Raw genomic sequence first — 244,456 nt, 5'->3', positions numbered from 1 at the left:
ATTGATTGGGAACAATGTGGATATTTATAGTGATAACTAGGGTTTGCTAACTAGGGTTTTTTGACATAGTGACATTAGTTCTTTTCGAAGACTAGAATTACTTATGTTAATATAGCATTAGAATTTAAGTCTATACATTAATTTTATAAATCTATTTATTTTATAAAATTATTTTTAATACTAATGATATAATGTTTATTTGTATACATTATAATCTGAAAAAAATACTTCGGGAATGTAATTGAGGATTATTTTGCAACAACTGCAATAAAGAATTCAAATCAACTAATGATCCATTAATTAATTTTTTTTTTGTTAAGTTTTTTTTTTTTTAGAAAGAAAATTATGGGAGAATATTGATCCCAAATTTTTTTAAAGAAAAATTTCTAGTAAAACATGAGGCAGATAGTTGGAGCAGGTTGTCGTTGGTATTGCTCATAAAAACAACATTGGTGATGATGACGACGTGGCATGGTATTATTGGGCCATGCAAACTTTGTCAACTTAATTGCCTCTTTGTTGGTCAACAAATATATGCCAAGTGAGTCTTGGGTAGAGTTTGGTTTTTAAAGACTTACTTCAAGACTCCTCCAAATTTCAAGCAAGATTATTGGTAAGACTTACTCAAGACTCCACTCAAGACTCTCAACAAAACTCTCCACAAGACTCCCAATAAACACACCCTAATATATTCTTTGCTAAAGTCAGCTAATCGTCTGTTTTATTTTAAGTTAAACACACCCTTTTTTTTCTTTTGTTTTTTTTATTTTTTTGTTAAAGAAATATTGTTGACCATATATATTTTTGTATGTATTTCAAATTGTATTTTAAATTGTTTTGGCTATTATTTATTTAGAACAAGGTGCTCCAACTTTCCAAATGAAAAGAGTCATATATTGTATACTAAAAATCCAGCGAAATGACATTGTGATTGTAAATGTGATTTGCGAAATAATTACATAAGTTCAATCCAGGGAAATCTTTCCATAATGATTTCAAATCTTCCCTCTGATTTGCTATTCACATGAAAACTTAAAGAACTGCAACATTTCCCATGTTTTGACCGTAAGTTTTTATGAATATTCATCTATCCCTAATTTTTGGCTTTATGTCAATACAAAAAATTGGAAACTAACCGCAGGCTATACACCTACACTCAGCTACTTCCACTGCACTTTTTGAGCTAAGTTGAGCTAAGTAAAAAAAGCAACGGGTGCCTAGAATCAGATACTAAGTTGTCTACCTCTTGTTTGAGTTGTCCTTACTGACATAAGTGTTATTATTATCTTTCTAGCTCCAAGGTCAAGTTGATACAAAACCTCAACGTACAACCATCCAAAATCCAAGCATATTGGACTTTTTTTTGTTAAAAATCAACTTATAGCAGTCCTAATAATTTTTGTTTTAAATGATGGGTCTAGAAATCTTAATAATTTTAAATTTCTAGAAATTAAAAAATATCAGTGTGTTTCCTAGAAACCATCTTAGAAAAAACACAAACTTTTAAATAAAACAGATGTTCTGTAAATTACCGAACATCCGTTATAAAGTGATAATAAAATTTGCAGTAAAACGCACAAAAGTTATTCTGACATATATAAAAGTTATTTACGCTTCATTGATAAATTTGACAATAGTGAAACTAAATCGGACAAAAGTGTATCCGATGTGTACAGTAAATTACTAAAAACCGGGTGTATACAAAAATTTTCCTTGTATAAATTTTATTCAACCTTAAAATCTTCAACGGATTCATAATTACCTGTAATACTTTAAAAAAAAAAAATTTTTATCATAATTACCCGCTTAGATGATAACACGGTAGTCGGATGCGAAAAATTATTTCAAATTTGAAATTATCACAAATTTGAAGTCTTACACTTTATAGTGGACATACACTAATTTGAATTACAAAATTGGTTTATTTTGATAGCCAATTTGATAATATAAATACCATTGTAATTACTGATCAAACAAATCAACATTAATTTTCTTAATGACCAAACGTTACAAACCTAAACCGCAAACCCTAAACGCTAAACCCTAAACTCTTTGGTGGACTGGTAAAAATAAACTCTATATATACCCCTTACATCAACCCTTCACCCGATAAACCTTATAGGGTTTAGGGCTGGTATAGGGTTTGGGCCGGAGCTTAGGGTTTAGGGTTCAGGGTTTGGGGTTTAGGGTTTAGGACTTAGGGCTTAGGGCTAAGGGTTTAGGGCTTAGGGTTTAGGGTTTAGGGTTTGTAGTTTAGGGCTTAGGGTTTAGGGTTTAGGGCTTAGGGTTTAGGGTTAGGGTTTAGGGTTTAGGGTTTAGGGTTTGTAGTTTAGGGCTTATGGTTTAGGGTTTGTAGTTTAGGACTTAGGATTTCGGGCTTAGGGTTTAGGGTTTGTAGTTTAGGGTTTAGGGTTTAGGTTTGTGATTCAGGGTTTAGGGTTTGGGGCTTGGGGCTTAGGGTTTCGGGGTTATTGTTTAGGGTTTAGGGTTTAGGGTATAGGGTTTAAGGCTTAGGGCTTAGGGTTTGTGGTTTAGGGTTTAGGGCTTGTAGTTTAGGGTTTAGGGTTTAGGGCTTAGGGTTTGGGGCTTAGGGTAGGGTTGCAGGTTTAGGGGTTTGGCGTTTAGATTTAAGGGTTTAGGGTTATAAGGGTTTTAGGGTTTAGGCTTCACAAAGTTAGTGTTTTATAGTGTTTAAGGTTTATCGGGTGAAGGGTTGTTGTAATGTTTAAAGAAGTCCTTTCAATTTAGGGTTGATATAAGGGCTATAACGGTTTACGGTGAAGGAAATTATTGTTGCAGAAAACCCCATAACCTAAATCCTGAACCCTAAACTCTAAACAGCAAACCCTAAACCCTAACCCTAAATATTTTGTTATAATATATATTTTTTATTTTATAATAGTTTATCTATATATTTTTCTTTCTTCCTTGTTATCTGTCCACTTGAAATTTTTATTTTTTAAAATACCAATGTGATTTTACTGAAATTGTTTTGATTTCAAGTGGTTATATATTTTTTTATAATATATAGATAAACTATTATAACCCTAAATATCAAACCCTAACCCTATCCTTAAACCACAGTTTATTTTATTTATTTATTTATTTATTAATTTTATACGGTTCAATTTTTTTTTTTTTAAAAAATTCTATAAATTCTATAAATTCCACCCTTATTGTTTTTTAATAAAAAAATATATAACCGATTATTGTTTAGCCTTAGTTTCTAACCATATAAATTTTCATTTACAATGTACATTTTTCTGTATTTGTTGATTTCATTTTACTATATTTACTTTTATTTTTTCCTTTAAAATCTACATCTTCTTACACTTTCATGTGAATTATGTCTTTCTTGTCTGTCAACTTTTTATTTGATGTCAACAAAGCCATGCTTTCCTCTTGACACCTAGGCTTAGTGAATCACCCCTTGGTTTATTGAAAAGTGTCGTACTAGCACCCACTAACCCACTAAGGCTCCAACTCCAGTCTCCTTGCTTGTTATTTGCTTAAAACCCACACAGATGCTAAGTTCAATTTGCCAAACTCTGAGCCAAAATTCAACAATTTGCCAAGATGCCTACATTCGCCAACACCCCCGAAGGTAATCGCGCAATCTTATTTTTTGAACCACCACAAAGCTTAAAACCAGAAATGGACATGAACTCAAAAATCTTCCTTTGCCGTGATGCCACTGACAACCCAACGTTCGTATCCAAAAAAACCATATCCCAACTCATACTCAATCCAACGGCGGTTGGTAGTGAGTTTTCCACCTTGAAAATGAGAGACATGGCTCTCAGGGATGACCTTCGACCAGCTCACTTACCTAATGTGGCTGACTTGTACCCCTTGCCGGAGTTGGCAGTTATTATTTTGAAGTGTTTGTTGAATACTCAACACGCTATTCCGTATTGCATGCAGCACTTGATCGATCCAGAGCCAGTACTTGATTTAACATTGCCTGTGTACAAGCTGGGGTTCGATACACTATACTTATGTATGGCAACCTACAGCGATGCCATACAAGTGGTGGAGGTTCCTGAGTACCCTTCTGTGCTAATTCTAACTATTTTCGCTGCGCCTAAGTCTGCCCTTAGAGCACCTTACCATACTGTTGCATTTGATCCTGTGTCATGCCCTCCTTGGGTTCCCTATTTGACCAATGTCTCAATCCATACCCGCATGTTGACTTGGAATGTGCGTGGCATTACAAGGGAATCATTCATTGCAAATTTCAATGTTGTGTATCGTTATTTTAATCCCTCCTTGATTATCCTTCTAGAGACGAGGCATTTCCTTGAAAATGTTAACGAGGTTATTAGTCGTCTACCTCGTAATTTCAACGTTATAACATGTCCAACTTGCTCTTTTTCTGGTGGATATGTAGTGATATGGAAGGAGGAAGTGATAAAGATAGTCCAAAACCCTACATTCCAAGGTGGTGAAGTTATTAATGTTCTTGTCCAGGTAATTCATATTCTGTTGATTTAATTTCGTCAATATATTAACACGGCAAACTTTAACTCGATGATGCACCATGGTCACAGGGGGTGAAACAGAAGTCGAAGCTAGCAAAGGTCAACAAGTCAAAACCAAAGTTCATATGTTGTGGAAGGTTCTAATGAATGAGACATGGCAATTAACTATTATTTGTTGCGTTTAATGTTTTCCATGTACTTAGTACTCTAGGAAGAAAAACTCTAGTCGGTTATTAAATGAATTGTACTAGCTAGTTATTAGAAATTATTCGGAATATGTTATTCTCATTGTCGTATGTAATATTAATGATATGGTATTTTAATGTAACAACTTATGGTTTATGTTAGTAAAATTAATATGTTATTAAATTTAATTTATTTCATTTTATTATTCTACAAACTTATGGTTTATGTTACCAACTTATCACTCCATAGAAGGTACCAAAAATGTAACACTCTTGCTCCACATGAGCCAAAAATCTTTAAAATAATTACAAACATGGAAGGGTTGTTGATAGTGACATAACACATAAAGTAAATTGATGTCAGATTTAGAATCAAATATTGGGAAACTGAATTGGTTAGCCATGCCTAGTTTCAGTCGGAGGTACAAATATAGTTGATAGAGACCGGTTTGTCTCATTGCTATGGAAACTCCGCTCCATGAATTGCGGGAGAAGTCCATACGGGGTATGAGTTTCGGGATAAGGCTTGAGTAGTACAGTTATTAATTTATCAATTTTTTCATTTTTGGTTTTATATTTATTTAAAAAAAAGTCTTTGGAAATTATAAGTAAAACAAATCAATTACTTGGATATAAGTTTGCAATGATCTTAAGATCGTAATAATGATAATGGGTAATTATGATTAACTGAATCCCTCACCAAAAAAAAAAAAAAAAAAAAAAAAAAAAAAAAAAAAAACAAGAAATTTAACCCAACCTGTTACAAACCCGACCCGAAATTAACCCGACTTGTTATTGACCTGACCCAAATTCAACCCGACCTGATTTTAACCTGCAAATTATTGACTTGAAGATAACCCAACTTTATTGACTTGAAGATAACCCAAATTATTTTAACCTGCAAATTATTGACCCGAACCTCCAAAATTTTCTCAAAAAGTGTGGATGTAAGCCTTCAATTTATGAATTTTTTAACTTTTTTCCGCGCGGAAAGAAAAATTGGCGAAATATTTACCATTATCTCTAATACTCTCCGGGCGTCCAATTGGGTGGGTGGAACCATCCAATTTGCCTTTAAACGGTCAATTTATCGGTTTACAACTTGCGCCGCGATTTCATTAACTCAAGTCTACTACAAACATTTATGACAACATATAATGATCATATATGGTTCCAAACGGTATTATATGACTCCGAGATGTATCCTCTATAATCTAAAGGCTTTTCGACACCGGATCCCGAAACCTCCAAAATTGCTCAAAAAGTGTGGATATTAGCCTTTAATTTTGGAATTTTTGACTATTTTTTCTCGGAAATAAACATTGCCGAATTGTTTACCATGTTCCCTAATACCCCCCGTGAGTCCAATTGCATGAACCATCCAATTTGTCTTTTAACGGCCAATTACCGGTATACAATTGCATGAGGGTTTAGACATGGGTTCATGACCGGGGTAATTAAAAATTTTAAACAGTAAAATAAACACTGGCAGAACAAATCAAACTAATTGTTTGGAAAATAACTTTGATCTATCCTTCTTTAACAAAAAGTTTTAATGACACATGTGGATAATGACATTCTATAGAAAAAAAAAATAAAAAAATAAACAAGGATAGATACCAAAAAATAAAAATAAACAAAATAAATAAATAAATAAAAATAAACCAAAAAATAAATAAATAAATAAAAATAAAAAAATAAATAAATAATGACCATTTTTATTACCTCTAATAATGTCAGTTTGGATTGTCATCGTTTACCATTTAATTTTCAAATTGTGAAAGACATTTTTGTTCCTCAACCCTTAACTATGAACACAGCTAAGAAATCTATTAACAATGACTTGGCAAACCTGCAGATTGGAAGGATCAACAACCAAAAAATTTCATATCACCCAAAAAATCCTGCAATGTACTTCAAGATTGTTTTCCCGAGCACTGAGTCGGAAATGAAATTCAACACAATAAAATACTACTACACCGACACCAACACTAGTCCAGCTTTTGAGATTCCATTGAAAATGCTACACGACAAACTGTGTAGCAATCCTGAAGACGGTGCTTGCTTAGGAACGCCATTCCGGGTTATGAAATTAGCAAATGGGGATGAAAAACCTGCGTACATGCCCCTAATATCTGATCTGGAAGGTTACATGCATCCCGATGGGGCTTTGTTTGTGAAATGGTACTGTCGTCGCCACTGTGCATCTCTACCAGAATACATACACCGCCCCTCGTTTGCAGAAAATTTCCGCAGACTGCACGTCAGATTTTCGCCAATGCTAGTTTTAATAACAGAGGCTAGATCAAAGTGGCCCTTTCTCGAGACCGTAAAGAAGGACGTAGAGCTAAATTACATGTTTGATTCGATTAGCCCTCCATCAGGTGTAGGTGGAGTTGCACTTGCGTGGGATAATCGTGTGGAGCCATATTTCGTGCATAGGAAAGCTTTATTGTACGGCCACTTACTGAGCGTTAATACAATCGTAAGTCTATTAGTTTAGTTATCTAAATCATAGCAACTTAAGTCTTATGCAAAATACATCTTAATTCGTGTTATGTGATATGTTTTCAGCCCAGCTTTAAAGTAAGTCGTGGAGCACCATTAGTAATTCAAGAGGGAAAGCACTACCTAGCGGAATCGGATAGTAGTGATGAAGAACCGAACGATGTCATGGCGGAGTGGTACATAAATTCAGGGTTGGACGAAGACCCGTCTATCCACGACTGGGTGTTTTAAATAAGTCGTTTACTAAGCTACTTCGCTTAATTTGAAATTAGTTGGTAATTTGCAATTCCTAAATTAAATTTAACTACTAGTTTTGTTTGTAACTCCTAAGTAGTTAAGCTCCTTAATTTATGTGTGTTAAACTATGTGTGGTTTCATCTCTGTCTTAAGCTACTAATATGTTAGAGAAATTATGGTAGGTAATTTCAATGGAAAATAGTCCAAAGGTGCCATGTACCATTTCATATTGTACCATTTGATATCTGTCGTTTTAGTTGCATAAAATTGTAGCAACATATAACAAATCTTTCCATAAAGCTAACATGTCTTCCCTCTTGATTAGAGGCTGACATGAAAACACAAATGACAGTGACATTTCTCTATTTTGACGACCCTAAGTTTTTGTCTACATTCGCCTATACCTTAATTAGTGGACAAAGCTTTGGCGCAAAAATTTCCCGCCCACCAACAGTAAGAATTCCGCAAAGTTGGAAAAATTGGCGCCAGTAGTAGTGAATCCCTATATAAGTGTTAATATAGGGCGACCTATTGTAAGTTGTCTTCGTACATTTAACATTTACACAAAATGAAACAAAGTTTCTTAGAAATACCACTAAGTGTTTTTGTTCCACAAAAGCCATGTAGATTAGGAGTCACACAGAAGAGGGGCAAGCGTAGAGTTGTGAATAATAGGCGGGTAAAGGTCCCTAAGTTCCTGGTGGAGACTTATCAGCTGGGTGTGACCAATAGACCAGCACATCCAGTGGGTGGAAAAGCTAGGCTAGGGGCTGGTATTATTGGTGTTATGGGCTCATCCAAGCTATCTCCCGATGGCCTGGTTTCTGTCAAGATTGTGACTGCAAGGTCACTCGCTGCACGACTTTCAAGTGGGAAGAATGAACCAGGAGATGTTGTGGTGCTACAGAACAATAAGGTATACCCTGCCCACGTTCCAGACCTATCGGATTTGGCATTGCTACCAACCGCGTTAAAACTAGCTATAAGATGGGCACTGTTAAAGGACGGAGGAGAAAAAGGAAAGGGTATTCAGCATCTAGTCCCTACATCCATAAAAAACATACTGTACCAGGTTGCATCGTTACCCACCGTGATAGAATCCTTTAAGGTAACTCAAGGCGTCCACGAAATGGTTGTGAACAGCTACAGTGATGACGTGAAGCTGCTGCAAACTGAGGATAATGTAAGAGTCAACCATATATCTGTTGCCTGTTGTTGGTTAGGACAGCATCCTTTGGATGGCCGTAAAGCATCAATTACATTATGGGCAACGCCAGTTCTTCAACATGGTACGACCAAAATCTTAATATGGAACTGCAGAGATATGGGTAGGGAATTATTCCTAGAAGAATTAAGGTTGTTGGTTGATGTACACATGCCAGATATCGTGATATTGACATAAACTAGAGTTTCAATTCACATGGCAAGGTTCATATGTAAGAGCCTACATTGGATGTCAATCCACGGTTCAACTAAGTGTGGTGTCGTTGGGGGCGTTGTGCTCATGGTCCTGTCCAACATGGTCAAAGTAGGAGTTGAAGGACAAGACGGGCAATCGATAAAGTTGAGTATTAAATAATCGCATGAACATGGTCAAACAAAGAGTCGAAGGTCAACATGTATGAATGTTTTGGAATTTAGTAACGTAGTGTTTGTATTGATTTGTATGTGTATGTGCAAGTGTTTGGAGCCTTAGCCTTACTAAGATTCTAAATTAAATTGAATTTGTTATGTTTATTCTAATATAATATCTAAATAAAACAAAATCTTTTAAAAGTTTCCTTTTTTCTAAAATAAAAATTAGTTTTTTTTTTAAGCTAAAAAAACAAAATTTAAATCTTTTTTCAAAGTGTACTTTTTTAAAAAAAGGAAATTGCTTTTTGTTTATTTTAATATATATATCTTAAAAAAAAAATTAAAAACACCTTAGAACTGTACTTTTACCTAAAGTGTAATTGATTTTGTCCTATCCAAACAAGATTCCTCCCGTTACATTGGTTGGAAGAAACGATTTATTAGTTGTGGTTTAGTATTCTTCTCTATAAAAGAAGTAAACACCTCCATAGTAAGGAGCACCTCTCATACACAACAAAAAAACCTAGTCCAAAAATTTTCTCACTGACACCATGGCTTATCCTCGTGGTTTTTATCCTGCTGTTGTAATCGGACCTTTCCATTTTTTTGAGCACAACCACCACCCTGAACCTGAAATGAACTTCAACGAGTATATCTACTTTTATAGTGAAAACGGTGGTTTTACTACTAAAGAAGTGGACGTTGACATCCTCCGATGCATTGTTGCAAAGCCAGAGGACAGGCAGCGCTTTATGAACAAGATGATGATGGTGAACGAGGCTGGAACTATTTCTCCGGCCCATTTACCAGTAACATCAGATGTGGTTGCTTTACGTGAGGTGCAGGCCATAATTGAGCGCTTGGAGGTTGAGCCGGTCGTGTATGAAGGCACAACCCCACTTATCCCTAAGCTGTTGTTGCCTTGGATAGATCCCAAGCCAATTCTGCCCCGTGCTGGGCCAATTTACACCCTTGGCCCGCGGAACTTGGACTGTGGGTTTGGATGCTACACAGATAAGTTCTTATTTGCCCAGGTGAGTAGTGTTTGTGATATTTCATAGTTTGTTTGTATGTTTTTGGTAATTTAGTAATAAATTACAGTAATATATTACAATTTCAGGTACGCGATCCCATGACCAATATCAACTTCACAGTGTTAGCAGACCAATTCATGAAGGAAGAACCCTCAAGTCGTTACCATGAAATCAAACTAACTCCTGAAGAAGAGGATGACAAGGCAGAACTAAGCCTCGGATCTAGCATTGTGTTATGGAATGCACGTCGCCTCACGAGACCATCGTTTGTGCCTCATTTTCGCGAAATTGTGGCCACCCACAACCCATTCCTGATGATTGTTACTGAAATTGGGGCACAAGCCATCAACTGCGAGAGGCAGCTCAGAAGGCTCGGAACAACCATGGCTTGGAAGGTGGACGAGGGCAATGGTTTAACTGGAGGGACGGTTGTGTTCTGGGATCCTGCTAGGGTTGAAGCTCAGATTATCGTGGCTGAAAGCAGCGCAATTGATCTCCGCATTGTTGGGACTGTGCGTGCCATTGAAGGTTAAGGTAATTTTTAAAACATATGACGCTATCTCACAGTTAACTTAACTTGACATACGAAACACTCTGACAAACGTTTGTTTTATTTCACAGGACTGGAGGATTGGATTTGGAAGCATATGTATCAGAAGGATGCTTATTATGAATGTCTTTATTTTTAGCTTATTTTAGTTATGTTATTTTAAATTGTGTATCACAAGGATTGGGGTTAAATTATGTTATGTTAACAAAATTATGTAATATTCAGATTGCAGTACTAATAGTTCTAATAGTTTGGGATGTAATGTAATGTTGTGTTATGTTAAGAAAATTATGCAGACTTATTTTAAGCGTGCTAATGTCATGTATTTTAATGAATCGTCTTAGATAGTGTGTGTTTTCATGCTCATATTTTAAATGGATCATTGAGTAGTGTTGTAAATAAATCACACAATGGGCCCAAAACAATACAAGAACAGAGTATTATAAATGGACCCAAAAAATAAGCCAATTGGGCATATTGGACAGTAGTGGTGTATATGGATCATACAATGGGCCCCAAAACATGTATTGGATTTGGGCCCGAAAAACAAGCCGATCTGCCATTTGGAGAGTAGTATCGTAAATGGATATTATGAATTATGATCTCAATTCTAAATACAATCCTATGTCTGATGGGTCGCATTAATCACGAGAATAAAGAAACATCAGTCCAATTGGTTATAAAATTTATTTGTAACACAAACTGGTGACAATTGAAGCAGGAAATCCATTACCTAGCAACACAGACTTGATTATCAATTGGACTTGAACCATGACTCTCCGTCCCCTTTGGTAGCTCTCCTTCGTCTTGGCTTAGGTGATGGAATGACTATAGACAACTCATCAATCTGCTGGAACGAATGAAGTTAGATCAGTGATGAGGCTGAGGTTATAACAATAACAGTATGAAGAATCTTTAACAACCTGGGTATTACTATACGAGTCAGGAGGTCCATTGCTATCCCTCGCGTCCAACGGGTGTCTTTCACCGTACGCGACATCCAACATCTGTACGATGAATGAGAAACGAGGTTATAAGAAAAAACATATCATCCAAGCAGTAACAAAGCAGGAACAACTAAATGAAACTCACTCCAGCAGCTCCAAAGTCACCGAAACAGCCATGTCTATAAACACGATCCTGCCTAGCAGCTTTAGACATGGCGTTATTGCCCCATACACTCACGCGCGGGAATGCACCCCAACGGATGGGATCAGCATTCAAACGATCCAGATATAACACCTGCAACACCAATGTACTATTCGGTCATTCAGTCTACACAACAGTAAGTATGTTTTAAGTATTTTTACCAAAATCCAATGTACACACCACGATGAATAACAAACAACCACCGCTTCCGGCAGCGTGTCCTCTAGAATAAAACTTCCTGGCAAAGGAGGTGACACTGGAAATAAATTTGGATATAACAAGCCCACACCAATCATATTCAGCACAATCCTTTGCACAAGTCAGAGCAGGCAACATATCAGGTGAAATTCTTGGAGATTGCGTGGGACAGAGAACCATGTGCAGCGAAAGGAGGAGAAACAATGTCTTAAATTCAACTTCATCCTTATCTTCCCAATCACCTTCCACTCTATCCATTACTACAGAGTTAACTAGAATTCCTTTCACATTATAAACACGGCCTTTAGTGCATTTTGTCTCCCATGACTGGCCATACTTCCTTAACAATTCCTCAACATCACCCTTCACATGGTCATTCATTCTGCTCTTCGAAGGAACAACCTTACCACCATTTGGAATGCCAAAAATCCAATACACTTGGTTCTGTGACAATTTGAACTCTGTTCCATCAAAGCATATTAACATTTTCTTAAGAGGATCAATTCGACTAAGCAACCAATACGCCAATTGCCTTGGAAGATGCATGCCTGAAGCTAGAAATAATAATCCCCCAAACCCCATTTCACCCACCCACTTCTTCCGTTTGTCATCAAACTTTTGGCAGATTCTACCAAAAGACTCGATACGACATGTCAAATTCGGTGCCTATGTAACACAACAACAGGTGAAGTATCTCAGTAACATATTGCAACCATTTCGTTCATCACAAGGCACTAATACCATAAAATTTGGATTTGGAGCATATGGAGCATACCTTTGTCCGACTAGAAGAGTGATATTTCAACACTTCACCTTTTGCTTTGACCTGACCCCCCACACTCAGTCGGTTGTCCTACATATACCATTTTTCACAATTAGATGCTCAGGTGATCTAGGGAAACACAGAAATACATCTGGAATACCATAAATTACTTACCTTAAAGATTGCGGAATGCAGTTGTACAAATTTTGGGCCCTTTGTAGTATCACCAAACATTGAACTTCCACTCTAAAAACGAGCATATATTTCAAACAATAAACAAAACCTCATAAAAGTTGAAATTTCAGCCCTGATGCAGTTAAAAATCAATCATACCTTCTCTTCAACTGTTTGTTGTGAACTCCTAACACAATTTGCCTACATGTTATGACCACATCATTGACATTAGATAAACATTCCCTTAAACACCCAGTGATCAATTATGTTTAAGTAAGTTCAAAGCTAATACCTTGGACTGCTTTCTCGTTTTTGTCATTTATCAACCTAAAATAAGATATGTTAAACATACGCATCATAATTGGTGCTAAAATAACAGCAATGCCTCCCAATTCAGATCTTTAGAACTCCTAATCGAGCACTAACGCATCCAATTAAATCCAAATTACAAATACATGCAGTGATTATGATTCAAATGTTACTCAAGTTTACTCAAGTCAATCAAAGTAGAAATTCGGTTGTTAGATATGCGATTCAAATAACAATAATTTCAGTACTTCATAATCGAATCAAATAACATGAATTTCAGAACATTCAACCGTCCGTGTAATTCAGGAAATTCAAAAACATGCAACCATAGTATCGAATTCAGGCAATTCAACAACAAAGCTATGTCAAAAGCTTACCTGTAAAGAAGGAGTCACATTCAATAGCTTAGCCCGAGTCTATTTACCGCCGATTAACTATGTAACGAAGCTGCAACAATCCCGACAATACCGACTGATTGAACTTTGCTCGGTCTGAAATTCGATACTACCCCCAAATTTACAAAATGAAACCCTAAAACTCTAATTGAAATTCAATTGAAATTAATAGAGTTAATCCCTTTTATTTTTGTTTTTTGAGTTTTTTTTTTTTCAAAAAAGATGAAATTCAAAATTAATTCTTCGACAGAGTAACATTAATGCATGAGAGAGGTATAGACGTAGGAAACTCCAGTTAACCATGGTTAACTCACTTTTCACTAACGTCGTGTGTAGAAAGTTAAAAGCAAAGATACCCAGTCAAAGTTCAATTCCGGATATACCCCTATTTCGGTTGCTCAATTTGACGAAACTGACCCTTGATAAACGTCTTTTGTTTATCTGGGAGATCAACCTGGGCACGCTCCATTTTTCGCTCAAATTTTGGCTGAAAGAGAAATCCCCTTAGAGCTCTTATACCTCAATTCTGGAATGTAAGGCTCAAATGGCTCAAACATAGCCTCTACTTCCTGCATGTCAACTTCCTTGACACTAGACGGCGTCCATTTTGGATTCTGTCAGCAGCCATGTAAATTCAACAACAAAGGTTATAAGTAGCTGTTAGAATAGATGCAAGAAATTACAGACAAAACAATTGTCAAACAAGAACATGACTAGACCCCTTATAGCATCACTATAAGTGCCACTGCACATTCCAGATGCAGGCAAAAAAATTATGCCAAACCAAAGAGCCCTTTGTAATGCTGTTGCATTTAACTAGATGTGAATTTGCTGTGCATAAATTAGACAGACCTGATCTTTGTCGACCAAAAGAGCACGGACACCTTCAATGATATCTTTTCTTAGCGAAGATCTTATAATAATTCTATACTCCAGTTTCATTACTCCAATCACCTAGATTTTTAGCAAGACATGAGCAAAGAAAGGGAAACGAATTTTGAAGGGGATATGTATGTAAAATTGACAGAAGGGAATTAAAATGAGAAACTTCTGACTCACAGTAGACAGATGAGCATCATTATTTTTGACAGTTGATGCAACTTTGGCATAGTATCTGTGTGTTAAGCAAAGAGAGAATGGAGCCCCTCTGCCAAGCCCTTTCAAGGCCTCCTTGGCCCATCCAGCCACTGCAGAACGAACCACGATTGTAAGAGTGTGATCGAAAAGGCATAACAGATATACAAGGAAACACAATGAACATTGACCTCTAGACATTACTACAGAATAGTGGGTAGCTTACCTATGTCCTCAGAACTCTGCTGATGCCTTTTCAATTCCTCAAATATCTCACTTACTGACTTGTTCGCGTTGAAGGCAGAAGCAATGTAGGGCAAAAGAAGCTTCAGTTGTGGCTCATAATGTGGCTTGATGCTGCATTTTGACAGTATTGCTGCAACATCCTGGTAAGGATCCTCTGAACTGTCAAAATTCGGCTTATTAGAACTGTAATGCAGACATAATAATGCAGCAACGTATAGCTTAAGTCCATTCTTATAGTTTCATGACTTGCTGACAATCAAATACAACACCTAAACTGGATGAACAAAAAGAAAGGATGTACATACAAAGCGGATGCCAACATAGACTTCTTCAAAGATCCAAGGTTACTTGATGGCACAAAGTGTGTCCCTAGACCAACGTATAAAGCATCAGCCGGATTAGATATTCTTTTACCAGTCATACCAAGATAAGCACCTGCAGAATGAAAAGATTAAGGCCAGCAGTCATAGAGTAAGTGTAGATCCCATAAGAAGCAGATACAACAATAACATATTAGACCGTGTTGAGAGACAACAAACATTAAACGCGGCCTTTTCATTTTCTTTTCATCAAACGGTCCCAAGATCAGGCTAGCTTACCTACTGACCCGTCTCCTGGACTGTTTGCAGCTATGTACGAAAACCCTACATCAGGAAACACACCAATACAATTTTCTGGCATAGCTAAAAGAGACCTCTGTTACAATTTTATTAGGAAAGATCAGAATGTATTCTGCAATAATGACTTCAGAAAAATTACTAGAGACTTGACAAATTATAGCAGCACCTCAGTCACAACGCGGTATTGGCCATGGGCAGATAAGCCAAGACCCAAACCCATAGTTATGCCGTCCATCAAGCTAATGTACGGTTTTTTGTACTCGGATATCTTACATATCAAAGTATACTCCGCCGTGAATACCTATCAATAGACTCAAGGCAACAAGCACACCAAGCATAAGGATAGAATAAACAGTGGAGTTTAAGCACAAAAAAATAAATAATACACACATATGTACTCGTACTTGTTTATTTGTTATCTAGCATATAAATTTCAAATTACTAGGTTAGGTCTCGTGCTATGCACGGTTATTATTACTTCATAAGTCCATATTATTTATTATAGAATAATGTTACATTTAATTGATAGAATATATTATATAAACTGTCTAAATAATGAAACATAGAATATCATGCTTAATTGACATGCATTCTCATGTTTCAACCATATAAAATACTCACTAAAGACACACCAAGAGATGACATGTGTCATTGCTGATGTGTCTTTTAGTATATATTCGTAGTTATTGATTGATGATTGATGATTTGTCAAGTTTTTGAAATCGCTTAATTCCTAGCCACATACAAGTCCGATTTAGTTTCATTTTAGCTAAAACCAATTGATAATAGGTGGAGTAGATATACTAATCTTATATGTTAATTGTTTTTCCCCGTTTCACTTTAATATGAGGCAACATTTCATATCTCACTTTTGCACTTTTTTTGGTCACATTTGCACCAATTGCAATCCATGTGGTAGTCTATAATTCTCTACACATCAAACTTAACATTAAACGTAGTATCACTTGCGAAATTTTTCACTCTAGAGGCAATTATATGATTTATACTTCCTCCATTTCTTTTTAGTTGCATCATTTTCCTAAATGTTAGACTCTCATTTTGACGTGATTTTACTGATCTCGACAATAACACTCATCATCGAATTAATTAACCTAAATAATACACACACAAACCTCGAACAGAGCTGATAAATGTTGAATTCCAGCAATATACTTCACATCACCACCTAAAGATCAAGTTATAAATACAATGGAAACATCAGATGCTAAGAAACTAGTACAAAATAAAGGGATGATTTACGAAAGTATGGTTATTTTAAAACTTATTTACACTTTTGCGTCGGAATGAAACTTAATTACGGAATTACTGTCCACGTAGGCTCGGATAAGGGTTTTTTTTTATTTTTTTATTTTTAGAGTAAAACTGCTACCTCAAGTAGCGGTTTTACCCTTTATAAATTGATTAGCTGTATCTTTAATTAGAGTACTAAAGACAAACCGCTACCTCAAGTAGCGGTTTTAGACTATAACCGTAAGTAGCGGTTTGTCTCTAAAGAAAAAATTACCTTAAATGTATCTCCAAGCCTACGTGGATATTTGGATTTGAGTTAACATGAATTACATTAAACGTAGTAACATTAAACGTAGTATCACGTCAAAATGTTAAGTTTGTGTAAATCATCCAAAATAAAGTTGGATTTGAGTTAACATGAATTACCAGCACAAAATGAACGAGGTGAACAACTACTCTCTACTAAAACACATTTCACGTTTGGGTCCACCTCCCATTCATCAAGTAAGCTTTTGAACTTAATTTCCATATCTGCACCAAACTAACTAAATAACTGTTAGTGGAACAAAAAAAAAAAGAATACCCCTCCATGTATTGTACTCTATTAAATTTGGGCACGAACAAGGTTGTACATGCCCATATGTCATGTCATCGTGCCTCATACTCAAGCAGATAAGGGAAAATCGTGTTTGTTGAACACTTGTGATCTACTACCTCCGTTTCTTTTTAGTTGACACGTTTTGACTTTAGCACTATTCATCCAGCTTTCTTTTATCGTATTTTGTGCTTTATACGTAATGAAAAATATAGTCATGTGGGATCTTGTTAGATTCGTCACGTTATATACTTTCAAAATATCAACTTTTCATAATTTTTGCTTGTCGATAATTAAAGATATTAATAATTGAATAAGTGTATTGACAAACGTGACTAAAGAAACGTGTCAACTAAAAAGAAACGAAGGAAGTATTACGAATAAGCCTATTTATTTTGTTTTAAAATGAGTAGGCCGAAACATAAGCCACCTATATATTAGGCTCTATATCAAATTTTAAAAATAATGTTCATAATGGTCCACCATGATGCCTCTTATATTGTGCAAAACTTACTATAGGCTTGTATAAGATCGGGCCAAAGTCATGTCGACTAACCCATGTTGTTTTGCATTTAATTTTATACTTCCTTCATTTTCTTATAGTTGCAACACTTTCTTAAAATAAAAATGTCACAATTTTTGCAACACATTATAAAAGAAAAGTTTTTATGGTGAAAATTATACTACTCCGTATAACCTTTATTTAAAGCTCATGGCCCCACTTGATTATACTCATAACAACCTCTTAACTCCATTTTAAGTGTATTATATCTTGTAAGGTCTATTTTTCTTAAATACCGTGATAAAGTGTGTGTGTTGCAAGACTTGCAACTATAATAAACGAAATAATAGTCCTTATGATTTACTTCATACGATAAGAAGGTTAACATTAAAAAGGCTCAAATTGAAAAGCAATTAGTAACTAACGTCTATCAATAATCATCTAAGTAGATGGTAAACAATTAGAGAAAAACAAAGCTAAATAGAAGCTAAGGAAAATAAACTTGACCTAAAGTCATGGCGTTGAGAGCTCTAGGACGATCAAGAGTAATAACAGCGACGCCGTTAGGATGAACGTTACCCTTAACGAACTCCTTGGCAACAGAAATGGAAGCCATTATTAAAAATTGCTAATGAATTAAAGAAGATTATTGTTTTAACTTGATATCGAGATCGAAAAAATACCGTGGTACGGAGTAGGGTTTATATATTTGTAACCAAAATATGTAGCATGCAATTTTTAATACTCCGTAACGATTAACGAGTAGATAATTATACGTTAACATCATCATTAGTTAGAGCATTGAAATATATCATCATAAAAGATGACATTCTTACACTTTGAAATACAACGCAGGTACGTAATAACAATATTAATTAGGCATAAATTATATTTATAAGAAAACAATAAACATAGCCCTAAGGGTATGTACAAGAAGCTTAAAAAAAAAAAACTTGAGGATAAATTAATATTAATAACACCGATTTACGCGTAATTTTGTAATGAATTTCCGATTTAATTCTATTTTGAGAAGTATATTTAATGTTTATACATAGTTCTAACTTCTAAGGCTACATATTTCATTATCCTACTTTAAATAATTAAATAGGGAAAAGATACCAAAAGAAGGTACTCCCTCAATTTCACAATATTCACAACAATTTGACTGGTACGCATATCAATCCAGACTTTGACCATTAATATTTGTATATACTACCTCCGTTACAGGTTATGTACAACAATTTGACATAAAGTAGAGAGGGAAAATATCTAATCGTTGCACATAACCTGTAACGGTGGTAGTATATATTACTTCGTATATAATAAAAATATACATAAAAGGTCAATATAATGAAAATATTAAGAAGTATAAAAGGTTAATATAATGAAAATATACATAAAGACTAATCCATATAAAATTTACATGGCAATATATGTTTTTATATACTACGTATATTGGTAAAAAGTATAGTCAAACTAAGCAAATAAATAGTGTAAAAGTCAAACTATTGCAATTATTACGAAACAGATAGAGTACAACACATGACGCTAATGGTCTTGAGTTTGAGTAATAGACTTTTGCAATTATTACAAAACGGATGGAGTACAACACATGACGCTAATGGTCTTGAGCTTGAGTAACAGACTGTTGCGATTATTAACAATCGATATATAGTTTATGAATAATGTAAAAGTCAAACTGTTACAATTTTTAAGAATCGATAGTTTATTCTCAAGGACGAGTAGGGCACAAATCAACCGACTTACGGTTCAACAAAAAAGGATTGTTTGGGGATGGTCGTTGACGAAAATGTTGGTAGTTAGATAGAGCGTATATTTCGGCTAATAACACGAGCAGCCGTAAATTTAGCAATTGTTGAGCTAACGGCTAACCCATTCACCTTTCCTCCATGTGCAATAACGAGGCACAGTGATATATGGGCAAATTGGCTATATTTAGATAAATAAAACGTGCATATCATATCATTTATGTGCATCAAATGCATGCATCTTTTTCTTGTTTATGAAGTAAAAGAATCTAAGCTATTCGAAAGCCCAACAAATAATAACTCATCCATACTTGCTCAACTACTTTGTAGATTCAAGTTCCATCATTCTTAAATGATTAGTTTTGTGCAAGCTGTTTGCTTTAATCACTGAATATGGACCAATTCGAACACGAGGTTAGGCAATGCGTAACGTGTATGTGAAGGGTTCTTCAAACAAAATTGATACCACATATTGACATGATGTTAGTCTTAAAGACTAGTAACGTAATGTGTAACACGAGTACACGATTGTTGTACCTTGACCCAAAGCGTATGTTATGTAAATTTTATTTTGTATTTGGCGTTGTGTACTGTGTATATAATTTAATGAAAAAGGAGTGGAGATCAGAGTGGTCATATACTATACGCATTATAGGTAGAGGTGTCTGTAAACCATAAAAATTCAAACTTGCAATACATAATTAAAGAGGTAGAAAAAACACGGGAACAATGATTGTATTGATAATTTGTGGGTTACAACTCTCGTAGATCTCTTGATTCCTCTTTCTACAGGGCAAGGGTTTTGATATTTGTTTATAGTACGGGGCCTTGTCGGCTAAATCCATAATTTATACAATGTTTGCCTGTTTGGTAGTAGGGAGCAGATGGGGTCTTTGTGACTTGTTCCATCTAAGTCTGCTTAAAATCCTAGATTCGACCCTCTTTATATAGGGAGTCGTAAAGTAAAAGATAACAATCTACGAGATCCTGAATATATATATCTTATATTTTTTTTTTATATATTTATCTCCTTATTTACATATATCTGACACCTAATAATTAACAAAATTTCGGTGTCAACAAATGCCCCCTAGAGACCTGTTGTGGAGATTTGATATCGGATGCAACTTGTCTCGAAATTTTCTTGTAGAATTTGAAAGCAAATTTGGTATGCCCCCATTAAATCTACGAGTTTTGATACTTGAAGATTGGAGATGAAGAGCGAAAATTGTCCCATCAAGCGTGTCAATTTGTAAACCATAAAAATTCAAACTTGCAATACATAATTAAAGAGTTAGAAAAATATACGGGAACAATTATTCTTATTAATAATTTGTGGGTTACAACTCTCGTAGATCTCTTGATTCCTCTCTCCAAAGGGTTAGGGTTTGATATTTGTTTATAGTACAGGGTCTTGTCGGCTTAAATCCATACTATGTACCTACAATGTTTGGTAGTAGGGAGATGATGGGGTCTTTGTGACTTATTCCATCTGAGCCTAATTAAACTCTAGATTCGACCCTCTTTATATAGAGAGTCGTAGAGTAGTTTACAAGATAATAATCATATATTCTACGAGATCCGGAAGATAAATATCTTATATTTTTTTGATATTATCTTCTTATTTACATATATCTGACATCTAATAATTAACAAAATTTCGGTGTCAACACTGTCAACTTGGGTAAACGGGTCGGGTTTGGGTCAAGTCAATTCAGATTAATTCCATAACCTATGTGGGTCGGGTTTGGGTTGGGTCATGCTTGAGTCGGGTCACGTCGGGTCATACTTCTTATCGGGTTTGTGTCGAGTTCATAACAGGTCGGGTTACATTCGGGTCGGGTGAACAATAGGTCGGGTTTAATTCGGGTTTTCACGGATTAAAACGGGTTAGGGTAATTCTCGGGTTCGAGTCAGGTTCGGTTCAAGTCAATAATTTGCGTTAGAATTAGGTCGGGTCATTCTCGGGTTTGATCGAGTTCGGTTCAAGTCAATAATTTGTGGATTATAATCAGGTCGGGTCATTTTAAAATCGGGTCATTCTCGGGTTCGGTTCAAGTCAATAATTTGCGGGTTATAATCAGGTTGAGACATTTAATTTCCAAGTCGAGTCATTCTCGGATTCAAGTCAGGTTATGTTCAAGTCAATAATTTGCAGTTAAAATCATATCGGGTCATTTCCAAGTCAGGTCATATCCGGGTTCAACTAACTATAAATATAATTATCATTTTTATCAAGCTAATTATTTCCTTTGACTATAATATATATGACAATATACTAGGAAACTATAGTCTATAATTTAGGAAGATAATTATCTACTTTGACCATACAACAAATATATAGTATATTTAACTCTGAAATTTGAGGATGATGCTCCTTTCTTTTGCTGGCCTAGACCGACTTAGTCTCCCTAGACAAAATGCTTTGATCAACAATAATAAGGTGATCTAAATTGCATTCAAGGTGATTTGAAATCGAGGCAGCAGGAACAATTTGGGTTGAATAAAGGTCGGGTCAATAACAAGTCGTGTAAATTTCAAATTGGGATAGTAACAGATCGGGTTGAATTTTTAGGTCGGATAAGTAATAGGTCAGGTGAGTCCAGTCAATAACAAGCCGGGTGAATTTGGGTCAGGTCAATAACAAGTCGGGTTGATTTCAAGTCGAGTTTGTAACAGGTTGGGTTAAATTCGGGTCGGGTTAGGAACGGATCGGGTTGAATTCAGGTCAAGTCAGTAACAAGTCGGGTTTTGACGGGTTAAAACAGGTTAAGGTCAATTTCAGTTCAAGTCGGTTTCGGTGCAAGTTAATTAAATTGGCCGTTGTAAATCGGTAAATCTGTGCAAGTTGTAAACCGATAAATTGGTCGTTTAACAACAAATTGGATGGTTCCACACACCCAATTGGACTTCCGTAGGGTATTAAGGACCACTATAAAAATTTCGGCAATTTTTATTTCCAGACAAAAAAAAGTAAAAAAACTCAAAAATTGAAGGCTAATATCCACACTTTTTGAGAAATTTTGGAGGTTTTGATGCCCGGTGTCGAAAAGTCTTGAAATTCAATGGGATACATCTCAGGGTCATATAATGTCGTTTGGAACCATATATGATCATTATTTGTTGTCATAAATGTTCGTGGTAGGCTTGAATTAATGAAATCGGTGCAAGTTGTAAACCGGTAAATTGGTCGTTTAAAGGCAAATTGGATGGTTTCCACCCACCTAATTGGACTCCCAGAGGGTATTAGGAACCATGATAAACATTTCGGTAATTTTTATTTCCGGGCAAAAAAAAGTAAAAAATTCCAAAATTGAAGGCTAATATCCACGTTTTTTGAAAATTTTTGGAGGTTTTGGGGCCTAGTGTAGAAAACTCTTGATATTTAGGGGATACATCTCGGGGTCATATAATGTCGTTTGAATTGGAACCATATATGATTGTTATATGTTGTCATAAATGTTTGAGTATGCTTGAGTTAATGAAATCCGTGCAAATTGTAAACCGGTAATAAATTGGCCGTTTAAAGGCAAATTGGATGGTTCCACAAACCCAATTGGAATCCCGGAGGGTATTAGGTGCCATGGTAAAAATTTCGGCAAATTATATTTCCGGGCGTTAAAAAGTAAAAAAAAAAATCCAAAATCGAAGACATTATCCACGCTTTTTGAGAAATTTTTGAGGTTTCAGGGCCCGGTGTTGAAAAAGTCTTGAAATTTCTAGGGGAACCATATATGATCATTATTTGTTGTCATAAATGTTCGTGGTAGGCTTGAGTTAATGAAATCGGTACAAGTTGTAAACTGGTAAATTGGTCGTTTAAAGGCAAATTGGATGGTTCCACCCTCCCAATTGGACTCCCTGACGGTACTAGGGAACATGGTAAGCATATCGGCAATTTTTATTTCCGCACGAAAAAAAAGTCAAAAATTACAAAATTTAAGGCTTATATCCACGCTTTTTGAGAAATTTTGGAGGATTCGGGACACGGTGTCGAAAAGTCTTGAAATTTTAGAGGATACATCTCAGGGTCATATAATGCCGTTTGGAACCATTTATGATCATTATATGTTGTCATAAATGTTCGTGGTAGGCTTGAGTTAATGAAATCGGTGCAAGTTGTAAATCGATAAATTGACCGTTTAAAGGCAAATTGGATGGTTTCATTCACCCAATTGGACTAGCGGAGGGTATCAAGGTCCATGGTAAACATTTCGGAAATTTTTATTTTCGGTCAAAAAAAGGTCAAAATTTTCCAAAATTAAAGGCTAATGTCCACGCTTTTTGAGAAATTTTGGAGGTTTAAGGGCCCGGTGTCGAAAAGTTTTGCGATTTTAGGGAATACATTTGGGGGTAATATAATTTAGTTTGGAACCATATATGATCATTATATGTTGTCATAGATGTTCGTGGTATGCTTGAATTGATGAAATCGGTGCAAGTTGTAAACCGGTAAATTGGCCTTTTAAAGGCAAATTTGGATGGTTCCACCCACCAAATTGGACTCTCGAAGGGTATTACGGGCCATGGTAAACATTTCGGCAATTTTTATTTTCGGAAGAAAAAAGTTAGAAAATTCCAAAATAAAAGGCTAAGAACCACGCTTTTTGAGAAATTTTGGAGGTTTCGAGGCCCGGTGTCGAAAAGTCTTGAAAATTTAGGGGATAAATCTCGGGGTCATATAATGACGTTTGGAACCATTTATGATCATTATATGTTGCCATAAATACTCGTGGTAGGCTTAATTTAATGAAATCGGTGGAAGTTGTAATCCAGTAAATTGGTCGTTTAAAGGAAAATTGGATAGTTCAACTCACCCAATTGGACCCACGTAGGGTATTAGGGACCATGGTAAAATTTCGACAATTTTTATTTGCGGGCAAAAAATAGTCAAAAAATTTTAAAATTGAAGGCTTATATCCATGCTTTTGAGAAAGTTTGGAGGTTTTGGGGCACTGTGTCGAAAAGTCTTAAGATTTTAGGGAATACATCTCGGGGTCATATAATGATTTTTGGAACCATATATGATCATTATATGTCAACATAAATGTTCGTGGTAGGCTTGAGTTAATGAAATCGGTGCAAGTTGTAAATCGGTAATTGGCCCTTTAAAGGAAAATTGGATGGTTCTACCCACCCCATTGGACTCCCAAAGGGTATTAGTGTCCATGGTAAACATTTCGGCAATTTTTATTTCCGGGCAAAAAAAGGCAAAAAAATTCCAAAATTGAAGGCTTATATCCACGCTTTTTGAGAAATTTTGGAGGTTTCGAGGCACGGTATCGAAAAGCCTTTAGATTTTAGGGAATACTTCTCGGGGTCATATAATGACGTTTGGAACCATAAATGATCATTATATGTTGTCATAAATATTCGTGGTAGGTGGTAGAGGGATAATCGATCGTTGGACAATCACTAAACCAAACAATATTTCTACCTAAACTAACCTAAGACAAGTCTAGGGCAATTAGAGGATCGTATCCACAGGGAATGGGTAACACTTAAGAGTATAAAACGGTTGTAAGCTAATTCGGTCACAAATTGGGTTTTGATTAGTTAACTACTATATAGGAATGCTAGGGGAAACGGGATTCAACACCAACCAAAACCAAGGAATCAATGGCAAGGACAAATCATGAGCATACATGGAAGATAGAATAAGAACTTAACATTGTCTTCTTTCAAAGTTACAACATAAGCATTTCCTAGATTGAGCACCAAAATAACAAGGATTAAGTAACAAGGATAGGAAATGGGTTTCTAGCTCGATTTTGTCTCTCGATCGTTCTGAACTAGCATGAAGCACAAATAATAGGGATTTCTCACCTAATTACCACACTAAAGCATCCTACTCAATGAAACCAAATATCCACAATCATGAAGGTAGCATTCCAAATCACATGAGCACAAGAAAGGGCTCACTCCAAAACCCCATCTTTCGATGTGAGAAGAGGGATGAACACATGAGCATATTATGGCCATCAAAATACACATGCAATAATTAATTCAAGCACAAGCAACTATCAATCCAAGGTAGAACATGTATAAATCCAAGTCAATCAACCATAGCTTGGTTGGGTTTTCACCCAACCCTAACTAAGAGACTATACACTAAACATGGAGAAAATTACTCTAACAAATAAATCTAGGGTTTTCATGAATTCAAATAAGCTAGGAAAGAGATAGAACAAGAATGAGTTAAACATGCAAGAATAAATAAATAAGATTAAGGGAGAAATTACCAACTCAAAACAATTAAAACTGAAAAATTACACTACTAGAAAATAGCTAAATTCCGTCGGAAACACCCCGTTTTCCGTCGGAAAACCCGTTTCCGAAGGAAAATCCATCGGAAGTGGTTGTCGGAAAAGGTGTTGTAGGAAAATTGGTGTTTTCCATCGGAACCGGTTTTCCGACGGAATTTTCGACGGAAATTTTTCTGTCGGACGACAAATTGTGGCCCAGGGGAAGTCCGTCGGAAATTTCCGACGAATATTATTCCGCCGGAAAATTTCGACGAAAAATTCAATTAAAAAAACAAAAAAAAAAACTGCACCCCCACTCTACAACCACCAGCTAGCCCCCACCCTACAACCATCAGCCCCCACCCAAAACCACAAGCCCCCACCCAGAACCACCAGCCCCCACCACCACCGACACTACCACGCCAAAAATGAACCCCAAAACACGAAAATCAATCCCAAAATCACGAAAATCAATCCTAAAAATACGAAACACCAAAAAACAAAAATTAAATTCAGTAAATTAAACACTAAAAAATGAAAATTAAACCCAAAAACTCGAAAATCAACCTCAACAAAACAGAAATCCCCCAAAAAAATCGAAAATTAACACTAAAAATCGAAAATTAGCCCAAAAATCTTAAAATTAACAACAAAATCGAAAAAAATACCACACAAAAATCAAAACTTGTAGATCTACATATTTAAACATAAATTCGTTTAAAAAAACGATAATTTTATTACAAGATATATATAAATATACAATTATCTAATAAAATTCATAAATTAATATAACAATTACAAAACAATTAACTAGATCTACAGTCTAACCTAAATTAAAACTAGATCTACAAAACAAAAACCTTGGGAGTAGGAGGCTCAGGACGGTGGTCGTCGTAGGCTTTGTTGTTGTTGCGCCGTTGTTGGTGGTGATTGACATCGGTGGTCGTCGTAGGCTTTGTTGTTGTAGCGTTGTATTTATTATTCCGTTAGTGCTTGATGTTAATATGGAAAGGTGAAAACGAAGAGAGAGAGAGATAGAGAAAGGAGAAATAAACAAAAGAAATAAGATGTAAAAGGAGAAGAAGACCGAGAAGAAGAGAAGAGGAGAGGATGAAAGAGAAGACAGAAAAGAAGAGAAGAGAAGAGGAGAGAGAAAGTGAAGGGGAAAGGGGAAGAGAAGTGGCGGAATGTTGAAATGAAGGGGGGGGGGGGTTAGTTGTTTAGGGTTCCGAATTTTATGAAGTAAACAAGGTTCAAAAACACCCTAAAATTACAAGTTATCAGTAGGCTTGATTTAATGAAATCGGTGCAAGTTATAAACCAGGCCAGTAAATTGGCCGTTTAAAGGCAAATTGGATGGCTCCACCCACCCAATTGGACGCCCGAAGAGTATTAGGGACCATGGTAAACATTTCGACAATTATTATTTTCGGGCGAAAAAAGTCTAAAATTTTCAAAAATAAAGGCTAATATCCACGATTTTTAAGAAATTTTAGAGGTTTCGGCTCGGTGTAGAAAAGCCTTGAAATTGTAGGGGATACATCTCGGGGTCATATAATGTCGTTTGGAACCATTTATGATCATTATATGTTGTCATAAATTAAATGTTCGTGGTAGGCTTGAGTTAATGAAATAAGTGCAAATTGTAAACCAGTAAATTGATTGGCCGTTTAAAGGCAAATTGAATACTTCAACCCACCCAATTCGACTCCCGTAGGGTATTAGGGACCATAGTAAAAATTTCGGCAATTTTTATTTCCGGGTGAAAATAAGTTTAAAAATTCCAAAATTTAAGGCTAATAACCAAGCTTTTGAGAAATTTTGGAGGTTTCAGGGCACGGTGTCGAAAAGCCTAGAGATTTTAGGAGATACATCTCGGGGTCATATAATGTCGTTTGGAACCATATATGATCATTATATGTTGTCATAAATGTTCGTGGTAGGCTTGAGTTAATGAAATTGGTGAAAGTTGTAAACCGGTAAATTAGCCGTTTAAAGACGAATTGGATAGTTCCACCAACCCAATTGGACTCCCAGAGGGTATTAGGGACCATGGTAAACTTTTCAGCAATTTTTATTTTCGGGCAAAAAAAAGTCAAATTTTCCAAAATTGAAGGCTAATATCAACGCTTTTTTAGAAATTTTGATTGTTTCGGGGCCCGATGTCGAAAATCCTTGAAAATTTAAGGGGTACATCTCTGGGTCATATAATGTCGTTTGTATTCATATATAATCATTAAATGTTGCCATAAATGTTCGTGGTAGGATTGGTCGTTTAAAGGCAAATTGGATGGTTCCACCCACCCAATTGGACCCCCGGAGGATATTAGGGACCATGATAATCATTTCGGCAATTTTTAATTCCGGGCGAAAAAAGTCAAAAAGTTCAAAAATTGAACGCTAATATCCACCTTTTAGAGAAATTTTGGAGTCTTCGGGGCCCGGTGTATAAAAGTCTCGAAATTCTAGGGAATACATCTTGGGGTCATATAATGTCATTTGGAACCATATGTGATCATTATTTATTTGTTGTCATAAATGTTCGTGGTAGTCTTGAGTTAATGAACTCGGTGCAAGTTGTAAACCGGTAAATTGTTCGTTTAAAGGCAAATTAGATGGTTCCACCCACACAATTGGACTCCCGGAGGACATTAGGGACCATGGTAAACATTTCGGCAATTTTTAATTCCGGGCGAAAAACGTCTAAAAATTCCAAAAATAAAGGATAATATCCACGCTTTTTGAGAAATTTTGGAGCTTTCGGGGCTCGGTATCGAAAAGCCTTGAGATTCTAGGGTATACATCTCAGGGTCATATAATGTCATTTGGAACCATATATGATCATTATTTATTGTCATAAATGTTCGTGGTAGGCTTGAGTTAATGAAATTGGTGTAAGTTGTAACCCGATAAATTGGCCGTTTAAAGGCAAATTGGATGGTTCCACCCACCCAATTAGACTAGCGGAGGGTATTAAGGACCATGGTAAACATTTTGGCAATTTTTATTTTCGGGCGAAAAAATGTCAAAAATTTCCAAAATTGAAGGTTAATATCCACGCTTTTTGAGAAATTTTGGAGGATTCAAGTCCCCGTATCGAAAAGTTTTGCGATTTTAGGGAATACATTTGGGGGTAATATAATGCAGTCCGGAACCATATATGATCATTATATGTTGTCATAGATGTTCGTGGTAGGCTTGAAATAATGAAATCGGTGCAAGTTGTAAACCGGTAAATTGGCCTTTTAAAGGCAAATTGGATGGTTTCACCCACCCAATTGGATTCCTGGAGCGTATTAGGGGCCATGGTAAAAATTTTGGCAATTTTTATTTTCTGGCGAAAAAAATTCAGAAAATTCCAAAATTAAAGGCTAATATCCACGCTTTTTGAGAAATTTTGAAGGTATCGAGGCCCGGTGTCGAAAAGATTTGAAAATTTAGGGGATACATCTTGGGGTCATATAATGCCGTTTGGAACCATTTATGATCATTATATGTTGTCATAAATGTTCGTGGTAGGCTTGATTTAATGAAATCGGTGTTAGTTGTAAACCGGTAAATTGGTCGTTTAAAGGAAAATTGGATAGTTCAACTCATCTAATTGGACTCCCAGAAAATATTAGGAACTATGGTAAAAATTTCGGCAATTTTTATATGCGAGCGAAAAAAAGTCAAAAAATTCCAAAATTGAAGGCTTATATCCACGCTTTTTGAGAAAGTTTGGAGGTTTCGGGGCACTGTGTCGAAAAGTTTTGATATTTTAGGGAATATATCTCGGGGTCATCTAATGACGTTTGGAACCATATATGATCGTTATATGTCGTCATAAATGTTCGTGGTAGGATTGAATTAGTGAAATTGGTGCAAGTAGTAAATCGGTAAATTGGCCCTTTAAAGGCAAACTGGATGGTTCCACCCATCCAATTGAACTCCCGGAGGATATTAGTGACCATGGTAAACATTTTAGTTTTTATTATTTCCGGGCGAAAAAAAGTTGAAAAGTTTCAAAATTGAAGGCTAAGATCCACTATTTTTGAGAAATTTTGGAGATTTCGAGGCCCGGTGTCGAAAAGACTCAAAAATTTAAGGGTTTCATCTCCGGGTCATATAATGCCGTTTGAAATCATATATTATCATTATATGTTGTCATAAATGTTCGTGGTAGGCTTGAGTTAATGAAATCGGTGCAAGTTGTAAACCGGTAAATTGGTCGTTTAAAGGCAAATTGGATGGTTCCACCCACCTAATTGGACTCCCGGAGGGTATTAAGGACCATGGTAAACATTTCGGCAATTTTTATTTTTTTTGGGCGTTAAAAAGTCAAAAAATTCCAAAATTGAAGGCTAATATCCACGCTTTTTGAGTAATTTTGAAGGTTTCGGGGCCCGGTATCAAAAAGCCTTAAGACTTTAGGGGATACATCTCGGGGTCATATAATGCCGTTTGGAACCATATATGATCATTATATGTTGTCATAAATGTTCGTGAAAGGCTTGAGTTAATGAAATCAGTGCAAGTTTTAAATTGGGAAATTGGTCGTTTACATGCAAATTGGATGGTTCCACCCACCTAATTATTTCCTTTGATTATAATATATATGGCAATATAATAGGGAACTATATATAGTCTATAATTTAGGAAGATAATTATCTCCTTTGACCATACAACAAATATATACTATATTTAACTCTTAAATTTGAGGCTGATGCTCCTTTCTTTTGCTGGCCTAGACCGACTTGATCTCCCTAGACAAAATTCTTTGATCAACAATAATAAGATGGTCTAAATTGTATTTAAGGTGATTTGAAATCGAGTCGGGAACAATTTGGGTTGAATTTAAGTCGGGTCAATAACAAGCCGTGTTGATTTCGAGTCGGGTTAGTAATAGATCGGGTTGAATTTTTGGGTCGGGTTAGTAATAGGTCTAGTAAAATTCTGATCGGGTCAATAACAAGTCGGGTTGAATTTAGGTCAGGTCAATAACATGTCGGGTTGATTTCTGGTCGGGTTTGTAACGGGTTGGGTTAAATTCGTGTCAGGTTAGGAACGGGTCGGGTTGGTAACAAGTCGGGTTTAATTCGGGTTTTGGCGGGTTAAAACGGGTTTGGGTCAATTTCGGTTCAAGTCAGGTTCGGTTCATCTATTCATGTCAATAATTTACGGGTTACATTCGGGTCGGGTCATCTCCAGGTCAGTTCATGTTCGGGTTTGAGTCTCATATACTCGGGTCTAGGGTTGGTTTCAGGTCGGGTCAGGGTTACTATTTTTTCGGGTTTAGATGGGTCGATTAATAATCGGGTTTGAGTCGGTTTTTGAGTCGGGTCAACTTTTGACAGCTCTAATTATAGGTTAGTTTGCCATAATTAGTCGAGTTTATTCTGACATAGGAATCGGGTCAGACCAAATTTATCTTAATTAATCAGACATTAACGAAAAGTTTTGGTTCTTTCAACCCAAAAGAAGTAATTGTGCAATAGATCCTACTTAGTCAACTTAGAGACATGAAAAATCACCAACATGATTCTTTAAGCTAACTTAAACAAGTATATTTATGAAATTAATATAAAATGAAAAAGGAAAATGACAGAATGTTTAAAAAGTGTTACCACCTTATCTACTTTTAATTATGTGGCTACAATTCTACAAACAATCTGGAAGGCACATGCTCTTTCATTCAATAATATGTAATTAACTAATTAAAAAAATCAAATCTGTACTAGGAAGAATATATTTCATTGACTTGTATTCCACATAATTACCGACACTTCTAGAATTAATTTGATTAATCCAAAGCTAATTTACTTTCGAGATAAGCAAAAATGTTTAAAGTTATGCAATGTATGTTTTTTTTGTCTATTTAATTGAGAGAAAAGGAGATTATATGAATCATAAAAAGAAGCTAATGAAATTATGTTAATGAACATCATGTTTTGTTTTGTCTTCATTATCAAATCATAACTTATATTAGGCCAAATTAGTTCATCTATATACTCTATTATTCCTTAACATCTATTACAAGGTGACCTTTGTCACCTTAAATAATGCGAGTATTTAAATATTCGATTTTCAGTCTAGCCAGATCCTAATATAAATGGTACTCTCTCCAAATGTTGAATTTTAAATTTTGGATAATTAGGCCGATTCGATTTTTAGACTAGTTAACAAGTAGTAGTACCATTTCTCATGCCTCTTAATTTTGAGGTTGAATATTTCTTAGTACTAATCACTTTCAATTTTAATGTACTATAAGTCGTTCACAATTAGGTGGTTACAGAAACAAAACAGCTGGCCAAACACTGACAGCCCAGCCCAATAGTATCTAGTGCAATACTTAACTGAGACCTTAAAAGAAGCCCAGGGCCCACCAAAATATTCTGTCATTTTGGATTCTCTTTTTTTTTTTTTTTTTTAACAAAATTCCTTCAAATTATAGCATGAGCCAAAAATAGGAGGGACCAAAAATGTTTCAAATATGCCAGCTTTTACTTCAAAATATGGACCTATACAGTAAAAATTGCACGTGAAATCCAGGAATTTAGAACGCTTTTCTTTTTCCAGGCAACAAAATTGGGGACCAAATTGAAGTTTTACTCAATCATATAGTGTAAATGTAACTACTGTTGAAATTATGTTCCAATCTAGCTAACTATAAGGTACAAAGATAGATTGAGGACAATTATTGATTGGAGTATACAACACGTGTCACACACGCCTCGATGTTATGTTAGATGGTAAGATCGGTAACACCACATCAACGATGTTCTATTTTCGAAGGAAAATAAAATCAACGGAGTTTCACTGCGTAGTGACAAATACAGCAGAGCATGTAACAAGACAAGCAACTATACTTCTCACGATTTGTCCCACAGAATTTATTTTAGATCGATTAACAAAAATCAGATAAAATAAAGTTAGAAGCATTTTTATTTTAAATAGAGGGAATATCTGATTTGTCATTTCTTGCAAATTGGAATCAACTATAAATTTAAAAAAAGAATAAGTGAATAGGTATCTGCTCTGAATAAGAAACTCACCATAACAACCATTCAAAAAGAATTAAAGAACAAAACATATCCCTAATTTCTTATCATTGTCCTACCATGATCATTAAGATGAGGAAGAAGGGGGGAGGTAGAAGATACATATCATAGGATAATTACATGGGGGGTTTTTGTAGAATCATTTAGCACATCGGCGCAAATTAAAAACATATATAGGGGAAAAGGAAAAGGAAAAGGAAAAAAAAGGGTAAAAGGAAAGAAGAAAAGGGGAAGTAAAAGCATTTGAGATTCCAGGGCCAAGATTTGAAATTTGCACAAGAATATGGGAGAGGGATGTTCGCGGCCACTAGGTGCTCTCTACTGGAGCTTGATCCAACATGCCAAAGTTCTTAGCATGCTTTGGCCTCCACTCAGTTCTTCCCCTTACAACCTCGGATCCGTCCTCAAGTCGCAGCAAATGTTGGCACTCTACATTCCCAGAATCTTGGAGTCCTCCAACACTAGCACCAGAGACAGAAGTGAGCGAGGATATCACATTGTTCTTTCCACACTCCCTCCTGTACTCCAAAGTCATCCCTGAGAGTTCATGGGTCTCCAGTATTGATTGTGGAGCACTCTGCCATCCAACAAATGCTTATCGTTAACATATAATTCTCAAGAAACAAATAAACTTTCCAAAAAAAAAACATACAAAGTATAATTCTCAAAAGGAAACATTTTACAAAGTAGCATAGCATATCAAGAAAAAGAGTTGCAATGAGATCAGACCATTTTGGAAATGTTTTTAATGCTTATCCATGAACCAACCATAAAGGAAACAAACAACGTTTTGTTTTCCAAGATTTTGTTTTGAAACCAAAGGCAGGGAATTAACAATACTATTTACACAGCAGCAATTATTTCAAGACAAAACCAATCACAGAAATTTTTAATATTGAACTTATCCCTGGAAACATCTCGAGACTATTACAACTTTTAGAGCTTTAGCTAGAATACTAATACTTTGCTTAGGGACAAAAATTTTAATGTTCTTTATTTTAAATCTTTTTTCGTTAAGTTAGCCCAACGGCACCATTACCAGTCTCTACAGAGGCTTATCCACACAGAACACAGTAGATGGATCTAACAAGCTAAGATTTGTGATCCCTCTAGCTTAATACGAAATTACGAAGTACATGTAATTGAAGACAGGGTTATTTGAGACTTTGTAAGCACAATCTAACTCAGACTATTTCGACTAACACAATGGTCGATAGTTTGGGAGCTTCAAACAAAAAAAGCCAATGTTAGGGCAGTAAACAGATCAGACAAGGACGCTGAAGAGAAACCAAGCCAAGAAAATGAACATTTTTGAGACAATTATTTACAGATTATGCAACCCATCATGTAAAAAACATACTTGGTATATTAAGGTAGATAAAAGATGATACCTCAAGAATCCAGCCAATGTACTTAACATTGTTGACATGCTGATTGACATCCAAATCATTCCATCTAGGCTGCAAAATGTCAATTAAACCGTCATAAAAACCCATGGCCAGAAAATTTTACATGATTAAAATTCGGTGAGTCACCAATCAACCATCATCCTAAGGCAACTGTCCATGACCAAAACAGAGTACTGAAAGAGTAACTTACAGTAAGACCAGTACGGATGTGTTCAGCAGAGTTGTCGTCAAGTTTTTGAAGCTTCCTCCCATCCTCCGCGATGACAGGAGGAGTATCCACAAAGTAGGGCCCAATTTCAGCACGCACTTCATCTGGCATTTTTGACAACCTCCTTGTATCTTTATTCATCATCACCCAGACACTGTAAATTCATAACTGGTTTTGTTAGTTACCTCATATAACAAACACCTATAAATCTTCCATAGCAGAAGACATTTTTCATGTTAATAATGATTTTTGGCAAGAGTGAGGTACAGAGGTACATCGATCTTCTCAATCCTACTTAATCAGAGTTTCAGCACCCTTAACAAGGAGAATCATAATTGGTTTCCATAACTATTACTGTACAAGCTAACCAAATAAAGCTAGATGGTATGGCTAATTAAATTATTATAAATATAGAATATATAAATAAGAACAGAATACTTATAGAACTTTTTTCACAGTGTTAAAAAGAGAACAAAAGGGGAACTGGAAAAAAATTCAAAGTATTATTGCTAACCTTGAAGCTCTAGTGAGAATTTCACCCGTCCTACAGTCTCTAAACAGCCAGTCACGACGCATACCATTCTTTCCAGATGAACTAACCCAGGTATCAACTTGAACAACATCTCCCCTGCAGAAATAAAACAGGTGAAACATAAAAACTTTTTATATTCAAGCAAATTTCTGTTTTTAAGCCATGTTACCATGGTGCATTCCAGTCACACAAATCAGAAGCATGCATCCTTATGATTTGACAAGATAGAAAAGCATACAATACTTGGACCAAAAAACTATAGGGGCATCATCTCTTAGCATATACTTTGTATTTAACACTGTCCAAAATCTTCATCCTATTCTGCCATATATATGTGAAAATAAACCAATACTTGTGTTACTTACCAAGTTGGATAACGATCCACAAGAACCTGCATTCTAGTAACCACCCAAATTAAATTTTTTTTGCACATTTCTGGGGTTGCACCAAAGCCATCACCCCAAAGCCCTGCTGATTTCACATGATTGAGTGCTGTTTCCTGCGAAAATATAGCCCACAAAATAAGTTGGAAACTTGGTAAAACAAACTCCATAAGAGTATCGAGTAGGAAAGTTCAACATCTCACAAACATCCTTAAAAGTTCGGAACAATACCTGCAGATGATTCATTAATGTGTCTATAGAGGCCGTTCTATCCGCCCCTATCTCATACGACCTAATAGAGAAGTTCTGTCTGAAGACAAACCCATCTTGAACCATCCTTCCCAAGCCAAAAGGGTCACCAAGCACGTCCGGACGCTTTGTTTTCCAGTCAAGCATCATCCACTGCTTCTCAGCAGCCAAAAACATTGTAGTAATAGCAGCAAGAAGCATGCTCCAATCAGGCAATTGATTGATAAAAGTCCTCTGGGGTGAAGAAGAGGTTTCTTCCCCACTCTTCAACCCTTCCTTAGTTGAAGAATAACCAACCGAAGAGCCATTGATCTTCTTCGGGGGAGCTTGTGCATTGGTTTTCACTTTCAAACCGCGAGATGAGCCAGATTTTGGCTTGATACCACTGGTATCTAAATTCGAGGAACCAAGTTTTGACGAGGAGGATTTCGAATTCGAGTCAGGAGGTAAGGGAGCAACAGGTAAGAAAGCAGAAGTTGCAGCCGTGGCAACCATGATTACTAGCTCAAATTAAACACCAACAGATCAATAAATCCTTTTAAACAACCCCACACCACAAAATCAAAAACTTTCCAATCAACAACGTTGATAATTGCAAGGAATCAAAACCAAAAGAATCACTGTACTGTATCAGGAAACATCACAGAGTTTGCACACATGAACCCTGAATCCAATCAACAAGGCAAATATTAGACATTCCAAACATATTTATGTAACATAAAAATGTAAACAAAGAGCAATTAGATGTTATACAAAGAAAGAACCTACAACATAATTGGACCACCATATAATCATAAACATTCACCCAAAAATACACCAATATAATATGCTTTCAGAACTCTATGCATTTACCTAAACATTGACAATTAGAGAAATATGATTCTCAACAAATATATGAAAACTGAAGGTGCCTATAAAATTGCTCTCTTCCAGAAAATTTTATTTTAATTGGTAGTTGGAATCATACAGAAAAAACAGCAAAAACATTCGGCCAAATGTAAGCAAGCAAATCATTGAATTAAAAACAATATAACCCCAGAAAAAAATCAAATATTTTTCAGAAACCCAATTCAGATCTGACCTCAAATCACCCAAAAAAATGCACAAAAAAACTCAAGAACAAAAACCCATTTCAGCATTGCATTACAAATTCAACCCCAATAAACAAACCAAATCAAAAAACAATCAATACCCATTAGATCAAACACCATAAAAATCAAAATTAATAAAAAAGAAATCGAAAAAACACCTGGATATATACTTGAATCGGTGACTTTATTTCTTATTTTCTCTCTCCAATATTGTGCGCTTTGTTCCTCGTAGTTTCCCCTCTCTTTTCTTAAGTTTTTATTTTCTCCTTATTCGAAGGGGGTGAGAGAAAAATAAGGAGAAAATACAATAAACAAAAAATAAGAACAACCCCTAATTTTAATTTAATAAATTTTGTTAAATAAATATATTTCTGGGATGTAGGTTTTTGTTTGATTAAAGAGAGAAGATTTCGTGAAATTTGAGAAAAATATTTCGTCAAATCCAAACGCTTGATAAGAATTTTCTAAATATTTTTTTCTCTCTTTTAAGAAAAAAAATTGGAAATATGGGTGGCGGAGACAAATGAGTAAAAGTCCAGCTATAGTTTGTTCTTATAGTGTCCAACTCTTCGTCCCGCCTCCTCTTTTTAAAAGTAGACTTCTATTGCTCTTCTTTGCACTCTTTACCTTTTCTTACTTTTCCTCTACTACTAGGTGTAAATGAAATGTGTATGGCAACTCATAGATTCACAATGAACTCGATTCCGGGATGACTCATCACCTAAATATGGTCAAACATACTTCCTTCGTCCCATATTATAATACTCCATAATATAGTTTATGTGTGTTCTATTTTGTGGACCTAAAATCCTGTTCTTGTTTCCATTTTTAAATAGTTTGTAATTGTTCTTGAAATTTTCACTTGCCTTGTACTTTTTCCACTTTCTCTTTCTAACTTTTGTTTATAATTATACTTTGCATGTTTTTTAATATACTTCATTCACTTTGGCCCTGTTTGTCAAATGGCTGTTGGCGGTTGGCTGTTGGCTGGTTCACTTGGCTTGTTTGACTAGCTGGAATGTTTGGCTGTTTATAATGGCTTTTGAAATTGACTGTTTAAGCTGCCTATTTATAAAAGTGTTTGGTAAATTAATTGTTGGTTGTTGGCTGTTTATTAGATAATTTGTGGGCCAACAAGCCAAAAGCCAACAAAAAAGCTACTCAAAGCAGCTTTTTCATTTTGGCTTAAAAGCCAGCTTTTTCGCTGACTAAAAAGCCAATTACCAAACACATTTTTTGGTTGTTTGACCACCTAAAAAAGCCAAAAGCTAAAAGCTAACAAAAAAGCCATTGAAAAGCCAATTACCAAACATGGTCTTTCTCTTCCCATTTCATAAATACCGTAAAAAAACACAAACGGGAACTGTAAACTAAGATGAAAAAAAAAAGTCAAACCTAGTGCGATATGGATACAGAATATAAACAAAAATACAGTAGGTCATAAATCTGTGAAATGAATTGTTTGTTGACTCTCCGTATATGATTATGTTACAATTTATTTTGGAGAGTTGTTTGGTTTAGGGTAAAATAATATTATGAGGAAATGTTTTAACCATTTTTTTCTTAATTTGTTTGGTTTGTAAAGAGCAACTCCAATGGTTGTAGGTAGGGATTTGCTTGCAATTTCCAAAAGTCTCTAGCTATTAGCTTGATCATTTGAGCTAAAAAATACAATTAGCTTGGCCAAGCGTCAAGCTAATTTGATTGAGAAATTTTTTTTAAAAATTTTAGAGATTGATATACTAATGTAAATAAATTTTTGAAGATAATTCAGAAAGTTAAGCTCATTTAAATAGCAAGTCATTAGCTCACCATTGGGGCATAAAATAGCTACACAAAAAATTAGCTTAAAATTCTACATGACATGACAAGCTTATTTGAAGATTATCTTACCATTAGAGATGCTCTAAAGGGATCAAAAATAGTCATCTTAAAGATGGAAATGAGAACTTATTAAGATTCCAAAATGTTTTGATTTTTAAAGATGGAAATTATTCCTCTGTACACTTTAGTTCCTTTTTCAATCCTTGCATGCAATCTTTACTTGGAATTGGTTTGTAATTATGCTTTTTCTTGAAAAATCCTTTTCACATTGAACATCTTCAATGCTAAACCTAGTGGAACCTTAAAAGTGTTGTTTTATCAATTTATGTTATTGTGTTATTTGTGTAGCTTAAAATAATTTGTAATGTTTTGAATTTTTTTAAATTCGGGATTATAGAATGGTCCGTCAACAATTATAAAGACTAGTTTAATCTAACTTAACTTTTTAAACAGATAGAATTCTACTAATTATTAGTAATTCGGATCAAAATAAGAATTTAAGAAACATTATCCTTGACAAACCTTATAATGATTATACTAAATTAGTTTTATAGACTTTGTCAAAAAAAAAAAATAGTTTTATAGACATACCCCCTTTATGTCTAATACATTTTTACATTTGCTTTCTATGGTTAAAATTTGTAACTTATGCATTAGGCAAAAGCTAATGAGCGCCCCCGGGGCGTTAGATAAGAGAATTAAAGTGCAAATATTAGAGTAAAATTAACATTAATTACACCGAACGACGCGTGATTTTGTCATGAATTCCTAAGTTAATACCATTTCAACCAATATAATTTATCCTTATCTAACGCCCCGGGGCGCTCGTTAGCAAGATCGTATTCATTAATATAATTGAAGATAATAATCGTCAAACACATGTTATGAAGGTCAAAAGAAAAAGGTTAATAAGAATATCACTAAAACAAAATTATTAGTACTTCAAAGTTAATGAAAAGATAATATTAATATATGGTTCAAACTAGAAGGTCCTCTTGTATATAAAATGAACGAGGTTTATGAAGACGTGGAAGTTTCTAATGGAGTGAATAAGCCAAATTTAGTTAAACAAATACTTTTAGGTATGTCCCTGTATTTTTGACCAGTTTTATTTTTATTTGATTTTGACACCTGCTTTTGATACAAAACCTTCAACGCGTTTTCTATAACTATTTGTTTTGGCATAATATTAAACTTAACTGAGCTATTAAGCTCTTTATTTTCCTGGTAAAAGAGTTGGGCTCTGTTTTGGCATAATGTAAAACTGTATAGTATTCACATTTTTTTGATAGATACTTTATTAATCAATTAGCATTTGTATATTGTCAATTTTTTCATCACTAGCTATTTAAAAAGTAACCTTGACAACTCTAATGACTACATTTACCATTGCTAATTTGCAATTGCAAATAATTAATGTCACAATTTAGAGCATACACAAATGGATAGCTACAACCCTAAAAGATTTGTGTGTCACATTTGATCAAAGTGCGTGTCATATCTAGTCATGTAGGTAAACAAACATTAATGTAGGGATTGCCATAGAGAGCCCTTTTAGTTGTTGGTAATATTAATGAAGGAAAACATATAAGCAAATATTTAGGAGTATTAATGTTCACACACTATTCTTAAGAGTAAAAGAAAATTTAAAAAAATAATATTGACGAGGCCAAATAAGTACTTAAATAAATATTTTCGATATAATTGTATATCATATAAAATGCGACTATATCATTTTAAAAGTGATAACATCTAGAAACTGATTATGTAAATGTATCATTCAAAAGGTGAATTTATCATTAAAAAGGTATCAAACAGTAATTATATTATATCATCCAAAAAGATAATTATATCATTTGACTAGTTGTTTAAAATACGACTATATCATTTAATATATGACTCATAATAAGATAAGTATATCATCTTAAAAATGATTATATTATTCAGAATATGACTATATTATTTAAGAGTGCCAAATATTAAATCTACTATGTATAATAATTTATTGTAGACCGCCAAGACCGGGTTTATACAAAATCTGTTGTAGCAATTTAACATGAGCTAGAATAAACTTTAAGTTTTCCTACAAATTATGCACAAAATCATTATCATTACGGCACAAATGTTTAATTTAATGACTACCAAACTCCTCAGATATTCCTACGCAACTATTTGTGTATCCGTACAAAATAAAGCCTCAGGAACACAAGTTTTCACCCGAAAATCCATGATGAAGCTAACTTTTGTAGGCAAAATTAATTGTATTCTATGGTCAAAATGTAATCTGATTTGACATAGGTGCGTAAGAAATAAGAAAAATAGAATAAGTTGAACGAACCAACACAATTATATGATATAAAATTATAAGTTATATATCTTCTACTAATTATAAGTCACCTAACAATGAACTCTACCCCTTGATTTTCGCCCCCACAAATTTAAGTTTGTGTTTAACAAATAAAAATAATTCTAAATGAAGACGCAATACCCTTATAGCTAGCATTGAATTATAAGTGTATAGTCAAATGATCAATTAATTATTTAGGATCATTTTGGGATTTATATACATAAACTAAATAACCCCAAAATGTCAACTTAAATTAAAATAAAAATCAAGCCTATAATAAATTAACACATATTTTGGACCTTATATTTAGTTGTTCGCCATGACACGCACGATGCATGCAAAAACTAAATTGATTTACTCTTATATTGTATTTATGTGTTAATCAAAATATAAAGATTTTATATTGTATATAGGTATACATATTTTTTTTTTTTAGATGGATGATCTACCCTCATATATACTCGTACCTCAACCAAAACATGGCATGAATAAATTGAATATATGGTCACTAAATTTTGTGGCCTTAAATTTGATATTGAGTATGTGGTATATTTAACCTTATCCCGTCTTACTCGTACAGTAGTACGTAGCATACTAGCATCAGGCTTCAATTACATGCAACGTAAGTTGTTGTTAGTGGCATTGTAGATTTGTGTGTGGCCCTAAATTACATTTAAAAATGTTAGTTGTCATTTATAATTTGGACATAATAAAACCTTTTTATTTTTAATTAACACTACTTGTCACTTCACAAATCATAAATCATGAGACTTCTACCATCGCAACACTGCATGCATGTTCACACTATGTGTCACTTTAAGATTTTAAAGTCAAACTCTTGTGGTAGTGTAGTTAAAGGCACAATTAATATAACTATAGAACAAAGGATTAGAAAGTGAGGGATAGCGTAGGTGGTTAGATTATATCTCGGTGTCAGATGATCTTGAGATCAATTCTCATCACACTTTCATACAAATTTTTGAAAGTTAATTATACAACAGAATTTATAATTACTACATAGTTCGATGTTGTTATACACATAATAAATCAATATATGTTTGTTATTACTTCTTAATAAGGCATATGTATTCAAAAACTGAAAAATAATAATATTAAATCAAGACCAATATTTTAAGACTAATTTTAACAAGTAACCAACAATGTACATTGATGATCAAAGTTATGACAGTACAGATAATGAGATATTAGAAGGGGCACACAATAACTTATAAACCTTAATTGTTTTATAATATATGATCAATGATTTTAGCCTAGGCTAGCTTGCAATGTTTATATCATATCAATGAGTAGTTGCAAAATTTGGACATTAATTGCTAATTATCCTTCAACAAACTTCAGCTTAAAGAGTTAAGGGATGATTGATAGTGATGCTTTGATTTGACTATGGAATTATTGAGAAAATTCATTGATATAGATATAAACACTCATTATTTCATTTCAATGATATTAAGAAAATGCCTAATCAATCGGATAATGTTAATCAATCGGATAGTGTCTCATTCATCACATGGGAAGGTTGAGTGATAATTTATACATATATTATGTATCTACACAAATTAAATAATATATGGAAAATTGTTTTGAAAATTATATATCCGTCATAAATTGTATTTATAAGAGACAAAGACAAGTATAGAGGAGGTTAGTAGGTTACGTTGTTATTCATGCACAAATGGATGAAATAGTATTTTCATGATTACATTAGATCATTGCAATTTGGGTCCATTATTCTTCATAAAAGAGATCAATATTATTGCATATAGATGAACAGAAATAAATTGAGGGAAAAGATGAGTGTCATAAGAAACTTATTTTTATTTTATTTTTTTTAACTAAAAGTAAATAAAAATTCCTTAATATTATGGCATGCATGTACAATAAAATACCTCTCTAAGAAAATTATAAGATTATTTAAACTAATTAATTTCTAATTAAAACATCTAAAAGAATAAACACTGAAATGATAAATATGAATTAATTCTATTAACATGTACTATTGTATGGAGAATGAGCGAATTTTATTGAATTATAACTAAGAACTAAAACAATTGTAGAGAAATGTTATGCAATATTAGTTAGATTGTGGAAAAACATTATTAGTTACTTATGCGCTAAGAAACCCTAGTGACTATAACAATTAACTACCCTCTAGTAAGAAAAAGAAGAACAGCAGTAAGATCAATAATGATTCTTCAAAATTCGCATGTTTATTCATAACCATCCATTATTATATATCTTGACATGGGCCTCAAGTCCTCAACTTAATTAATGTCTTAAGAAATAGTATGTTAATGATATAAAGACATTATTTTATATACATCATATCATGTATTCGTGTATACATATATGGAGAGAATTTGTTGTTAGTTTTACATTAATTGTAGTGGTTGAATGGTATCAAGTACTACATTTAAAAAAATAATAATAAAAAAAAATTATGATCGTGAAAGCTTCTAAGAAATGCTTCAATTTTTTGCATGCTTATTATTAAAAAAGCTGTTATCCAAGCTATCCCGTCATATTTAATGGAAGTTTATAAGCTCCCAAGCTCTGTAATTGATGATATCCGCTCTATGACTGCTCGATTTGGGTGGGGTCAATCTGACCAAAAGAGAGAAGTGCACAGGATCAATTGGGATGCTTTGTGTGCCCCTAAGTAGGGGTGTGCATAAATGGACCTGGACCGGAAAACCAACCGGGACCGGACCGGAATTGGACCGGACTGGTTGATTCCGGTCCGGTCTTCGATCCTCACAAATTGGGGATTCCAGGTTTTCGGTCCGGACCGGAATGTGTACTTTTTGTTATTTTTTGGGTGAAAATTTTAAATTTTATGTTTAAATTTCTAAAAAATTTAGGTACAAAACTTGTAATTTATAAATTATAGGTGTAAAATAGGAAAACACGCAAACAAAAACAAGATGTTAAAAATGTATGTATATATTAAGATACTAAGGGCCTGTTCATATTTACTGAACTGAGCTGAACTGAACTGAATTGAACTGAACTGAACTGATTGGAGCTGAACTGAACTGATTGGAGTTGAACTGAACTGAACTAAGCTGAAATGAATATTTTATGAGAGAGGAAAATTAAGAGCTGAACTGAACTGAACTGATTGGAGCTGAACTGAACTGAAAATAAGTAAATATGAACAGGCCCTAAAATGAAAAAGAAAAATAAAAAAATAATGTAACCGGTCCATTCCGATCCAAAACCGGAATAAACAGGTCTAGACCGGACCCGGACCGGTTGATTACGGTCCGGTCCTGGTCCCCAAAAAAATTCGATTTCGGGTTCCGGTCCCGATCCGGTTTTGGACCGGTGCACAGCCTTACCCCTAAGTGCCTTAGAGGGATGGGATTTCGTGACATGGGGGTGTTCAATCTTGCTCTCCTAGGAAAACAAGCCTGACGTCTCTTGAATAATCCAAACTCTCTCTTTAGCCACGAAAAACTATCCGAATTCTGAATTTCTGGACTCCTAACTTAGAAGTTGTTTATTCTAACAATAATAAAATTAATTTATTTGACAATTCATATTAAGGTGACAAGGTACTATCCTAACCTAAATTGTATAATTATAATTTGGGTTAAAGAAACAAAAAAGGTTACAAGCTCACAGGAGAACAAAGATGGCTTTCATATTCGATATCACACCCATTATGTTGACCTTATTAATATTGTTGTTAGTTTTACATATATATACATTAATTATAATGGTTGAATGTTAAATCAACTTTAGTTTTCGAGAGCAATGTTACATCAAATACCTACGTGAAAGCTTAACTTTTTCCCCCCTCTATAAAGTGTGAAAGCAAAGGCTAACGACTATTTCTAAAGAATATTCATGCAAACCTAACAATGCGATCTTGTCTATTATTATACCTTATGGCTTATACATAAATTCAAGTGTACCTAAATATGTGTGCATTGCTAGGTATTTTCTTAAATATAACTTAATTATTCTATTATACCTAACAATTGCAAGTAGAAATAAATATGATAAAGAATATTTAAAAGCACAAAGAGAATAAAAGCTAGAAATTAAAACATTGCATATAGGGTTCATTTACAATCGGTTATATGGTATGATTAACCGCATAAAACACATTGTATTCTCTTTACATAAATACGAGATAAATATATTTATGTATAAGTTCCATAATGTTTCCATATATAAGAGTGATAAGACCATAGAAGAATAATGTAGAGTCGTCAAAGAATAATACTCCCCCATAGTGCGACTGTGCGAGGTGTTGTTATTAATTACAGTTCAATCTAGGCCCTATCATATTTACACATTTTTTTTACTTATTTTAAGAACAATAAGTTTAAATTAGTTTTGATATAAGGGTTAAGTTACCCAAGTTGAATTTTTAAAACTAAAATTAGTTTTAATTAAATCTAATAAGTTTTGATAAGTTTATAGGTTTAAATAAATTTAGATTAAGTTTGATAAGTTTAAAATTCAAAAATAAAGATAAGTTTAAATAAATTCCATTATAATAATAAGTTCAACTCATGCACACGCACGTTCGCCCCTAATCTAGACACTAAGATAAGTTTAAATAAATTCTATTATAATAAGTTGTGATAAGTTCAACTCATACACACGTTCACGGTTCACCCCTAATAGTTAGTAAGATAAGTTTAAATAAATTTTATTATAGTAATAAGTTCTGATAAGTTCAACTCGTGCACATATTCACCCCTAATCTAGGTAGTAAGATAAATTTAAATAAATTCTATTCTTAATTCTTAACTATATAAATAAATAATATGCCTCAAAAATACTAAATTATATACGGAGTACTTCGTATATAGTAGCTTCATTGTTGGGATGCAAGCTCTAACGTCTTCTTACCGTATTTGACAAAAAGCAAGCATAATCCATTTAACAAGCTTTACTGCTTTTTAGGGTCAATAATTTAAAATTTTAAAAGATACGATTAATGGATAATGTTGGTAGGTTAAGGTTTGTTGGCCTACAACCACCAGGTGCTACTTAAGTCTCTACTCGTTTCATACGACATACGAAGAATTATTTTGTATTTTAGTTCATAAAATAAGACCGTTACAAATATATCTTTGCTGAGAAGAAATTTTTTGGTCTATTTAAATAATCTTTGTAATTTATAGTTTTATATGGAGTACTTGATTTATGTATTATGTTATATAAATTTACGTTATAATAAAAGTACAATAAATAAGACTTCGTATCTTTAGCTATGTCACTAGTAATCTAGTATATATACCTTGTCAGTTTTAAGGTTATAAATAGAGTAGAGAACGAAAAGAAAACCATTGTTAATTAAATGAACAAGAAAATGAGGCAATCTGTGTGGACAAGTCCAAAAACAAAAGCCATTCTCTGGTGGACGAAATAAAAATACTATTCCGTAATACTAACCCCACAATATAATCTGAGTATATAGCATATGTGAACGGAGGGAATCCAAATTAAAGAAACAGTTACTTATCTAACCGAAACTAATCTTAAACAAATTTATTAATAAGTAGATACCCTATAATCTCGCTTAAGAAATGAGATAGCAAATCGAATTTGCACAAGCTAATCAAACACTACTATACTCTAACCTTAACTATAGGCAACTATGACAGAATTATACAACTCGGATTCTTGCACAAATTACAAAAATAGGTTGACCAAGAAAACTCCAGGTTTTAGAAACTTCCAATAAACGGCAAAATTGACCAAATTTTTACTAGTATTTATTTTCATAAAACATGGGGCATATATATTATATAATTATAAATTATAATATAAGGTGTGACCAATAAAAAGTGTGATGTATTTGCATGTGTAATGTGTATGATTTGGGCCACTGGTAGCTGGCTAGTGCACCTAACAATTAAACATGCATGGGGTAGAACAACTATATAAATTTTAGATAACAAGTAACAAGTTATAAATGGAAGAATATAGCAAAGGTCTAAAAAATGATTGGAACTTTATTTTGGAAGTTTACGTTATGTCTTTCTTGTTTGCTAACTCTCTTTTGCCTTGTTCAAACTTGCATTGAGACTTTGATTTACTACGTATTTAATTTGATCTCTTTAAGACCGGATTTTTTACGAATTTTTTTATGATTATGGATGACCTTGTATACGTTAACTTAGTTGATAAAGTCTCTTAAATTTTATACCTTTTAATTACCATATATTGTTTGTAGGAGTGTAGCTTGAAAGTTTATCAAGGTTTTGTAAATGCCAACTAACTTGGTTGATGTAGTAGTAAGGGATGATACTCGAAATCTTTAATCAAATTAAATTGTGAATATGTATTGTGCATTTTAAAAATTCAAAGTTTTTATTGTTAAAAATTGAACTCTATATACATTATAGATAGAAACATTTCTACTTCCAAAGTTTAAGGGTCTGTTCTCATAGACTGAACTCAGCTGAACTGAACTGAATTGAGTTGAACTGAACTGAAATGAAATGAATATTTTATAAGAGTAGGAAATTAAGGAGTTGAAATGAACCGAACTAAACTAAACTGAATTTCAACGTATGAGAACAGGCCCTAAGTATATGATTTTTGTTATTTCTAATTGGATCCCATATCCTGCTCACTTTTTACTCTACGTTTTCACTTTTATGATACTTTCTATTAAAAGTAAATATTGCTATTTACCTGAAACAAAGGAGTCGGGCGACTTAATATAGAGAAGGGAAAATAAAAAAAAAAAACTATGCAATTGGAATGTTGCCATGTCGTCCTTACAAATTAATATATTATAACTATAGAATGATTTTAATTAAATTAAGCTAAACCGAAATAATAATGACAAATAGGAAAAGCTCTGAAAACACCATGGCATTCCTTGCTCATATAGCTTTAGTTGTACCGTGATGAATAAAGTAGCAATCTTAATTCGGTGGTTTAATAATTTCAGAAGCATATGGCATGTGATCTTAAAGTTCTCTTATCTACTACTAATACTACTTAGTATAAATTAATAAATAATTATATTATAAAATAATTTGTATGTATGATTAATTAAGTATGCCAAGAACTATGGAGAACTTTCCTGTCTCTTCCTTTTGTACCATGCCATTCCCATCCTATTCTCTTCTTTGTTTTGGCCCACATTTTGAGTGTGTTTAATTGGTTGTAACTTGTAATTATAAAGAATAGTCCATACTCCCTTAGTAAATAAAGTAATAAATAATTCATATTACTAGTAACTAAAAAAATAAAGTTTTGTTCTATTTGACTTATTAAATTCAATATTTATACCTTTTGAACTTATAAACTAGTTTTCATTATTGATTGTAACAATGCATAAATTGTGTTACGTATAAACGGTGTGGTTACCATCGATGAATTGATCGACATGGTTTTTTTAATAAAGCTTGATATGAGCTATGTACGCGATATGATCTTATGGAATTACTAATTACATCAGTTTATCTTATTTAAGCAATAGTATTTGTCCGTGCTAATGTGTCGATTATTTCATTTTAAGCAATAGTGGTTGTCCATGCTAATGTACAATTATATACAAAGTATGAAATTATAGAAAGGGATATGTTTTTTGAAGTAAATTGACTAATGATCTTTTTTTTTTTTTTTTTTTTTTTTTTTTGAGAAAAGCCCACACTCATAGATTGTATTTTATTTTATTTTATTTTTTTTGACAGAATCAGATGATTATACTATCAAATAGAATTCGAAGTTAAATGGCTTAAACCCAATTTTAGTAGCCCAACGATTAAGCCCACATAAAAAGTGAGTGTTATGGCTTAATGTTGGATATCAGGCCCGTCATTAGAAGATTTGAATGGACTATAAAGTCCAATTGCAAGAAATAGTATACCAGTATTATTATTTTGGAATATACAACAAACCAAATCAATTTTGTATATGAGGCCCATAACAATTTTGATGGACTATGAAGGCTAACAACACAAAACAAGCAAATGTTAATGAGCCATGGAATTACCATTAATGGACCTTATTGCACAATATCTGATACATAAAAGATAGAGCTGTCAATTCAGGTAAACGGGTCGGGTTTGGGTCGTGTAAAAATGGGTCAGGTCAACTCGGGTCGGGTAAATTAGGATTAATTCTATAACTTATGCGGTTCGGGTTTGGGTTGGGTCATGCTTAAGTCGTCAGCTCACGTCGGATCATACTTCTTATCGAGTTTGGGTCGGGTTTAGGTCGGGTTACATTCGGGTCAGGTGAACAATAGGCCGGGTTTAATTCGGGTTAAAACGGGTTAGGGTAATTCTCGGGTTCGAGTCAAGTTCGGTTCAAGTCAAGAATTTGCGGGTTAAAATAAGGTCGGGTCATTCTTGGGTTTGAGTCGGGTACGGCTCAAGTCAATAGTTTGCGGATTATAATTTGGTCGGGTCATTTTCAAGTAGGGTCATTCTCGGGTTCAAGTCGGGTTCGGTTCAAGTCAATAATTTGCGGGTTATAATCAGGTTGAGTCATTTCCAAGTCGGGTCATTGTCGGATTCAAGTCAGGTTATGTTCAAGTCAATAATTTGCAGGTTACAATCAAGTCGAGTTATTTCCAAGTTAGCTCATATTCAGGTTCAACTAAATATAAATACATAATTATCATTTTTATCAAGCTAATTATTTCCTTTGACTATAGCATATATGACAATATACTGAGGAACTATAGTCTATAATTTAGGAAGATAATTATCTCCTTTGACCATACAACAAATGTATACTATATTTAACTCTTAAATTTGAGGATGATGCTCCTTTCTTTTGCTGCCTGGACCGACTTGGTCTCCCTAGACAAAATGTTTTGATCAACAATAATAAGGTGGTCTAAATTGCATTTAAGGTGGTTTGAAATTGGGTCAGGAACAATTTGGGTTCAATTTAGGTCGGGTCAATAACAAGTCGTGTTAATTTCGAGTCGGGTTAGTAATAGTTCGGGTTTACTTTTTGGGTCAAATAAGTAATAGGTCTGGTAAAATTCGGGTCGGGTCAATAACAAGTCGGGTGAATTTGGGTCAGATCAATAATAAGTTGGGTTGATTTCGGGTCGAGTTTGTAACGAGTTAGGTTAAATTCGGGTCGGGTTAGGAACGGGTCGGGTTGAATTAAGGTCAGGTTAGTAACAAGTCGGGTTTTGACAGGTTAAAACGGGTTATGGTCAATTTCGGTTCAAGTCGGGTTCGGTGCAAGTTTATTAAATTGGCTGTTGTAAACTGGTAAATCGGTGCAAGTTGTAAACCGGTAAATTGGTCGTTTAACAGCAAATTGGATGGTTCAACACACCCAATTGGACTCCCGTAGGGTAGTATGGACCATGGTAAACATTTCGGCAATTTTTATTTACGGGCAAAAAAAAGTCCAAAAATGTCAAAATTAAAGGCTAATATCCACGCTTTTTGAAAAATTTGGAGGTTTCGGGGCCCGGTGTCGAAAAGTCTTGAAATTCTATGGGATACATCTCGGGATCATATGATGTCGTTTGGAACCATATATGATCATTATTTGTTGTCATAAATGTTCATGGTAGGCTTGAATAAATGAAATTGGTGCAAGTTGTAAACCGGTAAATTGGTCATTTAAAGGCAAATTGGATGGTTCCACCCACTCAATTGGACTCCCGGAGGGCATTAGGGACCATTGTAAACATTTCGGCAAATTTATATTCCAAGCGAAAAAAAGTCAAAAAATTCCAAAATTGAAGGCTAATTAATATCCACGTTTTTTGAAAAATTTCGGAGGTTTCGGAGCCCAGTGTATAAAAGTCTTGATATTTTAGGGGATACATCTCGGGGTCATATAATTCCGTTTGGAACCATATATGATCATTATATGTTGTCATAAATGTTCGTAGTATACTTGAGTTAATGAAATTCGTACAAGTTGTAAACCGGTAAATTGGCTGTTTAAAGGCAAATTGGATGGTTCCACCAACCCAATTGGACTCACAGAGGATATTAGGGACCACGGTAAACATTTCGTCAAATTTTATTTCTGGGCGTAAAAAAGTCAAAAAATTCCAAAATTGAATACTAATATCCACGCTTTTTGAGAAATTTTTGAGCTTTCGGGACCCGGTGCCGAGAAAGTCTTGAAATTCTAGGACATACATCTCAGGGACATATAATGCCGTTTGAAACTATATATGATCATTTGTCATAATTAAATGTTCGTGGTAGGCTTGAGTTAATGAAATCGGTGCAAGTTGTAAATCGGTAAATTAGTCGTTTAAAGGCAAATTGGATGGTTCCCCCCACCCAATGGGACTCTCGGACGGTATTAGGGATCATGGTAAACATTTTGACAGTTTTTATTTCCGAGCGAAAAAAGTCAAAAATTACAAAATTAAAGGCTAATATCCACGATTTTTGAGAAATTTTGGAGGATTTAGGACCCGGTATCGAAAAGTCTTGAAATTATAGGGGATACATCCCGGGGTCATATAATGCCGTTAGGAACCATTTATGATCAGTATATGTTGTCATTAATGTTCGTGGTAGGCATGATTTAATGAAATCGATGCAAGTTATAAACCCGTAAATTGGCCGTTTAATTAAAGGCAAAAATTGGATGGTTCCACCTACCCAATTGGACTCGCGAAGGGTATTAGGGACCATGGTAAACATTTCGGTAATTATAATTCTGGGCGAAAAAAGACTAAAAATTCCAAAAATATAGGCTAAGGGCCTGTTCTCATTGACTTAACTGAACTGGACTGAACTGAATTGAATTGAACTGAACTGAATATTTTATAAGAGAAGGAAATTAGGAGCTGAACTGAACTGAAATGAACTAAACTGAACTAAACTAAACTGAGCTGAACTGAATTGAACTGAACTGAGCTGAACTGAACTGAACTGAACTGAACTGAATTGAACTGAACTGAATTTCAACATAAGAGAACAGGCCCTAATATCCACGCTTTTTGAGAAATTTTAGAGGTTTCGGGGGCCCGGTATCGAAAACCCTTGATATTCTAGGGCATACATCTCAGATTCATATAATTAATATCGTTTGGAACCATATATTATCATTATTTGTTGTCATAAATGTTCGTGGTAGGCTTGAGTTGATGAAATCGGTGCAAGTTCTAAACTGGTAAATTGGCCGTTTAAAGGTAAATTGGATGGTTCCACCCACCCAATTGGACTACTGGAGGGTATTAAGGACCATGGTAAACATATCGGAATTTTTTATTTTCGCGCGAAAAAAAGTCAAAAATTTCCAAAATTGAAGGCAATGTCCACGCTTTTTGAGAAATTTTGGAGGTTTTAGGGCCTGGTGTCACAAAGTTTTGAGATTTTAGGGAATACATTTGGGGGTAATATAATGTCGTTTGGAACCATATATAATCAGTATATGTTGCCATATATGTTCGTGGTAGGCTTGAATTAATGAAATCGGTGCAAATTGTAAACCGATAAATTGGACTTTTAAAAGAAAATTGGACGGTTCCACCCACCCAATTAGACTCCCGAAGGGTATTATGGACCATAATAAACATTTTGGCAATTTTTATTTTTGGGCGAAAGAAGTCAAACAGTCAGAAAATTCCAAAATTGATGGCTAAGATCCACGCTTTTTGAGAAATTTTAGAGGTTTCGAGGCCCGGCGTCAAAAAGCCTTGAAATTTTAGGGGATATATCTCTAGGACGTATAATGTCGTTTGGAACCATTTATGATCATTATATGTTGTCAAAAATGTTCGTGGTAGGCTTGATTTAATGAAATAGATGCAAGTTATCACTAGACGAAAATATAAATTGGCCACCGGTTCAAAACCCCCCTATGCCACCGGTTTTGAACCGCTGGGCATTTGGGGGGTGGCAATAATCGTATAAAAAGCCACCGGTTCAAAACCGGTGGCAAAAACCCTTCCCGCTTTTTTTAAAGAGGTTATTGGCACCGGTTCCTGGTCAAAACCGGTGGCAATAATGGCCAAAAAAAATAAAATAATTTTTTTTTTTTTTTGCATTTTTTTCACTTAAAATGATATATAAACACTTACATATATATTAACTTACATTGTTTTTCATAAAAAAGCTGTAAAATTACAATATTCCTCGAAAAACAAAGTGGCATGAACGACATGAATTTTTAGGCAAATTCTCAACCCGCATTAAGCCCGTTATCAGGTTGTCTAGTACCTTCTTCACTGTGAGCCCTTACAGTAGTATTTGGTGAATTCTTTGCTTGGTTATTTGCCACTTCCTCCAACTTCATCATCCTCATCCCGAAGCAACTGATCTAATTCTGGCCAGACTAATTCTTCCTGAAATTGACAGACTTCAGTATATTTTCACCAAATTACAAGTTCATTATTACGGAAGAAGTAAAATTCCAGACAATACAATCAATCAATCAATCAACTTATAGCGTTTTGAACAAGAACCTACACAAATCAGAGTAAACAAATCATAAATCAGATAAACAAATCAAACCAGTATTTGGAATAAACAATTTACAACAGCCTCGGTAGGGCAGAGCAGAAGTGACAAGTGACAGTAGCTCTAGCACAGCATATAGTGCAGCATCTCAGTCGGCAGGACCAAGTTGCTATGCTGATTTTCAGAAATGTAGCACAGGACAAGTGCCAAGAGTCTCTCAGGCAGGACCAGGCCACATGCACAGGCCACTTCCAGCCAACTTAGAACAAAGGAAAACTCAAAGATTGGTTTTGTACATATGTTCACTAGATCTTCACCAAAAAAATAATAAAGAGGGGGGGGGCTATATGTACTCAGTGAAGTCCCCTTAATAAATTTTGCAAAGAGAGATACCAGTTGTCACAAGTAACATGAGAAAGAAAAGAACTGCACTCAGAATTCACAATATATGCACATGCCTCAGGAATTAAAAATGTATGGTAACTCAGAAACTTATAGTCTGATTTATGTGAGGAGTCCAAGTAACATTCTATGTTCATTTGATGACTAGACACCTGATCAAATTTAGTGTATACTTATATACTCTATAGAACTACTGCTCTGATCAAATTTAGTGTATACATTCTATAGAATCTTTCATGATACTTACGCAGGGTGAGCACCAATAAGAGCTACAACCATCATCGTACAGTTATAAGCAGCTTTTGATTGCAAGTTGTCAAAAGGGGAGATTCACCACCTTTTAATTTCTTAATAGGGGCCCGATTATCAGCATAGATATGTGATGCAACTACCTGAGAGATTTATAAAATGTAAATAATAAGTCATGATATGCAAAATGGAGCTTTTCTAATTGTACATTGAAAATGGGTTTATATAACATAGAATAAAGAAAAAAATCGAAGTCATATATTAAGTGTGCCTCATATTTACATATACACATTCTCTCATGTAAATAGACTAGCAAAGATTTTCTTTGTTTCCACTAAATACATTACATAAAAAATGCAGAGAGCCATGCACAAAGATTATCTTCTGTTTCTATGCAAATGAATAAATGAATGTCTATTATTTCTAGTCATATTAAAAATAGACTACAAAACACTAGTCCTTTGTATCAACACCTGGAAATGTCATTTAAATTCAGCAAACCTACTGCTAGACTCGGTTATAACCAACATACAAAATCTGAGTACTTTACTTCAATTAATGCATTAATATGCAGATATAGCATTTCCCAACTGATCATTCCTACTAATATATTATCCATATATGATAGATCTTGGTTTTTCTAATACAAAGATTCATCAAAGGTTGCATAAATATCATCTATCTCATTAAAATTTTGCACTAAACATATCCTTGCTTAAACAAATACTATGAAAAACTATCATAAGTGATTCAGAAATCCGACAACGTGAGTATTGAGTATGATCACACTGTACAAGGAGACCACCAAACGACAACTATGCTAGCTAAATCCAATATAATCATAATGTTTTGACATATTCAAATTAAAGCAGAAAGGAATGCCTTACCCACTGATGCGAGGGGATCATTGAGCCTTTGACTTTGACGCTATGCTTCCATTTCTTGGCTCTACAACCAGTGTGCTTTTCCCATTCACTTAATGACTACTTCCTTGTCCCACATTTACCACACTTACACACAACCCTAAAAAGAAGAGCACAGGTAATCAAATTAATAGCAGATTGTTTGCAAAATGTAAAAAAAGAATTTAAAAGAGCATAATATATAATTTTTGTAACCTTTAGAACTTACAAGTGAAGTCTTGGGATATATGATGCCTCCATACCATTGCACGCAACAGTTACCTCATCGGATGGCACAGGCTGTCTGTATCATACAATAGTAACTCTTACTAAATTATTTGAGCTCAAAATCGGTTGTATAAATGCCAGAAACAATAATAATAGTAATAATAATAAAAGTATTTGCTGTAAATCTATAATAAATTATCCATAACAATATTAATAATGATGATAACAATGAAAGTAAAGCAACAGTAACAACAAACAGAAGTAAACACGTACTTTGGGTTGACTTCAGGTAGAGCTACAGAGTATGATGGCTCAAATGCAAACTTTGGCTTGCAATCAGGGCAGTAATATTCCGCATCTTCCAAATCCTTAGATAGAAACAGAATGTACAAATAAATCCTCTAAAAACAGTCTTTACAAGCACCAGGTCTTGTCAATAAAACAAAAACAAAGAGTGAACCAACCTTGAGATTTTTGCCACAGATTTCAGCACACTCAACATGCTCCCAAACATCACAGCCATCACAGCAAACCTATGCGAGAAACAATTACTATACACACAAAATATTGACAAATCTCACGAGCAAAAAGCAGTACTTCAAAATTAAATTGTTCGACCAAAATTGAGTTCCTACATACCTATTTCTTAAGAATTAAGTGATTTATAGACAAAACCAAAATTCAACATTGATCACAAATATAAATCAAATCTCAACATAACAAACCTACGTGAATATACATATCAAAGTCAAAATCGATAAGCCCCATATCAAGTTCAATTTTTTCTGTAATTAGGGTCAGATTATCACGAAAATGCAGAAAAATTATCAAGAGACATCCTTTACCTCATCATCATCAAACTCATCACCATACCCAACCTTCACATGGCCACAATACCCGGGTTAAATCCCGTACCCAAGTTCGCTCCACTACACATTAGTAATTTGAAAGCTCAAAAACACAGATCTATATGATTTCAAGAAATCTGACAATGAAATGTTGTCAAAATTCAGTAATTGCGGTGCTGCATGTAATTGAGAAAGGAACAATTTCTATGGAGTAATATATAATTAAAATCGAAAATCAGAAAACCCTTGGTTTCCGAAAACATGAAATTGTAAATTTGAGAAAAATAAAAACTCAAAAATCACGAAATAAAGAAATTAATTAAAGAGAAAAGAAGAAAAAAGCACGAACCTTCAGGGAAAATCATTTCGCGAGGGGGAAACGACGAGAGGTGGGTTTGTATCAGCTCCTTGCGCCACTGCCGCCGTTGCTAGGACCGTCCGACTGACGCACCATGAACATGAACAGAGGGAAGCGGGAGGAATGGACGACGGCACGGTGGAGAGAGGAAAGAGAGAGAGAAGAGGGAGATCTAGTTGAGGAGTGAGGAGAGAGGAGAGAGAACACGAGATGGAGGAAAGAGAGAGAGAATGCGCAAAGTGAAAGAAAATATAGGGGCGATTTTTTTTTTTTTTAATTATATTGCCACCGGTTTGAACCGGTGGCCTTTAAAACATATGCCAACGGTTCGGTTTAAACCGGTGGCAATTAAAAAAAGCCTAATCCCGCCCATTTTTTCCCCACCGGTTTTTAAAAATCGGTGGGCATGGCTCGGTGCCTTTTTATATTTTTCTATTAGTGTATAAACCGGTAAATTGGTCGTTTAATAGCAAATTGGATAGTTCAACTCACCCAATTGGACTCCCAAAGGGTATTGGGGAACGTGATAAAAATTTCAGCAATTTTTATTTCCGGGAAAAAAAAGGTAAAAAAATTCCAAATTTGAAGGCATTACGCTTTTTGAGAAATTTGAGGTTTCGGGGCCCGGTGTCGAAAAGTCTTGAAATTCTTTAGGATACATCTCGGGTTCATGTAGGGTTCGGTTCAAGTCAATAATTTGCGGGTTTTAATAACGTTGGGTCATTTCCAATTCGGGTCATTCTCGAATTCAAGTCAGGTTATGTTCAAGTCAATAATTTGCAGGTTACAATAAGGTCGGGTCATTTCCAAGTCAGGTCATATTCGGGTTCAACTAACTAAATAGATAATTATCATTTTTAACAAGCCAATTATTTCCTTTGATTATAATATATATGGCAATATATTAGGGAACTATAGTCTATAATTTAGGAAGATAATTATCTCCTTTGACCATACAACAAATATATACTATATTTAACTCTTATATTTGAGGATGATGCTCCTTTCTTTTGCTGGCCTAGATCGACTTGTCTCCCTAGACAAAATGCTTTGATCAACAATAATAAGGTGGTCAAAATTTCATTTAAGGTGATTTGGAATCGAGTCAGGAACAATTTGGGTTGAATTTAGGTCGGGTCAATAACAAGTCGTGTTGATTTCGAGTCGGGTTAGTAACAGATCTGGTTGAATTTTTGGGTTGGGTTAGTAATAGGTCTAGTAAAATTCCAGTCGGGTCAATAACAAGTCGGGTTGAATTTGGGTCAGGTCAATAACAAGTCGGGTTGATTTCGGGTCTGGTTTGTAACAAGTTAGGTTAAATTCAGGTCGGGTTAGTAACAAGTCTGGTTAAATTCGAGTTTTGGCGGGTTAAAACGGGTTTGGGTCAATTTTCGGTTCAAGTCGGGTTCGGTTCATGTCAATAATTTACGGGTTACATTTGGGTCGGGTCATCTCTAGGTCAGTTCATGTTCGGGTCCCACGTACTTGGGTCAACTCGGGTTTAGGGTTGGTTTCAGGTCAGGCTAGGTCGGGTTTGGGTTACCATTTTTTCGAGTTCAGATGGGTCGGTTAATAATCGAGTTTGAGTCGATATTTCGGATCGGGTTAACTTTTGACAGCTCTAATAATAGACCAATCAGTAATAGTAGCAGAATTCAGTAATAGCAGGTTGCTAATATTGAATGTCAAATTTATTGATTTGGTAGTCCATTAGGTTTAGGTATTACAACATGGGAGAACTTAATCACAAGGAAGTTCTTAGGGAGATCCCCGTTTACTTTAAAATTAAATGAACGATGTAGTTGACTTATTGTGAAAAAAAATCAATTAAACCATAATTTGATACAACTTCAAACTCTTAAAAGAAATCTCATCACGAGGTTCCATCTTTAATGAAGTGATAATAGTTTTCAAGAAATAGAATGAAATCATCTTATGCTAAACAACTTTAAAATACGTGCAAAAGTCCATTGTAGAACATAAGGATTTTTTAAACTCAAGAAATATTGGAGAAAACGGCTTAGCCTTCTGTATTCTATTAATCACAAATATATACTCAATACAATAGAATACCTAACTTGCCTAAAACTCCTAACAAGATAAACTTGCCAAATATACAATATTAACATAAATATAACAAACCAAACTCTAATACTCCCCCTCAAGTTGGAGCATGTAAATCACGAATGCCCAACTTGCGTAAGAGAAAATCAAACTGCTGACGTCCAAGAGCCTTGGTGAGAATATCTGCTAACTGATGACCTGTCAGAACATATGAGGTGGAAATATTACCGTTTATCAACTCATCACGAACAAAATGACAGTCTACCTCAATATGCTTCGTACGTTCATGAAACACCGGATTCTTAGCAATATGCAAAGCCGACTGATTATCACAAAACAACTGCATAGGCTTTGAATGTTTAACACCAAGAATAAGCAACAACATTTTCAACCATTTCAACTCACGAGAAGTGAGGGACATAAACCTGTATTCGGCTTCAGATGAGGATGTGGCTACAGTGGGCTGTTTCTTAGTCTTCCAGGAAATAGGGGAACGACCTAAGAAAACAAAATAACCTGACAAGGAACGCCGACTCAATGGGCATGCCGCCCAATCACTATCACAAAACGCCGTCAAGCGTAAATCTGTCGTAGGTCGTAACAAAATACCTTGTCCCGGGCTACCCTTAAGATAGCGCAAGACACGAATGGCCGCATCCCAATGAGAAACCTGTGGAATACTCAAAAACTGTGCCAAAACACGCACTGAGTAACTCAACTCCGGTCGAGTGACCGACAAGTAAACCAAACGACCAACCAAACGACGATACTGTTCCGGATGAGCGAACGGCTCACCGGAAGCATGTGCAAGACGATGATTCTGCTCCATCGGAGTATCAATGGGTTTACAACCCAACATACCTGCCTCGGTCAAGATGTCAAGAGCATACTTTCGTTGTGAAAGAAAGATACCCGCAAGGCTCCGAGCAACCTCAATGCCCAAGAAATACTTAAGCAAACCCAAATCCTTCATATAGAAGCATTTGCTCAAATAGGCTTTAAAACGAACAATGACATCATGAGAGGAGCCTGCAATGATCAAGTCATCGACATACAGAAGAACATGCAAAGAGACACTGCCCTCTACATAGCCAAATAGAAAGTAATCAGCATATGAGTTTTTAAACCCAAAACCTCGCAGAGCACTAGACAGTTTTGCAAACCACTGTCTCGGGGCTTGTTTCAAGCCGTATAAAGATTTCTCCAACCTGCAAACTTTGCCAGGTGTCGAAGTACCGTACCCTGGAGGTAATTGCATAAATAGAATTTGAAGCCTTAATTTCAGAAAATAATTGCGGAAAAATTAAATCAAAGATGAACAAACCAGGATCGTAAAAAAAATCTCCAAAATCAGAGAGGCTCTTATACCATGTTAAACTCAAGAAATATTGGAGAAAACGGCTTAGCCTTTTGTATTCTATTAATCACAAATATATACTCAATACAATAGAATACCTAACTTGCCTAAAACTCCTAACAAGATAAACTTGCCAAATATACAATATTAACATAAATATAACAAACCAAACTCTAATAGGATTCCAATAGGTGAGGGATATAGTGAGAGTGAGAGGGCTTAATTATTTAGTTTTGTAGTATGATTAAAACTTCAACATTGATACTTGCACTAATAAACACAAGTGCAATTTGAAACCAAATATTTCGACCATGACCTTTCCATTAATTTGGACTTGAATTATCCACTTTTAAATGTTTGTGATCAAGGTAAAATAAAAAATAACACAATCTTGACCTGATTATCCTAGAGGTGATAAGTAAAAATGTTTAGTGCATGCATATATTTTAATGTTATTTATAAATTACCACTGAAAGTCGTGTATAATCGACACATCTATTCCTACTCGTAATTACAGCTAGTTGCTTTCAGCAGATCTTATCAAGAACGGGAGAATGATACATACTCCGTAGTTAATACTCCTAATGAAAGCTACAAGTGATACATTTGGAATTATTACAAAGATAACTAAGAGGAACATCCATAATACAATGAAAAGAAAGAGAAAAGATCAATTAATGGAAGTTTAGCCTTCAAGGCAAAGATTTCTCTAACATTATAAAAAGAAAAAAAGACTTTTTATCAATTATCAGTATTATATTTTGAAATATCCGACACACAATATATGCTTCGTATTAAATTAACTTTCTTTGAATATGTAAATCAATTTATTAAAAGATTAATATAGGGTTACAATTATGGGCCGACAAAAAGGTGTTATTAAATTATTACAAGTATAATTTAATATATTCAATTAATATTTAATTAATCTCTCCCTCAAAAAAATTAAAAAAAGAAAAACAAATAAAGAGTCTTTTAAAGAAATTAAAAAAAAAATAAAAAAAAATAAAAATACACTGGTTGATATTTGACGCTTTCTCTCTCCTCCATCTCTCTTTCTCTCTCCTCAAATCTCTCTCTTTCTGTGTCCGAAAGTTGGTGGAAGGAAGAACAGACAAAACGAAGAAATTTTGCGCACCAAACATCCGATTTTTTCAACCAGATTTTTATTGAAATAATTGTAAGTTTTTTTTTTCTTATTCAATATATCTAAATTTATGGCAAATTTTTAATCCAATTCAATGATTTTTAGCATATTTTGTTAATTTTCAGCTGAAATTGGTGTTATTTTAATCGAATATTGTCAATTTCTTGGTTAATTTGATAATGTTGATGCAAATTTGAAGATATGAGCTGTTTGAGCTCTGTTTTATTGAGATTAATTAGGGTTTTTGGTGTATTGAATGTGAGCTGCGGAAATCTGTTCTAAATTATTTTTGTTGTTATTGAAATTGCTAAATTAGTTTTCTTTGGCTTAGCTATAATATTAAAATTGAGCTGAAAATTTGATTTGAGCTAAAATTTTGAATTGAGCTGGTATTTTATGGATTATTAATTTCCTTTTATATTTGTTAATTTATTGTAATTATTGCTTAGTAATTTTGGTTTAGGTTAATTTTGGTTGGAATTTATGGTATATGATTAGTTTTTGTGAAGAAGAAATGTTGGTTGCTTCATCATTCCAATAACATATCACATGAAGAATGGCTTATTCTTTACCTCATTGTGTGGAGGAAGTAACCATTTTTCTTACATTTGGGTGACCTTGTTTTATAGTCATGGATTGAATATGTGCTTTTTGTTGCCCCTTGAAAATGCACGATGAGAATTATGGGGTTAGTTTTCTTGCTCGGGTGGATTCTTGGGTTAACTTTCTGTTATACAAGTATATGTTCAAATTTATGTTGAAAATTTTCGGTATAGTTTGCTCTCGTTGTCATCTTTTTCTCCTGGTATAAGCATATAATGATGTATGTCTCGTGCTGAAAATTCAAATACAAAGTAAAATTTACCCTCTGCCAAGCATTTTGCAAGATTGTGGTGTGTTTAGTGTTTCTTGGTATCTGTTATACTTGACTATTGAATGCCGAATTTTAAACAGATAACTTAAATGATTTAAATCTGTGGACAGTGGATTGTTTCTGCTTCTCAATATTTTTAATTTTTTTTTTTATACTGTAATTTTTTTTTTCTATCTTTATGTGATATGATGTAGGTTTTTCTCCTCTTGATTTCCTTTGTATATCCTCACAATATAAAGGTCTTCAACTGAAAGTTTTATGGCTTGGATGTGGTTTTGCAGCTTCAGATTGAACGACATATTTCTACAGAGTTATACTGAATTTTAGTTGGCAAAATGAGATTTTGAAGTGTTGTTCATTCTGGTGAATCGCCGTTCTATACTTAATATCTTTTAGTCAATATTGAAGACTATGGCTGTATCATCTCAGGAGCCAATGCAAGAGAGTCAGGCTGACCATTTTCCATTGCTTATGGAGGGGCATACAAACCATCGGAATGATGTGCACGTAATTGATATAGAAAGAGGTGGTGAAGCCTCCTCTTCAAATATATCTAATATAGAGTTTTCTCATGCTGGCAATTCTAACAATGATCATAGGGAAACAAGTGGCATGCAAGCACCTCCATCAACATCACCTCCACCTACTCACACGATTACTAGGAGCTCCTCTTTTGTTAGGAGAAATGAGGGAATTGGCCGGCGGAATTGGAGTCCTTTCAATTCCGGCTTTTGGATATCCATTGAGCTAGTATTCACATTGAGTCAGATTATAGCATCCATGACTGTCTTGTATTTGTCACGACATGAACATCCTCAAGCCCCATTGTTTGCTTGGGTTGTTGGGTACACAGGTGGATGTTTTGCAAGCCTCCCTGTACTCTATTGGCGTTTCCTTCACCGTAACCAGGGGGCTGAGCGGGGTACACTTCAAGCAAGCCAGACATCTCCTCGCACAAACTCATCATCAGGCCCAAATTCTTATGTAACTATTTCCTTAAGTCAGCCATCAGAACAAGAAGATCATCAGAATGCACCTAGAACTACTTATGAAAGTCAAACAATGGGAATTGCAACTACAAGGTACCAACTTATTCACGACGAACCTTTTATTTAAAGTTGTTAAATTGCCCATCAAGATGATAGAGCAAGCATTTGCTTGTATCTATTAAAGGCTTATATCAGGAATGTGCAATGTATGAAAGAAGTACATGATGTGGAGAGGCTTTCCACATTAATTATTGTATATTTCTTACCTGGCTTTTTCATTATGTTCTTGCTCACTTCTCTTTGCACTTTCAAAACATCAGTAAATCTTAGAACTTGTATTTATGAGTAGGCCTCATCATCTAACTGTGACTTGTTGTAGCCTATTAGTTTTATTATTTTCCTCTGCATTAGTTCTACCAGAAAAACATCATCTGCGTTTTTTTTTTCATCCTCTGTTCATTTTATTACTTGTATCTATTATGTAGATGTTGAACTGTGCTGAAGTATTTTTGTATCTCTTATTCTTTTTGCAGGATTGGTTTGATAATGGACCACTTCAAAATGGCATTGGATTGCTTCTTTGCTATTTGGTTTGTTGTGGGTAATGTTTGGATATTTGGAGGACATGCATCTGCAGCCGAGGCTCCTAATTTGTATAGGTATGTTCATTGGTCCTTGGCATGAAGTTTCAAGTTCCTTTTTGCTCATACAGCATCTAACTGTCTTCTGGATTCTTTCAGGTTATGCATTGTTTATCTTACATTGAGCTGCATCGGATATGCCATGCCTTTTATTTTGTGTGCAATGATATGCTGCTGCTTACCTTGCATAATATCAGTCCTTGGGATCCGTGAGGATCTAAACCAAGTTCGAGGAGCTAGTGAAGAATGCATAAATGCTCTACCAACCTACAGATTCAAAACAAAGAAAGATGAAGGTGGTACTACAGAGGAAACTGACTATAACGAAGGGGGAATTGTTGCTGTAGGAACAGAGAAGGAGCGCATCATCTCTGGGGAAGATGCGGTAGGTCACAGGACCTTTATCTTTTGATTTATGTTTTGTTCAAGAGCATGTGATTTTAATGGAATGCTGAAGTTGATTGCAGCTATATCTTGCCCTGTTGATTGTTCCTTCCAATTGTTGTTCAGGTTTATCAATATAGTGATCTGTAGATTTGCAATTTTGATGCAGAGTTTCCAAAATTAGTTATGCCCATGTTCTCTAATATCTACCTGACCCGGACTTACTGTGGACTGACTGAATTGTATGAAATTAAACTAAGTGTGGGGGACTGGGGGGGCTACATCCCCCTGTGCACAATGCCCTTCATTGTTCTATAACATAAATCTGATCTTTATGTTTCCATCATCACAGGTATGTTGTATTTGCTTGGCGAGTTATTTGGATAATGATGAGCTGAGGGAGCTACCCTGTACTCATTTTTTCCACGCAGAGTGCGTAGATAAATGGCTAAAAATCAATGCTACTTGTCCGCTCTGCAAATATGAGATCGTTGAAAAAGATGAGACACCACCAACACCAACAAACACCGCCTCTCCACAATCATGATACATTCGAAGTCTTATCATCTGTAGATTCCCCAGAATTGGATCAGGTTAGTGAAACCAAAGTTTTTTGTCCTTTGGTTTCAAGTTTCATGGTGGAACTTTGTCAGTAACTCTTCTCTCCTGAAAATACAAGTTAAAGTTGCCTTCCAAACCACCGATCCTCTTGATTTTATTTTCTACCTTTTTTTTTCTTTTAAATTGTGCTTTAGATTGCACAGGAATGTACAGTTGTAATCATCCAAGATTCTGTAAGATGCTTGTACAGATGATAAATCATTACCTAAATAGGCCATAAAATTGAAGGTGACGACGATTTGTCGACCGACCACCATCCTAACCTGTAATCTGTAAGGATGAAAAGAACATTGCTTAATACGAACGAACTACGAAGTATACTATAGTTTCACTACGGAGTATGTTGTAGCAAAAGGGCGAAACCAAGTTTTAGTTAGTTGTTACCCAATAGCAATATAGCAACTTCTATTTATTGGACTGGCAATTCTGGTGCATTTTTTTTTTCACCGAACTACTGTACTATTTTGTTGTGAAATGAAGTTAGGAGCTTGTAACAAAATTTTGTTTTAGTTCGGTGTTATAGTGTTATTACTGTTTAACCTTTCTTATTATTGACGGAATGTTAAATATTTCTACTTTTTTGCTTACATAATGTTTAATCTTTCTACTTTAAGCTACATATATATCATTTGTCATTTAATATATACCTCTACAATAGGTGTTGCTAATTTGCCACTAGACCTACCCTATTAACATAAGCTGTATCATTTTGCTAGGAGAGTGACGGGGCCATGCAATGATGATAAATAAGGTATAACCGTATAATGATGCAAATAAAATTCAATCTAAATTTAGGAAATAAACTACTTGGGTTTTGCACAAAAGTCTTATGTTAAATTTCAATAATGCTTGTTTCACCAAATTGTCAAGTTTGAATTTGAAAATCAAAGTCTAAAGACTAAAGCACAATATATAAAAATGCTTAAAGAAAGCATCAATTACTCCTCTTTTCCTCAATTATGGGGCATGGACTAATCACACTAATGGGATTCAACATTTTAACACCACAACTACTAAAGTTGGGAGGTGGGACTGCTAATGAATTTCCACTGTATAGTAAAATTTGTAACAATGCTACTGTGTCCTTTTATTTTATTTATTTATATTTTTAAACACACCTGAGAAAAGACAAATTTATTAGCACGACTTTTATTTGAAAATAAAGACTGTATTATCATGGTATTGATTTATATTGTTGGGTCAATTCCATGTATGGTTTAATTGTTGAATAGTGGTGGAACTTGTATGTTTAACTTTAAATTAGACTGTACTCTTGTGTTCGGAACTAATTGTCATGTTAAACGTGTAATTTGAACTACAATTCTGTTGGTAGTACATCAAACATCATTGATTTTATAACAGTACCAAGAAATATGGTTTTCAAGGACTTATTGCACACTTATTCTGTTCCGTGAGATAATCACACTGAAATTCTGAATAATAACAAAGTGCACATTTGCTGCAGTTAAGATTTTTTTTTTAGGTTTCTTAGGACCAGAAAATAAGAGAATCTGTGCAGAAAAACAATCATCTGTTTCAAATTTTCAATATTTTTCAATTTGGATTAACTAGTATAATCCTGTAACAAGTTCAACAGTTGTTTGACACCAAACTACCGCGATTAACTAGAAAGTGTAGGATTAGCTTATAACTCAAAATTTTGCAGAGAAACTGTTAACTGTGTACTCTGCATAATCTAACATTCTCTAGGAGCCTAAAATGAACAATAAGCCTGAAAAACTATGCAGCTGGTGCGTAATCATATCCATCATCATCGTCATCATCTCCTTCTAATCGTGTTTTTGGTGCATAATATTCACAGCCCTTGGAATGTTTGTCTTCTATACAAGCTTCAAATGCATATATGTTTGCGTTTTTCAAATCAACAATTCTTGAATTGATTGACATTTTAAGTAAAAAACGGGGAACAAGGGAGAAAATGTTATTGATACTGATGGTAATGGACTTGTTTTGTGTTTAAAACTAGAATTGGATGTAAGTTGGTATTTGAGAGGTGACTATATGAGAGATGCTTATATAGATAATGGATTTGTAAAGGGAACAAATGATAGCATGTTGGGAATAACTATGCAGCATTCATGGAGGATGGACACAGGCAGGCGCCACACGCCAAATGCCACTTGACACAAACATGCATATCATTGTTCTTACTCTAACACACTTAGGGAGATATTCTGGTGAATCAGTACACCATGCCAATAATAGTATTATCCTCTGAAAATCCTTTAGATTTGTGAGGCAAAGTTCAATTCACGTGTTTCAAAACAGTGTATTTGTCTAACAAACCAGACGAGAAAGTAAAAGCATGATAAACTTTTCGCCTTTTGTTAGTTGCCTAACTGTCATGCAATTAGTTTGAATCTTGGAAAAGGGAAGTATGAAGGGATTGTCTGTTTTTAACTTCAATCCAATTGGATATGTAAAACATACAAATTTTATTTTCTGATTATCTTAATCAATTACACTGCTACAAGAGGCTTAATTCTCAATTTTATTTAAATCTAAGAGTTAAGTCTTAAGACACTTGCACTATCAGTTATTCCCTTTACTTTCTATTAGAATGTTGGAAATCAGAATTGTCCTTACATATGCAGAGGCACAAGACTACATGTGGATATTGCAAGTGATGCTCACTTGGAATGTGCATTTGCCAAATTCTCGGCCTATGTGGAATTGTGCAGTCTAGCCATATAAGTGCTCAGGAGACAGCTCAGCAACACGTCGATTTGGATTCAGGCATGCCATAAGTGACCTTTGGCATGGATCAAAAGTTATTCCTGATGCAACAGAGATAATATAGGGTCATTATATCGAAAAGTAGAAAAGATAATAAGGAATTATTCCCCTGTGGTGAAGCTGCTTTTGAAGAAGCATCTTGGTCTTAGATTGTTTGGGAAATTGGAGTATTGCCATATCTTTGTTACAATATAATGCTATCTAAAAATTCTGTGATTAATACAGTGATGTATTCATATAAACTTGTACATAATATTACCTAATTGCATTGTATAGACTAGGATGAATCTAACTTGCACTGCATGAAAAAGGACTAATTCTGAACTACTTATCCTTCTGAAACCACTTAACATATTTTTACACTAAGTCTATTATTTCTCCGAGTATGAGAGCTTCCAATAAAAAAAAACCCTGAATAAAATGAATTATAGGAAAAACAGTTATACTGAAATAACAACTTTTACCTTTACGTTTTGGTAGGAGGCAACTTATACATTTTCTTAAGACAATGCAAGGTCAAGCAAACAAACTACAAGTATTCTATATGGCTAATACAGTAGAGTTTATATAGTGGTACTTCATCGATCTCAATCTAGGCTTTGTCAATGAGGCAGAAAAGCTCTTCGAACCTCTTACAGGCGGTCTCTGGCAAGCAAAGGCAAACTAGCATGCCATCAGCATTAATTCCACCTTCAGGAAGAAACACACAAACTTGAGGAGTTGGTGTCAAGTCAATAGGTCCAGCATAAGCAGGTCTTCCCCATCCAAAATCAGCTGATTCATAGAGTAGAAACCTTGTCCATTGTGTTATTGTCAGTTTGCCCCCAAACTCAAGCGTCTTAGGCCTTCTAACCTCGACATAGTCCACTGTGGACCTCACATAGTCATCATTAACACTAAGTCTTGCTCTGTGAACCAAGTCAGCTGTCCAAGGGAGTGGGTGATCGATAAGCTCATCAACTTTGCTCGTGGCACAAGCAATGCACACTGCATTTCCATAGAATCCATCCTTCAATGGCGGGTTCTTGAGCATGTGGCGGGTGTTGACTGTGAAAGTGAGGCGTAGCTCATAGTCTAATGGCTTCACATCCAGAGCTTTCACCCAAGACCTCCACACATGAGCAGCCATAGCATCAAATGCAGTGTAATTAGTATCTTTATTGGTTTCTTGGGCCAAAGACTTGACTTGTTCTTGGAATTCTTTGGTGACTTTATAACATTTTTGTACCGGCTTCACTTCCCACAATGACCTTGTCAGGCTTGATTCATCCACAACACTCATGAACTCAATGTGTGGATAGTTTATGAGTGGTGGATCTCGAGGAAGGAAATATTCCCGGTCCCAGCATGGTTTAGGAGAAGCGACTAAAGTTCCTACTCTAGCCGTAGTAGCCCAAGCATTGAAGAATTGCATAGCACCTATGCCATCACAAAGGCAGTGGCACATTCTCAAACCAAGGCTAAAGCCTCCATCGCGAAAATAAGTCACTTGAGCTATTAACAGAGGCATGTCAACAACTTTGTATGGCTCTTCATTAGGAAATCTATATATCAATGGTGACCAAGAAGGATTTGGGGTTGACAAGTCCCCTAGGTCAGCTAAGGCTATTGATGAGTGAGCTTCAACTATAAGAGCACCTTGATTAGGCCCGAAAAATATCTCTAATTTCCCATTGCTGGTCTCCCTAATCCTCCCTGAGAAGGGATAGTAGGGGACTAAAACAAGAGCCAGAGCATCGCGTAGTTTTTCTACCACATTCTTGCTCATGGATGGAGTCGAGTGGTAAAAATACACAGTAGGGGTAAAAACCCGGCAACCAATTATGTCATCCAAGTTGGAGAGATAGAGAGTGTCTCCATGGTTGACAGGGATTGGGCCTGCAGGAAGCACTGCCTCCTTGTGCTTGACAGTTACAGGGATGGAAAGGTGAGGAAAATGTATATCTTCCATTAAGGAAGCCATGAAAATTCAATGAATTAATACTATTATTATGAGCTTGTTTTTATAGAAATATACAATTGGAAAAAATTTCTGTTGTACATGCAAAGCTGCTTAGAGAAATAATCTCTGTTTACAAAGAGCGGCGGGTTGCAGACCACACCACCTTGTCATGAGTTAAAATAAAGATGCTGGAAAATGCATGAACAGAAGTGGTTAGACTGTGGAAAAAATTATTCCTCATAATAGTTCTATTTTCTTGAAGTATTGCAATAGACTTCGCGCTTAAAATAACAAGATCTTGACTGAATATTTGTTGTTAACTGTATAAATATTTTGAAAAAAAAGGCATGCAAATTAAATGTATGAAGCATGGAAATATTATGAAGATCGGTAAAAAAAATTGGAGGCAGAAATACCCATTTCTATACGCAAAATATTTGAATAATTCATTTGCAAAGGAAGCAAATTACAGATTAATTGTGAGAACTCTAACAAGCTTAAGACATCAAACAATGACACTAGCATAATAGTTCTACGAAAGACAACGAATTGCTGATAAGAACACCTTGTTATTTAATTGACCAAGGGCTGGACCTTTTAAGAGGAAGAAATAGGTGTGGAGTTGTTGTCAAAAGTTGTTCCAACATGCTGAATAACGAAACCATAGATCTTCCTCTTGAGTCGTTCAATCTTGTCTGTTAACACTTCATCCCTTTTCTTGACAACAAGATCTAACCAGTCATTTATCCTCTTCAACTGTGACAAAATTGCAGCAATTGATCCACATTCAACTGGCAGTTTCCGGCCACCACTGTTGTCACACTCGCTGAAAACACGAAATCCAGCATCTAATGATTCTTCCACAAACTTCAAAAACCACATCTCCATCTCAGACTTTAAAGTAATTGCTAGCTCTACTGTGTCTCTTATTCCGAGGCCTCTTGTCCATGTCTTCTTAGGTGATTCTGACACTGTTGAAGAGGTTTTTGAGTGGTTTTTGGTTGTGCTTCCTATAGACTGGCGTTTTGAAGAGCTCTTTGGTAGGGAAGGTGGTGGTAGAGACTCGGTGTTTTGGCCAGTAAGAAGGGAAACAACGGCAAGATCAGTGGAGAGAGCAGCTTCAACCCAAGCAGAAGCAGACTTGGATTGCTCAGTAGGAATGACAACATCCTGCGCCTCAGAACTATGGCTAGATGAAACTGACTCGACATTGGCAGCTGCTCGTGAGGCATTTTCATACATGGATAAGAATCTGTCTATTGTAGGTAAAGGGTTTCCAGCTTTTGATGAAGAGCAAAGATCTGAAAACATGCTGAAAATACAAAATGAAGAACCATGTCACAATTTATTATTGATACAAGTTCCATCGAAAATGGAAAAAATAATTCGGACACATCAGTGTGTTAAAGATTAACTTACCTCAAACTCCTTACAATAGACTCAGTAGCCAATGCTTCTTGCAAAGCTTCAGCTGCCGCAGTTGCAGCAATAGCCCTCCTTTGGATAGCTTCCTACAATTATTGCAAGAATATGCACAAACTGAGAACCTCTGCAGTTCATAAAGAATAAAAGATAATGTAAGAAGCTTCCTACCTTCCCAAGCTTTGCAAGGCTGCCTGATACAGCATCTAGTGGCACGCTACCATCAGTCCATTTCTTATCGTGAATGGTGATTCCAGCAGCTAAAGCAAATGGCTTGTCAGGTGTGACAAATTCATCAGGGGTGCTAGATTTGGACTTGCTATCAGAAGTAGCATCATCCTTTGATTCATGACTATGTACATCACTTAAACGGCGGGACAAAGCAGCCTGCAACATTTAGCACCGTCAGGAAAGATTCAGTTCAATGAGGGTTATGAAGGCATGAACAATAGCTAGGAAGCAAAAGCATTTTAAATACCATACTGTCAAGTGTCAACAAACAATGAAATGAGATCATGATTAGTATTATTTGAGGATTGAAAAGGACATATCTCAACAAAAAAAATCTACATGCTTGTGTATCATTGCAAAAAATTCTTACTGATTTCAGTTTAGCATTACAAACACTACTTACTGATGCAGTTTATTGAACATATACAGAGAAATAAGTTCATTGCCAAAGTAAATTTACGCGGTAGTTCAATTATGTGTGGAAGATGTTACTTCTAGCCTTCTAGGCTCACACATCATAGAATTACTTATCACACATCAACTTAACTAATACAAGTCAGTACAGAATGAAGACGCAATCATGGCCAAGGCCGATAGCTCTAAGACTCTCCGAATATTTAGAAGCATTTGCTATTCATACAAGAGGATTGTTTTGAATTCTAGTAGGCCACTATTAACCTTCAATTACGAAAAGCCACTATTTTATATTCATTTGCCATCCATTAATAAAAACATGAAAGATCATATTCTGAACATTAAAACCCCCAAGAATTATAATTAGCAATATTCATGAAATAATAAAGCTAATTAGCTACTGTATAAACTTAAAGTTCGTACAAACTCTTAACAATAAATTAGAAAAAATGTGATAATTTAAAACAAATCAAAATCAAAGCATAAAGTTATAATCTAAAATTGATCAAATTAAAACAGTACCTGAGTTCGAATAATAGCTTGCAAATCAGGCTTATTACTCTTGACATTACTACTCTTTTCTTTAACCTCACCTTCATTACCCCAACTCTTCCTTCCTCCACCACTACCACTTTTTCCCAAACTACCCTCAGAAACCTTCAAACTCCCAATTCCACTTATAATCCCACCATTAATACTCTTCTTCCTATTCCCTGAACTTCCTCCACCACCAGACAATCTCCTAGCCGGCGACAACGACATCCTCCTTGAAGCCGGTGATGCGGCCCTTCTCCCTGCTGTTGGTGATGGTTGCCGATACCGAGACGGCACAACGATAGCCGCCTCTCTTCCCGCTTTCCTCCCTTCCTCCGCTGCCTTCGCCTCGGCCAAACTCGGTACCACACATTTTGATGGAACCGGTGATGCTGACCTCTTGACTTTAGTCGTCGCCGGAGAAGGGTCCCTCTCTTTGACTTTCTCTCTCCTCCCCGCCGATACCGACCTCTTCGCCGGCGCCGGAGAAGTGAATCTTTGTGGGGTCACCCCTAAATTCTCCTTGTTACTATTGTTATTATAATCTTCCTTATCCTTCCTCCCCTTCTTCTGAAGAAGCGATAAAATGGGGTCAATTGAGTCGTTAGAATCCGAAACAGGCTGAATGACGAAATCCCTCTTCTCCTTCGAAACCCGGATGGTTAACGGCTCCGGCGACCCGATGAAGGGGTGTCTCCCGGAAACAGGTCGGATTCCGGTAGCAAAAGGAATCGGAGAAGAAGGGTCGAACACGAATCGATCGAGGTAAACGAATTGACCCAATTGAATGCGATTAGAGAGGATGAGATCGGTGTCACGATCAGAGAGGGAAATGTAGGTGGAGTTCTTGGAGTCGGAGAGCTGAAGAAGGAAGCCATGGTTAGGCCAGAGGTCGAGGTTAGAAGTGGGAGTAGTAGTAGCAGTGTTGGATAGAGAATTAGAGGGTAAAGTTGGGAGGATTCCGATGACTTGGAGAAGAGCAGAGCGGTGTTCGCCGGTGGGTTTGGTGTTGGTGTTCATGGATTGAAGGAGTTTAAGGAGGATTCCTGGGGTAAGAGTCGCCATTGATGAAGGTGAAAAGCTCGAGTGAAGAAGAAGAGGAGGTGAAGTTTCAGGGAGAAAAAAAATGGACGTTATATTTGAGATCTGAAGAGGAAGGAGGTAAGTTTTTGAATTTGAGGAGAGAGAAAAAACGGGAGTCCCGCTTATTTGAAAGGGGGGTGATTTTGAATTTTGGAAAGTAACGTTCGGGACCGTTACGCTGTTGTTGTGCTCATCTTGTTTTGGAAGGAGTATTATTACTATCTTGTCCCTAGTTATTGAATTTATGAAGTTGGATTATAGGTAGTATAAACTTTGACCGTATTCTATTACTAATAAGAAGTACGGAGTATAGAAGAACAAATATACGAATAGTTTAGTTTGATGGATCTATTTTGATTTTTTTTTTAAACATTAGTTGATAAAAGATGTAAGATTGAAAAATGTGGCTTGAAAAGTGTAAAAGCTAAATGTTATTGTTAATTTGATACGAAGTGAGTAATTTATCTTTAAGGAAAAAGGTTATATATACAATATAATTGTACTCCATACAAATATGGATAGCTCTACGCTTCCTTCAAAAAAAAAAATATATAATAATAAAAAAAAAAAAAGGATAAATCCCTTATAAAAAAATAAGTCCAAACTCTTGATTAATATTTCGACTTGAGTTAACTTCGTGACCTATCCATAAGCTACTCCATACCTTTCAAACAAACTTTATCATATGGCAAATTTAATTCTTGTGGTGTCTTGATGTGCATTATGTAACATCTGTCACACTCATAGTCTCATATAAATAAAGTTACTGAGAAAGACCTCTTGGAGCGCCTAGAGCTCACCTCACACATCCTTGAGGTGTGAGGTTCAATTCTCATCAAGCACAAATCCCATCTCCCTACCCTTGGGCCCAATTGATCTAACCGTGTTAAATTAAAAATACAAATAATATTACCACCTTAACATGACATGAAATCTCCTGTCAAAAAAAAAAAAAAAAAACATGACATGAAATCAATTACCCCAGTGATTAGTTATTGTAATGTTTTAGGCCCCAAACCATATACAATACCAAATAGATAATCTTATGCATTTTAATTTGAATTGAACATGCAATTCATATTTGATAAAAGTCATGTTCATTTCAAATAAAAGTGCAATTAATATAGGGCACTAAGCGTGGGACTCCAAAAAAAACCAAATAATGGTTCAACAAACTAAACACCTACAAATATCAGAAAAGATGTGTATAATTTACCAGTAAGAATTTTCAAATTTCTGCACAATTTGTCACAGTTATTTCTCGAAACAATTTATGCACAGAATTCACAATCAAAACACTTTGTTCGAGCATCCACTACTGTATCTGTAAATGGCAGCAAACCAAGACTGCCATGACTAGATGTAATCAGAAACATAATATGAAGATGCTGAAAATTGAAATAGCAGAAACAGTAAGATAAAAGAGCCTTTCATCTAGTAATTAGCAATGTTTACAACATTCGTAGATATTACATATTGTTCTGCCGAAAAATTACCTGTTTCAATATTCAACTTAGCCACACACTATTCTATTCCCTCCAAGAAATAGAAAACAAAAAAAAAAGAAAAAAAAAAGGAAGAAATAAAGCAATCTAAAATAAGGGACAAGCCCAATCTACAATAACAACTTTCTTTATTGTTCATTTGAAATTTTCTCAACGTATATACTCAGCCAAAAAGGTTCTATGAATGACATTTATGCAACAAAAAATAGGAAAAACATCAGAAATACTATCAATACAAAGAATATCTTGATCATCAGCCATCTGTTTGAGGATATACTGTTATAGTACCTGACCAACTGGTTCTGAGCCCCTTCAACATTTGCAAGAGTATCCTCCATGTTCTCGTCAATCCTGCAATAATGCAGAATCCAGGTCAGATCACAAATTCAGATTTACATTGGAGAAGCATGCCAACTTTCCCAAGAAAATGCATCTTACAGATATAAGTATGTAGTAAAGTTGTTTCATATATCAGTAAGATCTTATTTTGCTCATACAGCAGGCAAATGGTATATCATTATATCAAGTGTATGTACTTTTAGGGCTAGGGGACAGTGAAAAAGATTAAAGATTTGAAGGGTTTTTTTTCAGAAGTTAATATAACTATGGCCTTCGCCAACAGATACTGTACTGTGTAAAGGTGAATACTTGTGGTTGATCTTGAACAGAAGAAAAACAAAATAAAAATTTGTTAGTCAGAGAGGTGTCGAGGATCGGCAAATAAAAAGCAAGGTTGTGCTATAACCATATGTCCATATCCCATCAACTTAAAAAGGCAGTCAACTTGACAGTTACAGCATCATTTAATCAAGGTTCAGCAAAAGATCCAACAAATGAATACAAGCAAAAACTAAGTGCTTTAGATATTAAAAATAACTTGAGAGTCAACTACAGAGACAAGCCAATCATTACATATTTGTATCAGTCAAAACAGAAATCTTAAGCTACAGGATGCAAACCTGATTGCAATCTCTCCTTGCTGTGACACCATTGTTGCCAATTGTGTAAAAATATTACTCAATTCGTGAATTGTAGACTCCACATTTTGAAGTGCTTCAGCTCTGCTCTGCATATAAGTGTCCTGTAATGGAACCATCTGTTGCTGTTGTTGATTCTGTTGTTGCAACAATGGCTGAGAGTCCCCATCAGCTGATTTTCTGCAAAATAAAGAACAATGAAGTCAGCGCCTTAACTAATTAATTTATACGGATGCTTGAAAGAAACAGAAGTGGGTTACTCATTTCTATTAATTTACATAGAGAAAGAATTTACAAAGACAAGTAAATTATACTTCTGTGTATCACTTGCTCCCACAGCACATCAACTTGAGTTGAATGATAATCATCAATAAAATTTTCTACTTTTCTTATCTAACAGTAAGAAAAGAGCTAAGTAATAGTAGATCGGAATAGAGCTCTCAGTCTATACTCTTCAGCGCACAGCAGATGCAATCCATTAACAGGATTCATAATATGCACAAAAGGTAAAGCAAAATTCTTTGAAGATGAAAGTCTGATGTCAACTCCTAATTCTTATCCTTGGTTATTCTATAAAGTTGCCAATATGAAATAGCGGATAGCCTAACATCACGTGAACATATCAAAAGGACAAAAAAGAGAGCCTCTGTACCAATTCAGTTAAGACAAAAAGGCTATGCAATTCTAGTTTCTCAGATGCAGTTTAGTGTATGAGGGGGAAGTACTCAAGTCCCAATCATTAGCACATTTTGACAACCATATAAATATAAAGTTCTGAAAAACATTTGTTATTCAAGAAAATAATGTTGACCTCTTTGCCTCTTTGGCCCATGCCTCTTCTATTATAGCTTTAAAGACTGACTATGATGCTAAAAAGTTTTGAATCAAATAAACATTAACAAAGAAAGATTCGAGTTGAATGGAAATTCAAAGGATAATGTTTGCAAACTACACAGAGAAGAAAAGAAACACTGCTATATGATTATGATAGAAAGACACCAGCTTCACATGAGAGCTACAGCTTCAGAATACTTACTTTGGAAACAAAGCGGATGAAGTTGAAGCCGCATTAGCCCATGGAGGAGCAGAGGGTCCATTGGCTGATTTGGCTGCCAATGGCCGCTGACGTACAAAAGGATTTGCAGGCTCTTTTGATGCAGTTGACGAATACAGTTGCCTTCTATTCTCATGAACCTTTAAATTCTGCACATCCCATAAAAAGCGAGGTAAGTTGAAATCATGACATTGATTACATAGAGTAAAGCACCACATAATTCATTGCCAAACACCATACCTCAGTTCGCATGGTAAGAACCTCTTTAAACTCCTTGGTGGCTGTCATTAGACGGTTCTTAAGGTTATCTACAACTGTGGTAGAATGACTAGTGGTGTCGCTAGAAATATTTCCACTCTCATTTTGGGTGTTGCACAGAAGCTGCAGATCTACTACAGCTGAATTAAGTGCAGTAATGTCTTGCTTGATAACTGCAGTCAGCTCTTGAATTTCAAGAGTTGGGTCATCAAAGACAGACGTCCTCTTGGCCACTGGGAAACAGATTAATGAGCATAAATCAGAGTAAGATAAATAACATACACTTCAAAAAAGCGCCACTCATCACTTTTTACTTTAGTAAGTTCTGCTCAAATTAATGCATTAAACAAGTATCCCAGGGATCAACAATATAATAGACACTTTGACAGCAATTGAGACTCTCCAAGACAAGGAATGTCAAAGCCTCTCCAACAGAAATTATTATGACTATAAAAAAACCCATAACAGAACAGCCCAGAAGAAGAACCTCATAGAACATGCTAACATACAAAAGGTAGGAATATAATGTTGAACACTATCTTAACCCTAACAAATTACACATCTCCGTCATTGATTAGTTTAGGGCTAATGAAAGGAAATCAATGCTGATTTCGATCACATCACTTGGATTATATATTTTCAGTAAAAAATTTATAAAGTAGAAAAATAAAAATTTATAGTTTCAGAACAGGGCTTTGTCATCCTCATTGCTGTATCATTAAAATCACCAGCACAGCTTAATGAAGCACAATCTTAATGCTAAAAGAACACAGGACTGAACTAAAAACGAAAACTTCCCATGAATTCAGTCCAAAACCCATCATATCCAGCATCAAAATATTTCTTTATCAAGAGTCAACAAAAAATCACAGAAAAACCACATCAAACTTCCTCCATAGTTCAGTTTTAGGTAAAATTTCAACATCAATTATGATGTTGAAATCACACATTTCCAATCAAGGAATTCAGAGTGCAACTACATACATACCAAATTCAACATTAAGGTCATTAGCCAATCCAAAACTCATCAAAACAAACCAACCTCGCTCAGTAAAACATCTTTCCAATATAATGCATCAAGAACACCACCTACCAAATTCAACACCTCTATGTCATAAACCCATTTCTCTACCGAACCAATAAATAAACTTAAATAACCCACAAACTTCCTAAGCTCAATTCGAGTGGAATCACAACACAAATCTGATCCCTGACAATAGACGAGCCAGCCAAAACCTCCATAATCTGACTACAAATCGACCAAACCACAACGCCTTGTATATAAATAAATAAATAATTTATACTCAAAAATAGACTCACATACTAACACAACCTAATCATAACCTACTTGGCAAAATCTCAACACCTTGATTAAGAACATCAGAGACTTCAGAGTGTTACTGTCAAATTTCTCCTCTCATATACTGCGTCTACATAATCCAACACCAACCACTCTTAATCCCATCGTAATAAAACAAAAAAATAATCAAGCTGCATTAACAAATTCTGATCAAAGTTCAAATATCATCAACACCACATCCTATGCTCAGAACTTAATACAGCATTTAAACCACTAAAAGTAGGAATGTTTCACCTAGATGCCCTGAGATGTCTCCTCAATTACCAGAATATAGTGTGTTGAATACATAAGAATTTTAAAAAATTTCATATTTCAAATTGGAACAACAAAGTATTTCAAAAGTACATTTTGCTGTCAACACTACCTTAACACACAAATAATATACATATCCCCGCCATTGCTTGGTTTAGGTGCCAAATTGGATCATATGACTCTGATTACATATTTCCAATAAAAAAAATCTACAAAAGAAAAGCAACTAATAATTTCGGAAAAGAGCTCAGTCCCCCTCATTGATGTATCTCTCATTAATGTATCATTTACATTACCAGTGCAGCTTCACATAGCATGATCTATCAAGCTAACCGAATTCAGAACTAAACTTAAAAGTACAACTCCCACAAAGTCAATCCAAAATCCATCATATTCAGTACTGCAACATTTCCTCATCAACGGTCGACAAAGAATCAGAGAAAAATCCCATCAAACTTCCTCCATAGCTCAGTTTTAGGTGATAGTTCAACACTTCAACATCAATAATGATCACTCACATCAAGGTCATCAAGCAGTCCAAAACTCATAAATTCAATCCACTACTATATCATAAACCCATTTCTCTACTGAACTGACATGACAGTAAACAAAAATACCCCTTACACTTCCTTATCCCGGTTCGATTATAATCACAACACAAATATGATCACTAACATTACACAAGCCAGCTAAAACCTCCACAATGCGACTATCAATCAACTGCATCACACGACCTCATATACACAATAACACTAAATGATCTATACTCAAAAAACAGTCTCACAGATTAACCTCAACCTACTCATAATCAACTCGCCACAACTCTTCCCCAACCCTTGATTAAGAAAAATCAGAGTGTTAGTGTCACATTCTCCTCTCATCTAAAGCATCTACCAAATTCAACATAAACCACTCTAAATCCCATCAAACAAATACCCAATTCACTCAATAATACATAATTCCAATCAAAACTAAAAACCCAATTGTATCAACAAAATCTAATCAAAGTCCAATAAACAAAACACCAAATTTGATCAACCACATTATACATTCCCCAATTCCAATCAAAACATGAACAATACCAACGAAACTTAGCGAAGAACTTACACTTAGCGAGCTTGGCGAGCTTCTGGGAAGTTTGATGGATACCAAACCCGATCTTGGAAGCCCGTTTATTGAACTCCGATTGAATAACAGCGGATCTAGGCCCATTAACCTGAGAAACACCAACAGAGCTACTGCTACTCGGATTATTCGGCCCATTTGATGGAATCGACTTCTTTAACCTCTCTGCAATGCTCTGAAACTCGTGAGTTCTATCTCGATAAGATGATTGCGCAGACCTCATTTCACAAATTTAATGTTTAAAAAACCCTAGAATTTTTTCCAGAATTCACCGACAATCATGAAATTGGGAGGAATTTAGATCTAAAATCCCTAATTTCTGAGGTTTTATGTGATCTTTTTGTTCAATTGAATACCCAGATCTCGGGATCTTGGAAGATAGAAGAGGAATTTTCTTTGAATTTTGTTGTCCGAAAAAAAAAAATTAAAGAAAGGAAATTAATTTTTCCTCTCTCTTGAAATTGTACAGCAAATTTAGAGATTTTTGTGTTTTTTTTTTCCTTTCTCTCTCTAAATTCCCAGAAATGTTGTTTTGGTGGGGACAAAGAAGAGTGAGTAAGGAGGGCTATGATTTGAAATGCCACGCTGGCAGATTTAATTTTAGCCGTCGATCTTTTTTTTTTTTTTTTTTTTTGTGGGTGGGATGAAAATGTCTTAATGAATCAATGAATCATGATGATCATCCTGTTATGTTGAAACATTAACGTGTACTTAAAAAAAAAAAAAAAAAAAAAAAACTTTGATTGATGTACTTGAGAGTATGAATATGAAACATTGTAAATGAAAAGTGTGTTACTAATTACGAGTGCCAAATTTGTGTGGCATTCACGTCATTATAGAGCATCATTCTCAGTACTCCCAGGTGCATGAAATAATTTACGACTTATTGATGAGTGATTTTTTCTATTCTAATTTGTTGTTTTAAACGTAAAACATGGTATTTAGTTGTAGTGTGATATTACAAGGATAAAAGAGAGAATGTACATTAGATAATACACTCCTAATTCGATCTTCTTATCTATGCTTGCTAAATTAACTAGCATTATATGGTCTAATTCAAAGACAAGACTTTATGAATTGTGTGTTGCCAAATTTGTGTGTCATACATAAGTGCTCCAATTTACGACTTATTAAGTCAATTTCTATTCAAATTTGTTCACTACAAGAAGAAAAGAGAGAAAGCAGAACTGATTATGTAGTAAAACCATTTTCAATTTATTCTTCTTATACATGCTTATATTGTATAATTCAAAGACAACACCTCCAAAATGTGCATCAAAGGCTTTATGTCTTTATGCCTACACAGCACACACAACCTCCACATCACAGTCCCCTTGCAAGATCACAAAGGCAGTCATCGCCACACAATTTCATATTTTTTTAGTATGGCTTCATTTAATTCGTATATTATATTATTATTATTAATGTTAATTTTGGCAAAATGCATAACGATAAACTTTCATTTCTTTTTATTCCCAAATCCAATTGGAATCGAAGACCAGGACAATGTGATCAATATGTTTCAAGTCGACGAAGGAATAAGGTATATAACAAGCAACCATAGCATTAACATTATTGACTTTAGCTGGGATCTTGAATTTTTGACACTGCCATAACAAGTAGTAAGCAATACAATGTCATCTTCAGTTCTTCACTACACTAGTAAAAATTTACTTCAAGATATGCACATTATCTAAAAGACTTACAGTTCTCAGGCAGAATAAGTGAAACAAAAAAAAAAAAAAAAAAAAAAAAAAAAAAAAAAAAAAAAAAAAAACTTATAGAAGAACAATATATAGTTTGGCATCAAGCTAAGTATTCAAATATAATGTTCCCATGAAGGGAGAATGTAATTTTTACAGTTCACTCAATTTCAATGTCAATATATAAGAGCCAAATGCACATAATTCCTCTACAATGACTATTGTCCGCGAATCCCTACAAAATTTCTCTAGTACATTCACAGAACAAGCAAAAACACAATACATACACTTATGCTTGTCCATAGAACATCAAAAACTCCCTTGCGCAGAATCCCAGAGGAGCTGTAGTCAATCATGATCGGAAACTGACAGCTTCTGTCTGATGGATCTCGATCAGTGATCATAGCCAGGCCATCAAAATCACAGTCCCAGATATTCTGACCCTTAATCTGATAATACATGTTGAAAGCATAGGAAGCATTCCCTTGGACTGACAGATGGTTGCATGAACATCCATAGCCTAAGGATGTACAGTCTGACAAACTACAAGCATAGTTTATGTTCTCAGGCAAGTCCCCAAAGTTTGTAGCATCAGAGTTCAAAACACACCATCTTTTCTCCATATATACCACTCCTTCCACTGGGATTAGTGTCCTATCTTCTTGCATACCGGCTAAATCGAGTTCATACTTTGGCATTCCATCAAACTCGAACAGCCCCCAATGCCTCTCAAAGTTCCCTGGTGCAATGCTCTTGGCATTCTCATCGATCAAACTGAACAGGTAGACATCGATTTTGCCCTTTCGAAGTGGAGTCCCTTCCCCACACATAATATGTTGAAGAAGGCCTTGATTGAACCTCTTAGCATTCTCAGCATTGGCATGTATATCACCATCAGTTGGCCAACCTACCTCTCCTACTATAACTTCCATATCAGGATACCCAGCTTTGTTCAATGCTGACAATAAAGTATCAAAATTCGCGTCAAACACATTGGTGTATGTCAAACCCTGGTCTCTTATAGGCACATTTGACCCTTCAAAGAAAGCATAATCTATAGGAAAGTTCTTGTTTCCATACAGACTAAGAAAAGGGTAAATGTTGACAGTAAAAGGAGCACTGTTTTCGTGTAAGAACTGCAGGATTTGAAGGGTAAGGTCTCGAACTTCAGGCCTGAAATCTCCAGCAGAGGGGACAGGATCCGACTCAGGAGAGTAGTATACATCAGCATTGAAAGGAATCGTCGCCTTGATTTGAACACCGTGTCCTGCCCGATTAAGGGCCTCTTGGATGTTCCTGAGTGCTGGTAACATGTACTTCAGGTATGTGCCATTATAGGTCTGTAGTGTTGGCTCATTGCCTACTGCAACATAGCTGCACAACAAAAAGGTAAATCAAAGAACATTGTGAGATCAAAATCAAAGCAATAAAAGTAACTTTCAACACATAAATCTTTATCAATTAAGCCTTCACAAACATCAAAGAACAGTCAACATCACGAGTAAAAAAAAAAACCCATCAAACTCCTAATTCATCAAGAAAAATTCATAAAAATTCCATAATGAAAAAACCCATGAAAAATTCAGTACTTTACAAGATTAAGAACTTAAAAGAAGCAAAATATCAAACAGTTGGTGTGTATTAAAAAAGTTAAGAGACTAAACTTGATATTTACGCCACCAGAATAGAAGTAAGAGGTAACATTAGCATCAACCCAAGAAACAGCAGCATCTGGATCACTACTCATCTCCTCCAACATATTATTAGGAATTGCTAACATTACTTCAATTTCAGTACCAATTAAAGCATTCAAAATATTATCATCAGCTTCAAACAACTTCAATCTATCAAACCCATTATTTTTCAGCATCTGAACCACCATATCAGCAGGAAACTGATGAGTTGCCATGGTACCCCAGTTCACCCCAACACTTAAACCCTGAGAAAATACAGCCGCCATTACTAAAAACAGAGTATAACAGTACAAAAATGCCATTTTTTAGGGTTCTTTCTAAAATTGTGATGAATCTTGAAATGGGTATCTTTGAATTGAATACCCTTTTCAAAGTTGTGAAATGGGTAGGTGAGATTTTGGGAGAAAAGGGATGTTTTTGATGATGGGTATGGTAGAAGAGGAGAGAGAAAGAGAGAGATTCGTTCCTTAGTTCTGTTATTCAGTTACAGGGCCATGCAAATGGAAGTTATAGTGCTGTGATTGCTGTCATTCCCATCTTTATCACATTCTTTTGATTTTGCTGAGGCAATTTGACATTAAATAGTAATAGTATGTACTCTCATTTTAGATGTTTTCATACTATACTATAGTTTTCATGTAAGTATGTAGTGATCATTCATTAGAGTCATTACTTTACCAACACTATGAGGTGAAAATGACATCTAGAGAAATTGGTTTAGAAATAAAAGACTCACTTTCTTTAGTCAAATTGAATGGATAAGCACTACAAAGAGTTAAAGATTTGGGAAATTAAAATTTTGTGTCGTTCATGCATGGTACTTAATGGCAAATTTGAGTATTGACTACCATTTGGTTGTTGGTGTAGTGGTGATTGGGACTACACTTGGTAGGGAGGACTCGTGTTCGATCCCCCGCAACAACAATCGGGAGGGGACTGGAACATAACCACCCAGAACTGATCCCCGAATCCGGATTAGCCCAAAGGGTGAACCGGGTAGAACACCAAAAAATTTGAGTATTGACTAATGTAAGAAACTTAGTCGAAAAGTTATTGGTAATTAGAAATTCCCCAAGGGTTTAGTAAGTCGAGTTATATGGAGTAGTCATTTTTAATTACCCTAAGGATCATATTGATCAAATCACAGTTTTTTTTAATAAATTAATCAATTTTTTACCCCACTCATTTGAAAAATGACTACCAAATTATTTATTTTAATGATATAATATGATCCGCTCATTTTTTTCACGTCATAAAATGGCCACAATTAGTCTTATAATATCTACAATGTAAATATAAATTTTGGAAATTTTAATCCAATATAAAATAAATATTTTTTGATAAACTATAAAATAAGAATAAAAATTACATAAATGAAACTAAAAATTTAATAAATCAAAAAAAATGTTGATAATAATATTTAATACCATTAATAAAATAATATAATTAATTACTTGGAAAAAATATGTCAATTATGAACTATATAATCATTAAAACATTGTAATAGTCATATTTCAAATGGCTACTATAAATTTTCAAAATATAAAAGAAATTGTCCTATTTTAAAAGATAAACATAAAGCAATGGACATCTCATGAGTGAGTATCATGACTCTACACAAAGTTGTTACATCACTTCACTTTTGATCTCAATCTAAAGCAAATGACATTCATATGTATACACCATGCTTCCTATATTTTATATATTATTCTAAATGGATGAACAATCCAATAATGTGCTAAGGATGCATTAACCTATATGGAAAACCATGTTAGAAAAATAATTTCACATGGAATTCTCATTCCATCTATACTTCATATATATTTTTATGATCTTGTTTGATCCATCAAACATACACCAACTTCAAATATTGTAATTAACTCCTCTCTTTCAAGTAGTATAATAAAACTTTAAAGTTTAAAATTCATCATAAGAAGTAACATAACTTCCCTAATAGCAAACTTTTTGGTAAGGTGAGAGTTGGGATAAGATCAAGAACATAACTAACACTAAAAATTATCATGAATAGTGCTTAAGATTTGTTTTTAAAATGAAAATTTTGAAGCAAATCCTTCAATGGCCCCCAAGAATATAGGGTATATCCAGACAAGATTAGCCACCCTAAAAAGCTCAAGCTCAACATGCATCAGCAAGTAAGCATATTTTTGACTCAACTTTTGCTTAAAAGTTCCACGAAAATATTGTCTGAAATCACAACTTTCCAGCCTCAGTCTACGTGTTGCTCATGCCCATGCAAAATTCCCTCTCTTTTAAAAAAAAAAAAAATTTTTGTTTACATTTTTAGTTAATAAAATTTAAAGAAAATAAACATATACAGTTATTTATGTATGCTTTTTGTTGTAAAAGTTTCACTTTTTTTTTTTTTTCCTTTTTCTTTTTCTTCACCATCTTTTTTATCTTCAGTAAAGAGAAATTGGTATTGGCCCATGGTGCTATTCCAGTTTGGAAGGAAATATTTTAAGAACTTCTTGTCTCCCATTCTACTGCACATGCATTTTTGCAAACAATAACATTATCCTGAAGAAAATATTGCAATTGGCTCTTACTTTAATTTTTAACTCACAACCTAAAATGATGCAAGTTCAAGATATTATAGCAAAAGAATCATATTACAATTATAATCATATAAAAAAGGTTAATATAATGTTCTAGCATATACAGACTACGATTTACTCCATAGTATTTCTAATACTACATACAGTACATAATAATATCTCATAGTAGTATTGCTAGCTTTCTTTCAATTTTCAATAACTTGTGCGAATATAGTCGTATGATATCGTTAAGCATGACTAAAATTTAACAATAATATTTGCTATCTATGTGTCAAAAACAACTCCTAAATGAGTGTTGGTAAAGATCTTCAAAAGGCAAAAAAAACCTGGATTAACAAAGATAAAAACTCTCTTAAACCTAATTCTGTTAACACAAAAATTCCAAGGATACATAAATAAGTAAGACCATGTTGTATCGAGTTCAGGATACAATAGCTTCTTCATCAAGGCATGCTTCCTCGGGGAGTCTGAAGCTTAAGCAAAACATAGCCTGTAGAAGAAACAAGTCGGAAAATCCATAAATAAAGGGTGCCTGGAAAAGTTGACATATAACAATAGTAAAATGATGGTAAAAGTGTAAAACAAATTATTTCACCTTGTTTGGTGCAACATCTCTAACCCTGTGGAACACAGGATCATGTATCTTAGCATTTAACCTAGACTCAGCCACCTGCAAAGTAATTTAAATGTGCTTAGTTTGTTCATTTACTTATTGATCAACACGAAAAATGTAAAATCTGGAAGCATGACAAAAATGGGCAAGTAAAATGCTGAGAACTACATAAATATAATTTAGGAAAATGATAATAACTTAGATAATTTAAAGTACAAGAAGTGTATACAGAGCATGACTTACTGAAATTATAAATTCTTCAGTTTCACTTGACCGGATGAAGCAGTAACAGTGAATCCAAGGTAGAAGTCCCTTCCAATATTTCCGGTAAATTAGACCTTTAAACGAGTCTGAAAAGAAAGAGATTGCGTGATGGCAAAATCAACAACTTTTTCTAATTCTTTATTATTGACCAAATTACATGTACTCATAACTCTTTTTTACTTCATTCTTTTGATCTTTTGATGAGGACTAGGGTACACATACTATCTAATTTTGTGGATTAGATAGCCTTTTTTGGGATTTTTCGCAAAACAGAAGCTCAGTCATTGAGTTCAAAGATAAAAGCACCAAAACAGCAACTAGTAGAAATGCTCTTTTCTTAACATAACATGGTTCTCCACTCAAACATGCAAACTGACAACACAAGAGCATGAATTAAAGCTTGGTTCCAGCAGAAAACTCAATGTATAAGCAAAAGAAATCAAAGGTATAAAAATTAAGAACAGAGGAACTGGCCAATTTCCATTGGATGTTTCCAAAGGCAGTCATCATTTTCCAATGTAATGTCTCATCGGAAGGCAATGGACAAGCATATTGTAACAAGATTCTCCGTAACATAGCAAGAATTTAAATTTGCATTAACTTTGAGAAGTGAGAAATTAATGCATTATTTCAGGTAAGAATAGTATTACCTAGGAACTCCAAAGCAGAAGCGGGTAAATTCATGACCACGTGGTCAACATGCTCCCATGGCTTCACAGAGGGTACAGGACCCCTCATCCTCTTATTAGTACCACGTTTTGTGCTGAGAGAACCAGGAGTTTCTGCAGTTTAACATGAAGGAAGAAGATCAGCTATACATATTTTCACATAGTATAAGTGAATGTGCGCGGCAATAAGGTCATAATACCATATCATTAAATCTATAATACCTTTTTGACAACATTCTGCAGACCTTTTAGCAGGACTGACTAGTGGATCAATCTTCTCACTACTGCCTCCTGCATAATCCGGAAAAATGTAAATTTTTCTATAACTATTTAGCCTTGTGTGCAAGTGACAGAAGAAAATCTCAGCCGCATTCGTAAAGATGAACAATACTTCTCAAATATTACCCTCTATATTCCCATTTTCTGCTTCACTTTTAGACTCTCTGCTGCAATCATCAGAAGCATTTGGAAGAACAGTCATTAATTGAGACATGAATTTTCTCGCATCCATATTGTATGTGAAGATGCAATCATTGACCTTGTTGATTTCTGCATTTATTTTCAAGAACCGGATACTATCTGGATTTAAATCATTTGCATAAATCAAGCACCCCTTTTGTGCTGCTGGGATAGCAAATGGGCCAATACCGGCAAACATATCACAAATGGTCTCTCCAGCTTGGAACAGAGAGACTACTCTCATATGTTCATGTTCTAATCTTGAGTTCCAATAGACCAAGCTGTAATCAAGCTTGAATTTCGCCTTATATTGCTTCACCTCTGTAACCATATCATTGTCACCAGCAAGGATTTCAAACTTTGGAACTCGAAACTCGTTTGTAATAGTGCCAACTTTATTGACCACAGTTTTGATTCTAGGGTAATTTTTCTGTAGTAACAAAAAATAATAGTGTCAGGTGATGATTGATGAGGGTATAGCTAGAAATAATTGGCCAAAACATTGAAAATAATATTGTTAAAAGCTCTGGTTTTTCTATGCCTGAAAATAATCTCATTAAGAATAGGCAATAACAGCGGAGACACCATAATACGAATAATACCCCAAAAAAATGTCTAGTATAAACACACATACATCATAAATGACCTCTGCGATAACTTCCTTGTATGGAAGTAGTTCATCAGTGATATTTAGATGTGCAATATGACCTGCAGAATAATAACAAATAAAATGTCAATGCACATATCATTAGCTCATGGAAGGAGCCAAGAAGTTTTTAGCAACAATAGTTCCAAATGTTCCAATACGATCTCATTCAAGAGCTGCTAGTTATTCCCAAAAAAATCACCCTCCAACATTTTTCAATGCTGAAAGTGATACCTTTCTTATGAAAACGTTAATGTAAGGTAGTGCCATCATAAAGCATGTATTTGATGGTCACTTTGTGAGAGTTATTACTTTAGAAATTAAACTTTCAAATTTTCCCTCTAATATGGAATGATGTTATTTTAAGTGTCACTTAACACTTTTGGTGCTGAAGTTGAATACTATTCCTATTTAACCCTAACGTAAAACCAACACCATCACTAAATACAGGTATTTATCGTGGTATCCGGGTCTAAGAGTTCTTTTGCAAAAAATAGAATGAAAATAAACCAATTGCGTACATAGCTATAAATAATTGAACATAGCTAGATATAGAGGTATTTAATGATAATATATGGGTCTTAGAGTTCTAATATCTATGCAAAAGACTAAAAGTCTAAAATTTATATTTTACCCTTAATGTAAACTCAAACATAATCGACTACGATCATTGCAGGTATTTAATGATGATATATGGGGATCTGGATCAAGTTTTAAAAGTTCTTAATTTGTACTAAGAAGAGTAAATGGCAACTGCATTGGTATGCGGAAGGTGGTCATTTGCGGCATGTCAAGGAATGTTATCTACTGCAATCATATTTAAACCTTAGAGCAAACAACCTGGCATGATGATCAATGATGATTGGAATTTGCCTACAAATCTATTTCTTTTACTTTTGAAGAAGCACCTCAGTAGTTAGATGGTCCAATGTGCCAAAGAAGCAAATGGAATGTCCTAAACATAACTGGAACGGAATATATACTTAACTATAGTCTCAAATGATGATGGAACCTCAAGTCCTGCAGGTAGAATCTGCTTCAATATATGATCTGCAAGTGAATAAAAGGGTAATCAACAAAGAGATTACTGTAACAGTACAAAAGCAAATGCCATCAGCATCTAATTTCACAGAAACTACCATAAAAGAAGCATATAGCTATTTACCGTAAGCACTATGCACACTAAAAATATACTCCTACAGCACTTTCGAGTTCTAACCAAATTAGTCATAATCAGGGGAAAAAATGACAGACATGTCAGACTTCTCAATGTATTTATAAAGGCGATTTTGAACTTCAGCAAGAGTTTGATCCCATTCACTGCACCAATCACGACTTATATTTACAGATTTTATTAAAATTGTAACGGTTCTGATTCAAGTATAAAGCCAAAAATTGAACAACTCATATCACAGTCCTTTGTTTCGAATTAAAAGTATTCTTTATAGTCACTGGCTCGCTGCTATTTGACCCTTATGTTTACCAAGTTGGCAAGTTATTTTGGTTGCCTACAATATCCATTTCGATCAATTTTCTGTCATATTATTGGTAACTTATAACATTTTCAAGTAAAGCCCTACTAAATATCAAATGAGCAATCAGGGAAAATAGAATAACATATTAAGACAAATTCTGGAAGTATGACACCTAGATTTTCTTTAATCTAAAAATGGTCAACATTAAGACATGCTTAAACATCCTTAATAAACTTCTCCTAAGCACAATGAGTTTTGCACAAAGCTGCAGCATTATAGAAGGCACAGGAAGCATTTATACACCCAGACACAAAGTATTGATGCTGGATGAGTATTAAATTTCTCAATGAAAGAGCATAATGGAAAGTATCTGAAAGATAGACCACGAAAATAAAAATGAATCAAACAGTGCTATTTTCATACTATAAGAGCATGCAACTTACCTGCACCCCAGTAGGAATAGCCAAGGGTCAATGAATAAGGAACTACTTCTATGTCACAATGCTTCCGGAGTTCATCAAGTTTCTGCTCGGGGATATCAGACAAATCTGTCCAGCAAAACAAAATTTTATCCATGAGGGCAGGCTAAAGGCAAAAGGTGCAAATTTGACCAAGTGTACAAAAACATCAAAACAATCACTATGTTAATCTAACTAGGAAGCATGGAGAACAATCCCAAAGATCAAAAGCATCATCCCGCATCTGCTAATTTTAGCCAAACGATCCATCAACATAAAGGAGTCTCTCAAGGACAATATTCCAACTTATGGTAGTACATAAACAACAGGAAATGTCTACAGCCATCTGCTTCTAGTTTGTTTGTGAAGTAGGTCAAACATTTGCCTTTCAGATTCATAGTGTAAGGAAAAAGCCTTTTCATGAATGAAAATCTAAGGCTAAAGGTACCTCTCCACAACTCTATAAGGTAAGACTCGCATTTAACTCTCCTTCCCCACAGGACAGCTTTATAAAGCCAAATAAAACGATACTAAGGAAGCATATATGATCAAGATGGATTCTTTACTAGATGGAATGACCATTAGCTTGATAGACTTCAAGGTAAAGCAATACTTCTAATTTAAAATAAAGACACCTAGACAAATAGGGAAGTTAAATAATCCCTTGACAACCACCAATAACTAGGCACTGCCAAGTGCTAGAGAAGTAACTTGTAGAACGAGAAACAAACAACATAGAATCAATAAACAAAAACAATAACACATAAAAAAAAGAAAATAATTGTGGCCAAATTCTATCTGAAAGTTAGTAATTGACTCCCAAAAATAGGAGAAAAATTCGCAGGACTTTGGCTACACAAAAGAATGTAATTAAAACACATCACCTTTATTCAGTATTTTCTCGGACAATATCATGTAACGATTTTTTTGGGTTGTTGGATCTTCAGCTACCGGCTTCACACGAGGCCTATCCAGCAAGTACCTACATACATAAAAAGGTCGATTGGAACATTCAGCCACAGAAAAAGCGAGCACTGAAATAAAGTACTATGTTAAGCTAAATGAACATATGCAAGACAAAACACCCATCTCTTAGAAAATATGCAAGACAAAATACGTAAGAAATAGTTACAGAAGGAAGAATAGACTTTTGATAAATATTGACAAAACATAAAAACATCATTGGCACTTACCCATCAAGTAGTCGAGTGGCAGTTTTGCAGATTTCTCGAGGGACTCTGAGCGCCCAAAGATCAAACTTCACATCAAAACTACTTTTGTCCAGCATCTCTACTTTCTCTGCTTCAACCACAAATCCAGCAATAAATTCCACAATTACATCTTTTCAATAAAGCATCAATTTAAAAAGCTTCCTATCAGATTGGATAAACAAATGAATTCCAGAAAACCCATTGATAGATTATGTTAAATAATCTATTGTAATTATCTTGTGTATATTTTAGTGTATATCTTTCCTTAGTTAGCTTTAGCCTAACCTAGTTTACTTGATGTATATATACTCACTTTACACTAATGAGAAGGCACGGCAAATATTCTCTCATCTCTCATATTCTCTCATGGTATCACGAGTCTAGGTTTTTCGATCCGAAACCCTAACTCTCTTCCGCTCCTTTTCTTCTTCTTCTCTTCTTCAATGGCCGATTCAAGCAAGCTACATCCGGCCACTCTTGTTAACAACATCAAGACATGTATTCCAGTTACTCTGGATTACAAGGGCACGCATTACAACCTATGGAAAACTCTCTTTCAACTTCACTGCCGCGCAAATATGGTCATTGACCTCATCATTCCTCCTCCGGTTGATCCCTCTGCCAAGAAATCCGATCCCTCTGCTGCAGATTTGGCTTTCTTGCAACGTCTTGATGATATTGTCCGTCAATGGATTTATGGGACAATTTCCATTGACCTTCTCAACACCATAACGGTTGTCGTTGCTTGGACAAAATTGGAAAATTTCTTCCTTAATAATAAGTCTGCTCGTGCTATGACCCTTGATGCGCAATTTACGAACACCAAACTTGATCAATTTGATGGTGTTAAATCATATTGCTCACATCTGAAAACCCTTGCAGATAGTCTGAAGAACGTCGGCGATACGGTTTCTGATCATCGAATGGCTCTCCAATTGTTGAAGGGGCTCACGGATGAATACAAGCCGTTTCGTACCTCTGTTAGACACCTCGACCCGTTGCCCTCTTTTGATGCCTTGCGTTCAATGCTTGAATTGGAGGAGCAAGGAAATGCATCTGAAGTTCCTGATTCCGGTGAAGAGGCCCTTCTTTCTCAATCCTCACCACACGCCTCTTTCTCTCAACAGGGGAAGGCAATTACCACGCCTGACTCTGCTCGTGGTAGTGCGCAATCTGCTCGCGGTGGCCGGAAAAATAAAGGGAAAAACGGTGGTGGCAAGGGTAAAAACCCCGGTGCAGGGGGTGCTGGCCGGAACAATCAGCAACAACAGCCAGCTCCGCAACAGCAGCAGCGCTGGGGTGCTGCGTCTCAACACCAGCAGCAGCAGCCTGGCAGGGGTGGATGATGCCCCCTCCCTGGCAGTACTAGAACGCAGGGCCCTGGGCGGCTCCTCCCTGCCCTTACCCTACACAAGGGTCAGCTCCGTACCAGTGGAAGCCGCGGCAGCACGCACCCCAAGGCCAGCAGCAAGGCCTTCTTGGGTCCAGACCTCCGCAAGCTTATTTCAAAACACACTCCAACTCAAAAATGTCCTTCACGTTCCTAAACTCATAAAAAATCTCATTTCTGTTAGAAAATTCACTACTGATAATAGTGTTTCAATTAAGTTTGATCCTTTTGGGTTTTCTGTGAAGGATTTGCAGACGGGGAGCAGAATAGTGAGATGTAATAGCAGTGGCGATCTATATCCCTTCTTCTCGGATCGTCAAGTTCTTTCTTGTTCCACTCCGTCAGCTTTTGCAGTTATTTCTCCTAGTGTGTGGCATTCCCGTTTAGGTCATCCGGGAAATGCAGTCTTAGGTTCATTGCGTAGTAGTGAATTAATCAAATGTAATAAGGCTCGTCTTGATGTTTGTCATTCTTGTCCTTTGGGAAAATTAATAAAATTGCCTTTTTACAATTCGCAATCTCATACTACTATGCCGTTTGAAATTATTCATAGTGATTTATGGACATCTCCCATCTCTAGTTCTCTTGGGCACAAATATTATGTTCTTTTTCTCGATGATTACACGAATTTTTTATGGACCTTCCCGATTGCCTCTAAATCTCAAGTCTATAATTTATTTCTTCGTGTACGAACTTATATTCACACCCAATTTGAACGAGAAGTCAAAGCCTTCCAATGTGACAATGGAACTGAATTTAAAAATGACCCTTTTATAAAATTTGGTCAACAACATGGAATGGTTTTCCGCTTATCTTGTCCATATTCTTCACCTCAAAATGGCAAATCCGAACGAAAAATTAAGACCATTAATAATATTGTTCGTACCCTTCTTTGTCATGCCTCTATGCCTCCCTCTTTTTGGCATCATGCTTTAGAGATGGCAACTTATCTCCACAACATTCTACCTACAAAACTTCTCGATTACAAATCCCCAACTCAAGTCTTATATCAAAAACATCCCGATTATTCACATCTTAAGGTCTTTGGTTGCTTATGTTACCCTCTTCTTCCCTCCACTAAGGTTAACAAACTTCAACCACGTTCCACACCATGTGTTTTTCTTGGCTACCCAAGTAATCATCGGGGTTACAAATGTTTTGATATTTCGAGTGGGCGTATAATCATTGCGAGACATGTATGGTTCGATGAGTCCGTCTTTCCTTTCTCTAAAATTCATTCCCCTCTAGCTCACACTTATGACTTCTTAGGTGAAAATTTGGGTTCTCTTAATCTTCCCTTGCTTCGGCAGATTTCCTCAAGTACCCTTGATCCCACCTCCCCGAGCTCACACCAGTCTGCACGTTCGGACCCCACTAGCGCCCAGCAGCGTGGTGCTTTACAGCCCCCTGCTTGCCCCGCCGGGTTACCAGCGGGCGCTGCTATGGGTGATGTTCACGCAGAGGGGGGAAGCTTGTCTTCCCAGACCCCTCCACGGCCTGGTCGCGGCACACAGATCCCAGCCGCAGGCCACCCATGGAGTTCTCTGCCCAGCATTGCTGAGCAACTCCAGCAGGCAGCCCGCATCCAGGAGCCTGCGACCGCAGCTTCTGGCACCTCGCTACTGCCAGGCCGCGGGTTCACACCTGCGCCCGCAGCTTCTGCCAGGCAGCAACAGCCTCCTACCGCCACTACTCTTACCTCCTCACCTTCTCCCTCACCTAATTCTACTCACTCTTTCGAAGCTCCTCATCCCACCTCCCCTCCTCCCTCACCTAGCTCATCTCATCCCATGACCACTAGAAGTAGACATGGGATATTCAAGCCGAATCCAAAGTACTCCAATCAAGCTCATCACACTTCTACCTCCATATCTCCTATTCCCAAAAACCCAGTCCATGCCCTTCGTGACCATAATTGGAAATTAGCTATGCAGGAAGAATATAATGCTCTTATTGATAATGGTACTTGGAAATTAGTTCCCCGACCGAATAATGTGAATATTATTCGCTCATTGTGGATTTTTCGGCATAAAACGAACTCGGATGGCTCTTTTGAGAGACATAAAGCTCGTTTGGTTGGTGATGGTAAAACTCAAAGGGAGGGCATTGATTGTGATGAGACTTTTAGCCCGGTTGTCAAACCGGCTACTATTCGAGTGGTTCTTAGTATTGCTTTATCTCGGTCTTGGCCTATACATCAACTGGATGTGAAGAATGCTTTTTTACATGGTAACTTGAATGAGACTGTTTACATGTATCAACCTCTGGGGTTCAAGGATCCGGATCGTCCTGATCATGTGTGTCTTCTCGAAAAGTCCTTATATGGTCTGAAACAGGCACCCCGGGCTTGGTATCAGCGATTTGCAGAATTTGTGGCTACTATTGGGTTTGTTCACAGCAAATCGGATAATTCACTGTTCATTCTTCGCCATGGTAACTCTACTGCTTACATTCTTCTATATGTTGATGATATTGTTCTTACAGCTTCTTCAGAGTCTCTCTGCCATCATGTTATTTCTCAGCTAAGTTCTGAATTTGCTATGAAAGACCTGGGTAATTTGAGCTATTTACTGGGTATTGCTGTATCCCGGAGTAAGGATAGTTTATTTCTATCTCAACAGAAATACACTAAGGAGATTATTGCAAAAGCCGGCATGACCAATTGCAAACCTACTTCTACTCCGGTTGATTCCAAAGGGAAGTTAAGTGCCACCTCGAGTGCTCTATATGACGATCCCACTGCTTATCGTCGTCTTTGTGGTGCATTGCAATACTTGACTTTCACTCGCCCGGACATATCCTATGCAGTGCAACAGGTTTGTCTATTTATGCACGCACCTCGTGTAGAGCACATGAATGCATTGAAGCGCATCATTCGTTATCTTCAGGGTACATCATATTATGGCTTGCACCTTCGCAAGTCATCCATTTCATCTCTGCTTGCATACACAGATGCAGATTGGGGCGGGTGTCCAGACACACGCCGTTCTACTTCCGGATATTGCGTCTACCTTGGCGATAATTTGATCTCTTGGTCCGCTAAACGACAACCCACGTTGTCTATACAGAGGGGTTGCAAATGTTGTTCCCGAGTCTTGTTGGATTCGAAATTTGTTGCTTGAGCTTTTTTGTCCTATTTCTAGAGCAACATTGGTTTATTGTGACAATGTTAGTGCTATTTACCTCTCCGGTAATCCAGTTCAACATCAGCGCACTAAACATATTGAGATGGACATACACTTTGTTCGTGAGAAGGTTCAGAAGGGCGAAGTTCGTGTCCTACATGTTCCATCCCGTTATCAGATCGCAGACATCTTCACTAAGGGTCTACCTAAGGTTTTATTTGACGATTTTCGGGACAGTCTCAGCGTTCGTAAACCTCCCGTTTTGACTGCGGGGGTGTGATAGATTATGTTAAATAATCTATTGTAATTATCTTGTGTATATTTTAGTGTATATCTTTCCTTAGTTAGCTTTAGCCTAACCTAGTTTACTTGATGTATATATACTCACTTTACACTAATGAGAAGGCACGGCAAATATTCTCTCATCTCTCATATTCTCTCACCCATGAATATTCATTCAAAATTTTCCAACCCCATTGAGGACTTTCATCGAACAGTTAGTGTGCATGGAAATATACATACTCATTTGAACAATACGCCCTCAAATCTAGCAATTGAAATACCAACTTGTACATAATAATTAAAAATACAGAGTATAATATACGAAACTGAACCAAATTAGCTCAAAAAAAAAAATTGGAAAGCATAAATCGGAATAATTGGTACAAAGTTAACATTTTTTTTTTACAAAAAAAATTATGAAAATCTAAAATTATTCACAACATATGCTATGGAAAAGAGAAGAGAGAGAAAACTTACGCACAAACCCAGAAGTTGCAGAGTTGAGATGAAGAAAATCTGGAGATTTTGCTGGTTTTCCGATTGAATTTAGGGGGTTAACGCACTCCTTTAGTGGCAGTTGGAGCTGCTTTTCTTTCTCAGAAGTTACCCGCTAAAATTCTTAAACATAATTTGCAATTTAAACCCCTATAAAATTAACCGTGTCAATATGTGACGTGTCCCTAAATCTAAATAATTTTCGGCAAAATTTTATACTCCGTAGCAATTTTAAAAGTGAGTTTTCTGCGATTTATTTAAAGTATAATGTACATGTGTTAATGAACGGGATATATATTTCTTGTGACGAAAAATAATCTTAGATTTGCAGTTTGAAAAATTATGGTTAAGAGTTCACAAAATTGTTATATACTCATAGATAGCTTCCAACAAAACTAAGTTTTTTTCGGTAAATTAGATGTTAAAAGCATCCATGATGTTAATAAGTCTTTACCTTAGATCAATAATGAAATACTTGTGTGCAAATTTAGTACATAACTTACCGTAACTTCACCTTACGAGTGTTAGCTAATTTGTCGAGTGTTAGGTGAAGTTAATCCCGTCAGAATTTGCAGTTTATCCCATTGTCTTAGAATTTAACCATATCATGTGTCCCAATTTAAATAAGTTTCCACAAAATTATAGGGAGTATTTTAAGAATGGATTTTCTACAAGTTATTTAAATTAGAATGTATATGTGCTAATGTACGGGATATATATCCTTTACGATGTAAAACATTCTTAGATATTGAGTTTGGAAAATTGTGCTTAAAAAATTAACAAAATGACTCATATATTACAATCAAATTTATTTTTTTTGTTAATTCGCTAATATGGGAGTGTTGAACAAGTGAAGAAAAAAAAGTGTTTGTTGATTAAAACACGGTATATTTGTAAAATAATATTTTTCCCAAGTTTAGATTGAAATCGAGCTAGATACTTCTAATCTAAAAACTTTGATAATGGCACTTATGTTCACACAGTTTCATTCTACTCATTTTAGATTAATACTCCGTAATGAAATACTTGCGTGCAAAATTAGTACGTAGCTACCTATTGAGATAGGAATGAATATTGTGATATGAATAATACTACCTTACAGAAATTTACCGTATCTTCACCTAATACTTTGTGTAACCTATTTGTCGATGTTGTTTCCAAGTCCTATTTGTCGATGTTGTTTCCAAGTTTTTGTAGATATGTATAACAAATGGGGATTATGGGAGGAAGAAAAGTTACAAACTTGTAAATGAGGTAGAGAGTTTGCAAGAAGTTAAATGGAAAATTATTGGTCCTAAATTTATAAGATTTAGATTGAAAAAACACACTGTGAGTCTATGAGAAAGATCACTGATGTATATACAAGTAATACAACTGCATTTTACAATCAAGTTTACTCCTGATTTCAAAAGCTTGGCACCAAAATATTACATGATTTGTTTCAAATACAATGTTCGAATTTAATTGACTCAAAAATCAATATACTGGTGTAAAGAGTCTAAAATCGAAGAGTTTAATCATGTACATTTTTATTGAAGGGTGGTTCAACTGACGAACCCAACATTACCTGTTACTTCGTACTTCTAGTCCAATGCTTCATTTCATGACATAGTGTTCATCAACTATATAAAAAGTGAGTACATCATTCATCATGAAAACTAGTCTAATTCATCTAATTAAATTTCTGCCCTTAAACTTGCATTTACCAACAAGGGCAGCAAGCACTGTAAAATTAAGACACAGTTTATGGCTTATATTTACACCACCACCAACATCGGAGTCTTAATTAATCCCAATGATAGGGTCGGCTACATAAACTAAGATTTCATCGTCGTGGAAAACTAATTTTTCCGATTATGTTGTCTTTCTGATGTGCTGAAGAGTTCTAAATTTCTGAATAATCTGATTAATCTCCAACTTAAAGATAGCCTTGGAAAAGTCTTGTACATCCCTGAACTCCTGAAAAGGTATCATGATCTTCTAATGTAAAACTCTTAATACAAATTTAACAGTCTGAAACTCTGAATCAATAATCTGAAACTCTGTGATCATGCCAACAAAGAAGCATAGTAACACAACGCCGTAAAATATACACCCTTGTCTTCTGCTGCTTGACAATCGATAAACACCGCCTTCTGAAGCTGGTTTTCCGGTGGCGTTGGCCTCGGGATAATGATCTTTGTGTAGGAAGGAGGTAGGAAAATGTCATGGTGACTGCAGAGAAGTAAAGAAAGAACAGAGGAAGGTGTGTTAAAATTTTGGTTGAGAAATAATAATAGAGTTGAATGAATCAAACATAAAATCAGAATCATATATTTATACAAAATCTTTTGTTGACACTTGACAAGTTGATATTGTGGTCCTTAAATAAATAAATTATTAAATTACAATTACATCAACGTGATATAATGCTTGCTATTGTTACATGAATTACATCAGTTACATTATGTACTAACAAAAGGGTGTGTAAATGAAGAGTCGTGTAAGACAGCAATTATAAAAGTTCTCAACTGATTTTGACACTTTTTTATTAACTGTATGATCGTATCACACCTCTTTCCACGTCTCATCCACGTAATCCAATTTGTTTTTGAGAGCACTCCATACATGTTTTTATTCGTCTTTTTGGAATAAGTGGTTTGCAAATCATTTTCGAGGTGGATCAAGTGTGATCCTAATCATCTCTCTATCGAGGTTTAAGTTAAATTTACTTTAATTCTACCTCTTTCAGTTCGTGATGGGTTGATGTTTCCTTCTAAAGAAACTCTCAAATACAAGTTTAAACATCTGAGATTTTCTAGTTAATTACATCTCCGTAACTAGTGAGAAAAATTTGCTAACCAACTAAAATCGGAATGTAAAAAGTTGAGTTACACAGGTAAAAGAGTTTTTTTTTTATATATATTTTTTTTTAATTTCCTACCAAACAATTACGTATTTTATTTGTATTTTAAAATTAAGGGAATTCTTTTTTTGTATTCTTCCACATCAACCACTCTAGGCATTAATTATGTCGGCTATCTAAAATTTGGCCTCAGTATAAAATATTGGCTCTGTAGAATAATTTATATAAAGGGGTTAAGGGTTATGATAAAATGGTCAAAAAGTAGGCAGAATATATGGAACGAGCCAAAATTGATGATGATTTTAACCCATTAAGCCGCCTGGTGCCTACTAGTCAACTTGAAGAAACTATATTCTAAAAATAAATCCACTGTATTTTTTGTTGATATAAAGAGCCAGTTATTTGGTCCTACCGTACCTTATCCAACAATATAGCTAGTGCAATGTACATATGCTCAAAATCAAAGTATGTTCCAGGAAGAACACAATAATAGACTATTCACTGGTATATATGGAAGCAAATATCTAGAACATAATAAGAAACAAAGCACATACAGCTTGACTACTATAGTGCAGTAACAACCTAGCTAATGGCCAGCCAATTGTTATGATAGTGATACATTTATACAATTGATGTTCCCAACATCAACGCCGCCAATGGAACGTCTATGTCACACAGTCATTTATAGAGCTGGTCATGGGGCAGGGCGGATCACCTTTGGACCAAAGAGTTGGCACAGGCCCAGGTTGGAACAGGCCAGGCGCGATCAATCTAAGGGGATTATGACTGATTTGATCTTAAAAGGAATGTTTGGACCATAAAAGTGTCAGCCCAAACCCGACTTGAATGAGCCCAAGCTGGACTTGATCAGCAACGCTTTATAGGTAAGTTTATCAGTATCAATACCTAGTTAAGACTTCATATGAATTTGAAACTTTATATTCTCTAGATGATATTATAACAATAATGTCATGTTCAGCAGTTTGGCATTTACATTATTAGTTAAACTATACTTGAAGGTTACACTATAAGAGTCATAAATCATGAGACCCTAAAGAGTGGAAGTTGAATAATGCCTAAAAGTATTTACCCCAGTGATCATCTGCTCGGATATGAGTAAGCAACTCATCACGTTTTAAGGTGGTAATACTTGTCCAAAAGCTTCTCCGTATACTCTCCGAATGTGAGGGTAATATTTGAAGGTATCAACTGGCAAAAAAAAAGCAGAGATTAAATTTCAGTTCAGAAATACATAGCATAATTATTACGGAGTACAATACAATGAGCAGAATAATAGTTCCACTTTCATATTGTTTATTACTATGCATAGTATCTGTAACACATAGTAGCATATTGATTGTTACTTTGTCATACTACAGAACCTTGAATTTTCTTTTGTATAATTAATGTAATCCATAATTGAGAGACATAATTTGAGATGGATTTTCGGACAAAGTAAATATGGAAGTAAATGCAATGCTATAGCCATTTACCCCATATATAGAAATACAATATCATTCAGGCATTCCCTCAATATATAACCTAGTACATAGGACCAAAAATCATAAACAATTGGACCCTGATATCCTTTCATGGAATTTTAAGATAAAAAACAGCTTAATGCAAGCACAATATGAAGCAACTCTTCCAATTTTACAAAGTAATGGCCCACAATACCAGAAAGCTAACCACGCTTAACTATACAGACATGACAAACTACCACAACAAAAAGAAGGATAAAACTTGAAAAAAGATTACCTCTTTGTGAATATGCATTTTCTCTGGAAATTTAAGATTTTCGCCCCTACAAAACCAGAATCATTAAAAACAGATCAACAATGACTTCATTAATCAACAGGATGGAGCATTTCTTAGCTAATTAATGTCAAGTCTTCATGAAGCAAGCTTTTTCAGGGCCCAGTCAAAAGAAAAAGAACTTGTTTCACAGTTCTTGGCTTTAACGAGCTTGTTTCAAGGTTATTGACATAATAGGCTGTGACTACGAATTTGTTTTCTTCACTGTGACTGTGGGGTATATATTATTGAAGCTTGAACACATACAGATGATATTAACATAATCTCCCACTTAAAAGGATAGCATACCAGTCAGGTTGCATAAATAACGCAAAAGTTGACCGTTCAAGACCAGATACCCCCTTGCCACTTGGTGCCTGAAAATGAAAGTGATTTGCAAAGTTTATATGATCCCGCATAAAACAAAAAATAAATCTAAGCAACATAACAAAAAAGTGATTAGGAAACAAAGAATAGCATCACCTACCCGAACACAATGTGGCGTAGCATGAAGGTAGCCTCCTGATAGAATTTCAGTAGTTTCACCTATCTGATATGCAATTTCATCTTCTCCAAACACAACCTACAAATAGAGTGGTCAATGTCTCAATCTAAAGTAACTCTGACATCATGACACATCACTTAATGGTTCGAGAATCAATCATGACTTACATAGCTCATATCACTAATGCTAAGTGCAACTTTGAGAGACAGATGGTTAAATGTTGCTCATCTCATTACCTTTCTTTATATAAATTAGGTTTACTCTGAAATCTACATTACACTACAAAAAAATTAAACATTTCTCATAGACCTATTCATAACCAACATATTGGTGGTTACTGTTGTCTTTCTTGGTGGAAGTACTCTAAATTGAATCTGCACACAAAGCATCAAAAAGAACTACAAGACAAATAAAATGACCAATTAAGTATTCTAAATTTTTTTTCATGGTTAATAAAGTGCCCCTTGTTTCATTATTTCAATACTGAAGTTATGTGCAATTGACAGTGACCGCAAAATAAAAATAAATTTATCCAATAAAAATAACAGGTTAGCTATTACAAGAGCATTATTATTATTATTATTATTTTGGTGAAGTAATGTCTGCATGAAATAGAAAGAGGAGAACCAAGAACAAAAAGGCTAACCTTGACTGTTTCATCATTCCTGGTCTTTACATAAAGACCAGCAGCTCTATCAGGACAAGCTACCTGAACTCCATCTTTCAAAAACATGCCACACGTAAGACCTACAAAATCAAACTTATGCATCTGAGAAAAAGAAATAAATAAGCAGAAATAATGAAAAGAAACAAGAGTCACAGTAGCCAACATTTTACAGGTGGTGCCACTACAATGCAGATAAATATGAGAGAAATTATAGATAACCCAGCAAAGTCAAAACCTATAAATGTCATGCAGTTGAAGGAGCAAGTTCCAAAAGCTTCTAAATGGGTGGATATCCTACATTTCTACAATAGGTAAAGGAGAAACAAAAACATAACCCAGCAGTACCAGCACTTATGTGGGAATTTATCATTTAAGATTTATCAAGTAAAAGTGCCTTGAGCAAATGAACCTCAAATCACCCTATGAGTCTATGACTTCTTATGCTTAGTAAGCCTCCATCACAAGCAATAGAGAAGTTTCAAGCCGCATCTTGATAAACCCTCTTCAAATTTCCACATGTTCACCGCAGTAGAAAAAAAATGTTAAGAAAAATGGAGGACAAACCAATGTAATCAACAACAACGCTCATTATCTCAACTAAACAAGTTAAGTCTCTTACAAAAAGCATACTCCCCCATACCTATCTATTTAGATAATATAATGAGCTGGCAGGGCCAAACTTTATATAAAAAATCTTAACATCTAAGGATGTAGCAGATAACATGGTATGGCACAAAAAGGAGACGTAAGAGACAGAGAGGTATATAAAGATAAGCCAATCCAGAAACAGTTTTGGGCATTCTAGAGCATAGTGTAAGTGTAAAAGTTCACTTGACAGAAAAAATTAGAAAAATGATCAATGTTTGATAATAGAGGTAATAACAGTCTATCAGATCTGTTAAGGAATTCCTAACCTGTAAGGGAACCATGGTCAGTATGCCATCCACACCAGGAAGACATCGAGTCGTCTTTCAAACGATCACTGTTGGGTGTATGCCCATTAGCAACAAGTAAATGGTCCCAAGATAAATAATCTCAAAACTAAACAAAATACAGAAATACTTCATGAAGAATTGCTACATTACTAATTTTCACATTCCAAAACTTGCCAAAAGATGTGCTAGTTGGTAAATTATCCTCACTTCTACACACACGATTGAAAATGACGGCAAGAGCGCGAGACAAAATGAAGTATGACACAAATACACAATCCAACTCTCTTACAAAATTTTGGAATATAGAAATCTGAGAGACACAGAACAAATGCACTCATTTTCTAATTAAAATGTGCCAAATGCTAAATTTGATAACAAGTTCGACTCCTTAGTTTTGAATATTCTAAGCAGACAAGTAGTAAGCACCTAACTCGCGGATAGTTCACATAAACTCTGAAAGCCTACTAATAATAACTGGAAGGCTAATGCAGACAAGGTTTCTCTATATCAGGACATCACGTTAATTCACCTCTCTTGTGTCGGAAAATAATAAAGAAGCCGGCCCTTATGACAGCGTGAACGATGAATTATTTGTTCAAGGCCTTCATCTTTTCCAACTTTCATGCCTTCAGATACTGCAAAATTTGCATAATAAAATGCAAACCATTAATGTCCGTACAACAAAATAAAAGATAATTCACAGATACATGATTTCCTAACACACAAAATCATTTAGCCTAAACTTGGGTTTATATATGAATATCAGACCTAATCTGTGGCTGAATGTAATGCATCAGACTTATGAAAAAGGTACATCAGGAATTGTTATTATATTTCAGTTAGAGGTAGCTTGAGCAACAAGAAGAAGAAAACAAGTAACAGGAGGGAATTAGTTGGTCTATACTAGAGAGGATTACAGAGAGAGAGAGAGAAAGCATGGGAAAATATAATGGAGTGTTTCATTTTAATTTAGTTGTAATTGGGAGAGAATCTGATAAGGAAAGCCTCTCAAAAGCTAGAATATCATATACATCGTATTTCTTATTTCATCAATCAGATTCACTCTCTTCTTCCCTCAGTATTCTGTCAACAATTCTAGTTCGGCAGTTTGCAACTTGGTGTCAGAAGCACCGGCTATTCTGGGAAATTCAATTACATGAACAACTAAGTTAATAGCAAACTCCAAGTAGGAAACTGAAAGCCATATAAACTATCAAATAAACAAGTACTCTCTTCATTTATTTTTACATGTTTCACTTTGATTTTGTGCAGTATTTATATATTCTACATTTCTACTTTATTTTTATTAATAATCTATAAATAAATAAATAAATAAATAAATAAAATTAAAAAAAACACATGATATTAGATTATTCTCAATGTATATTTTCAATATATCAATTTTTATTAGACTTACAAATTGATTATAATTATAAAATATTAATTGTCAAAGTTGTGAATTGGCCAATGTGTAAAGTCAACGTAGGGGAAAAAACACTAGGGAGTTCTCAATGAAAAGAAATACTGCAGATGCTTTAAGCTAGATCGATATAACAGGTCAATTCGAGTCAAAGTCATCGAGTTAATGAATTGTACCATCTGAAAGAAACAGCAATATACAAAATAATGAGTAACAAATAGGAAGAAGGCAGAGAGAACAAATTCAACAAAATACGACGCTAGAATTGGAGATATTAAGAGGAGCAATTTAAATCCATACAGCTATGCATCAGAAAAATAGATCTGCAACTCTGCAAGACTAAAACCCATAAGAGATGAAGTATAAAGTAACAGACTCGGAGATTCTATAAGAATCGAAATGTTTATGTAGAATCTACCATATCGATCGCAGTGATATGCCACCATCATGCCAACATCAAGCATTATCCTTCCAATTGCTTTAAACGCTGCACATCATATTACAAGAAAATGAGAAAACCACAGCAATTTACATTCTAATTCAGAATTTTCTACATCTGCAAGATAAGGGAATACTAGAATACCATAATAAGTATTAAGATATAAAATCGACAGAAGTGAAGCTCAGACTTTTAAAATAGATCAAAATTAAAATTAGATGATCAAAGTAAGAGGCAATTAATAAATCATGGTCAACCATAAGATAAAAAATCAGAAGTAATCAATGACTGCAAAATTTAGATAATGATTCGTATGAATCAAAATTTAGAATAACTGAAAATTTTACTGAAACTATCATCTAACATTGGAAAACCAGTGTAGATATACCAAAAACAATACATTCCAACATGTAATCCTTACATAATATAAGCATCTAACAAAGCTTTTATCAAGATCAGCTATGTAAAAGCTTGAAAGCACATACAAAAGAAAAGGGGGGAGATACAAATAAGCAGTGCAGCAGATACAGAGTACAAAAAATTGGAGGGAATCAGAGAAGAAAACAAAACATTGAGGTGGTATCAAAGAAGATAATATTAAGTATAACAATGATCTTAGTGACTTTTGATTGCCTCTATAGAATATAAAGGTATGAACTAAGCCAAATTCGATTACATGTGGAAGAAGAAAGTAGGGAATTTAGAGTACTATAAATGTGTTAGAATCCAACTCCTTTTGATGTATTAGTTTCCCTTTAGGTGCTTTCCTAGAGTTTAGTTTATGCTTTCTTAGCTTGAGGTCCCATTATTGTGTTACTGTCAGATCAGTGTTCACTAGGGATTCTCCTTGTATGTCATTTAAAGCTCTTTAGAGGGTGAATGATTAATGAAATCTTAAGCCTTCTACCAAGTGTTGCTTTGCTCTTATGCTTGTTTGTTGTTAGACCTTTATAGATATTGTGTCTTACTTGCATAATAGCTCCCCTCCAAACCAACTTGATGCACTAAGAACTCGTGGTTCGGATCCGCTTGTGCCCGCCTTGAATTATCGGCCGTCACAAGCCCCGACCACCCGCACTCCGTCGCCCAAATAGACGTGAGTGCTCTTTGATTTAATTGTCTGCTTGTGTTGCTTTGGGCTCGCAAGCCCCTCTTCCGCTCAAGGCTAGCGTTCTTGCCGCCAAAAGGCTAGAGCGCGCCGCACGTTTCGGGGTCCAAACTCCCGGACCGTGACAAAATGCCACTTCCAGATTGCTGCCATGGTTAATTATCATACTCTAAATGTCGAAAACATGATCATATAGACATTCAATCTGGTAGAAATGGAGGGGGGGGGGGGACAAAAACATAAACACATTAATAAAAACCTCCTGGTGATGAAGCATATATATATTTCAACTAACATCAACTAAAAATGAAAAACACCATAATGGCATCTAATCAACAGCCACACACTGTATAGATTAGTAGCAAGATATATATGCTTGTATGTATGTGTCTACACTGAACAAACTTACCAACTTCTAGTTCTGGCAAAGCACTTTGGGGCCATATATTCCGCCCACAATATGCTGGGTACCTAAAAGGCAGGGAATGAGCGAAATGTGAGTAGCTGCTTAAGATTGTATCCAAGTATAGGACATCTTAACTATAGAGAATAAGTTATTAAATATAGTATATCCTGATTTAGGTTAAAAACTGAGGAACATCCGGCTTAAAACGAGTGAAGCAATAATGCATTAATTCCTTGTCAGATATAAATGTTATTATTGAGGTGATTCTTAATACAAACTGGAAGTAGAAAGTGATTGATCATCCTAGGTTTATTTCCATATTTCACTGATGCTCTACAAAAACCGAAGAATCAAGAGGTCAATACTCTTACACCAACGTGCAATATACAGTCTAAACCTTAACAAATCAACATTTATGACACAATGAGCTGATTCGTCCTAAGACTGTCAGTTCGATATACAAAGCAAAGTGGCCTGTAAAAATGACTGTCAGTTCGACATAAAAAGCATCGAACCACAATTTCTAGGCCAGACTTCTGACACTCCAGGCAGCAACATGGTGATTGCATAAAGGAGGGGTGACTTTTTGAAGGACCACTCTGGGGTTGTGTGAATTTTTAAAGGGTTTTTGGTGAGTTTACTTTCTTACCTGGATAAACCCATCAAAAAAAAAAAAAAAAAAAAAAAAAAAAAAAAAACCATGTACATAAATAAGCATGTGGCCTTGCAAATTCATCCCTTCAACTACAACCACCGACCATATTGATCCTTCCACAAACAAGGTCTATTGTGGTCCAATTTACTGTCCTTAAGAGTTAAGACCTTAGCCATTTTTTTTGTAATAAGAAGCTTTAGCAGAATGATTCTGGATGATTATATTTACTGAAATACCATAATTATGCCTATATTTCAACAAAGGCAGCAGTTGACATGGGGAAAAAAAACACACAAAAACAATATTTCTGACCTATTTTACCTTTGAATAAGGGCTTGGTCCAGCGTAGGTACATCTAATAAGGGATTTGCATAAAATGATCCTTTCAACATATCTGCAGCATAAAGAAGACAGGCAAAACAATCAGAAGATAACTGAAGAATAGCATGGATAAGAAAACATTTGCAGAATTCAAGAGAGATTCTCCTTGTAATACATATTACATACGCATAAGAAATAATTTGATGTTATTCACAGGCGACATCAAATAAAATTTCATGTAGAGTGACGGGAAGATTTATATATTTACTAGAAAAAAGTTTGATGAACCAACTACAAGTGTGAATCACAGCTTGTCAAAGCGTAACCATGACTACACAAGACAGAGGCTATTGGAGGCCCTGCAGGCTGCAGCACCTGCTAGCAGTGAACAGTCTGCCTTTAAAAACCTGACATAGAGGGCAGCAAAATGGAATAGGGAACACAAAATGATCTAGCTATCCTTTCCCAATAAATAGTTCAGAGACGTCAGACAAGGTGAAATAAAAAGATGTCCGGCCCTTCCCTGTTGCTAAATTTTGGGTTCAATCATTCTGCTTTCTTATTTCTTTAACTCCTTATGGATCAATTCGGGATTTCAGACCTTCTCTTAAGCCTAAGGGTGAAATTGATGTACTATTAAACAGCTGATATGAAAGCTCAACACATGGGAAAGGGGATTTGGCAATAATGCAGCGTTCCAAAAGGAAGTATACGTTCAACTGCAACCCTCAGTTTAGGGTAAGTATCAAGTCTTGGTCCCACAAAACATTTGTGTTTTCATTATTAAGTCTATGAGAAGAACTTCCAAAATCTCTTCCATACAAAGTAGAGAACAGAATCTATAGATATATTTAAATTTGGGATGGAAAAACTTGCCAGGATTCCCAGATTCAAGCTTCTCTTTCCCATGACTCCAACCAAAGTTGTACCTGAATTTTTTAGTTGAAGAGCCATTAAGTTAAAAGACTATAAAGCACATGGAACAATAAGTGCAAGGTTATAGACTTTATAGTGGAATTGCTTATTTGAAAATAAAAGTCCTCGTGAGATGCCTATGCTAAAGAGCCGATCAAGAGATATGGATTTCAGCTCCAAAAGCTGTTAACTGCAGGTGTGTTAAACATGGGCAGTAATGCAGTATATAGCATATACATCTAGAATCCTTTTTATGATGGTGGCTTTTTGCTTAATATTGCCAGTAAGATTTAATGATCTATAAAAACTAACACCTACACATAATCAATGGCAACACAATACTTAAATTACATTAACAATATCTGAACGCATCTACAGATGCTCTCAAACAAGGAACAATAACGGGGGTTGCCCTCACATAATTATTTCCAGCAGCAAAACAGCATCACGCAGAAAGATAAACTTTGAACACTAAGGACCAATAAATAGAGTAAATTGCAAATAGGATCAGAGTACACAAAAGAAAGGAACATGGCTTAATGAGCAAAAAGCTATATGTCTTGTTAAATGGTTACCTACTATCAGGATCCTCGAGTTTTTCCTTCTCTTCCTCCGGAAGTTTTGCTAGTCTGAAAACAATATACATACGCAAAACATGATTATCCAAATTGTGATGCTACTCTACTCCTAATTTACTTGACAGCTGCCCATATATCATTTGTCCTTTTACAAAAGACATTGAAAAACAATATCGAATTCTTACTTGGGTGATAGACGCAGAAGAGTCTGGCGCAATGAAGAAAAACCTGGAACCTACATAGAGATATATAATACATGTGAACAAGATCAGTAACTCAATAAGTATGTAGGGCAACTGTGTATTAAAAAACCACCAATTAAAACTTTGCAGACAATTACAAATTACAACATTGATTCCGCTATGACAAAACCTAGATAAGGTATGAAACATGACTGAAGCTAGAGCCTTTTATTGACCTAAACTAATTCAATGAACTCCCAGATCTAACCACGAGAAGAGAAAATCGATCTTTATCATTCTCTGAGCATGAAAACATTAAAAAGGTGTTGAACAAGTGTGAGAAACATGGAAATATAGAACATTCGTGTACATGGATCCCCGTCCTTTTCTTCCCAACATCAACAATACTACTACAACCTTTACTCTCCAATTATACACGACAGCCTCACGTGAGTCACGTCCAATGTCAAGCTTTAGGAAGCACTAGTGTCATATGGGAGTGGTGATGTTATAGACATCTACACTATATGATGCAAGGTCATTAATAAAGGAAATGGTAATGCATTGTTATCTTAGGAACACCATAAATCATGATACAAAGTATATCATCCTAAGAAGGTCAACAAAGTCAACAAGCCTTATAACTTCAAACTTCTTAAAACTCAACTCCATGATTGATTTCGAGTTTTCGACAATTAAATCATAGTAATTGGACTTCTAGCAGTAGGGCCGTTTGTATCTTCTATTAATTATTTATACATTTAAATTCCAACTTCATCACCTAAGGTCTTGTAACTTTGTAAGTTTGATCAAACATAGTACTTCGAAATTAAAATGAAATTGGATAGAGAATCATAAAAATTCAAGCAATTAAATTCTAATAATTAAACAAAGAAGTGAAATTATGAAAATAATTACGTTGGAAATTGAGATAATCCCGAGTCCATTAGGTCCAAAACCTTTTTCAATCAAAGCAGACAAATCCTCGTTCTTATCCTTCAAATTCAATCACAAATAATATTCCAACAAAAAATGAGCAATAATCCAAAAAAATAATTAATATACAATAAAAATTTTGACCAGAAAAAACACAATTGAAGAAGAAACAATACTTGGATGTCGGAGAAGGGAATGGTGACCGGACGAACAGTCGGAGGATGAGAAAGCGACATCATAGAAGCACGAAATCGGAGAGAGAAAACCCTAGAATTTGGGGAAAAAATGCGAATTGTGTTGAATTTTGGCGTGGAAAAATGAAGGTGTATAAATTGCAGAGAGTTTCAAAAACATCGGCAAAGTTTGGCAACTTCGGTTGCTTTTTATAGTAGGCTAGTAGAGTTTGCGTGATAGTTCAAATATAAGAGGGAAATGAAATTAAATTACGTAGTAAAATAACATTTGGAGTATTAAGATTCCAAGTAGGTGTAATGTGTATAATTAATTACTTGAGCGGATTTGCTAAGTGGGTGGATCGCATCTACGATCTACTTGGTTTCTAAAGTCAATGTAAAATTGAATAGTTTTATTGTTAAATGTTGTTAATAAATAAGTCAACTAAATTTGTGAAATAATTTTAAAATTAAAAATTAATTAATTAAAAAAAAAAACAGCTTATAAACTACTACGGGGTATTTGAATAAGAGAATATTCACGCTTCTCTCATCACATGATGTTGTTAGTCATTTGACATTTTTGTTATTTTCAAGAACAGAAGCTTCAATGGAGACTAGAGCAAGAAGATGAAGAAGCTCATGAGCATCGTCAATGGTGAAAATCACATAAGTGAACGACAAACGTCTTCCCTTTAAAGTTAATCATATCCAGAACCTGACGTCTTTCTTCTACAATCAATCATCTAATGAAGTTTCACTTTAAAGTTAATCATACCCTTAAAATCTATCATTTTTATCATTAGGCTTTTCATTATGGCAGTGTTGGGTTTCGTAATCTACGTTGAAGCCGGTTGAAGAAGGAAACAAAGAAAATAAGGTGTGAAGGGATCAAAGTAGGAAGAAAAAGATGAAGGTGGTTAGCTGGGTGGGGAATGACCGAATGAAGGAAGAAATACTGAAATAGGGAGAAATCATGGAGGTTGGTCACAAATTCACGATTAGAGGGAAGAAAAGGATGATTTTTTTTTTTTTAATGTACAAATATCTACAATTTTGTTACTGATAAATGAATTTTTTTTATTTCGAAGAAGAACAATATACTCCCTTGTAGAATAAAAACTAGATGTTTGAAACTTTGAATATACAGTCTAATGTCTCATGTTACTACGAGATTATCCAACCCCTCTTGTTAACGGGGGCACCCCAGTTTCTCTTCTTGAGAAACAAGGTTTGTATCTCTAATAATAATAATAATACTTTAATGCATAAACTTGCTAACTGTAATATTTACTGAAATAGCTGATGTGTACCGTTAGTCACGGCGTTAAGTGCCGAATTCAACAACAATGAAAGTCATTTTTCAAGATCTAAGTTCTCTGTTACAACGCAACTGTCTTCAAATCAACACCGCAAAACCTTCCTCGTCGGCGGCATATGCACTCAAACAACACCACGGTCGGCAGCCTAACAATACAATCACGCTATTCTTCTTCTTCCTCCTTTTCTCAATCAAGCTCCATTAATGGAGCTCGAGCTTTCATCCTCACCCATTCCCCACCAACACCGCCATTTTTGGCGGCGAAGCTGCCGAATTAAATGAAAACCCTAATATAAAGGGGAGAAAAAAAAAAAAGGTCATGATCAACCCCTAAGGGTAAGGGTGTCATCTTCCTCTATTGAAGTAGCCTTTGAGCTTTTGAAACTCCATTAAAGATGCTCTTCAAATAGGCAGGAGTAAATAAGACTATGGGCAGTTGTAATTCTGTAAAAGAGTGAAGGAGGGTAGCGCACTTCGACAATGTGTCGTTAATGTCTGTAAAGTTGAAGTTAGACAAATATCTCAAAAAGACGCTTTTGCCCTTAATTTTCTAAGCGAAAGTACGAAATTAACCCCATTAGACATACTTTGTTTATCAAGAAGAGAAACTGGGAATTACCCCTTGTTAACTTCAACGCTTTAAGTGTATGTGATTCTATGTATGATGCATGCATTGTATCCTACCACACCATGATCTCTTAGTGGCTCAAATTCATAAAATTATACTCCCTTCGTCCCCAAATATAGTTTTATTTGTGAAAAAAACGGTAATTAAGGGGGGGGGGGGGAAGAGGTACAAACAAGTACCTTAAAAGTAGGAAAAAGCCAATGATTTACAAAAGTTAGAGGGAAAAATTGCTAAAAAGTGACGACTTTGTAGTAAGAGTTCTTTGGTCAATCCCACTATTATGTTAGAACTTCTAACTTGAAATATTATAATCAACAAATTAAGCTTTATTGGCATAGTAATGTACTCTTAAAACGACAAATTATTATTAATGGCATAAAATATGATCCACTCAAAACCCTTTCAATATAGAGGAAATAAATTACTTATTCCTTTGGCATTTTTAAATTTCAGCCTCTCAACTTCATTCTATCAATAAAGTTGATCATGTAGGTGATTTTGTCATGAAAATCATTGTGTATCACAAAGGTGATCATTGGCTGCTAGATTGTTAAAAAAAAAGTGTCATAATTTGAGTAAAAGTAGCTAAAATGTAAACATTCATCTAAACTTACTAAAATCAAATTAGGAGTTGTTTGACCTAGTCTTATGAAATCGTTTTTCAATCAAAGAAATATAAATTGGGCCAAATAAGGAAATTTTAAGAAGTCTAAAATAGCTTATAAGGAGGGTAAAATGAAAAACACCAATTTTTGTAACTTCTTAAGTGTTGTTTTTCGAGGAGCTTTTCCTCCTAATATTTTATTTTATTTTATTTTATTTTTTTTTTACAAAAACACTCCTAATATTTTACAAAAAGACTTCTGCCTGATGCGAGTCATGCGCCTTAGATTGCTCCTAACGCGAATTTACGCCTGAAAAATTCATCAACTCGAACCATCCGGTCCTAACTGGACCATTTTCAAGCCAAACCTTGTATTGGGATCAGGTCTACTCAAAGTCTCTAACTATTACTCGATCATAAGTCATACGTAGTCACTCTTAAGCTTATTCGAGACAAAGCCATACGATTTTTGGGCTTCAATGGCTTGCAAAAACCTCCCACTCACCAACTATCTCACTCACTCATTTCCACTCTTCTCAAAATTCCCATCATCTTCTTCAGCAAAACTTAATCAATTTCTGGGTTATTCAACTTCTAACTTCACTGGTTTAAATTCAACCGTTGTATCATCGAACAACTTCACTTGGGATGATGTTATTCAAATTGGTCAGTCCAAACCCGACCCATCTGACCTAACTGGTTTCTTTGATAAAGTTAGCTCTTGTAATCGAAATGTGGTAAGTAATTTTATCTTTTCCTTTTTTTTGGTGGGTGATGAAGATGAACTGACGATTTAGGATTTATTTTGCAGGAAAAATTGTGGGAATTTGTTCCATTTGTTGTTGAAGAGCAAGTTGTTGGTTATGTACATAATGGGTAATCTCTTTATTCTTCCTTTTGTTGATGACTACTACTGTAACTGTAATTAGCTTGTTGAATTTGATAGTTCATGTTAATTTAATTAGATATTGATGAAAATTATGCCCGGAAATTATCAGATGCTAATGGTAAATTTTACAATTTCTCGTTTACCTTAATGACATTTTAGTTGTATAAGATGTACTGATTCTTCTTGAGCTTGGAATTTGACATGAATTTAAAATTTTGATTTAGTTGTTGCATTGGTAGTTTGAATTACACTATTAACGTGACTATTAATTCCGGGTGTGGGGAGGTAGTATTCATTTTATTGCCAAGACAGTTGGGGTTAAGGGGTTTAGCATTAGTTTTTGCATTTCTAGTTTGGATTACACTACTAACGTGACTATTAATTCCGAGTTTGGGGGAGTTGTAGTACTCTTTTTTTTTGCCAAGACTGTTGCCTATTGGGGCTAAGGGATAATTCAGCGACACGAGTTTGGAGTTGTATGTTTTTACATATCTTAGTTTTAGTTCTTTAATTGTTCTAAAACACAAGATCTTAGTTGCGGTTGTACTGCCATCCGGATTAGCATTCTGATGAAATTTGATCATGAAATCACAATGGCAAACTTGGACTGAGATGATAAAAGCTGTTCATTTCAATAAAGTTTGCTGTCAAAATATATGATTTCCATTTTAAGACGTAGAATGGATGCTGAAATGCTGTAAAAATCAAATTGGAAAACTTCAAAGCTGTTTACATCCCCCTGATCCCCTTATCTTGAGAAGATAAACTGTCAACTAAATGCTTACTTTGACAATTCATAGATTTGCTGACCACTTGAGAAGGTTCCAAGATGTGTTCTCGTTCCCACGAGATGTTTTGCACAATGGTCATTTCGACTGGTATATAACACTACATCCAGAACTAAAATCACCTGAAGATAGAACTTCTGCAGTTGCTAATGTAATCAACTGCCTGGGAGAAGAACTGATTCCAGGTATTAGGAATGAGGTATTTCTGATGGCCAAGCGTTTTATATTCTATACGATTCAGTATTGCATCTCTCTTTTTCATGGATATCTAGTGGAATGTCTACTACTTTACTGCCTAACTTGGAGTGATAAATTCAAAGTGCCATCTGCTGATCTTCCCCTTTTAGATGTTCTCGAAATATTTATCAAGTTACATTTTGGAAACTATTGATGTATGTATGTGTAAATATAAGTTTTATCCTGCAAATTAAAAAGAAAAGTTTATTGAAATTCTCTATTGCAGCTCCAAATCAAGTTTATTTGCATGTCAATCTTTTCTATAATGTTTTTATAAGGGAAACTTTTGGCTCTTTTCTTATGCATAAGTCTTAAACAGCACTTGTTTAGAAGCTTATGGAAATATAATTATACTAATCTGTTGACAGAACAATGAATATTTTCCTAACCATGAATGACTGTGCATGACATTACTTGAACCAGCTCTTCCCTGTTACATCATGCTTTGGGACACGAGCGTTTTTCTCACTAGAACGTGCTGCAGCTCCTTATTTTGGAATAAAGGTAAAATATTCTCTGCTTTTGATAACCATATTCCTTGTCCATTTAAACGAGGAAGAGGGAGACCAAAGATGACTTGGTTGGAAGGAGTGAGGAAGGATATGAAGTGCATGGATTTACGTGAGGATGAAGTTTTGGATCGTAAGGGATGGAGGAGAAAGATTTATGTTGATGACTACACGGAATAATCAAATTTGGTTCATGTTAGCCGACCCCACTTTTGGGATTAAGGCTTTGATTGATTGATTGATTGATTGATTCCTTGTCCATGTCATTTAGTCACTTTATTGCATCTTTTAAAAAAGGTCCTCAGTGTCATATTACTTGGATAACAGCATTTTTTTGGCTTGCTGTTCCTAATTATATTTGTCATTGTCTTGCTAGTAACATGTCTACAAGTCAGAATATTATTTCCCAATGGCCAGTCTTTCGTGTAAGTGGGCTTTGATTTCTAGTTTACAGTCATCTAGAGAACTGGAAATGCTGTATGAGAAGCTGAGTGTATGTACATGAAGTTTGTAGATGCTCCAGACTCCTATCTTCTTTGGGTCTCTATATCATGCAGTTATTATCCCCATTCTAGGAGAAACTGTTATAGACTAAGGCTGTTTCACTCGATAATACTCATTAGTAAGAGAAGGACTGATTTTTCATTGAACTGATTAATGGAAGGGATACATAGTAGCTTGAGGCTACAAATCTCCTAGCAACTTGAGGTTGCAACTCTCCAAATTTTCCTCACTAATTTCTGCCTGATCTTCCCACTACTCAAATTACCATACTTATACTAAAATGGTCAAGCTGACCTTAAGGCTAACATGTGATACTTAGCTAATTTAGAAAAACATAAATAAGACACAAAATAAACTAGCTGTCTTCCTTTCCTTCTCTTCTTCTTAATGGAATTTGTCTCGTTGCTAAGAAATGCCCCCTGCTGCTGTTGCTTGTTGCTGCCCATGCTTGCTCCTCCCTTTGTGCCTCGTATACACCACTAAAGGTGGTTGACCAGGCTGAGTTTGACTCAAGTTGAGGTTTGACCCCAGATTGGTGTGTGGGTTACTTGGATCCATGACAGAAACAAGAATCACCAAATTCAATGTGTCACCTGCCCACCTCACTGTTCTATATCTCTGTGATTCATTCAATTTCAATTTGTCTATCTGCATTAGTTGAGTGGAACTAGCATCGTGTGACTAGTCACAAAACTTATTTAAGAGCAAAAGCTTGCTAGGTGATGCTTGTTTTGCTAATTGAATTTGGTCTTAGCATACACAGTGATTCTAGTTGTATAACTGTATTGCTCCAGACAGTAATTATATTTGTTTTGCATAATTGAACTACCATTCCTTAATCCCTCCGAACAGAAGAAGACTAATGTGGTTTTGCATTTTCCTTTTATTATAGGCATATGGAGTCACATGAATGGCTGTGTTGAAAAAGAAGGTCAGAAGTTTCTTTGGCTGGGAAAGAGAAGTCAAGCAAAGTCCAACTTTCCAGGGATGCTTGATCATCTTGTTGCTGGAGGATTGGTTAGTTGCAACTTTCAGCTTGATGTTTTATGGGGCTTAAGAAAAACTTGCAAGGAGTTTAGAATTAGTGAACAATTGTTAACATTCTTTATATAGTGATCAAACTCCTATTTGTTATGCTAACATCTCACATCTGCTCTTTGGGTCCAGGAATATCTTTCAAAAATACATGTTAAAAGACAGAAAAAAAAATTACCATCTTATCTCATCTTTAAATTAGTTTTTTTTATCGCCTTTTGACATTCTTGAGCCTTTAGAAATTTGGAGCTTTCTTCAGAGTTAAAGCTTCAGTTAAGTACTTGCATACCTGGCCATAGATACACTGTCTGGTGGATTTCTCCATGTTATCTTTTGCTTGACTATTCTGCGACTTTTTTGTCCTCAAATTTGATCAGTCTCTTTGCATTGGTTCGTTTAAGCATTTGTTAATCTAGTTAGTACTTAGTAATACTCGGATTGCGTAAAGCTTTAGTTTCACTGTTACCATTTTACCTCTGTTTGTCTTGATAGTGTACATCTTACTATGTTTCTCATGCCATATTATTTTTGTTTAAATCTTTATCTCAAGCATCTTTGAAAATATTGCAGCCTCATGGAATTCCTTGTGGTGAGAATATGATGAAGGAATGTGAGGAGGAAGCAGGAATACCCATATCCATCTCCAAGAAGTAACCATCTGTCCGATCCCTCTTTTTGGTCTAGAGTTGATATCATTTTTTTTATTTAAAACACATATTACAATGCTTAACTAAGAAAACTGCTACTGCTCAAGTTTTGTAAATTTGTCGTATTCTTGGATTTTTATATCATCTGTGCACCTATGACCCTTTAACATCTACGAGTAATAACTTGCCTATCAATGTATTCATGGCATCATGTTCTGTGTGTACCAGAGTTGAACCAGTTGGGGCTGTCTCTTACATGGATATCAATGGAGATAGACTTAAGAGAGATGTTCTTTTCTGTTATGATCTCAAGCTTCCTGAAGATTTTGTTCCCGACAACATTGGTAGGCAGGCTAAGTTGTAATGTCAATTTGTCATTATACCCCATATTGAAAATGATGGCTTTGCCCTTTTTCATATTTCATTTGTCCTGTCAATTTTCTTTATTTTTTTTTTTTTTTTTTGTTTTTTTTTTTTTTTTTGTAATATGGCAGATGGTGAGGTGGAGAGCTTCAGGTTGATCCCTGTTCCACACGTAGCAAATGTGATTAAGAGAACCCAATTTTTTAAGTCAAATTGTACTCTTGTCATCATTGACTTCCTTTTCCGACATGGGTATGTATTCTATCTATCTGTTGTTAGTTTTACCTTATCATATCGAATGGAAGTGTTGGAAATGGAATTATATAACCACTCCAATAGTCCAATCTGTTTATTTGGTTGGTTGTTGATAGCTAATCTTATCACTGAATTCCCATTTTCCCTGTTATGGCGTTTGCAGATATATATGTCCTGAATATGCCGGATACTTGAAGCTCCTTCAGAGTTTAAGGAGTGGAGACTGCTCCTGAATTGGCTTTAGCATGGATTGTTGTTAATGGGGTCATGGGGATGTCTTAAAATAATGTGTACAGTTGAACCTTGAATTTTAATTATACATTTATACCTTGTAGTATATGGATGAACGTAAATTTCTGCAATAGTTGTCCGTATTTTTTGACAAGGACATAAACTTGTACTCCGTAATTTTGCTGTTGGTTACTCTTACTATGTACGGAGTAGAATTCAGCTGCACTGAAAAAACTCTTAGAGGGATCGACTGTATCTGAGGTTAAAATTGTGGCTCTTTTTGCCTCCTTATGAACGAAGGGGGTGCAATAGATGTATGAGTTGTTAGCAAAATGTTGGAGACTTGGGGCGTCTTCGGCACTATCTTTTGAGTAGCTTTTAGGTAGCTTTTAGTGCTTTGACTTATTCAAACCACTAGACTGAAAAAATTATGAGTGTTTGGGAATGTAGTGGTGGGGGTAGAGTTTAGTGGTTGAAGTAGTTTTTGTGAAAAGTTAACATTATTAACTTTTGTGAAAAGCTAACAGCTAGTTTACCAAACACACGTACTGAATTATTTATTTTCACAGCTAACAGCTAGTTGACAGCTACACATATAGCTAACAGCCACCATCACAGCTAACAACTACCTCTACAACTACATTTTGTCGAACACGCCCTTTGAGGTTTAATAAAATAGGTTTTCAAGTCTTGTTCTTTTCGTTGCTCTACATGAATAACATGATCATCTTGTATTGATAATTTTATTTTTTATTTTTGAAGAATCAATTTCATAGAGCCACTTGCGTAAAATACGTGGTATCGGAGCAAATACAACCAACATATTGAAAAATCATTATAGCTCGCTAATAAAGAAATCAATTGAATTAGCAATCACCTAAAAGAAAAGACTACAACACGAACACATAAGTGATTTTTTTACTATAACCATAGACCAAAATTGCTCATGAGTTTCTACTTTGTACCTTTTTTTTTAAACTTATCACGGTGTATGCTTTAATTTAATACTTCCTCTATTTATTGTATTTTTAGTTGACACAATTTTTTAGTCGCGTTTTCCAATGCACAAGTTCAACCGTTAATATTTTTAACTACCGAAAAGCAAATATTACTGTAAAAAGTTGATATTTTGAAAATATATATAGTGATGAATCATTGACTCTAACAAGATTACGTATAAATCACAAAACACGGTGAAAGGGAAATGTGTGAATAGTGTTAAAGTCAAAGTCAAAACGTGTTACCTAAAAAACGGAGGCAGTACAATCTCACCAAACCCGCCCACAGAAACCGGGTTAAACCCGAAACACTAGGGTTTTGTATATAAAGAAGCAAACAAGCACCACACGCTCCTCAACGAAGAATGAGGCAGGGAGAGGCCATGGGAGTTTCCGAGGCCGTTTGCCACTCTCCCTTGATAACCCACCACCCTTTACGGCGGTCGATAATCTTTAGCCGATGATTTCTCCGACCACCATTAAAACGGCCCTCAAAGAAAGATCAGCTGCTTCAATAATGGCACTATCTTACCCTTTCTTCCTCCCTTTCTATCAAACTTGGTCACTAATTGGCCTAATTATTACTACTACTCCGTATTATTTATTTATTTATTTATCATCTTCATTATTATTATTATTATTATTATTATTACTACCTCCGTTTTTTCCATTGAGGCTATGATGAATTCGATCGTTCAATTTAATCAAGTTTTTCTGGGTTTTGGTTGTGTTTTTCGAGGTGGGTATTTTTCCATTTGGCTTGGCAGCAACTTGATCGGCATTTTTGGTTGCGACGGTGGTGTTGGTGGTGGTGGTTGTTGTAACTGGAAACTAAGGGCCTGTTCTCATTTACTGACTGAGCTGAACTGAAAACTGAACTATATTAAGCTGAACTGAAAACTGAACTATATTAAGCTGAACTGAATTGGTCCTAAGGCCTTGTTTAGTTCATCTTATATCTGTTAATGTCGATCTTGTTTGGTTGCCGCCATGGTTGATTACCTCACCTTGATAATGCTCCCCAAAAAAGCTTTGGTGAAATTCGGATCTGAGCCTCCCCCAAATACTCCTCAAATAATGGATGAAAAGAAATCAAGTTTTTGTGAAATTATGATATGGGTTTTATGTTTTGCATGTGATTTTTTGCATTTTTGTGAGTGTAATTTACTGTTTGGGTTGTGATTGTTTTTTGCTTAAGCTTACAATAAATGGTGAAAGTAATGTTTTTTTAAAGTGATTTATTGTTGGGTTGCAGGTTTGGGTGAAGATATAAGGAGGGGCAAAGTTGATGATGAGATTAATGGGATTTTGATTGTGTTATTGGATGGTAAGCTTGTATATTTTAGGCTTGTATATAGTTTTACAATGAGCTTGTTATAGCTGCATAGCCTGCATTTCTGGGTTAATTGTAAGGTTGTTGTCTGCTTTGAAAGTTTTAATGTTGAATGGTTAAATAAATATAATTTTATATGTAGTGCTTATTGATATTATTTTGGAACGCTTGTGAAAAGCTGTCAAATAATGTGTGTTTCAGTAACTTAGAACACATTCCTGTGGATATAGATGATTAGTAGCAGCAGCAGTGTTGGTAGTTAGAGATTGCAATTTTGAACCAATTTCTTCATGCGATTTTGTACCTTGCCTCCCTTGCTTTTAACTGTGGAATTTGGGAGGGGGGAGGAGGGGGGGGGGGGGGGGAGGTTCTGTTGGTTTTCTGCATTGAGGTGTTTCTTTTCGTTGTTTCCCCTATTCACATTTCTTGCTCTCTCTGTTGGGGATGGATGAAAATCAGTTTAATTGCTATCGACTGTTCATTTTTGCTTGCTACTTGTTAAAAAACCTCATGCTGTGATTAGAAGTTAGAGCTTTGCAATCCAGAGGATCTTAGTAATGCCTCTCTTATTCAATTGTAGCTTTGTCATATGCTATCAACTTTGTGGAGGCTGTCGTCGTTTCTTCCCTTTTTTCAATTGGCATCGTCATGGAAAGATCATGGCTCATTGCTTGGATAGAGAAGAAATAAGCAAACACTTTCCTGGATATCTTTTCTCAAAGGAGATCAGGATTCTTTGCCCTGTTGAATGATTTCTCCCAAACTCACCCCTGGGAGATAAGTTCTAATAGGGCATACTCAAGTACATGTCACTGCTATAATAAGTTCAGGGTAGTGAATTTCAAGTGAAAGGGAAAAGTGATTTCATGTGAATGCTGACTACAATGAAGTCTATTGGTGACACATTGTGCACTATTCACATTCACCACTTTGACCAGCATTGGTGCTTTATACATTAGATTAAACATAGTCTGTGAGTACTCGTTAGAACTGTCTCAATGTATAGTTGGCATTTTTGCTGGTCAAATTGGGATATGTAAAACAACGGAGTATAAACCTGGCCTTTTGTTGTTCCTGAAATTTTAAGGCTGTGATGATAAAAAAATTCTACTTCAATTAGTAGACTGGCGCTGGAGATACATAATTAGGGTCGTGCCGTTGGCTTGGCAGCAGTAAAGCTTATGAGCTCTACTTGATTTGCCGCCATGGTATTGACTACCAGACTTTTGTCTCCTTATGCTTGATCAAAGGCGAATCTGAGCCTTTTTGTTCTGACTAAATTTTAGTAGGAAGATAGTACACCTTTATGTTTTCTCAAACCTTTTAAGTTTTTCACTCACATATTCTCCCTATCCTTTTTATCCCCTTACCACTCTTGTAAAACTCTCATAAATTTTATTTGTCTTTCTGTTTTTCACTTTACACACTCTATCCAACTTTTATTCAATCGATTACGTTGCTATGCTCTTTTTCCTTTTCGGACGGTTCCTTGTGACGATTCATGTTAGGGTGTTAACCGAACCCAAATCATTTGGGACTAAAACTTTTATGTTGTTGGGAAGATAGCATACCCTAATCTATTAATTTACACAAGTAAGCCCGTCAACTTGCTTTACAGTTCTCCAGTTCAATTCCATTCAGTTTAGAAACATGTTTTCTGCTCCAACAAGTAGACTGGTACTGGAGAAACGAATATCAAGGGTTTTGCCATTGGCCTGGCAGCAGTAAGCTGGGAGCTTTACTTCTGTTGCCGCCATGGTACTTGAGTACTATCTTTATCATCTTCTAGCTGTTAGTTTTATTATCTTGCATCTTGTAGCTGTTAATTTGATTATGTGCTTTTGTTTTAGACTTGGAATGGCTGTGCATCTTGAAAGCCGTTTGCCTCTTCTCTTTGATGATCACTGTGGTTGGCTAGGCTTATCACCATATACAAAAGCCGGTAATTTCTAACCTTTGATTACGGCTTGATAAACAGTATGTCTTTTTTCTCTATTATGTTCTGTACCCTTTGTTGCTTATCTTTCTGTTTAAATGTCATGATAATAGCAATAAGATTTACAACTTGGTTTCACTCTAATATCAAAGTTTGCACCTGTTCGTAATTTTTTTCTTTTCGTAACTGTTATTTTCCAGGAAATCAAAGTTTCAAAATATTCTATCCTTAAAAATGAAGTCCCAAGAAGCGTTGGGTGTTACAAGAGATGGGTATTTCGCCTTTTTAGACAATCATGAAACATCTGGTCAAGATAGAATCTGTATTACTTCTGTATGTTTTACCTTAAGCTCCTGGATATTTTGGTTGCGTTGGTTTCTAGTCAGACTTCAGAGTTCAGAGTAACCAAACCACTGGCCAAGGATGCTTGCACTTAACCGGCAGCAGCTAATCTGGTGATTGTGGTGCTGCTAGTGGTCTTCTTGATGCCTCCCAATTGCTGATGAAGTTCTCCTTCCACGAGCTGAACTCACACCTATTCACTTGGATGTGCTCCGGTCTTTGCATGCAAATTAACCTGCACCATTTTGAGACATTGATGAAGAAATACATTTGGTTCCTGGAGAATTTTACATTTGGTTTTGGTTCAATGAAACATTGTATATCATGTACAGTGAGATAATCAGTAAAGTATTGATGATTATTGATTAATTACTTCATTGTACAAGTGCACGTTCAAAATCAATGAAAAATGCCTCAAAAATTTGGAAGTGCGGTTTTTGTGAAGTTTATTTGAATTGCAAGTGTTTGAGTGAGAAAGATATCCATGTAACACGAAAATCACTCTTAGAGTCTGTCTCATTTCTTCGAACAATTAGTTCAAATATTTGGTTGAAAAGTAAAACTACAATGGTACAAGCCATAGTTTGGAAGTAGATTAAACTTCAGTAGTTAAAGTAATGAGCCTTTAATGAAATTGCTTTGTAAACCTTGAATGGCATAATTTTAGGCTTTTTAGCTGCTACTCTCTCCGTTTTTAAATACTTGTTTTTCTTTTTCGGCTATTTTTAAATACTTGCTTTACTTTTCTTTTTCGCTGTTTTTAAATACTTGCTCCATTTTCTCCTTTATAAAGCTTTTACAATATTTAATTCATTTTTCACACTACCTAACATAATACTCTCTCCTCCTATTCTTCTACTATTTTTGCTTTTTATAATTTTTTATTTTCTCAACTACCCCACTACCTCTATTTTATATTATTTTCTCCAATTTCTCCTAAAACACCGCGCATAGAAAAAATAGAGCAAGTATTTAAAAACGGAGGGAGTACATAAAATGCATTTTTGGGAATTCACCATTTATTTTCTCTATCTCTAAATCACTTAATAAAATGGAAATGAGATACGAAGCAATCTTTAAAAGACGACTCTACAATTTATTACTACGTATATATACACCCGGGTGTATCGTATACCTAGTTGAGGTACGATATACTCGGGTGTATACAAGCTCTCTAACGACTCGGTATAATGTAGTAGCATACTACGGAGTACTCCGTAGCATATAATGTAGTCCTATTCTAGGTTTGACTGTTAAAGTGAGCAACCCATAATTTTTGAGGGCAAAATCGACATTTCCCTTCAAACCAGCACTACTATAAAACCCAAAAAACTAGGGTTTTTACCCAACAAATCTCATTAGTTTAAGAATGAGGCAGGAAGAGGCAGTGGGAGTTTCCCGAGGACCGTTTTGCCCCTCTTCTTTGATGACCACCGTTCACGGCGGTCATCTTTAGCCGGTGATTTCTCCGACCACCATTAAAACGGCCCTCTGAGAAATCGAAGAGCTTAATTTCCACAATTTCGTTCTCTTTCTCTAACCATTTCTTTTTCTTTTTCTTTTTTTTTTTTTGGCTGCTCTGAATCTCTGAACTTGGCTCTGTTTTTCATCATTCACCATATCCAACCCCAACAACAGTACTACGTACATATATATATATACATACATACATAATCAAATTAATTAATTATTGAGGCAGTGATGAGTCAATTCAAAGTAATCGATTGTTTGGTTCCTGGAATGTTCTTCGTTTTGGGATAAATTTTGATCAATTGGCTTGGCAGCAATCGAAATTCTGTTGGTGTTGTTGTTGTTTCTGTTGCTGTTGCTGAAACCCTAATTTTGTTGGGGTCGTTTGGTTTGTGGGATTTGTGGGTTTATTGATTTGATTGAGTTGCCGCCATGGTTGAGATTTTCCCACTTCGAGAATGTGCCGCCAAGCTGTTCGATGAAATGCAGATCTGAGCCTCCTCTTTACCCACCCACCAAATTAACCCCAGATACAGTGGATTGAGCTACGGTAATAAGTAAGTATGGTATGATTTTTTTCACTTTATTTGGTTTATTATGTGTAATGAGATTGTTGATGTAAATGCATGAAAGTATTGTTTGCATGTAATTCTTTCTTAAAATTAGTTGAATTATGAATTTTCTCTTTGCTCAGTTATTAAGAAATTTTGTAATGTTGATGTTTTAAGGTTTTATTTTTAGAAAATTTGTGTGATGTGATGATGTAAATTCATGATTGCATGCAAGTATAAGTGTTTTTTTCTGCATTTGTTGAAGGAGTATAATTTATCTACTTGTGCAATTATTCAGCTGCGTAAACAATGTTGATGTTTCAAGTTGTTTTTTTTTTTTTTGTAAAAAAATTGTTGTTTTATTGTGTGTAATAAGATTATTAAGGTAAATGCATGAAAAGTATAGTTTGCATGTGATTTTTTCTGCATATATATTCATGTGTAATCTGTCTTTCGTTCAATTATTGTGAAGTGGGTAAACAAAGTTGATGTTTTTAAGTTGTTGGTTTGTTCTATTGTTGATTTATTATGTGTAGTTAGATAATTGATGAAAATCAATGAAAGTATTGTTTGCATGCAACTTTTTCTACATCTATATTCAAGTTAATTTATCTTTTTATTCAATTATTATGATATTCTGAAATCTTAATGTTTTAAGTTGGTCAATTTAGTGTGAAAAGTTGAGATTCAAGGGTTATATAAACCATAGCCTGCAACGCATTGGCAACCAAATTTGATTCAATTATCAAAGTTAAATTCTTTGAGTATTTATGCTCAATAGTTCAATAATCCACCTTGAAAGAACCCTACATTGACTATACTGACAATTAAATTCATGATTAACCTTAGATTGTGAAATTGATATTCCATAATTGAAAAAAAGAATCTTACCTCAGAAGCTGCTTCAATTGAGGATAGAAAGCTCAAAAGCTGCTTCAATGGAGAACTAAGAGTGCGCTTCAATGGATAATTCAGTCCATGATGTTATAAATGTCAGGACAAAACCATGAAAATGGACCTTTTCCTTGGCAGTAATCCCTCCTGCCCTTGTTTCAGGGATAGTCCTGTGGTTTACCAAAAAATGAGGCAGGGAGAGGCCATGGGAGTTTCCAAAGGACTGTTTTGCCCCTCTCCCTAGACGATGACCATCAATGGAGGTCGTCTTTAGCCAGTGATTTCTCCAACTACCATCAAAACAGTCTTCATATTGTAGGGGTTACTCGGTTAGTGTTAAAGGGGTTACTTTGTCAGTGTTAAAAGGGGTTGCTTTGCTCTACAAGTGGCCATAGTTACATGGTGTCACCATCTGCACTCAAAACACTGTTTGATTAATTTGCCGCCATGGCTGTAAGTAGTTTAAGAATGAGGCAGGAAGAGGCATTGGGAGTTTCCTGAGGACCGTTTTGCCACTCTTCCTTGATAACCACCATCTACAGTGGTCATCTTTAGCCGGTGATTTCTCAGACCAATATTAAAACGGCTTTATGAGAAATCGAAGAGCTTAATTTCCACAATTTTGCTCTCTTTCTCTCACCTTTTTTCTTCTTTGGCTGCTTTGGATCTTTAAACTTTGGTTCTATTCTTCGCCGTTTACCATATTAACCCAAAAAAGTACTATGGGCTTGTTTTGATTTTCTGAAAACAATTGAATTGAATAGAGCTGAAATGAATTGTTTATGAGAGAAGGAAATTGGGAACTGATTTGAATTGATTGGAGCTAAACTGAATTGAACTGAATTGAGCTGAACAGAACCAGGCCTTACGTACATATAAATATACATAAATAATCGAATTATTAATTATTGAGGCTGTGATGAATCAATCCAAAGTAATTGATTGTTTGGTTTTTGGAATGTTCTTCGATTTGGGGTAAATTTTGATCATTTGGCTTGGCAGCAATCGAAATTGTGTTGTTATTGTTGGAACCGTAATATTGTTGGGGTCGTTTGGTTTGTGGGGTTTGTTGATTCGATTGAGTTGCCGCCATGGTTGAGATTTTCCCACTTCAAGAATGTGCCACCAAGCTGTTCAATGAAATGCAGATCTGAGCCTCCTCTTCACCCACACACCAAACAATCCCCAGATATAGAGGATTGATACTACTGTCATAAGTAAGTATGGTATGATTTTTTTTAAAAAAATTTATTTATTTATTATGTGTTATGAATTGCTGATGTAAAAGCATGAAAGTATTGTTTGCATGTAGTTCTTTCTTACATCTATGTTGAAGTATGATTTTCTTTGCTCAATAATTATGCAAATGTGTTTGAGTAATGTTGATGTTTCAAGTTGTTTCTTTGTATTTGTATTTGATGAAATAATTAATGTAAATGCATGATTGCATGAAGATTTATTTATTTATTTTGATAGAGATTGCATGAAGGTATTATTTGCATGTAATTTTTACTACACTTTAATTGAAGGAGTATACTTTATCTACTTGTGCAATTATTATGAAATTCTGTAAACAGTGCTGATTTTCAAGTGTTAGGCTATTTTTATAGTATTTATTTATTGTTTTTTTTTTTTTAATAATTTTTTTTTATTGTTGTTTTATTGTATGTATGAGATCATTTATGTAAATGCTTGAAAAGTATAATTTGCATGTGATTTAAGTTGTTGGTTTGTTTCTTTGTTGAATAATTATTTGTAGTGTGAATGTGAGATAGTTGGTGTAGAACAAGTTGCATGTGATTTGAATGAAGGTATTATTTACATGTAACTTGTTCTACATCTTATTCAACTTAATTTACATTTTTGTTCAATTATTATGAAATTGTGTGATCAATGTTAATAGTTTAAGTTGAGCCATTTTTATTGTGAAAAGTTAACATTCAAGGGTTATATAAACCTAAGTTTGCAACGCATTGGCAACCAAATTGACTCAGTTACCATCAAAGTTAAAATTTTCTAGTATATATGCTGAATAGTTAAATAAACAACCTTGGAAGAACCCTAAGTTGACTAATCCTGACAATTAAATTTACTATCAACCCTAGATTGTGAAATTGATATTTGATTATTTTAAAAAAACCTTACGTTAGAAGCTGCTTCAATGGAGGAGAGAAAGCTAAGAAGCCGTTTCAATGCAGAACTAAGAGTACACTTCAATGGATATTCAGTCCATGATGTTTTAATTGTCATGACAAAACCATGAAAATGGACCTTTCTCCCTGGGCCCAAGGCAGCGACGCTCATGCCCTTGCTCAGAGATAGTCCTGTGGTTTATCAAAAATGAGGCAGGGAGAGGCCATGGGAGTTTCTCGAGGACCATTTTGCCCTTCTCCCTAGATGACTACCATCATTGGAGGTCATCTTTAGCCAGTGATTTCTCCAACTACCATAAAATGGTCCTCACATCGTAGCTTACTGGACCCTTAACTGTGTGTGTCTCTGTGGGTTGACTTTGTAACTCTCTTATCTGCATGCATCTCTATCTTCTTACCCTAAAAACAATCATCAACCAGTAGAGGCTGTGATGAGATTAAACGGTATTAAGTAGTCAAATCAAATTTGGGTTTGGAGAAATTTTGAGGGTTTTGGGTGGTTATTCTATTTGGCTTGGCAGAAAAATCAAATGGTGGTAACTGGGTATTATTTTATTTTTATTTTTATTTTTATTTTGTGGGTTTTTGTTCGGTTGGAAATTATTTGAGTCCAATTTGATTAATTTGCTGTCATGGTTGATTTACCCACCTCTTAATGTTCCACCCAATTGTTAGATGAAATGTGGAACTGAGCCACTTGGAAGAAAAGAAAGAAAGAAAGAAAACAAGATTTGGAACTTGGAAGCTCCATTGTTGGAATGGTATTATTTCTATTTTTAGGGGCCGTTTGGTTCGCGCGGGGGAATCGGAATGGAATGATCAAAGGGAATGTAGGAGAATGGAATGAAACCCTTTCCAAGTACTATGTTGTTTGGTTTTCAATAAACAAAGGGAATCACCACCACCACCACACATCCCCTTTCTTCACTTTTCCAGCCACCAGGAGCCACCCCACCGCCCAGCCACAACGTCGACGGGAATCGGCAGCCCTGGGCGCACCTCCCCCACCCCTCGCAGCCCCTAACCTCCTCGGAAAAAACTTCCACCACCACGCAAAAACCCTAGAAAACACCATCCCTCCCCTTAAAAACGCCGGCCGACCTTCCCCCCACCCTCGAAACCCTAGGGTGGAAGGTCGGCCGGCGTTTTTAAGGGGAGGGATGGTGTTTTCTAGGGTTTTTGCGTGGTGGTGGAAGTTTTTCCGGGGAGGGGAGGTGTTTTAGAGGGGAGAGGTGGGGGAGGTGCGCGGGCTCCGGCGAGTTGTGGGGGAAGTGCGGCGAGTCCAGCGGTGGGGACTAGTTCCAGCAAGTACAACGGTGGTGGGTATGGTGGCTAGGGAATGGGAAAGTCTAGGGGGGGGGGTGGGGAATCAATGTAGACTAAAAATGGGTGAACTCAAAAATAAAAATGGGTTAAGGGAATCAAAAAAGTGACAAACAAACAACAACAAAGGAAATGATATAAGTTCATTCCGATTCCCTTTGATTATTAACCCCAACCAAACGGCCCCTTAAGTATTTTTGAATATTCGGAGTATATATGTAAAGATTATGTTGATAGAAGGAAATGAGTTATATGTTTGCATTTGATCTTGTGGTCTTAAAATTATTGTTTAGGTCTTGTTTTAGGGTGTGTGAGTTTTTATCTTGTTGAATATTTATTCAATTTTTGGTGGTGGGGTTGTTGGGTATTTCTGCATTGGCTGATTATTTGTGATAAATGTTGGTTTTCTATAATTTTATTTGGCATTCCAATTTTATTTCTAGTTGGTGTAGTTATTGAATTAAGCTGTTTTGATTAGCTGAGTAATAATAATGAATTTTTAATATTTGTTGCTTTTCTATCTCAGGATCTTTGTTCAGCAATATCATTAGGTTAAGAGTGAGGCATTGGGTGTTTTCTGATGACTGTTTTGCCCCTCTTCCATGACAACTTCCGCTTGTGATGTTCATCTTTAGCCGGTGATTTCTCCGACCACTGTGAAAACGATCCTCTGAGAAATTTAAGAGACTAACTTCAAAGTTTTGCTCTCTTTCTCTCTTTTATCTGGCACCTCTGAATCTCTGATCATTTGGCTCTGTTGTTCACCCTATTCACCCCCAACGTACTCCATAGTCCAGACATATATACTTCGTATATCAATATATGTATATACATGCATAAACAAATAAATAAATAAATAAATGAGGCTGTGATGCGTCCTGAAGTAATCGATTGTTTGGCTTTGGAATGTTTAAGGTGCGGGGTAAGTTTTAACCATTTGGCTTGGCAGCAATTAAATTGCACTGCTGGAACCCTATGGTCCTGTTCTTTTGGACTTGTTTTTAGTTCAGATCAGTTGAGAGTGAGCTCAGGTGGTTAGAGCTTTTCTCCCGATTCAAGGGGATCTTTGGACCAATTCTCCATCACCCGCCCTTGTGGCTCTCGAAACAAAGAAAAAAAAACAACTTTCAGTTCAGTTCAGTACTTCAGTTCAGCTTAAAAGATACAGGGCCTAATTGTTATTGGTGTTTGGTTTCTGTGGAATCGATTGAATTGCCGCCATGGTTGAAAATTTCCCACCTTGAATGTCCTGCCAAATTGTTCGATGAAATTAAGATCTGAGCCTCCAGTTTACCCACTCACCACAAAAGAAATCCCAAAACCAGAGGATGGATGCTACGGTAACTATAATGGTTTTTTTTGGTTATATGTAATGAGATTATTTAGGTAAATGCATGAAATTATTATTTGCATGCAATTTTTTAACGTTTACATGAGGAATGGTCTAAATTATTATTGATGTTAATTTTGTATTCTTGAATTTGAGGTTTTTGGGTGTTCTTTATATATATATATATATATAAACTTTTTTTAAGACTGGGGTTCATTTGTAACCTTTTATTTTGGTGCTTTTGTTCAACACAACAAATTAACTTTTGAGCTCTATTGAATAGATACAGGGTTCTGTTGTATGTAGTTGTTTCACAGCGTATATAATGTATTGCAGGGTTATAAGATCTCTATTAAGCAAATATAGAGTTTATTAGTATTTTTATTATCCATCAATCTTGCTGAACTATATGCTCGTAAAGGCGGAAACTGGTGTAGGATTTAGAAGAGAAGCAGTGGTATTAATGTTGAAACATTGGTTGAACAAGTGAGGAAGGGGTCTAGTGACTAGTGTAATTGAATGCTGAACGATCTGCCATGTGTTGGATGAGGGAAAGGGTCTACTACCTCCGGATCGTATTATATGCAACTTTGGAATTTTTTATATCTTACAAATAATACCCCAAAGTTGCATATAATATGATCCGGAGGTAGTATATTGTTATTGATTGCCATTTCAGTTCACTCTGTAGATATTCTTCCTTGATTCCTCATCAGTGTGGATATAGTCAATATCAATGCTTGTTACATAGATGACTATCCAATATGATATGTGCAGTAATTGCTTGCTGAGGTATTTCATTCATTGCTTCTGATAGATTTTTGGAAAGGTTTTATAGGGAGGGTTGTCTACTCACTTGAGAGTCCAGTATTTCATTAATAAGCACCAGAGTGTCTTAAGTCTAGTTTGCTGTTATTTGAAGGAATTGCTTCGTTTGCTTAAGCTATTGTGATATCTAATGCGGTATTTTGGAAACCTTGTTGGTGTTTTATAGGGAGGGTTGTCTGCTCAGTCTGTCCTTGGTGTATTCATTTAATCCTGAGTGTTTAAAGTCTTGTTGGCTGATATTTGAAGTGATTGCTTCTGTTTGCTTAATCTAATGTGAGATCTCTTGATATTAACAGCATGTTTTTGCATATCATCGAATGTTTAAAAATTTGCTATTCTGTATAGTACCTGTTTATGTTTTCCAGGCTATGAACATTAGATTGAGATGAACACTTGAATGGTCCTTGAAGCAAAGGAAGTTGCAATTTGGTTGTTTTGGATAGCTTTAGAAGCTTGATGCTGGTCAAGACATCAAGTGGTCATGAAAGAATTCTGCCATTTCCTGTTATGGTTTTCAACTGGGCGTGGAAACTTCAGACGAGCTCAAGTGAACAATCCTCAGTTGCATGCTCAGAAAGTGACAGTTAGTTGTTGCACCATCATAACATGAAAGAATCACCTTGCAATGGGAACTTTCCCAGGGATCACATCAGACTAGAGCGAGGCCTTTCACCAGCCATAGCTTAATTATACTGATATTTGTGGGATAGTCAAATTTACAGAGAGGTGACCTTAGAATAGTTGTCCTTAATTTGTCGTGGGCACCCTTGGGCATGACCTCTACTACCTTAGCAACCTCAGAGGTGTGCAGTACGGAGGATTTTTTTTTTTTTTTTAATTGAAATAATGTTCAAGATGGTGATATTATTTATGTTCATTTTTGTACAGCATGAATGGATAACCTTGATCATCAAGGGGATTGTATATTGTTTCATTTTTAAATTTGTTATACTACTGTATTACACATTCTTATAATGTAGCTACCGCTTTTTTTTAGGATTGTTGGTTGATTACAATGTTATCAGTGGCGGATCCAGGATTTTTAAGGTGCTGGGTCACTGTCACCTATATCGATCATCACTCATCGACCGCATATCGGAGGTGGATGAATTTTGTGATAGACGATGAGTTTGTGGAGGAGGATGTTTGGGACTAAAGAAACTTGTTATATCATATGTTTTTTATGAAAATTAAGTCACAATTTCAATTTAATTACAAAATCCAATATTGTCAAAAATAGATTAATTCAATCTTTTTGCAACTTATCTATTCTACCCAAGTGGTTTTAGAATATTATAGCCAATTAAGTCACAATACCCAATTTAATTATACAAACATAATATATACAACACAAATTAGAAAAACCACTTAATGTAATGTCTCAACAACACAAAACATAACAACATTGAAGGATAATCAAATTAATCACATGATAATCAAATATCATAAGTTCATTATCATTTCAAAAGGAAAACCAAAAAAAAAAAAATATTCTATTTCTAGCTAATGCTACTACAATGAATTAAATGAAAAAAGAAGGAAAAAATTGAAATAATCACATGAAAATCAATAAATCACATAACCATAACATAGGAAGGAAAAAAAAACAAAAAAACAAAAAAACAAAAAGATAAAAGGAATTCCAAAAAAAAAAAAAAAACAAAAACAAAAAAACAAAAAGATAAAAGGAATACAAAAATTACAAGTAATAGGGCTCGAACTCAAGACTTGTGTGGCTAGGGCCTTGCTAATTGGGCTTTGTCCCAATCCCTCCAACCACTAAGCTACAAGATTGTATTGCTAACTTATAACCAAAAATAACGCTTATATCTTATTTTCTAATAGGTGCCATTTAAAAAAAAAAAAAAAAAAATTTTTTTTTTTTTTTTTCCTGCTAGGTCACGTGACCTAGCAGGACCAAGGCTAGATCCGCCACTGAATGTTATCATTATACAAAAGTCTGCTTAGCTTTAAAAGCCAGGGCAGCTTTGGAGAAGAATGAGAAAATAATTGCCCACAACGAAAAACCTTATAATGGAAATCGAGCTTTGCACCCTAGTTATGAGGTCAAAATCTTACTGTAATTTATACGAGTGAAGTTGTTACATTATTAGTTCAAATTGCTCACATTAAAGCTGAAAAAATGAAAAGCCATTAGAGAAGACCAAACAAGGAAATAGACAGGAGATAATGTCCTTATCATACTTTTCTCACACAACCAAACTCAAGGGACAAAAATGTCCATTTACAACAGCTATAGGTTTACAACTTTACATACACTAAAAACACTATACTAAGAGAGTAAGGGATAATTTAAGTGGTTAGAGCTTTCCTTCCGCCTAGGAAATCCTGGGATCGATTCTCACCCCGCCCTTGTGGCTCTCTAAACACACACACAAAAAAAGCAGCACAAAGCACAAGCATCATGTCAAAAAAAGCAGCACAAAGCACAAGCATCATGTTTACCACTTTACCTCTTTCATGTTTACCAAGTACCAACCAAGAATGAGGCAGGGAGAGGCCATGGGAGTTTCCCGAGGACCGTTTTGCCCCTCTCCTTGACGGCGGTCGTCTTTTGCCGGTGATTTCTCCGACCACTTTTAAAACGGTCCTCAAGCCGTCGAATGCGGAAACCCAAACTGTCTTTATCTGTTTCTGTAAGTTGTGACAGTAACTCTGCAGTATGTGCATGCATGTTAATCTTCTCATCTCACCCTTTGCTAATCATCAATCATTAGAGGCTGTGATGAAAGAAAATCGTTCAAAGTAGTCAAATTTAATCTGGGTTTTGAGAATTTTTTTGAGGGTTTTGGCTAATTTTTCCATTTGGCTTGGCAGAAAAAAAGAAGAAGAAGAAGAGATAATACAAGTTTATCTTCATGATATTGCAAATCAGACTGTTGTTTTGTTTTGTTTTTGTTTTGTGTTTTGGTTTGGTTTGTAATCATTTGGGCGCAATTTGCCGCCATGGTTGATTACCCCACCTCAAAATTCTCGACCTGATTGTTTGATGAAATGTGGATCTGAGCCTCCTTTTAGTAAGAAAAAAAAAAAAATAAAAAAATAAAAATAAAGAATTGGAAGCTGCATTGTTGAAAAGGTACTACTTTACTATTCTGATTTTTTTATTGTTGTTGCTTGAATTGTGGGAATATGATGTGAAGATTATATATGATGAAAAGACATGATATATTGGATTGCATGAATGCATGTGATTTTAAAATTTTGATTTGAGAAAGTCTTGGTTTTGGCCTGTGATAGTTGTACTTTTGTTGCTACATGATATTAGTGTCATTTGCACAGTTTTAGGTGAATAGAATTTTGAAGTTAAGTTTTTGGATTCTCGATTCTTGAATTGGTGAATTTTGGTGATGAGATGGTAGGGTAATTCTGCATTGTTGATTTTAGATTGTAAAGGCTGGTACTTTTATAGATGATATTGGGCATGTTAATTGTATCAGAAGTTATGTTTATGGACTATGTTAAATTGTACAATGACTGGTTGAGTAATATAATAGCTGCAGTTTTGATATTTGTTGCATTTGTTTTTCAGGATCTTTGTTCAACAATATAATTGGTGTAAGATTGAGGCTGGGAGAGGCCGTGGGAGTTTCTTAAGGACCGTTTGCCACTCTCTCTTGATGACCACCAGTCATCGTTAGCCAGTGATTTCTCTGATCACCCCTAAATGGCCTTATGATGAACATGCAAGCCCATGAATATGAATTTCACAATCTAGTGTTAATTTAATTGTCAGTATAGTCAATTTGGGATTTCGGCTTGATTGATTGATATAGTCAATTTGGGGTTCTTCTAAGGTGGATTATTGAACTATTGGTTATTATTACTGAAGTTATGAAAGATTATAATGATCGATTCATTGCAAGAATCTTGCTATATGCGATGTTGATATAATTAAGCAAGAAGAATTTGATGTGATTCTTGGAGCCGTATTTGATAATTGAGTCAAATTTGGTTGCTAATGTGTTGCAAGCTGTTGTTTGTAACCCTTTATTGTAGGATGGAACTATGAAAATGGACCTTTACTTCCTTGCCCAGTGCAGCTGCCTCTCCTGCTTTAGCTCAGGGACGGGCCTGCATATATCAGTCTTTACGGTTTATCAAGAATGAGGCAGGAGATGCCATGGGAGTTTCCCAAGGGCCGTTTTTCCCCTCTCCTTTGACGACCGCCATCAGCGGTGGTCATCTTTTGCCGGTGATTTCTCCAACCACTGTAAAAACGGCTCTCAAACTGTCAAGTGCTAGAAACTTAACTGTAGAGTGCCAGAAACTTAACCGTCTTATCTGTCTGTTTGAGCTGTGACTGTGGAACTCTGCAGTCTGCACACATCGTTATCTTTTTACCCTACAAACTTTATCAATCACTAGAGGCTGTGATGAGTAAACCATTCAAAGTAGTCAATCAATTTGGGTTTGGAGAATTTTTTTGAGTTGTTTGGTTAATTTCCCTTTGGCTTGGCAGCAATCAATGATGGGTCTTTTTATTTTTGATGTTTAGAGAGCCACAAGGGCGGGTGATGAGAATCGATCCTAGGATCTCTTAGGAAAGCTCTAACCACTTGTGCTATCCCTCACTCTCATCAAATGATGGGTCTTTTGTTGTTGCAGTTGTGTCTTTGGGCTCTATTTGTTTCATCTGAAATATTCTGGACCCATCTATTTTTGTTTGCCGCCATGGTTGATTTTTCCACCTCGAAATTCATCACCAAATTGTTAGATGAAATGTGGATCTGAGCCTCCTGGAAAAAGAAAAAAAAAAGGAAAAAAAAGAGTTGAAAACACAATAACCTAATCCTGCTCCACATACAGGGGAAACAAATTTGGAAGCTAGAATTGTTGACAAGGTAATGTACTTTGTATATAATACTCAGTTCTGCATTACTTTTTTGGTTTTGTATTTTGGGAGGATTAGACGTGAAGATTATTGATGCATCCTTAAAGAGGGCCTTGATAAGCCTGCTTTTAAGAAGTGGTTGGATCCCAGGTCTCCTTTCTGCTTGTTACCTTGTCTGCATTGTAAAGTTTCATATTGAAGTATCCTTCATTCTTATGTTGTATGATGTACATTTTAGGTCTTTGCCCCTCACCAACTGAGCTATATCAGTATTATTAGTAGGCAGTGCTTAACCGATTATTTGTGGATAAGTTAGTTATTTAGAAGGCAGTGATTATTCCATTTCTAAAAGTTAATATACTCAATCACGTGTTGGATTATGTCATGCTTTTTCTGAAGTCAAACTTCACAAACATCGATCATTAATTCCTACCAATATTAGGGGGACCATAATCATATGGTATCTTGTTTGATTAGTTTCATTGTGTATTTGTATTTATCATTTTTACACTACGTAACTAAAGATTTAATCGTCAAAGGTGTCTTGTTGACTGTGTAAAAGCAAACAGGAAATCCATCTGAGGGAGCTATGGAGTAGTTGCCTAGTTGTATTGAAGGGGAGCAAGCATTTGCTATTGGCTTGGCAGTCCAAAGCCCACAAGCTTTGCTTGGGTTGGCTTGCCGTCATGGTTAATCAAAGGTGTATGATCTGAGCTTTCTAAAAATTTGTATGTGTATTCATACAATTTTTGAACGATCCATTTATTATAATTAAAAGCTACCCCTTTCCCACTCGTATTTATCAAAGCAAAACTTTGTTACTAAGGGCCTGTTCTGATTTACTGCAAACAATTGAACTGAATAGAGCTGAAATTAATTGTTTATGAGAGAAGGAAATTAGGAATACCAAGAATGAGGCAAGGAGAGGCCATGGGAGTTTCCTGAGGGCCGTTTTGCCCCTCTCCCTAGACGACCACTGTAGGTGGCGGTCATCTTTAGCCGGTGATTTCTCTGACCACAGCAAAAACGGCCCTCAAACTGGCGCACGCCAGAACCTTAACTGCCTTATCTGTCTCTGTGAGATGCGACTCTGTAACTGTTGTCTGCCTGCATCTTTTATCTTCTTACCCAACAATTATCATCAACCTTAAGAGGCTGTGATGAGTGTAAACCGTTCAAAGTAGTCAATCAATTTTGGTTTGGAGAATATTTTGAATTGTTTGGTAAATTTCCATTTGGCTTGGCATCAATCAAATGATGGGTGTTTTGTGTGTTGTGGTTGTTTCTTAGGCTTTGTTTGGTTCATTTGGAATTTTTCTGGACCCAATTTGCTTGATTTGCCGCCATGGTTAATTTACCCACCTTGAAATCCTCAACCAAATTGTTTGATGAAATGTGGTTCTGAGCCTCCTAAATAAAAAAAAAAAAAACCAAACAGCTCTAGATCCAGAGGGGGAAAAATGGAAGCTAGCATTGCTGACAAGGTAATGCATATTACTTAGTTTTGCATTATTTTTGTGGTTTAAGTTTTGGGAGGATTAAATGGGAAAATTATTCATCCGTCCATTATAAAGGGCCTTGATGAGGTTGCTTCTGAGCAGCAGTTGAATCCCAGGTCTCCTTTATGCTTGTATCTCACCTGCAGTATAAAGTTTCATATTGTATGATGTAAGTTTTAGATCTTTGCTCTCACCAGGCATTCAGTCAACAACTGAGCTATATCAGTATTAGTATTGAGTATTCAAAGTAATGGATCTACCTTGGGTTCATTTGTGAATGACCGGGTTATTTTAAAGGCTTCAAAGATTCCATTTTTTGTACTTCAATATACTCCTAATTATGAGCCTCTTAATTATAGAATGTTACTTTATTTAGACTTTGGGTCCCTTCCTGATATCTAATGAAGGTTGAATTTCTCTCTCTGTATGCTTATGTAACAATGTGTGCTTGTGTGAATATTTTGATGGATGTTATTGTTCAATTGGCTGATCATAAAATGAGAGATGTTCAACTCTAGCAGGAAGGTGTTAAGGTAAGAACCAGACGGTACCCTGCTTCAGTTAATTATGTTGTTTTTTGTTGACATTTAGAAACTATAATGATTGAATTGTTATGATTTCTGTAATAGATGAAGAAGTTGATTGGCTTTGTTGTTGTTGTATATGGTAGGGAAGTTCGTATTTTGGTGATTCTACAAATGCTTAAGATGCTCATTGTAACTTGTAAGTATGTAATTTCTTTGGTAATTCTGCATTATTGTATTAAGATGATATTAACATCGTCAAATAAGCGTTTTGGAAACCTCCCATGTTCTGCTGTTTGTGTTCTTGCATCCATTATCAATGAATTTTGGCTTGGTAGTCTAGGCTTCCCAAATGCTTGATGAACTGATCATTTTGTATGAGAAGGCCTTAGTCTGATAGTGTATTTATGTCATCGTTAATGATTTGGACTTTGGTGATTAATTGCTAAATGAGTCTCACTTTGACCCCCCCCCCCCCCCTCTGTTTTTTTGTATGTGATATTCCCTGTAAATTTTTGCTCATCGTGAAAATCCCCATAAATCTTCCTGTAATCAGTCCAATATGCTTTGTACTCCTCTGACCTCAGTGGAGTTTTAAGCCTTGGAATGAACTTGTTAATTATTATGGCTTCGAAAATATGCTTAAATCTGGTCATTGAAGATCTTTGAAATCCCTTGTGTTTTTTTTGGCTAATTATGGATTATATAAACTACCGTGTACATAGACAACATACCACCACTCTGGTAATCTGAACTTCTGCTATGACCTCTTAACTTGTCTTTCAGGGCAGCCACATTTGTGATCAAGTGGTGGCTTTGAGATAAGATGCTGATCATAACTTTGCAGGCTCACATACTATAAGACTTGGCGCAATCAAGTGATAGGCGACATCATCAAGTGTTTTGCTTGTTCAAAGGCAAATTCAGATTTGTACTGTTACTGGTATTAGTATGTACTATGTAGGCAGTTAAAAGAGGCTCACATTCTGTGAGACTCGGTGCAATCAAGTGACAAGCGACAGCATCAAGTATCTTGCTGGTTTAAAAGCAACTTCAGTGTTTGTACCATTACTGATACAATTATGTAGGGCACTGAAAAGTTACAACTCCATAGTGATTATTGAATGTTCTAGCATCATGTACAGACCAAAGCTTTATTATATAATGTATGGAGTATAAGATTGAAGAAATTATGCTGATTAATGATAATGAAGATTGATTAAAAGTTGTTCAACCTTGTGCTTAATTGATTAAATATTTCCTCCGTTTTTACTAAAATTGCAACTACTGTGACTCTTTCTTTGTAGCCAATGTAATTGCTAATTGTATGCTGATTAATGATAATGAAGATTGATTAAAAGTTGTTCAACCTTGTGCTTAATTGATTAAATATTTCCTCCGTTTTTACTAAAATTGCAACTCTTGTGACTCTTTCTTTGTAGCCAATGTAATTGCTAATTGAAGCATATCAAACCTGACACCAAGCAACAATACAATATACAAAGTAAATAAACTTTTTATGCATATTATGTGTGTAACTTGATAAAATGCGGGCGGGTGAAAATATACCACCTCCGTTACATATTATTTACAACGATTTGACATAAAGTAAAGAAGAAAAATGTCTAATCATTGTAAATAATATGTATCGGAGGTAGTATATGCAACGATAGGTTAAGCTAAAAAAGATTTTTAAACATTTGCATGCTTTTAATTGGATTACACTTTACACCAATCAATCATTATATTTCACAAAACACTAAAAAGAAAAAAAAAAACATTATATTTTACAAGGGCTTAATATTTGTACCATTTGTTTTAATTACTTTTGGAAATCTACAAAACTGGTCAAGGAAATTTGAAAGACATTAATGCCCTCATTTTGTTCATGTTCATTGACCCCAAGAATAAGGGCAAAAAGGACAATATACAAAAGGTGAAAGACAATTCCTTGGGTTCTATAAATAAGCAAATTGGGGGAAAATTAGGGTTCATACGATTGAATGAGGCAGGAAGAGGCTTGGGAGTTTCCCGAGGACCGTTTTGCCCCTCTCCCTTGATTACCACCGTATACGGCGGTCATCTTTAGCCGGTGATTTCTCCGACCACCATTATTAAAACGGCCCTCAGAACAATCCAAAAACCCAAAAAGAAAATAAAAATAAAATAAAAATTCAGTAGTAGTACTAGTAGCAGTAATTGTACCATTAATGAGGCTGTGATGATAAATTAATCGTTTAATAGTAATCAATTTTCAGTTTGGTTTTTGTGGGCATTTCTTGTTTTGGGTAATTTGACATTTGGCTTGGCAGCAATTTGATGGGAGTTTTGCATGTTGCTGGGTTGAGATTTTCTCTCTCCTCAATTGCGCATCTTTTCAGGTTTGGTTTGCCGCCATTGTTGATTTTTCCCTTGCTTGATTTGCCACACCAAATTGTTTGTTTGATGCTATGCCGATCTGAGCCTCCTTTTTCAAAATGGTTTCTTTTTTCTTTTATGTTCAGTACTCTGTATTTAGCATGATCAAAAGAATCAAATGATTTGAAGATGTTAAGATGGACAAATTTGAGGTTAAGGTTGTTGGGTATTTTGAATAGTTGAAAGTTAGATGGTAAAGTTTGGTTCTTTATGCTTGAATTTGATGAACAGAACTAGAGTGGACAATTGCAGTGATTAAATGGCAACCTGTAATTGAGATTCTGTAAATCAAATTGTGAAAAATTCGACCGAGATTCATATTATGTGTGCAGTGTGCATTTTGTAATTGGTATGCTTGATTAAGCATATCAGTTACAAAATGCTCACATAATTTTGCAGATCATAAGTTGGCATCTACTAAATTGGGCCTAAATTAGCTTTGACAGTGGTTGAACTTGAATAAGTTGCTGCCTTGTAAGTGTTCATATGACAGTCTGAAAGTATATATGCTTATTTATCCTAGATTAAGAGAACTTCAGGCCTTTGTATAACATTGCTGGGATTTTCACTTTGCACAAGTACCTGTCGAACAAATTGCTGGCTTTAGGTAGTTTAGTATTTAGGCTGATTGCTTGATGAAAAATATTCACTTAGTGATTAGAAGTTGAGGTTTGTTGAAGAGGCGGCAACTGCAGCCCTCGTCATTATTTTGCATGTTGATTTTGTCATCAGTGATGATGGAGCTAATGATAATTAATACCCCATATTTGTCTTTTGAGATGATGCTCATTGATTTAGGATTTGTTAGTGATTGCATTAGTATTTGTTGATCAAGAATTGTGTTTGTATTTACAGTATAGTGTCATGTTTTGACAAATTGTTCAAGTTTCAAGGATTTAGGAAGGGTCGGGTTCTTTCAAATTTTCGTTTTTCACACGAATTTCACAATATATACTCCTGAATCTGTGCACAATGATTCTGTTTAGATTGTTGGTCACTCAATTTGGGCCTTGCTCTGATAATGCCATTTAAATTTTTCAACGGTCATCAGGGTCACTGATGTATCAGATTACCTATTCTCTTGTGGGATTTGGTTGCCTTTGTCCATTAAATAATTTCTCCCTTTTTTGTGAGCTCTTGTGAACAACATAGGTAGCAATTTTAATGTGCTGCTTTTTTAACCAGGCGTTAAACAGTTTGTTGCCTCGGTTTAAGAGGTTTCCATTTTCTTGGGACTAGTCTAGGTAACTGGGTCTGGCGATTGCCCATACATTCTCCTCTCTTTGAACTGGCCTTAACTTTACTCAGCCACCACAATCTCTCCCTGTAAATCCACTAACTTGTAGTGGCCTTTGTTGATTTCATCTGATACAAGAATAATGAAGGTAGGAGAGTTTTCCATTGGATTGGCAGCTGCAAGTAAATGAGGTTTGTTTGCTCAGCCGTGGCACTGACCTTTTGTTCCTTATGTCTATAAAGTGAATCTTCAGGGCGTTTATGTTTTGTAGGATTATATGTATATGCATGCTGCATGCAGTGTATATTTGCAATAGAAGAATGCAGGGAAATTGGGGGTAAGATAAAAATCTAGATTATGTCTCTGGTAATATTTGGCACAAAGAAAATAAATCTAAATCACTTATGGAACTATGAAAGTGTAGCATCAACTTCCCATCTTAGCCTTCGTGTGATTAAAAAAAAATTATAATAGTGTGAGGAGATGTTGGGACTTTAATAATCTTAACAGCGTGGGAAAGCCGTGGGAGTGTGGGCTGTTGTGATATGATTGTTGTCCCTTCATCAAGATGATCTTCATTAATTTTGGTCTTTATTTCCTGTTATTTGTCTGACAGTTGAAACTTTTGTGCTCTCATGGAGATTTGTTTGGTTCAGCATGTAGCCGTGTAGGGATAAATCACGAGTCTGTTGATAAACCAGCTATTATGTAGCAGTAGTTGCCCAAGCATAATCCAACACATCGTTGTGCTTGGCTGCTGCTGGCTGTCATCTGTTGATGTTATTTGCCTCTTTGGATTGTTTGTTTTATTTACCTGTTGCTTGTGTTGCTGTAGGTGAAATACTGATCTGAAACGGTAAAAGAAAAGGCTATCTCAGCCTACCTTGGTTTTCTGAGGTTTTGCTGGCAGATCATATCAACCCTTCAATATTGATGGGCGGTGCTTTTATGATCTATTGGGACTCGGGAGCATATAGCTCAAGTACCAGTCAACTAATACCGCGGGAACAGAGTTTGTAATCAACAAGCTTGGATTCAAGAGCTACAGAGTATTGACATTAGTTTTATTAGTAATGTAAGTTGGGGGTTAGATTGGAGGGTTTTTTGATGTAGTTTGCTGCATTTTGTTCTCTAAGATCCTTGAGAATTTTCCTCAAGGATTATGTTGTATACAATGATGCGGAGTGCAGTACTACATTGATTTTATTCTGATTGCCTTTTGATGTAAGATAACATATCACAGCTTAATATTCTGTCAACCAAAGGTCCAAATTGCTCAATACGAGCTCCTCTAAATATATTCTAGGATGCTTACTGCTTGTGCATTAAAATGTCAATATTTGGATCATGAAATGTGCTAGCTGCTAAGAGGAGTTATTAGTGTAACTTATCGCAAACTACCATGCAGTTGCAAGAAGCCTCAGCTCAGAACTCAGAGCAGCATATACTATAGTAATCTAGTACCTTGTAGCCTAGCAAATTTTATGCACCGTTTTATCCCATCATTAGGACTATTCTTATATGGACATAATTAAATAACATGATTAGCGTAAATTACTACTTGTTGACGTTGCTACTTGCTAGTCTTGGTGTTCATAAGAAGCCTCGGAGTTGTGTTTAGTAGTCTAGTCCTCTAGTATAAGCCCTTGCACAATTTATACACCATTTCACTCAATCAATAGTAGAGTTTAATTCTAAGGACATCATCGAACACCATGATTAGTGTTAATATTACTTCCCGATATTACTAACTTTTGACCCCAGAAAAAGTTTCTACATAATCTTTCCACCTCATTAAAAATGCTAGCAGGGATCACGAAACATTGTACGGAGTATGACATAAGTTGGGATAGTTTGAGCAATAGACTTGATAAGAACTTCCCGACCGACTTGAGAAAGAAAACTACCTTTCCATCCCTTTACCTTTTTCCAAATATTGTCTTGAATAAATTGGAAAACCACATTATTAAGCTTCCCAGGTGAAGTAAAGCTAGTGAAGTAAAATACATTAATGCCCTCATTATACCTTCACTCCAAAGCATAAACCATGAGGGTAAAATTGACAATTACTTCAAATCCTCTCTTTAAAACAGCAGAAAGGGAGCAAATTTAGTGTTCTTACGATTGAATGAGGCAGTAAGAGGCTTGGGAGTTTCCCGAGGACCGTTTTGCCCCTCTTTCTTGATCACCACCGTATACGGCGGTCATCTTTAGCCGATGATTTCTCCGACCACCACTAAAACGGCCCTCAAAGCGGGAAATATATCTGGTATTTCTTCATTATTACTCCGTTTTTAAATACTACTCCATACTACGTACTACAAGTATATACCTCTTCTTCTTCTTCTTCCCCTTTTCACCCTCAAAAAAAAAAAAAAAAAAAAAAAAATGAAGGACCCTTTGAGGCAGTGATGAAATTGAGTCGTTTAGAGTAATCAAATTTCAATTTGGGTTTCTGGGTTTTTCTGGGAAATTGATTTTCTTTTCCAATTGGTTTGGCAGCAACTTTAGGGTTTTGTTTGCCGCCATTTGTGTAATTGATTATCTCTTTCTTGAAAATTCTCCCCCAAATTGTTTGATGACATGCAGATCTGAGCCTCCTCCATTGAAGCAGCTTCTGAGCTTTCTCTCACTCCATTGAAGCAGTTTCTGAGGTAATATTGTATTTGTTATCATCGATTGTCAATTTCCCATTGAAGCGCACTCAACGTTCTCCATTGAATCTACTTCTGATATTTCTATCTTCCATTGAAGCAGCTTCTGAGGTTAAGTTGTTTTCTTTTTGTAATCATCGAATATAATCTAGGGTTTATCGTTGATTTAATACTAAGATTGAGGCAGGGAGAGGTTATGGGAGTTTCCCGAGGACAGTTTTGCCCCTCTCCTTCAACGACCACCGTTAACGGCGGCCGTTTTTTGCCGGTGATTTCTCCGACAACCGTTAAAACTGTCCTCAGCTCTAACCAACTGTCTATCTGTCTGTAAACTGTGACTGTAACTCTGCTGTCTGCATGCAGCTTAATCATATTAACCACCAAAAATTATCAATCTTTAGAGGCTATGATGAGTTTAACTGTTCAAAGTAGTCAAATTTAATCTGGGTTCGGAGAATTTTTTTGAGGTTTTGGGTAAATTTTTCCATTTGGCTTGGCAGAAAGATCAAAGTTGGGCCCTGTTCTATCCAGCTTAAATTCAGTTCAGTTCAGCTCTAATTCAATCAGTTCAGTTGTTTTCAGTTAATCGGAACAGGCCCTTAGTATTCAACATGATGCTTGGCTTGTATTTTTCTCATTTATTTTATTTTATTTTATTTTGTGGGGTTGATTCAGTTGGAAATGATATGGGTTCGATTTGATTGATTTGCCGCCATGGTTGAATTCCCACCTCGAAATTTTCCACCTGATTGTTTGATGAAATGAGGGTCTGAGCCTCCTTCATTGAAGTGTACTCTGAATTTGCTATCAAAGCGTCTTTTTGAGCTATCTCTCACTCTCTCCTTGATTGAGGCGTACTCTGAATTCTCTATTGAAATTGGTTGTGAGTCTTGTGACTTTAGGCTGTTCTGTTAAGCTTAATATCAGTTCAGTTCAGTATTTCAGTTCAGTTGTTTTAAGTAAATCGGAATAGACCCTTTGTGAGTTTTCTCTCCTCTATTGAAGGAGCTTATGAGGTAAGATGTTTTTCTTGATCAGCGAATATCAGTTTCATCATAATCTAGGGTTTATCGTTGATTAATTCCAAGAATGGGGCAGGGAGAGGTCATGGGAGTTTCCGAGGACCGTTTTGCCCCTCTCCTTAGAGGACCGTTGCTTACAACGGTTGTCTTTCGCTGGTGATTTATGTGGACACTATTAAAACGGTCCTCAAACCATCAGATGCCAGAACCTTAGCTGCTTTTATCTGTCTCTGTGAGCTGGGACTGTGTAACTCTGCTGACTGCATGCTCCTTGATCTTCCAACCTCAAAAATCACCAACCATTAGAGGCTGTGATGAGCGTAAACCATTCAAAGTAGTCAAATTTAATTTGGGTTTTGGAGGATTTTTGAGGTTTTGGGTAATTTTTTCCATTGGCTTGGCAGAAAGATCAATATTCCGAAGTTGCAAATAATATGATGCGGAGGTAGTATTAATTTTTGTTTTATGGTTTGGTTTTGTTTGGTTGGAAATTATTTGTCCCAATATGATTGATTTGCCGCCATGGTTGATTTTCCCACCTCAAAATTCCCCACCGGATTGTTTGATGAAATGTGGATCTGAGCCTCTTGTTTGCGAAAAATAAAAAGGAAGCTGCAGTGTTGAAATTTGGTAATACTTTTACAATTTTACATTTTTTTTAATTGTTTGTTGTTTTGTGAGTATATGATGTGAAGATTATATTGATAAAAAGACATGAACTGTTTGATGCATGGAATTTTGATTTGAGAAAGTTTTGAAAATAGAAATTGAATCGTTTGAAGTAATCAAATTCAATTTGGGTTTTCTGGGAAATTGATTTTCTTTTCCAATTGGTTTGGCAGCAACTTTAGGGTTTTGTTTGCCGCCATTTGTGTAATTGATTTTCTCTTTCTTGAAAATTCTCCTCCAAATTGTTCGATGAAATGCAGATCTGAGCCTCCTCCATTGAAGCTCACTCTGAGTTCTCCATTGAATCGGGTTCTCCATTGAAGCGGCTTCTGAGCTTTCTCTCATTCCATTGAAGCAGTATTTGAGGTAATAATGTTTTTGTTATCATCGAATGTCAATTTCCCATTGAAGTGCACTCCATTGAATCGACTTCTGATATTTCTATAATCCATTGAAGCTCAGCTCAGTTCAACTCCTAATTTCCTTCTCTTATAAAATATTCATTTCAATTCAGCTCTGTTGAGTTCAGCTGAGTTCAATCTATGAGAACAGGCCCCAATTTTTTTTTTTGTAATCATCAAATATCAATTTCACAATCTAGGGTTTATCGTTGATTTAATACTAAGATTGAGGCAGGGAGAGGTTATGGGAGTTTCCCGAGGACTGTTTTGCCCCTCTCCTAAAACGATTGCCGTTAGTGGTGGCCGTTTTTTGCCGGTGATTTCTCCAACAACCGTGAAAACTGTCCTCAGCTCTAACCAACTGTCTATCTGTGAACTGTGACTGTAACTCTGCAATCTGCATGCAGAGTTACAGTCAAATTATCCATCTTTTGAGGCTATGATGAGTTTAACTGTTCAAAGTAGTCAAATTTAATCTGGGTTTGGAGAATTTTTTCGAGGTTTTGGGTAAATTTTTCCATTTGGCTTGGCAGAAAGATCAAAGTTTGGGCCTGTTCTATTCAGCTTAATTTCATTTCAGCTCAGCTCCAATCCAATCAGTTCAATTCTTTTCCGTAATAAATCAGAACAGGCCCTTAGTCTTTAACATGATGCTTAGCTTGTATTTTTCTCATTTATTTTATTTTATTTGTGGTGTTGGAAATGATTTGGGTTCAATTTGATTGATTTGCCGCCATGGTTGATTTCCCACCTCGAAATTTTCCACCTGAGTGTTTGATGAAATGAGGATCTGAGCCTCCTTCATTGAAGTGTACTCTGAATTCTCTATTGAAGCGCCTTTTTGAGCTATATCTCACTCTCTCCTTCATTGAAGCGTACTCTGGATTCTCCATTGAAATGGGTTTGTGACTTTGTGAGTTTTCTCTCCTATTGAAGGAGCTTCTGAGGTAAGATTTTTTTTCTTAATTAGTGAAAATCAGCTTCATAATCTAGGGTTTATCGTTAAATAATACCAAGAATGAGGCAGGGAGAGGTCATGGGAGTTTCCCGAGGACCGTTTTGCCCCTCTCCTTAGACGACCATTGTTTACGATGGTTGTCTTTCGCCGGTGATTTATCTGGATACTATTAAAACGGTCCTCATACCATCGGATGCTAGAACCTTAGCTGCTTTATCTGTCTATGTGAGCTGTGAGCTGTGACTGTGTAACTCTGCTGACTGCATGCTCCTTGATCTTCCAACCCCAAAAATCACCAACCATTAGAGGCTGTGATGAGTGTAAACCATTCAAAGTAGTCAATTTTAATTTGTGTTTGGAGAATTTTTTGAGGTTTTGGGTAATTATTTCCATTGGCTTGGCAGAATGATTAAATATTCCAAAGTTGCAAATAATTTGATACGGAGGTAGTATTATTTTTGTTTTGTGGTTTGGTTTGGTTTGGTTGGAATTTGGAAATTATTTGTCCCAATGATTGATTTGCCGCCATGGTTGATTTTCCCACCTCAAAATTCTCCACCGGATTGTTTGATGAAATGTGGATCTGAGCCTCTTGTTTGATTAAATGAATAAACAAAAAAATAGAAGCTGCATTGTTGAATTTTGGTATTACTTTTACAATTTTACATTATTCTTTTAATTGTTTGTTGTTTTGAGTGCATATTATTTGAAGATTATATTGATAAAAAGACATGAAATGTTTGATGTATGTGATTTTGGAATTTTTAATTGAGTAAGTTTTGAAAATAGAATTGAGTACTATATGTTGGGAAGGAGAGAATGGTTGATTATTGAAAGGGGAAGCTTCTGCTATTGGCTTGGCAGCACAAAGCCCATCAACTCTGCTTGGTTTGCTGCCTTTGTATTGAGCTTACACCCAATCAAAGGTGTATCGAAGCCTGTCTATCAAACACACAACCTTCTGATTTTCACTCCAAAGCTCTACAAGTGAGTTTTTTTTTTTATAACTTTTCATATCCTAACATGTCCTTGGTTTTCAAGGTAACATCTTGTAAACAATTATTCTTTTTTAGGGGGTATGTTTCCATTTTTTACACCAAGGCTTTGTTTTTGTTAGTTTTGGTGATGACAATTGATGTAATGCTTCCTGAAATGTAGGTGTGGATTTTATGGGATAAGAGGGCGAAGCTGAGTTTTGTATCAACTTGACTTGAGAGTTTCCAGTTGACAAAGATAGACACGAATCTTGTGAGTATAGTGTCATTTGAAAAACTAATTGTGATGGCTATTTTAAGACCAAAGGAATGTCTTTTTACCTCTAAAATTTTAACTTGTCTAGTCTTTTTTTTCTGAACTGAACTTATCAGAACTTGCACGAGCTTAATTAGATGTGGAACTGATTTTCTTTAGGTCAAAAGAACAAGATTGCGGTAATCAGGATACAAGAAAAGGCCTGGAGGGCTGGAGGGTGTTGCATGTGCTTGGCAGGGCAGCATATGGAAACTCTTAACTTGAGTTTTGCTTGTTTTGCTGCCATTGATTAATTAGTGTCTTTCATTGCCTGATGAAGGGCAAATCTGAGCCTCGTTTCTCCCTTTTTTGAAATAAAAAATAATTGTTTCAGGGGGTGGCAGAGGTAGAGGTATTACCACTAGTTTCCGTGTGACGTAATATTTAAGGCAAAGTGGGGTTGCTATTACTACTGTGCTAAGATATCAACTTTACCCTAGAGAGCCTCTCCCCTCATGGCAAGGCAAAGTGGGGGGTAGGAGGTTTTGCAGCTTTGTACCACACCATGATAGCAGAGCGGTATATTTCTATTGACCTTCGATCAAAACTTGGCACCATACTAGTGTTGCGTGCTGTATTGATTTGCCAGCAAAATACTGCTACAGTGCTACTATGGAGCTGCCATCATCTTCAAATTGTAGCATGGGGATCAGCCGATCAGGTGAAAATAATGAAGTCTTACTTTCTTCATGATTCAGTTTTATTGGTTCTAATTACTTTTCTGCCTTGTCTGTTCAGCTGTCTTTTGGAGGAAAAAACTTGGAACGTACCCCTCATCTAGATCTCCCATTCGGGGCCTTACTGTTTGCAGCTGAAACAAATCGGCATTTTAACTTTAAGCGTTCAAGGGGTGATCAAGACACCAAAAAGAACAACTCCAACACAAACGTAGCTTATAGCGTTAGCACCACCGGCTCGTATCAAAATAATCGACTATTCAAGTGGCAGCAATTTAATTTTTTGTTTATTATACCCTAAGCCTTTTGAAATTGTTTTGTACTCTATATAACTATTTCTCTATTATTAAAATTGCTCAACTGTGTAGTAATATTGTTGGTTAATAAGACAATTACTCTTGTTTTGCTATTGTGTTAAGCAAAGTTTCTTGATTGTGTCAACTTTAGAGGTAATGAAACAATGCACTAACAAGCACTTTAAAGGTATTGACTGTTGAGTGAAGATGAACATTTGTGGAAAAATGCTCGTTAACATTACACATTGACATTATTAATTCGATCCTAGGTAGGTAATTGTGCACTGCTAATATACCTGAGGGTGTTGATTAATCCAAATTATCACTATCTCAATAAAACTAAGCAAGAAAAAAAAAAAAAAAAAAAAAAATTATTGACTTAACCTAACTAGAGATTTGGTCTCATAACTTTATGATCATGAAATCAAACCTCATCTAGGGATCCTCTAATTTTGGATCTCTTTACCTTAATAAATTTGAGCAACAAAACTAGACTAGTGTTAGAAATTCAATAATACATCCAGTCATCCACCATTATTTTTTTATTTTATTTTATTTTTTTTTTACTTTCCCGCTGCCATTCACTTAAGTTATTGATTCCATTTTTAAGAAAAAAAATTAGCTGAGTAGAGTCTTAATTGTACATAACTAATGATATTTTTATTGAAGTTATAAATGGACAAACGCATCTAAAGAAAACGTGTAAACTAATATTATATAGGGGAAGTATATGTTTGAGTCAAATAGTATTATTATTCGTGTTCATGTTTTTATTTAAAATCATACATTAACAAATACACCTAAGAAAAATCCATTAATAACTAGGATAAAATCAAAGAAAATATATGTTTGAATAAAGTAAAGTCATTCTCATTGCTTACTTTTAAAAGATCCTAAACAAAGAGGGCAAAAGTGACAATAAACAAACAAATGAAAAAAAAAAAGCAATACATCATCATGAATTGATGAAATGAAACCAAAGCACACTATAAGAAAGAAGAGAAGCCGCAAAAAGTAGGGTTCCTATCATTAGTTTAAGAATGAGGCAGGGAGAGGCCGTGGGAGTTTCCCGAGGACCGTTTGCCACTCTCCCTCGATAACCCACCACCGTTCACGGCGGTCGGTAATCTTAAGCCGCTGATTTCTATAAACCCAATCAAACGGTCCTCAATCATCATCATCATCATCATCATAATCTAATCATAATATACATATATATATATAGTACTTCGTAATAACAATAATAATACTACCTCCGTTCCTTGAGGCTATGATGCTATCAAATCGCTCAAATTAGTCATTTTCAGTTTGGTTTTTGGAGGTTTTTATCGTCAAGGTTTTGGTGAGGTTCATTTCCATTTGGCTTGGCAGCTACCTGTTATGGGTTTCATTTGCCGCCATGGGAGTTGACCTTTTATCTAACCTTGATGGATTAATTACTTCCACCAGATTGTTTTTGATGAAATGGCAGATCTGAGCCTCCTTCCCCAACAAATTTTTATTGTTTTTTTTTTTTTTTTTTTTTTTTTGTTAATTTTAGTAAAATTCTTTTAATAAAAAACTTTTAGTTTTTTTTTTTTATTTTGTTTTGAGATTAGGACATGAAAATTTTGGCTTTTCAAATCCCAAAATATGTGCAAGAACACTTTCTTGATTTCTTTTTTCTTTCTCTTTTGTGGAAAAATTAAAACAAAACTGTGTTGAATTTCTTAAATTGGTAAAATAAGATGTAAGATTTTAGGGTTTTGCTGATTTGTTGAGTATGGCATTAAAAAACTAAATGGAAATTGGTAAGAGTAGTGTTTAAGCTTGAATGCAAGCTTAATTAGAGGCGAATTACACTTCTGATGACAAATGACTAAACTACAATTTGAATTCCCTGAATATTGAGAATAGCTTGATTTTTTGTTCAAGGTTTTTCACTCCATCTAATAACTTACTATTGACAACTACTCTGTATGTTACTGTGATAAATCAACAGTACTGCATACAAAAACTTTATATACTCTCGTAGTTCACATTTCACAACGATGCAAATCCCTGAAAATGACAGTGCAAATTGGACTCAGAATTCATATTACAGAAGGATATATAATTCCTGTTTTTGACAAATGCTGTTCGTTTATTCATTAACCTGGATTGATTATCAGAGTTACAAATGTGCCTCATATGGATTTTAAAAAGATGAGTTATTCTAAATCACACAGCTTAGACACCTAATGACTTGATGGAGCTTCCAATTAGACCTTCAATTCTTCAGTGCTGGGCTCCAATGGCTCAAAAAGGGTCTCCACTTCTTGTGCATTGACTTCCTCAACACTAGGTGGCTTCCACTTTGGATTCTGCAAGTAATAAGTATATCATCTATGTTAGAGACAGAACAATCTATCCTCATTGACTGGTGTCTGGTGGTGCAGCACTTGCAAACTTGCAGATTGTGTAATAAACAACATAATTCGAATGAATAAAAGTACAGACCTGATCCTTGTCAACCAAGACGGCACGGACACCTTCAGCAAAGTCTTCTCTCAGAGAAGATCTAAGAGCAATTCTATACTCCAGTTTCATCACTCCACTCAACTACATATCAAGGAACAAAGGGGAGAGCAAAAATTAGATTTGCACCAAGTATGCATATTAAATTTGAATGAGAAACTTCTTACTCACTTTTGATAAATTAGCATCGTTACTTCTGAGGCCTGATGCAACTTTAGCAAAGTATTTTTGCGTTAAGCTGAGAGAGAATGGAGCTCCTTTGCCAAGCCCTTCCAAGGCCTCCTTAGCCCATCCAGCCACTACTCATCAAAACACAATAATTCAAGAGAGGGAACATTTGACCCAAAAGGATTACAGGAAGGTGAACAAACATATGTACAAGATGAACGTTGACCTCCTCCATTAATCACAAAAGAAAATGCTGTAGAAAAAATAAGTAGCTTACCTACGCCATCAGAGCTTTGTTGATGCTTTTTTAATTCTTCAATTATCTCACTGATTGACTTGTTTGCATCAAAGGTAGAAGTAATATGGGGCAAGAGTGCCTTCAGCTGTGGCTCAGACTCTGGCTGGGAGCTGTATTTTGACACTAGTGTCGCTATGTCCTGGTCAGGATCCTCTGAACTGTACAATTTTTTGAGAAAACAAAATACATAAATGAGTTTAAAACATGACTAGCATGTGTACTTCAGAATAACCTTACGTAATTTTCAGATTTAAGCTCAACAATGATGCCAAAAGATATTGAAGGATCAGAAGACACCAGTGAGGACTGAGGAGTTACATAACTAAAAACAGAGGCTTTAACAGATTCAGTTAGTCAAGTGGTCAGAACTCATAATCATGCATGCATAGTACACATGCAGCAACTCATGAAAGTAGATTGTGAGAATAATTCCAACTCTTAAGACTTGCCAGATAAACAAACATATAAAGCTTCAAAAATAAGTGAACAAATTTAAAAGGCAGTCTCTACATACAATGTAGACGCCAACAATGATTCCTTCAAGGAACCAAGGTTTCCTGAAGGCACATAGTGCGTTCCCAGGCCAACATATAAAGCATCAGCTGGATTAGATATTCTTTTACCAGTCATCCCAAGATAAGCACCTGCAGAAATAAATTAAGATTGAAGTCATAAATAAAGCAACAGTGGAATGGATAAGAAGCAGATGTAATAGGAACAGATATAGACATCAGAGAATTTATGTGCTTCTTGATTGAATTAACAGCACTTGTTACATTGGGACTCTAACAAAAGTTGAGAGCCAAAAGCTCAAAAAATGTGCAGAAGTTTCATTGGGCCATTTTAAGAAACACTAGATGCAGCCTTTTCTCATCATTTTCATCATTCTAATTACTTGACCCAAGGTGCTAGTGAAATAATGAGTAGCAAACAAACTTACCAACTGATCCTTCTCCAGGACTTTTTGCAGCTATGTATGAGAACCCCACATCAGGAAACAAACCAATGCCATTTTCTGGCATAGCAAGAAGAGTTTTCTGTAACAGCAGTGCAGAAAAATGTTAAATTTATATAAACTGCATTAATTTCAAGAGATTCAGTATTAAAAAGCCAATAAGATATAACAGTACCTCTGTCACAATGCGGTAACGGCCATGTCCAGATAACCCAATACCAAAACCCATAGTTATGCCATCCATTAAACTGATGTAAGGCTTTTTGTACTCAGATATCTTGCATATCAAAGTATACTCTGCAGTGAATATCTGCCAAGACATACAGCAAAATAAGCAAAAGACAGCTAAGCAGCTTACTACAAAGAAAGCACGAGGAAAGCCAGAATCAACAGCATTACAGCGTAGTCTATGTTTGGAATTCAAGTGCTTGATGTATATGTCATATATTAGCACACACAGACACTTGAAATATGATAGAACTGGAGATTGGAGGAAATGACATAGCAGGTCAATTTTACGAGAATAATGACATCCCCTCGGAAAAGTAGTACCACCACCAGGTCAATAAGGGAAGTCCAGATAATGTAGCTCCAAACACTGTAATTTCACTTGCAACACATCTGATTACACACACACACACGCACGCACGCACACACAGAGAGAGAAATATATCTAGTGCATGCTGTTCTTAATGTTTATTATTCAATAAATTCATTTACATCAGGATGCTGAATATCTGGCAATTATCTTTGGTTACATTCTTACATACATACAGTGAGAGAGAATCAATTTCAATGTTACTATTTAAAAGTTTTTGGGCCTACTATGTAGCTTCGACAATATCATAGATCATAAAACAAGTTAATACAAATAGGAAACACAAAAGACCTCAATCACATCTGCTAATTTGTTTTTTGTAATGATCTGCTTCACATCACCACCTGCAGATTAACTGGTATTTCAGGTTATAAATCCAGAGGAAACATCGGTTTTAATTCAGTATAAGCAATTTCTTAAACATAAAACCAGAGAAAACATTTAAGAGTATCGAAACCATCAGCAGCATTTAATCATCATCGTCCCCAAAAGAGGACCCTGATGTTGCAAGAAAATTAATTTCAGAGAAATAAGAAACCTTCTGAACAAGAGGTGTGCTTTTATCCTTCTGAATTTCGGCAACAACACCTTTAATATCCATTCCTGCATTTCGAACGAATAGGTCACCTTATAACCTTACCAATTGCTCTGAAACTTGGGGATGTAACCATAGAGCAACTATCATAGTTAGAAATTGAGCTCATAAAAGCAGATGCTAGACATAAAAGAAAGGGAGGGGGGTGAATAATTGAAGAAGTTGTACTGAGTTCACATCAATTACCAGCACAAAATGCTCGAGGTGCACTACCCTCAATTAGAACACATTTCACTCTTGGATCTTCTTCCCATTGATCAAGGAAGCTTTTGTACTTAATGTCCATATCTGCAGCAAAAGGTATCCTTCATTATAATACAAAGCACATTAATACCATATAAAGCCAATTAAGTACATCTTAAATTCTTAATACTTGTGTAGCTCATAAATTGGCCAATAAAATAATCAAAAATAGATCATTTTGGCAAAAATATTATAGGGCATATATATGTAGCTCAAATAACACTTGAGTAACCAAGGTTATTAGATTTGCACTTATGCTCCTTTTTTTTTACACAATTTCATGAGCATCATGTAATTCAGATTGTGATGAGTAAGGAAACAACAATAATATTCGATTGGCATAAAGAATAGTAATGATTGATTGTAATCTTCAAGTTCAAAGCTCAGGCAAACTATAATGGGGATTCTACTTCAGTGTATTGCAATGTTTTTGCCTTCATTTTGTGCCAAATTCCCAGTTATGTCCAAATGTTGATTGTAACATTATAAAAAAAAAAAAAAAATACAGCAAGTTAGTTACATAAACCCTTAGAAGATCAGAGACTTCCGCAATAAGGACGGTGAACACAATGCCAAAGCTTACAGTTACGAATCCTGATATCATAATAAGTGCATGTCCAAATGGTGATGCTGCTAATGCACACAGGCATGTCCTAGGCAAGGGGCATGAGTACAGGACATGTGCACAAGGACAAGGCATTAAACATCCTATTTTTCGCAATTAAGGTAGCGTCTTGGCTTGCCTTAGCCCAATGCAAGGCCTAGGGAGACAAGAAATCTCAAGGCCAAGCCAAGGATGAAGGATCTCAAGACATCTTAAGGTATGATGACAAGACACCAAGTAGGCATCTCAAGACATCATAAGGCATCTATGAGATAATTCCAGACACCTAGTGCGCCTCTCAGGGCCCTTTGGGAACCCTATGAAGGACCTTGATTCATAATTTTGTCGGGTCTTAACAATGTTTGGTGAAAGCCAAATTTGAAGGCTACAATTCATGAAATCGGGCCAATTTTATAGGTTTTCGGAAGATTTTAGGGGAAGTACCTCGGGATCATATAATGTTGTTTGGACACATATATGACTACTAGTAGGTCATATAGAGTCTTGTGGCCTTGAATTAATGAAGGAAGACGTAGGTTGTAAATGACTAAATTGGCAGTTCAAAGGATAAGTGGATGGTTCATTGGTTCCAAAGTGTTCCACCATTAATGGCCTCCTAGAGTGTCACCCCGACCTATTTTCTTTCCGGGCTTGGAAAATTCGAAAATTATCCAAAACTAAAGGCTATAATTCATGCTTTGGGTCAATTTTAGGAAAATTTTTCAAAGTTGAAATAAATGCATGGGGTGTCTCTCGGAGTCATATAAGTCGGTTTGGAACCATAAGTGGCCTATCAACATCTCTTTAAAGTCCCGAGAATGAGTTTGCTCTATTTTTGGAATTAAATTGCATTAGCAATCAAGAGCTGTAAGAGATCGTTCTTTGTTTGAGTAAACATCTTGGCATTTCAGGGTCCTATTGAGGTGTTCTTGGGCTATAAATTACACCCGAACTCATTACTTATCTAATAATTTTAGGTTAACAAACAAGAGGACCTAGAATAGTAGATAAACGGCATAAACCAGACAATTCACAATATCAACACCGTAAATATTTCACCATCAAGCATGGATTCATTACATTTTCACATCGAAAATTGACGAAATCTTAAGAGTACAGTTTAAAGAAATAATTCTCATCCAACAACCGTCCATCCATCAAAATCAAACCAATTCATTTCATTTCAATGCATTCTCACACTTCCATCCTACACTAACAACCATCCCGGAAAATTACCTTAACCTCTCACAATTCAGTCATCATCACTTTAAAATACATCAATTAACATTTCTAACTTAAAATTCAATCTCTCCAGCTCATAAACACCTAAAAATTTAATTCCAGTTCTAAATTAGATAACCAAATAGTAAATTCGAGCAGATTTAATCATTAAACGATAATTAATTCGAATAAATCAAATGTGAATTAATAATTGATTCAATCTTTCCAGATGATATACACTAAAATTTCAATTCCAACTATAATTTAGATAATTAAGATTAAATTCGAGCAAATTCAATTAAAAAAATCAACTGAAAAGCATTAAACTGATAATTGCAATTAATCAGCTACTTAAATTCGAATATAACAAAAGTGAATTACAGAGTAATTATTACAAAATCAAAGAGTTGAAAGGGGGGAAAATGACCTAAATTCATGGCGTTTAGAGCTTTAGGACGATCAAGAGTGATGACGGCGACGCCATTGGGATGAACGTTGCCCTTGACGAATTCATCAGCAGCAGAAGCGGAAGCCATGATCGAGAAGCTTCGAGGAGAGAGAGATGAGTGAAGAGTTGCAAATGGAAGATAATTTGCGGATAAAAGGGAAGAAGAAGGTGATCGATTAAGGAAGAATCGAGAAAGATCTAAAATCTTCAGCATTTGACGAATTTCAATTTGTAATGTAAAACAAAGATAAAAATGAGTGGAGTGAGTGTGGCTTTGTGTGTGGGTGTCGATTGTTTGTGTTTTGTGAGTGTGACTTGAGGTCCTAACTCCGATAGCCCGATTTTCACTATTTACAGCAGTGTAAATTTTGTTTTCCCAAGGCAACTTAGAAAATCGAATTCGCCCCAACCTCGAATTCGGATTTTCGAAAAGCTAAGGAAGCAAGGCAAGCATCAGCTTATATCCTAAAAAACTTGGACTCTACTTTTTTGCACACTTAATGTCAATTTACTTTTTCAATATACTTTACTATTCTTATTTGTATTTATTAATTCCCGTGAAAAAATATCCATAAGAAACTATCAATAGGGGAAGGAGAGAGTAAAAATTATAACAAAATTATATTATGAAACTAGACATTATGACGAATCTAATGATATATTATACTACCTCCGATTTTTTTTAGTTGCAACATTTATTTATTTTATAGAGGTAAAAAAAACCAAGTCAACCATGATATGTGAATAGTGCAAAAATCAAAGTAATACATTTATAAAACGGAGGGAGTATTTGTTTAAAATTACCCATAAGTTATGAAACGTTTGGGTAACACTACCCACTAACGTTTTCCATCCTATTAACACTTTTTTTCGCCCGAAAATAAAAATTTCCGAATTTTTTACAATGTTCCTTAATACCCTCCAGTAGTCTAATTGGGTGGGTGAAACCATCCTATTTGCCTTTAAGCGACCAATTAACCGGTTTTCAACTTGCACCGATTTCATCAACTCAAGCCTACCACGACCATTTATGACAACAAATAATGATCATATATGGTTCCAAATGACATTTATATGACCATGAGATGTATTCCCTAGAATCTCAAGGCTTTTCGATACCGGGCCCCGAAACCTCCAAATTTTCTCAAAAAGTGTGGATATTAGCCTTTATTTTTGGATTTTTAGACTTTTTTCGCCATGAAATAATAATTGCTGAAATGTTTACCATGGTCTCTAATATCCTTCGGGAGTCCAATTGGGTGGGTGGAACCATCCAATTTGCCATTAAACGGCCTATTTACCGATTTATAACTTGCAACGATTTCATTAAATTAAGCCTACCACGAACATTTATGACAAAATATAATGGTCATATAAGACTCCAAAAGTCATTATATGACTCCGAGATGTATTCCCTAAAATCTCAAGACTTTTCGACACCGTGCCCGAAACCTCTAAAATTTCTCAAAAAGCGTGAATAAGCCTTCAATTTTGGAATTTTTTGACTTTTTTTTCGCCCAGAAATAAAAATGGCTGAAATTTTTATCATGGTCCCTAATAACCTCTGGGAGTCCAATTGGGTGGGTTGAACTATCCAATTTGACTTTAAACGGTCAATTTACCGATTTACAACTTGCACTGATTTCATTAAATCAAGCTTACCACGAACATTTATGACAACATATAATAATCATAAATGGCTCCAAATGGCATTATATGACCCCGAGTTGTATCCCCTAAAATTTTAAAACTTTTTGACACTGGGTCCCGAATCCTCTAAAATTTCTCAAAAAGCGTGGATATTAGCCTTCAATTTTGTAATTTTTGACTTTTTTTTCGTCCGAAAATAAAAATTGCCGAAATGTTTACCATGGTCACTAATAACCTCCGGGAGTCCAACTAGGTTGGTGGAACCATCCAAATTGCCTTTAAACAGCCAATTTATTGGTTTACAACTTGAACGGATTTCATTAAGTCAAGCATAATACGAACATTTATGTCAACATATAATGATCATTTATGGTTCCAAACGGCATTATATGACCCCGAGATGTATCCCATAAAATATCAAGACTTTTCTACATTGGGCCCTGAAACCTCCAAATTTTTTTAAAAAACGTGGATATTAGCCTTTAATTTTGGAATTTTTTGACTTTTTTTCGCCCGAAAATAAAAATTGCCGAAATGTTTACCATGGTCCCTAAGACATTTTGGGAGTCCAATTGGGTATGTGGAACCATCCAATTTGTTGTTAAACGACCAATTTACCGATTTACAATTTGCACCGATTTCATTAATTCAGGCCTACCACGAACATTAATGACAACAAATAATGATCATATATGGTTCCAAATGGCATTCTATGATCCCAAGATGTATCCCATAAAATTTCACAACTTTTCGACACCGGGCCCCGAAACCTCCAAAATTACTCAAAAAGCGTGGATATTAGCCTTCAATTTTGGAATTTTTTGAGTTTTTTTGCTTGGAAATAAAAATTGTCGAAATGTTTACCATGGTCCTTAATACCCTACTGTGTGGAACCATCCAATTTGCTGTTAAACGGCTAATTTACCGGTTTACAACTTGCACCAATTTACCAGTTTACAACGACCAATTTAATTAACTTGCACCGACCCCGACTTGAACTGAAATTGACCCTTACCCGTCAAAACCAAAATTTAACCCAACTTGTTACTAACCTGACCTGAATTCAGCCCGACCCATTCCTAACCCGACCCAAATTTAACCCAACATGTTACAAACAATACCCGAAATCAACCTGACTTGTTATTGACCTGACCCAAATTCAACCCGACTTGTTATTGACCCGATCCGAATTTTACCAGACCTATTACTTACCCGACCCAAAAATTCAACCCGATTTGTTACTAACCTGACTCGAAATTAACACGACTTGTTATTGACTAAACATAAATTCAACCCAAATTGTTCCTGACCCGATTTCAAATCACCTTAAATGCAATTTAGACCACCTTATTGTTGTTGATCAAAGTATTTTGTCTAAAGTGACCAAGTCGTTCCAGGCCAGCAAAAGAAAGGAGCATCATCCTCAAGTTTAAGAGTTAAATATAGTATATATATTTGTTGTGTGGCCAAAGGAGATATTTATCTTCCTAAACTATAGACAATAGCTCCCTAGTATATTGCCATATATATTATAGTCAAATGAAATAATTAGCTTGATAAGAATGATAATTATCTATTTATAGTTAGTTGAACCCGAATATGAACTGATTTGGAAATGACCCGACCTGATTGTAACCTGCAAATTATTAACTTGAACATAACCTGACTTGAATCCAAGAATGATCCGACTTGGAAATGACCCAACCTGATTATAACCCGCAAATTATTTACTTGAACTGAACCCAACTTGAACCCAAGAATGACCCGGCTTGCAAATGATTCGACCTGATTATAATCCGCAAATTATTGACTTGAACCGAACCTGACTCAAACCCGAGAATAACCCGACCTGATTCTTACCCGCAAATTATTGACTTGAACCGAACCCAACTCGAACCCGAGAATTACCTTAACCTTTTTTAATCCGAGAAAACCCGAATTAAACCTGACCTATTTTTCACCCTACCCGAATGTAACCTGACCTAAACCCGATAAGAAGTATGACCCGACGTGACCCGACTAAAGCATGGCCCAACCCAAACCCGACCCCCATAGGTTATGGAATTAATCCGAATTGACCCGACCCGAGTTGACCCGACCCACTCTTACCGGACCCAAACCCGACCCGTTCACTCGAATTGACAACTCTAACTAGGGGTGAGCATGGGACGGGTACACGTACTAACGGTTCGGGTACCCGATAACCAAAATCCCTAAAAGTGATATCCATAACTCGAACCGATAAGTTCGGGTACCCGTATTTTCGGATCGGTTATGTGGTACCCAATAAGATATCCAATAATGATAATAAAACTTCGTTATGTAGTTATTATGATATAATTTACTAGTAATTAACAACAATATCATATGATTTTGACCAAATTATTAATAATATTACTAATAATTGATATTATAAAGTAATTATGATGTAAAGTAAGAGTTTAGATTTTAAAAAAAATAGATTTAAGTAGGGAAAAATAGCAAAAAAATGTTTATCGAATCGGATCGGGTAACCGTTAATTTTAAAATGATACCCAATAACCATACTCGATAACAAATTATCAGAACGGGAACCCGAACCGTTATGGTTATCGGATCGGATATCCTAATTTTTGAAATGATTTCGGATCGGTTTTTCGGGTGGTTTTGCTCAGCTCTAGATTGGACAAGAGAATAAAAAAAAAGTTTATGAATAGGTTTATTTACTAGTTTTGTGCCCCGTACGATGCTCGGGTTGTTTTTTAAATTTTGAGATAAATTTTAAATCTACATTCAAATTTCCAAAGATATATCTCTAATACAAAATTACTTAGGAATTGATATACTTTTGTAACGATTTAAACTGTATATATAGTAGGCAATTTAGGCATGTAAGTGACTTTTTTTTTTTTTCCATATCTCTCTCGATGATTTTTAAGCCCAAAGCAATAGTTGAAAATGGGCCCACAATTTTTCCAAGGGTAGGCCCGGCCCATGATCAAGTGTAGGATAATCATTTAACCAAATCGAGTTACATGCATTGAAAGTTGTATTAGTATTTTTCCTAAAGAGATGGCTTAAAAATAAACGGTTGCATTATTAAGGCATCACACTTATTCAAACAAGTGTAGCTTCCGTCGAATTTTCTCGCTCACTGCATTCATGTTCCCAGTGACATGCCTCATTTTCAGCTCCATCAATGGTCATCACTGCACATTATGGATAATTGCACATTTGCACAAACGTACATTTTACAAGTCCACAATTCCACATTATGGATGAGCTACAAGGACGTTAATAGAGTATATAAATCGATCTTGGACTTCAACTATCATGTTAAGCTTTTGATTTAGTTGATTATTCAACATAACATTAAGAGCCAACGTGACAATCATGTGAGGTAGACAGACTCACAATTTCTACCACAGGCCGCCCAAACCCATCAGTCCAACACTTCATTGGTAGTGTGACATATTTTATAAAAGTGAAACAAATATTAAGACTTTGACAAGTTGTGAGGCAGGTACAATACAAATAAAAAAAAAAAAAAAAAAAAAAAAAATTGTAACAATTGTGAAGTTGTGACTCTTGTGAGGCAGGTCCATCTAAGATCTAACAGACTAACAAATCTTATTAAATGTATTGTTTTGTGTTTGAAAAATAAAGACAAAATGAGTTAAGGAAATCTTGTTTGTTAGTAATCAATTCACTATGATATTGTTTTTAATAATTAAAAAAACATCAATAATATAGCATTTTTATAGTAAAATTAGTAAGCATCAGATACGGTGTACAAAGGGCACACGTATATAATGATGTAACATTATTAACCAAAATCAAAATTAGTGAAGCTTATAAGAGTTCACATTAACTAGTAGTATTCCAAAACAGAGGAAAAAACAGAGTATTTAGAGAGAGAAACAAAAACATAGAGAGAGAAAGAAAGATGAGTACTAAAACTAATGGAAGCTTAAAATCATCCTCCTTTAAAATCCCTGATATTAAGTTTACTAAGCTCTTCATCAATGGAGAATTCATCGACGCCATTTCAGGTTCATCTTCTTAACTCTTTAATTAACCTTTTCACTATTTTTTACTTAGTTCGTCTCTAGAAGTTCTTTTCCATGTCTCATTAAAAAAAACGGAGGAAGTATTATTCGTTGTTAATTTTGTATGGAATATGCATTTTTTTGTATGTTGGAATTTGGTAAACATATATGTCACAACCTCACATCTCCAACTTGTATCAATATTTATTGGAGGAATATTTTTTTCTTTAAATTATAGATGATTAACAATTCGAGGATTAGTTCTTAATCTTATTTAATTTTTGAAAGAATGGTTCTTAATCTCTTTAATTATTCATTGAGATGCCAAATTCGTTTCGCCCTTCAATGAGTTGAGAATTCACACAAATACACAATAATACAAGTTAGATTATATTATTATATCATTGTATAGCCTTGGAATGACCTTTTAATAATTCTACTTTTGTTTACTTTTCGGATTTTTTTATATATTAAATATATCATCTTACTTGAAATCTATTATAAAATATAAATAGATAAATAAATAAATAAATAAATAAAGAAGATTATTCTTTAAGAAGGGTTAATTATTATGGTAGATGCCGTATGACAATAATAATTTGAAATGTCTTTAGATTTCAAGCTAAATAAATCAATCAATTTCAAAATTATTAGATCTCTATTTTTGGAGAAAAATTTATTGGATCCTTAAATGATACGGAGTAGGAAGAAAATTAAAACCAACCAATTAAAGACGGAGTAAATTCAAAGGTGGACCATTGAGAAAAATGAGCATAATACTTGTCATAGTAGACAAATAGAGTGGACAAATCTAATTTTATTTATTTCCTATAATACGTAAAATATATCATACTTAAGGTTATCTCTTTTTGTATGTGGTTTATTAATTATTAAAAAAAAAATGTAAATAGATGCATGTGGTATTTATAGACCCACACCCACACAATTAACGATGACGTTAAATATAATTAGATTTTAACCTACTACTAAAAATGACATTGATTTTTGCATAAATTAATAGAGTTACCAATTATCGTTAAAACTAGCTAGTAGTAGTAGTAGCTAGAAGTGGTTTAGCTGATCTGCCCCAATTATGAATTTATATTAGGTCTTGAAAGGGAAAGGCTTTGGAGCTTGCAATTATTCCAATTACTAATTAATTTAACCCGTCCACTTTGTATACAGACAGAGGTTTGAGGTTTGAATCTAGATGCTTGTCTCCTAAGTCCAAGTGTCTAACTCAACAAACTCGTGAATATTAAACCAAAAAATAATATGAAGTAAGGTTTGGGTCAGGGTCTTTGGTGACTTTTAAGATTAGGTTTCATTAACACAATTCTCGGCTCTTATTTGATATTGTGTACCGTGTACGTGATGATAACAAGATTGAATTGATTAAAAATTGACTTGACTTTAGGATAAAAAGTTCCCTTAACACCTTGGTCCCAACGTATATCTCTTCTATTCAACCATCGTTTTCTTCAAATAACAAAGACTTTAGCTTTTATAAAGAATCCAACAAAAATATGGTAAAACCTTGAAGATAAAATTCAAAAGTCAGAATTGTACAATTCAAATCAAGTCTACTATTGCTAGTTGGTAGCATTGACAAATTAAATTTTACCAATGTGATAAGATGGAAGTGACAACTTGGTTGTTTATTTTAAAATCGCGCTCATGTGACATGTTTGATAAATATTCGAAGATGTATGTACAAATGTGAAAAAAATGCAGGAAAAACGTTTGAAACGATAGATCCAAGAAATGGAGAAGTGGTAGCGAAGATAGCCGAAGGAGACAAGGAAGACATAGATTTAGCTGTCAAGGCTGCCCGTGATGCATTCGACCATGGTCCCTGGCCTCGTATGTCTGGTCATGTAAGTCCTACCATACATATATAACACTGATCATAATAACATCTGATCATATAGTAATAACATACATACAAAAATACTGTTTAATTTATTTTGTCACACCTCCTAACTTATCATATTACAATAATTTCTTTTGTCGCACCTTCTAAATTATCATACTCCTATAATTGTTGACCTTTCTCCTACAGGATTCTATCTTGGAACTATAGAGTATTTCCTTTGATGAGGTTTTAAAATAACCACGATTTTGGTTTTAGTGACTCGACGTTTGTTAATGTACAACATTTACTGTTAATGTTTTTAATTGTTTATTAAAAAAAAAAAGTTAATACTAGTGTATGAATAATGTAAAATTCAAACTGTTGCACATATTCCAAAAGATAGTGAGTATAAATGCACGACTGTAAATTGTAATTGGTTACCATAATCTCTCATGCCCCACCGACCCCCCTCTCCCAATAAGTTACATGGAAATGGCTAAATAAATGATAGTCTAATAATAGGTCCCTAGGGTTCAATTAAGTTAAGTAAGATTTATTTTTTCAACAACTTTCATCAAATTGACAATAATACAGTATAAGATACGTGACATTGAAGTAAAGGATTAAGCCCCTCATAAAGTAAAGGTTAAAGACATGAAATGTGATCAAAGAAGAGAATAAGACGACCTATTAGGCTTTTTGGCCCCTCAGATCATTAATCATTTAAACTTACTTAATGATGCAACAATTTACATGTCAATACTTTTAGAGCATGTTTGGTATAATTTTTTTTTTTTATTCGACTTTTTATTAGCATGTATGCTCACATAGTCACATATACAACATTACAACGTATCATATATGGACGAAATCCATGTAATAATTAATGTACAATTAATTTCATACTCTGGCTTTAAGACATTCACTAATACTTGGTGCTTAAATGAAGGCAAGGGGAAGATTGATGATAAAATATGCAGAGTTAGTAGAGCAACATGCCGAAGAATTGGCAGCATTGGATGCAATTGATGCAGGGAAGCTATTTGGCATGGGAAAATTGATAGACATCCCTAGTGGTGCAAGTAATCTAAGGTACTATGCAGGAGCAGCCGATAAAATCCATGGTGAGACGTTGAAGATGTCACGCGAGTTGCAGGGGTACACTCTACGCGAGCCTGTAGGAGTTGTAGGCCACATTATACCATGGAATTTTCCTACAAGTATGTATTTCATGAAGGTGGCTCCTTCCTTGGCTGCTGGCTGCACCATGGTGGTCAAACCGGCTGAGCAAACCCCCCTCTCGGCTTTGTTCTATGCTCACCTCTCCAAGTTGGTACGTTTTTATAAGACATATTATGTTGTATTAAGAGATTTTTTATAAGTATGTTTTGCCTTTTGCATATCATCTTTGACATACGTTCTTGTGTGCACTAATAAACTGATTACTTGTAAATATTTCTTGAAATAGGCTGGTATTCCTGATGGAGTCATTAATGTGGTCACCGGATTTGGACCGACTGCTGGTGCAGCCATAGCATCCCATATGGACATTGACAAAGTAAGTTAAGTTTTGATGAAGTTACCATTGTCTAAAATCTTATTTCATGGTAAAAAAAAAATAATGTTATTTTGAATGTTTATACAGGTTAGTTTTACAGGGTCTACTGAAGTGGGAAGACTAGTAATGCAAGCAGCAGCAATGAGCAACTTAAAGCAAGTTTCCCTTGAATTAGGAGGAAAATCCCCTGTTATGATTTTCGATGATGCTGATGTTGATGTTGCTGCTGATCTTGCCCTCCGCGGCATATGCTATAACAAGGTACATGTGTTTTGTACTCGTATCCTTTTTTTGTTCATGATCAACTCTTAGATAACCTATCCTTAACTTGATCCTATTTTTGTTACTCTGATCTTGCAGGGAGAAATTTGTGTAGCTGGCTCTCGAGTTTTCGTTCAAGAAGGGATTCATGATGCAGTAGTCCAGAAATTAGCAGAAAAGGCTAAGAATTGGATTGTGGGAGACCCCTTTGATGACAATGTTCATCAAGGACCACAGGTGCAATTTACATAAAATTTTGTTCATATGCATCAGTTCTTTGATCAATTAGTTCAATGTCATATTTTGTGTTAGTATACTAACGTTAGTTTGATGCTTATAATGTATCGTCGTATAGGTTGACAAGAAGCAATTTGAGAAAATACTTTCGTACATAGAGCATGGCAAGCGAGAAGGTGCTAACTTGTTATGTGGTGGTAATCGACATGGAGACAAGGGTTACTTCATTCAGCCTACCATATTTACAAATGTTCAGGTAACTTATTAACCTTACTCGAGCTTATTAACCTTATAAACAACTTAATGCATATATTGCTGCCTAAATATAGTTCTACGAACTCTCATAATTTGTGTTTGAATGTCTTTAGGACGATATGGTGATAGCTAAAGAGGAAATATTCGGGCCTGTCATGTCATTGTTGAAATTCAAGTAAGTATTATGTTACTTATTGAAATCCTTACACAATTAGACCCTTCTTAAGTGTTGATATTAGGCATTTGATAATAATAGCTAAATGAACAAGGTCATAAGCTATCGCGACTAAACATATATCCTTGTGGCCTATACTACCAAACTGCAGGACTATCGAGGAGGCAATAGAGAGAGCAAATAGCACACAATACGGGCTAGCAGCAGGGATAGTGACTAAAAACATCGACATAGCAAATACAGTGTCAAGATCGATCAGAGCCGGAGTAATATGGATCAACTGTTATTTTGCATTTGATCTTGATTGTCCTTATGGTGGGTACAAAATGAGTGGATTTGGCAGAGATTTAGGGATGGAAGCTTTGTACAAGTATACCAATGTCAAGGCTGTTGTAACCCCTCTTTACAACTCTCCTTGGCTATAAATTTATACGACGAAAAATGAACACCTTTTATATACAACGGGGGGATAAATTCAGGGATTGACTAATAAAACTTTAGCTTCTTTGTAGTACTTGGCTTATTAGGGTAAAAAAAAAAAGTTATAGGCTTTTTTAAGTTTGTTCTTGAGAGAGTTATGATACACAAATAATGGTGAATTAATTTCTTGTGTAATGCAATATCAACAAGTTTGTGCATTTGTGCTTGTAGTTATATATGTATAATGTATGAATACTACATAATTGATAATTGTATCGTAGTTCATCCATATAAGTTTATGTACTTGTTTCTCTTTCTCCGTAACTAACAAATGTATCAATTATGAATTGAAACCATTTGAAATGACATACTACGGTGGCATGATGCACTTATTATAAGTTGATTTGTCAAACGTACGTGATGTAACCAAGTTCGATTCAAGTCATTAATTGAAGCATAATTCAATTTGGATTAGATTAATATAAAGATAAACACCCAAAAAATAAAGAAGGTCAAACGTTCATAAACCAGCAGTCACCACTCACAGTTTTTCTACAGAGTACTTTCGTTTCTTATTAGTTACAACAAAAGGATAGTAGTATAATAATAAATTCATTTGTTGCAACTTCCGACAGTAACTTCATTTTTGAAAAAGACAACCTCGGAAATCATGTTTGTCTAATTTTGTACTCCGTACAAGAATATGACGACTAGATGTTTATTATGGGTAATGTTATGATATGTACTACAACTACTACCAGCCTTACTTATAAATGGGACAAGGCCTTTAAGCCACTAGTATAATCTATCCTTTAATATGTGTTACGACTTACGGGTAAAAAACAGAAACACACACTTGCATTACATGCAAAAAAGCTTATCTTTTCGCTCTATTTTGTTTCACACTTTCACATACTATGTAATATTTATTTCATTGATCATATTATATGTACAAATAAAAAAAAAAAGGCTAAGATAAAAAAAATAGTGGTGAAGAATTAGACGTTAGAGAGTGAGAAAATGGGAGATTATGTATCTAATGGAAGTTCAAATTCGTGCGTTAAAATCCCGGAAATTAAGTTTACCAAGCTCTTCATCAATGGAGAATTTGTGGATTCCTTTTCAGGTCATTTAATTCCTAGTTTCCTACATACCATGTTTTTGTTTTCATTTATCTATGATTATCAATCTTTATTTATTCTTGAAAATTTTGTCTTGGATACTTTGTATGCATACATATTAATCTCTAATTAGTTAGTTTGTCAATCAATGAATTTGTTGAAAATCATATTAGTCTCACCTGTGAATGTCACGCATTAGAGAGAAATAAGAGATTAATCCACTTTATATATGATAAAGGTATTACTCCTACTATCACTAATTGATTTTGGTATGAATTGAAATCTCCTTAGGCCTTGTTTGTGAATCGTACTTTCCTCCTTTGCATACTGTTAGAAATATGAGATATCGGAAAATATATGATGTGATATATTTTCCGATATCTCATATCTCTAACACATGGTTCATGCATCCTCAAACTTGACTTGTGTAGTGGGCTTACTTTTTAGAGTAACTGGTTTAGTAGGGTCGTTCTTCTTATAGTGACCTGATCTTGGACACAAAAATATGAGGAGCTAATTAATTAGTTGTGAATCAGTAAAAACCAGTAGATAATTATTGAATCTTCAATCTCTATAGCACTACTTTATATGAAACGTTGCAAATAATATATTTATATCAAATCGTTGCAAATAATATGAAACGGATGTAGTAATATTATAACCATTACCTAATGAATTAGAGTCTTGAAAATTATTCTTGATTTTCTTTTTTCAGATAATTATAAACATTAGAATGCAATATATGGCTGTAATCTGTAAGCCTATAACACTGATTAATAAAGTATACAGGAAAAACTTTAGAGACAATTGATCCAAGAAATGGTGAAATGATAGCAAAAGTGGCTGAAGGAGATAAAGAAGATGTTGATTTGGCTGTCAAGGCAGCTCGAAAAGCCTTCGATCACGGGCTTTGGCCTCGTATGTCCGGATATGTTAGTATGCTTAAAGAACATACAGTAGTTAATTGCTTCTAATCTTATATATGTAACAATGTAACATACATGATCATTTGATTTAGGAAAGGGGAAGGGTGATGATGAAATTCGCGGACTTAATCGAGGAGCATGTGGAAGAACTTGCTATATTAGATACAATTGATGCAGGAAAGCTCTTTGGAGCAGGGAAGGCCCAGGACATCCCTGGAGCAGCTCGCTGCCTACGATACTATGCAGGAGCCGCGGATAAAATCCATGGTGAGACATTAAAGATGTCGCGTTCAATGCAGGGCTACACCCTAAGGGAGCCTATAGGTGTTGTTGGCCATATCATTCCATGGAATTTTCCGACTACTATGTTTTTTCTCAAAGTGGCTCCTTCGTTAGCTGCTGGTTGTACTATGGTGGTTAAGCCTTCTGAGAAAACTCCACTTTCCGCTCTTTACTATGCTCATCTTTCGAAGTTGGTAAGCCATGAGCATATACTTCAGTTCGTATTATGTATCATGTATGAGACTACAGACTACTTTTTAATTGGAGTACAAACAGTCACAAATAAAAAGGTAGTAATGTAAACGGAATTTGATTTAGGACATACTGAGGTCTTGAGACATTACCAACTAAGCTAGGTGATGTTTACAAAACGAAACAACTTTAACTGAATTAATACTTGATGATGAGCTAGTATTCTGTTATTTTCTCTGTTTTGTGTTTATATGGTATGTTGATGAGTAGGCTGGTGTACCGGAGGGAGTGCTAAATGTTGTAAATGGATATGGACATACTGCCGGAGCTGCAATATCATCACATATGGACGTCGATAAAGTATGTAGTATGTACAATTTGATTATTAGATACTTATGATGCATATATGTCAAATTGTGAGAAAATGGCTGATTTTGATTTTACTATGTTCAGTTAAGTTTTACAGGATCTCCAGAAGTAGGGCGCCTTGTAATGCAAGCTGCTGCAATAAGCAACTTAAAACCTGTTACCCTGGAACTTGGAGGGAAATCGCCTCTCATCATTTTCGATGATGCTGATATTGATGCTGCAACTGACCTTGCTCTTCAGGGCTGCCTCTACAATAAGGCATAATATTCTAAGAAATGTTGATTTCTGAAAGTGGTTGTCCTGCTTTTCTTAGCAATGATTTTAAGTATGTTTTCATCTTTGTTTAGGGTGAAATTTGCGTGGCAGGATCCCGTGTTCTTGTTCAAGAGGGAATATATGAGGAAATGAAAAGAAAACTAGCAGAAAAGGCTAAATCTTGGGTTGTTGGTGATCCATTTCACCCTAATGTTCAACAAGGACCTCAGGTGACTTGTTTTGCATCGATCATTGCTACACTATTACTAGCTCCGTGTTGCCATATACTCGGTTTCCTATGGAAATTTTGATTACATACCAATAAGGTACTTTATACCACTTTGTAGGTTGACAAGAAGCAATTTGAGAGAGTACTTTCATATATCAAGAGAGGTAAAGAAGAAGGCGCTGATTTATTAGTTGGAGGCGAGCCATGTGGTGAAAAGGGATACTATATTGCCCCAACAATATTCTCAGATGTCAAGGTAACTTTGCTAAGCTAGCTTTGTCGCGAACCAAACATACACGTACACTAAAGTATTACTTATAGGGTCCATTCCAATAAGTTGTGATGAGCAAATTTTTGTTGACAAGGCCTTACCTTATTTATTAGTACATAAATTTATGAGTTTAGTCTCTAATTGAATCACAATTTTTGCAGGACGGTATGCAGATAGCAAAGGATGAAATTTTCGGGCCTGTAATGTCTTTGATGAAGTTCAAGTGAGTTTAGTAAATGAATTTCCAAAGGTTTTATACATCTTAATTAAAAAGGTGACACCCAAATATCATTGTTTTCTTGTGAATAATTTCAGGACTGTAGATGACGCAATACAAAGAGCAAATGCTACAAGGTATGGTTTAGCAGCTGGGATCATGACAAAGAATATAGACATTGCTAACACCGTGTCACGGTCCATTCGTGCTGGTACCATTTGGATCAATTGCTTCTTTGGTTTCGATTGTGATGCTCCGACAGGCGGGTATAAAATGAGTGGGTTTGGGAGAGAATCAGGACTCGATGGCTTATATATGTACACTCAAGTCAAATCGGTTGTCACCCCTCTTCACAACTCCCCTTGGTTATAAAACAACATGAACAATAATTAAGGTTTATGAGTTTATCAATGACAATTGAAGAGCTTGTGTTTTTATTTATTTTTTTTATTGGTTATTTCATCATTGTATACGTTAAAAGATTTGTGAAATATAATCAATGGTGTAACTAATAAGGGGCATGGGTGACACGTGCGTCACCAAAATATAAATTTTCGGTTCAAGTCAATTGCGTGCTTTACTAAAATACGAAGTGTATACAAGTAATACTTGTAACTAAATTGTATATTCACATGGAAAAGACTCAAAAGAGTCCTAAATGACAAAAGCGAAGAGATAACTTGGAATTGGGTTTTTTATAAATTGGGCCAGGTTAAACGTCTACATCATCAGATTGAACCCATTTTAATATTATGTACTACCTCCGTCCCCGAAAGAACGACTCGTTTAGGTTGATTACGCGGGTATTAAGAAAGTTAAATAAAAAGAAGTAAAAGTATATTGAAAAGATAAATTTACATGGGGTTTCTAAAAAAAATTTAGGTCTAATAAACTCGTACCTATAGACAGGCTAATTAAATTGTCTCATCACTGACCATGGTTGTTGGTCGTTTCGCACATAAAAAATATACTTTGTATATAGTTTTAAGACTTTTTAGCAGGGGCTGCATGGCGTTAAGGAGAATCAAACATTATTATGTATATTTGGATCAACTAGCACAAATTATTACAAGAATATAGTTTGGTAATTTGTCCTTTTCATTCATTAAAATTAGCTACCATCCAGAATGAAGTGCTGGGAATATGTATTGTAGTGATGTTTGTTACATATGGCCTCATAAGTGTATATATCTATCGTCATAACAGTAATCTGTATAATGTATATAAATTGTCACTATATACATTATATGTTACTATAATCATTATATTTTTGTTGTTCGTTGTCACTAGAAAAGATTAATAACTTTTTTACAGAAAACAAGTAATGAATTGAGGGAGAAAATAAGCTTAAATTGAGGTTGTAAATGGCTAACCTATTCCTGCTTACTTTAAATATAAGTTCAGCTAAGTTAAATTTAGGAAATAGAGATAAATTAAAAAATTGTAAAGATTATTAATCAAATTGAATTTACAATTTGTTTCCAAAAAAAAAAAAAAAAAAAAAAAAAAAAAAAAAAAAATATTGAATTTACAATTTAAATAATTTCCGATAAGGTCTAATAAATTATGATAATATAAGTTCAAATAACCGTTCAAAAAAAAAAAAAAAAAAAGTTCAAATAAATTAAGATAAATTCAAATAAATAGAATTAATAAGGTGAATAAAACACATGATCTATAGTTGATTTTTGGACTTATAAATGTAAAAGTCAACTAATTGACTGTTTGTATCTTAGCTTACACAAATACACAATAAGTAATTATGTAGTACTACCTATTAAATTTATTAATTTGATTATATTCTAATATATATATATGATCATACTAAAAAAAAAAAGTTTTTTATTCTCTTCAAGGAGATCATATCATAGGCATCAACTTCATTAATTTTGACTAAGTAACTAATATATCCCTTTCCAATCAAATAAGCCTTATGTATTCATACAATCATACGATTATGTTTTCATATCTCTTAGCATAATTAATGTACCAATATTATAAACATTAAATTTGATAATTTAAAGACAAGATCACACGTCATTTAATTTGTTGTATACAAATATGTACTGTTTATGAGTTACGAGTATTTTCTAAACGGAATATTATTCTATATTATTTTAACCGATTAGTATATATTATAAATGTATGTTTTACGCTTTGAACTATTTCCCCTTTGCCCAAAAAATATTATGATACAAAAAATAATTTATTAATTTTTAAGAATTGCGGAGTATAATCTAATAATTTTTTTATTAAAATTATAATTGAATTTGTACATTTGAAATTTTGGTATTTTATTGAAAATAAAACTAATTTTATCCTAAAATTCTATCCAAATAGAATTCTAAATTAACTATTTTTATTAGGAGTGTCAATTCGGTTAAACAGTTCGGGTTTGGGTTGGGTTTATCAGTTTCGGGTTATAACGGGTCGGTTTATAACGGATTGAAATAATAAGCGGGTCGGTTTTGAAAATTATCGGGTCAGTCCGGTTTGGTTTTTTTAATTGCAGTTTCTATTCGGGTCGGGTTCTAGTCGGTTCGGGTCATAATCAATTTGGGTTGAACTGGGTCGGTTTGAAAACGGGTTTAGCCAATGAAAAACACCCGTTCGGGTCTTAATCAGGACGGGTCGTAATTGGTTCGGGTCATAATCAGTTTGGGTTTAACTGGGTTGGTTCGAAAATGGGTTTCGGTTCAAAATAGATCGGGTGAAATCGGGTCCAACCATTATTGTTTCGGTTATAATCGGTTTAGATTGAACTTGGTTGTTTTGAAAACGAGTTTACCTAATTTGAAACGGGTTTCTAATCAAAATCATATCTAAAATTGAGTCGGATGATTATCGAGTCGAATTAGTCAGATAATGGGTAGGAACGAGTCATGTTATAATCAAGTCAAGTCATAAATAAGTTGGGTTTATCGAGTAGTGGGTTGAAACAGATTAGATCATAAATATATTGGGTAACAGGTTGTAAATGACTCAGTCATAACGGGTTACGGGTTTTAAACGGTTTGGTCATAACGGGCTACGGGTCGTAAACGGTTCGGTCACAACGGGTTACGGGTTGGAACGATTTAGGTTTATCGGATTTTTATCGGGTTTTAACGGTTTTCGGTTTAAAACGGTTCGGGTTACTATCGGGTTTAAACGTAATCGGTTTGGGTTGCTTTCAGTTTCGGGTTGTAACGGTTTGGCTTGATAACGGGTCGGGTTAGTAACGGTTTGCACAAATTCGGTTTAGTTCAGTTTCGGTTTGGAAAAAATTGGGTCGGGTCAGTTTTCGGTTTCTAAAAAACAGGTTTTAAACAGTTCAGTTCCTTTTCGGATCGGTTCGAAACAGTCGGGTTTAACGGATCGGGTCAGAAACTGACAGCTCTAATTTTTATCTTATGAGGTCTATTTCAATCTATTCAACGTGGCGCGACACTTGTGACCTGGCTAAAAGTTTAGGTTTAAATATTAGTTACTAGTATATGATATGATATGATTGCTTAAATTTAGTCATGGGTCCCCCTAACTTTCTAGGGACTACGACGCTCAACAAATCCTAATTAATAATAATATAATTTCGTAACAGAAGCCGAAGTATTGCAACCAAAAGATCGAAATTAGGAATAATTTGTGGTGACCTTATCATGCAAATTGTGACATTATTTTTTATGATAGTTTTTAAATTTAAGGAAGGGCGGTGTTGACTGATTTTACGCCAGCTTAGCTTCCTGCTTGAATTATTAGTAGTTTGGATATATACATTATATAAACAAACTAAAGTGGTAGAATTAATAGATCATAAACAAGCAAAGTTATTAGCCTGCACGTAAAAACACAAAGAAATAATTATGGGTGATATATCAAAAGAAAGTTCCAATTCATGCTACTTCAAAATTCCAGAGATCAAATTTACAAAACTTTTCATTAATGGAGAATTTATCGATGCAATTTCTGGTTAGTATGTCTATAATTTTTCTGTTCAATTCGATTTGTTATTTACCTTTTACGACTCTCTGTAGTTTGTACACCTAAAGTAAAAAAAGGGTATAGGTCGGTCCAAGAATGTTAGTCATGGACTAATAATTAAATGATGTTACGTAGGAAAAAGTTTCGAGACGATTGATCCGAGGAATGGTGAAGTGATAGCGAGTGTTGCAGAGGGAGATAAGGAAGATATTGATTTGGCTGTTAAGGTTGCTCGTGAAGCCTTCGACCATGGACCATGGCCTCGTATGTCTGGATATGTAAGTGCTAAAATTTATGATTGACTTTTGATAATACAACATAATAAAGTGCTTGTTTAAATAGGTTGACTTTTAAGTTATAACCTTTATACTCTGCTTATTTAATTTTGTACCTCATAGTTTTAATTACGGTGGCCTAAATTATTATTCAAAAGTTAGACCTATAGGCTATAGCACTACGAAATTATGTTATGTGGTTTGATTTTGTCATGACATATTTCCCGGAGTATATAAACGTGTCTTGTTATGTCATGTTCGTGTTTACTCTAGAGTTTCATGTTCATCAAATTATTTAATTAAGATTTAGCATAATATGATGATTTGAATTGAACAATACACATATCGTGTTTAGGTTTTTGTTTCATGTCTTGTCACGCCAATTAAAAAATAATCTTTCGATAACTTTGTGTTCATATTATGTCGATTTTAATTGTATTATCATGTCATGTTAGCTAGAGACTATCAGCTCGATCTAAGTTTTAATTTTTCAGGAAAGGGGAAGGGCGATGATGAAATTTGCGGACCTAATCGAGGAACACGTGGAAGAACTAGCAGCGTTGGATTCAATAGATGCAGGGAAACTCTTTACAATGGGGAAGGTATTGGACATCCCAGGTGCATCTCACTGCCTACGGTACTACGCAGGAGCAGCAGATAAAATCCATGGAGAGACGTTGAAATTGTCACGTGCAATGCAGGGGTACACCCTAAGAGAGCCAATTGGGGTGGTGGGCCACATCATACCATGGAATTACCCAACCACTATGTTTTTCTTAAAGGTGGCTCCAGCCTTAGCGGCCGGGTGCACCATGGTGGTTAAGCCGGCGGAGCAAACCCCGCTTTCGGCTCTTTATTATGCTCATCTTTCCAAGTTGGTAAGCCAATCCCATATAACACTACGTTCTAGTTTGATTATTATTGCTACTACTTTGTTCGCCTTTAGAGATCTGTGTTGTGGTATGGTTAGACCGTTTATACTATATCTCCTAGTTATAGGACTCTATATATTAAGACCGTATGTAGAAATAGTACTTTAACTTATAAAAAAACGATCGTTTAAGGAATTCAAGGTATTTCTAGTTTTAATAATTTTGCTTAATTTGTAAAAGTGGTTTTGACGCGGAAAAAGTAGGAAATATGGAGGTTTATTTGTGCAAACTGAAAATAAAATATGGTGGTTGAATTGTTTTTAGCAAATTTCTAATAAGTTGTAAGTTGATCACATGAATAATGAATACATTTCAACTAATTTTTGTTTTTTTTGACAAGATTCAACTAAAATTAAATTAAAAGAATATGCTTCAAATAAAAAATGCTACTAGCCTAATAGTATGGTAAACAATTTGTATACTTGTAGGATTGTAGGAGTAAGGTAGGGAATTTTATAAGGAAGTTCCTATTTTATTGTTGACTAAAGTTTCTATCTTACACGTAAGAATCTAAAACTATATGATCAAATTAATAACTTTAAATAATAGCAATTCCAAATTAAAATAGCCTAAAGTTACACCATTGTTACGTAATGTTGTTTACTTAAACATATTGTATTCTCGGATATTGACACAATGTAATTTGTTATTCATAATTTGTACAAAATATTCTGCCCTTGAGAATTTTTATTTTAAATGTTAAAATTTGTCTCTATCATTTAGATTTATAACAGAATATATATATATATATATATATATATATATATATATATATATATATATATATATATATATATATATATATATATATATATATATATATATATATATATATATATATATTGTATTGGTCCTTTTTAATGGGTGGTAATTATAAATGGTAATTAAACAGGCTGGTGTTCCTGATGGAGTGCTAAATGTTGTGAATGGCTATGGAGAAACTGCTGGTGCTGCGGTTACCTCTCATATGGACATTGACAAAGTATGTAAATATTTCTTCATCTTACTCTTTACTCATTCATGTACTAATAATTCCTTAGGTAATGTTCGAGTACAGTTTTTAATTAATTCTACCTTATTTGAGGATTAATAACTTTAAATGTCACACGATATAATTTTATTGATAAAATGAGCTAAATGAATAAAAATGTGTTGTATTTCTACACAGTAATGATTTGTGATTGGTTTTATTGTTTTAATATTACGTTCCATGAGCAATATCTGTACGTGGTATTGAATTGTAACTAGTCGTATAATGTTTGAAACGATTGATACAAAGTGTAAATATTTTCGTAATAATGCAGATAAGCTTCACAGGATCAGCAGAGGTAGGACGCCTTATAATGCAAGCAGCGGCGACAAGCAATTTAAAACCAGTCTCGTTAGAACTTGGGGGGAAATCCCCTCTAATCATTTTTGATGATGCTGATGTTGATGTTGCAGCTGCGCTTGCTCTTCAAGGCTGCATGTTTAATAAGGTACCACATTCACCTAATTAATTTTAATAAACATTGTAATTAACTAATTGTCCTAATTGTAAATTGTAATAATTATTTCAGGGAGAAATTTGTGTGGCTAGTACTCGTATTCTTGTACAAGAAGGAATTTACGACGAGGTTGCAAAGAAATTAACAGAAAAGGCTAAATCTTGGGTTGTTGGTGATCCCTTTGATCCTAAAGTTCAACAAGGACCTCAAGTAATTTTAATACTATATTGCATTGTTTTGTACTATTGTACTATCATTTGATCTTTTGAACAAATAATTATGATCTTTTGAACAAGTGAAACAACTAATTCGCGATAATAGAGAAAATCGAGTAACATATCATATTGTGAGTGATTAGTTGCATGATCAAACATTTTCTTGTTTTATTTGTAGTTTTGATGATTATGTTCTAGATCAGAAATCATGATTTATTATATTCATTAATAAATTAATGTTAATATAGTGATTAAGATTTCTTCTTTATGATGTAGGTTGATAAGAAGCAATTTGAGAGAGTACTTTCTTACATTAAAAAAGGCAAAGAAGAAGGAGCTGAGTTACTAGTTGGTGGTGATCGTCATGGTGAAAAGGGATATTATATTTGCCCAACCATATTCTCTGATGTCAAGGTAACATTTTGAGGTTTTTGCAGTCTTAATTAATTTAATAATAATTATTAAATTAAAAGAATAATTTAGCATAATTACATAAGAATTTTGTTTCTAATTCTACCTTCAATTTCTGCAGGATGATATGCAAATAGCAACGGATGAAATTTTTGGCCCTGTCATGTCTTTGATGAAGTTCAAGTAAGTTTTATCTATCCCCGTTTAGACACATAATATATTTAAATTGTAGGTGTTCATTTAAAAATACGTGTAACGTTTATATTTGATTGGCTTTTAAAAAAAATAAAATAAGAGTAATATTATATTTGGAACGACTTTTAATTCATCTGATTTTTACATCTTCTTTGTGGCCGATGGCAGAACCGTTGAAGAAGGAATACAAAGAGCAAATGCAACAAGGTATGGATTAGCAGCTGGAATAGTAACCAAGAACATAGACATTGCTAACACAGTCTCAAGGTCGATTCGGGCCGGAACCATTTGGATCAATTGCTACTTTGGTTTTGATTATGATGCACCTTTTGGTGGGTACAAAATGAGTGGATTTGGGAGGGAACATGGACTTGATGGCCTCTATATGTACACCCAAGTTAAGTCTGTTGTCACTCCTATTTACAACTCCCCTTGGCTCTAAGCCTCTAAATTATCAATGTGAACCAATTTCGAACTCGAAAAGTTACATGTTTCCTTCTGTTTATTTGCATAAATATATTTTTGTTTAACGGTATTGAGTGTTATGTAATTCAGTAATTTGTGGAAATTATGTTCTGTAATTTTTTTTAACTCTTTTTTTTAATGATAATTTTTAATTAGGTGTTTATTCTTTGCTAAATATGACAATTTTTACCCATTTGTTTTAGTAACTAAAAGCTAAACGCGAGTAATAGACCACATTGATCATTTTTATTAGTTTAAGTTCATATTTTTATCCAACTCAATTTTGAAGCAATAAGCCCAAAATTAGACTAGGAGGACATTAATAAACATAATCAAATTAGTAATCTAAACTCTAAATGTCCTATTGTTCAGTTCGGATTGAGTTAAATCAGGTCATTATCGATTATAAGTCAACCCCAAATTGTTCACATATATAGGTGAGGTGAACTGTCTTAGGATCATTTGTTCTAATTTGGTCCATTTTCAAGTCATAATTTATGTTTAATACCCCGTATTAAATTCGGATTTCATCGTCTATTTACAGTTATTCTAATTTGGTCATTTTTCATGTCATAATTTATGTTTTAACTCCCCAAATTATAGAAAATAAAATAAATTAATCAATTCAAAATAATAACAGAAACAACAAATTACGAAATTATTTACTTTTCATTGATCAAAGATTACACCATACACAAACCCTAAACCCTTTTAATCACAAAAACAACAAATCATCATCAACTAAAAAACACCAACAACAATCACATCATTTCCCAGATTTTCCCCTAAGTTTAACACCAAGAACTCTCTCCATTTTCGCAAGAACCATATGATTAGGAACAGCTTTACCATTCTCATACTCCTGAACAACCTGAGGTCTTTCATTGATCTGCTTCGCTAACTCAGCTTGACTCATCTTCTTCTCAATCCTCGCCTTCTGAATCGCCAATCTCACCTCAGTTCCCACCTTAGCAAGCGCAGCTGGTTCGGTCTCCTCGTCGAGTTTCCGCGCGTTAACAGCCGTCGCTGGGGCCTTCTTGTTAGTTCCTGCGACGGCTTTCTTGACGGTTTCGACGGGTTTACCGGAGCGTAGAGCTTGGTTGACTGCCTTCGGGTCGCGGAGGTCTTGGGTTTTGGGTCGGGTTTTGTGGATGACGACGGGCTCCCAGTCTTGAGAGATCGGGCCGGATGATCGGGTTGGCATTGTTGTGGAGGGTTCTAGAGAGGAGAGAGAATTTGATTTTGAGTGTTATTTTTTTGATGAGATTTTTGAAATGATTTTGAAGGTGGTAAGAGAAAAAGATGGTGGGTATTTATTAAGAGAAGGGTGTCTGGAATGTTCTTGGAGAAATGGAGGGAGATTTTTTCATGGATAGAGAGGATGGTAGAAGGTTCTAGGTAGTGGAAAGTCTAGAAGGTGGGATTTTTGTGGGCTGGGTTTTTGCTATTTGGGGAGGTCTCTTGGGGATCAAGCAAAAGGGTAGATGGTAGAATGGAATTTTGGAGGTCAATAAGTTGAAGATGGTAGAATGAATTGAACTGAAAAGAACTAAACTGAACAGAAATTAAGCCGAAGAGAACAAGCTCGAAGTTGAAGATATTATGTTTTAAAATGTTACTTAGTAATTATGAAAATGCAAATACGGCAAACAAATAGGGAAGGAGGTGGTATATGAGTCATCCTAAAACTCAACACGATCTTTGATGCTTGATTTTTTTCCCCTATTTATTTAATGATTAACTTGTATCTTATGTATGTAGTAATTATTATACCATTAAAAAAAGAAGGCAGTGTGTGGTTCTTAGTTCTTATAGACGTGGATACGTTGCAATATAAAGACATTTTGCGGAAATAACATACTATTAAAATGTAATGAACATTTACCTAGAGTGAAAAGAACATACTACCTCCGTTACATATTATTTGCAACGATTTGACATAAAATAGAGAGGAAAAATGTCTAATTGTTGCAAATAATATGTAACGGAGGTAGTACTATTAAAATATAATGAATATATACCTAAAGTGAAAAGAACTTATATTAAAATATAATGAACATATACCTAAATTGAAAATAACATATTTACACTAAAAAAAAAAAGAGTAAAAAGAACATATGTCCATGTTCTTTGAATATCACTGTAATGTACTTTTATTTCATTATTTGTGATATAATGTTCATTGCTTATTTTGAAATATTCTTTAAATTTTGTCTTAAATTATGGTAGATATATACATATAATGTTCATTAAAATTGGATGTTTTTCATTAAAATCAAAGATGTTCTTTAGATGAAAAAAAATTATTACAAAAAAACATAAAATTGGATGTTTTTTACAAAACAACTACATGTTTTTTTTACAAAATAGCTACATATTCTTTCCGCTTTTTTTGTTTGTGCCAAACAAGATACAGGCTGTTGTACTTTAAAATTTTCAGAAAGAGGGGTGTTTTGCTTTTTTAGAGCCGACATTATCATCTCACCCTTTTGCTATAAAGAAAATATAAACGCTTAAGCAGAGCCCATTGGGCCATATACAAATGCATATAGCTGGGCTTATCGGGCGATATATAATAGAAAGTTTGTGCTTTGATATCCTCAATAGGCTAAACTAATAAGAAAATACAAAAACCAACCATAGTCATAGGCTAATATTTCAAAGGGTAATGCTATATGCGGGCTGCAAATAAGCATTTAATATCTTTCCTTTTTTAGTATTAAATTGGGAATTTATCAACAATTCACGAGTAAATCGGTGTAATAATTGTATATTTATTGTCAATTCTTTCCACTTTTAGCTTCTTATATACAACCCTTAGGGCTGCATATATCTTTTTCCTATTTCAAATAGTCCATATAGGCTTACATAGTTACGTTTAATATGGACTAAAATAATGTTATACTACCTCCGTTACATATTGTATGCAACGATTAGACATTTTTTCTCTCTACTTTATGTCAAATCGTTGCAAATAATATGTAACAGAGGTAGTACTATAAAAGTTATAACCTATAAATTTGCTCAAAAAAAAAAGTTATAACCTATAAATGTTGTCCATGTATGTGTTTCTGTTAGCTTTCATGGGATAAGTATCCAAAGAGAATAAATTCATTTCAAATAATCCATAGGCTTACATTTAATATACACAACATACTTATAAAATAACCTTACATATCCAACCAAAACCAATTTCATCTTCTTAAAGACTTAAACATAGGAAAAAATTTAGGAATGTAATTAATATTCCAACCAAATCTCGCAAACCCAAACCTAGCTAGCTAGCACTAATCCTAATTTGGCTTAATAATTTGCTTGATTATAGCAAATAAAAACACACTTAACTACTTAAGTACTTATATATTTCACAAACCCTTTTTTCCCACTAACCTAACCAAGGGGCAGGAAAATATGCATGCATGCATATACTAGACATATATAATTTAATTAATTAATTTTGGTACATATATATATATAGAAGTCCTTAATTACTATTAAGAATCCAGCACCTTAGTAATGACATTAAGGACCTCATCATGAGCAGTCAAGTGTGGGAAATGACCATCAACATCGATGATTTCGACCCTCGATTTAGCATTGATCATCTTCTTCTGCATATAGTAAGGCACGGATGAGGGGACTACAAGGTCATTGGTGGTGCTAATGATGGTGCAAGGTGTGTCAACTTTCTCAAGAACATGGCGGTAGTCGCCGAGGAAGATGATCTTAGCAACAGCTAGGGCAACTTCTGGCTTCATTTTCTTTAAACTCTTCTCAAATTTCTCACTTAATTGAGCCTCTTTTCCTCCTACGGCTAAAGGAGCAAATGCTGCGGCCCAAGGTTGGAAATTTGATTCTATTGTTGAGATGAGTTGCTCAATTTGTGTTGCCTCAAATCCTCCTTCATAATCTTCTGAATTTATGTACCTATTTTTATTAATTTAGCATGTGTTAGATCACATCGACAATTTTATCAATTAAATTTAACGGCTTGATAACTTTTACGTAGAACATATTATACGACAATGATAACATCAGCGATTGTTATGTTACTATAGATATATAGATTGAAGGCTTGAAGCCTGAACAAACTATTGGGCTTAAATGGGCCAAAAGCTCACATCAGACTATCAGAGTATGAATACTCAATAGCTGTCATTTAACATTAACCAAACAACTACTCCGTCTAATAAAGACAAAGCTCCACATGAATAAGAAGTCTAAGAATTATTTATTTTTATTTTTTTTTTAAAATAACAAAGTTGCCTCGTGACAATTAAAGTTGCTTTTTAACTTTATTACAAGCAAAAAGTAAAGAATTGTCCATATTCTTCTTTCATTTTACATCACACAAATTATTAAACCTAAATGGACTTAGTCCTAGTAGTTGAGCTCTTTAAAAAATTTATTAACGGTGTTAAACATAGAATATACAATGCTTTAAAAAAAAAAAAAAAAAAAAAAAAAAAAAAAAAAAAAAACTTAGAATATACAAAATTGTCGAAGTATATGTAATATATGGATCCTAGTATTTATATGAGAGTCAATCAACTACACCTATTCAAACTTTACAACGGCCCTTCTCTATTTATATCTCTAATTTTTTAAAATTTTTTTTTTTTTTTTAAGGGTTGAATAGGACTACTCGCGACAAACTCTTATTGTTGAGGATTGAACATAATCAAGGCAAGCTCCTATAAGATGGACTACTCATCGTCTCATCCCCAAGTGAAATAAAGACGCGCAAAAATAATACTTTTCTCTCTAAATTATATTTGAGTATATACTGCGTATTAGACTTTAATAGTATACATAATCTAGACATGTCAAACTCAAGCATATGAGTGTCATATAGGATTTTATTATTAAGATTAAATATTGATTTTTTTGTACACACCACAACAATTATGTGAAAGCTAAGGTTGATATTCATAGCTTAGTATGATTATCTATAAATGTTGTCCATATCCAAATAAACAAAAAAAAATGTATATTTCCAAATACTCTATTTAGCATGAAAACTGAATCATAATGGAAAGAAATCAGATTTATTTTACAGAAAAATAGAAATAAATTATAATGAATATGTACTAAATTAGCAAATATGGATAGCTAATTATAGCTTTTCTAAAATAAATATATGAATGAGAGGTTTTCATTTTATTATATTTAGCCTAAAACCAAGCAAGCTTAGCCAACTCACAAAGAAATCAAAACATAATACTCCAATAATTAGGCATTAAATTCAGGTAGAAAATTAAATATGTGTAATCCACCCATGCATGAAATTAATCCACATTAAACCAAATAAAACACACTAATTATTAATTAAACATCAAATTAAAATTTCTTAAATAAGTATATATGTAGAATAAATTAATTAAATTACCTGGGAGATGCTCCAATGAGTATAAGCTTGGTAAAAAGATGAGGCCTCTTGATGGAAGCAATACAACCAATCATACCAGACATTGAATGACCAACAAAAACACATGATTTAATGTTCATTTCATCCAATAAATTCACCAAATCATCAGCAAAAACATCAAGAGAATTATACTTTAAAGGATCAAAACCATGATTATTATTCTCATGATTATTAAAAGCACCAGAAAAGTTCCAATCAAAAAGAACAACTTGGTGCTTTTCTTCTAAGCCAGGAACAATCTTTTCCCATATAGATTGTTCTCCACCATATCCATGTCCTAGAACAATCACCTCGTCTTCGCCCCCGGTACCGAGGATTTTTGCATTCATGGATGTTGATAAACCCTTTAACATCACCATTATATTGTTGAAACTAAGAACTTTTTTTTTTTTTTTTTTTTTTTTTTTGAAAAAAATAAATTTTTTTGGGGGGGTTGAAGTAGAGAAGTTGTATGTGTAGGGTAATGAGTTGAGGATGGGAGAAAGGGGTTTGGGTTGTCTTTATATAGGAAAGGTGATTGAAGTCATTCATTAAATTAAATGGAACACTTGGGTTATATAGGCCACTTATAGCTACCATATTTTTTTTTTTATAATATTATTATTTTATGAATAAATATATCATGTAATGGATTGATATTTTCTTGACAAAATTAAATGTGTCGTTTATTGGATGATTGTGATAGAATGTTGAGTAGTTTATTATTTTGTATAATATATGAAGTATAATACATACAACTTTAACTACAGACATGCATTTTAATTTACAAGCTACAAAGATATATGCATACACCAACAAAATGTCCAGTTCAACTAATCAACAAAATGTAGTAGATTTAATAAAATGAAAAAAAAAATGAAAAAAAAAAAAAAAAAAAAAAAATTATTTTTTAAATCAAAATATAAGCAATACTACATAGACTTCATTAGTTTAAAACTTTAAAAGCTAGTGTATGTTCGATATTATGAATTTTTTGATTTGAAATTTGATATAATACTGTATGAATAATTTATCTAAAAGTAACTCTGTAAACTTTACTTTTTGGGTTTCAAAATCTTGATTTAATTATATGAAATAACAATTGAAAGTCGTAAATAATATCAAACAAAATGAAGTAAAAGGTATAATATATTTTCTGAAGATAATTAAAGGCTTTTACATGGACTAAAACAAATTTCTCATTAGAATAATATATTATGGAGCATATATATATGTTTCTTATAATCTAGAATGAAGTCATGGTCAGTAGTAGCATATTGTCAAAGGTTGCTTGCATTCACCGTTTGGCATGTATCATGCCTAAAAAAGTACAGAATAAATATACCTAAAATGGAAACACTGTCACAAATTTTGGGGTAATATTGATGTTGTCTCGTGTTCATACTGTTATTATTGTTCATTTCATTTCACCACTTTAAAATAAAGAGCAATTGTAATTAATCACACTAAAATAGTCACTTAAACATACACACACAATAGGTACACTTAATATAAAGCGGTGAGCAAATACTTATTTAGACCTAGCTAGCTAATTAAGCTACACTCGACTATATGGTATGCATACTTTCCCTCCATCAAATCAGTCCATCACTATTTCGAGCAATCTTTTTCCTATTTGAAATCTTTTTAGGTACAACTTAATCCTAAATAAAAAGAACATATACTTTATCCGTTCTTTTATTATTGCACCATAAGGGTTTGACACAAATTTTTTGATAGTGGAAAAAAGGATGAGAGAGAAAGGTAGAAATATCAAGTTGCACATGTGGCTGTATGCACAAAATTAAAGTAAGGGTTGAAAATCAAGGGTATATTAGGTATTTATAGTGTGAACACATAAATTTCTTTTCCTAAAATGGATATGGTACAATAAATGTGAAACTTCCTTAAAAGGTAAGTGGTGCAATATTAAAAAAACGGAGGAAGTATATAATGACGAAAATAGTAGGAAATCAGGACTTTTTATAAGAGTTGACATAGCATAAAGTTTTTATTTGTTGAATGCTATATAGGATCTTAGAGATGGAAGGAGCCAATCTCGGCACAAACTAAAACACGAGAGAGAAAAAGAGTAGCAAAGTTAGATATTAGAGATGATCATGAAAATTGAAAGGTCATAATAATCTCAAAAACAGTTGGAAGTCATAAATCATCCCTTTTTATTTTAGACTTTTTAGATTTAATTGTATTTGTTTCAAAAGGCCCACTGTAGCTAGCTCACTTACACACACACACACAAAATGTGTATTTAGTATAGTACAAACTTTATTTCTATCTTCTTTCTTTATTTTCTGATTTATTTTACACCAATCTGATCCGCTGATTTTCTGATGAATATTATGAACATCCGAAATAAGGGATTCAAGTCATCTTCACCAACTAACGCTATTTAATGACCGATTTTGCCTTTATGCTCTTCAAATCTACCACCTCTTTTACCTCTTAGGCTCTTAGCTTAGATTGCTTCAAGTATAATTGTATACTCCCTTCGGTTTCAAATTATTTTTTTTAAAGATAAACTACGAGAAGGGCCCCGCTTTATCACATGAATGAGGGCTATGAGGAATCGAACCCCCGTCACTTGAGAGAGATGAAGGGACTAATTGGTTTCGAAATAATGGTAGTACGTATATATTGTCTTCTGATAGAGTATAAAACATATTCCTAGGCCTTAACCATCAGCTTAAACTTTTGGTTGAGTTGGTCCTCTAACACCTTCTTTTATATAATTAAAATTAATTAAAAAAAATTAGGGTGCAATATGCAATGTATATTCTATTAACCTTTGTATGGAGAATAGTAGACAAATAATGAACAAAATACAATTGATTTATCCATATATAGTCAAAGTTGTATGTTTTAACAGTCAGGCAGATTAGTTAACATGATGCATATGCCATTGTAAAGCAAAGGATGTAGAACGAATTAGTTAAATCACATTATCAATTAGGTTTATGATGAAAACTACTCATAGTAAGTATATTAATTTGACTAGTACATAGTAGTGTTTTTCAATTATGAAAAATTCAAATCATTACTATGTTGTCTACGTATTACCCCCCCCCCCCATTTTTTCTGAATTCTACCCATTTACTATTTACAAGAAGGTCAAAGCTTTCTCCTGTTTAGGTCTAATTGTGTATTTATCAAGTTAATTGGATCTTATTAAGTTCATATTGTTATGTATTTTCAATACATCAATTTTGTATAATACTCAGCTCCCTCCGTCCCTTAATACAATGCCTCTTTCTCTTTATTATGTGAGGAATAAATGTTCAAAAGAGGCATTGTATTAAGGGACGGAGGGAGTATTAAGTAATGCACAGTACAATGACAAAAAATAATGATCAAAATAGTACATTAGAGACCGCGTAAAATACAAATGAGTACGAGTAACACTTAACAAAACAGAGGGAGTAGAGCACTAGTACGTATGTAAGAGTAGTTATTTTATACTTTATTCTAATTATGCGTGCTAAACCGATTGCTTTCCACGACAATTAAGTACCTCGTATTATTATATAGAGAAAAACCATAAAGATAAAAGAGTTGCCCTTGGAGTAAGGCAACCAAAATAATCAACTCATTTTGGAGAGCTAACTAGAGAAATCTAAGTTCAACACAAGTTGGATCACAAATACACAAAATCACATAAATGTGGTTTATAAGAAGGTAAAGTGACGTTTGGCAGACATAATAGTTTAATGACATAAAGAGCCTTTTTGTCCTATTAATATTGGCCTTTTCTACGAAATAGAGTTTTTTTTTCAAAAATTGAGATACTTCCAAGGTCCACCTTTTTCTCCATTTAAAGTGATGGGAGCCACCACGTTCAACATTGTAGCGCAACTTCACTCTATGATATGACGGACTAAATTGATTGATAATCCCCCTTCAATTACTTGATTAATTAAAAATAATTTAAGTTCAATAAAAATAAATTCAGTTTAGTAATATTAATTTCAGTTCAGTAAAAATAAGTTCAGTTTAGTAATATTAATTTCAGTTCAGTAAAAATAATTTCAATTCAGTAAACTTAATTTCAGTTTAATAAAAATCAGAAATTTTGATAAAGAAATATAAAAGAGAATCAGTAAAATTAATTTCAGTTCAGTAAATATAATTTAAATTCAGCAAAATTAATTTCAGTTCAGTATAAATAATTTTAGTTCAGCTAAAATAAGATGAAGTGAACGGGACCTTATTCGACAAAGCTTATACTTCCATTTGTAAATAAGAGTATGTACACCAATAAATAATCCACCCTAACGCCAATTACGGAGTACCCTCTATCTTCAACAAAACATTACATTCAAGAATCATAATCGTTATGTTCAATTAAAGAATGAAATTTAAGGCATGATGGTGCAATTTGCTAGTCATCATCATCAATCTGTTAGTTGGTCGCACACATTAATAGCTACTCTATACAATCTTAATCCACTACCTCCATTACATACACTACAAGAAAAGGGCCGTTTTGCGACGGAAATAATTCGTCGCAAACTGGCAAAATTCCGTCGCAAAGTGACTTTGCGACGGATTTCCGTCACAGGCATGGCGTCGCTCGAACTTTCGTAGCAAACAGTCCTTTTGTGACGGAATATCCGTCGCAAAACGAATTGCGACGGATTTTGCGACGGAAAGGTAGTTGTAGCTGAAAACAACATTTGCGACGAAAATTCCGTAGCAAGAGGAATCATTTTGCGACGGAATATTCCGTCACAAATTTTGCGACGGAATGTATTTCCGTCGCAAAATGGATTCTTTTGCGACGGAATAGTCCGTCACAAATTTTGCGACGGAATTTAATTCCGTCGCAAAATGAAGTTTTTTGCGACGGATTATTTTCCGTCGCAAAATACTCCATTTTGCGACGGAAATTCCGTCGCAAAGTTATTGTAATTTTAATTTTTTTTTTTTTTGTATTTTGTTTTTTTTTCCTGGAACCTGTATTCCTGCAATCCTGTTTAATTTTTTTGTATTTTGTTTTGTTTTCCTGGAACCTGTATTCATGCAATCCTGTTTAATAAAATACGTGCATTTAAAATAATTTCAGTCTGAGGCTGCGCCCTAACATAATTCAAATATATACAACACGTAGCCGTAACTACCAAGTACGGTACATGATATAATTTTTAAAACTACAATGTCATCCATATACAAAAATCGAAAAATGACACCTAACTAAACACAAGCTGGCTGTCCTTGGCCTGCACCACCACCACCACCACCACCCGGGTCGTTACTGGGGTCTCGAATCTGAGGCTGAATCGTAGAACAAGTGAAAGGAGTGGTCAATCCTGTAAATCTACTGGCTAACTCCTCTAAGAACTCCTTGTTCTTCCTCTCGATTTCAGCCATCCGTTCTGCCACTCGAGCCTCCACTCGAGCATCGAGCTGTTCCGCCACACGGCTATCGATCTGGCTCTCAATTGCTTCCACCCTCTCATTCAACTCCTTGTGGAAGTTTTCCTGCATTTGAGTTATGACCGACGGTACGTATTGGCTGGAAGAACCCGATCCTCGTCCCCTAGATGTGCCGTAGTACAAGTCAGCACCAACACCAAGACCTCTAACACGACCCTTCTTATTACGACCACCAGCCGCCTCAAAGAAAATTTCATTTTCAGACAGTTGGGAACCCTGGGTTCTTGATTCCTCCTGTCTGTGTTGGTACGCCTCCTGTAACAAACAAAGGATATACAATGCAGAAATAAAAATAAAGAATGAGAACCAATAGTTTGAGGCTTGATATAGTTCATAAGTGGCAATATAGGTTCACTAGGTCCTAAAACTAGGAAAATTGGGTGAAAATGGGGCGTTTTTGGTTCTAACTTGTCTATTTCTCACATTTGTTATCTAATGAACCTATTTTTGACCTTAATACACCTAACTAACATAGTTACTTGAGTTTGAGGCTTGAAATTGTTTATAAGTGGCAATATAGGTTCACTAGGTCCTAAAACTAGAAAAAATGGGCGAAAATGGGGCGTTTTTGGTTCTAACTTGCCTATTTCTCACATTTGTTATCAAATGAGCTTATTTTTGACCATAATACACCTAAATAACATAGTTACTTGAGTTCGAGGCTTGAAATAGTTCATAAGTGGCAATATAGGTTCACTAGGTCCTAAAACTAGGAAAATTGGGTGAAAATGGGGCGTTTTTGGTTCTAACTTGCCTATTTCTCACATTTGTTATCTAATGAACCTATTTTTGACCTTAATACACCTAACTAACATAGTTACTTGAGTTTGAGGCTTGAAATTGTTTATAAGTGGCAATATAGGTTCACTAGGTCCTAAAACTAGAAAAAATGGGCGAAAATGGGGCGTTTTTGGTTCTAACTTGCCTATTTCTCACATTTGTTATCAAATGAGCTTATTTTTGACCATAATACACCTACCTAACATAGTTACCTGAGTTCGAGGCTTGAAATAGTTCATAAGTGGCAATATAGGAAACAAGTGGCTTGAAAATGGGCGAAAACTAGTTATTACCGCAATTTCCTTCGCTCTTTTGTTCGCAGGAACCTTCCCTTTCCCGGGCACCTCCTTGAAGTGTGTATGCAAGAAGAGATCAGGTGCTGATGGAAGCTTCCCTTGATTCTTTGCCGCCTTGCAATGTGAACAAGTGAACAATATTATTAGATACAAATGTAATTAAGCACATATAAATACGTACATTCAATTTTTTATACAACAACTTACCAGCTTTTTTGCATGTTGTACCGCAGAGATAGAACCTTGAAAATGGGTCGGTTCTATTTCATTATCCATAGAGCCAGATCGTCGGTTCAATCTGTTCTGTGCTGACCTCTTCTTGTAAACGTCATCCACTTGGGGAATATCCATCATCATCTTGTGGATGTCTTTTGAGATCCAGTCTGGCTTTAAACTAATCTAACATATATTTTAAACTAATCTAACATGTATTTTAAACTAAACTAACATACATTATAAACTAACTAACATATATTTTAAACTAAAATAACATACATTATAAACTAATCTAACATATATTTTAAACTAAACTAACATACATTAAACTAATTCTAACATTGCAATATATCTTAAAAATTAAACTAATTCTAACATTGCAATATAAATTAAACTACACTACACTAAACACAAGTAATTAAATAATAAAATTTAGTTACAAATTAAATTAAAAAACATAATTAGAAAAAGTTAGGGTTTACATTAAAATTAAATTGAAAACAAAAACAAAGGGGGATAGTGGAATACTCACCGGGATTTGAGGGTGTTGTGGCGGAAATCCGGCTGCCGGAAGGAGGGTGGTGTGGTGGCTGCACACCGCCGGCGAACGGAGGGGCGTGAGTGGGCTTGAACGGAGGGGGTGGCGTGGGTGGGCGTGAGTGCGCGTGAGTGGGAGTGAACGGAGGGGGTGGGCGTTAGTAGGTGTGAGTGGCCGGATTCCGGTCGTTCCGGTGGCGACAGCGGCGGTGAAGTGGCCGGATTTTCTTTCTCTCTCTACGCTTTCCTCTATCTCTCTCTACGCTTTCCTCTTTCTGTTCTTCGTTTTCTTTTTCTCTCTCCTTCAGCGAAACTTCAGTTTTTTTTAAAAAAATTTAAAAACTTTTTGCGACGGAATTTCCGTCGCAGAATCCGTCGCAAAATGTTTTTTTTTTATATATTTTTTTTAATATTGTTTTGCGACGATTATTTCCGTCGCAAACAAACTTTTGCGAGGGAATAAATTCCGTCGCAAACTTTGCGACGGAATTGCCGTCGCAAAAGTTTGTTTCCGTCGCAAAGTTGCGACGGAATTTATTCCCTCGCAAATTAACCCTTTTTGCGACGGAATTGTAGTCCGTTGCAAGGTTTCCGTCGCAAAATGACCTATTTCTTGTAGTGATATTATTTGCAACGATTTGACATAAAATAGAGAGGAAAAATGTCTAATTGTTGCAAATAATATGTAACGGAGGTAGTAAAAATGATGGTTAGTAAATTAAATCTCATATTACAAGCAAAGAAAAACTTTCTTAAATTTTGTAATATATCCTTAGCCCTAACCCTAGTTTACTCTCTTGTATATATTGATCTTTAATCTATGAAAAAATCATGACATATTGAGATGAACATCAGCGCACTGCGCACTAAACATTTTGAGTTGGACATTTACCTTGTCCGTGAAAAAGTTCAACGAGGTGAAGTGTGTATATTACATGTGCCTTTCCGATACCAGATTGCAGACATTTTCACCAAAGGTCTACCTAAGGTTTTATTTGAGATTTTCGCGACGGTCTCAGCCCTTGCAATCCTCTCGTTTTGACTGCAGGGTGTGTTAGATTATGTAAATAATCTAGTGTATATTATTAGTTTAGTTTGTAATTTATTAATGTATCCTTAACACGGCCCTAACCCTAACCCTAGGTAGTATGCTCTCTTGTATATATTGATGTTTAATCAATGAGAAAGGTACGACAAATATTCTCTCACTTAGAATTTTTTATGAGATATTCTTTCAAAAAAAAAATTGTGAGATATAAAATGAAAAAAAAAAAAAAAAATCGGGCACAAACAACAAAAAGAAATAAAATACAATATATAGAAAGTCTTCGTACAAAAAAAAAAACAAAAAAAATAAAATAAAATAAAAAATAAATTGGATGTGTGGCTACTTGTTAATTACTTAAATTATACATACTAATGACAAAAGATGATTGAAGCTTCACCGTATGAAACTAATTTTTTTAATTTTAATTTTATAGTATTATTTTAGACATTTTCCTTCACCTTTTAATCCTACTATGAACGTGTCCGAATACTCTCTCTTTTTATTAGAGGACCACACAAGTCAATATTCTTCGACCATTTCTAATAAATTAGAATTTGATTTTGGAAATCATATCGAGTACTACGAATATAATTATTCATTTGGTAAGTAAAACGGACCACTAGTAATGCTTTATAGTCGAAACCGTTAGATTATTGTTGTAGTCTTAGATATTTTTGACCAACTATATTTGGCCATGTATTAAGCCTTTATTTAATGATGGTTATCGATTTGATGATGTAAAAGATAAGGATAGAATTGAAGCCCTCTAATGTACATTTGTATAGTCGTCCTTCCAATCCATATTTGTTACCTCTCCATATTCACCAAGCTAAAACTGTACAATCCTATCGAAGGATGTACAAATAGAGATAGAAAGAGTATGTAGTACAAAGTATATCGATCTGAACGTGAATACATATTTTATGTCTTTATGTATCGATTAGCCGCATTTGCCCTTTCTTGGAGGGAAAAGCCTCAAAAGGGCATGGCTAAAAGTCTAAACCATATGTGTATGTGGTGCCAATAATGAACGTGTGATGCAAGCTTTTTTGTAAAATTTGCACAAACCAAACATGTAATATAATTTAGCAAATTTTATTTGTTCTTTTAGGTAGGTAAGAAACAGACATAACAAGACACATAACTTTATATTGCTAGGACATTTCAACGACCAAATCAGTGAATCACTAAGACAAGAAAACATTGTCTATACCAAGTTATACTTGTTCACCATGAGATCCTCCAAATTATTGAAGAATATCTATGGAGACAATAAATTGATCGAGATTACATACTATATCAATTAGACAATTTTATCCATAACAAAATTAAGAGGGAGCAAGTTGCTCTATATTTTATTTTTATTACTCTGTAGTTAATTAAGGAAGGATGCAAAAGTTGGTATTCTATTAGCTTGCCAATAAATTAAGGAAGAAGGCAACCTCGGCCCCAGAAAATTTTTTATTCCTAGATTCGCCCCTGATTGGACTTGCAGTCACCTAACTGTGAAAAATTGCATGTGAATAAGTGTTTTTTTTTTTTTTTTTTTTTCACACGTGAATTGTGCATGCATGAGCATGTGGATTGGAGCAAGAAAACAAAATCATCCTTTTCCATATTTGTACTTGTAAAAAAGGAATATTCTTATTCAATAGTCATTGTATCTAAACAACTAAACAAAACATCCTTAAACGAAAAGATAAAATGGTGCTTGAATAGATAATTAATTAATTAATTATATATCAATTGGACCGAATTTGTTAAAAGACAGAAATTAGTTGGAGCAGGAACATACATAGGTACATACAATTAAGAAATTTTAAGATAATGCATTATAAAATGAAATAAAAGAGATTTTGTTATCTGCTCATAATAATTAATTTGAATAATGATTTATAATAGTAAGCATGTCACATCCTCTTTAATTAATAAAAATATATATATCACATATATATGTGGTAATTAAATCTAATGCAAGCTATTCGAAGGAAAAAAAAAAAAAAAAAAAAAAAAAAAAAAAAAAAAAAACCCTAGCTAGGATGATGTGAATATGTGATGACCAACGATGGTTAAAAGAAATTTAATTTATAATAATAGTAGTAGTTAGTAGCCAAATACATTTGGAAATAAACAATCAACTTTCTTTGAGATAGTGACTAAAAGATTGATATTTAAAAATCAGACCATGAAAGTGATGCCGTAAAATAACATGATATAAAATACCACTAAGTTTATTTAAAAGTCAAATGATGCATGAACCTAGCTAAGCTACATGCTTAGAAATGAAGTACGATTGCATCTACTAACTGATAAATCTATTTCACGACCAATATATATATTTTCACTTCTCACTAGACCTACACACTGTACGACTCCAACTGAGCTTATAAAAGCCTAACTTGTATAAAAATCAACTAAACTCGATTCGAAAGATTCAAATTGACTCGACGAAGTAACCTCTTAATTTAAATAGACAACTAATTATAAGGAAAAACTTTTTTCTTAATATTTTTTTTCACTTATCGAATTGCATAACATATGTAAAATTTGATCACGTATGTACACGTGTAATACTCCCTTGTGCTAAGATTCTATAAAAAAAAACTTTAGATAATCAATATGGACTACTTGAACCCTCATGATTAAAAATCCACCTCCACCACTAATTACATTAAAGATAATTCTGATATTCATGAAAATGAAAAGGTCCAAAAAGGTGGTTCGAAGAAAATTAAATACTTGGGATAGAAGAAAGCATGTAAAATAAATTGATAGCCTAAAAAAAAGAAGGCAAAAATACACACGGCAAAATAGTGGAAGAAAGCAATACCCTTTTGATGGAGCTTGAATTTATGTGTACAGTTTGTTAGGTGTGTTCATTTAAAGGTCGGTTTCTACTTTCTAAACTAAAAATCTCAGTAAATGTTTGATGTGCCCTTTTAACTAAGTAGATGTACAAGTTATTAATTAGCTAAGGTTTTTAATGACTTATCCAACTTTGTCTCCCTCTTTGATTATATTTCAGACAACTTTCATCTTTCCAACTTTAATGCATATCATAAGATGCATGCATGGTGACATTTTCAGGTGTCATGTTACTCATGTATGTTCATACATCTCTGCAAAATACGGGTTTGGGCCACACCCGTAAACTAAGAGTGAGAGTTCACTTCACAAGACCAAATGAGCAAGGTTTCATCCTAAAATTATATAGCAATTCAATAAGAGGAGTAACCCCTAAGCCTTATAAAGTGATTAATTAACTCTCTTCTTCAACCAATGTGATGGGACACTTACATGTAGTAATACTTGGGCCGGGAGATCTATTTTCAACAATCTCAAATATACATGTACAGTCAATTATTTAATACTCCCTCCGTCTCTTAATGTTTGTTTCCAATCTGTTTAAAATATTACACTTACAGATAAATGAGTGAATATTCTATGTACAAAAGTATATTATTAGCTATATATGAGAAAAATCAAACATAGTAATATATTAATGGTTGAAGATGTGTATTGAATGTTGATGACAAACATGCTTATTCAAACATTAGAAATTTTATAAACAAAGACAGCACACCTAATTTTAAAATTTTGGCTTCACCCTTAATCATTAAAATACGTAAACCAGATTGTTATAATGTTCATCGTAAAGGTCATGGCTCAAAGCAATAAACCTTTTTCTAGCAATTGTAGGTGTATATAATCAAAATAATTTTCTAAAGTCTAGCAATTGTAGGAGTATATTGGAATTTCATGTCAAGTGCAAAAAGTGATGATAAAAAAACTTAAGTCATTAAATTGAAACATCTCATTCAAAAGTCAGTAAAAAATCTTATAGCTACTTCAAAAAAAATTGTAGGGGGTCTTCCTAGCTTTAAAACATTTCTCTAGGGATTCTTGGAGTCCAAATAGTCTATGCGTACCAATGTACCATGATATATATCGAATCAAATAGTGTATGATTGTATGTGTACTTTGTTTAACACTCCACAAAAACACACATGTATTGCGAGAAATATTCCCTCCTTGTCATGATAGATATGAGTAGAGCTGTCAAAAGTTGACCCGATCCGAAATACCGAATCAAACCCAATTATTAACCAAACCATCTGAACCCGAAAAAATGGTGACCTGACCCAACCTGAAACCAACCCTAGACCCGAGTTGACCTAAACCCGAACATGAACTGACCTGGAGATGACCCGACCCGAATGTAACCCGTAAATTATTGACCTTAACCGAACCCGACTGGAACCGAAATTGACCCAAACCCATTTTAACCCGTCAAAACCTGAATTTAACCCGATTTGTTACTAACCTGACCTAAATTCAACCCGACCCGTACCTAACCCGACCCGAATTTAACCCAACCTGTTACAAACGCGACCCGAAATCAACCCGACTTGTTATTAACCTGACCCAAATTCAACACGACTTGTTATTGACCCGACCCGAATTTTACGAGACCTATTACTAACCCGACCAAAAAATTCAACCTGATCTGTTATTGTAGGGAATAATTTCAAGCTTTAATCCCACTAGCTCGAACCCCACTGTGATCATACACTAAAGTACGGTGGCGTCCAAAAGGGAAGAAGATAGAGCAAAAGAGTCGCCAACAAGTTTTTAAGGAACTTGTAAACCATCACGAGGTGAAGGTTACACCCCTTAACGATCCAAGAGATCGTCAACTCCATAAGGTCATGAACCAAATAAGGGTCCGGGGATGAAGGTACAAATCCAACCTAAAAGAGATTGAACCTGCCCTAATAATAGGCCTCTACTTTATTCTGATCATATTCATGTGCGCTTTCTGACTAACATACAATCAATAGAATTAACCCTAAACCTGTTTAATCTATGTTGGTTGAATTTAATGCACAAACAAACTATTATTGGCGATCACTTGAATTATAATCAAATTAACCCTAACAAGATTATTAATTATCTTATTAAGCGCGATTACAAGTACCAATTCCCTTTGAGCATGCAATAAAAGGTGATCAAGCAATAAATAAAAATAATCAAGCAACATAATAAATAATCAACATCATGAAGAATAATTATAAATAAAATAATCATCATCAAAATAATAATAACAATAATATTCACAATCATCATAAATTATAACAATTATAATCATAATCATGTTCATGTTAATATTAAAGCATAATAAAAATAGCAAGATCCTAGGCATGATACTAACAAGATTAATAACAAACCCTAGCATGTCACTAAGAAATAAAGATCAAATCTTTAACCCTAACATGATACTAACAATCATAAATATTAGGAAGAAAATAAAAGGCATCGTAACAATCATATTTAATATTAAAAATACCCTAGACATGATACTAGGAATATCATAATAACAATGTAAACATGAATTCTACATCATAATATCAATAAATCAATTAAAGTACTTACTTTGATGCTTCGTACCTCTTTCTAATAACAAAAATACACACGTTAGTAACTTCAAGGAAAATAATAAACAAAGCAATTAAATTAAATAATTGAAAGAGAGATTTGGGACCAAACCCTCAGAAATTAAAACCTTTCACGTCTAGGGCGAAGGGAACTTCGAATATGGCTAGGTGTTTCTAGATCTTGAATGCGGAATTTTGTATGAAAAAGCAAGAAAAGAATTGAAGAAAGAAAAGAATGCTAAAGAATTAATGTATGAGAATTGATGAATGAGAGATGCAGATGAATGAATTGTGAATGAAAGCTTGCGAATGAAGAGAATTCGTGAGAATTGGTCCATGAAAACGGAGTTTTTGATACGATATTTATAGAGAAAATCAGCCAAAAAAGATAATTTAACAAAACAGAGTCTGACGATCGCAAAACATGATTGGCGCCAACCCTGGCTAGCTGGCGCCAGGCACCGGTGGCTAGCGCCAGGCACCGGTGGCTAGCGCCTGGCGCCAAGCCTGGTTCCAGGCGCCAAGGCCTGGGGTTGGACGCCAAACTGAATTTCAACGCGTTTTCGAAAATCTGATAAATTTCCCGTACTGGAAGATAAAATAATATAATTCCTTCGAAAATGCTATTTGATCTTGATTAAAACTCTGAAAAGTCAACAAAGTCAACTTATCAATGCTAATTGAATTAGGAATGAAAAGAACCTTCTAGAAGATTCTAGAAGACCAAAACCATTCCTAATTGCACTAGGAATGATAAATCATATTAGGCCCTCCCCTAGATCATTGGGCCGTACATAAAGCTCAAACCTGGCCCAGTTTAGTAAATTGGCCATAACTTCCTCAATATTCATCGGAATTGGGCTTATAATATATCGTTGGAAAGGTCTTTGCAAGCCCCATCCAACTACACCACTATTGGACCCATATCATGGACCAACCAAACTGGATTGACTGTTTTCTTAAAATAAAGTTTTCCAAAACAGGGAGAAAAGAAAAGAAATAAAACTTTCCGCTACACTAGACCTTTCCACACTTCGTTTCATTCGATTATGATTCGACGTAAAAGGTACTCATCTCTGGGTTTGGTTTTGGGGAGACATAAATGGGTGTCTACAGTTACTAACCCGACTCGAAATCAACACGACTTGTTATTGACCCGACCTAAATTCAACCCAAATTGTTCCTGACCCGATTTCAAATCACCTTAAACGCCAATTATACGACCTTATTATTGTTTATCAAAGCATTTTGTCTAGGGAGACCAAGTCGGTCCAGGCCAGCAAAAGAAAGGAGCATCATCCTCAAATTTAAGAGTTAAATATGGTATATATTTGTTGTATGGTGAAAAGAGATAATTATCTTCCTAAATTATAGACTATAGTTCCCTAGTATATTGCCTTATATATTATAGTCAAAGGACATAATTAGCTTGATAAAAATGATAATTATCTAGTTATAGTTAGTTGAACTCGAATATGACCTGACTTGAAAATGACCCGACCTGATTGTAACCTACAAATTATTGACTTTAACATAACCCGACTTGAATCCGAGAATGACCCGACTTGGAAATGACCCAACCTAATTATAACTCGCAAATTATTGACTTGAACCGAACCCGACTTGAACCTGAGAATGACCCGACTTGAAAATGGCCCGACCTGATTATAACCAGCAAATTATTGACGACTTGACTTGAACCGAACCCAACTCAATCCCGAGAATGACTCGACCTGATTCTAACCCGCCGCAAATTATTGTCTTGAACCGAACCCGACTCGAACCCGAGAATTACTCTAACCCGTTTTAACCCAAATTAAACCTGGCCTATTATTCACCCGACCCGAATGTAACCCGACCTGTTATTAACCCGACCTAAACCCGACCCAAACCCGATAAGAAATATGACCCGACGTAACCCGACTCAAGCATGACCCAAAAAAAACCCGACCGCATAGGTTATGAAATTAATTCGAATTGACCCAACCCGAGTTGAAACGACCCACTCTTATTGACCCAAACCCGACCCGCTTAACCGAATTGACGGCTCTACCAGAAACCTCCAAAATTTCTCAAAAAACGTGGTTATTTAGCCTTCAATTTTGGAATTTTTTTTGACTTTTTTCACCCGGAAATAAAAATTGCCGAAATATTTACCATGGTTCCTAATACCCTCCGGGAGACCAATTGGCTGGGTGGAACCATCCAATTTGCCTTTAAATGACCAATTTACCAGTTTACAACTTGCACCGACTTCATTAACTCAAGTCTACCACGAACATTAATGACAACATATAATGATCATATATGGTTCTAAACTGCATTATATGACCCTGAGATTTATTCCCTAGAATTTCAAGACTTTTCGACACCGAGTCCTGAAACTTTCAAATTTCGCAAAATGCGTGGGATTAGTCTTCAATTTTGGAAATTTTTGAATTTTTTTTCACCTGAAAATAAAAATTAGCGAAATGTTTACCATGGTCCCTAAGATATTACCCTTCGGGATTCCAATTAGGTGGGGGGAACCATCATATCCCAACTTGCCTTCTAATAACGACCAATTTACCGATTTACTAATTACACTGATTTCATTAACCCAAGTCTACCACAAACATTTATGACAACATATAATAATCATATATGGTTCCAAACGGCATTATATGACCCCGAGATGTATCCCCGAAAATATCAAGGCTTTTCGACACTCGGCCCCAAAATCTCCAAATTTTCTCAAAAATGCATGGATATTAGCCTTCAATTTTGGAATTTTTTGACTTGTTTTTGCCCTTAAATAAAAATTGTCAAATTTTTTACCATGTTCCCTAATAGCCTTCAGGAGTCCAATTGGGTGGGTGGAATCATCCAATTTGCCTTTGAACAACCAATTTACTGGTTTACATCTTGTACCGATTTCATTAACTCAAGCTTACCACGAACATTTAGGACAACATATAATGATCATATATGGTTCCACACGGTATTTTATGACCCCGATATTTATCTCCTAAGATCTCAAGTATTTTCGACACCGGGCCTCGAAAACTTCAAAATTTCTCAATAAGCGTGGATATTAGCCTTCAATTTAGGAATTTTTTACTTTTTTTCGCCCTTAAATAAAAATTGCCGAAATTTTTACCATGGTCCCTAATACTCTCCGGGAGTCCAATTGGGTGGGTATAACCATCCAATTTGCCTATAAACGACCAATTTACCGATTTAATACTTGCACCGATTTCAATAAATCAAGCCTACCACAAACATTTATGACAACATATATTGATCATATATGGTTCCAAACGGAATTATATGACCTTGAGATGTATCCCCTAAAATCTCAAGTCTTTTCGACACTGGGCCCTAAAACCTACAAAATTTCTCACAAAGCATGAATATTAGCAATCAATTTTGGAATTTTTAACTTTTTTGCGCCCGTAAAAAAATTGCCGAAATGTTTACCATGTTCCCTAATACTCTCCGGGAGTCCAATTGGCTAGTGGAACCATCCAATTGGCCTTTAAACGACCAATTTAACAGTTTATAACTTGCACCGATTTCATTAACTCAAGCCTACCACGGACATTTATGACAACATATAATGATCATATATGGTTCCAAACGGCATAATATGACCTCGAGATGTATTCCCTAAAATCTCAAGGCTTTTTGACACCGTGTCTTGAAACCTCCAAAATTTCTCAAAAAGCGTGGATATAAGCCTTCAATTTTGGAATTTTTCGAATTTTTTTCGCCTGGGTATAAAAATTGCCGAAATTTTTACCATGGTCCCTAATATCCTCCAGGAGTCCAATTGGGTGGGTGTATCCATCCAATTTGACTTTAAACGGCCAAATTACCGGTTTACAACTTGCACCGATTCCATTAAATCAAATCTACGATGAACATTTATGACAACATATAATGATCATAAATGGTTCCAAACGACATTATTTGACCCCAAGATGTATCCCATAAAATTTCAAGGCTTTTCGACACCGGGCCACGAAACGTCTAATATTTCTCAAAAAGCGTGGATCTTAGCCTTTAATTTTTGATTTTTTTGACTTTTTATCGCCCGAAAGTAAAAATTGCCGAAATGTTTACCATGGTCCCTAATTTCCTCTGGGAGTCCAATTAAGTGGGTGGAACCATCCAATTTGCCTTTAAACGACAAATTTAACAGTTTACAACTTGCACTGATTTCATTAACTCAAGCCTACCACGGACATTTATGACAACATATAATGATCATATATGGTTCCAAATATATGACCCCGAGATGTATTTTCTAAAATCTCAAGGCTTTTTGACACCGTGTACTGAAACCTCCAAAATTTCTCAAAAAGCGTGGATATAAGTCTTCAATTTTGGAATTTTTTGAATTTTTTTCGCCCGGAAATAAAAATCGCCGAAATTTTTACCATGGTCCCTAATATCCTCCAGGAGTCCAATCGAGTGGGTGTATCCATCCAATTTGACTTTAAACGGCCAATTTACCGGTTTACAACTTGCACCGATTCCATTAAATCAAGCCTACCACGAATATTTATGACAACAGATAATGATCATAAATGGTTCCAAACAACATTATTTGACCCCGAGATGTATCTCCTAAAATTTCAAGACTTTTCGACATCGGGTCACGAAACGTCCAAAATTTCTCAAAAAGTGTGGATCTAGCCTTTAATTTTGGATTTTTTTGACTTTTTATCGCTCGAAAATAAAAATTGCTGAAATGTTTACCATGGTCCCTAATTTCCTCTGGGAGTCCAATTAAGTGGGTGGAACCATCCAATTTGCCTTTAAACGACCAATTTACCGGTTTACAACTGGCACTGATTTCATTAACTTAAGCCTATCACGAACATCTATGACAACATATAATGATCATATATAATTCCAAACGGAATTATATGATCCCCAAATGTATTCCCTAAAATCTCAAGACTTTGCAACACCGGGCCCTGAAACCTCCAAAATTTCTCAAAAATCGTGGACATTAGCCTTTAATTTTGGAAATTTTTAACTTTTTTCGCCCGGAATAAAAGTTGCCGAAATTTTTATCATGCTCCCTAATATCCTCCGGGAGTCCAATTGGGTGGGTGGAACCATCCAATTTCCCTTTAAACGACCAATTTACCAGTTTACAACTTGCAGCAATTTACTAGTTTATAACGGCCAATTTAATTAACTTGCACCGAACCCGACTTGAACCGAAATTGACCCAAACTCGTTTTAACCCGTCAAAACCCGAATTTAACCCGACTTGAACCGAAATTGACCCAAACTCGTTTTAACCTGTCAAAACCCGAATTTAACCTGACTAGCTTGTTAGTTGTTATTAACCTAACTTGAATTCAACCTGACCCGTTCCTAACCTGAGCCAAATTTACCCCAACCTAATACAAACCCGACCCGAAATCAACCCGACTTGTTATTGACCCGACCCAAATTAAACACGACTTGTAATTGACCCGACCCGAATTTTACCTGACAAATTACTTACCCGGCCCAAAATTTCAAACCCGGCCCAAAATTTCAAACCGATCTGTTACTATCTTGACTCGAAATCAACAAGACTTGTTATTGACCCAACCTAAATTCAACCCAAATTGTTCCTGAGCCGATTTCAAATCACCTTGAATGCAATTTTAGACCACCTTATTATTGTTGATCAAAGCATTTTGTCTAAAGAGACCAAGTCGGTCCAGGCCAGCAAAAAAAAGGAGCATCATCCTCAAATTTAAGAGTTAAATATAGTATATATTTGTTGTATGGTCAAAGGAGATAATTATCTTCCTAAATTATAGACTATAGTTCCCTAGTATATTGCCATATATATTATAGTTAAAGGAAATAATTAGCTTGATAAAAATGATAATTATCTATTTATAGTTAGTTGAACCAGAATATGACCTGAGTTGGAAATGACCCAACCTGATTGTAACCTGCAAATAATTGACTTGAACATAACCCAACTTGAATCCGAAAATGACCCGACTTGGAAATGACCCAACCTGATTATAACCCGCAAATTATTGACTTGAACTGAACCCGACTTGAACCCGAGAATGACCCGACTTGAAAATAACCCGACCTGATTATAACCCGCAAATTATTGACTTGAAACGAACCCGACTCAAACCCGAGAATGACCCGACCTGATTCTAACCCGCAAATTATTGACTTGAACCAAACCTGACTCGAACCCGAGAATTACCCAAACCCGTTTTAACCCGTGAAAACCTGAATTAAACCCGACCTATTGTTCAATCGACCCGAATGTAACCCGACCTGTTCTTAACCCGACCTAAACCCGATAGTATGACCCGACGTGACCCGACTCAAGCATGACCCAACCCAAACCCGACCCGCATAGGTTATGAAATTAATTCGAATTGACCCGACCCGAGTTGACTGACCCACTCTAACCAGACCCAAACCCGACCTGAGTTGACTGAACCACTCTTACCCGACCCAAATCCGACCCGTTTACCCAAATTGACAGCTCTAGCTATGATTAGTTTGCCTAACACACTCAAGAATGTAAATGTAAGACAATAATTATGTGCAAATGTATAATGGTAAGAATTAGATCAGATCACACTCACATACAGTGGTGGATCTTGATAACTATCTACAATTTTACACTATTCATGTATTACCATGACATATTGGATTTACTAATATATAAATGTTATCATAACATGTTGGATAATTGTTATAAAGCAACCTGTCAACCAACCAAAAAAAAAAAAAAAAAAAAAAAAAACATATTCAGATTTTGACTTGTATGAAAACATTTAATTTAGCATGACTTAGGGCCTGTTCTCATAGGCTGAACTCAGCTAAACTGAACTGAACTGAGCTGAATTGAACTGAAATGAAATGAATGTTTTATAAGAGAAGGAAATTCTGAAACGAATATTTTATAAGAGATGGAAATTAGGAGCTGAACTGAACTGAACTCAACTGAACTGAGCTGAACTGAAATGAACTTAAAATAAACGTATGAGAACAGACCCTTAGATACGGTGTATATGATAAACTATAACTAAAAAAATTAACAATATAAAAGTTGCATTAGCAAGTATGAAATCTCTAATTGCAAGTAAGTAAAGTAAGAAGAAAATGCCATTAACCATTTAGATATGCAAGTATTTTTATTTGCTTGTGATGTAATTGTCCGACAAGTTTACATTGAAGACACTAAATCACTAATTATAAGTAAAGTAGTCTAAGTAGATAATAAATTTTGGATCAAAATCTAAGGGGGCCAAGCCCAACCTTGCCCCTTAGAAGATCCGCCATAGCTCATACTATGTGTTCTATTTCGTTTGCAAAATCAAACCATGTTTTTTTTTTTTTTTTTTTTTTTTTTGCCAAAATTCTACTCCATGATCACCTTTATATTTCATTCAATTTTACAATAAAATCATAGGTACTCTATTCATTCCATCAAATCAGGTTTACTAGATGAAGCCCGTTCGATGCACGGTTTGTTTGATTTTTTTTAAATAATGTTTTTTTTTGTATTTATGAGCCTAAAATTTGTTATATATTTAGATAAAATTCCTAATATTAAAAGATAATACTAGTTTTGTGCCCGTGCGATGTCCGGGTTGTTTATTAAATTTAAAGATATATTTTAATCTATATGTCAAATTTTAAAACATATCATTGATACAAAATTAGTTAGGAATTGACGTGTTTTTGTGATGATTTAAATTTGTAGGCCTGTAATGACAAATAATAATAATATTGGTGAAATTTTTTTTTGACCTTGTCTGAAATGACTCGTGACCCGACCTGATTGACAGGTCTATACACAATAATAAAATTATATTAGATTGTGAAGTATATTATTTTAATTGATTAGAATATATTATGGACGTGGTACATTTTGAACTAATTCCTTCGCTCTAAAAAAATTATGATACAAAAAAAAAATTATATGATAATTTATGAGAGTTATAATCTAATTATTTTTTTTAATAAAATTATAATTCAATTTGTACATATGAAATATTGGTACTTTATCAAAAATAAAACTCTAAATTAACAATTTTATCCTAAAATTATATCCAAATTTGATTGAAAATAAAATTCTAAACTACCTTTTTTATCCTACAAATTGAATTCTATATAACTCTATCCTACGTGGCACGACACTTGGCGAAAAGTTGGAACGCCAAGTGTCGCTGTCTCGTCGCCTGGCTAAAAGTTTAGCTTTATATATTAGTTATATGATTTAATTAATTTAAACTTAAAAATCTCATTCGCCAATTTTGCTTACATGACATTTAAATTATTTAATTCTAAAAGAAATTAATAATCTCTTATTTAATTGGCTACTACTAAGATTTATAATCCTACATGGCGCGCTGAGAAAATTAGATCCTACGTGGCTCTCTAAAAACTCGGGAAAAAACTCCCCTTTATATATATATATATATATATATATATATTAGATTTTACATATAAATCATACTTCGCATATAATTATTTAATCGTTGCAAATAATATGAAACGGGTGCAGTAATTACAAGTTAATAACGCTTGCAGTTCCCTCTAGGTTTTCTCCTTGGGAGGGTTTTTTGGTTCCCTCTAGGGTTTCTCCCTTGGGAGGGTTTTTCTAGCCTCCATTGCTAGATTTTTTTTTTTTTGAAGGTTTTCCTTCAATCTTCTCCTTCTCTCTCTTTCTCTTCCATCTCTTTTCTTCTGATCTCAATTGTAAATTTTTGTAGGGGCTTTCATCGGTATTTTTACCGGTGGTAAGCCCCAAAAAAACTTTTTATTTGCTTTCAATAAAAGATCACATCTTTATGATGGAGTTTGATCTACTGTTAGGTTTAATTTATTTGTTTGTTCGTCTGTCAAAGTTTGAAGATTTAGGGTTTCACAATCTCCAAAAGTGTCTAGAAGGCCATATGAGTTTTTTCACCCAAATAGCTATTCATATGTGGATCTCAAGCCGAATTAGTGCTACCTCACAGATTGTATTGCTTAAGATGAAGATTTTTATAAAGGCGATCGTTGATCAAATCTGCAATGTATCTAGTTCTAAGGTGAATGGTATTTGTATTGGAATTTTAGATTTCCTCGGAATTGTTTGTAAGTGCCGTTTGGCTATCTTTCATTAATGAAATCCTTTCTCTTCTTGTCAAAAAAAAAAAAAAGTTAATAACGCTTGCGAGACTCTTTAGGATTTTAGATTACCAAAGAGGCCAATGTAACCAAAAACAAATGAACTAGGTTAAAATAGCATGTATGAGCCTTATTATTGAGCCCTTATCAATTAGTCAATTGTCATAGCCCAAATTCATCCCAAAAGTACCAGAACTAGACACAGCAGTATAGGCTTGCGTTCTTCGTCTAAGGCTTGATTTCGAATTTCGTTTGCATTACACACTTCCAACAGGTTGGTTTCTGTTTCTTCCTCTTACTCCCTTTCCTGTGGATTACTTGGATTTTTTCTGAATTCCCACATTTCTGCAAAGATTTTATCAAAGTGGGTTGCTTTATGTTAAAAATTGATGCTTTCAATTGTTATAATTTGTGGGATTTTATTTGGGTTTATGTAATTGTTGATTGATGTTGTTGGGTTGTTGTTCTTTGATTGAAATAGTATTGGGGTTTTGTTTAAGCTGAATGAAATTATTTATGAATGTGCACACCAGGTGTTTGATGTATTGCCTCTTTGAGAATTCAATGTTGCAACTTTAATTCACAAAACTGTCTCATAAACCTTGTACACAACATAATATGTTTCTTGTAAAGAAATTTGGACAATGAGTAATATATCCTTTTCATTGTCATCTATGAAGGATGGTTTGGTGGCTGGTTAGAGGTTTTGGGCAATCCTGCAGGAGTCAGAAGGGGTATGATTACTTGCAGAAACTTACTCTTGTAAACATTAAGCTGAAATGGGTTAAAGATAGGACCCTTGATGAAGCCGTGGCGGGTCAGAGGGACCTCAAGGCGGCTTGCACCCTTGTGTCCATCATCTTCTCTGATTCCGGGGACTGTGTTCCAATATACCGTCTTAGGCGCCAGCGTAGACAGCTTGGGATTCCTGATGAACTTAAGCTATCTAGCTTTGTAAGGAGATACCCAAGTATCTTTCATGAGTCTTCTTTTCTCGATAGTGGGGGCACGCCTGTCCCCTTATTTAGCTTGACCCCTGAAGCATTGAGTTTGCATCAGGAAGAACTTAGAATACTTCAGCAGAATCAGATGGATACAGTGATTCGGCTACAAAAGCTGTTGATGCTTGTTAAGGATATTACTCTTCCTTTACAGACTATTAACCAGTTAAAATGGGATCTTGGTTTGCCACATGATTACCATCACTCATTGATTCCCTGCTTTCCTGAACTTTTCTCTTTCGTCAACCTTAAAGATGATCGTGTTGGATTGAAGCTGTTGTCATGGGATAGTCAGCTTGCAGTTTCTCATTTGCAGAAAAACAATGAGGGTGCATCTGGTGATTGTCTAGCCTTTCCTATTGGATTCCCTCGAGGATATGGATTGAAAAGGAAGTGTATGGAATGGTTAGAAGAGTGGCAGGGACTTCCTTATACTTCGCCTTACTGTGATCCTTCTCATTTGGATCCCCGTACAGATATATCTGAGAAACGGATAGTTGGGGTGTTTCATGAGCTTCTACACCTCACAATCTTAAAACAAACTGAACGTAAAAATGTGAGCAACCTTCGAAGTCCATTGCGCTTGCCCCAAAAATTCACTAAGGTGTTTGAACGCCATCCTAGCATCTTTTATATTTCAAAGAAGAGTGATACACAAACAGTTGTCCTTAGGGAGGCCTACTGTGGATCTGAGCTCCTTGAGAAGCATCCACTAGTAGAGATTAGGAGACGGTATGCTGAAATGATGAAACAAGGATTCTTGGATAGGAGTCGGGGTTTGTATCGGGAAGCTAGGGACATAGAGCAAGAGTTTGAATGAAGCTAGGTAGTTGCAATCATTTAGGAAACCCAGTTGGAAACTATCCAATGTCGATGCTCATTCTGGGAAATTGATGGCGTGTGTTAAGGATTTATAGCTGCTAAGCATAACCTCAGAGCAGATACGCTGCTATGCCTCAATGGAGAGCCATTTGTGGCTTTTGTCACGATACTCAGCTATGTCCATGCCATTTGTGGTGTCATCTCATACAGCAGAGTATGAGATCAGATCATAATAGTTGCCAAACGTCGACTAATGCATTCTCTTCAAAGCTTGGAGGAATCTTCTTTGCAGCTTGTTCCATTATGGAGGTAAATTCACTGACTTTGAGGTTCTGGTTTGAGCTGTTAAAATTAAGTTAATCCAAACTTGGATGGATGCGTAATCCTAATATCTTGCAAATTGTTGAGTTGGCAGTTCCAGAACTGTTCCTTCTAAATTCACTAATTTTTTTTTTTTTTTTTTTTTTTTTTTTTTTTTTTTTTTTTTTTTTTTTTTTTTAATATGCAGGCTGTCTTTGTATAACTAGCTGGAATCGGAGCATAATCTGAAGTGATTTAGTGAGCACAAAAGCATGGTGGCACAAAGTTGCATGGAAAGCTTCTAGAATCAGAGACAGAATAATAAGAGATGCAACTATGCAAGCTGGTGTAAGAGGTTTGCTTGAAGTTAACATCCTTGCATGTGTATACTGGAGTTAGGGCTTGAAGAATAAGTTGGTTGCATGAAGAGGATGCTGTAGAAACACAAATAGGGCATCAATGAATTTCTGAAATCAAGATTTGTACATTACAATAGTATATAATTCATTAGATCCAACAGGTAGCTTTTGTTTTGCTAAGATTAATAGATTATTTTTTGTTGGGATAAATCCATCTTGTATCACTGTCCCAAAACCATCTTGTGATCTGCATTTTTTCCGCATTACAATTGTCAGGGCTTGGTGTACTTCGCAGAGAAAGAATGAACCAGAGGTGACTGTTACGACTTGAATACTCAATAATATACAAAATAATTTTTGAATACTCATATCTACATTAAAATTCTAGTTATTACAAGACTATCTCATGTTGCTAATCTTAACTTCATTAAGAAAACTCAATCACTATTCTGTGAAAAATCTCCGACTAGAGCCCCTCTGGAATAAAAAAAAAAAAAAATTATATCAAAGAGATCTTGAACATCCCCTGCAGTGTTCGGTATTGTTGCACAATATTACAGTCTCCCAGGAATTTGGTCTTCAAATGGTTGTAGATATAGGTACTGCACACAATTCTTTTCTCAAATATAATCATGCTCTCGTATAATTGTGCTGGAATATGCCTGATTCATTTGTACATCTCCTAGTAGTCTGCCAGTAAGCAGAAAGGAGGAGAAAATTTTAAGCAAATCCGTTCAAAGTGTTGTTTTTGATAGGGTGACTAAATAATATTTCAACCTTGTGTCCTTAGGCGGGTGTTGGCTGAGGAATGTCAACTAATCGCTCCATGGTCTGAAGTTGATCATATGGTGCAATCTGTACCATGAGAGAAACAGTCAATTAAAAGAATATAGCTTATATTCAATGTTGAAAAAATCATTGAACTAATTATTTCCAAAGTTAAGAACTAATAAAGACCAAATGAACTGAGCTTTAGACAAGCTTCAACGCTGAGAGTTGTCAGTCTGTCAGACGAGTAATTTTGTGGGATGTAAGCTCAGTTACAGTAACAAATTTAAATGTTAAGGATGAAGCAAAATTACCTGGTTGAACCCATCTGGCCATGTTATTTGCACAGCATAATTACCCATTGGTCGGATTTCTTCTGGCTCAATATCTTCTGAAATATCAGAATACTGCAACATTTGCTCCCCAGTCCATTCATCCTGTTAAAGGAAACACAACCATTTTATCAAATTATACTTGATCAAAAGACTGAGAATTTCTTTTGTTATAAGAACTTTCATTAAAATGGCTCGCACAACAAGATACACAACTTCATCATATCACCCTTCAGTTAGATGCAGAATTATTTGAACCATGGGTGAATGATGTCACTCAGTTGTTCAAAACGGTAGGACATAGTTTATTTTGGCTTACCACACTCTGCGCAGACCGATCATTCCGTCTCACAGTTGCAGGATGTAGAAGAAACTCTTCAGATGAATCAGGTACCTTCACCCTTATTGCTTTCATTGATTTGTCATAGCTGACAGCAGTTGACACTAGCAATATACAAAAAAATTTGAAGTAGCTTAATTATAAATCCATTGAGATTAATTTACAAATCCAAGGCTTCTAGTGATTCAGTATCTACAAGGATCTTTTATAATGCTGTAAACCAATAATATACAAACCTTGTTGGCGAATCTTGGCACATTGCTGTACAACACAAACTCCAAGGTCTTGAAATGTCTTTGCAACCTCTCCCAAAGGATCAGCTACAACTTCTGGTTGTCCACTATCTCCAGAAGCAGACAACTGCAGAGGTAAATATGTAGTTAGGATAATGTTTATACCAAGAAATACTGACTGCACCTGACATAAACTGGGCCTGAACATGAATATATTTGACCAGAACAAATATCAACTCGACTTAAGAAAAATAACATAACTAATATTGACTAATTTTCACAAGAAGCTGATTTGACATAGACCCGAAATGTGATCCAAGTCCCTAAAATATCCATGGCAGACTGGCAGTAATTGATTCAGAAAGCAGATATCAGGATTTTCTGGTTCATAAATGAATATGGATGGCATTTTATGATAATAAATATTATTATCAAACTCAGAGCACATACAGCTGGCTTTATTGGAAGTTCGAATAGATGTGGGATTCCAAACTGCTGAACGACCTGAAAAGACAATAGTCACAATGATTGTGTTAGCTCCTCTCCAGACATGCTGAAGAATCGAGGCAGCATATAAGGAAGCTCAATGATCAACCATTGAAATCAATAAAGTCTGGAAATCAGCTGCATGCCTGAGAGCCTGAACCTCTGCCGAAAGGATAGAAGCGCTTTCCATCAGCATCAAAGTGACACATATTTTCCACAACAGCAACGCAAGGTACCTGGACATTCATGCAATGAGTCACTAAATACTAAAGTTTTTTTTTTTTTTTTTTTTTTTTTTTTGTTAGAATATTTCATGAATGTTTGTATTCAGTACCATCAATAGTTCTATAGTTCACAATCTTCTATTACAGCAATAGTAGTGGAAAACTACAATTATCACTCTTTAAGCCTCCTACCTCTAGGCTTTTTTGTGTTACAAGCAAAATTGCCCAGCTAAATCAGGAAAAAAAATATCAAATAACTAGACTACAGTTAGCTCCCCACTCAAGCGACTCCCCCCCTCCCCCTGCCCCGTTCACTCGAATAATAATGAATAAAAAGGAAAGTACAATTTGAATATTTGATATTGCTACAGGCTTGCAGCAGCAGAATATGGTCAGGTTAGAGATTCAGCTCCATATTTGAACTCATCAACTGGTAATCCCAGCACATTCTTACACTGCATACAGAATCCTCCTTTAGGTCCTGAGGGCGTGCGCAGCATTGTTGTGCTTGAGATTACAAACTAAAGTTATTTGCAAGAAGTTCTAAAAAATTTCCTATCACAGGTTGTAACTGAAAAGCAGAAGGTAAATAATTGTACAATAGGTTTCTGCTCTGAAGAAACAAACCTTGAGCTTTGAGAACATGCGAACTCCTTTAGCGACATCAATAAATGCCAGCTTTTGAGGAGTTGTAACGATAACTGCTGCTGTTAATGGAACAACCTGACATAGATATTCTACAAAATTCAGCAAATGATAGGGAAAAGAACTATAGTTCCATTTTTTTTTTCCACTTTTAAAACCTAAAATAAGCACAGGCAATAACAACCTGACACAAAGTTAGCTGAATGTCACCAGTCCCCGGTGGCATGTCAATCACAAGGTAGTCGAGTTCCCCCCTGCAAGATATGAAACTTGTCATATACTTAATTTTTACAACTAGCTAGAGTAAAGAGTCATCGTCTTAAAATTAGTTCAGCAAAATAGTTAGATACTTATGGGAAGACCGGAAGACTATACGATTCAGTTGTTGCAAACAGCTGGTTAATATTTAGCAAAATAGTTAGATACTTTAGGAGAAAACTATACCATTCAGTTGTTGTAAGCAGCTGATTAATAACACCAGAGACCATTGGGCCCCGCATAATTGCACGACCTTGCCCAGCAAATCCAAATGATACCAGTTTGACACCCAAGTATTCAGTTGGGATGATGCTTTTCGTCTCTGCAATCTGGACAATCAAATAACATAAACAAGCATTTCAAACAGCACAGCTAAAAATGAGTTTAAAGGCATTTCTATCACCATTTCTAGTAGCCTGCTCTCTGGTGAAACCATTGTTGGCAAACTGGGACCATAGACATCAGCATCGAAAATACCAACTCTAGCTCCCATCCCAGCAAGAGTATAAGCAAGATTAACAGCAACAGTTGATTTTCCTACACCTCCCTGTATATTGCAAGAAAAGAGAAATATGTTGAATAAATTGAACCCCAGGAGATAAAACAAATTTTGATATAATAGCTGCCATCATAATTTGTTGAACAAAATGAATTTTACAGCAACCCAAAATGATAGCCAAAATATCTGTCAAACAATTTTATAACTTGATCCAACTTTCCATGAAACAGCATCTTCTAGTCTAAAACAAGGCTCTTACTTTACAGCTAGAAACAGCCACAATGTTTGAAATTGTCTGCAAGCCCTTTGGAAGATCTGCCCCAAAAATTGGTTTAGCAGGTTGAGCAGACATCGTGACATTCACTTTTCTAACCCAAGGAAGTGCTGCCACCACCTCATTTGCTTTCTGCTCAAACTGCAAAAAACACGACAATTATATACCCCACATTAATGCATTATGATTGTAGCCCAGATACACATTGCAAAGGAATAGGCGGTATAGAGTCAGTCAGAGGTCAGTGTATGGAATTAAGGAAATAAAGTATGATAGTTCTACATGACATATCAACCATTTAACACAATGCTCCAAGGGAAAAAATGACACTAGAACATACATTAGCAACAATCAAATTTGTAACTTGGAATTAATTTACCATGTCCTTGACTGGACAGGCAGGGGTTGTAAGCTCCAAGCGAAATGACACCTGAAATTAGAGGTTCGGAGCTCAGGGAGTAATGATAAATTACAAAGATACAAGAGCACAATATTATTTAAATGACCTCTCCTGAAGCTTCATCAATTTGTAGATCCTTAACGAAGCCACAAGAAACAATGTCGGTTCCAAAGTCTGGATCAATGATTTGAGACAACGCTTTGAGGACATCACTCTCAGCTTCTTTAATTGAAGATGTTGAAGCGCCCACTGATTGTCAAAAAATAAAGACATGTTGACAAACATGACTATATGAGTGGCAAGACAGAGAGGTAATGCTTACTTACAAAAATCGACTACTATTAGGCACAAGTTTTTGATCTCGACAATTAAAGAAAGTTCTAATAATTCTGATTTGAAAATGGGAATTGAAATTATATTGCAGGTTAGCTCGAGCTCGGCTGTTCACTAACAGGATATCTTTTTCTTATAAATAACTGATATCCATTTCATCATATATTGAACCAGAGATCAAAGCTCAAATACCAGGTAGCAAGAAAAATAGAATAAAAATCCCAAAACACCCAAACCAGCCAGTGTTCAAACTTCAAAGACACCATGAGGACAACAAGCCTCATACATCCATAGGAGACAAAATCACAAAACTCAAAGACACATGTATGACAACCTGCAGTCAATACAACCTTAGAAATTGATGCTGAAAAATGCCACAACACCTAGAAGCCAAGACTCAAGATACCTTCAAGAGAGCTGATACACATACAACCATTGTATGTTGTCTCTACATACAACACCATTAGAAATTTGACACATCAACAAAAAATGGGAGAAAATTAGGAGTTAAATATAAATTGAATTTAATGGAACTCGTGCCTACTATTTTAGCCAATAAAAACATGACAAATTAGAGTTGTATGTAGGGACCACATACAACAATTGTATGTGTAAAAGAAACTATCAATTCACTGAAAAGAATGCAGGGCAAATCCAAGAACATGGCAACTTGTGGAAAAAGCCTCCAATCCCCATAATAGCCATAATATATAGTCAAACCAAGAACCACATATTACACCTACAACCTGAAAGAAATAGCCAATACACAAGGGAGAAATAAAATTTCTACAAACACTAGATCTAACCCATGTCATTACCATGCCAAAGCTTCCTCCAAATGTCAGAGGTTGCCTTCCCAGGCACCTCTATCTCTAAACACCAACAACATTTTGATAACCCATTCCCTTTGCCAATACCTTTTTAAATTATTTGAACTACACAATCCATCTGCTGCACATACTATGACATCTACAAAGAATAACTATCTAAAATACCAATATATTTTCTGTCAACATATATCATCAAGGTACAAGCACTGCTTCCAAAATCCTTCATCCCCACACAAATTTTCGAAGCAGCATACTAGGGATGAGAAATTAATTATTCACCCATTGCTTTTCCACAGGACCTGCTCCCTAATAATTATACTATTAAGTTTTAAATTTTGGAGCAACCTCTAGGTTAATAGACCATATCAATGTCGTGTAGTCCCATAGAACAAGTATTACTCGAACATAAGCTCTTGGAGCTTGGTGTTATCCCTTTGATAGTGTAGGAATTGAACTCATATATCTTCAAATTGTGAGCTGAAATCAAGGCCTCTATGCCAACCTCAACAAGGATTGTCCATCTACATTCAATACACATTCTATCCATGATGCTTGCACTAGGACAAGATCGCCAATCTCGGATTTAGATCCAAAAATCTAACAAAAAAAATTCTTAAGTGAAAATTCCGTTATGAACACCATTGCCATTGTCAGGACTCATGAACAATGATGAATTCCTTTGTTGTACATGTACATGCATTTCAAATAGTACGGAGTAATAAATTTTCTTTTCCTATTTCAATTTTCAAGTGTAATACAGATGAAGTATCCAAACATCATATCATACTATCAAGTATCAACAAGGTTTCACCCAACAAAAACCATCCATAGTTCCATACTTAACACTACTCAAATAAAAGGTTCGTTGTATTATCTTATGTATTAGTCCCTCTATAGTCTATTCCATATTATTTGACCACTTAACTAATGCTTTTTCATTTTTCCACACCATCCATCACCAATAATATTAATGAATTATTACTATTACTTGTCAACTTAAAATTGCAATGCCAATATAACAGCTAATATCGCCTTAATTTGTGTGCATAATCTTAAAAGACACTTGTAACACACCCATGATTTATACAATGTAACTCACCAATTTCAAGAAATTAATCAAATGCTAAACATAATAAAATCATATATACCTTCAACAGAAGAAGCTTTAGCTGTAATAGAGCTAAAATTAACTTGATTATGCAAAACCCATGTAGATTTTATCTGCCTTTGCTGATGAATTAAACCATAAAATACTAATCCTGCAAAAAAATCATCAAAAAGTTTGCAACTTTATTTAGCAGAAATAAAATTAAGACTGAAAATTGAAGTGGGATTTAAATAATTACCATTTTTGTGCTGAAGATTTTTGGAGGGTTGAAAGGAAAGATTAGGAGGAATGGGTGCATGAAGTAAATGCATTTTTTATTTTCCGGGAAAAAATAATGCAGAATAAAGAGGAAAGAGAATGTATGAAGTTTTAAGCTTAAAAATGCCAGAAAATCATCATCTGAAAATCTAATCTTTGTCGCAAATAAAACGACGTCGTTGGGTTTGGCTTGTTTTTGTTTTGGGTTATCGGCCGTTAATATTGTTGGTCCCACGGCGCCTTTTTCTTGTGGCTAACATACTTTGGTTTTGGGGATAGAATTGTGGCTAACATTTCTCGCATCTTCTAAATCAAAGAACCGATCACCTTTTTAATTTCGTTTAAGATAACGGGTTCATCTTGTTTATAGAGTTGATCATGGATTAGATTGGAAAGACTCAACATGAATATGATCTAAAGAAAACAAATACAGAGCAGAGCAGATTTCAGCAAAGCAGAGCAGAGCAGAGCAGAGCAAAGCAGATTTCAGCAGAGCTGAGCAGAGCAAATCAACTCTAAAGAACGGGGCCTAAGATGATACTTATTCACTTTTTCTTATCCCAATATTGTATAAGAGGTACTTCCTTTATGTAAGAAAACAAATACAGTACGAAATAATAAACATGTTAGGTAAATAATTCTACAATGCAAACATAGCGACCAACTTATTAGCTAATAATTCATATAATCAAAGAAATGCAGCCATGTCTCTTAATCTCTCCCTGCTTCCTCTATTTTTTCCTAATTAAAGCAAATGAACACATGTAAAGTCCATATAAATTTTGAAGTGATACATCACTAGCTCTTGGTAAGAGAAACCATCTCTTAATTCAGAAGTCACTCCCATTTGCAAACTTTAAATTAGGCACTTTCATTGCTTACATAAGAGTTACTGTTACTCTCTCTATCCCTATTTGTTTGCTCTATAGACAAAAATGCGATTTATTAAGAATTGAACTAAAATATTGCAAGTGAATGAGGGTGCATTTGTCTTTTTCACTTTGATAAGTGTATGCAAGTGGGTTTAGTGATAAGGGCATGTTACTATATTAGGAAAATGGACAATCTTTAAGGGACATTCCAAATAAATATATGGAGCAAACAAATAGGGATAGAGGGAGTATCTTTTAAAATTTCTCTCTGGAAGCCCTTAAGAATCCCCCAATTATTGATGATCACCATATAAATTTTCGCATTTCTCTTCTCAATAGTCAAAATTACTATTTATGTGACAAAGTTAAATGTGTTTACTATTCAGTATTCACATAGTAGAAATATTGAAATGCTTTTGGTGACTCTAGTGCTTCTTATTCCACAACACAGTTACAATAAGGAAGGTCAATGGAAATTAAGAACTCAAAAGACCGACAATTTCATTTATGCAGTAGATGTTTGGCAAAATGGCATAATTATTTTCCAATGACTATTAATTTGTGAGAAAATTGTGTCCAAACTTGGCTATGCCTATAAATAGAGGATGAACCATTGACAAATTGCAAAGCATTAGAATTAAGTGAACAAACACAACAAAGAAAATGAGTATGAGGGCAGTTTTATTCGTGAGCTTTGTGATTAGCCTTATCTTCTATGTCGCGAATGCTGATACCGGGTTTGCTGTTTATCATACTCACCGTACTCGTAAGTATTTTACACTATTCACATACGTACTCTAATTTGAATGTTAGACTATCCTTGGTAATTTATACAAAAAAACGTAGTCTTGTGGGTTATACTATACAGTACAAATTAGTTCACAATCATAAGATGACTAAAAATATTAATAGTTGAAGTTATGCAAGCGTGAAAGTTAAAACATATTTATATGATGTTCGAAATGTGTACAAACAGCATCGGCATGCTACGGAAGCCAGGACAATGGACCATGGATATAACAGGAGTAAGTAATGGTCATTGGAAGAATAGAGGAGCATGTGGAAGGTATTTTAAGGTTACTTGCATAGGAGGTGCAAATCTAGCTCCTCACCCTTGCAAACGAGGCAGTGTTACTGTAAAAGTTACTGACTTGTGCTCTAGTTGTGCTGGTGATCTTAACCTTTCTCAAGAGGCTTTCAATACAATTGCTGATCTTAGAGCTGGCAAAGTTCGTGTTCGATACGACCCGTAAGCATACACATACACAATCAGCTTAACCAATTTATATATGTATTGAATTTTGGGAATATACATAGTTATTATCTTGTGATTAATTCTGTTTTGTTTAACTATTTGCAGACTATGATTAGAAGTTTATATTGCTTATCAAAGGCGGAAGGCCGAGATTATCATACAAATATATCATATGCAAAAATTATGATGGTTAAAAATAATGTAATGCAGAAGCTTAATATAAAGAGCATGCTATATTGATAATGATTGAAGTGTGTTAATGCAATCAAATTATAAACCGTTTTTACACTTCAAATTCGTATATTATGTAGGATGAAATATTTATAAAAAGAAAAATGTTTGTAATTTCTTATGTACAAACAGATCCAGGACTTTGTAATTCAAACTTGGCAGCTCACTAATCCCGGATCCCCTATGTTTTCTCTCTCAAAGAAATTGGGAACTGTTCGAACGTTAATTCGTAACTGGTGTCTTAATAACAAGAAGTTCTGGGGTATAGACTGGAAGAATTTCACTCACAACCTGTCGATGGAAGGGGAGGCAATTCAGTCCATCTCAGATGCGTCTACCTATTTGTCAAATATAGTTAATTCTAAGGAAAATATATTGTTACAACTCCAATTTTGGAGACAGCGTTGCAAAAAGAATTGGATTCTCAAAGGTGACTGCTCGTCTAAGCTCTTATTTTCAAAAGTAAAGTGTCGCCAAAAGAAGAATACTATCTCTTCCCTGGTTGATGACCAGGGCTTTCTGCAACAGGGTCAACAGGAGGTTCAAAACATAGTTGATCGCTCGCTAAAGGAGACTTTCAAAAGTGATGTGGCGCCTTTGTATGACCCTGAGATTGACACCGTCCTTCAAGAACTGCATCTTCCTTCCCTTAACTCTTCTCAGATTAGTAACCTGGAGCGCCCCTTTAACGCGACTGAAGTACAGGAAGCAATGTTTGATTTGGGAAACTGTAAGTCAGCAGGTCTGGATGGTGTAACGGCAGAATTTTTTAAAATTCATTGGCATACGGTGGGGGATTCGGTTGTCGCTGCTGTCCAAAGTTTTTTCCATACGGGGTTCCTTCTAAAAGAGTGGAATCAATCACTCCTTGTCATGATCCCAAAGATTGCCTCGCCAACGGAGGTTACTCACCTTCGTCCCATTAGCCTTTGTAACACGATCTATAAATGTGCTTCCAAATGTTTGGTTGCCCGAATCCGCCCGTATCTGCCATCGCTTATTGCTGACACTCAACATGCCTTTGTACAAAGGAGGGTTATTTCGGATAATATTCTAATATCCCATGAATTGATGGAGAAAATCAATTCGTCGAAGACTGGTACTAATTGGCTTGCAGCACTCAAAATCGATATGAGTAAGGCCTATGATAGAGTCCATTGGAGTTTCCTTTTACAGGTTCTTAAAGCCTATGGTTTCCCAGCCCGATGGCTTCAAATGATTCACCAATGCATTTCTACAGTTTCCTATAAGTCTCTCATCAATGGTAATACTTTTGATACGATTAGGCCTAACTGTGGTATCCGTCAAGGGGACCCGTTATCCCCATACCTCTTTCTATTCTGCATGGACATTTTTTCCAGAATGCTACACTTGGGCCAGGATTTGCATTTGTTTCAGGGAATACGAATCTCCAGGGCAAGTCCGGTTATTTCCCATCTTTTCTTTGCCGACGATGCTATGATTTTCTTTAAAGCCTCTTCTCCTTCTTGTTCGAACATCATAAGGATAATTTAACGCTTTATGAAGATTTCTGGTCAACAGCTAAATCTCAACAAATCACTGATTAAATTCAGTCCTAATACCACAACTCTGGCACAAGAGGAGTATAAGGAGATGTTCCGTATGAAACAGGTTTATAGTTTTGATCATCATCTGGGGTCCCCCATCGATTTCATAGGGAAGAAGAAGGACTGCTTCCAATTTTCATTGACAAAATTTTGGGCCGCATTACGGCGCTTACTGCAGTCAGGCTTTCCCAATCTCAAAAGTTAATTTTCATTAATTCCATCCTGGTCGCCATGGCTTCTCATCTTCTTTCATGCTTTGAGATTCCAAGCTCAATCTCTGGAACATTGATGCCTTATTACTGAAATTCTTTTGGTCACATTCCGGGAACCAAGGAATGCATTGGGTAGGGAAACACAAAATGCATCTTCCTCGAGGTATGGGGGGACTGGGAATTCGCTGTATCTCTACTCTTAATAAAGCTCTACTTATGAAGCAAGTTTGGAGAATTGTTAACCACCCTCAGTTGCTCTTTTCCAAAGTTTACATAGCTCGTGCCAGGTTCTTGTCGCCTGCTCCTTCGCCCGGGAGACGGTACTCGGGCCGCCTCTCCTACGGCCTTCGTGGTCTGCTCCACGCAGAGGCACTTTTATCAACAGGGTGCAATTGGAAAATCGGCAATGGAAAATCTGTGCTCGCCGGAAGCTCAAATTGGGTCAATGGTACTACACCACATTTCAGGTCGGGAATCCTCCTAGCCACTTTGAAGGATTGGACAGTTAGTTTCTTCATTCATCCGCAAACTCTTTCTTGGGATGCGGATAAAGTTACTCAGAGTTTTCAGCCCGCGGATGCGTCCGCAATCCTTGCGATGGAATCCCCCGCATTACAACATGCGGACTTCCGCTTTTGGGTGCGTACTATGTCCGGAAGTTACACGATCAAGACAGGTTATGCAATGCTCACTCAAGCTGTTAACGCTCAGTTATTAAATCCTTTTTGGAAAACTCTTTGGTCCCTGCATTTACAACCAAAATGGAAACTATTTTTATGGAAGTTACTCCATAATGGTTTAGCGGTCAAAGGTGAACTTCAACACAGGGGGGTTCCCTTACAGGAGGCGTCATGTGACCGATGTAGTAAACAGTTAGAAGATTTCAACCATCTGTTCAGGGATTGCTCTATTGCAAGAACAGCTTGGAGGGGTGGTGCATTGGGCATCCACTCAGAATTATATGGACACCTTTCTCTCTCAGACTGGATCCAAGATTATATCCTACTTTTCATTAGTCAGGACGGGATTTTGAGTCCCAGTATTAGCACTTTCGTTGGTACGCTGTGGGGTCTCTGGTTATTTAGAAATAACGGGGTTTTCAACTCTGCTGCTTCTATTTTGACTCCAATTGGTTTGCAAATCGAGGATATCCTACTCTCTCATGCTATTTATATGGATGATCAAACAGGGATGGATCTTTCACCCTCTCCTACTAGTTCTCCTAGTATACCCCCACCGGGGTTTCATGTAGCCCATCTAGGCCTACACCACACAGGCTCTTTCTTGGTTAAGATTCAGGTTGATGGATCGTGGTTCAAAGACACAGGACGAGCAGGAATGGGCTGGTGTCTCGATAATACAGATCCTTTGGATGAAAGGATCAGAGGTGGGAGTAATTATGGGGTGTGTTCATCTTCTCTTCATTCAGAAGCCCTAGCCTGTTTGTATGCCTTGCAATGGGCCTCGAACGCAGGCACTCAATCGCTGTTGCTTTTTACAGATTCTTATAATCTGGTCACTCTTCTGCGAGGAGATGGTCGAGGTGATATCAGGTACTTATGGCTGCTGCAACAGATTCAGCTCTTAGGATCCTCTTTTCAACATTGCAGTATATACAAGGCAGAAAAGGAACGTGTTCAAAGGGCGCACCTAATTGCAGGAGAGGCGGCTATCCATTTTATTTGCTTTAGTAGTAATATGTATTAGTTCCCCCCCCCCCCCCCTTTTTATCCTTTGTCAAAAAAAAAAAAATAAATAAAAAAATAAATAAAAAGATACCAAAGAAGCTTTAACTTATTCTATTAGTCATCTAAGTTATATTGGCTATCCCAAATAATATGTCACACTAATTGTTTGATCGCGCACAAAGCATGATGCTTCCAACATAGGCGCGTAGACTAACTAGATAACACTCTTCTTTAGAAGTTTATGAACAACATCGACAATTTGCAAGCTATGAGAACCAGCTTAACGAACAATGGATGACTGGGGTGAATACCAAAACTCATTACAGGAGCAAGTGGGAAAGCATGAACAGAATCGGAGAATTTAGCTCCTGGACCAAACAAAGGAGGTAAGTGTTATTGCCAAAGATACTGCTCACTGAGCTAGGTGACTGGTGGCCTTCACCTTTTTCCGAGCAGATGGTCAGATGTACTATGTACACGGTACACCCACACGAGCTTTGATCATTTGGACCTCTTCTAAATGAGCTAAAAAAACGTATAGGGCATACTCTAAATAGGAATTGCTCCTTGGCTGCCACACATTCTTGCTGCTATTAGTTCTATTTACATGTCTACCATCTAAATACTACGTCAAACTAATGACCAAAATATGTGAGCTGAAAAGACCGATTATTCTACTTTGCAAGCAATATTTGTCAACAATTTTTAATATCAAAGAGCAGAAAGAAAGATTATGGGTTTTGGTACAATTTAAAACTGAAACACACAAAACCCAGCAAATGAAAAAAATATCCTCTGATACTTGTGAAAACAGACTAATTAATTAGTAAATTGAACAAGAATTAACGCATCCATTAAACCATCCTTCCTTCAATGAGAGAAGGCAACAATAATTGTCTCAATGTGAATTTTTCTACAAATGAGGTCAAGGAGAATCTAACAAATAACTCCTAAAAATATGCAATTATCGATTATCCACTGAAATGGAATCCGCTTCTGGAGGAAAATCAGGTACTGCTTCCTAAGAACTGTATCCTAAACATCTGAAATGTATCCAAGATATTCTCCGGTCCATAAAATTAAGATTTAAGGAGGAAGGCCTGCAAAGAGCGAGAAAAAATCAGTCTGAACTCCAAATGAAGGCAAGGGTAACGAGAATTTAAAAGAATAAAAACAGCTTCAAACATCTTAATTTGAATAACGACGCACATAAACTTACTAGTTTAACTATTCCTGGGCTTCTTGCTAAATATGACATCTCCAAAGCTGTCAAACAGCTGCCCCGCTAAGCTCTTTGGATCATCTACTATGGTTTGAATATAGGTGTGAACAACCCGACGGTCTTGTTCGGTAGATCTTAAGCTAAACCAAGTCAATAATTTCAATCTATGTTCCGGTTTTATGTAACCATGGCACTCCAAAAACCGCATCGTCTTTATGCAAAACTCAAAATTACCATCCAGGGGACCGGGCCCTCCGGAGGCCCGAAATGGCGACCCATTTATCAGAGTGCTGTCACAATCATGGATCTCTTCATTTGAACTTGAGGCCCTCTTCCGGTGATTGTCTGTCAAGGAATCAACAGCACACACATCTCCGTTTCGAATGGTAGCCCAAGCCTGAGAATCATCACTTGGCCCACTACCATTTGACCTAGCCAGCCCAAGCCCATTCTTTTCAACATCATGAGAAGCAGCATCATCGTCAGGCCCAGTACCACGCTCCAGTGTACATCCATTATCTTCATCCCTTGAAGACTCAAGAGGTGGGGTAAGGTCTTCATTTAAATCAGGAACTGAAACAACATTTAGGTCAAGCTCACGAGAGACGGGTGCAGGTGACTGGTGATCTTTAGGAGATTCACAACTTGTCACTTGACAGCATTGTTCTACATCAGCACTGCAGAAGCCTTCAAGATAGCCTTGTTCTTGAGCCCAAGCTAGTTGCAAGACTTTCCCAAGGTCCCGCACCTTAAATCCAGAAGATGACCCAGCCACATTTTGGTTGGAATGCTCCTTTGCAGTTGAGGAGCTCCCCTCAACAGTGGGGTTTTCCTTCTTACAGCCTCCTGTGGTGGGATTCTTATTGTTATTAAGTATCTCTACACTCTTGGTAAAACACTTAGCCTCAGAGTGACCTAGATCGCCAGCTTCCGTGTAGGAAATTATTCTGAAGGTGTACTCAGTGCAAGGCTCGAGATGAGTTACAGAAATCCTTCTTTTCTCCCTTGTAAAGATGGATTGAGGCTCCTTCGAAAATGTCCCCTGCCTGCTTTTGCAGTACCATAGCTTGTAGCCTTTGATGGACTCAGTTATTGGTGTGGGGATATCAATCAAAACTATTACAAGTGAAGAAGAAGCAACTTCTTCAAAAAGGAACCTGCATGCAGCTGGAAGTGAATCCACTGCCAAGTTTATGTCCCAAAAAAAACATAAAAAGTTAATGATTCATTATGATAGACCTTGGACATTCCTCGGCCAAGGAATTGGAAAACAATGAAGGTTTTATGGGTTCTGACCTTCGTAATTTGGACTCATATTGGAAACATTCGAAAGGCGCTCATTAGCCTTATCGATTGCATGTGAACAGAGCTTTTGTACATCCACAGCAACAGCAAGCCTGCTAACTATGCCTCTAGCCATTTTGACGGAGTCTCCATTCATGGGACCCACTTCTGCCTCCAACTTTGACTTAGCTTCTGCAACAATATCATGGAGGTCCTTAAACTTAGCTGTGCCATTAAGGAGCCTGTAGCTCAAAAATATTCTATAACAAAGCACATCGACACGTCGAGCATCCTTTGCTATAGCCAATTGCTTTTTCCAACATCTGCCAACAGTAAAATTCAAGCATATCAATTGAGCTGAGCCCAGCAAACAATAATTAATTTATCTCAAGGTACTCTTAGCTGCCGTTTAATAATTACAAATATATAAAGAATATAAAGTATAATCTGAGGCTAAAAGTTCACTTAATGAAGCAAAGTACCTACCCAAGTACCCCAGAGACTTTGCCGCAAGAAGCACAGCAGTAACTCCCATCCAAATGCATGTATTGCCCAAGGTTCACAACTCCCAGTTTTTCTTGTTGAAATGCACACTCAATGTGGCATGATAATCCACAAGAATCACCCTGCCCAGACTCAGTTTCGCAAACCAACCAAAGGCTAGGATCTTTATTATCATCAAATTGGTGACAAATGCAACAAGAGCACCTCCGACAGAACGCATCATCTATGGACAAAATAGCTCTACACGCAGAATTTTTACATATCCAAGTACTAGAACACCCAAATTCAAAAGATTGCTCTGTTTTCGGCATGAATCGAGTAGGATTTTCTCCCTTCCTACTTTGCTTCCTAGAAGCAGAGTTATAGGAAGAGGAAGCAGTCTTCCTGCTCTCTGGATTTTTCACATTTTTTGTGCATGCTTTCAGCTGCTGCTCAATCATACTTCTTTTCAAAGAGGATCTTAGCTTCTATTCTTTGCCAAAGAAGGTCTTCAATAGCTCTCTTTAAACCAGGTTTCAAATATTCTTTTCGAAGTTCTAGGCCTCTAGAAGCATAACATGTAATTCCCTTCTTCACAGGAGTGTTTTGCACACTAGAGGAATGACTAATACCTAAAAGCAAAAAAGGAAAATGAAGCCTTGAACTTAAACAATAGCAACAGGAACAAATGAAAATTCAATATGCATAAATCCTCCCATAAACAGAAAGATATGCAGATGTGGCATCCTCATTCCTATGTGACTTGTACTATTTATCAGGGCAAGCCATTCCTGAGTAAGAGAGGAGACAATTTATACATCAACCCACCCAGCCCAAGGCACTTTATAATTAGTAAGGCACTGCACTGTGCAAGTACTACGTACTTAAGTAATCATGCAAAATATGAAGTAAATAGCGGAGACTGGAGAGGATGATGTAAAGAGAGAAGTATAAACAGGGAAGGTTTTGTAAATAAATAAAATTGTATTGGGCAAAGACTAACATAGTCTTTTCTTCTGTATCGTAACCAGCCACTCTGAGGTCTAGGCTTGCAATGCTAAGTTAATTTCAAAGCATCGATATTAAAATAAAATATACAAGGCACCCTGAATTTATTTTTTTCCTCCCATTTTTACCTCCCCTCTTAATCTTCATATAATATATTTCAGATGACCATCACAGAAAGACAAGTGGCGAAAAGACATGAAGCACAACCAAGAAAATTTTCCAGCAAACTCAATTAGCAGATAAACAAATGATCATCATGCATCAGGAACTTAAAGAATTTAGGATCCAACTGATGAATCCATCTCTCTGCTAATATACAGGCGTAACAGTTCATCCTATTAGAAACATTTGGTCAAAACACAAATAAGAAGCATAGGAGTCGCTAGGGGTGTCCAATATTCAGATAGAAACCAAAATCCAATCCAATCTAAACAAAATTACTAATTTGAATCGGATCCGAACTTAAATCGGATCAGACTGAATTTTTTTATTTTTTATTTTTTGAAAATTCGGATCGGGTCAAATTGACCAAGTTTGGATCCAAAAAACCGAATATGAAACACTGATTTTAAAACAAAGAATGTTTATATTAATCTAAAACTATGTTTTCAATACTTGTATTAATTATGTACAACTATGTTTTCAAAACTTGAATTTTTATAATCGCATTAGGCTCTAAAAATTTACAACGTATTTTAATTTGGATCTTTGGATCGGATCCAAATAACCAAAATTTTAATTCGGATTGGACTTGAAAATCAAAAACCGAATGCACACCCCTAAGAATCACAAAGAAAAGGGAACCCTTGCATAATTTTGATAAACAAAGAGTAATAAACTCAAGTGGTACCCACAAAGTTCCAAGCCAAAAGACCAATGAACCATTAAAACCAAGCCAACATGCTCCTGCAAATCTCAGTCATTGGTTCAGAATATATAAAAATTAAAAATATATATATGAAAAATCAAGAACAATAGCACACCTTTTTGGTACACAAACAGATCCAATTCTTCTCAAGAAAAAGAGATTTTCCGATTAATGTAATTTGACATTTTTAAATCTGTTAACGGTGTATTTATGCTCAAACCAAAAGCAGAGAGGGGGTGTGGGGGTAGCAACAAGTATGAAAAAACAAACAGATTACACAGGATGGAAGGACAAAAAGAATTTTGCATATGCATATGGCATATCTAGCAAAAGTCAAAGGAAACCAAAAAAACAGAGATTCAGCGAGGCAAGAATAAAAAACAAAAGGGGGGGGGGGGGGGGGGGAAGGTGAAAAAATAATCAAAGCAAGCAAAGTGTACCTGAAACTCTAAAAGAGATCCACTGCCAATTTAGAAAAATTACAGTAACCAAACAACCCCAGAGAAGGCACTAAAAAATGGAAGTTCTTGACAGGGTAGCAATAGCGGAGGAAACGAGGCTCTTATAGACACTCCAAAGAAGCTGAAGCGTCGCGATTATTATGATTAGCTAATATCTTTTTTTAAAAAAGCAAGAAATATGCTCCTACGTTTTGCAGGACATATACAATGTACCTTACAGCAATCAAAATTGTAAATCACGAAGTTTGCAAGAAAAATAATGTTTCTATGCGACAAATGATGAAAAAGAGAGTTTTTTTTTTAAAGGAAAGAGAGAGAGAGAAATCATGTGAACATTGAAACTATCAAATTAAGAGGCAACATTACTCAAAATGGACGATTTGGTAATATCGGTATAGCATAAATGGCTGGACAAGTTAGGATATATACACTGAAACATCTTAAAGATAATCAATTGACAGCTCATTGTAAACCTCTTGTAACCTCCAATGAATCCAAACACGAGAATTGGGCAAAAGAGCGAGGGCATGGTAGAAGGCGTGACCACAATAACAGTTGCGGAAAGGTAGAAGCAACATGTCATCAATGTTACATCACATGATTCACACTTATATAAAATCATAAGTTCAAAAAAAAAAAAAAAAAAAAGCAATTTAGAAGTTTTGTAAATAAAAAATAAATTTTTTTTAAAAAAATGATAATTTCGTGCAACTTGTATGTTTGTGGCCTTTGTGCACCATGTTAGGGTAAAACCGGCTAATCTTGTACTCAATATGTCTTTTTGTGACAAATTTATACTTCGTGTTTTGGTAGACAACCAACAATAAAGTGATCCAAATTTAAAAGAATAAAAGCGGTTTTAAGACATTGACTTTTGACAACAAAATTGGTGACTGGCTTATGCAAAAGTGACTCTAGTGCACAAAATTAAAAATATACTCCCTCCGTCCCATTATTTCGTGTCTGTATTCCTTTTTGGTTGTCCCAAAATGTTGAGACTGTTTCTAAAGTTAGCACATAATTATTACTTACTGTACTTATTATCTTTCCCATACAAGACACACATTTACCTAAAAAGCCATTACTTATTATTTTTTTTCATACAATATTCTTTACATTTTATTATTCCCATACAATATTCTCTATTTTTTATCTTTTCAATAGAATATTTCCCTACTTCCAACATTTTCCTTAATTACCGTGTTTTTTTAAAAAGTAGACACGAAATTATAGAATGGAGTATAAATTTTTAATAAAACTGCCTTGCTATCATAAGACTAGTTTGTAGAAGGGTGGAAAGAGAAACCGATATGGGTCACACGCTTACCATGACTCTTAAAAGTGATCTTAGAATTACGAAATATTTTCTCCATTTCATAATATTAGCAACAGACTGACTTACGTGTCAATGCACAACCTTAACTACATATTAATGAGAAATTTAAGGTTGATACAACTAAAATATATATATTGAATAATAAAAAATATATATAATATATGATAACATACGTATTTATAAATTGGTAAAAAAAAATATATAGTCAAAGTACGTGTATGGATAGTGCGATGTTTTTAGCACTCCTTCATTTATTTAAGTGTTAGAGTTTCAGAGACACGAAACTTAAGACTTTAAGTTGAATTTATAAAAACATTAAGTACTTGTATATAAGTGGGGTTAGTTGGGAAATTAAAAACTATAGAATAATGAAAGTGAGTGAATAGTTTATCCAAAAGTAAAGGGATGGGATGTAGGAAAAAAAAAAAAACGTAAGAGTGAGGACAAGTGAGTGGAGAGATGTAATTAAAATTTTTGTGGAATATAATTTTTCTAAGTGATGTACTTACAAAAAATAGTCCAACTTAAGGAAACATCGCACTTAAAAATAATCAGTGGCAGTATAAGCTAAAAAATTTGGATAATAATAACTAGGCAAAAGTTGGTCGAAACCAAAACGTCCTCAAACATTCATGTTCTCACCGCAAACACGAAACCAATAGAAATCTAGTGCGAGATTGACCCGGATCAAAGACTTGTCCAATAATGCAGTTTGAAGGATGGCTGGTTCATTTGGAACACGCTAAAGTATTAGTAAAGTGCTCCCCGTACCATTTGAATTGTTTTTTTTCAAGAAATTAGAGTCTAAAATTCTCATAAGTTGAACAATGTTAATTTAAATAGGTTTGAAGGCTACACATAGTAGTGGTCGCAAAGTCGAGGTTCATAGGCAAATTATTTGTCCCGTGAATGAAGTCAAATGGTGTGAACCTTGTTCAACTGTGTGTATGAACCTTCGAACCTATTTCAATTTAAAAACATTATTCCAACTTATGAGAAATTTAGTCTAAAGTTTACAAGCAAAATTTGCCGAAAGAAAAAATTCAAATAGCGTATGAAGCACTTTACTAAATCTTCTAAACCTTGTCCCAAATGAACCAGCTAGCCTAAATTGCATTATTCAACAAGTTTTTAACGCATTTTATTCGGGTCAATCCCATTTCTATTGTTTTCGTGTTTGCAAGTAGAAAATGAATTATAGCCCAAAAATCTTCAATTATTTTGTATTTTTCAATTATTTCCGATTATATATAAATAAATATTTGAAAAATAAGGTCAAAATAATTCATTGACATGGGTAGGGATGTCAATGGGGTGGGGCGGGTGTTGGTCTTCTCATCCCCACCTAAAATTTTCATCCTCATCCCTGCGGCGGGTTCAAAATTCATCCCCATCACCACCTCATAGGATACAATTCCAAAACCATCCAATATAATGGATATAGATTACTGAAGAAAAAAAATGTTAATACTCAGTATTACACACTTTTTTAGTTATAAGATTAGTGTATTACAAATTATTATATTTACTATTTTATTTTACATTTTTAAAAAAAATTCAAAAAAAAAAAAAAGTATAAAAATATATAATTTTGCATTTAAAAATATATAGACGTGGGGATGAGGCGGATATAAAGTGGGGCAAGTGGAGCGAGATGGGGATGGGGCGGGTTCAATGTAAAATCCACCCCCGACCAGCACCCATGGAGGGTATGATTTTTATCCCCATCCCCACCCTACCACCCACCAAACCAAGACCCATCCCGGGTCTCCTACTTGACCCGCCCTACTGACATTCCTAGACATGGGTGCAAAATTTGAATGTGTTAATTATTGTGGGATAGAGGGAGTACTATTTTGTAAACATAAGTTTTTTATTCTTATCTTTTCTAACAAAGTCTAAAATAAATACTACGTAATAAGGTGACTAAACAAGGCCTAAGGATTCATTTTATAAAATTAAACTCCTTACCTAAACATTTCTACGCTGAACTTATTACCCTTGTCAAGACTTGCTTATCTTACCTATGAATTAAAAAGTTTAAACCCTAATCCGAGCACACAAACATAGAAGGATTTTTTTTTTTTTTTTAAATGTTAGAAGAACAAGGCCGATACAGGCATGCCTACTGAATTCCAATCATAAGTGGCAACATCTCCTTTCCCTCGGTGACCAACTACCTCCCCCACCCCCCCTTCTGCTCTTCTCCAAACAACCCTATCAGAACAAGATATTTGAGAAACAAGAGTATCGTCTTATCATTTTATTGTTCCTGTTGGTGCTTTCAATCTCTTGAGTCTAGACTATAGGTACCAAAACAAACTAAAAATTAATTTATGGCTTCATCCTATCAAATCAATCATAAATTCATAATTCATATATCATATGAAGCAAAACTATGAGGCATTGTACCTAGAGTAGGGAATTGATCTTCCAATCTCATGCTCTAGACTTCAAGTTCTCAACTCCAACTAATACCCATCCATTGAATAATGGATCTGTTTGATATCCTTCAATAGTCATTCCTTCTTTCTTTTTCCTTTCCTTCCTCCTCTTTACTACAAGAATGGAAAACTGTGTTAAGGCGATACCACACAAGAACTAAACCCAAATCCAAGAATTTAAATCAGGAGAGATTCTAATTAGAAAGAAAGAACTATGATAAAACAGCCTGCATATTGATCCAGCAAGTAGCAAAGACAAACATAGGGAGCAAAGAATACAAATTTATTAAATTTCCCAATTAAAATATTCATAAACATGCATTAGCTACAATGGGTTAAGCATTTCCCTAAAAATTAGACAAGTAAAGAGCAAACTCTGTAAATATTGAAGTCCAACATATTAATCAGACACTCCCAAAACACACCAATTCAGATTCGAGAGAAAAGACATTGAATACATGTTTCTGGTTCTCAAAATAGAAGTGTGAAATGGAAAAACATCACTTAAAGAGTAAAATAGTTAAAGGAAACATTTCATTAAATTCCCATGTCCCTTGCATTTCAATCTCGAAGAAGGAGAAATAACTAACCCTCTACCTTCCTTTCTCTAGAATTATCTACAGTCAAAAGCAGGATCAATAAATATCTAATAAAAATGTACAGATCCATTTAAATTACTGGACCTAACCCTTCAATTCAAGACATCACATGATCATGCTATTCCATCCAAAGACTAATTTAGAAACAAAACAAGCTGAACCAGAGTTCGCAAGCAAAAGCAGTCTCTAGGAAACATTTATCGCAATCATAGAAACAAAATAAGCTTCGTCCCAATGCACCTCCATAAGTAATAAACATACATGCTAACAATATAATTTCATGCTACAAAATAAACATAAGGCTATAAATTCAAGCTTTTTCTTGCCACTAACACAGGTCAAATATGGAAACACAGGACTCCTGAAATCAAGACACAACCAAACAATGCACAACCCCAATTCAATTTGGACACAATCTCACACAATAACCTTAATTCTTAAACTCTTAAGACCCATCCATGGAGCCGGGGCGGGCGAGCGGGGCAGCCACACTGGGTCCGGGAAAAAAAGGTCCATTATCATACTTCCATCATATAATACAGGGTTATAAAAAAAACACCCTTTAACACATTAGCAATCAAATTTGACTGAATTGCCAAATTAGGCTCCATGAATAACATTAATTCCATCTCGCTTCACATTATTAACGTAAATTGCACATAACAAGACTCTAGCAACAAACTGAATCGTAAAATCTTTCATAAATTGAGTAATTACAACCAAAATTTCAATATTCCAGCATAAAAGATCCCTAAATTGACTATACTAGCAATTAAATCAACGATAAACCCTAGATTGTGAAATTGATATTCGATAAATTAAAATTGATAAATAAGTTACCTCAGAAGCTGCTTCAATGGAGGAGAGGAAGCTCCGAAGCTGCTTCAATGGAGCATTAAGAGTACGCGCTTCAATGGAGGAGAGAGAAAGGGAGAGAAAGGGTGCAGCGTAAAAGTGAAAAGCTCTAAAAGGAAATTAAATAAATACGTACGAGAAAATTATGACACGCTTAAATTTATAATTTATGTCAACCGTCGGATCTATATAAGCAGTAGTATCAACGGTCATATATTTTCAGTTAAGTTTTGTACTTCCTCGTTTTACGCATTAAAAATATACCTAAATGGAAAACTTACTCCGTAAATTGAAATACACTTTTTTTTTTTTTTTTTTTTTTTTTACATTGATTGACTCGTTGTTTTGACATGTATTTCAAATTATTACTCAGGACTCAAGTTCATAAAAAATTAAATTGGGCACGCTTTGAGATAAAGTGTGTTTCAATTTAGAACATATAATGTCCCGAACCTATAGAGACTTGTTAAGGCAAAAGTGGAAATTGAAGAACTTCCTACATCTAAAATTGTAGATGAATGTCCTTGTGTAATCAAGTTTCTACATATTGCTAAATGTTATACTAGTACTTATATATTACTTCGTATATCTATTGATATTTTATCCCCTTCTAGCCTTGTGGGAAATATAAGATATGATACGTGTGTACCGTACACCCAGAGTCATATGCTTAATCAATAAATAAGCAATTACGGAGTAATATTTTTACTCAATTATTGATTGAATGGGATGTACATAATAGGCTCGCCTATATCAAAGTTGCATATAAAAGGAGTGAAAAGGTTTACATAGTTTGATTTGGTTACAACGTTTTTCAATCACATATTTTACAAGTAAATAGTGTAAATGTATGGATTGAATATTGTCAAAGATCTAGTTCAACCAAAAATTTACACTTTTAATTAAAAGCTCTAAACTTTATTTTAATGTATCAACTAAAATGAAACAAAGAAATTAAATAGCTAATAACTAAACCACTCGATCTACGTCTTCACATATACTCCATCTGATCAATAAATCTGTTCAAGTAGTTATTATGATCAAAATCCGATCATATATATATACTCCGATCAATACGGAGTATATGTCTTGGTGCAACACATAAAAATCTTCTTTTTTTATAAAGTTTCGGTTCATTCACATTCTTTATTTAGCCGATTGAGTTACTTAGAGATACATGTCGTATTCCAAGTTTCACATATTTTTCTAATAATTAATTCAAATGTGCATAAATAGCACGTAACTTCATTTTGTATATATGCAAACAATATACAACTTTCAAATCAACAAGTAGCACTTAATATCAATAATTGGCATAAAAAATAACTCACAAGTCACTTTTAGTTGACCTTTGATTGCAATTCGCAAATGAACCCACGTGATGTATTTAATATGAACCAAATCTTAAAAGAAATTAAATTTATAATACAATAAAAAGACAATTACAAGTTACAACCATCATATTATAGTTTCATCATGTGACTAAATAAATAAAGGTATATAGCATGAGATTTAACATAAATTATGATGATAAGGGTTAATTGAAGTTTAAGGTGTTTTTTATTCTTAATTATAGGAGGAATTTATGCTTGTATGCTCGTATCATCTTATGTTAATAGAAAGTTAACAACTTTGATCGTATTTTAGAATTAATGGTCAAAAAAAGCAAGCTCGTAATGCCTATTATTCTTTTATGTTAGGCCTAAGCTATAAAAGTTTGTGACACTTTGAATTCCTCTAATTGTACTGTATACTTTAGTAGTAGAAAGTAATTCGATTTGCCCTAATTGTTTGACACCTCACTTTCACCAAAAGAGCACAAATTTAGTATCACTAACACACTAACTTTCATACCAATGCAATCTTATAATATTTGGGAAAGAATTACCAATTAATCAATAAGAATAAAATGTCTTTCCAATGTGCTAGTCTAAGCTAGCCTGGCCTGCTAGCTACCAAAGAAATAGACAGTAATATAAAAAAAAATGACCTAATTTGTCCTTTAACTCAAAACCATTCTACGAAGTGACTTAATTGGCCTTATTTTTCAAGGTATAGTATTTTATCTTATCTATATCGTATAATATAAAAGGGCACCAATTGAATTTATGCATCTCAAGGGGATAGACTAATTGGATTGTAAATGAAAAATGACAAGTGCTTGAGTTATAATGGTTTTAATTTAAAGACGGAAAAGTCTTTAATAACACATTTTTTATATGTATCAAAATAATTCAAAATAGTGTCAAACCGGGATTATTAGTAGATTTAACTCAATTTCAAGATTGAATTATTAGTAGATTTTTACGCAATTAATTAAAGTGTTATCGTTGTTTCTTCACCAAACAAATTTGTCAAACCGGAATCCAATCTCCTTTTCCTTTACAATTGCGTGCTCTCCCTGGATTTTTGGAGTTGGCATTCGAGCACCAATTGAGTTTGGGACTTGGGAGCACGAATTTAAAAGAAGTTGTGTAAGTGTACGTGTAATCCTATACACTCGCCACTTGAAGAAATAGAGAATACAATGATGATGACAAATTTTGCTTCTAATGCAATAATGAAAATAATACGACAATTATTTAGCAAATATTGAGGTCTAATCTATATCATATTCTCTAATTTTTCTCTACATTATTATTATGATTTGTTTGAACAGTTATTATCCCTTAATCAGAAAGGGAATGATAAAAGGATGGAACAAGTGGAGTAATAGATAGTTGACAGATGAAAATATTAAAGGATGGCCCTCATCAATTATTAAAAGGAGCTCTTTTTATGTACGTTTTTTTTTTTTTTTTTTTTTTTGGTGCCACCAAAAAAATAAACATGCATTATTTTTGCCTTTATTTAAATTTTTTGGATGCATGGTAATGTCATTTTTGCATGCATGGCTCCCACTTATCTAGACATTGTGGACCAAAAAAATTAGGGTTTAGTATATATCAATGGATAGTAACATCGAGCTCATAAATGAAAAAGTTCCACATGCACCCATTATGATTTTTGAGATACTAACCTATGAAATTTAAGAGAATGCATCCTCATTTACCTGTTGTAACGATCTTTAATTTCGTAAAAAAAAAAAAAAAAAAAAAAAAAAAAAAAAAAAAAAAGATCTTTAATTAATTTAATTTGGACTTGTTTCAATTATGTACCTTTCACAAGTTCATCTTGTTGATGGCATTACTATATTTTCATTAGAGAAAATTGTGAGAAAGGACCTTTTAAGTGGTCGACGTTTTGAAAAAGGACCTTTTAAGTGAAAACTTGTGAAAAAAGACCTTTTAAGTTGTATTTTGTTTGTATGGGGTACTTGGGTGAGCTTGCATGGTGGTAAACGTTGGAGCTTCGACGTGATGGTCAACGCGGTTAGTCACGTGACTTTTTTCTTTTTAAAAAAAAAAAATCCCCGAATTTCCCTCCTTTCCCGACCTATCCCTTTCATTGAATGCTTTGTCTTCAATTTGGGTTAAGTCGGAAAAGGAGGGAAATTTAGGGAATTTTTTTTAAAAAATAAGTCATGTGACTAACATGTGATAGTCAACGCCGGAGCTCTAGCGTTGACCACCACGTAAGCTCACCCAAGTACCCTCTACTAACAATATACAAATTAAAAGGTCATTTTTCACAAGTTTTCACTTAAAAGAACCTTTTTAAAAAAGTCGACCACTTAAAAGGTCCTTTTTCACAATTTTCTCTTTTCATTAAGTATAAATCATTAGAGTGTCAAAATGACACATATGATGAAATGAATAACAAAAAAAAAGTCAAATAAATGAAAAAAAAAAGTATAAAAAATATTATAAGTTAATGTGCTACTTTAGAGCAATAAATCGATAATTTACTATGGAAGATCAATAACAATATGCAAAAGTTCATACAAGTCTCATTCTTGTATGGTCCTGGTTAGGTGAAATTTTTAAAAATATTGACAATAGTCATATTATCATAGACTAATTTCACATCTTGATTAGATGGTAGAGATTTGACTATTAAGAAGGTAAGTAAAGTTTTCAAAATTTACGTGCTTTGTTTTATATATACTACTTTGTATTTTAGTTTTGAGCTCATGACACTTTGAGTTTTATATTTGTTAGTGCACAACTTACTAAATTTATATCTTTTTCTGTAGTATTACACTAGTATATAAATATATTGAATAAATATGACTAATAAAATCAAAATTAAGAGCAAATAAATAAATTGAACTTAGCTCATTGACAAATTAGAAAAAGTTACTTTTAAGTTTTGCTTAGACACTTTAAAAGCCATAAAACTAATAAAAGGCTTGTTGCTTGGCCGATGTTCATCATTTATCAACGAGGTAGAGTGGTAGACTAGGAAGTTAAATTTAATTTTTTGGCCCAAGAATTAACACTTTTTTTTTTGGAAATTATTTCATGGACCCTTTATGTTTTAAAAAATACACAGTGTATCCCTGAAAATTCTTAAAGGCTTCGGGTACCCTTGATATTTGTAAAAACTTGCACCAAATACCCTTAAGACTCACAATAAATCTTAATTTTGTTAAATTGAGACCCCATAAGCATCAAATTTATGATTTAGAATGATCGACAAAGTTTAAATTTTGATTTAATTCATGCTTTTAGGCGGTTTTACTGTATAAATATAAAGCACTAAAAGTAAGTTAGTGTGTGGGCATGATTTTAATTTAATAAGTCAATGATATGTGTATTTTATTAGAGGATTAGGGTATTTGACTATTTAGGGCCTGTTCTCATTGACTGAACTCAGCTGAACTGAATTAAACTGAACTGAAATGAATAATTTATAAGAGAAGGAAATTAGGAGCTGAACTGAACTGAACTGAGCTGAGCTGTATTGAATTGAATTTCAATGTATAAGAACCGACCCTTAGTACATTCATTTATAAACCACAGGGTACATAGTGCATTTGAAAGTTTTTAAGGGTACACATTACATTTTTTAAAAGTTTGAGGGTACACCAGTACACAAAACAATTTTCCTTTTTTGACGTATAGAGAGCCACAAAGGCAGGGGTAAAAGTCGACCCCGAGAAGTTGAATTTCATTTTGGCCCAATAATTAACACTTCTATGAGGCCTATTCTTTGTTTTTTAAAAGGCGACCCCATTGTTTTTATTCCTAACTCCAACTCCACACAACTCCAATTAAACGTTCCCCCCTTATTGGTTTTCCACTTTATTTTTCTGTAAAGTTGTAAATTTTCAGCTAACATAAAGTGTAAATCTTTCTAAAATCAAATTACACGTCCCCCTTTTTGGTTTTCAAAGTCAGATTTATGTTAAAGAGTGTATTTGAATTATTATGACATATTCCTATCAATTTACCTTTAGAAGTTTCATGGTTGGGATTTCAACACTAAAGATACTAACCTGCACTCAATGATCTCGAGCTTTTCTCTACACAAGCACCCACTGCATACCCATACTCTTTCGTCTAGATGGCTAACCGCATGGCTTTGTGGTCCACTACACGTCTACACCACTTTTCCGCTTTCCTTAATACTAGCTATATGTTGCAAGTAAAAAAAAACAAAAAAAACAAAAAAAAAAACGCAAAGTACATTGTATAAAACTGCATAGTTTATATTGACCAGAGCTTCAAGTGCTAAATCAGTGCTAGTTTCAGGTGTGATGCGGAGGGCTGTTGCATAATTTGAACTTGTTTTGATTTTTGAAAAATAAGCTTTTAAAAAAAAATTAAAAAAAAAAATTAAAAAAAAAATTAAAAAAAAAATAAATAAATAAATAAAAAACACAATTTTACCGGGTTTCAGGTCCGGACTTAAAAACCCCGGTTTTAGACCTGATCTGGACCAGCACCTGAATCCTTGAATTTCAAGGACCGGGACTGGACCTGAATCTACAGGTCCGGGTCAGGTCGATTTTCAGGTTCGGTCCTGATTATGTACACCCCTTAGTAGTGATGCCAAAAGCTTCATAGTAAAAATAACAGCAGCAGTTTGCAGTATGTATATACAACATTAAAAGTTCATAAAATTACAGACAAAGCTTAGAAGCCTTAGATATTATCGTTAACATTTTATTCCACTGAGAGTCTATATTATAACACGATTACAGCATTTATACACATAACATAAGGAAAGCAATAAAATAGAGGTAGATGCTCCCGGGGCATGGTACTTGAGAGCAAGCATGTACACTTGCGAAACAGAAATGAAGATGAGTGAAACCCTGCATTCAAGAACAGAGTTAGGGGATCTATAGTCTATATTCCCTCCCTTTTTTGAATACTAACAAGCCAATACATAAGTTTGACCTCTAATACATGCAATTATATACTCCCTCCCTCCCCCCTTTTTTTTTTAAAAAAAAAAACTTTTTGACTCGCATGGAGCTTAGGTAATTGGTTTAGATTTGTAACTATATTGTGTTACTTTAGATTTTTTTTTTCAATTATAGGATGTGTTGCATTTTTTACAAAAAACCATAACTACTTTTGATTTTAATATAAACTACACAATGTAGTCAAAGTCAGTATATGAATAGTGTCAAATCCAAACTATTGCGATTATTTAGGATCCAAATTTTTAAAACAAAGTTCTAATCAATCTCTTAATTACTCATTTATACCCTGCCCTTCAAGATAACAATTCCTTTTGATTATTATGCTTATGACCCTCATTCAAATTTCAAAATCATCAAGCTTGCACATTTAAGCATTTTCTGGTAAAATTTTTATTAATTGGCATACAGGGCAGTACTAGCAAAACCTCATTATCAAGTTGAATTCAAGTACACTATTGAAAAATGCCACATTTTGACAAGATAATATCATATCTGCTAGCTTAATCTGTCCCAAGAAACTGTAAATTTATTGATTAGAAATAGTTTGGTCTAACATGTAAGTATGTAACCCACAAAAAACTTAACATGTAAACTACACAATGCATGGGTCAAAATTATCAGAAAACCAGAATTAGTCACTTTAAAAAAAAAAAAAAAAAAAAAAAAAACTCGTTTGGCTACTCTAGAAATTTGAGCAATAATATCAGTTGAATATATGGAAAACTTACCATAAAAATTGAAAATTTCAAAATTAAAATAGGTCATTTGATAGCTTGCAAATTATCTCACAAGTCAAAAGCACAAGATAGATGCATTTCCACCCAATGTATTGCAGTAATATGGTGGTGTACTGGTGTGACAATGGTTTGATCCCTCCCCACTCCAGAACAGTTCACTCAAAAGCCATTCCAAAAATACATTTCAGAAAGTGTCTTATAGTTCAGATGTGTCATCAAATTTTGTAATTACAGCAATATAATCAATTTTGGCACTCTCTCTCTCTCTCTCTCTCTATTACTTAGAACAAAGTGCTAATAGTCCTAATTGCTCTTCCTATAACTTCCCAAAGTTTGAAGCCATTTTATCAATATTATCCCAAGGCCCAATCTATAAAATATAATATACAAAATAATTAGGTATAATTTCTGAAACAAGAGTAGATAATATACCCTCTTCCAAAACTACATCATGCACTTGCAGCACTTCCCTTCTTTATCTCTCTTTTCTTTCTTATTCCTCTTTCCTCCATTTTATGCTCTTACCTTCAAAAAGACTCTCTCCCATGATTTCCAAGAATTTCTCTTCCCTATTTTCCCAGTATAGCTTACCTTTTTGTTGTATACAGAGACAACCATATCTATGTTGCAATACAAGCCTCACCATCAATTCTCTGTAATAATCAGGATCTTCAGCTATACTGTTGATTAAAACAATAGAGTTCACTCATACTAAGCTAACAAACCCAACATTACTCTCTTATCATTATGATAGATAATAGCAATTGCAAATCGGTTCAGTAACATTAACTGTAAAATCTCAGCTGGAATTAACTTTGAGGGAACCAATAAAAGTACTCTCCCCATTTGGATATGTATAAGACAGGATTGTTTCCCAAAAGCCTTTTGAACTTTGCCCAAAAATCAGGAATGTTTTGTCCCATATTCTTAAGTTTCTATTTGCTTCATCGCTCACTATCACTAAATTGCTAGTTGATCCATTAACCTAACTAATTAGGCATCTCATAACTACATAGAACTATAGGAGATTAGGAGTATTTGCACAATCAGCAAAACTCGAGCAAGGGGACAGCAGGACAGGGAATATAGACCTTCTTAATAAATCACATGCACTCAAGTGCTCACCAGGGCATCCCTCATAAAAAGTACTGAATTTCAACCCTCAACTCTGTTCTCCAAAGATTTTGCATACTTCCATTCCGATAAGTCCCCCAGATTCTCTCTGGATCCCACACAAAAATTCTCACCATTCTTTGAACCACCAATTAGAACATGCACCATAGCATTGCATAACAAATATTCTTAAACGTCAATCCATATAGCTGGTGATAACAGCTTGTAAAGTCTTCTTTCCTCAGACTGTTATCAATCAAGACAAAGTGGCAAAGGCGCACCAACCACCCCTCAGCATCTAAAACGCATCACAATCGTAATAATATTCCAAGAACTGCCTGCAATGAGCGTATACTCCAAGTTTTCGTCGAGAAAATCTCATGTCCCTCACGACCACATGGAATTCCTAATCTCCAAAAAGAACAACCTTTTCATCCCTCACTATAAAAGTTTCTTACCACTATTCAATTTCCTACTTGCATCAGCATATACATATATATATAAAGTAAAGCGAAAACACCCGTATCTCTGAGATAAATTAATCATCCCTCCAACAACAGTCAGTCATAACCACTAAAACTTCACAAAGTCACAATCACTTTAATTACCAGAAATTCAATAACTAAAAGAATAATAAAGCGTAAAGCAACATCAAAAACAAAAATTAGCAAACAGAAAACCACAGCCCAACTAAATCACACAGAAAAAAAACAATCAATTTATATAAACCCTAGATAACAATCATAACATTAAAATTCAATCAAAGAACTACACAATTAAAAACCCCAAAATAAAACAACCAATTAAGCTCACACAAATCAAATTCAAACCTCAAGTTCCGAGCTCAAGAATCGGCCTTAAGACCCTCACAAGGAGGACTCTCCTTGAAATTTTTGGCGGGATACTTAGCACTCAACAACCCAACCTCGAAAACCAAATCATCACCACTAGATCGAATCCCAGTAATCGACCACCACTGAAACATAGCCCTAACCCTAATTCCATCAAGCTGAGCAATCTTATTCTTGACGATTTTACCCCTGACGATCTTCGAATACGACGCGAGGTAGTTGTCCGGCGGAAGAGTAAGCTTGCATTGATCACTGAGTTTGACGGAAAAGTCGCCGGAAGTTCGGTTGATTGAGTAGTCGGCGACGTTCGAGGGGAGAAGTCCGACGGGAAAGCCGTAGCTTGTGAGTTCTGTGTGTGCTGCTAACAGAGAATTAGGGTTAGGGTTTGCGGAGGAGAGAGAAAGAAGAAGGAGGAAGAGAGAGAGTGGGAGGAAAAAGAAACGTTTCGACATTGTTGATTGAATTTGGAGGTTTCGAAATTCAGAGGTTTATCTTCTTCTTCTTCAACGAACGTGGAATCTTAAAGTTAGTTGAATTTTTCAATTTTTATTAGGGATTGAAAATTCGTACATTGATGTTGCGATTGAAACGACGTCGTTATTGTTTGCAGATTGTTGGTTAGAGATTGCAGAATTGGACTCGCTTACGACTTTCAATCAGGGCAACACGATTTCTAAGATTTTTTATTTTTTAGAAAAAGATAATTTAGGCTTTTATTAATTTAAGTCAAACTATGTCAAAGTTTGAAAAAGTCAGCACAAATAAGTCAAATTCTTATGAGACATGGAGTGTATTTCATAAAACCTTTTTATTGTACTCTTCATTTCTTCAACTCTCAGACTCTCAGTTGGTGTAATAGAAATTAGAGAGTATAACTTAGATGAGTATGGGCCTGTTCTCTTCAACTTATTTTCATTTCACTACAGTTTCTAATTTCCTTCTCACATGAAATTTTCAATTCAATACAGCTCAATCAGTTCAGTAAATCAGGACAAGCGCTATGTAATTTGATATGTTGATAAATGATAAAAATTAAACTATATTTACCTATATATACATGCATAATAATGATTGTAGTGTAAATGTGAATGCGCATGATATGTTGATATTGTGATATGCGCATGTCGATACATGTTATGTCCATGCACACTTAAAATAAGGATTAAAAAACTAGAGTTATTGCAAGGAGGTCTTATTATATTGTAATTCAATATACTACATATTAGTCTAAAAGTGGAATTATCATATGTGTCTTGATGTTTAAAAAGATCTTACTATGGGTTTTTTTTTTTAAATGTATGAGTTGTAAACTATACATAATATATGTAGGAGTAACACCAAAAACTTTGAATATGACACCAAAGCACCACAAGGAAATCCCAAGGATTATAAGCCCTACTAAATTATAAATTATAATTCCCCATTATGTATGTGGTTGAAGTGGTTGAACACTTAGTAATAGTCGAGTAG

The 244,456-nt window shown here is 35.0% G+C and overlaps 21 protein-coding genes, 5 long non-coding RNA genes and 1 pseudogene across 48 annotated transcripts; 11 read left to right on the top strand and 16 right to left on the bottom strand.

Annotated features, from left to right (window-relative positions):
• Positions 1–14,034: 14,034 nt before the first annotated feature.
• LOC145636519 (3-hydroxyisobutyryl-CoA hydrolase-like protein 3, mitochondrial) lies at positions 14,035–18,462 on the bottom strand. Its single transcript, XM_081688106.1, has 9 exons — positions 18,354–18,462; positions 16,632–16,684; positions 15,665–15,799; positions 15,478–15,574; positions 15,184–15,313; positions 14,859–15,037; positions 14,618–14,745; positions 14,411–14,512; positions 14,035–14,172 (listed from the first exon to the last, which is right to left on the bottom strand). Exons 1-9 carry the CDS (start codon positions 18,460–18,462, stop codon positions 14,035–14,037), a joined length of 1,071 nt encoding a protein of 356 aa, XP_081544232.1.
• Positions 18,463–32,844: 14,382 nt separating this feature from the next.
• Positions 32,845–37,397, bottom strand: LOC145635605 (palmitoyl-acyl carrier protein thioesterase, chloroplastic-like). Its single transcript, XM_081686913.1, has 7 exons — positions 36,931–37,397; positions 35,664–36,345; positions 35,415–35,548; positions 35,032–35,145; positions 34,500–34,671; positions 34,292–34,360; positions 32,845–33,477 (listed from the first exon to the last, which is right to left on the bottom strand). The coding sequence occupies exons 2-7, from the start codon at positions 36,174–36,176 to the stop codon at positions 33,208–33,210; spliced, it is 1,272 nt and encodes a 423-aa protein (XP_081543039.1). The 5' UTR covers positions 36,177–36,345; positions 36,931–37,397; the 3' UTR covers positions 32,845–33,207.
• Positions 37,398–52,907: 15,510 nt separating this feature from the next.
• Positions 52,908–56,525, bottom strand: LOC145635604 (uncharacterized). 6 transcript variants are annotated; one of them, XR_014113878.1, is made up of 8 exons: positions 56,323–56,525; positions 55,971–56,054; positions 55,590–55,658; positions 55,399–55,493; positions 55,127–55,201; positions 54,883–55,018; positions 53,994–54,138; positions 52,908–53,229 (listed from the first exon to the last, which is right to left on the bottom strand). It is a non-coding gene; the product is annotated as an uncharacterized LOC145635604 (long non-coding RNA). The 6 variants fall into 6 exon arrangements; XR_014113875.1 differs by having other exon boundaries at positions 55,971–56,525; XR_014113876.1 differs by having other exon boundaries at positions 55,590–56,110.
• A 4,238-nt stretch (positions 56,526–60,763) lies between these two features.
• On the top strand, positions 60,764–64,914 carry LOC145634298 (E3 ubiquitin-protein ligase At1g63170-like). The gene is made up of 5 exons (XM_081685720.1): positions 60,764–60,932; positions 62,055–62,855; positions 63,296–63,421; positions 63,503–63,788; positions 64,140–64,914. Exons 2-5 carry the CDS (start codon positions 62,185–62,187, stop codon positions 64,332–64,334), a joined length of 1,278 nt encoding a protein of 425 aa, XP_081541846.1. The 5' UTR covers positions 60,764–60,932; positions 62,055–62,184; the 3' UTR covers positions 64,335–64,914.
• A 2,803-nt stretch (positions 64,915–67,717) lies between these two features.
• On the bottom strand, positions 67,718–69,128 carry LOC145634297 (alcohol acyl transferase 1 allele RGb-like). The gene has a single exon (XM_081685719.1). It carries the CDS (start codon positions 69,126–69,128, stop codon positions 67,758–67,760), a length of 1,371 nt encoding a protein of 456 aa, XP_081541845.1. The 3' UTR covers positions 67,718–67,757.
• A 374-nt stretch (positions 69,129–69,502) lies between these two features.
• LOC145634296 (protein CORTICAL MICROTUBULE DISORDERING 3-like) lies at positions 69,503–73,115 on the bottom strand. The gene is made up of 4 exons (XM_081685718.1): positions 71,697–73,115; positions 70,701–70,916; positions 70,527–70,618; positions 69,503–70,419 (listed from the first exon to the last, which is right to left on the bottom strand). The coding sequence occupies exons 1-4, from the start codon at positions 72,771–72,773 to the stop codon at positions 69,705–69,707; spliced, it is 2,100 nt and encodes a 699-aa protein (XP_081541844.1). The 5' UTR covers positions 72,774–73,115; the 3' UTR covers positions 69,503–69,704.
• A 1,089-nt stretch (positions 73,116–74,204) lies between these two features.
• On the bottom strand, positions 74,205–79,806 carry LOC145635603 (syntaxin-32-like). The gene is made up of 5 exons (XM_081686912.1): positions 79,305–79,806; positions 76,568–76,818; positions 76,310–76,476; positions 75,256–75,453; positions 74,205–74,647 (listed from the first exon to the last, which is right to left on the bottom strand). Exons 1-5 carry the CDS (start codon positions 79,543–79,545, stop codon positions 74,488–74,490), a joined length of 1,017 nt encoding a protein of 338 aa, XP_081543038.1. The 5' UTR covers positions 79,546–79,806; the 3' UTR covers positions 74,205–74,487.
• A 1,282-nt stretch (positions 79,807–81,088) lies between these two features.
• LOC145634295 (glucan endo-1,3-beta-glucosidase 8-like) lies at positions 81,089–83,303 on the bottom strand. The gene is made up of 2 exons (XM_081685717.1): positions 82,690–83,303; positions 81,089–82,399 (listed from the first exon to the last, which is right to left on the bottom strand). The coding sequence occupies exons 1-2, from the start codon at positions 83,019–83,021 to the stop codon at positions 81,283–81,285; spliced, it is 1,449 nt and encodes a 482-aa protein (XP_081541843.1). The 5' UTR covers positions 83,022–83,303; the 3' UTR covers positions 81,089–81,282.
• Positions 83,304–85,458: 2,155 nt separating this feature from the next.
• On the bottom strand, positions 85,459–96,513 carry LOC145634294 (tRNA (guanine(37)-N(1))-methyltransferase 2-like). Its single transcript, XM_081685716.1, has 12 exons — positions 96,364–96,513; positions 91,072–91,177; positions 90,763–90,860; positions 89,864–89,968; positions 88,935–88,995; positions 87,934–88,009; positions 87,246–87,729; positions 87,063–87,131; positions 86,823–86,954; positions 86,152–86,258; positions 85,891–85,965; positions 85,459–85,785 (listed from the first exon to the last, which is right to left on the bottom strand). The coding sequence occupies exons 2-12, from the start codon at positions 91,164–91,166 to the stop codon at positions 85,717–85,719; spliced, it is 1,371 nt and encodes a 456-aa protein (XP_081541842.1). The 5' UTR covers positions 91,167–91,177; positions 96,364–96,513; the 3' UTR covers positions 85,459–85,716.
• A 1,944-nt stretch (positions 96,514–98,457) lies between these two features.
• LOC145635602 (uncharacterized) lies at positions 98,458–110,498 on the bottom strand. Of its 2 annotated transcripts, none has more exons than XM_081686909.1 (16): positions 110,264–110,498; positions 110,070–110,147; positions 109,155–109,204; positions 108,967–109,020; positions 108,353–108,405; positions 107,477–107,549; positions 106,504–106,565; positions 104,966–105,034; positions 103,657–103,762; positions 103,107–103,174; positions 102,172–102,272; positions 101,508–101,603; positions 101,330–101,397; positions 100,985–101,030; positions 100,317–100,435; positions 98,458–98,595 (listed from the first exon to the last, which is right to left on the bottom strand). In XM_081686909.1, the coding sequence occupies exons 1-15, from the start codon at positions 110,324–110,326 to the stop codon at positions 100,355–100,357; spliced, it is 1,068 nt and encodes a 355-aa protein (XP_081543035.1). In that variant the 5' UTR covers positions 110,327–110,498; the 3' UTR covers positions 98,458–98,595; positions 100,317–100,354. The 2 variants fall into 2 exon arrangements, with proteins under 2 accessions (XP_081543035.1, XP_081543037.1); XM_081686911.1 differs by lacking the exon at positions 98,458–98,595 and adding an exon at positions 99,964–100,102.
• Positions 110,499–113,047: 2,549 nt separating this feature from the next.
• On the top strand, positions 113,048–118,592 carry LOC145634293 (nudix hydrolase 20, chloroplastic-like). 2 transcript variants are annotated; one of them, XM_081685714.1, is made up of 9 exons: positions 113,048–113,550; positions 113,625–113,689; positions 114,503–114,675; positions 115,151–115,231; positions 116,633–116,757; positions 117,346–117,425; positions 117,651–117,766; positions 117,917–118,037; positions 118,204–118,592. In XM_081685714.1, the coding sequence occupies exons 1-9, from the start codon at positions 113,293–113,295 to the stop codon at positions 118,271–118,273; spliced, it is 1,089 nt and encodes a 362-aa protein (XP_081541840.1). In that variant the 5' UTR covers positions 113,048–113,292; the 3' UTR covers positions 118,274–118,592. The 2 variants fall into 2 exon arrangements, with proteins under 2 accessions (XP_081541840.1, XP_081541841.1); XM_081685715.1 differs by having other exon boundaries at positions 113,050–113,550; positions 114,503–114,689; positions 115,151–115,245; positions 116,643–116,757; positions 118,204–118,591.
• A 1,039-nt stretch (positions 118,593–119,631) lies between these two features.
• LOC145635601 (uncharacterized) lies at positions 119,632–123,308 on the top strand. 5 transcript variants are annotated; one of them, XR_014113873.1, is made up of 4 exons: positions 119,632–120,596; positions 122,221–122,360; positions 122,453–122,544; positions 122,739–123,308. It is a non-coding gene; the product is annotated as an uncharacterized LOC145635601 (long non-coding RNA). The 5 variants fall into 5 exon arrangements; XR_014113869.1 differs by having other exon boundaries at positions 121,183–122,360; XR_014113870.1 differs by having other exon boundaries at positions 121,183–122,360; positions 122,453–122,579.
• Positions 123,309–124,242: 934 nt separating this feature from the next.
• On the top strand, positions 124,243–130,772 carry LOC145635599 (uncharacterized). 2 transcript variants are annotated; one of them, XR_014113867.1, is made up of 2 exons: positions 124,243–124,907; positions 129,798–130,772. It is a non-coding gene; the product is annotated as an uncharacterized LOC145635599 (long non-coding RNA). The 2 variants fall into 2 exon arrangements; XR_014113868.1 differs by having other exon boundaries at positions 124,243–124,916.
• A 3,089-nt stretch (positions 130,773–133,861) lies between these two features.
• LOC145635598 (uncharacterized) lies at positions 133,862–139,525 on the top strand. Its single transcript, XR_014113866.1, has 5 exons — positions 133,862–134,086; positions 134,268–134,529; positions 134,983–135,094; positions 136,824–138,506; positions 139,094–139,525. It is a non-coding gene; the product is annotated as an uncharacterized LOC145635598 (long non-coding RNA).
• Positions 139,526–144,065: 4,540 nt separating this feature from the next.
• Positions 144,066–150,042, top strand: LOC145635597 (uncharacterized). 5 transcript variants are annotated; one of them, XR_014113865.1, is made up of 5 exons: positions 144,066–146,268; positions 146,568–148,653; positions 148,825–148,914; positions 149,077–149,617; positions 149,695–150,042. It is a non-coding gene; the product is annotated as an uncharacterized LOC145635597 (long non-coding RNA). The 5 variants fall into 5 exon arrangements; XR_014113863.1 differs by lacking the exon at positions 144,066–146,268 and having other exon boundaries at positions 146,279–146,673; positions 148,456–148,653; XR_014113864.1 differs by lacking the exon at positions 144,066–146,268 and having other exon boundaries at positions 146,279–147,655; positions 148,531–148,653.
• Positions 150,043–151,949: 1,907 nt separating this feature from the next.
• On the bottom strand, positions 151,950–157,830 carry LOC145635596 (3-hydroxyisobutyryl-CoA hydrolase-like protein 3, mitochondrial). Of its 2 annotated transcripts, none has more exons than XM_081686908.1 (10): positions 157,535–157,830; positions 155,226–155,327; positions 154,736–154,788; positions 154,022–154,156; positions 153,832–153,928; positions 153,406–153,535; positions 152,871–153,049; positions 152,597–152,724; positions 152,408–152,509; positions 151,950–152,271 (listed from the first exon to the last, which is right to left on the bottom strand). In XM_081686908.1, the coding sequence occupies exons 1-10, from the start codon at positions 157,767–157,769 to the stop codon at positions 152,170–152,172; spliced, it is 1,263 nt and encodes a 420-aa protein (XP_081543034.1). In that variant the 5' UTR covers positions 157,770–157,830; the 3' UTR covers positions 151,950–152,169. The 2 variants fall into 2 exon arrangements, with proteins under 2 accessions (XP_081543034.1, XP_081543033.1); XM_081686907.1 differs by lacking the exon at positions 154,736–154,788 and adding an exon at positions 154,983–155,047 and having other exon boundaries at positions 157,535–157,829.
• Positions 157,831–163,041: 5,211 nt separating this feature from the next.
• Positions 163,042–168,307, top strand: LOC145635595 (aldehyde dehydrogenase family 2 member C4-like). The gene is made up of 9 exons (XM_081686906.1): positions 163,042–163,236; positions 164,968–165,110; positions 166,038–166,421; positions 166,557–166,646; positions 166,734–166,907; positions 167,007–167,144; positions 167,263–167,400; positions 167,513–167,574; positions 167,726–168,307. The coding sequence occupies exons 1-9, from the start codon at positions 163,131–163,133 to the stop codon at positions 167,997–167,999; spliced, it is 1,509 nt and encodes a 502-aa protein (XP_081543032.1). The 5' UTR covers positions 163,042–163,130; the 3' UTR covers positions 168,000–168,307.
• Positions 168,308–168,818: 511 nt separating this feature from the next.
• Positions 168,819–172,293, top strand: LOC145634292 (aldehyde dehydrogenase family 2 member C4-like). The gene is made up of 9 exons (XM_081685713.1): positions 168,819–169,120; positions 169,905–170,047; positions 170,134–170,517; positions 170,786–170,875; positions 170,969–171,142; positions 171,232–171,369; positions 171,487–171,624; positions 171,801–171,862; positions 171,955–172,293. Exons 1-9 carry the CDS (start codon positions 169,015–169,017, stop codon positions 172,226–172,228), a joined length of 1,509 nt encoding a protein of 502 aa, XP_081541839.1. The 5' UTR covers positions 168,819–169,014; the 3' UTR covers positions 172,229–172,293.
• A 3,359-nt stretch (positions 172,294–175,652) lies between these two features.
• On the top strand, positions 175,653–179,822 carry LOC145634291 (aldehyde dehydrogenase family 2 member C4-like). Its single transcript, XM_081685712.1, has 9 exons — positions 175,653–175,804; positions 175,952–176,094; positions 176,586–176,969; positions 177,916–178,005; positions 178,328–178,501; positions 178,583–178,720; positions 179,002–179,139; positions 179,258–179,319; positions 179,500–179,822. Exons 1-9 carry the CDS (start codon positions 175,699–175,701, stop codon positions 179,771–179,773), a joined length of 1,509 nt encoding a protein of 502 aa, XP_081541838.1. The 5' UTR covers positions 175,653–175,698; the 3' UTR covers positions 179,774–179,822.
• Positions 179,823–180,446: 624 nt separating this feature from the next.
• On the bottom strand, positions 180,447–181,134 carry LOC145634290 (multiprotein-bridging factor 1c-like). The gene has a single exon (XM_081685711.1). It carries the CDS (start codon positions 180,998–181,000, stop codon positions 180,563–180,565), a length of 438 nt encoding a protein of 145 aa, XP_081541837.1. The 5' UTR covers positions 181,001–181,134; the 3' UTR covers positions 180,447–180,562.
• A 1,795-nt stretch (positions 181,135–182,929) lies between these two features.
• On the bottom strand, positions 182,930–185,746 carry LOC145634289 (putative esterase KAI2). The gene is made up of 2 exons (XM_081685710.1): positions 185,186–185,746; positions 182,930–183,723 (listed from the first exon to the last, which is right to left on the bottom strand). Exons 1-2 carry the CDS (start codon positions 185,581–185,583, stop codon positions 183,291–183,293), a joined length of 831 nt encoding a protein of 276 aa, XP_081541836.1. The 5' UTR covers positions 185,584–185,746; the 3' UTR covers positions 182,930–183,290.
• A 4,552-nt stretch (positions 185,747–190,298) lies between these two features.
• Positions 190,299–192,775, bottom strand: LOC145634288 (uncharacterized). Its single transcript, XM_081685709.1, has 4 exons — positions 192,479–192,775; positions 191,938–192,124; positions 191,728–191,844; positions 190,299–190,909 (listed from the first exon to the last, which is right to left on the bottom strand). The coding sequence occupies exons 2-4, from the start codon at positions 192,085–192,087 to the stop codon at positions 190,412–190,414; spliced, it is 765 nt and encodes a 254-aa protein (XP_081541835.1). The 5' UTR covers positions 192,088–192,124; positions 192,479–192,775; the 3' UTR covers positions 190,299–190,411.
• A 15,509-nt stretch (positions 192,776–208,284) lies between these two features.
• Positions 208,285–210,863, top strand: LOC145635594 (protein WHAT'S THIS FACTOR 9, mitochondrial-like). 2 transcript variants are annotated; one of them, XR_014113860.1, is made up of 3 exons: positions 208,285–208,387; positions 208,794–210,245; positions 210,445–210,863. XR_014113860.1 is itself a non-coding variant. In XM_081686905.1 (2 exons), the coding sequence occupies exon 2, from the start codon at positions 208,795–208,797 to the stop codon at positions 209,932–209,934; it is 1,140 nt and encodes a 379-aa protein (XP_081543031.1). In that variant the 5' UTR covers positions 208,285–208,387; position 208,794; the 3' UTR covers positions 209,935–210,413. The 2 variants fall into 2 exon arrangements, 1 of the variants encoding a protein (XP_081543031.1); XM_081686905.1 differs by lacking the exon at positions 210,445–210,863 and having other exon boundaries at positions 208,794–210,413.
• A 35-nt stretch (positions 210,864–210,898) lies between these two features.
• On the bottom strand, positions 210,899–217,718 carry LOC145635593 (fe-S cluster assembly factor HCF101, chloroplastic-like). 2 transcript variants are annotated; one of them, XM_081686903.1, is made up of 16 exons: positions 217,564–217,718; positions 217,366–217,476; positions 215,161–215,303; positions 215,034–215,084; positions 214,640–214,795; positions 214,285–214,428; positions 214,068–214,210; positions 213,808–213,877; positions 213,606–213,701; positions 212,901–212,990; positions 212,719–212,772; positions 212,272–212,395; positions 212,015–212,139; positions 211,678–211,800; positions 211,373–211,450; positions 210,899–211,285 (listed from the first exon to the last, which is right to left on the bottom strand). In XM_081686903.1, the coding sequence occupies exons 1-15, from the start codon at positions 217,634–217,636 to the stop codon at positions 211,382–211,384; spliced, it is 1,572 nt and encodes a 523-aa protein (XP_081543029.1). In that variant the 5' UTR covers positions 217,637–217,718; the 3' UTR covers positions 210,899–211,285; positions 211,373–211,381. The 2 variants fall into 2 exon arrangements, with proteins under 2 accessions (XP_081543029.1, XP_081543028.1); XM_081686902.1 differs by having other exon boundaries at positions 210,899–211,450.
• Positions 217,719–219,118: 1,400 nt separating this feature from the next.
• Positions 219,119–219,708, top strand: LOC145634287 (putative EG45-like domain containing protein 1; annotated as a pseudogene). Its single transcript, XR_014113393.1, has 2 exons — positions 219,119–219,221; positions 219,432–219,708. The product of XR_014113393.1 is annotated as a putative EG45-like domain containing protein 1 (transcript).
• Positions 219,709–224,240: 4,532 nt separating this feature from the next.
• LOC145635591 (VIN3-like protein 1) lies at positions 224,241–234,109 on the bottom strand. 3 transcript variants are annotated; one of them, XM_081686901.1, is made up of 6 exons: positions 233,955–234,109; positions 232,484–232,629; positions 226,402–227,030; positions 225,928–226,238; positions 224,619–225,813; positions 224,241–224,509 (listed from the first exon to the last, which is right to left on the bottom strand). In XM_081686901.1, exons 3-5 carry the CDS (start codon positions 226,857–226,859, stop codon positions 224,633–224,635), a joined length of 1,950 nt encoding a protein of 649 aa, XP_081543027.1. In that variant the 5' UTR covers positions 226,860–227,030; positions 232,484–232,629; positions 233,955–234,109; the 3' UTR covers positions 224,241–224,509; positions 224,619–224,632. The 3 variants fall into 3 exon arrangements, with proteins under 3 accessions (XP_081543027.1, XP_081543025.1, XP_081543026.1); XM_081686899.1 differs by having other exon boundaries at positions 224,629–225,813; XM_081686900.1 differs by having other exon boundaries at positions 224,629–225,813; positions 232,484–232,624; positions 233,955–234,062.
• A 5,811-nt stretch (positions 234,110–239,920) lies between these two features.
• Positions 239,921–243,578, bottom strand: LOC145635590 (uncharacterized). The gene is made up of 2 exons (XM_081686898.1): positions 242,966–243,578; positions 239,921–240,171 (listed from the first exon to the last, which is right to left on the bottom strand). The coding sequence occupies exon 1, from the start codon at positions 243,436–243,438 to the stop codon at positions 242,980–242,982; it is 459 nt and encodes a 152-aa protein (XP_081543024.1). The 5' UTR covers positions 243,439–243,578; the 3' UTR covers positions 239,921–240,171; positions 242,966–242,979.
• Positions 243,579–244,456: the final 878 nt, after the last annotated feature.

This window comes from Chenopodium album, chromosome 6, assembly GCF_948465745.1.
Source record: "Chenopodium album chromosome 6, dcCheAlbu1.1, whole genome shotgun sequence".
NCBI classification, from domain to species: domain Eukaryota; kingdom Viridiplantae; phylum Streptophyta; class Magnoliopsida; order Caryophyllales; family Amaranthaceae; genus Chenopodium; species Chenopodium album.
The sequence above is the reverse complement of the archived record's forward strand: the minus strand, read 5'-3'. Positions and strand labels throughout refer to the sequence as shown.

What these genes read in the sequence shown, in the direction of transcription:
- LOC145636519 (XM_081688106.1), bottom strand. Translation starts at nt 18,462, where the DNA reads ATGGCTTCCATTTCTGTTGCCAAGGAGTTCGTTAAGGGTAACGTTCAT. An exon ending in TCTATGTTGGCATCCGCTTT is followed by an intron (nt 15,038 to 15,183) that starts GTATGTACATCC and finishes GAATTTTGACAG; the next exon opens with TTCAGAGGATCCTTACCAGG. An exon ending in TTTTGGTCGACAAAGATCAG is followed by an intron (nt 14,173 to 14,410) that starts GTCTGTCTAATT and finishes GGCTGCTGACAG; the next exon opens with AATCCAAAATGGACGCCGTC.
- LOC145635605 (XM_081686913.1), bottom strand. Translation starts at nt 36,176, where the DNA reads ATGGTTGCCACGGCTGCAACTTCTGCTTTCTTACCTGTTGCTCCCTTA. An exon ending in CATTAATGAATCATCTGCAG is followed by an intron (nt 35,549 to 35,663) that starts GTATTGTTCCGA and finishes ATATTTTCGCAG; the next exon opens with GAAACAGCACTCAATCATGT. An exon ending in GTGGATCGTTATCCAACTTG is followed by an intron (nt 35,146 to 35,414) that starts GTAAGTAACACA and finishes TTATTTCTGCAG; the next exon opens with GGGAGATGTTGTTCAAGTTG.
- LOC145634298 (XM_081685720.1), top strand. Translation starts at nt 62,185, where the DNA reads ATGGCTGTATCATCTCAGGAGCCAATGCAAGAGAGTCAGGCTGACCAT. An exon ending in ATGGGAATTGCAACTACAAG is followed by an intron (nt 62,856 to 63,295) that starts GTACCAACTTAT and finishes TTCTTTTTGCAG; the next exon opens with GATTGGTTTGATAATGGACC. An exon ending in TCATCTCTGGGGAAGATGCG is followed by an intron (nt 63,789 to 64,139) that starts GTAGGTCACAGG and finishes CCATCATCACAG; the next exon opens with GTATGTTGTATTTGCTTGGC.
- LOC145634297 (XM_081685719.1), bottom strand. Translation starts at nt 69,128, where the DNA reads ATGGCTTCCTTAATGGAAGATATACATTTTCCTCACCTTTCCATCCCT.
- LOC145634296 (XM_081685718.1), bottom strand. Translation starts at nt 72,773, where the DNA reads ATGGCGACTCTTACCCCAGGAATCCTCCTTAAACTCCTTCAATCCATG. An exon ending in GCCTTGCAAAGCTTGGGAAG is followed by an intron (nt 70,619 to 70,700) that starts GTAGGAAGCTTC and finishes CAATAATTGTAG; the next exon opens with GAAGCTATCCAAAGGAGGGC. An exon ending in TCTATTGTAAGGAGTTTGAG is followed by an intron (nt 70,420 to 70,526) that starts GTAAGTTAATCT and finishes TTGTATTTTCAG; the next exon opens with CATGTTTTCAGATCTTTGCT.
- LOC145635603 (XM_081686912.1), bottom strand. Translation starts at nt 79,545, where the DNA reads ATGAGGTCTGCGCAATCATCTTATCGAGATAGAACTCACGAGTTTCAG. An exon ending in TTCTTACCATGCGAACTGAG is followed by an intron (nt 76,477 to 76,567) that starts GTATGGTGTTTG and finishes TGGGATGTGCAG; the next exon opens with AATTTAAAGGTTCATGAGAA. An exon ending in CAAGGAGAGATTGCAATCAG is followed by an intron (nt 74,648 to 75,255) that starts GTTTGCATCCTG and finishes GCATTATTGCAG; the next exon opens with GATTGACGAGAACATGGAGG.
- LOC145634295 (XM_081685717.1), bottom strand. Translation starts at nt 83,021, where the DNA reads ATGGCATTTTTGTACTGTTATACTCTGTTTTTAGTAATGGCGGCTGTA. An exon ending in TCTGGTGGCGTAAATATCAA is followed by an intron (nt 82,400 to 82,689) that starts GTTTAGTCTCTT and finishes TTTGTTGTGCAG; the next exon opens with CTATGTTGCAGTAGGCAATG.
- LOC145634294 (XM_081685716.1), bottom strand. Translation starts at nt 91,166, where the DNA reads ATGCTGGACAAAAGTAGTTTTGATGTGAAGTTTGATCTTTGGGCGCTC. An exon ending in CGAGAAAATACTGAATAAAG is followed by an intron (nt 89,969 to 90,762) that starts GTGATGTGTTTT and finishes TTTGCTGGACAG; the next exon opens with ATTTGTCTGATATCCCCGAG. An exon ending in TCGCAGAGGTCATTTATGAT is followed by an intron (nt 87,730 to 87,933) that starts GTATGTGTGTTT and finishes TTGTTACTACAG; the next exon opens with AAAAATTACCCTAGAATCAA.
- LOC145635602 (XM_081686909.1), bottom strand. Translation starts at nt 110,326, where the DNA reads ATGATGTCGCTTTCTCATCCTCCGACTGTTCGTCCGGTCACCATTCCC. An exon ending in CTTCTGCGTCTATCACCCAA is followed by an intron (nt 109,021 to 109,154) that starts GTAAGAATTCGA and finishes TATTGTTTTCAG; the next exon opens with ACTAGCAAAACTTCCGGAGG. An exon ending in TATTTTCCGACACAAGAGAG is followed by an intron (nt 103,175 to 103,656) that starts GTGAATTAACGT and finishes TACACCCAACAG; the next exon opens with TGATCGTTTGAAAGACGACT.
- LOC145634293 (XM_081685715.1), top strand. Translation starts at nt 113,293, where the DNA reads ATGGCTTGCAAAAACCTCCCACTCACCAACTATCTCACTCACTCATTT. An exon ending in GCTCTTGTAATCGAAATGTG is followed by an intron (nt 113,551 to 113,624) that starts GTAAGTAATTTT and finishes TTTATTTTGCAG; the next exon opens with GAAAAATTGTGGGAATTTGT. An exon ending in GTTGGTTATGTACATAATGG is followed by an intron (nt 113,690 to 114,502) that starts GTAATCTCTTTA and finishes GACAATTCATAG; the next exon opens with ATTTGCTGACCACTTGAGAA.
- LOC145635596 (XM_081686907.1), bottom strand. Translation starts at nt 157,769, where the DNA reads ATGCTGAAGATTTTAGATCTTTCTCGATTCTTCCTTAATCGATCACCT. An exon ending in TCATTGTTGGCGTCTACATT is followed by an intron (nt 153,050 to 153,405) that starts GTATGTAGAGAC and finishes AAAATTGTACAG; the next exon opens with TTCAGAGGATCCTGACCAGG. An exon ending in ACGATGCTAATTTATCAAAA is followed by an intron (nt 152,510 to 152,596) that starts GTGAGTAAGAAG and finishes CTTGATATGTAG; the next exon opens with TTGAGTGGAGTGATGAAACT.
- LOC145635595 (XM_081686906.1), top strand. Translation starts at nt 163,131, where the DNA reads ATGAGTACTAAAACTAATGGAAGCTTAAAATCATCCTCCTTTAAAATC. An exon ending in ATGCTCACCTCTCCAAGTTG is followed by an intron (nt 166,422 to 166,556) that starts GTACGTTTTTAT and finishes TTCTTGAAATAG; the next exon opens with GCTGGTATTCCTGATGGAGT. An exon ending in ATGTTCATCAAGGACCACAG is followed by an intron (nt 167,145 to 167,262) that starts GTGCAATTTACA and finishes ATCGTCGTATAG; the next exon opens with GTTGACAAGAAGCAATTTGA.
- LOC145634292 (XM_081685713.1), top strand. Translation starts at nt 169,015, where the DNA reads ATGGGAGATTATGTATCTAATGGAAGTTCAAATTCGTGCGTTAAAATC. An exon ending in ATTTGTGGATTCCTTTTCAG is followed by an intron (nt 169,121 to 169,904) that starts GTCATTTAATTC and finishes TAAAGTATACAG; the next exon opens with GAAAAACTTTAGAGACAATT. An exon ending in ATGTTCAACAAGGACCTCAG is followed by an intron (nt 171,370 to 171,486) that starts GTGACTTGTTTT and finishes ACCACTTTGTAG; the next exon opens with GTTGACAAGAAGCAATTTGA.
- LOC145634291 (XM_081685712.1), top strand. Translation starts at nt 175,699, where the DNA reads ATGGGTGATATATCAAAAGAAAGTTCCAATTCATGCTACTTCAAAATT. An exon ending in ATTTATCGATGCAATTTCTG is followed by an intron (nt 175,805 to 175,951) that starts GTTAGTATGTCT and finishes GATGTTACGTAG; the next exon opens with GAAAAAGTTTCGAGACGATT. An exon ending in GGCCTCGTATGTCTGGATAT is followed by an intron (nt 176,095 to 176,585) that starts GTAAGTGCTAAA and finishes TTAATTTTTCAG; the next exon opens with GAAAGGGGAAGGGCGATGAT.
- LOC145634290 (XM_081685711.1), bottom strand. Translation starts at nt 181,000, where the DNA reads ATGCCAACCCGATCATCCGGCCCGATCTCTCAAGACTGGGAGCCCGTC.
- LOC145634289 (XM_081685710.1), bottom strand. Translation starts at nt 185,583, where the DNA reads ATGGTGATGTTAAAGGGTTTATCAACATCCATGAATGCAAAAATCCTC. An exon ending in CTCATTGGAGCATCTCCCAG is followed by an intron (nt 183,724 to 185,185) that starts GTAATTTAATTA and finishes TAATAAAAATAG; the next exon opens with GTACATAAATTCAGAAGATT.
- LOC145634288 (XM_081685709.1), bottom strand. Translation starts at nt 192,087, where the DNA reads ATGATGATGGATATTCCCCAAGTGGATGACGTTTACAAGAAGAGGTCA. An exon ending in TACAACATGCAAAAAAGCTG is followed by an intron (nt 191,845 to 191,937) that starts GTAAGTTGTTGT and finishes TCACATTGCAAG; the next exon opens with GCGGCAAAGAATCAAGGGAA. An exon ending in AAAGAGCGAAGGAAATTGCG is followed by an intron (nt 190,910 to 191,727) that starts GTAATAACTAGT and finishes TGTTTGTTACAG; the next exon opens with GAGGCGTACCAACACAGACA.
- LOC145635594 (XM_081686905.1), top strand. Translation starts at nt 208,795, where the DNA reads ATGGTTTGGTGGCTGGTTAGAGGTTTTGGGCAATCCTGCAGGAGTCAG.
- LOC145635593 (XM_081686902.1), bottom strand. Translation starts at nt 217,636, where the DNA reads ATGCATTTACTTCATGCACCCATTCCTCCTAATCTTTCCTTTCAACCC. An exon ending in AAATCTTCAGCACAAAAATG is followed by an intron (nt 217,477 to 217,563) that starts GTAATTATTTAA and finishes ATTTTTTTGCAG; the next exon opens with GATTAGTATTTTATGGTTTA. An exon ending in CCTGTCCAGTCAAGGACATG is followed by an intron (nt 214,796 to 215,033) that starts GTAAATTAATTC and finishes TGTTTTTTGCAG; the next exon opens with TTTGAGCAGAAAGCAAATGA.
- LOC145635591 (XM_081686901.1), bottom strand. Translation starts at nt 226,859, where the DNA reads ATGATTGAGCAGCAGCTGAAAGCATGCACAAAAAATGTGAAAAATCCA. An exon ending in AAAGTCTCTGGGGTACTTGG is followed by an intron (nt 226,239 to 226,401) that starts GTAGGTACTTTG and finishes TACTGTTGGCAG; the next exon opens with ATGTTGGAAAAAGCAATTGG. An exon ending in TATGAGTCCAAATTACGAAG is followed by an intron (nt 225,814 to 225,927) that starts GTCAGAACCCAT and finishes TAAACTTGGCAG; the next exon opens with TGGATTCACTTCCAGCTGCA.
- LOC145635590 (XM_081686898.1), bottom strand. Translation starts at nt 243,438, where the DNA reads ATGTCGAAACGTTTCTTTTTCCTCCCACTCTCTCTCTTCCTCCTTCTT.